At 40.2% G+C, this 288,358-nt stretch overlaps 1 long non-coding RNA gene across 1 annotated transcript; it reads right to left on the reverse strand.

Annotated features, from left to right (window-relative positions):
- Positions 1-5,603: 5,603 nt before the first annotated feature.
- On the reverse strand, positions 5,604-137,312 carry LOC137096940 (uncharacterized). The gene is made up of 5 exons (XR_010909828.1): positions 137,068-137,312; positions 70,360-70,461; positions 19,369-19,451; positions 8,148-8,224; positions 5,604-8,063 (listed from the first exon to the last, which is right to left on the reverse strand). It is a non-coding gene; the product is annotated as an uncharacterized lncRNA (long non-coding RNA).
- Between the last annotated feature and the right edge of the window lie 151,046 nt (positions 137,313-288,358).

Raw genomic sequence — 288,358 nt, forward strand, 5'->3', positions numbered from 1 at the left:
TAATCACTTTGGGAGCACCATTTGGAATAGGTGTGCCTTTAATCTCATTCAGCATGGGTTCTTATCCTATTCGGAATAGCCAGTAAGAAATGATGACTTGAATTAAAGATCTGGTGTTACAATCATAGCATTTATAAGATATCAGCACTTCTCATCTTTCATAATACATAAACTTGAGGACATCCTCTTTCCTCCCTTCCTGTTTCCTATCTATCTCGCCTATTACCAATCATTGGAACCAAGGCAGTTCACAGCCTTCCGAGCACAATTCAAAGTGCTGGTTTTGACCTATAAAACCCTATACGGTTCCGGTCCAGTGTACCTCTCTGAATGTATCTCCTTCTACATCCCACCACAGAGTTTAAGATCTTCTGGGGATGCCCTGCTCTCGGCCTCGCCTCTAGCTCAAACACGCTTGGCGGGAACAAGGGACAGGGCCTTCCTTCAGAAGGAAGCTGAAAACATGGACATGGGACCAGGCCTTTAGGTAATCTGGCAGACTGACAAGGTAATGACGACCAGAATTTGGAAAGGACTATGGTAATGCTGAATGGATTTACGGATTTTAGAACTCGGTGAACGTTGGCCACTAGATTGGCTTTTTAGTTGTTTTTGTATTAATTGAATGTTTTAACTATTGTGGTTATTGTTGTTATGTATTTTATCTGTTGAATCGTTGGCATTGAATTGTGCCGGTTGTAAGCCGCCCTGAGTCCCCCCTAGGAGGTTGAGAAGGGCGAGGTAGAAGTGCCCTAAATAAATAAATAAAGAAATAAAGAAAGAAATAGAGTCCTTTGTCCCACCCTGGCCATTCCACAGATTATATAAACCCTTTTTCCTAGTTCCAACAGACCTCACTATCTCTGAGGATGCTTGCCATAGATGCAGGAGAAAATGCCTCTAGAACATGGGCATATAGCCCCAAAAAAACCTACAACAACCCAGTGATTCCAGGCATGAAAGCCTTCAGAAATACAATAAAGTTTATTATTAAAGTTTATTATTCTAGGATGCAGCCCATTTTTCAAAATATTTTTATGTGAAAAATGTGTCTTTGAATCCATGAAATTCTATACTGCAAATGCTTACTTTGCGTAATGGGTTTGAGCGTCCCTGAGGGGAGGACATCACCAAGTAACATGAATAGTGCCAATTAGTGCCAATAATAATGTGTCTTTGAATCCATGTAGTCAATATGGGGCTTTAACTGTATTTGCCTTCAAATAAATTCCATGCAAAAACTTTTTTTCTAGTATTTTGAAGTCCAAATCCAAATTGGGAAGATTGCCCACGACTAGAAAAGAGCACTGGAAGGCCACTTTATTCTGCAGCATCTGAGCTTCACTGTATTGCTAAAGAAATAATCCTGTATGTTGTCCCACGTTTCTTTGTTGGTTTTCAACGCTCATGAATTGCCACGGGAAATAATGGGGAAGAAAGTCCAGTGAATAATTTCGGTGGCGCAGTGGATGACAGAAAAAGGAGACTGTTGGGAGCGTAAGTCAGGGAAAGAACTGCATCTGCCACCCACTAAGATCTGAAACTGTATTATTAGGGCCAACACAAGATATTGCACAGCCTGAGGCAGAACAGCAAATGATATCCTCCAACTACCATCGTTATGGATAATATATTGGGCTGGCCAAGTTATTGTCTGAGATATTCCCTTCTGTGATTTTTGTGGAAGTGATTTTTATTTTTTTTCAAAAAGGGAAACAGTTAATGGTTTGCTGCTTTTTAATACCACTCACAGTACACGGCCTGAGGCAGCTGTCTCGCCCTTGACTAATGGTATGTTTATTTTAAAAAATGTTTAAATATATTTCATTCTAAGAACAAATAACAAGCCAAAATAATTTTTAAAACCATGTGACAAAAACATAAATTAATTCAAAGAATACTACTCCATTCTATTTTTTGCAAGAGAGAAACAAAGACGGGAATCAGGACTCATTAGCATGCATATTACATGGTACACTTACCAGATCTTAGTGTTTATACATATTATATTGATTGTTTCCTTGCATCTTTCTATATAGAGTGTCTACTGGTATATCTTTCCAAAATTCCCAAAAGATGATGTTTTGGAGGATGTCAAAAAGAGTGTTCTGCATTTATAAATAAAATAGAAAGAACCCACAGCTGTTCAAAATTATCAACATGTCTTTCTCCCTTTTTGTGCTTTAATTCACTTTTTTTCTGAGAGGGCTATTGTCCAAATTCTATTAAGCCCATTTAAAGTTTTCTATCATGGGGCATTTTCAGCCTTGGCTGGAACAAGCAAACAGCCAATAAAATGTTTATATCTAAGTTGTTTATTCTGTCTGGAGAATATATTCCTCATTCATTCATTCCCCTTGAGGATATATAGTATGGGCTTTCATACATAAAAGAAAAGAAACAATTTGTTGCCCCAAAAGATTTTTATTGCTGCATATTCTAACCACATATGTTCAAGAGACTCACTTTCTTTAGAGGGCTGTAGATATATATTTTATATAACTCAGAGGATGAATTGAGCATAAGTACCTCCTGTGTATGTAACTTTAAGCACATTTTATTTGGCCATGGCGGAGATCTTCCAATTTTCTTGTGAAATTTCTAAATATTTTCTCTATGCAAGCTTAGAGCTGAATGGTTTGTCAAATTTAGCTCCCTATCTTGTTCATGCCTAGTATTATTTTAAATTATAATTACATTCGGCCCAGCCATAGATTTTAAATGTGTATTGTGCTATTGTCAATGCTTATGCTATTTGTGTTGAGATTTATTTTAATTGCTTTGTATTGTTGTTGTTATTGCTTGTTTTGATGTATTGTGGGCTCGGTCTTATGTAAGCCACACCGAATCCCTTGGGGAGATGGTAGCGGGGTACAAATAAATTATTATTATTATTATTATTATTATTATTATTATTATTATTATTATAAACAAGGCAGAATTTGACAGAATTTGCCCTTTAGTAATAGTGGTAAAAGATAATTCTTTGCAATGACTTAAGAACTCTAGTGTCTGATTAGTGTGTGATATTCCAAATTACTTAATTACTTAGGTGATCCCTCATAGTCTGAGGATGATTATCCTCTAAGTGTAGTGTCCTGGCGGTGGGTCCGTAGGTGACTGTGGAGCCCTATTCTTGATCTGCATCTTCTCCCACAGTGAGGGCATCGGTTTCCAGGTGGAAGGCAGTCCCAGTTGGGGTTGGTTTGACATGCCTTCCTCTTGACACATTCCTCTCTTTTGCCCTCCATGTGTGCCTCTTCAAATTCTACAGCACTGCTGGTCACAGCTGACCTCCAGCTGGACTGCTCAAGGGCCAGGGCACTTAAAAACTTTGTCTATGCCAGAGTTTTTAAGGTTGGCTTTGAGCCTATTTTTAAATCTCTTTTCCTATCCTCCAACATTCTGCTTTCCATTCTTGAGTTTGAAATAGAGCAACTGCTTTGGGAGATGGTGGTCGGGCATCCAGACAACGTGGCCGGTCCAGCGGAGTTGATGGTGGAGAACCATCACTTTAGTGCTGGTGGTCCTTGCTTCTTCCAGCATGCTGACATTTGTCCGCTTGTCTTCCCATGAGATTTGCAGGATTTTTCAGGGACAACGCTGATAGAATCATTCCAGGAGTTGCATGTGATGTCTGTAGACAGTCTACGTCTCACAGGTGTATAGCAGGGTTGGGAGGACAATAGCTTTATAAACAAGCACCTTCGTATCCCTACGGATGTCCCAGTCCTCAAAAACTTTCTGCTTCATTTGGGAAAAAGCTGCACTCGCAGAGCTCAGGGGGTGTTGTATTTTGGTGTCAATGTTGAGTTTTGTGGAGAGGTGGTGACTTTTGTGGAGAGGTAGATAATTTCTTATAATGGCTTTTACATTTCCTATTCCGTTATTTAGTGTTGTATTGATAAAGTCCTCTTGCTAACAAAAATATATATTAGGGCCTGTCTACACTGATGTCACCCCCCACCCCCCACCCCACCCCAGTTGCAATCAGAAGTCACTCCTGGATGTCTGGGTGATGTTGGTGATGTGCTTACCCTCTCCTTCTCCTTGGTCACATGGGTGTCATTCCTATGTCAGCAATGGTGCCGAGTGATGATCTGATGGCTATCACAACAACAGAAATAATAGTCAAGGAAAGGGTGACCATCCAGTGGGACCAAACCGAGTTACACCGAGTTCATCATGACTGGACAGTCTGAATTCCACTTCTGCCAGTTTGACAGTTTGGAAGCCAGAGCATCTGAACAACTGAACACTGATGTTTCAGACCCTCTATTTCAGTGTCTATGTAGATGACTCCTTAACCTGTATCTTCTTTTTCCATTGGGCAAATGTAGTTTATTTTTTTGGGAAGGGAAAACTGTAGATGGGAAAGGATTAGGGGTTGTGGGGCTGAGATTTTCATTCATTGGTACCAGTTTTACAAAATGCGTAACAGAAATAGGATTTAGTTCCAGGTCATCCATCAGATACTAAAATCCATGGATGCTCCAAGTCCCATTGTGATGTTCCTTATATTAAAAATGACAAAATAAAAGTTTGTTTTTTGGAATTTGGAAAAAAGGGAATATTTCTCAAGCTACTGTATCTGTAGATATGGAAGGCTGAATGTACACATTTTTTGAATCCCTTCAGTTCTCAAAGACCAATTAAGATGTGGAAATAATCACCAGTATTCACAGACAACAATTTTGCAGTCTTTTAGAAACTTACATTTTGAACCACATTTGACAGGCATACTCATTTAAAAATAAATCAAAAAGAAATATTAAAAAATGTGATAATCATGAGTATAAAAGATATGTCATTATAATTGCAATTATATTAACTAAAATAACAATTTTATTGCAAAATTTTCAATGTGCTTATTTATTGTCCCACTGTGCAATGGGGAGTGTGTAATAGCTGTTGCAATAATTTAAATGAACCAGACAGTGCATTGAAGCCCTGATAAATGGTTGCATGAATGTTCCAACGGCATGTGAAATGGTTATACATGTATAACTCACTTATGTGACTGTAAACAAAATGTGTTTTTAATGCAATATCCCCCCACCTCCAAATTAAAACCGTGTAAGCGAGGAAACTAAAATGTGTCTGTGGCACAAATAGCCATTATTTTCCAATTACTTTTATGAAGCCCTGAAAAAGTCACACTAATATATAAAAATCACAATTAAAATATATATAAACATACTATATTGGCACTGAAAGAAATGAAGGCATTCCAAATCAGGTATTTCCTTTAGGATGTGTTCTGAGACCTATTTTTGCTGATTGAAGAAAGAGCTCAAAACTCCCAAAAGCCATAGAGCCAGTCATTCCCATGGTTAGTGTCTGTGTATAGTTCTTTCTTTGCTCATATATTCACAGGATAACCAACAGCTGAAGCAGAGTTCTTTGATGGAGGGAAGATAACTGTTCCGACTTTTCTTTTTCCTGGAAGACATGTATTCATGTGTGTACATAACTTACCAGCATGCTTTGATCTTCTGGCTAGTGTGAGAATTTCCAGATGATCTTCTCCCTTACTTTCACAATGGTGCAGTTGCTATAAACTTTTCATATTTTGGAGAAACAGATCACAACTTTTAAAAAAGTCATTTAGAATACAGGCCATTTTAATTATTTTGTTTAGCAAATTTGGTGAAATCACAAGGTTCAAATATATTGTTTGTAAAATCCAAAATAAAGGTAATTCCATCTGAATATGTCATCTTAAGACTTTAACTTATAGGCAGTTCCAGAGTTACAAACATCCAGCTTACAAATGACTCATAATTAAGAACAGGGGTGAGACAACAGGAAGTGAGAGAAATCCACCCCTAGGAAACGAAATTCATTCCTGTTAGAGTTTTCATGGTCATGGGAATAAAGCTTTATCACCAATTCTTGTTTTCACAACAAGCCATTTTTTTTTCAAAATCCAATTTTCACCAGGACAGAAAGTGAGGTCAAATCTTCTGAACATGGGCACAGGCAGCAAAACAAACACCACAGGGCATTAAATTAACCCTTCCCTATTATTGATTTTTATCTCTAGATAGATAGATAGATAGATAGATAGATAGATAGATAGATAGGTGGTGCATTTACACTTAAAAATGTACCTGTTTCAAATTACATGCATGCATTTATCTTCATGAAATTGGTGAGCTTCTACCTCCAGGTTCCTCATTCTACTTAACTGAACCTTCTGCAGTAAAGATTCTATTCAGCTGGAAAAGATCTCCCTGGATTCCTAATAAACAAGATTTCTTTGTGTTTTCTTTTTTTGTGTGCCTTGCAATGCTTTTGGCAAGTGATGTTACTAGTATACATTGCATAAAACATCTCATTGACAGGAAATTAAAAGGAATTCAGAAGCATATATCATTAGAAGAATGTACAGAACAGTGATCCAACAGATATGAAAATAAAGCACCCAGACACACATTTTAATACATAATCATGAAATCATAGTAAATATTTAATTAAAGAACACAATGAAAATAAGCAAGCATTACTGATAATACACATGGATTCCATAGAACCTTGAAGATAATCCAAGCATGAAATTTCCTGGAGGAAAAGTGAAAATATTTCCTTTTATTTGTCTCCATGTGGAAGTGTGACCTCACAACAGGCCTTAGCAGAGCAGAATAACATCTGCCTTGCATGCCAGATGTCATCTGTTTGATAAAACTATCAAAAACTTCTGTACAAAATCCCAAATAGTATAGATTACAGCACAGACATACTGATTTTGATGATTCCATAATCTGATTCAGAATAAGGCGGTAGTTTTCTTGTGTTTGTTTGTCTGTTTGTGTTTGTAGAATCAATAGTTTGGAGTAGGTTTCACTAAGAAGTGCAAGAATGTCAACAATCCTTCCTCATTTTGGTCCAATATGCAGTTTAAGGATGCCATGTTCTCCTTGACTACTGTTGATATTCAATGTGTTGTCGAAGGCTTTCATGGCTGGAATCACTGGGTTGTTGTAGGTTTTTTCGGGCTATATGGCCATAGTCTAGAGCAGGGGTCCTCAAACTTTTTAAACAGAGGGCCAGGTCACAGTCCCTCAAACTGTTGGAGGGTCGGATTATAATTTGAAAAAAAAAATACAAATGAATTCATATGCACACTTCACATATCTTATTTGTAGTGCAAAAAACACTTTAAAACAATATAATAATTAAAGCAAAGAACAATTTTAACAAATATAAACTTATTAGTATTTCAATGGGAAGTGTGGGCCTACTTTTGCCTGATGAGATAGGACTGTTGTTGTTGTTGTTGTTGTTGTGTGCTTTCAAGTTATTTCAGACTTAGGTTGACCCTGAGCAAGGGCTGGGTAAATGACCTTGGAGGGCTGTATCCGGCCCCCGGGTCTTAGTTTGAGGACCCCCGTTCTAGAGGCATTCTCTCCTGATGTTTTGCCTGCATCTATGGCAAGCAACCTCACTACCTCTGAGGATGCTTGCCATAGATGCAGGCAAAACATCAGGAGAGAATGCTTCTAGAACATGGCCATATAGCCCGAAAAAACCTACAACAACCCTGTTGATATTCAGTTACCTTCTTCATTCTAGCTGAGGACATTAGTGATCTCTGTTCTAACATTCATTAGGTTTAAATAAACATTCTTCCTCATTTTAAAAAAATACACAGTTAGAGAACCTCCAGTACAGATAATAAACAGATGAGAAACATAAAATATGTTTGTCTGACATAATCACAACTTGTCATCTTCTAGCATCTTTGGTATTTGCTACCTTCTCCCACCCCCATCTTTTAAAAAGGCAGCTTGAAAACATTTCAGCCTCTTGAGTTAGAAGCGTAGCTTTCCTTGTATGTCATCCACTTCAGGTGCTGCTTTCAAAGTCAATATTCTTCTTGGCTGTGATTGTAAAAAGTGGGGCCACAGTTGCATTCATTGTTCAGTGAGCTTGTCCACATAGTTAAACCCACCGACAGCAATGAATGTTGATTGTGACCTTTTGTGTGTGAGAAAGGCTCTGTAAACAAACAGGCAAACAAATCTGGTGTGCAGGTTTTGTCACTGTCTTCAGTGAAAGGTCTGAAAGCATGAAGGAAGGAGGAGGATGGTTAGCTGGAGGGTACAATCAACGGTCGATGGTTTTCACTTTAATCCCAAACTCACCGACAGCGTTGAATGTTCACTGAAGCAACCACAAGAAACAGAACTCCATGGACTTCACAGCATCCATCCTTACATTTCTGAAAGGGGGGAGAGGAGGAGAGATAAAAAGGACAATAGCCTACATTCCATAGATCATTCACTTTTAAGTCACTGGTCCCATAGCACTTGACCATTGACCCATCCCATTAAATTGTCCTATAAAAGGATTCTCAGTAAAGAATGGCTCTGAGTGCTCAGAAAATCTATTTCCAACCTGTTTGGGGAATTTGGGCACAGGAATAAAGGGCAAAGTTGCCCATGGAAGAAAGTACAATATTGAAGCAAAATATCTGCTTCTAACACACATACTTCTGTGAGGGGAGACACTACACAAACTAGCCTTGAGAATATTTTAGTCTATTTTTCAGTCATATACTGTATGTAGCAAAGCCTAATATTAACAAAGAATTTTAAAGTGTATGAAAAGGTTCGCACAGATGTATTACGTAATGCTTCCAATAGTTCTATAAAGCAGAGCACTATTACTTTTCTCATAATTATATTACCTGAGTATCATTAGGCTGTTTTCAGCCTGTTGAATGAAGTTCTGAAAGAATGTATTTGCAGTGGGGCAGGCCCATAGCCAGGATTTTGATTCGAGGGGGGGGGCTGAGTTTGATTCGGGGGAGGGGCTGAGTCTGAGTGAAAGAGGGTCTACCCTAGCAAACCTTTTGTATCATTACCCCAATACCCTCATGCATATGGGATATATTGAGCACTAGCTGTCCCTTGCCACACGTTACTGTGGCCCACATGGGGGTTTTGTGTGGGAGGTTTGGCCCAATTCTATCGTTGGTGGGGTTCAGAATGCTCTGTGATTGTAGGTGAACTATAAATCCCTGCAACTACAACTCCCAAATGTCAGAATCCTATTTTCCCCAAACTCCACGAGTGTTCACATTTGGGCATATTGAGTATTCATTTCAAGTTTGGTCCAGATCCATCATTGTTTGAGTCCACAGTGATCTCTGGATGTAGGTGAACTAAAACTCCAAAACCAAAGGACACTGCCCACCAAACACTTCCAATACTTTCTGTTGGTCACGGAAGAACTGTGTGCCAAGTTTGGTTCAATTCCATCGTTGGTGGGGTTCAGAATGTTCTTTGATTGTAGGCGAACTATAAATCCCAGCAACTAAAACTCCCAAATGACAAACTCATTTTTTTGAGTTAAGGACATACATTGGCTTGTTAGGGGTTTTGTGTCCAAATTTGGTGTCAATTCGCCCAGTGGTTTTTGAGTTCTGTTAATCCCACAAATGAACATTACATTTTTATTTATATAGATGGTGATCAGATCATGATATGAATAAACATAACAGTTTAAATAATGTACCAGTAAGGCCTTCTCGCGGACCACCATGAGAATTTCGGGGCGAGGGGGGGGGGGGGCTGAAGCTACATGCCTGCAGTGGGGAAATACTGGGACAAAGCTCAAATCTTTTACCCCTTATACTATATCAGCCTGCAACTGTATACCTTAATTTCATCCCTTGCTGATTTCTGAAGATAACATTACTTAAACACACACAATTATCCTCAATACAGTGTATATATATATATATATATATATATATATATATATATATATACTGTATTTGTATACCGCCCTTCTCAGCTTGCAGGCGACTCAAGGCGGTTTACAGAGGCAACAATTCAATGCCCACAATACCATAAATACAGTTAAAAACATTAACACATAATATAAAACCATAGCAAGATCAACAAAAACATAAATCATATGAACAAATATATAAACAAATGCTGAGATTTCAAGTCATATATCCAAGTGACCCCATTTGATCCAATTTTTTTCTTGATCACAATATAATCGGAAAAAAATCTTTATAATAACATCAAGCTGGGAAGAAAATTCCATTACTGAGCTCTTTGCAAAATGATTGCATGGTATTCTTCTCCCTTTCATCTCTACTTACAGCTTCCTTCATAATACTGTTCAATAAAATTGTGGAGGAAGGGAAGTACAGGAGTCCCATTCTTTGCTATCACTCTTTTCCATGTGTGCGGAATGAACAGGATACTCTATTATATATGAAAACTCTCCCTGTGACCCAGAGTCCTGAAAATTGGGGACTCTGGATTATATAGAGAGGTTTGTTTGTTTGTTTGCTTTGATTCTATGATTCTATTAGTGAGCCGCAGTTATGGATTACATGAAGAACTTTTGTATGCAGCACAGGTTGTGCTTTAGAGATTATCACTTTCCACACATAGGGACTGATGACAACAGGTAGGGATTGGAAATCTATTTGAAAATATTCTTAAAATGGCTGAAAAATGTGCTTCTTATGTGTTGAGAAGCCTTGACAAGAATCCTGTACTGATGAAAATCCCTGAAGTTTGGAATTTATTTGTACAAAATTCACACATGATTGTTTAGTTGTACAAAATTCACACATGATTTATTTGTACAAATTTCACACCTGACATCCGCTGGGAAGTAGCAGCCAATAGTGAAAGGACCAAGACAGAGACATCTCCAGCTCATCCCTTGTTTGGGTATCAGCCAGCACGTCAACGACTTAAATCAAGAAATAGTTTTCTTAGATCTACAGAGACACTTTCTGGAACACCTCAGCAAGCGAGAGTCCAAAAGTGGCAGGCTCAAAGTGAGGCCCAGAACCTCAACCAATGGCTGATACCAAATGAGAGACTCCCCCTGGGCACATAGAAGACTGGGCGACTTGGAAGGCGCTGAACAGACTGTGCTCTGGCACCTCGAGATGCAGAGCCAATCTTAAGAAATGGGGCTACAGGGTGGAATCCACGGCATGCGAGTGTGGAGAAGAGCAAACCACTGACCACCTGCTGCAATGCAACCTGAACCCTGCTACATGCACAATGGAAGACCTACTTGCGGCAACACCAGAGGCACTCCAAGTGGCCAGAAACTGGTCAAAGGACATTTAATCAACTACCAAGTTTGCAAACTTTGTGTTTTTTTAATCTGTTTGTTTTGTTCTGTTAGAAATGTAATACAATGATCTGGTTGCCCCTGACACGATAAATAAATACATGATTGTTTTGTGTAAATATTATTTTCTGCATAGAAAATACTGTATTGGGGACTTATTCTACACAAAATTAACACATGGTTGTTTTGCACACACATATACACCAGCTTTTTCTGCATACAAAACACCTTTGTTTGCAAAATATTTGGAGGAAAAGCATAAAATTCCGTAAAGCTAAAACATCATACTAACTGAATTATAATTTTGTCATGAATACTTTAGTCATCTGACTTTAATAATAGAATGGAATTAATATAAATTCATTATACTGTTAATTTAAAGCTACTGCAATACACTCTATATGGGACTAACTTTGAAGATGATTTGAAGTTTACAGCTAATGCAAAATGTTGCAGTAAGAATACTATAAAGGCAACATATAACATCAGTCTTAAATGACTGCCTGCCAATTCCACCTGGTCTGAATCCAACATACTTGTGATTTAAGGGTTTAATTAGCTTGGGATCTTGAAACTTGACAGAGTTCCTCTCCCTGTTCATACCTCCTGAAGAACTACGGTCAGGGGTCCTCCTCTGTGCCCCACAATAGGAAACAAAATGGGAGAGGGAGAGGGAGCACTTTTTCATAGTGTACTAAGGAATGTCTTCTCTTTAAAGGTCTGGTTGGCACCAACTTTTGGCATAAAGTCAAAATATAATTTTATTTAGAAATGAATTTATGTGACTGCATATGCACATAGTTTTAAATTCTTATACATTCAAAATGGTTTTAACTGCTGTTTTGTTTAATGCATTTTATCTTGTTTCTATTATTTATGGTTTGAATGCTTTAAATTGTTTATATTGTGTGCTGCCCCGAGATCCCATTATAAATTCTGGGATAGAAATATTTTAATAACATGAATAAACAAATATAATTGCCACAAGGAATGTTGCTCAAAACGGCCTCCTCATTGAACCCCCCCCCCCCCCCGCCCCATATCCAGATCTATGGCAGCAATTAACAGCAAAACTTTACATGGAAGACCTGTAATTTACTTACAAGATTCTACATGTAACAACTAATAAGGGGATGATGATATATCACAGATAGGCCATTTCCAGTTTTTGTATTCCTCACCTCTTGCTGTTTATGTTTAGTCGCATTGCTTGCTTAATGTCTATTTTATGGTAAATGTCCATGATTTGACTGTTTATGATTCATTCTAATTCAAATTTAGGAAGGTGGGATGATTGTTATAATCTGAGAGTTTTAGAGAAAGAGTGTGATGCACATTCTACATAGAAATATAATGCGCAGACCCTAACGCAGACTCATCACAGGGAATTCTGGGTCTGAGAGTGTATGACTCACCCAAGGTTGCCCAGGGATCTTCCCATGAATGAGTGGAGAAACAAACCCTGGTATCTGGAGTTGTAGTCTCTACATCACACTAGCATTCTTTGTCTAAAGCAGTGGTTCTCAACCTGGGGTTCCCAGATATTTTTGGCCTACAACTCCCAGAAATCCCAGCCAGTTTACCAGCTGTTAGGATTTCTGGGAGTTAAAGGCTAAAAACATCTGGGGACCACAGGTTGAGAACCACTAGTCTAAAGTTTCTTGTGTTATTGTTCTTTTATATTGGTCTATGGCTCTAATTGATAATTGATCAATTAATAAGAAATTGGTTTCCATTAGCTGCTTATGCTGAAAAGTTGGTTTGAGCTACTACTGGGTCATACTTGTAATTATTCAACGAAGCTGAGTGAAAGACTGAAAAGTAGCACAGTTATACTAATTGTTTAATTATGAAGCTATATTTAGTTTAGGCTTAAACATCTACTTAAAAACAAAAAATATCAACTTGAAGTCATATTATATAGCCAGAGAATACTTATATAATGCGATACAATGCAGTCTACGCTGTTTCAAAATGCATTATATGGCAGTGCAGATGGGATCATCATTTCTGTGAGATCAATGTGCAGGCTACAGTTTTTTATCTATTGTAAAGATTCCTCCAAGTAAAGCATTACCAGTTTTAACATAATGCTAAGAAGAGCTTTCGCTTTCTTCATATTGTAAGTTGTATATGAAACTGCTTTACAGAATGGGCTGCTATTGGTTGTAGTGGAGCCGGCACAGGGTCCACTAAATGGGGTCACTGTACAAAAAAGCGAATTCATTAGCATCCTCTTCTTTAAAAAACACACAAATATGTAAGTGGGGGTAAGAATGGAGGATGGGGCTGGAGAAAGCCAGGACACACTGACCTCCCTGATAGTAAAGGAAAGATATACAAGTGTTTGGGAAGTCTGACTTGGCCACGGTGGTCCACGCTTTGGTTACATCCCGTTTAGATTACTGCAACGCTCTCTACGTGGGGTTGCCTCTGAAGACTGCCCGGAAGTCGAACGTGCGGCAGCCAGACTACTAACAGGAGCGGGGTACAGGGAGCATACTACTCCTCTGTTACGCCAGCTCCACTGGCTGCCAGTCAGCTTCCGAACACAATTCAAAGTGGTGGTCTTAACCTATAAAGCCCTAAACGACTCTGGCCCAATTTACCTGTCCGAACGTATCCTCCCCTATGAACCCTCAAGATTGCTAAGGTCGTCTGGAGGAGCCCTGATCTTGATCATACTGGCCTCACAGGCGCGGCTGGTGGGGACGAGAGACAGGGCTTTCTCGGTGGTGGCCCCTCGACTCTGGAACTCTCTTCCACTGGAGATCAGAACTGCTCCTTCTATCTTAACGTTCAGGAAACAGGTGAAAACTTGGCTTTGGGGATTGGCATTCGACAAATGAGCCATGATCCTGTGATATGGATGGATGACGACGAATAATGATTTTTGATGACAACTGACCACTGTAATTATATAATTGTATTTTGCTATTTTAATGTTTTAGTGTGATTTAGAATATAATGTTTTAATGACTGTCTGTAATATTGATGTTGGAAACCGGCCTGAGTCCCTCGAATGGAGGTGAGAAGACCGGTATACAAAACTGCTAAATAAATAAAATAAAATAAATTTCTGGTTTCTCAAGACCATAGAATAGCTTCATTTCAGTCCCACTTGCTTGGCAAGCTAAATAAATAATTAAAATATTTGAACACTTTTAAATGTATATTTGTAGTATGCTCTCCACTGTCTCAATAAAGAAAGCAGACTTTGTGGTTTAGAGTCAGCCATCTTCCTATTATCATTCCATTATGTATTTTTTTTAGTTTCCGTTTTTTTCCTGTGACTTTATTTTTCTCCCAATTTACTATTTTCCTTTTTCTTGGCATCAGTCAGAGAAATAGACTCCTCAGATGTGTCATTTCCATTAGATTCAGCCTGTAACTGATAGACTTGGCTACATCTCACTTCCATTTTTTGTTTCCAAGAAAGTATTTGAAACCTCAGTACTATTATTCATTCTTCTGTTTATTTCTCACCTTGAATACAATACAAAAATCCCTACCCTCTCCTAAACTTTCAGTTCTTCAATCTGCCTTTTACATTATGCACAAAGTAACAATAATTTTCCTCTCTTCCAATTCCATCATCTGGTTTCTATCTTCTCTTTAAAAGAAACCCTGCGGATTGACCATGTGTGCCTTTGCTGGCCTGCACTACAAATGCCAGATTTATTTTATGTTCATTTCATATCTCTGGGCTTCTGAGAACATTCAGATTGGCTGTAACTTTTTTTTGTTCTTTATTTAAGGTTAGTAGGTCATAAATAAACCAAAACACTTTTCCTTGCTCTGAGCAATACCGTCATAAGCATACATGAAATCTCACTTTTAAAAAACAAGAAACCTAACGTGACTTGACAGGAGTACACGAGCAAGTAGTTCATTGGGTTGCTTTAAAGGCCATAGGGATTTCTGCAGTGGAAGTTGTCTGTCTTAGGAATAGATTAAATATCTTGTCTGATGACCTGTACTTAATTTAAGTGGCTGCCTTTGCCAGTCCTTCCAGAGGGCGTATCTGTGAAATAGAGCATCTCATCTTCCATCTTCAGCCCTTTGCATCCTCTTGATGGCTTGACCTAAATTGAAGATATGGGTGCTATGCTGCGCAAAACATTAGTTTCACTGCTGGGCTGAGCAGCATCTTTAATCTTGTTAATTAGAAGTAAATAATGTTTTCCTTGCATCAAGAAGGCTGGGGTACAGATAATGCCTTGAGGCTGTTGATTTACTTTTGCATGTGTTTGCGTTTATTATAATAAATAGATTGTGTCCTGATAATTTATACTGTAATGAAATAAAACAGAACACAGACAGCACCATAATATTCAAATGTTAATACTTTACACTGTATACATATAAACAACTAGCTGTCCCCTGCCATGCGTTGCTGTGGCCCAGTCTGGTGATCTGGAAAATAAAGTAATGGTATCTAATATATGTAATTTCTTTCTGCTTGTGGGTAAACAGTATTTCTTGTTGTTTCTTTGTCAGTGTTGATGTGGAGAGTGTCTGGTTTGCCTACTCTGGAATATGCAACATATCATTGTCCTTCTTTAGGGGTCTCATTCAAATCTATGATATTATTTATTTATTTTTATTTATCTACATCACTTATATCCCGCCCATATCAGCCTGCAGGTGACTCAGGGCGGTCTCAGTGGTCTTTGGATGTAGGTGAACTATAACTCCAAAACTCAAGGGCAATTCCCACCAAAACCTTCTAGTGTTTTCTGTTGGCCATGGGAGTCCTGTGTGTCACCTTTGGTTCAATTCCATCACTGGTGGAGTTCAGAATGCTCTTTGATTGTACGTGAACTATAAATCCCAAGAACTACAACTCCCAAATGACAAAATCAATATTATATCTCTTTGTGTTAGAGTCATATATATCTGTATCTATCTATGGCTGGATGGCTCTTTGTCAGGAAGGCTTTGATTAGATTTTCTTGCCCTGGTGAAGGGAGTTGGACAGGATGGCCTTAAGTATTTTCTGTTGGTCGTGGAGGTTCTGTGTGGGAAATTTGCCCCAATTCTGTCGTTGGTGGGGTTCAGAATGCTCTTTGATTGTAGGTGAACTATAAATCCCAGTAACTACAACTCCCAAATATTAAGGTCTATTTCCCCCAAATTCCATCTGTGTTCATATTTGGGCATATGGAATATTCATGCCAAGTGTGGTCCAGATCCATCATCGTTTGAGTCCACAGTGGTCTTTGGATGTAGGTGAACTACAACTCCAAAACTCAGGGGCAATTCCCACCAAACCCTTCTAGTGTTTTCTCTTGGCCATGGGAGTCCTGTGTGTCACCTTTGGTTCAATTCCATCACTGGTGGAGTTCAGAATGCTCTTTGATTGTACGTGAACTATAAATCCCAAGAACTACAACTTCCAAATGACAAAATCAAAAATGTTTGAGTGAAGAACATAGATTGGGTTGTTAGGTGTATGCTGTCCAAATTTGGTGCAAATTTTCCCAGCGGTTTTTGAGTTTTGTGATACCACAAACAAACATTACATTTTTAATTATATAGATAAGCATTATCCAGCCAAAGCTGAGTCCTTGTAAATTTCTTTGATTTCATGAGAAACAAGTACTCAGATTTCCCCCATTGAAATCAAGAAGGTTTGGACTGGATTGTGTTTTGAATATTAAATATAAAATAATTTCATGAAACGTAGGAATGTTTTTATAGACATAAAAGTAGTCATAAATGATTTGCTCATTAAACAGACAGTTGCATTGGCTGTTGCCAATTCTATTTGTGGGAAAGGTCTTTTCAGGAAACCAATATATGTTCATTGTATATTGGGCCAGAGGTTAGCACAGCTGGTAAATCATCAGCAACTATAAGATCTATTAACCAAAAGGTTGCAAGTTCAAAGCCCCAGGTTGGCATGAGCGGCCGACCGTCAGCCCTGCTCACTGTTTACCTAAGCAGTTTGAAAACAGCTTTAGCTGTAATTAGAGCAATTAGGTACCGCTAAAAGCAGGGGAGGTGTTTTAAAACGCCATAAAGAAAAAGAAGATCAGAAAATGCAGGAATGAGGAAGTCCTGATGGCTCTTCGTCATAGAGGATGGAGCGACAGCACTCGAGCCCAACTATCCATTGCATCAAAACAACACCTCCTTCTGTGCTGTCTGTCTGTGTATATACAAACTGCATTGAATATTTGCCATATATATGTACTTGTGATCCGCCCTGAGTCCCCTTCAGGGTGAGGAGGGTGTAATATAAATAAAGTATTATTGTTGTTGTTGTTGTTGTTGTTGTTGTAGTAGTAGTAGTAGTAGTAGTATCTTGAATGACACCACAAGTTTTGTATATACAGCTTTTGTCTGGTAACTGAATTTATGAAGAAAGCAATTTCTCTATTTATTTTTTGCTAAACTTAGGATGTCAGCTATCACTCTTCTTCCTTTCTTTGCTTTCATACCTCCATTCATGAATGCTGTTAACCGAGAGATGGATCACATATTGCTCTTGCCAGGAGAATGACACCAAAAATAGGACAGCACTGACAAGCTCTGCACTTCCCCACTGTGTTGTTTATAAGCTTATACCTACTATGATGATCAAACTCTTCACAAAATCTCAGCAATATGCTTCTGTTGGCTGCCAGGAGGATGGAAAAAATATAATATCATGGCTATGCACACAGTAAAAACTTGAAAACCTAACAATAAAAAGTACAGAAATCTTCATTGTAAGTTATTTTGATGGTTTCCCTGAGGCAAGAGTGCCATATGTTCTAGCTTTTAGTTACAATTCATGCATCCCAAATTGACTCTGCTTATGTTGCAAATTCTGAGCATGCTGCAAAATTCCTTTAGAGGAGTCTGTGCTCTCCTGGCTGGTTGTACAAAGCCCCTTTAAATACCACTGGAAACAACCATGATGTTACTGTCAAGTAGAATACATACAGCAATGCAGCTTGCACAAAATGAATGTTATATAATACTAGCCTTCCCCTGCCACGCGTTGCTGTGGCCCACTCTGGTGGTCATGGGGATTGTGTGTGGGTTTGGACCAATTCTATCATTGGTGGGGTTCAGAATGCTCTGTGATTGCAGGTGAACTACAAATCCCAGAGGCTCTTCACCTTCCTAAACTACATTTTCCAATGAATATATTCATCATCGAGTCTCAACCAATTCAACATAGTTTGTGTCACCCAAACAAAGTTTTGGGAGTAGAATTACTACTTTCAACGTAAGGACTACACAATTAAAATAGGAAATAACATGTTAGGAAAACTAGGAACATATTTTCTTTATTATTAAAAATGTTGTTTATGAAAACTTTGAAAATTCCCCAATAATCTGTGAATAAGAGAAACTTCTGACATTTAGTGGGTTAGCAGTGGTAAATGCATTCTACCATTGCAGCAAGTTTCACCCCTATAGTTGTAAAAATGAGGGAGAAAGGAGCCCCAGAAGCCCCCCCCCCCATGTGCACAATTACTATAATGAAAAAGTAATGAAATTTCATTACTCTCATTATAGTAACCAATTTTTCACTAACAATACTTTAGAAACACTTTAGAAACAAAGCACCAACACCCACCATGTTTTGTAATGGTTTTTTAAACATCTTTTTAAATCAATAGCACATGTCTAATAATGACTAAATCACCTGATGTTTTTCATTTCCATTTTATCTGTTAAGGCTGATTTGAAATTGGAATTGCAAGTTTGGAAATTTCTATCATCTAGGTGGCTGCTTTTGAAAATGGCAACATTAGCCAACATCTGGAAGTCAGCAGGCTCTAAATACCATTTCAATCAGTTCAAAAACACATCAATGTTTCTATTATGATGAATGTTTCTCTCATAAAATAACATAAAATGACCCTTTGCAACAATGCTATTAGAATTGATTTTACATTTTCTTCATAGTCAGCCATACACATGGCTCCTTATTCCTGTTAACTTCCTTTTAACTTCTCAATGTGATCATCCATTTCTGCCTTTAAAATTCTGTCATCACTGGTTGCTGTGTCCAGTTTTTAGAAATGGCAGTAATTCAAATATATGAAGTTTTTATACATATAGGGTCAGAGAATAGAGGTGAAGGAGAAAGAACAGGCAAAATAAATAAATGAAGGGGAATAGAAATAATTATAATTGTTTCAATTAATCATTGGGCTGATATCATTCTGTACTAATCTCACCATTTGTGGCAAAGAGAGACATACTTCCTCTATCCTCCTGACATCTAATTTAATTCATATTTACCATTTATTTCTGGTTTCATATTCATGATGTCTTGAAGATTCTCAGCTACATTTCTTCATCATATTATGGCATGATCTGCAAATCTGTGAGAAGAAAAAACATTAGATAGGTTTATATTTGATATTTTGATATATTTTTATATCTGTGATCAATTGATAAGCCCATTACAACTACTGTTGTTAGCGACATGTCTTCTTGTTTGACTAATTTTGTCCAAAACACCTTTTTGATTCAAATACGGATTGTGTCCTGTACCATATATACTTGTGTATAAGTTGATCTCATGTACAAATTGAGGGCAGTTTTGGGGGGTCAAAGTTATGGATTTTGCTTCGATATGTAGATATGCTGAGAGTCATTCCTCAGAGAGGTGCCTCAAAAGGGTCAGCCATCCCTGGTCATGGCCAGGCACCATTTTCTTGCCCAGGCATTCAGAAAAGTCAGAAGTGTAACTTCTCATTTTCCACCCCTCACATCAGAGATTATTCCTTTTAGGGGGGATGAGGGGATAAGTGTTAAGTACTGACTTTGACCTGTGCATAACCTGAGCTAGTTTTTTTAAATCAGTTTTTTTAACTAACATTTTCAGACTTATACGAGGGGTATTTTTTAAGTAAGGTCCGTTTTGTTGTAGACGCTAGTAGTTCACGCGCATACCGCAACGAGCGCGTGCGTTGTGTACCGGCATGCTTCGGGAACAACTGTGCTCAGTTTCCGCTCTGTAGCTAACATGTATAGTTCTGTTCTCTGCTTTAAAAATGTTTAAGACTATCAACTCACCCTCCGCATGTGAGGTTTGCTCAGTGATACGGTTTTTGTCAGCAAGGAACCTGCCTGGTGCAGAAATTCATCGACAGATTTGTGAAGTGTACCGTGATACTGTTATGAGTGAAAGCAAAGTGTGTAAGTGGGTACGACAATTCAAAGATGGCCGTGACAACGTCCATGATGAGGACCTCTCCGGTCGCCCTTCTTTGATTACAGATGATTTGGTTATCGGAGCAGGCGGCAAGTTTTTATGAAGAGGGTATTTTAAAATTGGTTCAGAGGTATTATAAGTGTTTGAACAAACTTGGCAACTATGTCGAAAAATAAAGTGAAATATGTACTTTCTGAAAAGAAATTTACTTTTTTGAAATAAACTTTCATTGTGTACTAATGTTCCAATGGACCTTACTTAAAAAATACCCCTCGTACATACATGAGTGTATACAGTACAGGCAGTCCTATAGTTAAACATATCTGACTTACAAACAACTCACAGTTAAGAATGGAAGTAAGGCAACAGGAAGTGAGAGAAATCTACCCCTCGGAACGGAAATTCACTCCTGGAAGAGTTCTCATGGGGAAAAGGTGTCTCCATTGAAGCTTTATCTCCAACCTTTGTTTCCACAACAAGTCATTTTTTCCCAAAATCCAATTACTACAGGGACAAAAAGTGTGGTGAAATCTTCTGAACAGGAGCACTGAGACCAAAACACCACAGGGCTGTTAAGTTTTCCCTGTGCTATCCAAAACTAATGAATATACTAGTATATATTTGGCTGGAGTTACATTTAAATATGTACCTGTTCTGACTTACAAACAAACTCAACTTAAGAACAAACCCACAGAACCTATCTTGTTCGTAACTTTGAAACTGTCTGCACATGTTTTTCCCTGATTCATCTCACCATGGCATGTTATGGAAACATGCTTATTTCATTTCATGCTGATTGTCCAGTGATAATGAAAGCAGAATCGATGTTTGTGTATGACATAAGCTGCATCAGATATAGCCTAGAAAATTGGGGCTGCCAAATATGGAATGGGTACTATAGAGTTACAGTTATTTTACAATTGGGAAATATATCTGACTGACCCCTTTACAGGACTGATCTCAAAATAAATGCAGAAGGACCACCCTGGTCAAAAACAAGGGTTACTTCCAAAATGAGACTGAGAAGTAAATTGAAAATTAAATAGCTTGAGATTTGGATGACTGGACATGTAATTACTAGTATATGTTTAGTATATCTAATTGGCTAAGTTATTTACATTATTGGGTCTGGTTAATAATAATGACCTCACAAGTTCTTCTATATTAATTACTATTATAATTCCATATCAACAGATGGGGTACATATTTGGTTTTGCAATGTCACCAAATTTAAATTAGGGAGCAATCTTTCTCACATCTGGATAGTAAGGTTTCTGCTAGTATTGCTAATGGAACACATGGCTGCTTGAGAAGTGAGGCACCTATGTCCATGATTATAAATCATATATGTGTGTCTGTTGTACATATCAGCTGGAGGAGAATGGCAACTGCTTTTCTCATTAATATCCTTAAAGCAAATGTTCTCATCTTGACATCTTGTTTAGGATATAATGCTTCACTAAATATTTTGGTAATTTCACTTTCTAGACAGTGGGAACTGGAAAATGATTCTGGCACTAAGCAAGTGGGCTAAGACCCAAAAACAGCTCAGCGGAAATAACACCACAGGAAATATCATGAAAAGTTGAGAATCAGTGTGTGACAAAGACAATGGAAATAAAGAGAGTTACAGAATGGGAGTTGGAGAGAGTGCACAGTTTTCCTCCCTTTGATGGGAATTTCTTGTTAATAGTAGCTGTCCTGATTTGGTTTAGGAATGCACTCTTGTTTTTTTATGTGTGGGAGAAAATACATAAAGATATACTTTTTTTTAATTTGAAAGAAGATTTCTCCACCACCAATTTCCTGGATGAGTTCTCACAAGAGTGGTTAATGGATTCCCAAGTCCTGTTTTCTCTACATGAGTTATCTTTTCCAGGGTAAACTTGGCCTTAATTTAGTGTGGTAAGAATGTATTTCTTAAGGATGCACAAATTTGCCAAGATCGGTTTCTCTCTTATTCCCCCAGCTTTTTTTAGTCTTAAAAAGTTTCATTCATCCCAAACATGTAGAGGTTTCCATCTTACATCTGATTCATTCCAAAAACTGAATTTTACAAATCCAGAATCACAGCTAATCTGGGGATATTTTGTGAACATTTCTTCTAATATATACATTTTATACACATTTTTGCCAAATGCACACATTGTTTTTCAAGTAATTTTCTCAACAGAAAGCATGAATGATTTTTTTCTATGTTCTTTCACCTAGCACATTTTTGCTTTGATAATTTCATGTAACGTTTGTGGAATTGTGAGTTTTAAAGTGGCCCTCATTAAAATCTATACAAACAAAATCAAGCCATACACATGCCAATCAGTTCAATGGAGACACTTTTCTGAGTAGATTGCACATCAACTGTTCAGCAAGAGGGAACATTGTGTGCAGCTTTCTTTTTTTCTTTCCTTTAGCCAAAAAATTTACCAAATTGCTGAATCTAATTCTTTCTCAAACTATTTCACAATTTTGTTATTAGGTCAGAGTTCAAAATATATTACAGGAGTTGATTCTGAAAGAATATAGGAAGAGGCACATAGAAGGATGGCAGGGAAATTTGGGAAGAGCTTGTCAATTAAATATTTTGAAATGTCAGGCATTCTGAGATTTTTATTGTACAAATAAAAATTTGTACAATAAATAATTATTGTACAAATGCATAATTATTTTCAAATTGTGTTATCTTGATGTAGACTATGATTATGTTGGATTCATTGGGTCAAAATTTGCACTTTGTTCTCAGAGTCTTATCACTGTTCTTCTCAATAAGCTAGAAGTGGCCCTTCAATTTGTGTTATCTTGACATAGAAGTTATTACTTTGTCAAAATTAGCACTTTGAGAAGAAATTACTGTTTGTCTTAATAAGCAAGAATTGAACTCAAAACGGCAGATGTCTAGATCCAAGAAGAAAGTGTTTGAACATGGGGTGCAAATGTGCCACAAAAAAGAAAGAGGGCATGAGTTCCACCAAACAGATAAATTGAGAAAATAAATTCATGTACCATCCTTCCTGAATTATAGAAGAGAAACGAGAACTAGTAGTAAATGCCATCCAGATGTTATCTGGACGCAGATGAGGAAAAAACAAATGAGAATCCTGCGCTGTTTTTCACATGACACAATAGGATTATACACTTCCTGCGCTACTTATGTTATACTGATGGCGTGGGAAATGTAATTTGTGTTCTTCTCTCACCAATGTAAAAAATCCAGGGATATGTTGCAGAAGCCGAAGTTGTAGCTCTTTTGCACAGAATCACTGTTCCTTCAACCATGCCTGCTAGACCCATATGGCCTGTGGCTTTTAGTGTCATCCTAGTAGCACAGAAAGGAGCTGTATTTACTGATTTTCATGCTGCTAATGTACTATAAGAAGCAGGGTCACAAATTAAAAAGCTAAACAAAAGATTATACTGTCACTGTGACATTTATGGGCCATACACAGCCCTGTGTAAATAGATTGAGTTGCCTCTAACTGGGAAATACCATTATCAAATTCTTATCATGACAACCATTTATTACTTCAGGGACTTTAACTACAAGTAGTTGTTTATTGTAAAACAAATCCTTACTGGGATACATTTGTAGGAAGTAGATAGAACAAACTTTGGTAAGTTCAACAGAGAAAATGCTGGATCATTGTAATCAAATAGACATACACATAAATAAATTAGTGATCTTATTTTTGTTTAAATCCAAATTCATTTAGCCTTTCCATTATTTTCTTAACTTACAACCCTTCACAGTTATTCTTGCCTAGTAAGGCTGCAAAGAACGTGTATCTGACTGCAGTCACACTGCGACCTCACTACTTCTGATTTTCCTTTCGAGAGAACTGTGAGGTTCAGCAAACACATTCAACTTTTGTAGTCTACTGAATCTTTTAATCAAAACTTTCCCTGTCCTCATTCTTGAAAGGAAAGGAGGAGTTGAAAGTGGCCATTGGACCACATATCTTTACATTTGGCATACTGAGTGGGACAGTGAATGTTAGATGTCTGCTTTGGATTTGGCCTCACCGAAATGTTGTTGAATCATGTAAACTTATCTCTTATTCCTTGCTTTGTGTTGCCTTTCTACTCTTTCTCTCTCCAGCCCTCTTTACACCTCAAAACATTGGTTTCTTTTCCTGAAACACCAAAACATGTATTTGCCAAACTTATTTTAAAATGAAAGACTGAATCACCCTGCTATCCAAAGCATGTTTGTGCTGGGTTTCAATGTGACTCAGGCATGATGCCTGGTTTCTGACCAGCAGTATATCCACTTAACTTCTACAGAGATACTCACAGGAACACCTAAGCAAGTGAGAGTGCAAAAGTGGTGGGCTAAAGCCTGGAACCTCACTTAGTGGCTGATATCGGATGAGAAACTCCTTCCAGGGTATACAAAAGGCTGGGTGACTTTGAAGGCATTGAACAGATTGTGCTCTGACACCACAAGATGCAGAGCCAATCTTAATAAATGGGCCGACAACAAAGTGGAATCCACAACATGCAAGTATGGAGAACAGCAAACCACAGATCAAGTACTACAATGCAGTCTGAGCCCTGCCACATGCACAAAGAAGGACATACTTACAGTGACACGAGAGGTACTCAAAGTGGCCAGCTTCTGGTCAAAATAACTTTAGTATAATGCTAAGTTTTTAACTTTGTGGTCTTTTATACATTATAACTGTTTTTTCAATTCGGTTCTGACACAATAAAGAAGTATGTCCACTTATATTTTGAGGATGGGGGAGCTGGAAAAGAGGCTCTTCTAGTCACACTTGTCCCCCAAATATAAAAATACAAAAGGTAAAAGCTGAGGAGCCTTCTAATCAAGGTGAAAGAAGAGTCCCCCCTAGGGGGTTGAGAAGGTTGGGGTAAAAGCACTCCAAATAAATAAATAATAAATAAAATACAAAAGCTGGGCTGCAATTAAACATTAAAAAAACACCATTATTCTGGCAACCGGACTGATTGATAACTGGTAAATAGAGGGAGAAAACGTGGAGGCAGTGGCAGACTGCAGCCAGAAAATCAGAAGACATTTACTTCTTGGGAGGGGAGTAATGACCAACCTCAATAAAATAGTTTAGTGTAGAGACATCACACTGGCAATGAAGATCCGCATAGTTAAAGCAATGGTATTCCCCATAGTAGCCTACAGATGTGAGAGCTGGACCATGAGGAAGACTAAGCAAAGGAAGGTAGATGTTTTTGAACTATGGTGTTGGAGGAAAATTCTGAGAGTGCCTTGGACTGCAAGAAGATCCAACCAGTCCATACTTCAGGAAATAAAGCCTGACTGCTCACTGGAGGGAAGGATATTAGCGGCAAAGATGAAATACTTTGGCCATATCATGAGAAGACAGGAAAGCTTAGAGAAGACAATGATGTTGGGAAAAAATGGAAGGAAAAAGGAAGAGGGGCCGGCCAAGGGCAAGATGGATGTATAGTATCCTTGAAGTGACTGGCTTGACTCTGAAGGAGCTGGGGGTGGCGAGAGCTGACAGGGAGCTCTGGCGTGGGCTGGTCCATGAGGTCATGAAGAGTCGGAAGCAACTGAATGAATAAACAACAACAAATGTTCTTCTTGTGATGTATAAAGTACTTTGTCTTCCAACCACTTTGGTTTTCTGGAGCAGAATTTGTTAACACTTGAATTTGTTCTCACTTGATCATTTAAACCTTTTTGTTCTATTTATGAAACCAAAGATTCTTTCTTCTTGTGCATCAAAAAGTGGCCCATGAATACACTCAACTGAAGAATAAAGTAGTCGAAACCAAAGGATTGCTCCCAGCACACTTTGAAAGTCAATGCTGAGTGTAAGACTGATAGTATGGAAACTTCCTTTTAACTTTTAGGGTAAGATCTTGGACCTGAACTATAAACGATTCCAGTTACGTTCTGAACAAACAGGTCAGATTTCTCTACTTTTTTTGATGAAGAATACAGAATCAAGGAGTTGGAAGAGACCATATGGGCCATTTAGTCCAAACCCCTGCCATATAAGAAAAGCACAGGAAATGGAGATTGGTTCAGTCATTTCAATCCTCCTCCCTACCATACAACCAATTGCATTAACCATCTGGAGAGAATCCTGGTTGGAGTGCACACACTGAACTGAATCCGAGTCTGCACAAGTAAAGCATTTCCACAGCACATTTCTTGCCTAAGGAAAGGATATATAATACTTAATGAACCAGCAACCCAACAGCACTGTCTGGAAAGTATTACAGTATAAATGGCAAGATACAGCACATGAATATCTAATGGTTTTCTCTTGAAAGTTGGCTCTTTCCATAACCCTGCTGATTTACTGCTTCTCTGTAAGATGATACACTGTAGGGTGAAAAAACCATTTAAGCATTTCTAAGCACATTGGAGAATTACTGCATTTTTACCTAGCCAACTAATTAGCCCCCAAAGCTGCTTACTGCTGCTTAGGACAAAAGATACTTTCCCAGCGCTTCCATTTATGTTTTGGAAAATGGCCTAAGGTGCTCAGAAAGTTCATCATAAATTGCATTCCTACTGCTATTTTAACATAATCTTCAGTTTTAGTTCAAGAATTTCTTTATTGTCAGTGATAAGCTTCCTTCACTGGCTCTGTGTCATGACAAAGGACAATATTTGATCTAATTCTGTTCTCTAGACCAATAAGGGGATGCTACCGCACTGCATCTTCTGGAATTTGGAAGTTTCCAGATTTGAAGTTTATTTATTTCATAGCAAAAGCATTTCATAAATTAGCATAAAACTGATTTGAAGTAGTGTCATCAATTACATTTACACGTCAGGATTCCCCATCATAACACTGTTGCTCTTGTTTTTACGTTATGGTCTTCTATGAGGTTGGCTGAAATTGAAATTTTACCAAGTGGGTGGATGGGGATGATTCAAAACAAGGGAGAGGGATAAAGGTTTGTGTCTCAGTGCCACAATAATTCAGAATCCACTTCACTCTAATATCCAGGAAACTTTACTTTTAGCTTGTAATCCTAGCAGGAAGTGTGGAAAGATGTACACTACAGTGAAAAAGCTTTGATCTGAATTTACTCTTTCAGTTTCACTTCAGCACCAACATGATGTAGTTTCCTTCCTTTCCCTTTCTGTCCTCCTGCTGCCTTTTGTAAGAGATATTCAGAAGCCTACTCCAAAGAGTTTCACATCCCCCTGAAACAGCAGTTTACCCCTTTTTACTTCTACTATTTTTTCAACAGCAGGTCACACACAAGATTGGGTTGCACAAGTGGATCTAGTTGTAATTACTAAGCGAACAGCTGCAACTCAAACATGCTTAGCAATGTGCCACCATCTGGATAGTGAATTGTTATGAGAGGGAAGGGAAGTACTACAATGGTATGTATGTATATAAGTATCTCATTTATATCCTGCATTTCTTCTGATATGTGACACATACGAAGTTTAAACCAAATACAGCTAAAACACCATATACAATTAAACAACCATATCAAAACAACATAAAAGGAAGTTGCAACTTATTTATTTATTTACTTTACTTCTATACCGCCATTCTCATTGCGGTTTACAAAGCAGCACAATACAATGCCCACAGCAGTACAAAAATAATTTAAACATTAAAAACATTTAACATGGATAAAAATTCATTACAAATAACATCAATAAACAGAATAAAAAAACCATAAGTCCTCCGCATTTCATTACCAGTCATTATCCAGTTGCGTTGTCCAACCGTTCTGAGATCAGAGTTTAATAGCTATACTGAGTTTGGGAAGCCTGCTCATATAGCCAGGTTTTAACGTTTTTACAAAACGTTAAGCGGGTCGGGGCCGATCTAATGTCTCCAGGGAGGGCATTCAACAGCCAAGGGGCCACCGCTGAGAAGGCTGTATCCCTCATCCCTGCCAGTTGAGCCTGTGATGATGGCAGGACCGAGAGCAGGGCCTCCCCAGAAGATTCCTAGAGGGTTCGTAAGGAGAGATACTTTCAGACAGGTAAGCAGGGCCGGGACCTCTTCACATGGCCCAGCAAAAAGGGAAGGCACACAGGGTGCCTTGTAGCCCTCCCTCCATCTCCCATCACATGGTGGGAGAAAGGGTGGCAATGCATGGCGACACATATTGGCCCACCACCCTTTCCCCATCATATGAGGGAGAGGGAGGAAAATGTGGGTAACTCCACTGTGGCTATGCAAAACACACTTTCTTCCCCATAATGGAGGTGGAAGCGCCATTTGTGGGAGGAATGTGGGTGGGGCCTGCTGCGTGTTATCTGGTGGCACTTGGAAGACCCTGTCCAACCTGTGCATAAAAGTAGCAACACTGGGCTATTTAGCCCCATATAAAGAGATCCTTAATTATGATCACATAAAATAGAGTACACTTAAATAAAAAAAAGTTTTTCAATGGTCAACTAATATGAAGATCTTCTTCTGTGAACAGAAAGAAAATCAGGAGAAGACCAACCCAGCCTTCTGTAAAAGGGAATTCCATAGCCTGGGTGAACTCACCAAGAAAGTTGTCTACCATATACTCCTTGACCTTCCCTGGGATAGCGTGAGACCAAGAGATCGAGGTTTCTAGCACATTCACATGTATGTATGTCCAAATCAAATTGTACATATACTTAATCCCTGAATATTTAATTTAATATCTAGATAACTGAGAGGATAAGTGAAACTCAAACCACTTTAATTTATTTTATTTATTTTGAGCATTTATATCCTGGGATAGTGTGAGACCAAGAGATCAAGGTTTCTAGCACATTCACATGTATGTATGTCCAAATCAAATTGTACATTTACTTAATCCCTGAATATTTAATTTAATATCTAGATAACTGAGAGTATAAGTGAAACCCAAACCACTTTTATTTATTTTATTTATTTTGAGCATTTATATCCCGTCCTTTTCACCTCTGAAGAGGGACCGAGGATGTCTTACAACAGGCAGCCATTAGATGCCAATACAATACAGTATATTAAAACAATACATTTTATGCAAGAATTCTAACAAAACAGACATATTTCAAAAGTACATCCCAATGTTGTGATTTTTTTAGCTCCAGAAATTGCTTCCATATTTTTTCAGTTTCATTCAGAAGCTATGAAGGTGTTGAAGCATTATCAGCATTTTCAAGGATAGGTTGGAGAAAAGTTTTTTCAGTCTGTGGGCACTTACCATTTTAGCAATCAGAGGCTTCTTCTTTTTAACCAAGGAAAGATCTCACATAATGCTGAGGGACAAAATGGCAATCACTGGGAAAGTGGGTGATTGACATTTTGTCCTACACTTCCTCTGGAAAAATGGAAGATCACATTGAGAAGAAGGAAGAATGGGTATTAAAATAAAGCTCTGCTGCTGGAGGTTAAAAAACTGAAATATAAAGAGAAATAATAGTATCTAAACATGCATAAGACTAAATGTTTAGAATGTTTGGAGGGTTGTGAGTGATGCAAAAGAAGGTAACCCAAAACACACATAATGTATCTAAGAATATTTCAAGTTTGGGAATTCTACTCTGTCTTTTCATTGGAAGTGGGACAGATGAAGCTACCTTCTACAGAGTCAAACCATCTGCCCAATCTGTATAACATCCCTTTACAACAAGCTCTATACTGCTGGCAGCAGATCTGTAGGACTGCAGACAGAGTGATATTTCTGAAGTTTGAGCCCTTTGTTGCTATACAATACCACTGGCAGCATTTGAAGCTGATATTACCGCATCTCAATCTCCTCCATTCTCACAGTCCTACAAGAGGAAGAGTAGCAGCAAAGGCGCAAAGATGCTGCTAAGGTTGGGTAGAACTACTGTTCCCATTATTTATACTGTCTCTGAGCTACAGCACCACTAGGAAAATGATCTTGTCATCTTGTGCATATATATGCAAGTAAAATCAAAACTATCTATTTATCTATTATTTATTTATTTATTTAAAACATTTATATTCCACCCTTCTCACCACAAAGGGGACTCAGGGCGGAGCACAGCATATATAAGGCAAACATTCAATGCCAGGACAAGAATTCATATACACATACAGAAACACTAAAACCATTTATCTCAATATTAAAATACACAATTTAAAACCATCCCGGTCATCAGCGTCAAATCTAATTGGCCTGGTAATCTTTCCTATTACTGCTTTATTGCCCTGTCCCAACAGCTTGGTTCCACAGCCAAGTTTTTATCATCCTTCTAAAGGACAGGAGGGAGGGGGCTGATCTGATCTCACCAGGAAGGGAGTTCTATAGCCGGGGGGCAATCACCAAGAAGGCCCTGTCTCTCGTCCCTACCAATTGCGGGATAGAAAGCAGGGCCTCCTCAGAGGATCTTAAATCTCTTAATCTTAATGGTTCATAGGGGGAGCTGCGTTCGGGCAGGTAAATTGGGCTGGGCCGTTTAGGGCTTTATAGGCCAAAGCCAGCACTTTGAATTGTACCCAGTAGCAAACTGGCAGCCAGTGGAGCTGGTGTAACATGGGAGTTGTAGGTTCCCTGTATGCTACCCCAGTTACCTGGCCGCCTCTCGTTGGGCTATTTGAAGCTTCTGAGCAGTCTTCAAAAGCAACTCCACGTAGAGTGTGTTGCAGTAGTCTATCCTAGAGGTAACGAGAGTATGGACCACCATGGCCAAGTCCGACTCCCCAAGGTACAGGCACAGCTGGCGCACAAGTTTTAATTGTTCAAAAGCTCCCCGGCCACCACTGCAACCTGGGATTCAAGGCTCAGTGATGAGTCCAGGAGGACCCCCAAGGTGTGAACATGTACCTTCAAGAAGAGTGTAACCCTATCCAGCACAGACTGTGACCCTATACCCTGTTCGGCCTTGTGACTGACCAGGAGGACCTCTGTCTTGTCTGGATTCAACTTCAATTTGCTCACCCTCATCCAGACCGTCACAGCGGCCAGGCACAGGTTCTGGACTTGGACAGCCTCCTTAGTATCTGGTCGAAATGAGGGATAGAGTTGGACGTCATCTGCATACAGATGGCATCAGACTCCAAAACTCTGGATGATCTCCCCCAGCGGCTTCATGTAGATGTTAAACAACATGGGGGACAATACTGTGTCCTGCGGGACCCCACAGGACAATGGCTGTGGGGCCGAGCAGGAGTTCCCCAGCAACACCTTCTGGGTACGACCCTCCAGGAAGGACTGGAGTCACTGCAGAACAGTACCTCCAAAACCCATCCCCGTAAGGCACCCCAGAAGGATACTGTAGTCTACGGTATCAAAGGCCACTGAGAGGTCCAGAAGAACCAACATGGGCACGCTCCCCCTGTCGAGCTCTCTGTGGAGATCATCCACTAAGGCGACAATGGCTGTCTCAGATCCATCCATCAATCCATCCACCTATCTATAATATACTCATTCTGAGGTACCAGGACCCATAAGAACTACATTTCTCATGATTTCTAGTGACCCTTGCAGTCTGTGAAACCCAGTGGTGAGCCCAAACACAAACCGATGCAGGCTAAGCATGGATCAGGGAAAGGTAATAGGCAGCACTAGCAATTTTAACTTAGAGGAGAAAAGGGACCTATGTTGAGCTGGACATAAACTCTGGAAAGGTATGAGTTGGATTTGATGTTGAGTCTGGGAGAGGTGAATGAGGTGAACATTGGACAGGCTGTGCTCTGTCTCTATCTTTCTCCCTGCCCATGTTCTTGTTACTCTCATAACATATGGTCATACAGTTTGGCTGTTTTGGAGAAAATGCTAGAGTTGTTATTTTGAAGACTTATAGGTTGAGTACAGCCAATGGTTTAACTGGAATTCTCATGTTTAGTTAGCAACGGAGTGAATCCTTTATGGGTCTATGAGATTACCAGAACACTGTGTCTGGAAGTTATATGTATTTTGATATGCTCTTTGGCAGAGCCCTGGCTATGAAATAATCTTTCTCTTGGCATTGAAAACACAGGGAATCTTCGACTATAGTGTAACACTTTGCTAAGGGGAAAGTATGGACCTTGATTGCCAGCAGATGTAATCTTGTCAAACTAGTACAGAAAAAAAATGCCTCAAGGTGAAAAACCAGTCTGCAGAGAGATGTCAAAGCTGTCTGTCACCTGTCCATCCAAACCTTGCTTAACATCTCTTGTCTTTGAGAAATGAAGCAAATGTCTTTGAGCTGGGCATATTGCCATTCTAACAGATGGTTAAAAATGTAGGCAGCCAAGAGACTATGCCTGTGTTTGTAGGCAGTATGAGGAAGAGAACATCTTAATATGACAGCTAGTGAGAAAAAAGGAAGTGCAATGGATCAGGAAAGATGCATTTAATTGAAAACTTTAACCCTGAAAAAGCAAATTGTCTTTAAGGATATACTAGATTTGAGGCAAACTGAAAGATGATATTACTCCTTAGAAAACATAAAAATGACTCTGTACCTGAAGAAAGCCTCACTGGATGCTTACTTCTGAGTGCTTTTGGGTTTGCTATACATATGTATGATATAAAATCAGATCTTGTTTAAGGAGATTATAAGAAAATCAAAAGGAAAAAATAGAACTGAAATTAGAATACATTTTATAGGGGTAATAGAGAAAAGGATAAAAAGAAATGGTATAACAATTTAAACAATCCTTTTTAAAAAAATTTTTTTTTTAGAGATTTGGGGGAGATATAAAAAAAACCCTAATGCCAGGTATTTCTCCTATCATGCCAATTTTAATGACAGAAAACTTCCCAGAAAATTAAAAAAAAGAACTTGAAGTAGAACTTAATGGAAGAGGTTTAATGAAAGTAAAAGACTGGGATCTGAAAATGGTAAATATGGAAAGAATAAAAGAGGAATTAGGAGACTTAGATTGGTATAAGTATCTACAATTGGGTAAATGGTCAAGTGATATAAGGAAAAATATATTGGAGGTAGGGAATATACAAAAATAGAAAAGAAGATAACTCAAAGGGAGACTAAAGAAGAGAATATAACATTTAAAGGCACAGTAAGTGATATCTATAAACTATTATTAATGAATGAACAGGAACAAGATTATTTGAAGGAAGTATACGAAACAGACTTGGGGGGGGGGTGAATAATCACGAATGGGCAAACATATGGAATATGAGAATATTAAAAATGATATGGAGGTGGTATCTAACTCCCATTAGATTAAATCAGATTGATAAAAAATATTCAAATATTTGATAACAGCAGCTAAATTGTTAATAGCAAAAAAACTGGAAGGAAAAAAAGAAATTCAATTAGAAGAATGGTATAGGGAAATTTGGAATATCGCAATTAATGATAAGCTAACTTGCAACATTAAAATTAAAAGGGGATATGTAAACAAACAGACTTTTGGAAAATATGGGGGAAATTTATCGAGTATGTGTTTAATGAGGGAAAGGGATATAAGCCAGCAAGAGAAACAATGATATTTTGGAATGGTGAAACAACATGAGTTGGTTGGTCCTGGTGGAGGGGGCACAAACTAAGGGGAAGAGGGGGCAAAAATGGTATAATAAAAATAATTATAAAGAAATACAATATGTATAACCGGATAAAAGGTGTGTCATAGAGTTATATGTAGCACATGTTGTAATGGAAATTTAAAAATAATGATAAGAAAGAAGTTTTTGATGTTTATTTACTGTTAGATTGTATATAATATGGCATACATAAGATACTGTAAAAAGAAAGAAGAATGTATGCTTATACATTTTGTTGGACAAATTTATAAATAAAATCTTTTTAAAAAATGAAAAAAATATCTTGAGGATGCCATAAAGGCATTGTGGCTTTATTTAGATTTACCATAAAAGAAATAATGAAATATTATTTTAATGATGTGCAGGGATTTAAATTATTTCAACCGATTTCCAAAGGTTTTTATTTCATTATAATAGAAATAACATTATTTTTGTAAAAGAAAAAAAGGTGGGACAATGTAAAACTTGCTAATTTGTCCAGTCTTGAGAAGGACATTAAGGGTTGTGTTCTTGAAAGTCTAGATTTGAATCTCACTTTGAGCTTTGTGCTGCTGAATTAGGTTTCCAGTGAGTTGATAGCTTTCTGATATTTTACAGATCCATGGCAAATACAACATTGTCCTTTTATGGGAATATCTATAACAATTGAATTTGATTAATGCACTTCTAATATTGTCAGATAATTTTGTTTGGCTTGTTTTAAATAAGACAAAAATAACTTTCCTTTTTTAAAAAACGAAGGAAGGAGAAGACAGTTGAAAACGAAAATAACAGATTCATCCATTATCTTTTCAACCTCATCCTGTGATTTATATTTAGAAGAAACCTCATTATTCAGTTGAATTATGTCTGCATTTCAGTACGGCAATCTGAAATTTGCATGGAGCAGGAACCACTTTTTGCAGTGTTATGTGACCCAAAGACAGTTTGCTATCTCATTTCAGTTCATTTACCTATGGAATCCTTTTTTAAATCTCAGGATGCATCTCATCATGAGCTTCCTTTGTAATAGGAAGTAGTGATAAAGGAGGGGTTTATGGAATTCAACACCTTAAAAATCTATGTAAGAACAGAACAAATAGTATATGTTTATGCATTGTAAAGACAGCTGCTTAATAGCTAAAATCTCATTGGGTTGTTGTAGGTTTTTTCGGGCTATATGGCCATGGTCTAGAGGCATTCTCTCCTGACGTTTCGCCTGCATCTATGGCAAGCATCCTCAGAGGTAGTGAGGTCTGTTGGAACTAGGAAAAGGGGTTTATATATCTGTGGAATGACCAGGGTGAGACAAAGGACTCTTGTCTGCTGGAGCTAGGTATGTATGTTTCAACTGACCACCTTGATTAGCATATAATCGCCTGACAGTGCCTAGAGCCGTGATGGTGAACCTATGACACGCGTGTCAGCAGTGACACACATGGCTATTTTTGATGACACGTGGCCACATTCAGAGAAGTACACCTTATAAGAGCCAATCTAATTCCATCCTTAAATTTGGAAAAGGCTCTACAAATTTAACATCTGCAAGTTTGAGCATTGTTCACTCCATAACTCAGCATGGAATATACATTTTTCTTATTTAAACTATAAATATTGCAAAATTATGTTTTTCTCTCTCGAAGTGACACCCAAGTTATTCTCAGGTTTTTGGCATATTTTGACACACCAAGTGCAAAAGGTTGTCCATCACTGGCGTAGAGCAAACTTTTGTTGAGAGGTGATTAGATGTCCTTGTTTGTTTCCTCTCTGTTGTTGTGCTGTTGTAATTTTAGAGGGTTTTTTAAAATACTGGTAGCCAGATTTTGTTCATTTTCATGATTTCCTCCTTTGTGTTGAAATTGTCCACATGCTTGTGTATTTCAATGGCTTCTCTGTGTAGTCTGACATGGTGGTTGTTGGAGTGGTCCAGCATTTCTGTGTTCTCAAATAAAATGCTGCGTCCAGGTTGGTTCATCAAGTGCTCTGCTATGGCTGATTTCTCTGGTTGAAGTAGTCTGCAGTGCCTTTCATGTTCCTTGAAATCTCATTTCCTACTGGACATCGGACACTGCTTGTTTTATAGCAGACAAGTAAATGTCAAAAAGTTAATCTTATTCTATATCTTATTCTAAATATTTTACTTTCTTTCCATTTTTCTTATATTATTCGATTGAAGAGAGCCTCTATTCTTTTTGAACTATTATATAGCATTTTGAGATAGCTGTTATTTCTTTTATAAATATCAGGCATGATTAGGTTCGGTCGGAATCTTTGTAATTCGGAATAAATTCGGAAAGGTTTGATTTTTGAAGCGATTTTGAAGTTTTTAAGAAAGTCCCTTTGCCCTTCTGAAGCTTTTTCTGCCATTTCTGTTACAAAGCAGTAAGTGAGTTGGAAATGATTCAGCGTTAAACGGTATAGCTCTGGGTTTTTAGATATCCACAGAACTGAAACATAAATGTCATCATTCATGCAAATATAGAGACTCTCAAACATTTGGGCATTCCTTCTAATCTCTGTGTTGCTTCCTTTACATCTATTTTATGATATTCAGGTCTATTTTAACAAAGTACACAGAGGCCACCCTGACTATTTTTGGAACTTAAATTGTTAATTTGTATCTCAGTGGGATCATAGATTTGAACAGAAATGTTTTTGTATTGGTATTTATCACAATTCTCTCAAAATTGAAGCCACAACAAGGGTTGCGGAAAATGCAGAGCTTGCTGTATTCTATGAGTGCAATCTGTTTATGTGGGATGCCAGTGAGCCTCAACACTAATAAAGTGATATCCTAAGCATTCCCATACATTTCCTGCATTGCCTTTAGACTCCAAAACAGTTGCACTGGCTGGTTGTTTAGGTGTTGCACTAGCAAAAAATGTAAATATATCATTACATGCAAAGAACAACACTACAGATTATGTTCTGCACATCATATGTGATGATCCAGAAGAAGGTAGAACCTCCCATACAGAAGCGGTTCCTATGAAGGTACAACATAATTTCTTTCTAGAGATCAAAGGAAAATGTACTCAGAAACATTGTCATAGGGATCCTGAATCAATGGGACAGTTTGAGAGTTATTCTGTGTAAAATGTGCAATTGTTTTTGCTCAGAAATCCTATTTTACTCAGTTCTTGTGGGTTTTTTCAGGCTATATGGCCATGTTCAAGAGGCATTTCTCCTGACGTTTTGCCTGCATCTATGGCAAGCACCTCACCTCTGAGGATGCTTGCCATAGATTCAGGCGAAACGTCAGGAGAAATGCCTCTAGAACATGGCCATATAGCCCGAAAAAACCCACAAGAACTGAGTGATTCCAGCCATGAAAGCTTTCGACAATACAAATCCTATTTTATTTTATGTGCAAAAATTGTTTCCTGCACAAAAATGTTTCTGCATTAAAATTGCATACAAACATACAGTTTGTGTAGAATGTGTTTACATTTTGCAATAAGTGATTTACTTCTATAGTAGTGATATTTTTACAGGACTCCTGCTCTATAGGCATAATTTCTGCATCAATTTGTCTGCTGAGCTAACCAGTAGTATAGAATCCTCCTACACTAAAGAGACATTTTCCTAACTGTGCTGTCTTGGTTCCTGCAGAGGACTGATACACTATACATCCATTTGGCTTCCTGGAGAAATATTTTCTGCACACAAAATGCTGTTCTGTGTACAAAATCCATATATAGCCTTTGTAAATTGTCTCTGCAAACTGCATAGTTTCAAAGACTTTCCCACAGTAGAAAGAAAATTGCTAAAATTACTCATTGTTTCCTTTGAGGAGAAAATTAACTGTTTCTCCCCTAGGGAAGAGGAGCTTGTTAGCAGTAATGACAATGGAGAACGCATCATTTAAAATAGTTAGAGAAATCCTTGAGTATACATAGGATGACAGGCATTTAAATAGTTTAGGTTTCTTAATTTTCTTACTGTCATTTGCCAGGTTTTGAAAATAGGACCAAGACATATCTAAGATGAATAAATAGGTGTCATTCTTTTTGGATTAAACAGGATCATTATGACTGTATCCTGAGATGTATTGCAAGGCTCTTTGTCTTGTCAAAGTAAATGGAAAAGCAGATGGCCATTTATTAAGTAGAAAATATTGCCTCATTCTATAAATAATCATAGTTTCTGGCACACAAAAGAAACCAGCACAGTCTACTTCTCAAATATGTGTCTTTTTTTTTTTGAACCATCAAGAGAAATCAGAGTAAGGGCATCTAGTTCCCCAGTAAAAGTCTTTGCTAATGATACTAATGATAACTAGATCACTATGCTCAAATATTTTCTTTTCTCAGGGCACTTGTACTCTTTTTCAGACACAAATCAGAAGAATATAAATAGAGATAGATAGCTCAATCATAGATCAAATAATTTGATGAGATACATTTTCCTTTAATCTTCTGTTTTTAAGCAAATGCTCTGGCACTGAGCTACAGTGCTTTGCTTTCCTATAGGATTATAGGTAAATATTTAACACCATCTGCCTATCTGCTCATGTAGCTAGGGGTTTTTTTCCTTACTAGATAAACCAGAACTAAATCTGAGACCTTCTAGAAGATTTCATGATGCTGACAGTTTATGTAACTGCTTAGAGTAGTGTTTCCCAAATGGTGCTCCTCCAGGCGCTTTGAACTTCAGCTCCCAGAAATCCTAGCCAGTTTACCAGCTGTTAGGAATTATGGGAGCTGAAGTTCAAAACATCTGAAGGAACAGAGTTTGAGAAACACTAGCTTAGAGTATATAAATTTAATTTTGGCTGGAATATGAAAAACTGGCATCAAAGAAATACTTTATACTGTATGGTTCTGACTGTACACAAATGTGCATAGTTTGGATATGTCCAGCCCATTTGCCATTTATTTTTACTATGGAGCACATGAGAGCACTTGGTAAACCAGTCTTCTCAAACTGTAAAGCACAAAGAGGAAATGCACCACGATACTCTATAAGATGATAAAGCTGGAGAAATAATCTTCATGAGCAAGGTAAATAGTCTTAGATTATGCCAAGGCTGGGTTCAGAGACTGAAACTGTAGGCAGTTACTTTATGGTACCTAGTTACCACCTTCTGTCCTCCTAACCGCATCTAGTTGTCCATTCAGCCCTCTCTAAGTATAGAAGTAATAGCAAGAATAAAAATTTAGAGTAGCATCATTAACATCCTGTGTTATGTTTCAAGCTTTCTAAGAAGATTAAACAGATTCGATTGCAAAAGTTGACCAATGGACACTAGGAGAACTGCATGTCCTCTGAAGTCATACTGCTCAGAAGCCTCTCACAATTTGGAGCAGCATTACACACACATTCAGCAAACTTTGCATTTGGTAAACTAAGTATATACTTGACCTTTAACAACAGTGCTCTCTCTGGATTAGCCTGAGGCACCCAAACAATGCTTTAGGCTAATTCAATTGAACCTAGAGTAAACCTGGATTTCCAGGTTTGTTTTGGGTTAAAAAAAAAGTTACCTGCAAAGATTAAGACTTTTCAATAAGATCCAGTTCTTTGTAAGTGTGGGGCCTGTGGGGATTGACTCTAGGGATCACCTTTCATGATCCTGAGGGTCAACCTCCACACCATTTCATTTTGGGGGACTCCAGGCACTACCACCCCTCCAGCTTACTTTTAGAGGCTTGCAGATGGAAATAGGCCTTTCTGGCAAGTTTATGGGGAAAGGGGGGCAGCTAGGAGCTAGCTAGATACCCTCCTGGGTTGATCTCTGATTGGCCTGGGAGTACATCTACCCCCCCCCCCCCCACACACACACACCAAAATTGCTTTGTTTGGGCCTGCTGTGTAGTAGTAACAACAACAACAACAACTTCCCAAAGATACTCGTAGAAGCTTACACGAGGCCAAGCCCAATCAACACAGTTATAATGTAGCACATTAAAATGCATAACAGTATAAGACAAAATAAAATGATAACATTATAATATATAAAAACAGGCATCAAAACCAACAACCAATAATAAAATTTAAGAGGAATCGACATTTGAAATTCCAGTTACTCTCAGAATTTAGTCTTGTCTGGAAGGGCCCAGTAAAAGCTAAAGAAAACTCTCCTTAGGTATTTAAAATCTAATTTGTATGCAGGTTTCCTTTAGTTACTCTCATAGATTCTGAATTCTGTCCTCAGCTGCATAAAATTCTTGCAAGCATCTTGCTCCAATTAGTTGGCGTTTTCAGTATAAATATTGTAATGAAAATAACATTTAACTGTTTATATATTTAGGACTTTAACAGCACTCTCTGGAATAATTTCTCCGTTTTCTTTGGGGCCCTCTTTACAAGGTTGTAGCTAGTGCCCCTTATTACCTGGAATGTGTGAGGTAACTAATTTTTGTAGGGGGAAAAAAAACCTTCTGATAAATCTGCCAGAAATATTGTTCTAAAGAATAAACATAAATGGATGATAGTAATATTTTTATGTTTTAAAGGTGAGGTAGCTTTCACTTCTATACTGCTATTATTTTTCAGAGTTAGGAACTTGACTTCCTGTTTCACTTTCTTGTTTAGAAAGTTTCTGAAACATAGTGTGCTTTTTCCCACCCACATACCTACCCTTTTACATTCTAAAATATGTCAGGAAATAGGAGTAATTTCTATATTTTGTGTTTCCTTCCATTTTCAATCCAGTCTTTCTTATACAATTTCACCTTGATCTTTCTCTAGTGGTGGCTATATAGTTCCATATTAGTAGATGACCCCCTGCAGTGTTGTAAAATCTGAGTATTGCTCCAACAGATTTCAAAGCTACTGCTTTAGTGTGTTCTATATGGAGTTTCCAGGATAGTCTTTCCATAAAATGGATTCTATGGTATTTAAATTCCTGACATTGTTCTATTTGGTGACCCCTGATGGACCATCTGTGTTGAGAGTGTCTTCTTCCAAACACCATTACCTTTGTTTTATTATAGTTGATGTTCATCTTTTCTTTATAACAATATGCACCAAGCTTTGAGAGCAGTCTTCTCAGGCCAATTTGGGTAAGTGAAATTAGAACCATGTCATCTGCATATAATAGGATGGAGATTTTCTTGGATCCTACTGCAGGTGGAAAAAATTCCGGCCCCAAGAGTACAGGTATTATATCATTCAAGTAAAGATTAAAGAGTATTGGTGCCAATAGACACCTTTGTTTTACTCCTTTATTCGTGTGAATGGGGTCAGTCAATGAACCAGAAATACCAACTCTTATTCTAGCTGTGGTGTTAGAATAAAGTCCTTGATTAGACACAGTAGGCGCTTATCCATATTGGTGCTGGCCAGCTTATGCCAGAACAGGTTTCTATCGATGGAATTAAAAGCTGCTGCTAAGTCGACAAAGGCAACAAATAGGTGTTTGGTAGGTCCAGCAGTTGCTTGTTGGGCTAAGAAATGCAAGGTATCTTGAATATCTTGAATACACTTTGGGAATTATTCCAAACTTTAAAGAAACTATCCAAGTGGTTGAGGCTATTTCGAAGATAGGGTTCAGCACTTTGGACAGGTCCTTTAAGTTCAGACTGAATCCTGAAGAATATTCATTGTCCCACTGACTTGGAAAACACCAGCTATCCCTGAAGGTAGTGGATATACACTCTCATTTGTCCCTGCTTTGTTCTATTAACTCTCCTATTTAAGACACTATACAAGAAGAGTAAAATAGGAAACTACTTTATACTATGTCAAACTATCAATCCATCTGAGCAATTATTCCTTATCCCATGAAATCTTGGGAACTTTTTAATTATTATTATTACTATTATTTGTGTGTGTGAGATGGAGGGTATGATGTATTAGTTTGTGTGTTCAACTGGGCCACTAAGGTTAGACACCCACTAGATGATTTCTGTCAAGTCTCACTTTTTCAGTTTCAAGGAAAAGGGCAAGCCCACTCTTTCTGCCAAGATACTCTTGTGATAGGTTCACCCTTCAGTCTCCATAAATCAGAAATAACTTGAAGGCACACATCACCATAAACAACAACAGGGAATGCATAATGCATGGGGAAGTTGGCTCTGCCGTCTCACTTGTAAACAGTTGTAGATGTGGCTATCTATGTTGCTTATATATCCTTTGAATTCTGTTTAGACTTAAATATAATGTGTCTTAAATTACCCATCGTGTTCTGTTTTGAAAATGTCTTCCCATTTTAAAAATGAAAATGTAAATTTGGATATTATTTGGATCAGAAGCACATTATACTCTCAGTGAGGGTGCCCATTGTGAATGCAATACCATTACATTTAGTTGGATTGCTGCATCAAATACATAGTTAAACCATGATAGTTACTCAACTTAGCCAATAAATTAATAGGCTGAGGTAGGGAGATAGTGAAAGTGCATTTCTAAAGAGCACTTGAAAAATAAGAACTCCTATTTTTATAAAGTAGTCACGGGGAGGCATAGGAACCAATAATTTAGAAGTACATACTTAACAAGTCTCCTCCAGTGTGTGCACTCATATTAACTATTTCCTAAATTACAGTATTTAGACAGGCAAATATATACAGGACACTATTCTTCTCTCTACTGTCAATTAATGACTCTTTCAGCTTCTTACACATCACAAAGCATTCCCGATACATGCTTTAATATCCCACTTTTTCTACAGAGATCACAATGTGCAACATGTCTTGGGGAAGGTGCATTTTGCCTTATTTTTACCAGCTTTAGGCCAACAAAAGCCAACACAAGTTAGCAGATGGTCACTTAGGGTTTGGAAAAAACCAGTGCAGGTCTAAAGGAGATGAGGACCTCTGAAAATGGATTGAAATGGTCAGCAACACTCTGGAAGCTTCAGCATCATGCTTGTCCACTTTGTGTAATGCAGGGAACCATTATAGATGGGGGAATGCTCTGCTTACCCTTGAATTAAGAATACCAGAAGTATGCATATATTTTAATCTACAATAATAATAATAATAATAATAATAACCTTTATTTATACCCCGCTACCATCTCCCGCAGGACTCGGTGTGGCTTACAAGAGGCTGAGCCCAAAATACATCAGAACAAAAACACAACCACAACAATACAATACAACAATAAATAACTCATAGCAAAGCAAAAACAATAACAAAATATCATGACGCAATTTAAAACCTGGCAGGGCCAAATGTAATGATTATTTTTTTTAAATACTGGGCATGTCCAGGTGGAAAAGGATGGATATTTGGGAGTAAGTAGGTATGCAGACAGTTCTAACTCTCTCATAAAGTGCATTTGGGACATGTTGCTTGGGATTCCTTAATCTGGGAAGGCACACTGGAACATCCATGTTTTCAAGCTCCTTCTGAAAACTGCCAATGTTGGGGCATGCCTGATGTCCTTGGAGAGGGAGTTCCAGAGTCGTGGGGCCACCACCGAGAAGGCCCTGTCCCTCATTCCCACCAATCGCGCTTGCGATGCAGGTGGGATCATGAGCAGGGCCTCTCCAGATGAATGAAGAGATTGTGTGGGTTCGTATATGGAAATGCGGTCACGCAGGTAGGTGGGTCCCAAACCATTTATGATATCTGTCCATGTGGGATAAATAAGGCTACTGCTGTCATGGACACATATGTTCTTCAGTAGCTTCAAGTGACTTTGCTTCTGGAACAGTCTTCTCCAATTCAGTACCCTCCAGATGTTTGGACTACAATACCTAGCATTTCTAACTGAAAAGAGGCATATTCATGTGAATGTAACCTGTGTCTTGCTGCTGCAGATCAAATTCCCATCTATTTCACCACTCATTTCCACATGAGGCTATCCAGATGGCTGTGTTTCCCACATCTGGCTCCCAGAAATAATATCTCTGTTCTACATAAGGCTACATTTGCCCTACCATTATGAGTTGAAATCTCTTTAATCATTTTTGAAACTCTCAAAGTTTATTTATTTATTTATTTATTACTATGAAGAATTCGATGCCACTTTTCTCCAGGACAAACCCAAGGCAGCTCATATCATATTTAAAGTATGCATACATATAATTCAAAATGTTAACTAAACAATAGGACCAACATCCCTTGATGTTGGTCCTATATGGGAATATAAAGAATTGGAATTTTTTGCACTTTTGACAAAAAGGTCTGTTTTTACACAGCTTGACATCTTTGTGAAGAAATGATCAGCTGCCATGAGAATTTGAGTCTTTCAGGTTTTAATGTCCAAATGAATATTTCCAAGGAAAGCTCACAAAATGCAAATGAAATGCACACTTTCTAATCATGAGCAAACAGTTGTGCGGGGGGCGAGGTGTGTGCCTTTTACTACACAATTTATAGTTTTCTGATTCTGTCATTTTCATGCACATATTCCTTCACACACACACACACAGATCCAAACACACATACACATAAACATATTTGCACAGTTTTCCTCGAGCGTACAATTTTTCTCCAGTAAACTGAAATACACACACACACACACACAGAAAATACACACATTCTATTATCTTTAATATATGTATTTCATGCTCTTTTTTTAATTGGAAAGGTAAATTCAGATAATTCATCATGAAAGTACATTGTGGGTTTTTATATAGTTGACAGGTAGTCTGTACAAAAATCCATCCCCAAATATGTTCCCTTAAAACCTTTGCTATGATTGTACTGTATTGCATATTGTTTACTGTATTCTCATGTTCTATGTATTTTATTGTATTGTTGTTTCATACTTTGGTTTTATTTTATTTTATTGTAATGTGTTGTTGGGCTTGGCCTCATGTAAGCCGCCCCGAGTCCCTATTGGGGAGATGGTAGCGGGGTATAAATAAAGATTATTATTATTATTATTACCTTTCCCAGATCTATCACATGTAAAGATTGGCTAAACAGAACTTGATACAAATTCCTAAATATGTTCCTCTATAGATTTCTACAGTATCGTATTTTCGTTCCTTATTCATAGTAAGATTTCCAGTATTATATTTCAATTTTTTTTACTCCCTCAGAACACTATGTTTTTACTGGTGGAGCCCCCAGTGGCACAGTGGGTTAAACTCCTGTGCTGGCAGGACTGAAGACTGACAGGTCACAGGTTCGAATCTGGGGAGAGTTCCCTCTATCAGCTCCAGCTCCTCATGCGGGGACATGAGAGAAGCCCTCCAAGGATGATAAAAAACATCAAAATCATCCAGGCATCTCCTGGGCAACGTCCTTGCAGACGGCCAATTTTCTCACACCAGAAGCAACTTGCAGTTTCTCAAGTCGCTCCTGACACGACCAAAAAAAAAAACAACAACAACAACTGGTGGAATATGACTTATGAATATTGAGGCTGGGGCCCCAAAGATCTTGGACACAGCTAGTGAAAATTTTGACTTTTTCACCATGCTTCTGCAATTTTATTTCAAATATTGTTTCTAAATGTCCCAAGAGATTGTTTCTAAGTCCCTTAGAAAAACAGTTTTGATGTTCTTCTGTTTTGGATCAATACAGGAACCCACTACAAACTTATAACTTTTTCTAGCCAGTAATGTGGAACAAAGCAAGCAACTGTCAAGAAGTAAAAGTCTCTAACTGATCTGCACTCTAATAAAAGGAGAGAGAAAAAACATTTCATTTAAATTCAAGAAAAACTTGGAATACACTGCTTGGATTTACACCAAACCATGAAGGATAACAAACTTGACCTTCACAAGGATAATGGAAGAAAGCAAAAACACATTTGAGTGGCCTCTAGTGACTTGTGTCGTCTTTTCAATCATCCAGTTGTGAAGAATTTTAGCAGATGCTGCTCGGCAGTCTTACTTGATTATAGGTTATTGGAGCACAGCAACTTTGTCTCGCAAGTGCAAGTGATATCAGATAACATGGAGGGAATACAGTGTTTTGACTTAGGAATGGAAAACTGTTTTTGGAAAATTGAGAATAAGAGCAAATATTCTAAAAGTAAGCATAGAATATTTTAATCTGTCAATGGACTGACAGTTACTAGACAGCACATGGAGCTGAAAAACAAGGAATGTCTTACATAATTTAGCAGACTGTAGTTCCATTCAGGCATCATTTTCTGTTGAATCAACAAGTATAGAAGAGAGTGTGCTGGTACATCTCTCCCATTACTCTATGTTTGGAAGGGAACAATAAATCAATAAATGAAGTTGTAAAAATAATCAAAATAAAGCATCAGTGTTTTCGTTGACATGGAGACTATCTACAGGATTGTAATGGATGATTTTCAAGTTCTTTCCATCCACAACAGAACTGGTGACAGTAGAGTTATTTTTGTGTTTCAAGGGAAAAAATAGATTTTTGTGGGATACTATGAAATTGGTAAAGTGTTACTAATTTTGTCAGTATGAATAAGCCTTATATTATGCTAGTCTAGAATTCAGATGTCAGGCTGTCACCTTAAAACAGAATGTTTACCTAACATGCTGATGATTACTTTGCTAAGCTTAATCACCACTGCTTTATCACCTTTTAGCTTTGTCCAAGAAAAAATGAAGGGGAGGAGAATCAATCAGTACTGGGAGCTATTATCCATGGACAGTTCCAAGAACTCTCCACAATGTCTCACCATTGAGAATTTTCTATTAGAGATCTCAAGCCCTTTTGCTTTTTCCTTCCAATAAAATGCATAAATATTATACATGCTGAGATTTCAATATCTGATCTAAATACCCTAAAGGCAGTAGGCACTGTCTGATCCTGGAAATTAAACAGGATGGAGTCATCAACAAACACGCGATGCTGTGATGCATACTTCAGAGGAAGGAACTGGCAAAACCATCCATAATAATAATATATGAGGGGTATTTTTTAAGTAAGGTCCATTGGAACATAAGTACACAACGGAAGTTTATTTCAAAAAAGTAAATTTATTTTCAGAAAGTACATACTTCACTCTATTTTTCAACATAGTTGCCAAGTTTGTTCAAACACTTATCATACCTCTGAACCAATTTTAAAATACCCTCTTCATAAAAACTTGCCACCTGCTCCGATAACCAAGTGTTCACTGTAATCAAAGAAGGGTGACCGGAGCGGTCCTCATCATGGACGTTGTCACGGTCATCTTTGAATTGTTGTACCCACTTACACACTTTGCTTTCACTCATAACAGTATCACCGTACACTTCACAAATCTGTCAATGAATTTCTGCAGCAGGCAGGTTCCTTGCTGACAAAAACTATATCACTGAGCGAACCTCACATGCAGCGGGTGAGTCAATAGTCTTAAACATTGTTAAAGCACAGAACAGAACCGTACAGGTTAGCTACAGAGCGGAAACTGAGCACAGTTGTTCCCGAGGCATGCCGGTACACAACGCACACACTCGTTGTGGTATGCGCGCAAACTACTATCTACAACAAAACGGACCTTAATTAAAAAATATCCCTCGTAATTATAATAATAATAAACTTTGTTTATACCCCGCCACCATCTCCCCAAAGGGGACTCAGAGTGGCTTACATGAGGCCAAGCCCAGCCATACATTACAGCAACCTAAAATATAAATGACAAAATAATATCTCAATAAAATAAATAAACCAATCAAGAAAAATAAACACTACAAAATAACATAATGGAAAATAAAACACAGTGGGCAGGCCAAATGCACGTCATAAAATGATAAAACACTGGATGAGATAACAATGCAAAGGTACATTTGTGGGGGAGGAGCTCATAGGGGACTGAACGGTGGAATTAGACTTTCAATAAGGTGGGGGAAAGTGCAATATGAGGGAAACAGTGTAGGTGAAACAACAGGACTGGAATATATGGTCACTCTCTAAAGGCACATTGGAAAATCCAAGTCTTTAGATCTCTCTTAAAGGCTGCTAGGGTGTGGGCTTGCCTAATCTCACCAGGTAGTGAGTTCCATAGCTGGGGGGCCACAGCAGAGAAGGCTCTCCCTCATTCCCACAAGTCGTGCCTGTGATAGAGGAAGAGGTGAGAGGAGGGCCTCCCGCGAACATCAGAGGGAACGTGCAGGTTTGTGGAACGAAATGTGGTCACGAAGGTAGGCAGGTCCCAAACTGATTAGGGCTTTATAGGTGATAACCTGCACTTTGAATTGGGACCGGAAAATGAACGGCAGCCAATGGAGCTCCTTAAATAGGGGGGTTGACGGCTCCCTGTAATTCGCCCCAGTTAGTAGTCTGGCTGCTGAACGTTGGACCAATTGAATTGAGTATTCTTTGCCTAAGAAAACCCTTTGAAACTCATGGGATTACCAGCCATACAACATTTCTATGATTTGTGTGGCAGTCAACAGCCACACAATCTTTCAATGAGTTTGCAACATTTCTATCAACAGATTCACTGTACTGTGTATAGTAAAGCAAAGAATGAGACCATTGTAAAACTCATGTTGTGTTGTATACAAGTTCATTTTATATACCCAGTTGATTGCCATTCTAGACAACTTCGTGATGCTGATTTTATTGTTCTGGTTTGGTCATGTGCATATTTTTTTAAAAAATATTTTATATTATTTTCAATAGATGTTATATCATCAGAAGACAAACATTTAGAACACATGTGAATGTAATAAAATGAACGTTTTCTTGTATTTTAAAAGCTTTGGTAGCCGAAGATATTCTGGATCATGGCATATATTATTTTTCTTATATTAAAATGTGTATAATAAGAATATAGATGGACATAATCATTCCAATCTTGTTAAAAATGGATGTGAAGACATGTTGTAAAAAAAAGTTGATCATGCTTTCCATTGGTATTAGATGTAACTAAGAGTTCATCCAGACCATACAGTCCTGTACCATTAATTGACACTTTTCCATGTTTTTGTCACTTCCCCATCCAAACGTTTTCCTTAATTACCATTAAAAAAAACCAAGGAGGAGGGCAGGGGGGAGAGAAATAAAATAAACCCTTCAATGCAAGTGCCTACTTCAATACCAACTGCCACTGCCCTGGTCTTGAAGGGAGAGAAGAGGCAGCATCTGTTGGACTTATTCTCCCCCACACTATCTTTTTTTTTCTTTAAATTAGATTGTGCGCCTGAGAACTGAAAGCTGTTTTGAAAAAAAAACTTGTAAAACACCATGTACAGTGATGATGCTATCCAAATAAATAAATGAGGATGGCGATGATGATGAGTGGCCATCCATTTTGATTAATTTGTGAATATCTTGCTAATAATATGGGTTATAACATTAAATATGGATATTTCCAACCTCCCTGCATTTCTTATCATCATTTTGCAATACTTTTTTTCCCCATGGTAACCCTAAATTCCTAATGGAGCCCCTCTATATTACTGACTCTCTATTCAGATATTCCATGGCCAACTTCCATTTTTCTAAAAAGTCCTCATTGCTTTTATTCCTCCTGTTATAAGTTAGTCTGGCCATTAACATATATTCTCACATTCTTTCCCTCCAATCCTTATTGGTTAAACCTTTTCCCCCTTTCCAGTCTTTGGCTATGGTCAATCTTGCTGCTGCAAAGCTATATTGATATATTTCTTGGTCCTTTTGTTTGTTGTTTTCTCTATGTAGACCTAGCAGACACAATCCTGGGCTTTTTAAAATCTTGTTATGTAACATTTTATTTGTCTCCTTAATTACCTTATCCCAAAATTCCTGTATGGTCGCACAGGTCCACCACATATGGAGGAAGGTCCCTTTCTGTTTCCAGCACCTCCAGCAAATACCTTGTTGTGATTTGTCTATTTTAGCCAATGTTGCTGGAGTGATATAACACCTATAAAACATTTTATATTGATTCTCCCTAATTGAACCAGATAATGTAAATTTGAATTCTTTATTCCATAGGTATTCCGAGTTGTCCAATTCTATTGGTCTGCCTAGGTCTTTGGCCCAGGATATCATTACTGTCTTGACTCTGCTGTCCTCCATGTTATAGCTCCATGTTATATCATTTTGCAATACTTGTAGGGTCTCCTTGCCCTCTCATCTTGCCATACAATTTTTCTTTTTTCTTTTTTAAAAATCTCTAGAATTTCTTTGCAATAAACGTTTAAATCATTTCATCCTCTAAAACATCACAGTTACTGCTAATGTTTGGCAACTGAAAGAAAATCTATTATTTTTGTAATATTAAATCTATTACAATTCAGCAAAGCTTGAATTGTAGCTAAGTTGTCCATTTTGAGGGTATTTTGATCCAATTTTGAGACTCTCTAATATTTATTTATTTAAAACTTTTATATCCCGATCTTCTCAACCTCCTTAAAGGGACTCAGACCGGTTAACAGCAAACTTTCAATGCTACAGTACAGTCTAAAACAACATATATCAACAGAAAAATAAAAATACATATGGAATAAAATACATATAAACCAATATGAAATGCATATCCTTCAAGCTATCCTTAAAAACTGCTTTACACTTCCATTCATATCTCAAAAGTGAGCAGATACTCAGATTCTGATGATATGAAATATTGTTGAAATTTAAAATATTTAAATTCAAATTGATTCATTCAAATCAGTTGGTTGCAATGCTAGTGATTAAACTGGCAAGAATACGCACAATATATAATCAGTGCAGCTGAACAACTCCATAAACAGGGATATAATTGAATCTCCTTAAATATAAAGAAATTGTCATTCTAAGCAGCTGCTGCACTGTGTGAGGTATTTTTCCATTCTGTTGTTTTAAGTTATCCTAATTGTTCTTCAGAAGTTGCTCTCTTCAGAATGGAAACATCTGGGCTACATTGGAGAGATCTGCTCATATGATCAATGTAATACCAAAGAAGGTACTCTTGTAAAATCAGACTGATCACTAGTACAAGCAGCATCGGTTGGAAAGCAATTTCCTTGGAAGGACCTGCTGTGATGTCCTCTGAATACATTATTTTATGTCATGTTGCTGATATGACTGAGCATTGTTACTGACATTTCTATGTGGCTCTTCTATCGGCATAGCCCGCTCCTAATGAGCAACATTGGAAAAGTGCATTGTCTTAATTTGCCATTTTTCCAGAGACACTAAGGTGACCACTGTGGAAAGAAGAAGAAGAAGAAGAAGAAGAAGAAGAAGAAGAAGAAGAGGTGGAGGAGGAGGAGGAGGAGGAGGAAGAAGAAGAAGAAGAAGAAGAAGAAGAAGAAGAAGAAGAAGAAGAAGAAGAAGAAGAACTACAACTACAACTACAACTACTCGGGGTGGCTTACATGGGGCCAAGCTCAAGGTAGAATACAATTTCACCTGTGGAACTCACTCCCGGGGGAAATCAGGGCATCATCATCCTTCCTCGCCTTTAGGAGAAGGGTGAAGACTTGGTTATGGGACCAGGCCTTTGGGCACTCCGGCAATTAAATCAGACAACCAGGCGAGTAAGACCAGCAGGATTGATGAAGTGGAACGTAAAACTAGATCTATGAGTAGCGAACGCTGACCATGTAAGAGGAGAAACTGGGTTTGTATTTGGTATTATTGATTTTATTGATTTTATGGTTAGAAGGGCGGGGTAAAAGAACCCCAAATAAATAAAATAAATAAAAATAAATAAAGCAAAGCAATAACAATACAGCATAAAACAGCGTAATAATAATAGCTAGAACAACAGTAACAGCAGACTAATTTTGGAGGGGGGAGGGAGAAGACCACTATGAGAGCTGGTTAAAGGATAAGGTGATTTAGTGAGGTGGATAGCAATGTATAATAGCATAGGAAATATCATGAAAACAGAGCAAATTAACAGAATCAGAATCAATTCAGGCTGATCTGGCTGGGGTGGTCCATGCCTTAGTCACCTCTAGATTGAACTACTGTAATGCGCTCTACGTGGGGCTGCCCTTGAAAACGGCTCAGAAATTTCAACTGGTCCAACTGGCGGCGGTCAGGTTGGTAACTGGTGCTCCTTACAGAGAGGTCAACCCTCCTGTTTAAGGAGCTCCACTGGCTGCCGTTCATTTTCCGGTCCCAATTCAAGGTGCAGGTTCTCACCTACAAAGCCCTAAACGGTTTGGGACCCGCCTACCTGTGTGACCGCATCTCCGTATATGAACCCACACGATCCCACTGTTCATCTGGAGAGGCCCTGCTCATGATCCCACCTGCGTCGCAAGCGCGTTTGGTGGGGACGAGGGACAGGGCCTTCTCTGTGGTAGCCCCCGACTCTGGAACTCTCTCCCCAAGGACATCAGACAAGCCCCAACGTTGGCAGTCTTTAGGAAGAGCTTGAAGACCTGGCTGTTCCAGTGTGCCTTTCCAGAATAGGAAACTCCCAGCATCATGTCCCATATGCACTTTACTAGAGATTTAAGATTGTCTGCACCTCGCACTTACCCGAAAATCTTTACATTTCACCTGTCATGTCCAGCACTTTTAATTTTATACATTGCATTTGGCCCGGCCCTAGTTTTAAATGTGTCATGATGTATTGTTTTAATGTTTTACTGTTACTGCTTTAATGTTTATTGGTTTGCTTTATGAGTTTTATTGTTGTATTTGTTATACTGTTGTTTTTGAGGGCCTTGGCCTTTGTAAGCCGCACCGAGTCCTTTGGGAGATCTTAGCAGGTTACAAATAAAGTTAATAATAATAATAATAATAATTAATGTAATATAGGAAATCAGATTAAATGACAATTCAGGTCGTTTGTCATAGGAGTCATCAAACGAAAGCATGACAAAACATCCACGTCTTTGATTACTTATGGAATGTGGCTAAGTGGGTTGCAAGCCTAATCTCCCTGGGGAGTGAGTTTCAGAGACGGGGGGACACCACCGAGAATGCCCTCTCTCTCGTCCCCACCAACAGCTCCTGAGACAGGGGCGGGAGTAAGAGCGAGAGAAGGGCTTCTCCGGAATATCTTAAGGACCATGTGTCTCAAAAGGATAGTAGAAAGCTGGAAAGTCAAACCTTTGGACTCTTTGGTGCATCTGCTCTTGTGTTCATAACCTATATTATTGCATCTCTATGGGCTGTTGTCATTGCACAGGATTATACTCACAGAAATTATGCAATTTTCATTATGGTGATAGTTGGGGGAAAATGAAATTAAGAGCATCCTAACTCAGCCTGGGCACCTTGGTTTCTGAAACAACTAAATGCTACTTCAGAAAGAACCCTTGTCATGTGGAGGCTGTTTTACATTTTTCCTAAAGGTTCTTAAGTTTGTGGTGATGTGTGGAGAATTTTGCCCAATTTGGCACAGCAATCCGCTGCACACAAACAGCTTGCTGCATGGAGACAGTCGCCACGGGGAGCAATTTAAAGTGGCCTCCAGGTGGAGGCTGCTTTCATGAGCTCTGGCCCTAAGCTGTACAATTCAGAGAAGAATAAAAGATCACAACGGGGGAGCTGGGGTGGTGCGTCAATCAAGAGAAAGACTTTGGCTGAGCTTTAGGGAGCAAATGAATCTTGTTCTTGAAATTCACACAACTTGATATCCTTAAATAAGACGTTTTGGGGCCACATTCTCCCAGAGAAATGAATCTACTCATTTCAGGATTACCCTATATTGAAATCTAAATCTGATCCCACCCCACCCCACCACCATCCCTTTTATTCTTTCTTCCATTGATGGTAAAATACAAATTTTTATAAATCTATGCAATATGGAACTTTTTGAGTTTGAGATTATATTACATTTCTTGACATGCATTTTTTAAAAATTAGTTATGATTTCATGTTTTAAATGATAATGATAGTAATTGAAGTGATAGAAGTGGTGGGGATTATGGTGGTGGTGGTGGTGGTGATGATGATGATGACGACGATGAATACTATAAGGCATTCTGACAGTTACTCCATTTACATGTGTCATCAATATGATAAAAATATGATTTGTATGGCTACAATCTTAAAACTGTGTCAGTTTCATTTAATTAAATGGGATTCTGATTATTCTGAGCAAACATGCTTAGAATTGCAATATACATCTCTTATTTTGGCTACACAACAATTAATCACCAAATTGAAAAAGAATATAGCTCTATTCTACTTTTTTCAAAACATTATTTATTATTTATTTCCTATATTTATACCCCACCCTTCTCACCCCCGAGGGGGGGGGGGACTAAGGGCGGCCTCACAAAAGCACCATATCGTGTCATCAAAATAAAACAATCAACAATACATTAAAATAATACATATATTAAAACAGTAATTAAAACAATTGTTTAACACACACCTATTAAAATTGGAATCTAAAATCCAGTCCGGGTCAAATCATTGCCATAAGTGTTAAAATCTTCTTTCACTTGCTGCTTATTAATTGAATGTTTGGTCCCAAAGCCAGGTCTTGATTTTCCTTCTAAAATACAGGAGAGAGGTGGCCATTCTGATGTCTCTGGGGAGAGCATTCCACATCCGGGGGGGGGGGGGGGGGCTACTGATGAGAAGGCCCTGTCCCTCGTCCCCACGAATCGCCTTTGAAATGTCAGTAGAGTCGAGAGCAGGGCCTCACAAAACCTGTGGAGTTTTTTTCTATCTTCCTTCCTTCTTACTATTTGTTTAGGGTTCCATATTATATTCTGGCCTTCAGAATATGGCAATGGGGAAAAATCACCTCACTTTATCACAAGTGAGGTTGGTGGGGACAAGGAGCAGGGCCTTCTCGGTGGTGGCCACTCACCTGTGGAATTCACTCCCAGGGGAAATTAGGTCATCAACATCCCTCCTCTCTTTTAGAAGGAAATTAAAAACATGGATATGGGACCAGGCTTTTGGGTAATCTGGCAGATAGACAAAGGACAATGTTGACTAGAATTGATAGGATTTGACAATGTGGAATGAATTTACGGACTCTGAGTTGGTGAATGTTGAGCATTAGATTGGTTTTATTGTTGTGTTGGCATCAAATTGTTCCTTTTGTAAGCCACCCTGAGTCCCCCCTTGGGGGTTGAGAAGGGCGGGGTAGAAATGCGTGAAATTAATAATAATAATAATAATAATAATAATAATAATCCCTCTATCCTTCTTGATATTTGCTCTTACTGTCTCATATGAACATAACTCACTGTGCATTATTTTGTATTGCTGAAAATAGCAAAAGCTGCTTCTTTTTAAGTCACACAAATAGTTTGTAATAAAACCTGTGGAGGTCAGGGTGGTTGTTCAGTTGTCTTCCTGTTTTAGCACAGGAACCACAGCTGCTACTTACACAGTAGGTTTTCCAGATGATTGTTACATGGAATAGTTGTATAGTTTCAGGAAGGAAGGACTGTAATTATCACATGATATCACACACATCACATTTTACTGCATTTCTGTAGAAGTGGTCCGCAGTGAATGGCTGTCGAGCTGCCTCCCACACCTGGTGTTCTTAAAAGGTGTTCAGCTAGAACTGTCTCTGAAGAATTCTGGGAATTGTATTCCAGCATATCTCAAGGAACCTAGGTTGGGATAAATTGCTATCGATAACATGTTCTATACTTGGTCAAATTCTGTTTGCTTTCACTAACACTGTATAGCTTATTTTAAAAGCAAGATTACATTCTCTCCAATCTTTCTCATATCTGTGAAATATGCAAAGAATGACAAACATCTGTCTTGGAGTTTCCTCTCACTATGAGTGAGGGCGGACTAGATGAAATACTAAATACATTCCTGTCCCTGAAGAGTGAGTCCATGTCAAACTCTATCTCCCCTTTTTCCTATTCAAGCAGAATTATTCAAGTTGTTTCTGGGACCTTGCTAAGAGTTATGGTACTGGTATATGCAAATGCATGGCACACGTTGAACTGACATGTATATTGGTCTTTGATCCTTATAATAGATAATAAAATATATTTTAGTATATGTCTTATCATGAATGCATTAAGGTTTGCAAAATTAGTGTTTTAAAATACATATGTGCATTTTGATATGCTAGTATAACAGTGAGGGAAATAAAGTATCTCGGGGATATCTCTATTCTGGACTAATAAATATCAGTCTGAAATGTAAGCAAATGCAAGTTTTTGTAAAAATCCAGAATGACTGGATGGTACAGATACACATATCCCTTGATATGAAAATATTACAACTTGTACGTATAAATTTGCCTAAACTGTCTTTTTCATGTTGTTGTTATTGTTATTGATACTGTTGCTGCTGTTGCCATTTTGTATGCCTTCTGGTCATTTCTGATCATGGGAAACACTTGGGTGAACCTATTACACAATTTTTTTGGCAGAATTGCTTCAGAGTGGAGTTGTTTTTGCCTTCTTCTAAAAGTGAAAGAGTGTGATTTGCTCAAGGTCGTCTAGTATGTATCCATGTACCACGCTGAATCTCTACACAGACTTTGGAGGAGGAACAACTGCTCTGGCATAAAATACATGGTTTTTTAATCTAGATTTTCTTATGATAAGGAGATCTGATTGTACCATAACTCTCACAATTCCTCACTATTGCCTCTGCTGCCAAAGGAAAATGGGAGTTGAAACTCAACAATATTTGGAGAGTAATGCACTCTCCACTCCTGGGCAGAGGGTAGCAAATTCAAATTTCTGAGATCTTAAAGCAAGGGTCCTCAAAGTAAAGCATGAGGGCCGGATATGGCCCTCCAGGGTCATTTACCCGGCCCTCGCTCAGGGTCAACTTAAGTCTGAAATGACTTGAAAACACACAACAACAACAATCCAATCTCATCAGCCAAAAGTAGGCCCACCCTGCCCATTTAAATACTAATAAGTTTATATTTGTTTTAATTGTTCCTCATTTTAATTATTGTATTGTTTTAAGTGGGGGTTTTTTTGCACTACAAATAAGATATGTGCAGTGTGCACAGGAATTCATTCATTTTTTTTTTCAAATTATAATTCGGCCCTCCAACAGTTTGAGGGACTGTGACCTGGCCCTCTGTTTAAAACGTTTGAGGACCCCTGTCTTAAAAGGACAGTATAGGGCTAAATAAACAAAAACCTAATACAAGGCAATCTAATACAGAATATTGTCGAGATTGGGATGATAGCGTAACATGTAGCAGAGGCACATTGGCCCTAAAAGTGGGCTTGAACTGGTATCCTAAGGAAATGCCCTCTCTCCTACTTCCCAGCCTCCTTTGCAAGTCACGAGACCTGGCAAAAGGATAAGGCAGATCTCACTGTTGCTGCTGTAGCTGGTAGTGACATGGGGAGGGTGGGTGGGAGTGGACAGCCATCCCCCATCCCTGTGCTTTCTAAGGCCAGGGAGCATAGGATTGCTGTTAACACCACTAAAGTAGGTTCTGCTTAAAAACCATATACAGCTATTTGGACTGCCCCTAACTCAGGTAAGACTCCAAAGCAGTGGTTCTCAACCTGGGGTCCCCAGATATTTTTGGCCTTCAACTCCCAGAAATCCTAACAGCTGGTAAACTGGCTGGGATTTCTGGGAGTTGCAGGCCAAAAACATCTGGGGACCCCAGGTTGAGAACCACAGCTCCAAAGCCTGCTTCAGGCTCTTCCTCATGTTAGTTTAACCCAGGGTAAAACCACAGTGTTCAATCACTGCCTGCTGACTGTTTTGCACACTGACCAAAGTGGTCAATGTACATGTGTCCATAGAGCTTCATTTTGATTTTTAAAATCCATGTCAAATATATAGACTCCTCCAAGTGAGGTTTGTTACTACGTTGGCTTCCTATGTTTCTATTCTCATAAGCTTGAATTGCTTTCAGATCCCTGAGACTCAATGTTGTATCCATATCTCTCCGTAGTCCGATGTTATAAAGCAATCTTCATGTAACAGAGGTTGCTTCTTGCTTTATGTGCTAGTCACAGTTCCATATTTGAAAATATGTGCAGTTAATCTTCCACAGAGCAGCTGTTTCCATAGGATAAGGCAACAATGCATGGCATGTAGCACAAATAGGTTCCCTTTCTCCCACCCATCCCCCAAGAAAATGCTTAAGGTCAGACTTTTAAAGTTGATGAAAACCAACAAAATGAGGTCAAAAAACTGCCTTTCAGAATCTCATTTAATTGCTACAGAGTATGGGAGCATATAGGAAAAGCTTACACAACAGGCAGAGATTTCAGCTCTGCTGAAATTCAACAGAGTGAATGGAGATTGTAATGGCAGATCTAGCACTGGATGTCCTTTCTGTTGTCAGACTTTATATTATTTTAGTAAAGAATAGGTCACGGTTGGATGATTCGATTAACTCCTACTCAGATTCCTCACATACATATCTCCGCTATTTAACAAGGGCTTCTCTTCGGATGCCAAATACATCCAAATTATTCTAGTGATCGTGACAGTGTGGTCAGTATTGTGTTGTGTTGTGTGAGTGTTTTTTAAAGTATTCAACAACTGCACTTTTGAAAGTGTTTTCAAGAACCTGAACTTCCTTTCGATTATTCCCATGCCATACTTATTAAAATAATAGCCTGTTTTCACCCATCAGTGGCAGTAATGTTGCAGTATGGTAAAGTTCTGTGGAGACAATGCCCAGTGATGCCTGTTTATATGTTTACTCTGCAATGGGGCTGTTGCGTTCTGAAATACAACTGCTTCAGTCAACCACAGAATGGGTTTCCATAAAAATTACTTTTAAAATAAAGCTTTAATTTATTATATAACAAACTTTCCACATGAATTTATACTTACATTGGATTTTAAACAGGAATTAACACAAAAAAAGATCAGAACGAGGAATCAACTCGATCATGCTGTTAACATTATCCAGTGAAGTTGGACAACTATAGCTCTTTAGATACTAGACTACAAGTGCCAGCAATTCTAGATATCAAAGCCAATGAATGATCATTTATTTTATTTTATTTATTTAACTTTATTTATACCCCGCAAAATCTCCCAAAGGACTCGATGCAGCTTACAAAGGCCAAGGCCACCGACAACAACAACATACAATACACAATAAACTCATAAGCAAATAATAAAACATCAAGCAAAACAATAAAACAATAATGGCACCATGACGCAGTTTAAAACCAAAGGCCAGGCCAAATGTAATGGACAAAGTTTAAAAAGTGCTGTCATGACAGGTAATATGTAGAGGTATTTGGGTAGATACAATGTGCAGATAATCCTGAATCTCTAGCGAGATGCATTTGGGACTTAAAACCAGGAGTTTCCTATTCTGGAAAGGCACACTGGAACAGCCAGGTCTTCAGACGCTTCCTAAAGTCAGCCAATGTTGGGGCTTGTCTGATGTCCTTGGGGAGAGAGTTCCAGAGTCGGGGGCTACCACAGAGAAGGCCCTGTCCCTCGTCCCCACCAAACGCACCTGCGACGCAGGTGGGATCGAGAGCAGGGCCTCTCCAGATGATCGGAGGGAGCGTTCTCATAAACTGCATTTCATGAGAAATGCAGTTTAACGCAACTGAGAGGAAAACAAGTTTTCTACCCATTATGTATGCACATGACTGAATGATTCTATAATATGAAACTGGGATATCACTGCAAATCATTTTCCATTGGCACTTGGGGTTGGGAGGGGTTTTATGTTGTATTAATGTGTTACTCTTTATAAAAATTGGTCTTATTTGCCTTATATACTTGCTTTCTTGCATTCAATGAGACTAATCTATTGGGCCATGCTCCCCATTTATGAAGCAAGGTTTCCACAGACACTTGTTAATAATTTTATTATTAACAGAATAGAACCTTTACATTTTTCCTGGGGATTAATGCTATGGTGTTGACAGTTCAATAACTACATCAAAAATCCTATGGATTTTTGATCAGGATTCATTTTCACCAACAAGAAGATTCTTCATTCAGCAAAGCCTCTAGGAAAATTATTCTGAGGCTGCCGAAACCTTTTGCCCAAAGAACTAAACAGAAGCCCTCCAGAGGAAAGATATGTGGAGCACTTTCATTTGTTGTCATACCTACTTTCCCACAAAATCTTAACCTCATTTCTTGTCGACTTTAATATCGGTTAGAATCTCTGAAACAGTGAATACTCCATAGGAATATTTCCTCAGGATAAAGTAGCAAATTTAATTACATTGAAACAGTGTAAAATATTAGTGAAGAATACCTTCTGCGTAAATGCATGAAACCATAGATGAAATTATGAAAGATGTGCTTTGCATGTGTGAGGTTACATGTTCAGTCCAGAGCGCAGCCAGCTCTTTGGATTTGTTAGTTTTGCTAGGAACTGGGTAAATAGCTTAGAGCAGGCCTGCACAACCTAACGGCCCTTCTCCTGCTTCCCTTCCTGGTCAGAAGTGGTTCTATGGTAGAAAAGAAAGGGTTCATGCTTCTTTCAGGTTCTCCCAAGATGGACTAACCTTGTGCCTTTCGATACTCTATTCAGGTCCCTTCCACACTGCCCCTATATTCCAGAATCTGATCCTAGATTATTTTATTATCCCAGTTGATGTAAGAGTGTAGATTCATATAATCCACTTTAAAGCAGACCATCTGGGATCAGAAACTAGATATAGGGCAGTGAAGAAGGGGCCTCAGAGGGGATGATTTCCCTTTTAGTTAAGTTAAGACACAGTACTCACATTGACCATGGGCACATCAATCCATGGTTGATTTATTGGCCAAAATTATAAGTTTATACTGCCCCTGGTGGTGCAGTAGGTTAAACCACTAAGCTGCTAAGCTTGTTGACTGAAAGGTCGCAGGTTCAAATCTGGGGAGTGGTGTGAGCTTCCGCTGTCAGCCACAGCTTCTACCAACCTAGCAGTTCGAAAACATGCAAATGTGAGTAGATCAATAGGTACCGCTCCGCCGGGAAGGTAATGGCGCTCCATGCAGTCATGCTGGCCACATGACCTTGGAGGTATCTACGGACAATGCTGGGTCTTTGGCTTAGAAATGGAGATGAGCACCACACCCCAGAGTCGGACATGACTGGACTTAATGTCAGGGGGAAACCTTTACCTTTACATTAATATATAATGCATCAGAAAGGTTAATTGTGTAATGCAGCCTTCCCCAATTTCATGTCCCAAAGATTGCCTGAATTGATACTGGCCATTCTTGCAGAAGTTATATAGTCAATCTGCAGGTTCTAGGATGGGGAAAGCTGGTATAGATAGATGACAAGCAAGGAACTGGTTGAGATATAAAGGGAAATTATAATTTATTTATTTCTGCCCAAGATAAATATATCTTCAGCAGCAGTAAATATCCCTGAAAATACAGCAGGGCACTTAAAAATATACATAATAATAATAATAATAATAATAATAATAATAATGAAGGCCACCTTACTGGGATCTGCACGCATTATTCTCCGATACATCACACAGTCCTAGACACTTGGGAAGTGTCCGACATGTGATCCAATTTAACAGCCAGCAGAGTGTCTGCTATGGTCTCATCTTGTTGTATTTCAAATAATAATAATAATAATAATAACATCAATTTTATTTATAACCTGCCCTCTCTCCCCGAAAGGAATCAGGGTGGCTTACAAAGACAAAAACAAAATAAAGCAGCAGTATAAAAACAATTAAAACAAGCAATAAAAATTCACAAGTAACACAATAATAATTAAAACAGGTAATCAGTTCTATAAATACCATAGTGGATTAGTAAGATCAATATGAGAAATGACCAATAAATACGTGGCTGTGCAATGAGTTAGGGCAATATATTCTCAGTCAGCCTCATCAGGCAGAACAGATGTAAAAGAAGTTAATAAAATTTAATAATCCTCCTCTCCGAAGGTTAGTGTACAGAATTGTGCTTTAATTGCTTCTTGAAGAAGGAGTGAGGAAGCTGTTCTTACTTCCAAAGGGAGGGAGTTCCCAAGGGAGGGGGTGGTCACAAAGAAGGCCCCCTTTCTCATTCCAATCAATGGCGGTGGAGTTTATTGGTTTCCGCCCCCTCACATGTTTGGATAATAGTTAATACGTACTACCTAAAATAAGATATACATTACTGTAATCCATGGTTAACAAAACCAGGGGAAAATGTGGAATTCTGAACTAGGGAAACATATACATCCTGAATTTTGTAATTAAAATGCATAAAGCATATCTTCTGTCAATCAAATTGTATAATCATAAGCTTAACTTACTTTGTACAATGCATGCAAAGTATGTTCACATTTTTGACCACAAGAGTTACAAAATTTCACTTAAAACAAACATTTAAACTCATCAGTGTTCCCTCTAGTCAGCATAATATGTGTTTTTAAGAAAAAGGCATGCAGCTTATTGAAGGATGAAAAAAAAACCAATAACTATATAATACAATAAAGCAGTGAGTTAGTGAATCATAACATCAATGATCAAAGCAGCTAAATTCTATGGTTTAAGAAATATCATTTTAAAGATTTTTGAAATAGCTTGAAACCTTAATCAGCATTTAGTTGTCTCTGAAGTGGCATTATGGAATAGTTAGAATACACTTTAAATATGCAGTACTCTTTGGAGACTATGATCATATGTCTTGGTTCAAATTATTGCTGTGTCTTCTAAAAAGACTTCCACATAACAAGTGGGGAAATTAAAAAAAGGTCTGTTTAAAACAGCAGTGTTCAATTGTCCTAGTCTATATTTTCCACAAGCACAACGGTGCCACGCATTTTCAACCAAGCACTCTACACTTTGTGCAAAGTATTGATTTTGATTTTAAGAAACAGATATGAACAAATACTGGATGTGATGCAGTCAATTGCTTCTAGGATGATGATGTGATAGCTCTTCTTTGAAGATTGAAAATTAAACTGAGGAAACTGGGAAGTATGAAAAAAAACAGATGATGGGAGACACTGGGAAAGGACACTTCCCATTTCTGGCATCAGCAAAGTCATACTAGAATCAACATGGCAAAGTGAATTAATGGTAGAACTGAAAAAACACACACACACACACACACAGAGAGAGAAAAAATCAGAGCAAGCTAAGTTTCAATGTATGTATTGATTTATTCCAGAGGGGAATCAGCACTGATTGAGTTGGAAATGAAGGTTCAGTTGAACAGATAAAGCTTTGTATCATATGAATTCAAACTAAGAAAGTACTGGCCTTGAAACACCATAATTCTCTGATGCATAATTTCTGATTATACTTTTAAGATGATATGCAGCTAAAGCATTGTTCGAATGTTTTGATGAAATTGTTGAACTGTTAATCCAACTGTTTTATGTTTTAATATTCAAACTTAACAATGAAGGAAATATCCTATAAGACTGAAGTTGGGAATGGATTCTAGCACAACTGGATGTCAACACAGCATTGCACCCCAGCAGAATCAGATGAGTGTGTGTGGTTGCGTCTGGGACAACTATAGATGATTTCTATTGCACACTAGCCATGGATTTACCAGCCAGTGTAGACTTCCCTTTGGTTCCATTAATGTCAATCAATCATGCACGTACTTTCTTCAGCTGAAATAAATCAAATGTAAAATACTTGACTTTATTGATAACAAGCCCATGTATGTAATACATTTGAATACATGTTTCTAAAGTATTATTCTGCTGATTGTTTGTTTACCAAAGAGTTCACAGTCTTTTGATTTCATAATGCAAAGCTATTGTTCTTTATATTTCTTTTTGTTTATATTTGAAAATATTTGATTTATTATAGAACTGGAACCAAAAACTTATTTGCACTGCCAGAGTCAACAAAAATCTAAAAGACACATGACACTCACGTTCAAACATGGTGTTTGGTATGAATAAAAACAACTATTACTGTAAACTAAAAATGAATTGTTTATAAAACTATGGTATGCATTTCTGTGTTATGCAAGAAATTTCACTGTGATATCTCTGTGTTCTGAAGTATAATTTAATAATGATTACGTTTAATCCATCTAGGCGTCTGAAAACTGATTTAGTTTGTTCAACTAAATTATGCTTGAACAGCCATGCCAGATCAAGTTAAAGATCTATCTAATTTAGCATTCTTATTGATGCCTACGGGAAGATAAGTACAACACAAGCACATTCCTTCTCATTTTACCCAAAAACTGGTATTCAGATGTACGTTGTTTTTTCTACTGCAGAACCATCTATAATATGGCCAATAGTTATAGTAGTCCTTGATGGCTTTATCCTTTGTTAATTTGTCAAACTCATTTCAAAGCTCTCTAAGAGCTCGTCTACATTGATGACTTAAGTCAGTGTGCATCTGGATCAGTTCTGCAGAGGCTAGAATCCACATGAGGCTGATACGGCATAGCCCTTGGGAAAGCCTGAATTCTGATTCAGTCTTGAATTTGGGGCTATGAACCAGAAAAAGAGGCAGCTATCTTGACTTCCATTCTGTGTTCTCCAGACTCAGGTGACCCACAACTGTGGGATGACAGACCCCTATCATCCCCAACCCACTGGTGTCATAGTTGTTGCCAGCCATGACACTCTACCTACCCTCTCCTGGGTGCCATTAGAAGGTTATATGGTCCTGATGCAAGGCTATTTCGGACATTCCACTAGGCACAGCAATAACATCTAGTTTTCTTTATCACTTTACTCATCAGCATACAGACATTTAATCACTTCTACTAGAGTTCTCTAATGTGATATTTTGTACTGTTAGGACTTAATAATTTGTTATAAGAAAATGGAAAGAAATTACATCACAACCAGAATTAGATGTTGAGTTGAGGCCTTACAACTAAATGTTCAGGGGAGATGGAATCTGTAATGAGAAAATGCTTCCAAAACACTACTGATATAGCAAGACTTAAGGACAAATGCTCTGTCCTTTCAAAAAAGAGACTTGGGGAGTACTGAGATTGAAAATGTTGAATCTTCCTTCCAAGTGAGAATGTGTACAATCCACAGTTTTCATAAAAGTATCACAGAAATATTTAGGGTGTAGTAAAGGCTGCTCAACAACACAACACTATATTCACTTTACCAAACAAACATTAATGTTCACTATTAGAGGCACGACATACTCTGGTTATCTAGTCAAACTTTTCCTTTCTACATAGTTGTTTCTGTCTTACATGACTCTGCATGATAAGAAGTATCTACACTTTCAACAGTGAAATGTGACTGAACTTTGGTATCATCATTTTATTTCTTTCCCTATCTTCATGTTGCTGGTGAGCATCTAGTGTGCCCATGAGCATGTATGACAGGAGGAGAAAAAAGTTTTGAGAATGTCAGGTTAGCCCTTAATCCATCCTTTGAAAATGACATTTCATCAAGGCTGAAATTCAGGAGAGGCACCAAAGACAATGAATGTGACCTAAGTATTTAAATATGCTGTCTAACTGCTAGATCCTTGGACTAAATAGCACATACTCATCTTCTTAAAACTTTCATCTGCCTCTGCATGAAGCTTATAATGTAAGCTCTTTTCAAATAAGATTTCCCTATAAAATATTTAAGTCTGTTTGACCTAAAACTTGCACAATATGAAGTTGCAGGATTAAAAGGCAATGAAATATCTGCAGTCTAACAATTTTCAAGGGCTCACATCATTGTCATCATCATCATCATCACCATCACAACATGGAATGAGTCACATAAATCACTTCTGCTTAGTTTGTCAGCTGGGTACAATTCTTTAGGACACTGTGTTGCTCTTTAAAAAGTTTTCAGAAGATTTCAGAGACCTTTGGAGAAAGAAATGTGCAGGTGACGAACATTGTGAAAGATAGCGATCAGTAAATAATGTAAAAATGTAGATGCAATGTTATAATCCATGCTCCTAGGCAACTCACCACTAGCAAATCTGGGATGACGGATTTGTTTTGACTGCATAACTGAAGAGACAAATGGAACAGACAGATGGTACAATGTGTATTCATGATACGTTCCCCCATATCAATGTCTAGTGCATAGTGGGATATATAGCTATTCATCTGTATCTATATTTATATATGGGGCAAGAGCTTATATATGAGGCCTGAAAACCTTTCTAATCAGGATGGAAGGCTTTTTGTTTAGTCTTAAATAATTCACAAAGGGCATCGAGGTGATGACTATGTCCCTATTTTAAAAACAATAGTCCAGTCTAAGAATGGATCATAGAGCCTTTAACAATTTCATCAGTGATGTTTTATATATATATATATATAGAAGTTTGAAACATTTACTCGAGATATTAAACTCCATTGTTGCTGAACCAAAGGACAACATACAATTACTGTGGCAGTTTCTTTCTCCTCGCTGCACAGGGAAACTCCTCCACCCCCTTTTCTTTCCAAACTTCTTTTATCTGGAAGTTTAGTTGACTAAACAGAGAGAAAGCAACTGCTTGTCAGCAAATGTGGTAAACACTGTTTCACATAAAAGCAGCTATTCATCCCACAGTGTAGAAATAGGCAGCATACGAAGGGGGCAAACAAATCACCATCTCCCTCTTCTGCTTGATGGAATATGCTTTACTTTTTCAGTTCACTTTTCCTGCTTTGTCAAATGTTCCTCATAATCTGCTTACAGGCCTCAACACAGAATGGTAGTGACATGTAACAGGCAACATAACCAGTTTGAATGACAGAATGCATGGTACGTTGACCAAGTTTAAGAGGTAAATCAGCAAAATCCCATGTTCAAATCTCATCCTGGTCATGAAATCCTATGTTCAAATCTCATCCTCCGGAGTAAGGGTAAGGCAGCCTTACCCTTATCCCAGAGGCTAGACAAGTAGGCAGGGGCGATGGTGGTAAAGAGGCTATTCCCAGTAGTGGTGGCAATGCCAGGGTTCCATGGACCCAGGGAAGAATGAGGAGCACCCGACTGCCAAGTCAGTTATCCTTGCCACTTAGCCACAACAAACAAACAAAGACCTAGTGCTAGGTTGCCCTCGGGGTCTCATTCACAAAGTCTTCAACCCCACCCTACACCAAATCAATTTTGAAGGCCTTGTGAGTGACGCCAGTAAGGAATCATGTGCGGCCTCAGCGTGACGGAGAGGCAAGGCTTCCCAAATGGCTTCATTAATTATGCCTTCCTCCCTGATGCGCATGCCTGTGTCATTGGGCGCATTAGATTCGATGGCAAATCTGTTGGGTTTTTTTTTTTGTAACGTGCACCTTCAAAATTGAGTTGTGCATAACATTCGATGGCACATTATAATCGAGTAAATGTGATCCACCATAATTTTTACACATATAACCCAATTTTTCATGCAATCTCTGTTTTCAGGAACACATGTGTTTCTTTGTGAAGATATCTAAATTGCATGACCATGGGGATCTACCAGAGAAGGCCAAAGTGTGGTCCCCAAAACTATTTCAATCTGTATCAGTTTATATTTGAGAAAATGTATTACATGAATAGTAAAGCGCACCAGATTTCTAGCACTAGGCATTTGTTCAAGCTCAGCACCTACTGACAAATGTTTAATTTCTTAATTTTTTTTAAAAAAACAAAATCTTAGCTTCCTTTTTGTTTTGTAGTATTGTAAGCCATTATGGACCCCATGATTAGAGAAGACAGAGTACTTGTATAAACAAAATAGATCAACAGACAGAGGGACTGTCCTTGTGGGCCTTAACAGTTAAATAATGAAAGCTCTTTTTCTGTTTGAAAGATTCCAAATAAAGTATGAGAGGTCCCAAGCTTGCCTGTGAGGTTTTTATGAACAAAATAACACTGTTTTAAATAAAGACCTCGTGAGATTTAGTGCTGAGGCACCCCACCTGGTAATAGTTCAAGGATTGAAAAATATGCACAACTATGCATTATTTGTTTAAAAGCATATGGTTTATTATGCATTATGAAAAACTTTCCACAATATTTTAATGAACAAAAAGTTAAACCAGATGCATTTTATGTAAGCTGTTATCCTTTCATTATATATGTTAATGATAAAATAGATACTGGTGTTACCAGTAAGCACAGAGCAGGATCCTCTAGATGAGTGTAATTTGCAAAGGGTATTACTTTTGATATTAGCAGAAAAAATATCTCTCTGCCTTCTAGGGGATTTTGAAGGGATGTATCATGCTATACTGCACCCTGGTTTGGACCAATGGTGGGGGGGGGGGGAGGGTTACTTTAAACAAGAAGTATCAGAAATTCAATGTCTGTTTGAAAACTGTCTCATTCTGGGTCTGAACAGCCCAAGGGATAATGTGGGCAAATTTTCCATATAACCTCTTGGTGGCACTGGAAGGGCATTTTGGATCAAAACCATCTGAAAAAAATCACAAGTTGAAGAGTGATGTGGGTCACAAAAATAACCTCCAGAGACCAAAATGATGCCTTTTGGCTGAATTGCACACGTCTAGGAGGCAGGTCTTTCCCAGTAGTCTTTCCCCTCTTCAATTCAACCTTACTGCATCCCAAATCCATGCATTTGGGAATAAGAAAAGGAAGGGGAACTCCTGGGTGGATAAGTGAGGTAGCAGAAAACAACTCTGGGGAAAATGGGTGGTGCCAACTCGATAATCCCAGTCTATATTGAAAATTTACATCTTTGTATTGTCGAAGGCTTTCATGGCCGGAATCACTGGGTTGTTGTAGGTTTTTTCGGGCTATATGGCCATGGTCTAGAGGCATTCTCTCCTGACCTTTCGCCTGCATCTATGGCAAGCATCCTCAGAGGTAGTGAGGTCTGTTGTAACTAGGAAAAAGGGTTTATATATATGTGGAATGACCAGGGTGAGACAAAGGACTCTTCTCTGCTGGAGCTAGATGTGAATGTTTCAACTGACCACCTTGATTAGCATACAATGGCCTGACTGTGCCTGGGGCAAACTTTTGTTGAGAGGTAATTAGATGTCTCTGCCTGCTTCCTCTCTGTTGTTGTGCTATTGCATTTTTAGAGTTTTTTTTTTAATATGGATAGCCAGATTTTGTTGATTTTCATGGTTTCCTCCTTTCTGCTGAAATTGTCCACATGCTTATGGATTTCAATGGCTTCTCTGTGCAGTCTGACATGGTGGTATCTACAGAGCCACCAAGAAAATCCAGATAGTTTGTATGTTGTGTTTCCTCATCAGCTTCCCTATGCGGTCAGTGGTTCCCTTGATGTATGGCAAGAACACTTTTCCTTTATCTACAGACCCACCAAGAAAATTCAACAAATGCTATGTTCAGCAAAGGACAAGGGGGATCCTCTCACTTCTGCAGGAGTCTACCATGTACCATGCAGCTGTGGACAAGTCTACATAGGGACCACCAAACGCAGCATTGCCCAAACACGAATCAAGGAACATGAAAGGCACTGCAGACTACTTCAACCAGAGAAATCAGCCATAGCAGAGCACCTGATGAACAAACCTGGACACAGCATTTTATTTGAGAACACAGAAATGCTGGTCCACTCTCACAACCACCATGTCAGACTACACAGAGAAGTCATTGAAATCCATAAGCATGTGGACAATTTCAACAGAAAGGAGGAAACCATGAAAATTAACAAAATCTGGCTACCAGTATTAAAAAGAAACAATGGCCCAGCTACATGCTAAGTATGAAATGTGGTACATAGTTCAGATGTCCAGGAATCACTGCAACCTCAGCAATACTGGGGTGGGTGTTTATAATCTGTGAGCATGCATGCAGAATAAAGCAGCTGCAGGAATAGCTGAAATGAGAAGAAATCCAACCGGGGGGAAAAAAAGAAATATACAGAAGCTACTTTTAAACTTTTAAAATGGTGCAAATTATTTGTTCTCTTCAGTAGTTTTCTGTTCCTAGACTATCTAAAGAAGCTCAAATCTTTAATTTGCCACCCTCTAACAGCAGCTTCTGATGTCACCACAAATAGATAAATTATAGCTTTCAGTCTGTCATTTCATTCCTTTCACCTATAATTCTTAAGTTACAGTCTGTCTGTCTGACCACTCCTGAAGCTTTTATAAAAACTACTTCACCCCTTTCTCCCCACGGAGGAGGATGGGATGGACAGGAAGTGTTTTAAATATACAGAAACAGCAGAATGCTTTGGAAACTTTTGATCACATAAAGAACATCCTGCCGGAAATATAAAATGGCATAAAACGTGCACCATAAAAAACAGTTGAAGATATCAGAAGGATTCTCACAAGGAATAATTGGCTTAGGATGCATAGTCTTTGGTGTGGGCTTCCTTCTGTTGAATGTATATTTTGGCCTCTTATGTATTGGTGCATGGATTTTGATGGAGAAAGAGAGGTCAAAGGAAACTGAAACCAGTAGGGAGCATACAGATTTTAAAGAATATGGCCACTGCTTTTCTATTTAATCTGTTTTGCTTTCGATACTACTAATAGTTTCCACTCCTGCATTGATTGCTTTCAATTGTGGTACAATTGGTTTTAATTAGTTTAAGATCATTTCAGCTTTTTTGAGGTATATTTATATAAATTCAAACAGCTACAAATTGACCTTTTAAATTAGTAAGGATTAAAACTATATTCAAATAATGTGAAACGGAAATATCGAATTCAGTATCCAGCAAAATAGAAATTGCACCTGACAAATGGACTACATTTTGTAAAGCTGTGTTGTAATACTGTGTTTTTCCCCATCTATGGCATTTGGATACATTTCATGGTGCTGCATGAATCATATTTTAATGACATTAATGCAAAAAGGGGCAATCTTTGTACTGTATCTGAGTCGTCTGCGGGCTGAGAGGGGAGCAGGCCCGTAGCCAGGATTTCGATTTGGGGGGGGGGGGGGGGCTGAGTCTGAGTGAAAGAGGGTCTACCCTAGCAAACCGTCTGTATTGTTACCCCAATACCCCCATGCATATGGGATATATTGAGTATGGTGAACAGATCATGATATGAATAAACATAACAGTCTAAATAATGCACCAGTAAGGCCTTTTTGCGAACCACCATGAGAATTTCGGAGTGGGCTGAAGCCCCCCAAGCCCCCCCCCCCCCGGCTACATGCCTGGAGGGGAGGTATATAAATATAGTAAATATAGTAAATATAGTAAATATAGTAAATATAGTAAATATAGTAAATATAGTAAATATAGTAAATAATTAAATAAATACCTTGGAGACCTGATAACATGCTTCATCTGCTCCTCTTAGCAGACACAGAAGATGTTGGGCGAACGTCTTGAACTAATTTAGTCACTGCCTGATACCATTCATCTGGCAAGAGAAAGAAAGGGAGATTGAATGTAAAGAGCACACATATTTCCTTTCATAAACATAGAAACAACATGGAGGAAGCTATGGCATGATTGCGCACATATATGATTAGGCACTAGCAATTTCAACAACTTTTTTTTTAAAAAAAGAGGATTTAATACAAAGCATGGAATAATGGTTTTTTTTCATGACTGGTTTTTAAGAAGAGACAGTTTAAGTTTTTCTTTCCTCTCTGTGATCCTAAGCAACAACCACAAACATACATGCTCTGTGTTTCCTATTGCTTTTTTTAATTGTTCAATGCAACATGTAGTTTTCACATATGCATGCATACATGCATGCACAGATATCAGCATTTTGTAAGCATTCCTACAGCTTTAAACAGATTCAAACAGCAAAATCTGATGCTTCAATATTACACCATCTTATATTCCCACCATCTTATCTAAATCAAGGACATGGCTATGCAGATTAGAAACATTTACATTATCAAAAAATGCTGAGAGTTCTGATAGCAGAAGAGCAAGTTTAGATGAACTCATCCCAAAAGGGTAATCAAAGGAGCCCTTATCACCCCACATTCATTAATAACTGTCATTTGCTTCTATGAGGAAAGTTTAATACTCCCAAAACCTGCTGCATAAAAGACAATTGTTGTTCCTTGTGTGGGTCACAGAAAGGGTGCAATAGGAGGAGGTAAAATAATGCATGCTATCCACAGGAGCCCTTGAAATGCATAATAACTATTCCAACCCTTTGTGTCTATACAAGATAAGAGCAAGGCTGCTTCTAACATTAAAAGGAATGAGGCCTCAGGCAACAAATGATATCAGAAATGGGAAAGAAGTGAGATGTGGCAGAGTTGTAAAGGCTATGCTGTCTAAGGTTGCATCTACACGCCGGGTTTGTGGCGTAGCTGGCTGGGAGTCAGCTGCATTAAGATCATGACTGATGTCATGAGTTCGAAGCCAGCCCGGGTCGAAGTGAGCTTCTGACCAATTCTGTGTAGCTTGTTATTGACCTTTGCAACCCAAAAGACGTTTGCATCTGTCAAGAAGGAAATTTAGGTACCACTTATGTGGGGAGGCTAATTTAACTAATTTAAGAGGCCATAAAAATCTCCAACGAGCATGCGGGGAATGAGGAGTATTTCATCAGTGTCGCAGATGGACGGTGAAGCGACAGCTCCCCTGGTGGCCAGAAAAAGTTGGAATGTTAAATAGCCTCTGACTGTCTGTCTATATGTGTCATGTGTCTATGGCATTGAATGTTTGCCATGTATCTGTACATTGTAATCTGCCCTGAGTCCCCTGTGGGGTGAGAAGGGCAGAATATAATACTGTAAATAAATAAATACATTTAATGAAGCTTGAGACCATGGCTTAATGCTGTAGGATCCTGGAAGCTGTAGTTTGACAGGGTTTATAGCCTTTGAAGAATGCAGATCCCTAACCAAACTACAATTCTCAAGATTCCATAGCATTGACTAATGGCCACTAAAGTGACATCAAACTGTATTGAATCTTCAGTGTAGATGATGGTTGTGTATTCAGGGTAAACCTTGGCCTGTTTCATGTGCCGGCTTTTGGTAGGGGCTTTGATCCATTTTTTGGGAGCCTCCCAAAATTGGGAGGGCAGATTTCTGTTTTTGATTTGGAGCCCTGAAAGATCTGTTTTCTATAAGACCACTATGGCGGGTGGGTTTCCCACCCTGGCTCCCCTTCCCATTGCGCCCTTTAAGGGGGCTTCTTACCTGCTGTTTCTACTCTAGAGGAAGCGCTCGGATGCAGGCACTGGAAGGTGTGGATGCTTTCTGGGCCTAAACAACAAGCCACACACACACTCTCCTTGGAAAAAGAGTGAGTGTGTGGCGTGCAGTCCCAGAAAGCGCACATGCCTGTCACTGCCTGGAGCCAAGTGCCTCTTACAGTAGGAGGCACTCGGCTGCAGGTACTTGCAGGAGCACACACTTTCTGAGCCTGAACACACACTCAGCAAGGAAGCAAGTTCTTCCGGGAGGCACTCGGCTGCAGATGAAAGCAGACTTCGAACCGAGATTGGCTCCAGCTTGCTTTTGTGTCGAGCTGATTTTCCTAAGGATATCAGATCAGCCCTCTCCCTTCTAACATTTCAAAAAGAGTCAAGACTTGGCTTTTTGAGTAGGCCAGGTGTCCTCAAACTTTTTAAACAGAGGGCCAGGTCACAGTCCCTCAAACTATTGGAGAGCCGGATTATAATTTAGAAAAAAACAAAAACAAAAACATGAATGAATTCTTATCCACACTTCACATACCTTATTTGTAGTGCAAAAAAACCCACTTAAAAACAATACAATAATTAAAATGTAGAACAATTCTAACAAATATAAACTTATTAGTATTTCAATGGGAAGTGTGGGCCTGCTTTTGACTAATGAAATAGGATTGTTGTTGTTGTGTGCTTTCAAGTCGTTTCAGACTTAGGTTGACCCTGAGAGAGGGCCAGGTAAATGACCTTGGAGGGCTGTATCCGGCCCCCAGGCCATAGTTTGAGGACCTCTGGAGTAGGCATTTCCAAATACAGTGTAACAGACATAGGAAAATGGAATGGTTGTATGATGTGATTGGACAATGTTTTTAACAGGAGACCCTAATGTTCATGTTTTTACTGATTTTGTCATGTTTTTACTGATTTTGTCATATTTTTATTACTCGATTGTTTTTATTGTATTGAAATTGTATTTTATAGTCTTGGCACCAACTGTAAACTGCCTTGAGTCGCCTGCGGGCTGAGAGGGATGGTATATAAATATAGTAAATAAAAAAATAAATAAAATATGGGAGGAGGCTTCCTGTTTCATGCTCCCGAAGAAATGAAAGAACCAGAAGAAATGAATTTCATTCACAACCCTAAGCTGTCCCCAATTAACTAACCTGATATTCTTTGTATAATTTAGCACATGGTGGCAACAGAAGTGAATTAAAATCAGTTTACATTGTCAATGACTGTACATTATTTTATACACCTGTCCCCTCACAAGTTTCAAAAATGCACTTCTGTTGGTGTTGACATAGAGCAGTGGTTCTCAACCTGGGGTCCCCAGATGTTTTTGGCCTACAACTCCCAGAAATCCCAGCCAGTTTACCAGCTGTTAGGATTTCTGGGAGTTGAAGGCCAAAAACATCTGGGGACCCCAGGTTGAGAACCACTGACATAGAGGATTGTTGCAAGGCCATTGGAGCTGACTCCTTTCCATTACTGCCCCAGGTACATCCATGTCCCTGATGCTGTCTTCCATGGCAAAACATTCATAGGTTTCTAGTATGAGTAAAGCTCTGTAATTCTGCTCTTCTAAGGGAGAACACATCCAACCTCCACTTGGGTAGAAGCTATATACAGCATGCTGTCATGATAGCCAAAAATCAGGAAGTGCAAGTGATGTGGGTGTTGACAGAAGCTATAGCACATGGCTGAACTCTAGGAAAATCTAGCTTACATAGATCTGATGATTAGCCTTGCCTTTTATTTCCAAACTTCAAAGGGTTGGAAGGAGTGAGGTTTGTACAAAATGCCTAGGAATGCCTTATGTGTTGTGTTAGTCTTATACCATAGCACAACGAATATGGTATATTAGGCTTATTGTTTAAAATTGGTAATGGAAACAATTGACTACATTGATGTCATCTTGTATCTTACTAGCTGGTATAATGTTAAAATAATGTATTTTAAGTATTCAAAGTCTCCTGCCCCCGACACAGAAGAAAACTGTTATGCAATTATGTATCTATTTACTTGTAATCTTGTGTTCTTTTCTCTGAAGTAAGATCTTCTTTTTAAAATTACTGTTGCTTTCTTGGAAGGGTAGATTAAATTACAAAAACAACATTGTTATTACCTTGCAATCACTGCTTTCAGAAAAGGTATTGAGCTGTTGCAGACATCCATGGTCAGCTATCACACAAAGATCCCTTACCCCTCCATAGATCAGACACTGTCTTCAATCCCAGCATTTTGATAACTAATTTGCCTTGTTTTGTTTGGTTCTGCAAAAAGCATCTATATCCATCACTAGGGAGGGTTGATAGTACTGATACTCAAAACAATATATGTTGACACCCTGGCATCCACTGTGCTTTTATTCCAAGACACCCTCCCTTGTAATGGATAGTGAAATTTGATGCTCGAGTCCCATTATATACAAAGAGCCTCTTATATAACATGGCAAAATCAAGGATTTCTTTTGGGATTTTTGACAGTGAGGATGGAAATCAACCATGGTTGGCAGAATCTATGGATATAGAATCTGTGCATACAGAGAGGACCAACTGTAGTAATTCCATCCACATGTTTAAAATACTTAAATAAATCCAAAAGTCATTTATTTTTTAATGGAAATCCTTAATTATTTTTCTTTTCTTTTTAAAAATTTCCGCAGCTTTGTAAATGGAGAAAATAGCAATTAGCCAAAATACCCGGCATGTGTTTCTTTTAAACTTTTTAAAGAGTTGGGATTTTTTGATGATGTATCTTAAAAATTCAAATTCAGGGATCTTAGACTGTGCCACACATATATTTTTAACTATTGAAAGGAAATGTATTTTGAAAGGAACTCAGTTGGACATCTTCCCTTCTATAAAGTAACAAAATGAAGTTTCAGTTCCTTTTCCTTACTTTTAACAGACTAGGGAGAACATTTACAAATAATTACAATATATCAAAAAAATATAATCTCACTATAGTAAGGAAGCCTGTGACCAAATGATGTAAGGATCTCCTCACATTGATGTTTCCCCCATGTTCTCTCTGATTTTGCACACTGGTGAAACAGAATCCCATGGAGACCATCCCATGATGCATGGCTGCTTTCAGTGACTGCCCAGTGGTCACCTATGGGACTTCATCTTGCCAGTGTGCTACAAGGGAGATAAGACTCCCTTCTCAGGAGTCAGATGTTACCCAACTCCCGCTTCCAGAAAATGGGGAGGAAGTAAGGGAAAGTGAAAAGAAAACAGGGAAAGGTCGTGGGATAGCTGGCCAATCTCGAAGACAGACCCTGCCAGGAGATACTAGGGTAAGATGGTTTCCCAACTCTTTGCAATGCTATCCTCCATTTCCCTCCTGCCGAACTGATGAAGTCTATTGTGTGCCTGTTGGTCAATCAGGAGTTCAAGATTTCACTTATGACAGTGTTTCCCAATCTTTTTTAAACCAAGGACCACTTGACCAGGGACCACTTTGACCAGGGACTACTTGACCAGGGACCACTTTGACCAGGGACCACTCTCTAACATTAGTACCAAAAGGTCTAATTTTTGGTCAACTTTAGATTCCAACTCTTAAAAAACTTTTTAAAAAACCAAATACCAAGTTTGTTAGCGAATTGCTAATTTTTCCATTTCGGAAAATTGCATTGGATAGACCACATAGTTTCTGATACAGAACATTTGCCATGATCAGTGATAGGAAAAGAGTGGCAGGCGGCACAAAAGGGGCAGAAATAAAATAGAATAAATAAAATAAATAAAGACAAAGGAGGCTCACAGACCAGATTTTCATTCTCATGGCCCACTGGTGGTCCACGGCCCACAGTATAAGAACCACCGATTTCTGATGACCAGTTTAAGGCAGACTTGAAGAGGACAGTACTCTTCAGAGGACTGCCATCTATCAACTGAGCTGTATTTAACAGATAAACTAAAACCCTACTTTATCTAATTATTTTTCTCTCTCTAGAATTGTGGAACAGCTTGGAGAAAACAGTTTGTCCTGTTCCAAGCACTGAAGGCTAGATACAAAAGGCAGAAAACTCCTAGATTCACTATGTACAACTACAGTCCTAACATACATGCTGGAAATAAATTTATAAGCATTTTAACTAAATATCTGTCATTTCCTGGTCAGTACACTTAAACTGGTACTTAAACGGGAAAATAAATACAAGAAGCAGAAATGCTCTTTCTTTCTATATATGTTTTAGGCAAGATATTCTTTATTTCTGTGTCCTGCACATATTTGGAGTGTTAATTTAATTTTTAAAAGTTTTTCCAAGTATCTACATACTCTTGCTTGTCCAAATAGTAAACAGGGAGCTTCCACCACATTCTGTGGAACGCTCTGCAGGCCCATCCAGACAGGGCTTTAAACACAGGGATTCCCATTTCAAAAAGGGGGGTGGCTACTGGAAATAGTGCTATTCAATATTCAATAATAAAAAAGAAACATTCATATAGAAGGCATAAAAATAAAGGGTACTTAGGAATATATGTCAAAGATTTTTCATGAATTGTTTCAAACATCTATTTTCATATTGAGGTGAGAATTATATGAATTACTGGACTACAACTCCCGGCGTTCTTTACCATTTGCTGATGAGAATTGTACTTTAACAACATCTGGGAGAGTGAAACGATTCCCACAAGCAGTTTTACATGAATGTGAGAAACAATGTTTTATATTAAGACATGGAAAATTAAACAAGTATGATTACAACAAAAGACATGCATGCTGTTTGAAAAATCTATGTATTATAAAGCATTATGAATAACACAAGGAGTTTTAAGTTTTACTTTTAAGGACTACACTTGTTTGTCATAAATACTGAGACGTTTTATAATTTTAGTAAAGTGGCAGATATACTTTTCCAAAATTGGAAAGATAGCTTTTCTGCACCAATCTTTCTATCTATCCCTGTCCTTTATTTAAGAGTCTGCCATGTACGAAAACAGAAAAAAACCTCATATGTAGTTACATAACGACATGAATTGTTTTTACTAGACATTTACTATCCATATATCCATCTGTCTAAATTTGGCTTAGCTTTCCCTGAAATTCTGCAGTTGTGTTTGATGCCTTATCTAATAAACAGGTGTTTATTTCATTCCCATGCCACTTTATGGCTTCCTTTAGCGGATTCAATAAATGGAAATTCCTACCAAAATCCAAGGAAAATTGCACCATATCTCAGTGTGTGCAAAGCTGCTCTTCTCTCAAAATAGCAGAGCTACATTCAAGAAGACCACCCTGAACATTTTAAGCATTCTACAAGTCCTTCTGCTGTTTTGACCTTTTCCCCCTGTACTGCAAAAAATGAATATTTCAATGAATTTAAATAGTTGTTGCTAGGGAACAAAAGAATGTAGGCACATAATAAAAACTGTGTGCAAAGTGATGGAAAGAAAAACTTTTACTGAGATGGAGACTGATATTTCCTTTTCTTTAATAAGACCACCTTAATAAATAATATAACAGAAAACATTCTAATTCTTTGGTCTAGCTGGTTTTTTTTCTTAAATATGACTTTCCTGACATTCACCGAATGTATATATAGTAAGGTATGTATCCTGCCATGCATTTAACCTAAACACCAAACTTCTTAACATCTTTCCACCATCACAACATTGGTGCAATTTTCCGCAACTATACTGAAATGAAGAATGTATTTAGACTTTCGAAGGAAGGGATGGATGTTTTTCTTTGGAGCAGAATCAGGGTTGAATCCAGATCTAAACTTTAGCAGGGGATGTAGGAACCTTTAACCCTTTTCCCACTCAATCTCATCCAAATTGAGCTGGCTTCCCTGAAATTATCTAGTAACATGACTATTCAATTAATAATAATAATAATAATAATAATAATAATAATATTTATTTCTACCCCGCCACCATCTCCCCAATGGGGACTTGGGGCGGCTTACATGAGGTCAAGCCCAACAGTACATTACAATAAAATAAACCAAAACACAAAACAGCAACACAATAAAGTAAATAAATCATAAGAATACATTAAACAATATAAAATAATACAACAAAATAAAAATAAAATAAATTATCCACAGAACAATGACAATGAGCAGGCCATAAAATGTTAAAACTCAGGGTGAGATAGAAGTGGAGCATAACATTTGTAAGGGAGACTCATAGAATGGGTCATACAGTTACATACATGCACCACCTGACATCCTTCGGGAAGAAGCAGCCAGTAATGAAAGGGCCAAAGCATTGACATCTCTGCCCCATCCTCTGTTTTGCTATCAGCCAGCAAGCCAACACCTTAAATCCAGAAATAGCTTTCTAAGATCTACAGAGATACTTGCAGGAACACCTCAGCAAGCGAGAGTCCAAAAGTGGCAGGTTAAAACCCAGAACCTCAATGAGTGGCTGATACCAGATGAGAAGCTCCCCCCTGGGCACACAAAGGACTGGGCAACTTGGAAAGTGCACTCTGGCACTACAAGAGCCAATCTTAAGAAATTAATATAGAAAATTAATATAGAAATTAATATAGAAAAAAGCATTATTCTATTTTCACCATCAAAATTATTTTGGGGAAAAAAGAAAAGACAAGGGGCTACAAAGTGGAGTCCACAACATGCGAGTTTGGAAAAAAGCTAACCACAGACCACTTATTACAATGCAGTCTGAGCCCTGCCACATGCACAATGGAGGACCTTCTTACAGCGACACCAGAGGCACTCGAGCTGGCCAGCTCCTGGTGAAAGGAAATCTAGTATGTTGCCAAGTTTCCAACTTTGTGGTTTTTCTATACATTATAACTGTATTCTCAATTCACTTCTGACCCAATAAGTAAATAAATAAATAAATAAATCTTCTAGGTGGAGTGGGGGTGGTTCCATAATAGTATCATTATGTAATTCTATCTGAACATTAGGAAGAACTTCCTGACTGTGAGAGCTGTTCAGCAATGGAACTCTCTGCCCCAGAGTGTGGTCGAGGCTCCTTCTTTGGAGGCTTTTAAACAGAGGCTGGATGGCCATCTGTCAGGGATGCTTTGAATGCAATTTTCCTGCTTCTTGGCAGGGGGTTGGACTGGATGGCCCATGAGGTCTCTTCCAACTCTAGGATTCTACCTTGCATTTTGACAAATAAATTTAGTCACGAGATTAAATTCTTGCTTCTACCACTTTACACTGACTTTCTGCTTGGCAAAATGATTTACTTCAGAGAACTCTTGTGATCTTTTATAGCTTTTATTCTGTTTGAAACTTACAACCACTCTTTTTGTTGGACTCAGATTGGACTCAGCTTAGCAGCAAATATCAGCCAAGGCAAACTTAACAAGCCAAATAACAGCCAACGAACCACCCTGCCGTGTTTGAAAAGATGACGTGCCAGGAATTTTAAACTTTGCTACAACTTCTGTGTAGGTACTGTTTGAAAAAGTCCCCAAATAGGAAACACACATATACAAACCCTCACAAAGGACTCTGATGGCTCTTGCTTAATTTTGATTTAAGTAACATTGCCTTTGTTATACTTGTAGGAAACTTTACAGGGTAATCATCTCTTATCTAGACAGCTGAGATAGTGCCACCTTTGCTTTCTGATATTTCAATATACACAATTTGTTTCATGTTCGAAACATTAAAAACTATTGTGCAGAATTAGACTATTTGAATTAGTTGAATATAAAGATCTGGGTCCCATATCCAAGGTAACTCATTATATACATACATACAAATGTTGGTATTCCAAAATCAAAGACATTTTTGGCCCCAAGCATTTCTAATAATGCATACTTAACCTGTACTACTTCTACTATTACTGTCTCTCATTCTCTCCCCACTTCCTTTGAATAGTATGGGTAGGATTTATAAAGTGGAAATAATTTAGGTCTAGGCTACAAATTATGGTATTTTGTTTTTTCCTCAGGTTCCTAGGTCTGGATCTATACTGCCATATAATGCAGTTTGAAATTGCATTATATGATCAGTGTAGACCCATATAATGCCTCTCAATGCAGTAAAAACCGCATTTTATGGATCAATATTGAGTTGACTATGTAAAGTAGTTTCAAACTGTATTATATAGCAGTGTAGATCCAGCCTAGATTTCAGCCATTGAAAAGTTACCGCAATGAGGGAAGTGCATACAATCACCATTCCTTTATCCATTCACTAGGCAAAGTTTGTAGTCAATGAGTGTGAAATTTTAGTACTGTAGCCAACTCATTAGCCACCACAAATTGTTCTGATTCTAATAAATATGGAGCCACACAAAGGTCTGGGGTTAATTTGTCCCTGGCAGAACAGAGGTAACTGAGACCCCCAAAAGTTAATTATTAATGGTATATACTCAGTCAAGAGTATAGTAGCAAATGATAGACTGCTACAAAAAAGATAAAGACTTAGGATTTGTAGACCAAGATGGCTTCTGGGACAACATCATGAAGTCAAATAACAAGCTAATTACAAAACTATACAAAAAAAATACTAGATTGGGCCACTGAAACGGAGCAAATAAAAGAATCAATGATTAAATGGGCACAAAATATAGGCCACCAAATAGAACTAAATAAATGAGAGAAAATCTGGAACCAAAAAAATAAAATACACTTACTCATATGAATTAAAAGAAAATCTTTTCAAAATGATACACAGATGGTACTTAACACCCCAAATAATCTCAAAATGTTATAAAAACTCATTGAATAAATGCTGGAAGTGTGACCAAAAGATTGGGACTTTTTTTCACATCTGGTGGACCTGCCCCAAAGTTAAAGGATTCTGGAGTATGATACAAAATGATATACAAAAGATTCTAAAGAGTCAAATAAAGAACCAGAGTTCTTTTTACTAGGAATGCTCGATCTGGAGGGAGAGAGAAACAAAGAAAAACTATTTCATTATTTAACTCCATGCTAGAAAATGGAGACAGAAAGAAGTACCCCAAAGAGAAGACTGGTACAATAAAATACTGGAAATAATGAACATGGATGAACTAACCTACTGGATAACACCTAACCATGGAATCCCCAAAAAACCCACAAACTGGGACCCAGTCAAAGAGCATCTTAGGCAATGGAAAATAGACATTATCTACTAAAAAGAATAAATCACAGCTAAGTATATATATATATAAGGAAGGAACATCGCAGAATTAATTTTAGAAAGATTTATAAAGATCCTCAAAGACTAGATGGAAGTCATTTTAATCAATCTTTTCTACCCCCTTTTTTCCCCTCTTTCTTTCTTCTTTCTTTCTTTGTTTTTTATTTTTATTTTTTTCTCCCCCCCCCCCAAAAAAAATCATTTGGAGGAGACCAGCATACCCCAGGAACAAGTTCTGCTCTTTGTGTGTTTTTTTTTCTTTTTTCTTTTTTTCCCCTTTTTGATATTTTTTGTGCTCTAAGATATTTCCTACTTTGCTATCTTCTTCATATTATTCCCCCACTTTCTATGTATTTATATATCGCATAAATAAAAATTATTTAATAAAAAAAGAGTGTAATAGCACAATTTTTGCATTTTCAGGCACCCATTTTTTATAATCAGTGTATTAGGTAGTCATGAACTACAAAAGAACCTCTTTACCTGACACTGTCTCTGCATTTCAACTGATTATGGCTTTGGCTGTCCAGCACATTAATAAGTCTGGGTTAATATAAGTGACTACAAGATATCTGATAAACCATAATATTCTGCCAAACGAAAGGTACAGTGCATTTAGCCTTCTGTTTCCCTGGCTTACAAACGAGCATTTCTACATATCAATATAATGCAGCTGCAACCGGCATTCAAAAATGCCAGTTTCGAGTCCAATGGAGGTGGCACAAAGATGTCTTACCACCTTCATGGTAGGACACTGATCACACAGCTCAACTGTGCCAAAGCCAGTTCAGCAAGGCTGGTCATGGGCAGTGCCTTACTACCCTCCTTGAATCCCGGCCTCTCCCAAAATGACAAGAAACCCTTTTTAACATCACTGTAGGGTCTCTATCCCCTGGATCTTCATTATTTAGAATGAGATGGAGTTTGGGAAGATAATACTCCCTCCCCTCCTCCAAAGCACCATCACATCTTGATTGATACAGATCTAGGAAGAGAAGACCCTGCAACACTGATAAGGAGGATTTTTCATCATTGGGGTGCAAAGCAGGTAAGAAGGCACTGCTGTCCCATCTCTACTGGCTGCCTGAGCCCAGGGAGCATGAGATGGCTGTGGGATGCCATATGGGATGAGAAATAGTGATCCAAGATGGCAGTCTCCACTGCCAAAGCACCAGAAAAGGTATGATTTTGCTGGAAGATTTGGGATCTTTGTCAGTGAACTTGAACTTGACCGAAGACTGTGTTTAATTAAATGAATTACTCCAGATTAAAGTGCATTAGTCTGTGTGTGTTGTTTGGATACACTGAACTAATGTGTTTGCTACACTAGATTTTATGACAGTATGGATGCTGCCAATGTCACTGTTCCCACCATTTGACAGGAAGATGTATAAGATAACAACCTCAACAAGGCATTTCACAGAGCTGAAACACAGAGCTGAGCAAATGTTCACTTTGGTTCATTACTTAGAAGTCTACATTAAAAATCATATATATTCATATTTAGGATGGAAAAGTGTGATGTTTAAAATAATTTGTGTGAGAGAGAAAACAATGCACATTTGTCAATTTAGGATCAAGATTCTGAATGCTTAATTCATCTGAGAATGAATTTCTCTAGATTGACCCACTGTTCTGTCGTGCGCTGGGCCTGTAAATAATTGTCTTTAAAACAGGATGTGCAACCTTTGCCCAGCGGGAAGTCAGGGGGCCCAAGGAGAAGTTCTCAGAGGTTTTCCACCACAAATAATCTTTAGATGGCTTGTGAAGTATAACCAAGTCTTTTATTAATGAACAATCAAACAGAAACTTCTTTTGTCTTTAGTAAAGATAAACAAATGATTCCAGGCTTTAATGCAACTGGTAGCTTCCGAAACTTGCCCAGGAAGGACAGGCAACTGTCTTCAATAACTTCTTTACTTTAAAGGAAAGTCCCCTTTTTAACTTCTCCCAGGCTGACTGTAATCTAACCCTTACTGATGTGGGCTCCGCTACCGGGTTGAACTGCTTCTCGAATGCCAAATGGACCTACCAGTAAAGGCTTAGATGTTCTCCAGCTGGAGTTCTTTGGTCTTTAGGGCTGTTTCCCTGGAAAGTCTTTGGAGACTCTGAAGACCGTTCTCCCCTGGAAATTCTTAAAGGTTGAAGATTTTGTACAGGGGAAGCTTGCACATGTCCTGTACATTAGCTTTCCTTGCTGAGACTAACTAAAAATGGTTCCCTTCCCTTCCCAATTGCCCTGAGCAAGGGGCGGAACCAAAACTTAACGATGATGGACAGGTGACTTGCCCTACGACTGCAACCAAAGGAAGCCACCTTTCTGCAGAACCCTGAAACTTTGGACTGCAAGCAAACATTCAATACAAAGCAAACAAAGCTGGAGCTCCTGGTACAGCCGTACCAGCACACCCACCCTGATACTAAATTAAAACTGCAAGCTATTCTTTCTTTTTTAAAAAATACCTACATGATAAACAAATGAAAACTTTTTTTTATGGTAGGAAATCAATACTTGCATTTTTATACTACACACATGGGAAAATTTCATTTCAGTTACTTATGAAGTATTTACCAAAATTCATAATGTTTTCCACATTGGGAACAGCAGACGTTAATGTTTAAAAATGCAAAAGAAATGCAAAAGAAAATGACAAAGAAAGTTTTTCCCAGATGGGTTTTGTGTGTGTGTGTGTGTGTGTGTCTTCAGTCTCTACAATGGGTGTGCTCTGGATAGGATATCATTGGCTGGAAAAGGCATGATTGATTAAATGCTGGGTAGGATCTGAGAAGCACTCGACCTCTACGTAACATATTCCATGTGTATTTTGTTCTGGAAAGTAATGTCCTTGAGAAAATATTTGGTGAAGATGTAGGCAATATCTTACACTGTATCTACACTGCCATATAATGCAGTGTATCCATATAATGTAAACAGGCTAATGCAATTTAACTTGAAGGAAGCCACTTAATGCTGCTGGACCCAGGCTAAAAATAAAAACCAGGGGAAGATCCAAATCCTGCTACGGGATTTAGATCTTCCCCAACATTTCGGCAGTGTAGAGAGCCATCACAGACTCAAACACTAGAACCAGGATTGTGCCTCCACATCCATTGGGTGTTCCCTGGCTTAGGCTGTCTGGTGAGGTGGGAGGATAGTCTCTTTCTGTAATCTGCACCCCTGAATTTCCCCTGAAGATGAAAAAAGGGGGGAAGAAGGCTCATTCCTTCCAGTTTCCTTTTCCAGTCAAAGGGGGTTGCTACCACGTGGTCAGTGCTTTGTCTTTCTTTGATCAATGGGCAGGGAGGATAGAAACTAAGCCCATGCCCAGCCCTGCCAAAGTGGCTTCAGCATGTCTGATCAGGTCAGTGTCCCGCCACCAAGGCCTTTTGGTGGAATATGGAATTTAAAGTTATTTAGTTTAAGAACAGTTAAACTTTCATATTCTAATTTCAGTTCTTAAGTTTTAAGTGGCACCCATCAGCCATTAGTCTTGGAATCCCTGTTGGTTCCTTCTTCTCCCCTTGCGACCAGCACTATCTTGTGGGCATCTCGTCCAGACCATGGAACCACTGCCCTTGAGGGGAAGCGGGTCGCTTGGCCATTGGTTTGGTGCCCTGCAGATTTGGCTTGTCTTTGGACCTCAATCTGTCCAAAGACTCGGAGCTATCGCTCTACAAGATCGTCTTAGGGGAACTGACACAGTGAGAGCCAGCCGCCATGCCGCACCACCCGGAAGTGAACTTTCATATTCATTTGGGGAGCTTTATAGTATCAGACTGAAAGTGCTGGCGGCTTATCTGCACGACCACTATGTGAATCTCCAATACTTCATCTTTGCTCCATGTTTTTTATTCCTATCTTATCACCTGACTTATTTTGAGTACTTAGAGCCAGAATCTCAGTTTGAGAATAAATTATTCACATTTAGCAAATATATGCAGATTTATTTTAGCTGCATAATTTATTGCCAGTATATATTTTGGGTTTCTTTGTTGCAGTACTTTAGAAAACTCTCTTGGAAAAGCTGATAAACAGCCTCTAGGAGATTTGCTTTTATTCAATAAAGATAGAAATTTTCTGTTCCTATTTTGGCAATAAATCCTAAAGCAGCCTTATCTGACATAATAACCTCCAGACATGAGTGGCTTGGGGGGCAGGTGGTGGAGACTGATGTAGTCACACATATCTGAAGAGTATCAGGTTAGAGACGGATTGGCTGCTCTAAAGTGTCTCTTTACAGATTTCTTTTGAGCTCAACATGTGCCATCTTTGCCTAAGAATATTCTTCCCTGTGTTATTCATCTGAAGTTTTAGACACCTTGCCAGCTTTTCTATTCTTCTCACTAAGGTTTAATACATGAAGTCTGTTTTCCTAGAGCAAATGGGATCTTTGTGTCTTTGTCTCCTTCTCTAGCTTTCAGGCATGTTTTGGCAGAAGCTTTGACTGTCGAGGCATTGGCAAGCAGGGAGGGGGAGGGACCATGCAGTCATTTGTCAGCTTTTCTCCGCATCTGTAATTTTTTGTCCACTCAGCACTATTAGAGGGGCTTAGAAAAGGGGGAACTCTCATAGCTGTAGAAATTCAAAAGCTCTTAAAACAACTGCCAGACAGTAAGAGTCAAAGCGGGGGTGGGGGTAATGGGCTGGCTTTAAGAGAAAATCTATTAAATGAACTGTAAACTGTTGGATAAGGCTTTACTCCGTTCCCTCCTTTCAAACACACACTATAACTGCAGATTTCAGTGGACAAGGATATTGTTGGCACATGTTCTCCCCCTTCATTTGTAAGTTAAGACAACCTTTCCTAACGATTAAGAAAAATATACCTTTTACAGACATTGTTTGGGGTCTTAGGTTGCCATATCATCTCCACAACAAGAACAAAAATGTTCACCACTCCCCGCACTGTGGGCATTATTGTAAAAGCTGTCTTTTTCCTGTTTTATTCCAATTATCTTTTTCTATACTCCCCAGCATTTTCAGAAAAAGCACATGTGATTTTATTATGTCTCCTGAAGCCAAAGAGAAATCAGAAATCTTGTTTTATATAGAGGCCCTTGTATCCCTGTTACATAGAGATTACAGTACTTGAATTTTATGGAACAGTAATGCAGATCTTTTATAATTTCTGTAGGCTGTTGCAACCTGAGCTCCTACTGTGAGCTGTTAATTAATCAGCCTGGTAAACCAAGGAGGAACCCAAGACTCTATGAAATTATTACTCCAGTGACTAATTGGAAGGGCAGGAATTGCAGCGAAATTCTTTGGCAAGAAGTAATGAGATTTTACAGTATTTGTACTAAAACATGTTGTTATCTCAATCTCTGGGTTTAGTAGAAACATGAAAGGTTTGGTTAATACTTTTTCTAAAAAGTCTAGACAGGAGTTAACAGAGCCTCCTCTCCAGCTTGAAAGGATCCTGTCTCCCATGATTAATAACAGGAAGCAGGTAAACAAACTTTTAGTAAAAAATAAAATAACAACAGATACATGTGTCCAGTAATATTACACAATAGCTGAGCACTTAAGTGTGGATGAAAACATTTTCAAAGCAAATAGAGAATCTACTCAAGCCTAATGTAGGAACATAAAATCTAATTATAATGTACTATAATTACTGCATAAGATTTGTGGTCCTTTAAAAACTGAGTTGTTATAATCTATGCTCTCTTCTTTGTTTTCGCCATTGCAATTATTTGAAATAAACTCACAGTGGAGACTTTTGTGTTTATTTAAAAGTAACCAGAAGGCATTCTAGATATTTCCTGGAACAAAAATACGAGGGGTATTTTTAAAGTAAGGTCCGTTTGAACATAAGTACACAACGAAAGTTTATTTCAAAAAAAGTAAATTTATTTTCAGAAAGTACATACTTCACTCTATTTTTTGACATAGAGAGAGTTTGTTCAAACACTTATCATACCTCTGAACCAATTTTAAAATACCCTCTTCATAAAAACTTGCCGCCACCAAAAGCCACCAAATCGTCTGTAATCAAAGAAGGGTGACTGGAGCAGTCCTCATCATGGACGTTGTCATGGCCATCTTTGAATTGTCATACCCACTTACGCACTTTGCTTTCATTCATAACAGTATCACCGTACACTTCACAAATCTGTCAATGAATTTCTGCAGCAGACAGGTTCCTTGCTGACAAAAACCGTATCACTGAGCAAACCTCACATGCGGTGGGTGAGTTGATAGTCTTAAACATTTTTAAAGCACAGAACAGAACCGTACAGGTTAGCTACAGAGCGGAAACTGAGCACAGTTATTTCCGAGGCATGCCGGTACATGACGCATGCACTCGTTGCGGTATGCGCGCGAAATACTAGTGTCTACAACAAAACAGACCTTACTTAAAAAATACCCCTCGTATATATGTTGCAAGATAAAGAACAACATGAACATCTAAAAAAAAATCCTTTAAAAAAATATAGTGTACAACGGTTAAAATCAAAATACACTTATCTAGGGAGAGGATAAAGTCTACAAAACTTTATTTCCATAGTATATTGTGAATTATACAACATATTGTTACCATTTATATTGCAGAGATATATCTATTTACTTGATGAACTATTCTACCACTTCATCCCATGGGACTTTTTTTAGCATCTTAAGACTCTTCCCCATCACTCCAGAGATGGATGGGGATGCTGCATATCACACGACATTGCTGGACTTCTGGTGGAGGCTCCAGCCACAACCTGAGTGGAAGCATCCTAGGAAACTTCCCTCCAAAGACGGGAGTCTGCCCGTATTATGCTGGCTCCAATGGAGCCTCAATGAATCTATGCCACTTGATGCTTCCTCTATGGGATGGGAGATGCATCATTGTGACAAAGTGGGGTGCAGGATAATAGAGTCACCCCTCATCCCTGCCGTTTTTCTACAGAGGCTGGTGAAACACCATGGGGGAGAGTTCCGTGTGTAATGAAGTCCCTAGTCATCCAAGAGAACACTGAGTGCACCTGAATGTCATGAATGGTCAGTAATCTTACTATTTGGGCCCGTTCTTATGCCCAATAATGAACTTCAGATTACATGGTAAATCTGTTTCTGGATTTTATGACTGCTGATTGCAAACGAAAAAAGGAAAGGAGTAGGCTGGGACTGGTTACTCTGATATGCTTATTTTGTTTTTACAAGAATGAAATAGATGGGAAACACTAAACATTTTTAATTATAACCTACTGACAAACTGAAACCATACTGTCCATAAAGAGTTCTATTTTTTTGTGTTTTCTTATAACAGAATATGCCATGAAGAAAGAAAGACAAACCAGTTGAAGTGTATATTTTGAATAGGGATAAGGGTTATCTATCTAAAATCATATACCCAACAATCTGTAAATTACCTTAGCTCAACAATAAGTCACATAACTGACGACATTTTTAATCACTAAGAAATAAATCTGTGTGTACAGAAGTGTTTATTATAATGTGTTTAAAACTGTATTTGTGTTTTACATTGGTTGCCTATGGCTGGAGCAGCCCAGCTGTGAGAGATATGTTGCCATGGAAACAAGACAGAAGAGGAGGTGGGAGGAGCTTAGAGAGAAAAAGGTTTGAAAGTGACAGTTAAGTCTCAGTCAGGAGGAAGAGACCCTGAGAGAGAGTAGGAGAGTCAGATAAGGACTCTGAGAGAGTAGCAGAGTCAGGGAAGAGACTCTGAGGAGTTAAGAAGTGTAGTGTTAGTTAGTGTTCGTGAATATTTCTTCAGCTAGGGAGCTGAAGGGTAAAACTTTGTTAGATTTCTTTAGTTAAAAAAGAACTAACAGAGGCTTTGTACGATTGCCAGTCGGTGGAAGACTGGAATTCTATTATTTGATCCAGTATAGATCAAACAGTGAGAATATTCACAGCAGGGAACACTGAATAATAGACACCTTCACCAGAGCAAGAGTTTAAAAGTTGTAACATCAAAGGCTGAATTGTATCTCTACCAAGTCATATTGTAACCATCAAGTATATGCCAAGCATAACCTCTCCATATTGTAACCATCAAGTATATGCCAAGCTGAACATCTTTATATTGCAACCATAAGCTTTGTTCAACAATAAACTTGTTCTCTTTGTTATTTTAAAAACTGCCTCATCTCCATTGATTTTACGTTCGGTGCATTCCACTCTACCAAAATTACCTCACAACGCAAACAGAGACTAACAGAGACTTTAATACCAGCGTCTCTATACATTATGGTGGCAGTTTAATTAGCATTGTCGGAGGTTCCTTACAGTATTTGGTGGCATTAATACTTCTTTACAGTGTGCCTATATTGAAACATGACCAAAAAAAAGCAAAAGCAGTGTTGAGGGGGGAGGGGGGGAGGAATTCCAATTGACATACCATTCTATTGACATGAATGTAAATATTTAAGAACAATATTGATTTTCTGGCTGTAATATCTTCAGTAAAGTTGCTGTGGTTTGAGACAAATGAAATCAGAAACAGGGTCAAGCAATTATCTCCCCTGCTTGCAGAAAGACAGGCAATTCTGGAAAATGAAGTCAACTTTATGAAGGCAAGACACAGATATATATTGTTCAATATTAGTTGGTTGCATAAGGCTTGACTTACTGAATAATAGCTTCATCTATTCCTCATGTCTCCTATACAAATTATCCTGTATGCTCTACAGTGTCCGTTGTCTTGGCAGTGACCTTGAAAAGAGAGCAGCCTGGATGATGTTTCAGCTGATTCTTGGGGGTACAAAACTGTAATTTCCCACGTTTGGTTATTTCATATATAATTAAGGGCCATAGCTAATTTTTTCACCTCCCTATGCAGAGTTAACACTGGAAAGACACATAAAAATAAACCTATATTTCTGCTCATTTTCTCCAAACTTTTAGTACAAGAGAGATTAGCAGTTATAGATACGGTGAATACCAAGTAAAAAACTGCAAGGTGCTAGAATGAACTTTATTGACTTTAGAAAGGATGGCATTTGCTTGTTCTGTATCAATATGTTTATTAACACACTAGCCATTCTCTGCCATGCGTTGCTGTGGCCCAGTCGGGTGATAAAGTAATGAGAAAGTGTTGAAAATAAAGTAATGAGAAAGTGTTGGTCTCTAATATATGCAATGTGTTGATGCTTGTGGATAAACACTACTTCTTGTTGTTTCTTTGTCAGTGTTGATGTAGAGATTGTCTGGTTTGCCTACTCTGGAACATGCAACATATCATTGTCTTTCTTTAGGGGTCTCTTTCAAATCTATGATACTATATCTTTGTGTGCGTGAATCATATATATCTATATTTATGGCTGGATGGCTCTTTGTCAGGAGGGCTTTGTTTATGTTTTCTTGCCTTGGTTAAGGGAGTTGGACTGGATGGCCTTAAGTATTTTCTGTTGGTCATGGGGGTTCTGTGTGGAAAGTTTAGCCCAATTCTATCGCTGGTGGGATTCAGAATGCTCTTTGATTGTAGGTGAACTATAAATCCCAGTAACTACAACTCCCAAATGTCAAGGTCTATTTCCCCCAAACTCCATCTGTGTTCATATTTGGGCATATGGAATATTCGTGCCAAGTTTGGTCCAGATCCATCATTGTTTGAGTCCGCAGCGCTCTCTGGATGTAGGTGAACTACAACTCCCAAACTCTAGGTCTGTGCCCACAAAACCCTTCCAGTGTTTTCTGTCAGTCATGGGAGTTCTGTGTGCCAACTTTGGTTCAATTCCATTGTTGGTGGAGTCAGAATGCTCTTGGATTGTAGCTGAACTATAAATTCCAGCAACAACTCCCAAATGACAAAATCCATTTTTTGAGTGATAGTCACTCCTTGGGTTAGTAAATGCCTTCTGGCCAAATTTGACGGCAATTCATCCAGTTGTTTTTGAGTTATGTTAATCCCACAAATGAACATTACATTTTTATTTATATAGATAAAAACTGCCAAATAATTTTTTCTCATTGCTGGATATGACAATTAGCATTGCTATAATGTACTGTTGAAGGCTTTCATGGCTGGAATCACTGGGTTGTTGGAGGTTTTTCGGGCTGTATGGTCATGTTCTAGAAACATTCTCTCCTGACATTTCACCTGCATCTATGGCAGGCATGTTCAGAGGTTGTGAGGTCTGAATTCACAACCTCTGTGGATGCCTGACATAGATGCAGGTGAACCGAAAGAAGATAATGCTTCTAGAACGTGGCCATACAGCCCGAAAAACCAGCGTTACTACACATTTTTCAATTGGCATTTTCAGTTTATTGTGCAGCTTAGGACTCTTTATGAATGTATGAAACACACTTAATACAGAATTAGATGTATTTTCTTTAAGAGACAATGTTTTGGAAAAAAATATTGTATTTTGTGGGGAAAGGGTCTGCTGAAACCAATGAACACACATACTATAGTTGATTTTGTTGCATTTTGCTGAATGGTCAATACAACTATCCGCAGATACGTTTCAAATATCAAGACACCCTTTTTCATCAAAGACAAGAAAAACTGAAAATACTTTTTTAAAAGGCCTTCTTGTTAAGTGCTGCATTTCAGTTGAGCTACTTACCTAATATATTTAACTTGGTCAAAGTATTAATATCTGTTTTCTATACTGGAAAACACTTGCCCTAGTAGACTATATTTAGAAAACCACATTGACTTTCCATTCCCCCTTTCGGTGGTTAAATCATATACGGTATTAACAGTACCATCTCTCTGTTTGAGGAGTGCAGACAAAGAGTTAGTTGATGAAGGCTGAGATGCCCTAGTTACAGTGGCAACACTCAGCAGTACTGGGCAAACGACTCTAGCAACTTTTTGATTTTAAGGTTGGATGCATTGTGGTAAGTTAAAATGGGATTCCCTGCCAAGGGAACTTTGGTTGATTCTCCTATTTATGTGCCAACTAAACATTCTCTCTTGCAATCACGAGTTATCATTAACTGGTCCCTCCAAAAAAAAAAAAAATCTGTCTGCATGGCAGGGATTGGCTTTCTACTGTTTCCTGCTGACTGTGCTTTTCACATTCTTCTAAATTGGCTTTACTGGTTGTTTTCATCATTTTTATGTGTACCATTATGAGTGCTTGTACAATCCAGCCATAAAGTTGTATATTATGGGATGGTGTGCTAAATATTTGTTAGCACCATCAATGTAATACGTTATTCACTGGGTTTTTACAGAAACATGCACTGCATGCCCTTCACTGCACAATGGGACAATTAAAGAGGCAAACTGGCAGATATACAATTAATTGCACAATGTTGGCATTCAGCAGAAGGGTGGTTTAACACAAATCACGATGTAGCTATGGGAATGTCAATTCATACTGCAGAATCACAATGAAGGATCTTTGTATAGGGTTTTGTTTTGTTTTGTTTTTTCATCAAGGTTATATTATACAGAAGTAACTTTCATTTTGAGAAAACCCATATGGGAAGAAAATAAAGCAACTGCCACAAAGAGATACATCTGATTTAATTTTAGTTAGGTTTAAGGAGATTGCAAGATAAAATATAAAACAAATATTAATTTAAATTAATGTAGAATTAAAAACAGGATTAAAAAAAGTCAAAAGATCAAAAAGTCATCAGAAGACTGGATTGAATGACAATAATAATAATAATAATAATAATAATAACAACACTTTATTTGTACCCCGCTACCATCTCCCCAAGGGACTCAATACAAGCAAAACAACAACAGTACAAGCAATTAAAATAAAAACATAGACAATAAAATATACAACATTATCAATAAGACAACACGCAATTAAAAACAGTGGGAAGGCCAAATGTAAAGTTAAAATGGAAATAATGCTGGGACATGGACGAAAGATGATAGTGGCGTTTGTGGAAGGGCATACGAGCAGATCTAAAAAATGTAAAGTGCTTTGGAGAACATAGTGCTATGGGATCATTATTCCAGGAAGGCACACTGGAACAACCACATCTTCAAGCTCCTCCTAAAGACTGCCAAGGTTGGGGCCTGTCTGATGTCTTTAGGGAGTGAGTTCCAGAGTCGAGGGGCCACCACTGAAAAGGCCCTCTCTCTCGTCCCCATCAACCATGCCTGCGATGCTGGTGGGATCGAGAGCAGGGCCTCCCTGGATGATCAAAAGGATCGTGTGGGTTCGTATACAGAGATGCGGTCATGCAGGCAGGCGGTTCCCAAACCATTCAGGGCTTTGTAGGTAAGAACCTGAACCTTGAATTGGGTCCGGTAAATGAATGGCAGCCAGTGGAGTTCCTTGAACAGGAAGGTTGACCACTCCCTGTTAGGAGCCCCAGTTAACAACCTGGCCGCTGCCTATTGGATCATCTGAAATTTTCGGCCCGTTTTCAAGGGCAGCCCCACATAGAGTGTATTGCAGTAATCCAGTCTAGAGGTGACTAATTCACAACATCACAAAACAAGTTTATACAAAAAATGAAAAATATGATAAAATGTGTGGAATTTGCTAACACCAGACTGAATAAAGAATTACCTTGATTGCACCAAAAATGCTCAATGCACTATGGCTGCACATTGTGAGTGGTTGTACAATCCAACCATAAAGTTGTATGTACAACTTCATGGGGTTTTCTTTTTGAGTGTGTCAGGAGCGACTTGAGGAACTGCAAGTCACTTCTGGTTGAGAATTGGCTGTCTGCAAGGACATTGCCCAGGAGACACACAGATGTTTTGATGTTTTGCCATCCTTGTGGGAGGCTTCTCTCATGTCCCCACATGGGGAGCCAGAGCTGACAGAGGGGGCTCATCCTTGCTCTCTCTGGATTCGAACCTTTGACCTGTCAGTCTTCTGTCCTGCTGGCACAGGGGTTTAACCCACTGTGCAACTGAAGTGGCTTGGATTGTACATAATAATAATCCTTTATTTGTACCCCGCTACCATCTCCCGGAGGACTCGGTGTGGCTTACAAGAGGCCGAGCCCAAACACAATAGTCAAACAATAGCAACAACAACAACAAAATAACTAAAAAAACCCAAAGCAATAACATTAACAACACACAATGACGCAATTAAAAACAGTGGCAGGGCCAAATGTAATAATAAAGTTAAAAGTGCTGGACGTGACAGGTGGAGTGTTTGGAGGGGGGTGGGCATGTAGATATCCTAGATCTCTGATAAAGTGCATTGGGACATAATGCTAGGAGTTTCCTTATTCTGGAAAGGCACACTGGAACAACCACGTCTTCAACCACGTTATTCAACCACGTCTCATAATGTCATACATAAAATACCAAAATCAAAATGATAGCAGCATTTTCACTTTCCTTCAAAGTTTTCGATAAACAGTTTGGAATTATCTTCCCCAAATTCCACTGCAGTTTGACATTACTTGAAACATTTAGTCATAAGAATAAAATTGAATAAATGATTGCACTGATGATAGCTCTCATCACTACCCTGAATCTACTGAATGAAAAGAAAAGCTTCATATACTCATACTGAGATATTAAATCTATTATGTAAGCTCATGTTAAAATGATGAGAAATGAACTGTGATGGAACAAGCAACAAGAAAATTGTTGTAATGACTAATTATGGCTGATATGCTTGTCTTGCTGTGAAGGGCACAATTTCACTTTGACTGAGAGACAGAAGCCTTGTTCAGGCATCAGCCAAGAATGTGTTGTTGAAGGAGCAGAGCCAGATGCACCAGCCCTGTGCTCGGTGTCATAGACTCCTATGTCCTGCAGCCTTTATGCCTTGTCTGAGAAGGTATTTTGCCTAAAAACACTAACAAGCATCATCCTTCCATCAAATCAGGAGCCTTTGGGGTATTAATTAAAAAATGTAGACTTGAGTAAAAAGATGATGAATACCACTAAAGTCAAATAAGGGATCCAAAGAGACCCAAAGACATATTTAGCAGCTATATCATCCCCACCACCATCAGTCTTTCTCCACTTTTTATGGAAGATTCAATAGCTAAATCAGTGGGCAAAATTCAAGATACAGCTGAAGACCTATCTCTTCCAGCAGACCTCCCCAGTCAATTTTAAACTGAATTTTAACCTGCATTTTATTGCTATTGGTATCGGTCTTGTTTGTTTTTTAGTATATGCATTTAAATAGTGTTTTGTCTGTTTTAACCATGGTGTACCCTGCCTCAAGCTGCAATGAGAGGCAGGTAGCAATTATTATTCAAATTGTATGATTAAAACTACATTCTTAGGTTGAATTTGTTTTGTGAGAAAAATTGTAAATCATGAATGAGATATGAGCAATGTGAAGGGATGCTATTTTCACTCCTCTTTCTCTATGGCAAAAGGTCAATACACATTAATATACTGAAATTAATTTGCATAAGGTTTGAACAGCTACTGAGACATAACCTGAAAGTGCAGTCAGTTTTGTCCTCTTCCCTCAAACTTTGTCTTATATCCTTGTCAATGAATTATTCCTTTTTCCTTCTGTGGAAATACAGCTGGCATGATCTTTTGCATCTTGTCTGTTAGTTCTCTACTTCCATTCTCTTGAATGAGGAGAGGAGACAGACATGTATTCCCAGGCAAGACGTCTTACTAGTATATTCTAGTAAACTCACAGCAACCCAGTCTTATTAGTATGTTGGAAGAGATTATTTATTCTGATTTCTATTAATTTATACAGTCATAATCCTGATTCTCAATAATCATTGGAAACTGTGCATGTTTACATATACTGCTAGTATGTGGAAGTCCTTTTAAATTATGTGGAAGTTGTTAGCATGTAGATAAACATTTACGTGTACTGCACAGAGACAGAGAACATGTCCACATGGGTTCTGTTGTCACAAACCTGTCTTGCTTGGGATTGGAGTAAGCCTTCCTAGCCCCTCTTTTTATCACACCAGACCTTAGAGAAGGCACTTAAAGAAACAACCTTAAAGCATGTGTAGCTTACCACAGCTACAGGGATGTTACTTCTCTCAATCCATGCATTCCCCTCATTGTACAGGCCCCCCCCCCCTCTTTTTATTTTTGACTTTTATGCAAGACTTGCAGTGATCTGAGAGTTCAGTGATTCGGAGCTATACATCTCTGTACTTTCTGGTTTTCAAAGTACTGAACCACTGTCCATAAAACTCTTACATTATTACTTAAAAATAAATGGGAAATTTGCAATTAAAGGGCTTTTCCTATTGTAATTATTCTGCAAGTGGGAGACATAGCTTTGACTGTAAAAGCTTTTTTTAGCGACAGAAAGCCACGCATGAGTGGAACATTCTGCAAAATGGTCTTGCCTTGCAAAAAAAGGAAACATTTAATTAAGGGGGGAAATTCATATCAGAGGCTTAATGCAGATGCAGAACTGTAAAGTTCTTTCATTTATTAATTTTTTGAAGGAAGCAATCAGAAACAATTGGGGAGAAAGGGTTAACTTTTGGCTTTGAAATAGAATAAAAACCTACAACATGGCCAAAATATATGTCACTGGCCCCAAAAGTTACAGCAGAAAACAGGTTCAAATTACCACATGGTTGGAATTGTTTCAGAAAACTTTTTCAGAATACATATATAAGTAAAACCCCAACAAATAAAGTACTGAGAACAAGATGAAATAATAGGTACTTGAATTAGGAAAGATTCAAAGGAATGTAGAGAAGGAACTGGCTGATGACAGCAAAGAAGAACAGAAATTTAGAAAATGATCTCTCCCCACTGGTCTCAAGATTCCTAAAAATTGTGCCCTAAAAGTTAGGGGATTTTATTGAATACAATGCTTTGTGATGTAGTGGACTAGGAGAACATGGAAAATTGAGGACCCTCTGTCCCACTTCCAGAAAGTGCCTATGACTGATTTTCTGTAACCTTCATCTGATGACCCAGATCACATTATCCCACTGCTGCATTTCTCTATGAAGCACTTGTCTTGCTTAACTTATGTTTTTATAATTGTAAAAACTATTTAACAGTGAGAATAGTTTGAATGCTTGAGTAGGTCTTCAAGAGGCCCAGACATGAATCAGACATGAAAACCCACTGGGTAGCCTCAGATAAATTATATTTTGTCAGCCTTAGAAGAAGACAAGATACTCCCTTCACCCAACTCTCTATTTTGTGTGCTAAAGTTGGGGGGTCATCTTATAGCCCCAGTTGTGTAATACCCCCGAATATACGGTATATCTATGCTAGGGGTGAGAATTGTGCAGCCTCGTAGCAATGTTGCTGATTCTCAGGACTCATCACTTCTGGCTATGCTGGCTAGAGCTCCTGCAACTTTGTTGTAATCCAACAATGAATGGAAAACCACACATCTTCCACTCATGACCTACTCTTTCTCCTTAATGTATGTATATATGTTTTTGTGTGTGTGTGTGCACATACACCCAAATTACTGTTTTTTTGTCAAACTTCTCTATCTATCTATCTATCTATCTATCTATCTATCTATGTCAAACTTCACAAGCCATTCCTTGCATTGGGAGTGCTTTATTTCTTTGTTGTTCTAAAGTGTAACATTGATTTGTAGTTAAACTGTAATGTACAGCTACTCTTATAAAATCCATGGAATGTCAAGTCACTTGCTGAACCATTTGGCTTTACTTTTTCTTTTCTTGGCAGGACATCTGCAATAAGATCTAAAGAATAATGACATTTTTTCATCCTCACTGAGAAAGGACATCTTGATGTCCTGACACACCATCCTCCAATAAAGTCAACCCTGATGTTTTCTATCCTTGTGTGAGAGGAAAGATTAGCCATATCAAATATCATTTTAACAAAATGATTTCTATAGGCATTTATTTACACAGAAATCACACCCTCCCACATCCCGCATCTGAAAATCGACATTGCCGCAACTTTAATATATGTTGTGACAATCTTCTTTTTTTGCATGTGGAAATCAAGTAAGGAAGGATCTGCATCTCTATTTCCTAATAATCATTCTTATGTCTGAAGGGGGTTCAAACTGCATATTTATGTGCATATTAAATTTTAGAATTTCCACAATTACCATTAATCCAATTCAAGCATTCAGTACCAAAACCATGAACTGGTTAATGAAATCCATGGAGAAGCTCTCCCCTTCCTCTTGATAAAACATGCACACTGAAGCCAGCCCCTGTTACTGCATTTTTAGCTTCTTTTGAAGAAAGCCACTTTTGTTGGTGCAAAGCTTTGCTAAGAAAAACAAAAAAGAGGCTAGAGAGATACTTACTGGGGATGCTCTAACTGGACTTCCTATGTAAAGTGGAAGTAGGACTCAATGGCCCATAAGGTTGGTCAGAGTTCTCATCTATATTGAGGAAATCACATAGAAGTGTCTGATTTCAGACAGAGCCAAATCTGTGCAAGGATTACTGAAGTAGTCCTTGTTCCTATGTACGACACCATAGCTTCTAAACGTCCAATATAGTTTCTATATTTTGGTATTCCGCATAATATAGATTAGGACTTCTTAATTTTTACTCTTGTGACCTCTTTCAGTCTGAAAAACCTTTACATGATCCCGGGTATACAGGTTATATAAAATAGATATAACAAATCAACATTTGCAAGACTTGCTAAACAGGTTGATTTTCCTTTTTGACTAAGTACAACTGAAGCATCTTCTGCAGAGTCCACTGCAAATACTGACAAGAGATTTGTGTAAATGTCTAGAACAGCTTAAGATGATGTTCAGAAAACTTTTACTGTTGTCAAATTTTTCAGGACCCAACACTGAGTTGAAGGGGACTCCATTCGGTGTCAGGTGCCACAGTTTAACAAGTCCTGGTAGAAACTACAACTATACTAGATCATATGCATTCAGAGTACTTGCTTTTGACCTTTTTTGGCTCAAGGTTAAAATTTGATTCATAAGCAGATAACCTTTAAAATATTGTTTTCTTTTTGTTTTTTTCAAAGCTACATTGCAAGGAAAACAATGTTTTTTATTTTTTTTCAAAAATAACCCTAACAATGGTAGAAACTGGCGGGAATGAGAGATAGGGTATTCTCAGTGGTGGCCCTTCAGCTGTGGAATGCCCTTCCTACAGATATCAGATTGGCCCCCTCCCTATTGGCATTTCGGAGGAAAGTGAAGACCTGGCTGTTCGAACAGGCATTCGATTAAGCAGTGTAATGAATATAGGAACACAGAATAACGGATGATGAGATTGGATTCTGATTCTACTGATGAGACGCTAATGATTTGTTATATTGATGTTTAATTTTGTTTATGATGCTCTTGTTGTAACTGTCCTTTAATTATTTTTATGATGTTTAGCATCGAATTTTTGCTGTTGTTAACCGCTTTAAGTCACCTGAGGGCTGAGAAAAGCAGTATATAAATGAAGTAAATAAATAAATAAATAAATAATAGAAAAGAGAAATACAAATGCAACTAAAAACCCAGCAACAACCTAATGCTTTTATCATCCAAGTCAGTCAAGCCAAGTAAATAATAACAATAATCCCAGACAAAACACTGCCCTCTATGACTTTGTGGTAATGACTTCTTTCCCAACTAAACTACAAGGTAAATAATTTATAAAGTGATACTTAGAAAACTGACAGTTGGGCATTATATATTATTCTTTGGGGGAACAGATGAACTGTGATGGGGTCACAATAAGGGCCTGTACCCCGATGTTATGGACATCAGATAAACTATCCCCAGATGTGGAAGCACCAGCAGAAAGTTTTACACAAGAAAACTATGTGATACAGAATTGCAATATAATTACATCTTGGAACAAGCAAGCATAGAAATCATTTCAGGGAAATAAAACTTCCAAATGCTGCAGTAAAAAAAAAAAAAACAGAACAAAGGGCACATTTACACTGGCACTCTAATGTGGTTTTAAGATGACTCAAAACCACAATGGCCATAAAACACATACTACCAATTTAAGGGTGTACAGTGGATTAAAGAAAGATATACAGTTAAGCCCAAGTTAGACCTTGTAATGTGCCATAGCATATCCAAGTGTATCCCAGATTGTAGGACAAAACTGACACCACAGAATGCAGAGAGCATTGTAGACATCTTGGCTGATGTACTTCGTAGGATTTGAAATGGGTGTGATGAAGGTGCTGCCAAAAAATGTTCCAAGGACATGGTCAACTAACAGGGGGCTAACTGATCTCATGGCAGCAGGAACTGATTACATCAATTCCTAACTGTCCCTTGCTTCCTATGCCTCTGGAGTGTAGATGGGGTCACGGGCTCTGGCCAGGATTCAATCAATGCTGAATTGCACTACTATCACTAGAGCTGACAACCGGGCCCGTAGCCAGGATTTCGTTTTGGGGGGGGTGAATTTTTTTTAGGGGGGTGTGTGAATTTTTTTCGGGGGGGGGGGGGGGGGGTTGGGGGGCTGAGTTTTGGGGGGGCTGAGTCTGAGTGAAAGAGGGTCTAGCCTAGCAAACCTTTTGTATCATTACCCCAATACCCCCATGCATATGGGATATACTGAGTATGGTGATCAGATCATGATATGAATAAACATAACAGTTTAAATAATGCACCATTAAGGCCTTTTCGCGAACCACCATGAGAATTTCGAGGGGGGCTGAAGCCCCTCAAGCCCCCCCCCCCCCCCCGGCTACATGCCTGCTGACAGCTATCTCACCCTACTTTCCATAATTCACCATGAAAGTAAAAACCTGCTGCACTTATAGATTTTGAAAAAAATTCTGACAATTCTTGGTTATTATTCATGTTGGCTATAGTCTGTGGGGGTTCAGCTACAGTCTAGACTAGGCATGGGCAAACTTTGACCAATTATTTTGGTCTTCAACTCCCACAATTCTTAACAGCCAGTAGGCTATTGGGAATTTTGGGAGTTGAAGTCCAAAACACTTAGAGGGCCAAATTGTGCCCATGCCTGGTCTAGAACATCTGAAAAGCACTAGGTTGAGGAAGGTTTGATGAAAATAGATTGTAAGTATACATCTGCATTGGGAATGAAGAGCTCTGTTGAACCCTAGCAGGTTCTATCTCCTCCCTAAAATACTGACTCAATTATACTTTTCATCTATCACAGTAAAGGAAACTATACTGTGGTACTAAGCATATATATATATATATTTACTGTGCAACCCTTCTCTCCAGATAGAGAGATAGATAGATAAGTGCTGCTTCTCCCATAAAATCATTTATTTCCATGCAAGACTGAGTAATTAAACAAGGTAAACTGTGTTTGTTTAAAATGAGTTTAATGAATGATGACATTTAAACTGTAATAAATGAACATGTTAAAAATGACTTTCATTGTTAACAGATTTTTGATATGTTGACATATCAACATATCAAAATACTATAACAACATTATAACAACTTGAATATGAGCATTTCATAAATGGACCATCTTATACATGTATCTTGTATGGTATTTATGAATTCATAAATTGTGCAGTGAACTAACATGTCATGAAAAATATCTTCTGAATATGCAGCTCCCTCGTAATTCTTTGATGCCAGGGAAACATGAGCTCTTGTGCATCCTTAGGGCGTAATATTATTATTTTTTCTAAAATAATTCTCTACATATTTTGATCTCTGTGATCTAAGTAATTTAAAAAAAAATAAGATTTTATACCTGCATTTGAAGTTCTGTAGTATTTTATTTCTGTTTAATAATAGCTAAGATATTTCACATGATGCACAGCTGGCCATGTCCTTTTTTGGCATGTTTGCAGCATCCTGCATCGGCTGCAGCAAATTTCTACAAATTTTTACATCACAGGCAGTGCCCGTGATATGGATAATTTTCCTGCAATTTTCTCCTTTTTTAGCACTAATTTTGTACTTTCCCCATTTGATGAGTGGAAGTGACAGGGAATCCCTCACCCTGAGCCATTCCTCAACCATCACACAAGAAGGAGGAGTTGCCTTCCTCTAACTCCCGAGATGTTACTGGGGGGGGGGGGGGGGATAGCATGATGAGGTCATATATATCTATCTGCTTCCTGTCCAATGTGACTATTTCTGTAATCTCAGTAAACAAAGTGGGACAGTGAAAGAATTAACAAATAGTTAGGCACTATCAGGGCCAGAGCCGGGGGGGGGGGAGGATTTCAGGGGGGTTAAGGGTTCAACCACTCCCCCCCCCCAAAAAAAAACACCTGGATTACTCATTAATTTAAACTGGTTAATCAATGTATGAGTAAATCAGGTTTCTGGCACATTTCAGGGGGGGGGGGGATTGATCTTTTACTCCCCCCCCCCCCCCCCGGCTACAGCCCTGTGCACTATCCAAGAATGTACAATGGCATGGCTGAAGTCTTGCTGATTACTCCAAATCAGAACAGACACATTGGTGTTGAATGATGACACCAAAGGTATTCCAGCATTTTTACATTTGTTTTCAATATTTGATCATTTGCTACCATTAACATTCCGTAATGCATATACAGCGATATTCTGAGAGTTCTTGACACAGAATATATTTAATACCTGCATCAATCACTACAAATTTGAATGTGATAGTTTATTTCTGTTTTGTAATTAAAACATTCAAGAGCCATCAATAAGTTAAAAGGCCCATTTTCAGAAGTGGGAATAAAAATTTCCCATTCCATTCTTCAATTAGAATGTGACTTTTGAAATGCAGCATTCAAAGTCACCAGAATTACAATTTTAGTAGGTGTTACACAAACATATCTGACTGATCTTCACATGACATTACCTAAGAGGGACCTTGGTCTGGCAACCTACATCTCTGGAACTCATTCCCCTGATGATTAGTGATGGCTCCTGTATTATTTCTGAACCCTGTTAAATATTTTGCTTTTTGGCAGCTTAAGCAAACTAATAGTCATGTTTAAATATATTGTTCTTCTTATTATTGTGGCTTAAATACATTAATATAAATATTTCAATATAGGTTTACCAATACAGGTAAAGTATTCAAAAACAAGACAGGAAAAATAGTCTGATTTAGACATTCCTGATATTTTTTTAACCATAACTAGATTTTGAGCAGCAGTTTTTTTAAAAAAAAACCCCTCAAGGCTCCATTTTATACTGGTTTGAAGCATAATGTTATGGAAATATACTTTTAAGTCTCTTGCCACAAAAATGAGAACATGGATGCTAGTGTGATTAAGTTGAAATGTGTTCCATGTTTGGGTTTTTTGGGATTTTTTTTAAAAAGTAGCATCATAAATGAAATCAAAATCTTCTAGTGCATTCAATAAGATGATTTAAAAGCATATAAGTATCTCTAAAACACGTTGGAAAATCTACAGTGCTGCTACTTAATAGTGAAGATTAGATAAGATTACCATATCACTAAATAGCTCAACATCTCCTCTTTCTTAATTTTCTACTAAAGGAGTAGTAACAGATGTGCTATTCAAACATTTCATTCAGTTTCATCCAGATGCTACACTTGGAAAAATGAGGAGGGCGGGAAATTTTGTTTTCATTCTCTTAATACTTCTAAAGAAATGCAAAAAATATCTTGGTGCTATCCATTTTGAGTAACAAAGATGTGCACAACATATTCCACAGTCACTTATCTTCATTTGGTTCAGCCCAACGTAATTGAGGCTGCAGGTTCCAACATGCACATAAATCATAAACACATCATGCAAAATTGCAATAAGTGCATCCTTATGAGTTCACTGTCCCTCTCTGGTCATTATGATTTAATTGCATGGGTACATAAAACATAAATCAAATTTGAAGCTAAGTGAGTGTTCTACCAGGCATACTTTGAGAAGACGGAAACAAAGGAAATTCTGTGGATATATTTGTGCGTACTCAAACAGACTGGTTGAATTAGATACTTTGGGAATAAATAAGAGAAAATTAAGAATACTTCTAAAAATGTAGAACCTTTGCGAGCCAATTTTAGCTTTCTTAAATGTAGATGATGTCCCCAGTCTTCAAGAAAACACAGTGTGCCAAGTATATATAAAAAGAAATGTTCTTGGGAAGGAGCTGGATTCTAAAAGCAATGACTTATTTCCACAAATAAGGAATAAGTGTCAGATATCTTAATTATATAAATATATTTCTTGAAACATATACAACAAAATGTTAAGTACAAGCAGCAGTAGCTTTGCATATATTAGAAGGATGTATCTAAATAAACAATTTCAGTTCGACATAAAGCCCAACACAAATTGCATTATATTTTCTGTTCTTTCTAGTAAACCATATTTTCAATTAGAAATTGTAGTTAATTGATGTGTTGGCCAAATAAAAAAGAGCCTACAAATGGAAAAAAACTGCCAAAGAGAAAAAGTAACACAAAGTTCAATTCTTGTTGACATTCCAATAATCCTATAGATGCTTCCTTTTGAGTAACTCCCACTGGAACCATGACATTCCAATGTTGAATATTTATGCCTAGAAGAACTCATAGCCACACATATGATGACATGTTAGAGGCTTTACAAAGACTGTCCCCATAAAGGGGCTTCATGAATAAAGCATATGGTAAAGTAGGTGGCAGACCAGTATCCCATTAGAGTACAAAGTGGAGAATAATCTGAAATTCGATTATCAAAACCCCCAAAGTTTTGTAAAAACCAGCCAGGCATCTATTTCTGCACAATAATACATTATTTATTCTTAGTCTTATACACTTTATTTATTGCAAGGCATATCACTCTTACTATATTTCTGCCTATAAAATGCAACCATCAGTGATAAATTAACTCTTGTAAAATATCAAAATAGTTAATACCTTCAATCACAATGTGTAATGCATGTAAATAACAGAATAGATTTTACAGTAGTCCGGAGCAGTGCAAAATAATGTGTAGAGATATGTTCTTTTTATTTTTGTATTCCAGCAGTCCTGCAGTTAGACTAACTTTTGACCTGAAAGCAAAGCTCCAATTCAGCGGCATTCAAAGCAAGCAGAAAGTGACTGAAAAATATGTTTGGACAGCTGGTACAGACGGGCTTTCTTGAAGAAACAGAATTCAGTCCAGAAGGTCTTTGTTCAGAAATTTGTTCCTGTAATGGCACAGCATTGCAGGGAAGCTCTATTGTCTTTATAATGCAGGATGACATTCTTCAGCAGTGACATGGCATGGAATAAAATATAGAACAGCCTTGTTTATGCTTCTTTTTAACTCTTAAGCTATAAGGAGCTGCCAGTCCAGTGGGGACATTTGCCCAGTGCTGTCAATCTTGTCTGTGGGTCCATAGTTCCGGTCCCTAATTTATTGCACACTTAATACCTAACTTAGAGGCTAGACTATGTGTCTGCCATCATTTTCCAATTGTGGATTTTAGTGGCCAAGTTCAGCATTGTGTAAATCCTAGCTTTCATAATCTCATATTTTCCTTGTTCATTTATTTCTGTTTCAAGCAATTTTCTAGCCCATATGTCTTTGAAGATCGGTTTGAAAATGTGTGCGTAATGGTTTATGAAATTGCAAGAGTCAAATTAAGCAGAACCAATTATGGTTTGGGTTGGGTTGCAATATTGCTTACCTTTTCCCATAGCCAAGGTTAGAACAGCTGTCTGGAGTGAGATCATACAGTTTTATTCATTCTTTTGCTTTTTTTTTTTACATGCAACATGCAACAGAATGAGGCAGTCCAGTTCTAGCAGAATACTTAGGATTGTCATTAAACTGCAAATCGACTGCTTTTATCTAACCATTCATTCCAACTGCAAGTTTGCTCTCTTTTTTTATAATTAGGATTGTCTCATGAAAAAATAGGCAGGGTTCCTATATTTGCACTGGAAAATAATGCAGTGAAAGAAGAAATTTCAGTAAATGTAGCTTATTGCATGTTTTTCAACATGCCAGCATTTTCCTGTGCAAGCATTAAAGATACAAGAAGCCTATTCTTTTCCTTTAGTATACAAATTCAGGATACAGTACTACAGGGTGAGGCAGCATAACTTCCTTTTTTAAAATGTGCACCATTCAGTCGGTTGAAGATGTAGCGGAGCGCTAGTGGTCTCGTTCAAGAGGCAGAATTATAAAGTTTTATCCTTACACAGTTCAGTCACCATCATGCGTTGGAACAGTGAGGAGCTTGCTTTTGCCGTAGAGGCCTACTTTTCAAGCAGATTTAGAATGGCCGGCCCACTCTCCAGATTTGGCCCCTTGTGAATTTTTTTCTATGGGGTTTTTTTGAAATCCCGTGTTTATATGAACTGTCCAAGGACCCTACAAGATTTGAGGATCAACATCCAGGAAGAAATTGCCAACATAACGCCTGCTATGCTGGCAAGAGTCATGACAAATGCCAGAAATCGGTTTACTCAGTGTATGGAGATTGGAGAATGGGGGACGTCACCTACCTAATTTGATCTTCAAAACTACGTAAAACAAAACTTTAGGTATGTGCCTACATTATAAAAAAATCTGATTCATACAATGGGTTTTATTAAATTTTGAAAAAAGGAAGTTATGCTGCCTTGTCCTGTACTTTAATTCCAAATATCAATTAGACTCCTTTCCCACATCTGAATGCACATTGAAGAACCAATAATAATAATAGTAACAACAACAACTCCCCACCATGGATCTGAAAGTACTTGATTTGAAATTGAAATTCCCTGCCAGTATTGTGAATTATAGGACATAGGATATCATATTTCTTATCATGAAGTGGCAGGAACAATTGCCACTGGTGTTTCCCGCCACAGAGACAATGAGTCTATTCTAAACCCTATCCTCAAAACAGAGTCACCATCTTGGATAGCTCCTTTAAAACGGAATAGTTTCACCATCCCACCTATATAGGTGTCACCAGCTACCACATGAATGGCCATGATTGATTTCAACCCTAGGCACTTCCTCTACAGTAACAGGTCTTGGTCTATAAGGGGTGTTTTGTTAAAACAACTGTTCTGCCAGCCATATGCTAGAGATCTATCATGACCTGTATCTTCCTCCGCCACATTGCTTGCATCAAACATGCAGGCAAGACCATTTTATCAGGGCCATCTATCAAAAGACAAACTTCTCAATCCAAGAATGCAAGTCTAAGGAGATAAAATGAAACCAGGAGAGTAAGGGTCCTGGAATTGCCAATTAACAAAATGGCAGACTTAGTATGCACATCCATCAGTGACAGTCTTCCTCATTACAATGACTTAAACTATGACCAAACATATGTTAATGCCAATGCTTCAATCTAGTATCACTTATGCATACGTTGAAGAAAGGATGGATTCAACTGTCTGAAGAATTATAATAATTCTGTAATGAGGGATAAATTCTTACATTGAAGCCTAAATTAAATCATATTAGCTTTATTACCAGTGCATGCTGTTTCATTAATGGAACTACGTATGGGTCTACTATTCACACTATCTAGTACTGTAATATAAATTTTATCTGAAGAAAAAAGCAAAGTGGATTTCACAAGTTCCTCCTCAGGAAATATTTGAGAAATTTCAAGAAGATTAGCAACATTTCTCGTGGAGTGATGACTGTCTTCCTACTGCACAAATCTGAGGCTTTTCTGCTTCTCTCTGTTTGAGGATAGGCAGTCTAGCCCTGAGTTCTCATTTTCAAAAGTTTGATACCTCCCTTATTCCCCACCTAATGATAGTCTTTTTGCCTACAAGCAGAGTTGTTCTTTGCAGTATTCCTGTTCTTCTGTGAATTCAGTATTCAGTTGACCCACTATTTAACAGGAGACCATATCTAACTATTCAACTTTAATGTAAACACAGAGAAATCAGGAAACTTCCTTGCCCAATCTAGTCTGGTCTTATCTCTTTGGACTGACTGTGGTTCTTCAAGTTCTTGGGCAAATAACTTCCACATTAACTGTTTTTGATTCTCTGAAACAGAGATATCACCTGAATTTTTCAGCATACAGAGTATATACATTAGCTCTGTGATAGAACCACTGACATCATTTGTCCATAGCTGGTAGTTGCCATGAGGCTCCTAACAGTGCAAGGAACACCAGCATCCCTGCATTTGTTTTTCCTTTATGAGGAGTTGTGGGCACATTCTAGTCCAAAACTATGGATTTGAGTACTGTTGTGTTTATCAAGAGTGCAATAGTATCAATGAACTGCTTTGTTTAATTAAAATTGATAACACTTAGGCTATTGTGAAGAGGAAATGTAAAGAACCATGCAAATTGTATTGAATCCATTGGAGAAAAGGTGGGATATAAGTGTAACTAATAACTATTGGAAGCTGGAAACCACGAGCAGTTGCTCATGCAGAGATATGAGATAAGTCTTCTCAAAAGGTTGGGGATTCTGTTATATGGAATCTGATTGGGTAACTAATCAAGCAATCCAAAGATGTAGAAGAGATGTTCTTTTAATGAGGAGGCTGATAAGGTGCAGTGTGGGAGCACAATATCTAAGATTTTAAAAAATGGCATGATGTATTGTTGAAGGCTTTCACAGACAGAATCAATGAGGTGTTGAGTGGTTTCCGGGTTGTATGACCATGTTCTAGCAGCATTTTCTACTGACGTTTTGCTTGCATCTGTGGCTGGCATCTTCAGAGGATCTTCAAACGGTCCTCTGAAGATGCCAGCCTCAGATGCAGATAAAACCTCAGGAGGAAATGCTGCTAGAAAATGGCCATACATCACAGAAACCACACAACACCTCAATATGGCATGAATCCAGGATGACACTTGTGACCTTATCAAACAAAGAGAATCTGTCTTCTCCCTGCTTCTCTGTGCTGCTGCCACGGAATACACCAGAGCCCATCACATGACACAGGGCTACTTCCAGTGTGTCAGCAGCAAAGCCCAGAGGAGTTGGATGCACACCCAACTTCTCATACCCAAATTGCACAGGAGCCAAAAAAGAAGTGAGGACAGAAAGGGAAATATGGGAAGAGAGACTCCAGGCACCCATAGCTCCCTCCGCTACCCCATGATTTTCCCCACTATCCCCCACTTTATCCCTGCCCATATGATGAGGTCCTTGGAAGAATGAATAACAGAACATCCCAAAACAGGGCTGAGTTTCCACTTTTTTCAGTAAGTGGGGCAACACACATTACCATTTAAAGAGCCACAAGCACTACTAAAAGACCATTCAGTCCAGAAGTATGCACATGGAGATATAATGAGACCCACAGTAGATAAAAATATGACACTGCAGCAGAGGATTCATCAGTCTCACCTGTGGTTTGAACTTTTAAGCATGAAAGTGTGTAACTTTTTAAAAGAACAACAGGACTTGCAAAATTGCATAAATTCTAAATTAAAAATTCATAGAAAGAAACATTTGGAAATTATTATTTTGAGCAAAAATTAAATATGATGGACCTCAACATAGTGGGAAAGATGGTGACAGTTTGATGCACATCTTCGAGGCTCCTGTGCCTTCTTATCCATTTTTAGCTTTCAAGCTGATAGTTTTTCTAATAATTGACTACTGTAAAGTACGACACATGGATACCCTACTTTGAACTCACCAGGGACTTTCCTAATTTGATTTATTTGTCATGGCACTCTTCCTAGCACAGTTACTGGGTTATAAGTACAATGGCAATATGTCTTCGCTGCAAATGTTATTCTCAAATATAACCTATTCTCTAACAATGATTAAATGTGTTTGAAATTCTAGCGTGGTTCATATTCACAGGAAACAGCAACTATTACAGCGCAGTTCCCGGCTAATAAACAGTAAACAATTGGGTTTGACCACATTTTTTTTAATTTGTCGGGTGAATGAATAGTTATCACTTGCTTATGAGAGGTATAGATTTTTCCAGATATGAATTCTTTATCTCTGTAAGTCACTTGAATTTTGGAACTGGGAATTTCAGAGTGTGCTATCAAATAGAACAATATCTAGCTTCTGAACAAGTCAACAGCAAGGCTGTACTTCTAATGTCTATGAAATAATATCATTGTAGTGTATTCACTTCAAGAATGAAATTTGTTACTAATTTTCTTCTCAAAGAAAGAAATTAGTGATTTCAGCATTTTTCCCATTACAACAAAGACTTCAAAAACCACACAGTTTTCTAAATCCAGTCACAATATGGAATATTTGAAAATAATGTTTATATTTCTAGTTCACTTAAGGGGAAAATTATGACTGTTCAATGAAGTTGCTCATGTGGTTTTTTTTATTAGTATGCACCTTATATTTGTAGTTGGTTCATGAACAACTCGTTGTGCACAGGTTTCTTTCCAACATGCCCCTATCACTAGCCACCATTTTTAGCAACCTGATCTTCTCACATGCCCCAAATTTTTGTTCTACAGCTTCTGTCCTTAGTCTTCATGACAGAATAGCAGTGCTGACCACAATGGTGAAATCTGTAGCCCACCATGTTAACTTGGTTGGAAAGGGTATACCACTATATCTGGAAGATGCAAAGCTTAGAAAGGAGTGGGAGGGATTCAATTTATACATTCAATTCAATTTTTACAAAGAGTTCACAAAACTAAAGTTCAGACATTTTGTTATATTCCAGTTAGAAAGAGGTTGAAGCGTAAAAAAAAAGGGCTTTTAGTGTTTAATACTTTTTTTTAAAAAAAAGTGTTTGGGTTTTAATCTCAATGTTATTTAACCATGTTTACACCTCTTATTTTTCTTAAAATACAGAGACAATAGTCTTTTCTATATTGGAAATAACCTCAAATATTCCATGTGACCATTGCATATGGGTGCAAAGATCGGTGGCCAGGTTGTTAACTGGAGCAAGCTGCAGGGAGCCATCAACTCCCTTGTTTAAACAGCTCCACTGGCTGCCAATAAGTTTCCGGTCCCAATTCAAGGTGCAGGTTATCACCTATAAAGCTCTATATGGTTTGTGATCTGCCTATCTTCATGACCGCATCTTTCCCTATGAGCCCCCATGATATCTAAGATATTCTGGGGAGGTTCTTCTATTGCTTTCACCCCCGTCTCAGGTGCAACTGGTGGGGATGAGAGAAAGGGTCTTCTCGGTTGTGGCACTCCAGCTCTGGAACTCCGTCCCCAGAAAGATTAGGCTAGCACCCTCCCTATCTACATTTCTCAAAGAACTAAAGTTGTGGATGTTCTGTTGTGCATTTGATTAGATAATTCCCTTGACATCTGGCCCCAACTATGGCCTAAAATCCTTGCACCTTACTACTGTTCCATCCAAAGTCTTACTTATCTAGTTGAAATTGCTCTTATCCTTTTGCTGCTATATGACCTATGCACCTTACTCATTAAACCTACCTTTAAATTGTTGTACTACAGTCCGCCCCTCCTACAACGGGACTTGAAATATGCTATTGGTTGCTGTTTCTGATGCTTGCTTCATTGTTGTTTTAATACTGCTTATGTTGTTTTTATACTGCAGATTGCATTTTGTACATGTTATGTTTTAACTGTTTACTGGGCTTGGTCCCGTGTAAGCCGCCTCAAGTCCCTTCGGGGAGATGGAATTGTGGTATAAAAATAAACATATTATAATTTGAAACACAACAAGATGAGTCCACAGCAGATACTCTGCTAGCTGTTGAATTGGATCACATGTTGGACACTTCCCAAGTGTCTAGGACTGTGTGATGTATCGGTGAATAATGCGTGCAGATCCCAGTAAGGTGGCCTTCTGCAGCTGGCAGATGGTAATTTTGTCAGTGCCGATTGTGTTTAAGAACTGGGGATACAACAACTGAAACCACCTTCTTCTTCTTCTTCTTATTATTATTATTATTATTATTATTATAAGTTCTTTTCTGTCAGATTTTGAAAATTTTAGCATTTTTTCCCCCTTTTTGATAGCAAATTGAACTGAGTTTGTTACATGTTTATTTTGATGCAAATGGGGAAGCCTATCTGTGTTCAAGGCCACCTTTTGTTACATGTGACTATTTGCCCATCACTAGCACTAGGCTGGGGCCAAGATAGTGTTTCTAACCCTCATTCACATTGCTGGTATGATTTTGTACTACTGACTGTATCACCCTGTTTAACACAGGGCGATACTGTCAGAATAAGAAAACTTATGCTGTATTGGAAAGTTTCTAATCTAATACGATTTTGTTTTACCACTTAAAAAATATTTAGAGGAAATCACATGAAAACCAGAGAAGAAATTTACTTATCTTCATCCTCTTTAATCTGAGAAGTTGTTCATGAATAATTTAATTCTTTTTCTCTGTCATCATGAGCAGTCAGAAATCCTTTTCTCACTAATCTTCACTACTGAGTAAAAGTGGAGATTTTAAACAAGAATCAAGGACCAATTTTATCATTCAAAATCAGTCAAATCAGTCAAAATAAGTTATTTTAATGAGGGAGGAAACTATAACATTGGAGTTGTTTTACCTTCCCACCTTTTACTCTGCACTCATGATGACCAGATGCTGGCTTTATAAAACTGAGAAAAACCAAATGGCTATGACTGTTTATCAGACTTGTTAGTATAAATATGCAAAGCGAAGGGAAAGATTAGCCCAGTAGCATAACACACCTGATTACAACATCACAATTCTTGATTTATATTTCAAATAAGGTATTTCTGGATCAATTAGCATGAATTAGTATAGCTACTGTCTTCATTCAATCTGTCCCTGTATGATTGCAGGCTTGAATTGTCCCCCAGTGAACAACCTACAACTCACAGAAAAGTAACAGTCCATCAATAAACTTTTTCAGACTTTGTATGTTTGTTATACCCTTCAAATATGTGTACATGCACACAAAGACTTCACAAGCTGGTATTACAGGATACCTCTACCACTTAATCTGCAGATATATTTATATAGTCAGCCCTCTATTCTGACAGATTCTGTATCCTTGGATTTCACCACATACAATTCAAACATATCCTCCACCCCACACCAAAACCAAAAAAGCAAACCTTGTTTTTGCCATTTTATACATAGAACCCCATTTTACTCCAACATTGTACATAACAGAACTTGAGCATCCATGGATTTTGGCATCTGTGGAAGTCTTGAAATCATATCCCATCATATTCCAAGGCCCACTGTACTGGCCTATAATTAACGTGGCATAATGGGTTTTTTTTATTTGATACTGATACTGCAATATCTCCCATAAGTATAGTGAGATCAGAGAGAAACAGCTGCTAGTTTCATCTCTGTTAATGCCATTCATTGACAGAGATGGAAACAATAAACAAACAAATTTGGACATGCATTGTGAATAATGCTTTTGGGACAAAGTGTGCATTGCTTCAAATACCATGTTGCAAAAAGTACATGTAACATAGGCAAAAAGCAATTAGTAATGCAAGGGGGGATATTGCACCTGGAGCAGAGAAGCATGTCAAGGGGGAAAGGTCAATGTTAGGCATGAAAGCTCTGACAAAACAGACTTCACAGTCAGTTAAAAGTCCAGACAACTCCTACAGTGTCATTTCATAGCTCTGAAATAGTTTTCTTTTCAAAGAATAAGTAATCCATAAACACAACTGACAGTGCCAGCAGTTAGTATCACTAAATACAAAACTTCTAATTCCTTTATACTAATTCCATATAGAGCAGAATATTCACTACACACACACACCACACACACACTCAAAGCCTTACTATTCCCATTTTCAGCTTTCTTTGCACTGTTGCATAAATTCAGATTTAGAGTTAGTCGGCACATTTGGAGGGACAGCAGAAAGCTGATTAATTTTGTTCAAGAGCAATAAACATTGCTTTAACGTTTTATTTGGAAAATATAATTTCCAGAGCAAGTGACATTTTTAAAGAACCACTTTCCTCTCCCTGCCCTGCCTCCTGTACCTGAATATATTGGACAACAAGTAGAAATGCAACCTTTTTTCTTTCTTTTATAGTTATGGAACAAGAGAAAAAGGCCCACTTCTGAATCATTCTTTGACACACTTCTTAAATGTACAAGAGACATCTGTTCTAAATAAAATTTGTTATCTCTGGCTCTGAACAGTAAAAAAAAAAAGGTCCAAGGATAAAAGTAGTAAGACTTACAGGACTAGACCTGGGAACATCTGGGCAACAGCAGATCCATCGTTTAGTTCAGTGATTCTCAACCTATGGGTCCCCAGATGTTATGGACTACAACTCCCAGAAATCTCAGCCAGCTGTATGTCAATTCTGGAAGTCTTTGGGTGAGGTCCTGAAGCACAGCTGATCGACCTAGCTCAGTCTTCTCTACATTTGAACAGTCTTTCAGGGAAGGAGGTAATTTCAGTGCGATAAATGCCATTGTATTCTGTTAGTTCCAATAAACCTTCATGGAAATCCCCTTCGGTTTTGAAAAGGGAAAATAATAAATAAATCAAATAAAAATGTTCAATTAAAGCAACATCTAATTCTTTCTCTTTTTTTTCAAATCACGGCATGATGAACAAAGGAATAACTACAGTTAAAGGCACATGAATGTAAAAAATTGTGAATAAAGAATCTGCTTTTTCTTGGTCTTCCAGCATATCTTTATATGCAAATTCCACTGGAAAACCTACAGGTTCCTAGAGAGGTATTCTCTCTATAAATCTCTACATCTTCCAGCATGGCTGGAGAAAGTTAACTTTAGAATCACACTGGAAGACCTAGAGATTCCTAGAGAGAACATTTTCATCACATTTGTAAGTAATAAGATCTGTAAATGTCAAGATCACAGATATGGAGGTTCTACTGTATAAAATATGACTGATTTTGTTGTACATTTATATTCTATGGCAGTGGTTTCCAAAGTGTGCTCTGGGGAGCCCTTGGGGCGATGCAAAGCATCCTGAGGGGCTCCACACTTCCTCCCCTCTCCTTCCTCCCCCTCCAAGCTTTCCTTTCTATTTCTTACTTCTCCCTATTACCGGTCTCCCTTGCCACCAAAAGCCCTTTTACCAAAAGCATTATTCCTCACCTTCCTTGCAGCCCAGATCCTTTTCCCCCTTGCCTTTCTTGCTTCAAAAACTCTATTTCCCTCCCACCACTCAGGGGGTGTTTTGCTTGTGCTTTTCCTGCATGGCAGAAGGCAGCTGAATTGAATGGCCCTTGGGGTTTCTGCTATTATTATTATTATTATTATTATTATTATTACTATAAAGTCTGGGTGGCCATCTGTTGGGGGTTGCTTTGATTTACTTTTCTTGCATCGAAGAAGGGAGTTGGACTGGATGGCCCCTGAAGTTGCTCTCTTTATATATTTATATAATATATAATATATAAACATTTATTGGGTCACCAATAAAAAATGCTCCCAAAAAGGGCTCTGTGACCGGAAAAAAAAATGAGAACCCCTAATCTATGGCAGCAATGATCCAGTACTGGCTAAGCCAGATGGGTCATTACGTGGGGTTGCCTTTGAAGACGGCCCGGAAGCTCCAATTAGTCCAACGCTCGGCAGCCATGATACTAACAGGAGCGGAGCGCAGGGAGCATACAACTCCTTTGCTGCACCAGCTCCACTGGCTGCCGATCTGCTACCGAGCTCAATTCAAAGTGCTGGCGCTGGCCTTTAAAGCCCTAAACGGTTCTGGCCCAACTTACCTATCCGAACGTATCTCGGCCTATCAGCCCGCCAGGACCCTAAGATCTTCTGGGGAGGCCCTGCTCTCTATCCCGCCTGCTTCACAGGTGCGGCTGGCGGGGACGAGAGACAGGGCCTTTTCTGTGGTGGCCCCGTGGCTATGGAACGTCCTTCCCAGGGAGGTAAGATCAGCCCCCTCACTGATGGTATTCCGAAGAAGACTAAAAACCTGGATGTTCGAGCAGGCATTCGGTTAACTCAGTGCAAGGAATGTAATGATTAAAGGACTGGCAATATGGACGACGAAACTGGATCACGATTTTAGTTAGGAGTTGAATTGGATTGTTTGTGATATATGTATTGTGTATTATGTTTTTATGCTTTTAAACTGTATATTGCCGATTGTTATATTTTGTTGTAAACCGCGCTGAGTCGCCGGCTAGGCTGAGAAGCAGCAGTATACAAGTATAGCAAATAAATAATAAATAAATAAATAAATAAATCTGCACGATATCTCATGAGAGGCTTTTGTGGCTTTTTTTTGTATGCCTTTAGCCATACTGCAAGACATACTGCTTAGGCCATATTGCATAATGTCATACTATTTCCATAGTGACACATTTATTTTTTTTTGTATCAAAAGCATTGTATGTGTTAGTGTAAAACTGATAAAAATAGAAGGATCAAAATCAGGCAACAGGAATGGCATTGTCTGTAGCCTCCAACAATTCTTCCTCTGTACATGAGGCAGGGCATAGTAGACGGAATACAGATGCAGAGTTGTCTGTTCTGCTCCACAGTCACACAAGGCGTGTTATTCGTTTAGGTCAGTGGTTCCCAAATTTGGCCTACCCTCTGAAAATCAATTTTTCTAAATCTTATTTCTTTCATGCTTTCACCACCCCCTTACAATTATTCATCCCCCCACTCCCAGATCACTGCAGTGCCCACCAGGGGGCGGTAATGCCCACTTTGGGAATCACTGGTTTAGGTAGTGCCATTTTGCCAGGCTGTCTTTTGATCTGCCTGCTCCACTTCTGAGTCTGTTCAGGGACTTCCAAGTTGCCCATTCTTGGTTTGTCCCTGGAGGAAGACCCTCATGGGGGGCCATCCAGTTGGGATTTTTTGGTTTAGCTGCCCAGAGGGATACCCTTGCTATTGCTGGGGGGATGCCAAGAGGAATGGTAGCTCTCATAAAGCTTTCCCTTGATTTGAGTCTACTGGGATGAGGCTGGGGGACATGGAAAGAGCCTCCTCAAGGCTGAGTAAATACAGTCAGGTGTCCCCCAGGCAATGTTTCTTGTAAACGGCTAATCTTTCCAAACCCAAAAGCATTGCTTTTAAACGTTTGAAACAGTGACACATGACTGACCAGGTTAATACTTCATTGGGTTTGGTTCTGCCAGTGTATTGCTAGCCAAAAGCAATTCCCTGCCAAAGGCTTCCTGGTGACGTCACATTTTCTGATCACATGGCTGGACACCCTGGTGTGACCCTACCAGAAGCAAAATTACCAGCAATAGTTGGTGATACTGCAGTGGGTCCATTGGACAGGATCTACTCAAATTCAAAACTCTTGGATCACTGTGAAGATGTCTGGATGCTCCAGGAAAAATCCTGTTTTGCCTTGTGACACATTGATGGCAGGATGCAAGGCTTTTCCTGCAAATCCACCCATGTCTTATGTGAACTTGGGAATTGAAAGTTGAGTTCACATTATTTTGGCCATATACACAGCCATGCTGTTTTCTGCTGTGGTCTCAGGGCAGGCTGTTACAACAGGTCTAACCAGGGCTTAAATTCCAGAAGAAAGTGGAATGATTAGATGGCATGCACCAAAAATGCACACTGGATTACAGGATGACATGAAAAACATGTGATTAAAAAAACTGCTTAAAATCCACAATCGAGCGAAAAATGCACTGCTATGGATCACAGTATATCCTTGCACGCACTCGTGTGCGCGCGCACACACACACAACATGAGAGTTCCTTGTGATACACTAGTGTGGATTGTTCCAGTGCTTATCGTCATTTTATAATCCCGAAATACCTGATGAGGGATGTAAACAGATGAGGCCAAATGGAAGCACAAGAGGAAAGCAATTCCTATGAGAACTCTCTCCAATAATTCCTTTGTTCTCATATCTCTGAAATTAAACAGAGTTTGAATTTACACAGTGGGCAACAGTATAGAAGCAAGACACCCCAAAGGAAAATGGGCTTCAAAAGGGCAAACTTAAAGGCACCAGGAGGGTGAGGAGAGACAGGAAATCTGCTTGTGTGCATCTTGTTATATTTGCATCAGCGATTATGAGGTGCAGCACATCTTGGAGTGTCAATAAGAAGAAGAAAAAAGAAAACTTTCAGCAGATGTCCCATACCTTTTGCAGGTCTCTTCAATCTGCATTATCCAAACCTTTCTGGACAACATGAGACCATTTCCCAGAACTAATGGCTTCATGTAAGGACTCTCCTTAAGGTACTAGGGTTTTTAAATTCCTACTCCAGATTAAGCACCTGTCTTGAAGGGCCCCAAGGTTTCTTCCTGGAATGCATTTACTTGTTAGCTTTACTGGTGTACACCTAATACCAGCATCCTCATTCATAAGTTCTTGCCAGCATTACAGTACTGCAAGTACAGTACTGGTACTGCAAGAAGTTTAAAATGGTGGTCTGGCCACATTTCTGTTCATCTCCCAGGACATTTTAAATTGTGACTGAAAATAAAAATATGTGGGGGGACTCAACTGAAATGGCCTTCTGAACTTTTCAAGCCCCTGACAGCTGCCATTTTCCTATATGATTACACTGTGGAAACTATCTTTAATACAAAGATAGTTCCTTGGGTTCTTCTTTCTTTGCCCATTGCTTTAACTAGTTTAAGCTTGCCTGGACTTTTTATTTGATAAATACTTCCACTCTTCATTTTTATGGGAAAATACAACAGACTTTATGTGCATCCGTAAAAAGGAACTCTATTGCAAATGTGTATTTTCTTGTACATATTTCTTTCATTTATAGCAAGGTGCTCAGGTCAGCTGAACTCTACAATGTGTAGTTCTTTTGTAATATTTATGCTGCTAACATTCGTATTTGGAACAGGTGTTTTAAACCAATTAGAGTCCATGACAGTTTGACAACACTGGGTAGCTACAATGTAATTTATTTTAAAGTAACATTTGCTTCTATATTTCTTATAAATAACTTAAATGGTTGCATTTACATATTTAAAATTCCACTCTGAATATATAAGCTACTGACCAGAAATATAAAACACACTTTTCTCTTATATTTGAAAACTACTTTTTAAAGCATATTTCTTTGGAAACCCCGACAAAGAGGAACCTAGATTGATCAGAATCTTCACTATTCAGATTTATTCTGCACAGAATTCAGACAGAAAATAAAATTTTCTGTGCAGAAAACAGTGAAATATTTCCATACAGAAGTGAGAAAAGGCAGATGCTACACAAAATTAGTCCTGAACTGGAATGGACTTTTAATAGTGATCACATTACTGGTTGCTTCCTTTAATGATGAAGTTAACAAAGAATTGCATTTCCATTTCACACATAATTTTCCACAGTAATGTCGACAACAGAAGTATGATACAGAAAGCATGCCATGAGTCAGCTCTTGAGACTTATTAGTCTTCCCCCTTATTTTTTTAACTGTAAAAGTGACTACACATTACTACCACTATGAAATAGTAATGAAATTATCACTTATTGTCTCTTATTCACCACACTTTAATACTGTCATACCTTAAACTACTGGGAAAAGGAGGTAGCTATAACTAGCCATTTTTATAAGTACAGGCAGTTCCCAAGCTACAAATATGATAGATACTGTAGGTTTACTTTCCGGTTAAATATGTATATATGTTGGAACGGGGTTATTTTTAAGTGTAACTTCAGTCAAAAATACACTTTTTTAAAGCTTTGGATAGCATAGGGAATAATACCCTCCCCCCATGGTTTTTGTTTTGCTGTGTGTTCCCCTGCTCAATTTCTGACCCTGTGGTTTTGAAAAATGTGGCTTATGTGGAAACAAGGATTGGTGATAGAGCTTCAGTGGAGACACCTTTTTCCCATGATAACTCTTTCAGGGGTGAATTTCCCTTCCAAGGGGTAGATTTCTCTCACTTCCTGTTGCCTCACCCCCCATTGAAGCATTTGTAAGTCATATGCTTGCAACTCAGAGAAGGCCTGTAGTTACTTCCAAAGTATCCCCAATTTCAGTGGGGAGCAATACAGTTTCATTTGTCATGTAGTATTTGTTCATGTTTTCTACCAAAATGACCTGCGCTTATATAAATAGACACTACATTGACCATGATCCCAGAGAATTATTCCCTTCCATGTCACCAGGTGAAATGCAGTATTTCTTTGATTCTAAGATGCCACTGACTGTAAAATAGGATTCTAGGGCACATCTCATCTTTAGAAATGTGTGTGTTTGGGAGGTGGAATTGAAGAAATGTCAAAGACGGCATGAGGTACATTAGAAATGAGCAAATAATATACAGTACAAGCTGACATTCATATTGATAGTGGCTCAGCAGCAGCAGATTCTATTTTTCTCCTAATTCTCAGTATTAATTTTGTTCTGGCATATTCAGGTCACTCTGTGTGTGTGTGTGTGTGTGTGTGTGTGTGTAATATTCGTTTGTGGGATTGACATAACTCAAAAACCACTGGGCGAATTGACACCAAATTTGGACAGCATACACCTAACAACCCAAGGTGAATGTCCTTCACTAAAAAAATGAAAAAAAGCAGAAAGGACTTCAAAACCCAATATTCTTAGAGGGGGAAACAGTGTATGTACACAAAGACACCCATGGCCAGGCCCCCTCCTCCACACGGGGAAACAGCAAGCTGTTAAAGCATTGGGAGCCAGGCACGTGTGCACAGCCACACGTGTGCACAGCATTGGGAGCCAGGCACGTGTGCACAGCCACAGAGTGGGCACCATGGGAGTGGAGGTGGAGACTCGTCGCATGGAGCCCTTTATCTTTCTCTGCTATATCAGGAGGGTGGTCTCCCCCTCTTCTGCTTCCTCATGCCTCTTCCTCCTCCCTGCATGGACCTCATCCTCCTCCCCCCTCTCCTCCCCCACTAGTTACTGGAGTGGTCATCCTGGGAGCAGAGGAACACCGCAATGGTGAGAAGATGGCCTCTTCCTCCTACCCTTCCCGGGGCCTCTGCCTCCTTCCCACACTAGCCACCAGAATTGGTGAGGTTGGAGTGGATAGTCACTGCGGGGGGGGGGGAGGCTTTTCTTTCATTGCTATGACATGCTTCCCTGTGCCTCTTCCTCCTTCCCGTACTAGCTTCTTCCCTTCTCCAAGCCTTTTTCTCCTCTCCTCCCCTCACTGACCTCATCCTCCTCACACAATTAAATCTACAGTGTAGATGCACCCAAAGTCACCCCTTCTACATTGCCATATATATATTGCCATATATATATATTACTATGTTATATATTTCTATATAATGCATATGTATTTCATAATATATAACTATAATATATAAAACATATAATATGTATATTAAATGATATAATTACAATATTTTATATATTACTGTTATATAGATTACTATATAATATATTACTGTTATATATTACTATATAATACAAATAAAATAGACTCATAGAATAGAGTTGGAAGGGGCAGTCGAGAAGTAATGAGAGAAGGAGAGAAAGAGGGAAGGAAGGAAAGAGGGAAAGGGGGAAGGAAGGAAGGAGAGAAGGAGGGAGGGAAAGAAGGAAAGAAGGGAGGAGGGAAGGAGAGAAGGAAGGAAATATAGAAAGGTAGAGAAGGAAGGAAAGAGAAAAGGAAATTAAAAAGTTAAAGGAGAGAGAGAGAGAAGGAAGGAGAGAAGGAACGAAAGACAGAAAGGGGGAGGGAGGGAAGGAAGAAAGGAAAGAGAGAAGGAAGGATGTAACCAAAGAGCAAGGAAAGGGAGGAAAGAAACAGGTAGAGACAGAAGAAAGAAGAAGAGAAAAAGAAGGGAAAGAAAAAGAGGGAAGAAAAGAGGGAGGGAAGGAAGGAGAGAAAGAGGGAGGGAAGGTTGGCCACAGCAAGGCGTGGCAGGTACAGCCAGTGTGTGTGTGTATAAATTAGGTTGCGCTTGGAGGAAATGCCCAGTTACACAGGATACGTGAAAAAGTGAAATATTTTCAAGTATTCAAACAGCATAGATTTAATCCATGTAAACACACAAAATTATCAGTTTCACAAAATTAAATTCTCACCTTTATTCACATACATACACGCACCACTTTATCCCAGAGTACCACAGAAGGGTCTCTACTCAAAATGTTAACACTCAGGGGAAGTTTGTATGGAGAAAGGATGACCCTACAGGTAAAATGTTTCTAAGCCTTTTAGAGTATAGAAACCTTATAAACAGCACACAGATCTGAGTCCAGAAATGATGGTATGACGCCTAAGAAAAATGTTTCATACTGAATGGCATTATCAAGCTAGAACCCTATTCATTGATTTAAAATATGGATTGTTTTCAAGAGTATTCCCAAATTGAACATATTTACAAGTACAGTCAGTTTTCTATCCCATCTTCTGCATTTTCAACCAAACATGGTTCAAAAACATGGAAAAAATACAAAAAACCAAACCTAGATTTTGCTGTGCACAGAGCACTATGCTGATGTGTTGGTATAACCTCCTGTAGCCAGCTTCCCTTCATTCCCCTTCATTTTCTGGCTCTCTCCAGTACTCATTTTACTTGTTCGCCATTTTATATAAGAGACGCCATTTTACTACCCTAATGTATATCATGGGACTTTGGAATTCACGGAATTCGGTTTCCATGATAGGTCCTGGAATCAAACCCTGGGGAATACCAAGGACCTTCTATTGTCAAAATGAGATATTACCAGATCACTGGTACCGGTATGTCAAGATGCTGTAGTTAGTATATCAACTAGGTTTCTTTCAGAACTGCAGCTATACACTGGACTACATTTTCCAGACTCTAAACTCTCTGGATGGAACATGCTGTTCAGGCATGTAGCTTGGGGGGGGGGGGGGGGGGGGGGGGCTTTGGGGACTTCAGCCCCCCTCCCCGAAATTTTCATGGTGGTCCACGAAAAGGCCTTACTGGTACATTATTTAAACTGTTATGTTTATTCATATCATGATTTGATCACCATGATCAATATATATCTCATATGCATGGGGGTATTGGGGTAACGATACAAAAGGTTTGCTAGGGTAGACCCTCTTTCACTCAGACTCAGCCCCTCCCCCCCCCCCCCCCCCCCTGAATCAAAATCCTGGCTACGGGCCTGATGCTGTTAAAGGTATCCATCTCTAATAATGCTAACTTCACTGAAGCACTTATGTCACCATTTCCACTGTTTTGCTCTAAGCAAGAGTTCTTTTGCATTTCTATTGATTCTTTTCTAACTGTATATATAAACAAAAATTAAGGGGAATTGTTTTCTTTCTTCTCAAATGCCATCATCAAACCTCAAAATATTTGAGACATAAAATGCTTGTATATTTCACTTGTAAAAAAAAATTCAATGGAATGCACAAAGAAAAGCACAAAATGTAGAGAAATTACTCAAGACATAAGCATATTTTTTTGGGGGGGGGGGGGGGGGTGTTGAAGTATCCCGGAAAATAAAACATTTCTTTCAGTGATCCTGTGTGTGCTAAAACAGGTCCTTCGTGTTGCACAATACAATAACATATTTTGGCTAACTAAAAGCACTAGACTTCTTTTTCATGAAACCTTGGAGTAGGCAACTTGTAGACAACCAGATGTGGTTGTATATCAATTCCCATTAACTGCACACAGCACAAACAATGCAAGATAAAAGTCCAAAACATTTGAATGGTTTTCCATCTGTGCTCTAATACCTCATTGTTTTTGCTGTAAATGTAAATGAAAGGAGTCTTCTGGCCTGTATATTTCAGCATTGTTTTTCTTCAACAGTAAATAAAAAATCTAGAGCTATATCCACATTGTAAAATTAATACAGTCTGACAACACTTCCTTCCTTAGCTCCATGTAATGGAATCATGGGAGCTGTAGTTTGAAGAGGCACCAACACTCTTTAACACTCTTTAACAGTGTAGAAGCACCCTTTAAAAAGGCACAAAACATTGTATATAATAAAGGATGCCATAAATGTAGAATGATCAACAGTGCATTAAACTTTTCAATAACAAATTATAATCATTATGCATAAAGGTGTGCCATATGAGAAGAAAAAATAATCCAAATGTTGTAGCTCTGGTCCATCAACAGCATAACCAAAGTTCAAAGATTATAAGAACTGTAGTCAAATAGCATTTGATTCTAATATGAATACCACACATGATGTAAAATGTTTACTAAGTACAAAATGTTGAAAAGAGAAGATATCTAAAGTCATGAGCAAAAGTCATTGGCAGAGTAAATAATCTATTATTGGTTAAGCTAGGGCACTGAATGACATCTAGCTGATGTGTGAGAATGTGTGTGTGCTTAATTCTGAAGTGCTCAATTAACCTTTGCAAAATTTGCTAACTGATGAGGCTCTGTGTTAAGAGTAGAATTCAAGTTGTTAAAAAAACAGAAGTGCATTTTAAAATAGGCTGGGCAGTTTAATAGGCACAAGACTTTTCGCAAATAACCTGCTATCACTATCCACTAGGGCTGTAATTCTTCACTGTGTTTCCTTTCAAAGGAAGCAATAACTAATTTTAGCAATTTCCTCCCCACTACAAGGAAGTCTTCAAAAACCACACAATTTTGGAGACTAACACCAAGTTAGGGACATAATTTGTGCAAAATTTGCATGTGATTATTTTGCACAGAAAACAATATTCTGTACAGGAAACAATATTTTAATACAGAAATAATATTCTCTGCATAGAAAAAGCTGTTTCTTGTACAGAAAATTTAATTTCTTATGCAACTCAACTACATGAGAATTTTGTGTGGAAAAGCTCCCCAATTATAAGACACTGGAAGTGATGACCGCCCATTGCTCATAGGCAGGAGCGGCTCAATCCATTACGCAAAGTAAGCATTTGCAGTATAGTTGATTTTGCCCAGGGGCGCTCTTGAGGCGCTCTTGGGGAAAAATAGACCTTGACGTACGCGAGTTGTAGTTACTTGGATGTATAGTTCACCTACAATCAAAGAGCATCCTGAACTCCACCAATGATGGAACTGAACCAAATATGGCACACAGAACTCCCACGACAGACAGAAAATATATATCAGTGATTGGTTGGGGGAGGGGCGCCAAAATACTGTTTGCTTATTGTTGAAAATAACCTAGGGCCACCTCTGGTCATAGGTAACTGGCTGTGTAGCCCATGCATACTGAGTAAAATATTTGCCTGTGCAGTTTTCCTTGCCTTATTGTTTGTTGTAAGTCAACTCCAATCTATGGCAATTATCTCATACCATTTTATTTGTAGGTTTTATTGAGAGGAGTGCTTTTAGACTCAGGGAATTTGTCTTGACAAAGGTCATCCAGTGGGTTTCAAAGGTTGAGCAATAATTTGAACCCTGGCTCATGGAGTCCTAGTCCAACAAACTACTACTCAATTAATGAAAGTATGACCAGAGAATCAGAAAAGGATTCTGATTCAGACATCTCTTTTCTGTTATAAATCTCAAATTTATTTTCACTTAACAATAGCATTTGACAATGCCACTGGGCACATCTACACTTTAGAATTAATGTAGTTTAACACAACTTTAACTGTTGGTATAAATATGGCAAGGTTCTGGTGATATTTGCAGTTGGATCTTTAGTGAATTCTGATATAAATTGACAAAGTGTAGACTCTTCCTAATAATGTGTGGTTTGTAACCTTCATGATCTTCAAACATTCTCACATAGATCTCAGCTAAAATGATTTTAAAGGTGTTCTTTGTGTATACGTATATGCCTTCAGTTTTCCTGTTCAATTTCATAGGGTTTTCTTAGGCAAAGAATACTCGGAGGTGCTTTGGCCAATGATATTCTCTGAAAGAAACGTCATTTCTCAAAATTGAGACAAATATTAAAACGCAAATTTTACAATATTGAAATTGCACTAAAAATCAAATCCTAATAAGAAAATCAAAATGAAATAAAATACTGCAGAAATGGTTTGATTCACCTAATGCCCTAATAGCATCATAGATGGTCACCACTATGTTTCATCTACATGTTTCTTCTCCCCAGCTCTTAAAAACAGTTCACATAGCAAATCTAGTATAACTCATGTAAATGAAATATTCCCAATTATTTCAGCTCTGGCTTGCAAGACAAAGGCGAGATTGATGTAGCCTGTCTCACAATGGCTCTACTGATTTCTCCACTGGCCCTTCCTCTGCACATGGTCAATTAGAATTGAAAATCCTGTGCTGATTTCATTCACTGGAATTTTTAAGCAGGTCAGGAAGAAAGATGTTATTGAAAGGAAAACTCTCATCTAAATAAGAAAAGAGCACGTGGTCATCTGGTTCGGTTCTAGTGCACAGAAAAGTCGTTGAAACTCAGATGTCGTCTTGATCACTCTCTCACACATATTCTCTCTTTCTTTCTTTCTCACCCTCTTTCACCCGCAGTTTGTCAAAGAACCAAAGAGGGACATGTTTACATTTGGTTCCCCTAACTGGTGTTTATTAATACCCCCTTCTCTGTATATATCAGTGTATGGTTCACTTCCTTTCAATAGACAGAGAGGTCTTCACCTATGTCAAATAAGGTGCAGAGGGTCAGTGTATAAAATTATAGTTTGTGGGGTGGCAGTGACAAGCTTGATAAAGGTAGCAGCAACCTAAGCAGTCTTTTTAGCAATCTACAAATACCATGTTCCATGGACAGTTTTCAAAGCTAAGCATTTCCAATGTAAAAAGGAATTGTTGCACAGTAAACATGAAATCTGTATCACAGTCAAAAGTAACTGACTTGACCTTATGTAAACATCTTGGTAAGTCAGTCTACATTGTATTACATTGTCATTTCAGTCATAAAAACCTTACATCCTATTAAGAAATTACAAATATTTATGTTAGAAATGTCATACTGTAACTACCACTGCCTTCTGAATGGTTGCACTCATTAGAAAATACTCCAGATAAATCTGTACTATTGCAGAAAATGAAAATAATTTTTATGTTGTAAAATATGACTCCTTTATCCACAGATTTGATATCCATGATTTTACTTGCCCACCCCCCGCACAAAAAACCTGCCTCAGAAGTATTTGTCAGCCTCTCTAGGTCCTCCAGTGTGGTTTTATGGTATGTTTATGGTCCACATACAAGCAAAATATAGGGTTTACTATTATCCACAGTTTTGGACAGCCACACATGTGTGAGTATATGTGTATGTCTTGGAATGTATTCCCATGGATACGAAGGTCAGATTATTTTCAATTTGCTTTCTAATTAATGTTTAACATGACATCTTGTTTATTTTATGCTTAGTTGCATCTGTTCTACATCATTTTATGAGATGTTCAATATTGGTAGCAAACTGAACCTTAATTAAAGTAATTCCAAAAAGGTTTAAAATGTTAATGTTAATTTTTTTTAGAGGAAATCAGTCAGCACAGAGGACTGAGTAGAGCACTGGACCATGAACATGGAGATCAGGGGCACATCTACACTGACACTATAATGCAACTTGGAACCAGTGTGGGATGTTTTGCTTCGTGGGTGAATAGACGGACAGATCTGGAACTGGTTTGAGGCCAGGAACTATACATGAATCAATTGTCTCCTACATGGCCGATCTTGCTCATCGTAAAGGTGCAAAACAGCATCCGTCTCTGGTTTCCCTTCTGTTTTCTTTCTGTTAATGACCTAGATGGTGCTCTCTGAGAGTCTGATGACTTTAGTATGAGAACAAAGATAAAGAAAAAATATGTTCTAATGGTAGGGGAGGAATTGCTTGAACAGTAATTTGCTAATCTGCACCACTTCAAAGTTTGAAGAGAGATTTGTATAATGAATGATCCAGATGCAGGCAGTTCGTTTGGGCAATGTACGTCAGTTGGTTAGTACTTTTAGCACATTTATGGAGACACAATGGATTCAAAGAATAAAGCCACACACAATTTCCATTTGCAGTGCATATTCAATGAATTTACAACATACACAGTTCAACAGTTAAAGATCTTAACACTGTACACACACAAAATGAGATTGTTGCATGACATCTTAACAGGTTTTAGTATAAATTATTAGGAATTAAGTAAAAATTGACAACTTATGTATGTGTGTGTACACACACAAAGAGAAGATATGCTGTAAGTTTTAAAGTGAAAACCTTTTGCAAATCATGGAAATAAATTTTTACACTTATTACTGAAATACTGAAAGGTATGAAGTTGTCCACTGTGGAATTTAGATGCCAAAGAAGCAGATTTCTTTACCAGATGTCACAGCTTTGTACCGTAGATTTAATGAGCCAGTCTATGCCACTGTGAAATGTTGGCTGCTTCCAAAACCTCTTGTTGTTGTTTTTTAAAATAATAATAATAATAATAGAATGATTACATAAAAATGTACAGCAGACTATTAACTGGGTGTTGCCATCCATTTTCAGAAGAAGAAAAAAGAGAGCGAACCAATGCACTTATCCATCTTAAACTACATGAACTGCAATCTCAACAAACTTATTCAGAGGCAGGTTCCTATTTTTTAAAAGGCTGTATAGAAAGGATTTTTTTTATGAAGAACGATGAAGCACTGTAGCTTTGTGATACAGATATCATTGAATTAAATATCAGACTGTGTGCATGTACTCATATGTGAGAAAAGCTGGAAGATTATACATAGTATAATTATTCTTACATATTTCCTTTGTGTTAACAGCCCCCTGAAGCTATGATTGAAGTACTGAGGGAAGCTATTGGCTTGCTTTGTTTGTTTTTTTAAACTTTTTTTCCTTTGCGTAACTTTCCCATTGAAAATTTTAAAATTGGCAAGGAGAAAGATATGGATGCTCATACTTTTTTCCCTGTGGAGATAAAAATTACTAATGAAGAGAGTACCGGTTTTCAGTGGGAGAGCACTATGTGGTAGAAAGCTAGTTAGTGGCAACATACATCCTTATTCAACCAAAGTATCTGAATGGATTTTGTGATATGAATGCATATGTTCTTCTAGATATTATTCTGACTGAATGTACACCTCATGATGAAGAGTTGTGGCTTGAACCATTCGGTTAGCTGGTGTGTGTTCACCTTGTCACCCATTAAAAGAAATACTCTATTTTGCTTTTTAACCAATGTGAATAATAGACTTTTAAATCTAGTTAGGAAACATACAGGAAATCTGATATGAAGCAGTTTAAACATCTTTAGAGTTAATCACAAGACTATTTACTACAATTTAGTGCTCTTTTGTTCACATCACATGGTGGACAACTACTTGCAGGGAGGTTTTAAGTCACAAATGCAATTATGAAATAAGTATGAAATAAAATATACATATTAGCATATGTGTGTTCAGCTGATATGTATGTGGTAGACAAATATTTTGAGAATCTGTAAAATATTCAGCTGTTTAACTATGTGTTCTAGTTTAACAATTCTGGCATGAATGCATTCATATGAGCAACCTTTGTTGTCTGAAATGCTCATATATAATGACTACCTTGCACCACTGTAGTTTCACAGGCTTCAATAAGACTTATCTCTATTAGCAATAAGCAAAGGTCATTCTTAAGAAACTGAGCCAGTTTCATGCATGTACAACTTGGACAAATAACAAGTTTATGGCGCTGTAAACTTGTTTGCCTCTTTGTTGTTTCTGCTGCAACAAGACAAACAATGTTGCTCTTCTAAGAAAGTACATAGAGAATGCATTGCAATACAGATGAGCAACACTGTAGCCTTACTCTTTGAAAATACACATTGAAGAAATGTTATGCTACTCTGTAGCATTGAATATATCAGTAGATAATATATTGCATTGCCAAAGTCTACAGTATTTCTAGAGAATAGGTTGAAGAATGCCATTGCATTGTTGTTGCCATTCATAATAAAACAAGGTACCTTAAATCAAAACAGAATACACTTTCCTGGTATTACATTCAGCAAAATAATTAGTACAACTATTTTAAATTGTTTAACTGTTGACCTGCTTTTATTTATTATTTATTCCATCCGTTTCTCACTCCCCAATAATGTTTGTTGCAAATGCATTACAATAAGAATATCTGACACACATTCTTATTCCAAACTTTGGCCTATGTAGTGTAGATTAAGAATCTGATTTTGAATATATTATATCTATGATCTTCCTTATTTCCTCCACCACCATTTAGATAGATTCTTGAATCCCTGGAATGCTGCTACCTTCCTGGAAAATTCCTATAAACACTCAGGATCTTCCAAAGTGGCTCTAAATTAGGCATTAAGCAAAACTATTTGGCACATTGCTCACAGTCCTGTACATACTTATTTGAGATTAAGTTCTACTTGAGAATCGTCCGACTTATTTTTGAGTAAACATGCATAGAGTCCCCTATTGATAGACCACATCAAATGAGTTAGTGTACCTCAGTGGATAGAAGGAGGAAGAACACCAACATTTTCCCCCAAAGTCAAACTTAACAAACACAGAATGAAGTCAAGCAATTTTTTCACCAATTGCACCGTAAACTATATCTAAGTGGGGAATATCAGCAGCTTTCAAGGAGCTTTTTCAAGATCTTGACAAAAAAATTATTCTGTTTTTTTTTTTCCTGTGCATTGCAGTCCATGCATAACAGTCTAAAATATGCAAAATAAGAATGCATGGCTTCTTTCACTAAAGCACATGTTTTCTATAAATGATACATGCAGACACGGTCACAAAATTGTCACAGTATGTGTATCTAGTGGGACCACTTGCAAAGGGATTGGAGGGGGTGGGAATGCACATGCTAAAACTTATCCCTGCCCAGTTAGAGAAAGAGGATATTGTTCAGCTGGGTCTTGCGACAGTATGGGCAAAACTCCCGCCCTCCTTCTGCATGCAGTTGAAGAATAAGCTTGGCGTGCCTTGCGTGCAGGCTCCTTGATTGGAGAATTGGGGAGGGGGGACCTGGCTGGAATCCAGACAGGCTGGAGGAAAGCGCTCTGTTGATCATTATGTCTGGCCTTCAGGTGTCTCAGCCCTCAGTGGGCGGTGGTTGGGGGAGGTGTAGATAACAGTACAGCAGACAAAGAAGAGAGGGAAGAAGAGTATCACTTTGGTTGGGGAGGGGGTTTGAGATAATTTGATGTTGAAACCTCCTTTGTAGCAACCAAGAACCATATCATGTGAAAGCTCAGTCTGCAAAGATTTATCTCAGTGTGTAATTAGGAATGTCTGGGCCCTCCCTTGACCATTTTCTTTCACTAAAAATCGTATCTAAAGAGGGAGTTACTTTGGAAAGAAAGAAACCTTATTTTTGTGCACTTTCTTTCCTAGGATATCTGAATCTGAGCATGATCTCCATTGTCCTGATTCTCCTTCCAGAACCATAACTCAGCCTCAACTTCAAACACTGTTAGATTTTTTTTAGAACTAATCATTCTTATAATGCATCACATTTTTTCTACTCTGCCTGGCATGAATTCTTCAGAACGTAAATCAAAGTGTATTCCTCTACTCCAAGACTCTTGAATTCATTTTCTTTTCTAAGGAAGGAGGTGTGGAGAGGAAGTGGCGAAGGGAGGAAAGGGAAAAGCAGGAGGAAAAGGGACAAGAAAATGCAAAACACCCTTTGCTTTGTCTGTTGCTTCTGCTTGCGAACTCATAAATCTTACAGCAAAGCAAGTTAGCTCTCTTGTGGTTTGGGTATGTAAAGCATCAGGGAAGCTACTGATGAATTTCTTATTATGCTTCCATCTTCTCACTTCTTCTCCTCTGATCTTAAGAGGAGAAAGAGCTCCACTTGCCTCTCTTGAAAGCTGTCAGATATCTGAGCAAATTCAAAATCAAAGGCAAGATTCCAAGTCATCCTTCTCTCTCTCTCTCTCTCTGGTCCCTTCCACACAGCTGTATAAAATCCACACTGAACTGGATTATAGGGCAGTGTGGACTCAGACAATCCAGTTCAAAGCAGAGATTGTGGATTATCTGTCTTGATATTCTGGTTTATATGGCTGGGTGGAAGGACCCTCTCTCTCTAGCACAAAACACACCCCTCTCTGATTCTACTCAGGGCCCTTCCACACAGCCATATAACCCAGAATATGAAGGCATATAATCCACAATGTCTGCTTTGAACTGGATTGTCTGAGCCCACACTGCCATACAATCCAGTTCAATGTGGCTTTTATATAGCTGTGTAGAAGGGGCTTCACTTCTTCCAAACTCAGAAATCTTAGGCTGGAAATACACTACCAAAACGTGCTGTTTGAACTCAGTGTAGAAGATCCACAGAACGGAGTTCCAACTGCATTTGATGTGTCTACACTGGCAGTAGAATGCAGTTCACTTTGCATCTCCTTTGGGGAGATAAAGCACGGTATAAATAAATAAAATGATGATGATGATCATTCAAACTGCATTATTTAGCAGTCCTAGGCCCCTTCCACACTGTCCTTATATCTCAGGATCTGATTGCAGATGATCTGTTTATCCCAAACTACCTGACAGTGGGGACTCATACATTCCAGTTTAAAGCAAATAATCAGGGATCAGATCCTGGGATAAAGGCCAGTGTAGAAGGGCCCTGAGTCACTATCATAAAAAATGTACTCACAATTCTTAGGGCCCTTCCACGCAGCCATATAACCCAGAATATCAAGGAAGAAAATCCCACAATATCTGCTTTGGACTGGGTTATCTGAAGCCCCTTCCACACAGCTGAATAAAATCCCATTATCCACTTTGAACTGGAATATGTGGCAGTGTGGACTCAGATAGCCTAGTTCAAAGAAGATATTGTGGGTTATTCTGCCTTGATATTCTGGTTTTTTTGGTTGTGTGGAAGGGCCCTTGTCTCAGAAGCCTTTACCTGATCCTCTCCCCAATTTAGATTATTGATATTATATTGATATTATAATTATATATTTATATTACATGTAATATTACAAATATTCTGGTTATTCCGCCTTGATATTCAAGGTTATTCTGCCTTGATATTCTGGATTTTATGGCTGTGTGGAAGGGCCCTGTGTCTCAGAAGCCTTTACCTGAACCTCTCCCCAATTTGGATTATTGATATTATATTGATATTATAATTATATATTTATATTACACTAGCTGTACCGGAGCCCCCAGTGGTGCAGTGGGTTAAACCCCTGTGCCAGCAGGACTGAAGACTGAAAGGTTGCAGGTTCGAATCTGGAGAGAGGCGGATGAGCTCCCTCTATCAGCTCCAGCTCATCATGTGGGGACATGAAAGAAGCCTCCCACAAGGATGATAAAGACATCAAATCATCCGGACGTCCCCTGGGCAACGTCCTTGAAGATGGCCAATTCTCTTACACCAGAGGCGACTTGCAGTTTCTCAAGTCACTCCTGACATGACAAAAAAAAAAACTAGCTGTACCCACCATTCTTTGCTGTGGCTAACCTTCCCTCCCTCTTTCTCTCCTTTCTTTCTTTCCTTCCTTCCCTCTTTTTCTTTCCCTTCCTCTTTCCCTTCCTCTTTCTTCCTACTTGTTTCTTTTCTCGCTTCCTTTGCTCTTTGGTGCCATCCTTCCTTGTCTCTTTCATTGCTTCCCTCTTTCATTCCTTCTCTCCTTCCTTCCTTCTCTACCTTTCTTTCTTACCTTCTCTCCCTCCTTTTTCTCCTCTTTTTCTCCTTCCTTCCTTCTCTACCTTTCTTTCTTACCTTCTCTCCCCCTTCTTTCCCTCTTTTTCTCCTTCCTTCCTTCCCCCTTTCTGTGTATGTGTTTTATGTGTGTATATAAGGAAGGAGATATGTGTGTGGTTTTGCACATGCATTGCAGTGTATTTTCTATTTTCTGGATTTTTAAGTCTTTTCTGCTGTGTTTTCCAGTGTTTTTATGAGTGATGGTCACTTGTTGGCCTGAGAGGTGTCTTGTGTCCAAATTTGGTGTCAATTCGTCCAGTGGTTTTTGAGTTCTGTTAATCCCACAAACATTAATCTCTACGTGGGGTTGCCTCTGAAGACTGCTCGGAAGCTTCAAATGGTCCAACAATTGGCAGCCAGGATGCTAACTGGAGGGGTTAGTTCCACTGGCTGCCAATTTGCTACCGGGCACAATTCAAAGTGCTGGCTTTAGCCTTTAAAGCCCTAAACGGTTCTGGCCCGATCTATCTGTCCGAATGCATCTCCTCCTATGAACCAGTTAGGACATTAAGATCATCTGGGGAGGCCCTGCCCTCGGTCCCGCCTGCTTCACAAGCATGCCTGGTGGGGACGAGAGACAGGGCCTTCTCAGTGGTGGCCCCTTGGCTGTGGAACGCCCTTCCTGCAGACATCAGATCGGCCCCCTCCTTACTGACATTCTGGAGAAAGTGAAGGCCTGGCCATTTGAACAGGCATTTGACTAAGCAATGCAATTGATTGATTAGCGGAACATGGAATAATGGATAACGAGACTGGATTCTGATTTTAGTGATGAGATCTGATGGATTTGTTATATTGATGTATTGATATATTGTTGTATTGATGTTTACTGTTTAATTAACTTGTTATGTGATTGCTTTTAAATACCCAATAATCTTGTATTCTGTATACTGAAACTGTTGCCGCTCTGAGTCGCCTAAGGGCTGAGAATAAATAAATAAACATTAAATTTTTATTTATATAGATGGAATATTACTAACAATATTACAATATAATGGTATAATACAATATAGTAATATTTAATATGGATATTGTACTATGCTTTTTTTGTCATGTCAGGAGGGACTTGAGAAACTGCAAGTCGCTTCTGGTGTGAGAGAATTGGCCGTCTGCATGGACGTTGCCCAGGGGGCGCCCGGATGATTTGATGTTTTATCATCCTTGTGGGACGCTTCTCGCATGAGGAGCTGGAGCTGATAGAGGGAGCTCATCTGCCTCTCCCCGGATTCGAACCCGTGACCTGTCGGTCTTCAGTCCTGCCAGCACAGAGCTTTAACCCACTGCGCCACCGGGGGCTCCAATATAATGGTATAATACAATATAGTAATATTTAATACTGATATTGTACTATGCTGATAATATTGTGTGTGTGTGTGAGTGTGTGTATATATATATATATGATGGCCGAAAGCAAGGAGGAGCTGAGGAGCCTTCTAATCAAGGTGAAAGAAGAAAGTGCAAAAGCCGGGTTGCAGCTAAACATCAAAAAAACCAAGATTATGGCAACAAGAATGATTGACAACTGGAAAATAGAGGGAGAAAATGTGGAGGCCGTGACAGACTTTGTATTTCTAGGCGCAAAGATTACTGCAGATGCAGACTGTGGCCAGGAAATCAGAAGATGCTTACTTCTTGGGAGAAGAGCAATGTCCAATCTCGATAAAATAGTAAAGAGCAGAGACATCACACTGGCAACAAAGATCCGCCTAGTCAAAGCCATGGTATTCCCTGTAGTAACCTACGGATGTGAGAGCTGGACCTTAGGGAAGGCTGAGCGAAAGAAGATCGATGCATTTGAGCTGTGGTGTTGGAGGAAAGTGCTGAGAGTGCCTTGGACTGCGAGAAGATCCAACCAGTTCATCCTCCAGGAAATAAAGCCCGACTGCTCATTGGAGGGAAGGATACTAGAGACAAAGCTGAAGTACTTTGGCCACATCATGAGGAGACAGCAGAGCCTAGAGAAGACAATTATGCTGGGGAAAGTGGAAGGCAAAAGGAAGAGGGGCCGACCAAGGGCAAGATGGATGGATGGCATCCATGAAGTGACTGGACTACCTTGAAGGAGCTGGGGGTGGTGACGGCCGACAGGGAGCTCTGGCGTGGGCTGGTCCATGAGGTCACGAAGAGTCAGAGACGACTGAACGAATGAACAACAACAACATGCTGATAATATTGTATGTGTTTGTGTATGTGTATGTATATATGTGTGTGTGTGTGTGTGTATGTGTATGTATGTATGTGTGTGTGTATATATATATATATGTTGTAAGCCGCTCTGAGTGCCCTTCGGGGTGAGAAGGGCGGCATATAAATGTCATAAATAAATAAATAAATATTCTGGTTTCTGGTTATATGTGGAAGGGCCCTTAGTCCACGCTGCCATATATTCCAGTTGTAAGCAGATAATGCAAAGATGTTATTCAGCAGTGTGAAAGGGGCCATAGAGAAAGACGAACAAGAACAACTTTAGGTTCTTGTGGGTTTTCTCGGGCTATATGGCCATGATCTAGAGGCATTCTCTCCTGACGTTTTGCCTGCATCTATGGCAAGCATCCTCAGAGGTAGTGAGGATGCTTGCCATAGATGCAGGCGAAACGTTTTTATATATATATATATATATATATATATATATATATATAATATGTTGTAAGCCGCTCTGAGTGTCCTTCGGGGCGGCATATAAATGTCATAAATAAATAAATAAATAAATATATTCAGTCCTTGTGGGTTTTTTTGGGCTATATGGCCATGATCTAGAGGCATTTCTCCTGACGTTTCGCCTGCATCTATGGCAAGCATCCTCAGAGGTGTGTGAAAATAAATAAATATTCTGGTTTCTGGTTATATGTGGAAGGGCCCTTAGTCCACGCTGCCATATATTCCAGTTCTAAGCAGATAATGCAAATATGTTATTCAGCTGTGTGAAAGAGGCCATAGAGAAAGACGAACAAGAACAACTTTAGGTTCTTGTGGGTTTTTTCGGGCTATATGGTTGGGCTGAAAAATGCGGTATAGAAATAAAGCAAATAAATAAATAAATAAATATATGGCCATGTTCTAGAGGCATTCTCTCCTGACGTTTCGCCTGCATCTATGGCAAGCATCCTCAGAGGTAGTGAGGTGAAGTGATGCTTGCCATAGATGCAGGCGAAACGTCAGGAGAAAATGCCTCTAGAACATGGCCATATAGCCCGAGAAAACCCACAAGAACCTAGTGATTCCAGCCATGAAAGCCTTCGACGATAAATAAATATTCTGGTTATATGTGGAAGGGCCCTTAGTCCATGCTGCCATATATTCCAGTTCAAAGCAATATGATATTCATCTGTGTGAAAGGGGCCATAGAGAAAGACGAAGAAGAACAACTTTTGTCCCAAGGAGCCTGTGACAGCAACTCATCCCCATCCTTCATTCTAAGAAGCTGTCAGATGCCTGTGAAGTGTGCCACACTCTTGGCAAAGTTTGCCTTCCTCCTCCTCCTCCTTCTATCCCGACCTGAGCAGATGTCTCTGGGAGGGAGTCCATCCCGCTTTTTCTCCCTCCCATTCCCCCCTCCCTTTCCTTTATGAACAAAGCCGCGCGCTGTCTATGATAAGAAGAAGCAGCGTGGCACGTTGAAGGGAGAGAAAACTCCCGTCAAGGCTCTCTTTCCATGATAGTTTCGGCTGTCTTCTTTCTCTCCTTCACGGCTGTCATTCCCGCCACGGGGAAGGAAAAGCCAACCTGCCACAAGGAAAAAAAGCCAATTCCAAAGACGACCTACCCTCCTCCTCGCTGGTAGCCTGTCTTTTCTTCTTCTGCTGCTGCCGTCGTTCCTCGTCTGGCGTGAGGCGAATACCAAAAAGGCGCAGAATCCCAATGTTTTGTTTCGTCTCGAGGCGCGAGGAGGAGGAAGCGCGAGCCTCCCCGAAAGCCCTTCGTCTGTCTCCGGCGCGGCGCGAGACCCCTTCGCCCTCCTCGCGACCGGCCCGAGCCGCAGTTCCGAACTGAAGAACTACTAAATAGACAAGCGGGAGGAGGGAGGGTGAAGGCGTCACGTGAGGCGCCAGCAGCCTTCTCATTGGCTGCGCCGGCCCAACTTGGGGATCCTTGCCTTTTCATCCTCGGAGGAGAGTTAAGAGACAAGAGAGGGAAAGAAGGAAGGAGGGAGGGGGAGCAGGGCGGGTCTGTCTGTCTGGGTGTGTGTCTGGGCCCGCCTCCTCCTGTCTCTCTCTCTCTCTCTCCCTCGACGCCGCGCCGAAGGAGGACTGTCGGGGTTTTTTTAAAATGGTTTTTTTCAAATGCAGCGACAAGATTAAAGAGAGAGCGAGAGACAGGCGGGGAAAGCGCGAGAGGGGAGACACCCATTCTTGGGATGAGGGGGAAGCCCCGCGCCCGCGCGCACACGCCCACAGGGCCACACTGGCGCGCGCGCACGATATATATATGGGGAAAGGGTGTGGAGGGAAACATTGTGTGGAAGACACACTGTGGAGGGAAGTGTGGGGAAGAAACATTGTGTGGAAAACACATTGTGTGGAAGACACATTGTGTGGAAGTCACACTGTGGAGGGAAATATTGTGTGGAAGGCACACTGTGGAGGGAAACATTGTGTGGAAGACAGACTGTGGAGGGAAACGTGGGGAAGAAACATTGTGTGGAAGGAAGTCACTGTGGAGGGAAACTGTGGAAGACACATTGTGTGGAAGTCACACTGTGGAGGGAAATACTGTGTGGAAGACACATTGTGTGGAAGTCACTGCGGTGGGAAACATTGTGTGGAAGATACATTGTGTGAAAGACATATTGTGTGGAAGTCACACTGTGGAGGGAAATGTGGGGAAAAACATTGTGTGGAAGACACATTGTGTGGAAGTCACACTGTGGAGGGAAATATTGTGTGGAAGACACATTGTGTGGAAGTCACACTGTGGAGGGAAATATTGTGTGGAAGACACATTGTGTGGAAGTCACACTGTGGAGGGAAACATTGTGTGGAAGTCACACTGTGGAGGGAAATATTGTGTGGAAGTCACACTGTGGAGGGAAGAAATATTGTGTGGAAGACACATTGTGTGGAAGTCACGCTGTGGAGGGAAACATTGTGTGGAAGTCACGTGTGGAAGTCACACTGTGGAGCGAAACGTGGGGAAGAAACATTGTGTGGCAGACACATTGTGTGGAAGTCACACTGTGGAGGGAAATATTGTGTGGAAGACATTGTGTAGAAGTCACGCTGTGGAGGGAAATATTGTGTGGAAGACACATTGTGTGGAAGTCACTGCGGAGGGAAACATTGTGTGGAAGTCACACTGTGGAGGGAAATATTGTGTGGAAGACACATTGTATGGAAGTCACACTGTGGAGGCAGGCATGTAACCAAGAGGGGAGCCTCAGGGTTTCCCCCCCCCCCCCCACGAAATTCTGATGGTGGTCTGCGAGAAGGCCTTACTGGTACATTATTTAAACTGTTATGTTTATTCATATCATGATCTGATCACCATGCTAAATATATCCCATATACATGGGGGTATTGCGGTAACGATACAAAAGGTTTGCTAGGGTAGACCCTCTTTCACTCAGACTCAGCCCCCCCCCCCAAACCAAATTCAGCCCCGCCCCCCAAAACAAAATCCTGGCTACAGGCCTGTGTGGAAGGAAACATTGTGTGGAAGACACATTGTGTGGAAGTCACATTGTGGAGGGAAACATTGTGTGGAAGACACATTGTGTGGAAAGTCACACTGTGGAGGGAAATATTGTGTGGAAGACACATTGTGTGGAAGTCACACTGTGGAGTCAGGCATGTAGCCGGGGGGGGGGGGGTGGCTTGGGGGCTTCAGTTCCCCCCCCCCCCCGAAATTCTGATGGTTGCTTCTTCCAGCATGCTGACATTTGTCCACCTGCCTTCCCAAGAAATTTGCAGGATTTTTCAGAGGCAACTCTAATGAAATCATTCCCAGAGTTACATGTAACGTTTCTAGATAGTCCATGTTTCGCAGGGTTGGGAGGACAATAGCTTTGTAAACAAGCACCTTGACATCCTTACGGATGTTCTGGTCCTCAAACACTCCGTGCTTCATTCAGGAAAATGCTGCACTCGCAGATCTCAGGTGGTGTTGTATTTCAGTGTCAATGTTGACTTTTGTGGAGAGGTTGAGAGTTGCTCATTAATGCCAATGGGTGCTTTGGTCAGATGCTTCATCAGGTCATTTCTGATAGCAAAGCAAACTCCATGTATTCTTTGTTCTTCAGGCAGTCCCTTCCAGAAGAAGGTGTAGCCTCCTTTTTCTTCCTTAAGCTTTCCCTCTGCTGCTCTCCAGATCTCCTGAAGTGCTGCTATGTCAATGTTAAAGCGTCTCAGCACCCTTACAATGATAGCAGTTCTGCATTTGGAGCATTCACTGTCAGTGCTGTCCATCAGTGTCCATACATTCCATGTTCCAAAGTTCATTTTTCTTCTTTGGTCCCAGAGTGGTGATCCCCTTGGGCGCAGCAGTCCAGTCAGGGATAAGAGAGGCAGACTATGTTTAGGGCACCTTTTCTAGCCCCTTCCCCATGTGGGATGAGCAGAGTGGATTGTAAAAAGGGCTGCTCAGTGATGGATACAGCCCCTGAACTATCAAACTGCCTCGGACCTTGAGGTAGAATGACTGAGCCTGTATCCACCGCCCATGTGCCAGTCTGTGACTAGGGGCTTCTAAATTTCATAGTCCTGCCCCCGTCGCCACTCACTGATTGCCATGGGACTTTTTGTTGGTTTGTTTTTATTTTTCTTGGAAGATGCCTGTGCATGTGTTTTTTAAATGTGTGCAGGTCGGTGCACAGCCAGTCAACACACAGTCTTCATAGAGTGAGGTCCCATCCAGTGGCGTGGTTAACACAATGACCATGGCTTTTCAATCTGTTGAAGCCTTCTTACACCTTCACAACCTTTGTAAGATGTATCATGTTGTCCTCTGCCTGCTCTGCCATTGAGGTCTTTGGGTCTTTGGATTGTGCTTGGTCTAGAACCTCCCCTGCAGCCACTCCTGGGAGTTCATGACTCCAGTTGTTGCTTCCACAGGTTCATTGGAACACACAAACCCCCTCAGCACAACAAAGTGACAATCCATTGAGGGGGTGTATGAAAGAAGCATCATGTGAAAGAAACGTGTGGCGAGAACACATATCCTGAGATATGTGTGGAGAAGAAACATTGTGAAAATGTAGTAGCACTGCAGCCAGGAAATCAGAAGACATTTACTTCTTGGGAGGAGAGCAATGACCAATCTGGATAAAATAGTTAAGATTAGAGACATCACACTGGCAATGAAGGTCCGTATAGTTAAAGCAATGGTAGTCCTTTTAGTAACCTATGGATGTGAGAACTGGACCATAGGGAAGGCTGAACAAAGGAAAATAGACACTTGTGAACTGTGGTGCTGGAGGAAAATTCTGAGAGTGTCTTGGATCACAAGAAGATCAAACAAGTCCGTACTCCAGGAAAAAAATGCAGGACTGCTCACTGGAGGAAAGGATATTAAAGGGAAATATGAAATACTTTAGCCACATAATGAGAAGACAGGAAAGCTTGGAGAAGACAATGATGCTGGGAAAAATGGAAGGAAAAAGGAAGAGGGGTCGACTAAGGGCCTCAAGAATGAATGTTATCTTTGAAATGATTGGCTTGACCTTGAAGGAGCTGGGGGTGGCCACAGCTGCAGAGAGCTCTGGTGTGGGCCAGTCCATGAGGTCATGAAGAGTCGGAAGTGACTGATGAATAAACAACAAGAAGTAGCACCATGTGGGAGAAACCATGAGTGGAAGAAACACTGAATGGAGAAAAACATTGTGTGGAAGAAACATTGCGTGGAATAAGCTTTATGTAGAAGAAACATTGTTTGGAGAGAAATTTGTGGAGAAGAAACATTTTGTGAAATTAGCATTATGTGGAAAGAAACGCATGAAAGTAATGTTGTATGGAAGATACACTGTATGGGAGAAACCATGTGTGGAAGTAACATGGTGTGGATGGAAACAGGTTTAAGCAGTGGCCAAGGGAGCATTTGCACAACTAAAACTTGTGTGGCAGCTGCACTCATACCTTGGGAAGTCAGACTTGGCCACGGTGCTCTATGCTCTTGTTACATCTCGAATAGACTAATGCAATGCGCTCTATGTAGGGTTGCCTTTGAAGCCTGTTCAGAAGCTTCAACTGGTCCAACAAGCAGCAGCCAGGTTGCTCACCAGAGTGATATACAGGGAGTATACAACTCCCCTGTTATGTCAGCTCCTCTGGCTGCTAGTCTGCTACCAAGCACAATTCAAAGTGCTGGATTTAGCCTATGAAGCTCTAAACAGCTCCACTCCAACTTACTTTTCTGAACATATCTCTCTCAATTAACTGGTTAAAGGGCTAAGATCCATGGGGAAGCCCTGCTCTCGGTCCAACCCCATTGCAAGCATGACTAGTGGGGATGGAAGACAGGGCCTTCTCAGTGGTGGCTCCTCGGCTATGGATTTCCATCCCTAGGGATATGACTGCCCCCTCCCTTCTGGTCTTTAGAAAAAAGAGTGAAATCCTGGCATTTAGATAGGGATTGGGTGGTGCAGTAGACATTTGGCAAAACTGTATCAATGAAGATGACAACACTTGGATTTGGTATCAGTGTGTGAAAATAACATTGCGTGGAGAGAAATATTGTGTGGAATAGAAAAGCTTTACTGTTATTGTACTATTTCACAATGAAATTAAATACCTTTGCCAGCACACACCACAAAACAACACAGCCATCCCTCCACACTCCAACCACCACTGCACAGCATGCAATGCCACATCATTGTGAAACCATGGAATTCAACATGGCCACAGTTCTAGGACAGAAACTATCTCTCAGTCTGTTTGTCCTCGACTTTGTTGTTGCATCTCATATTCTGATAATATTTGCATTCACTATTTAAAGAAAGTATTTCTAAATTGCTTTGGCATATATAACCAAGATTCAAATGTAGTATGACCCTTATATCTGAGAAGAGTATGGTCCAAGAGCCCTCATACATATTTGAAACTGTAGGCAATAGAAAACCCTATATTTTGACTGTGTTTGGGCTGGAAATACACCCCATTGGAGGACCTAGAGCAGACCTAAACAACTTGTGACCCTCCAGGTGTTTTGGACTTCAGCTCCCAGAATTTTTGACTATTGGACAAGCTAGCTAGGGCTTCTGGGAGTTGGAATCCCAAACTGATTGTGCAGGCTTGACTTAGAGAGACCCACAAACTCCTCCTGATGGGAAAGTTTTTTCTGCTTCTTTTGGAGCATGGGGATACTAAATCTGTAGATAGGGGGCCATACTGAATTTTTCCCAATGTTGCTTACAGAAGACCCAATCAATGTTGAATGGTTCATTTCTATACACACAATGAGGTGTGGGAACCATTTTTATCTTTGTCAGCCATTTTTGGCTAGTCCTATATTATGACCTACATCCAAAGAAGCTAGAGGTTGGCAATGATTCTGAATAATGAAGTATATTGTGTGATCATGTAATGGCATTGGATGAGGAATAATGCATGCTACAGAAAATTGCATAGGTTAAAATCAACATGAGGGCACTCTTTTCTTTTGGCAGCCGATTCAGAAATGTAAAAAATAGTATACATGAGTTATTCATGGATTGGCAATAGAAACATAAGTGGGCAGACAAAGTGGGCATTTTTAAAAAAATCTGCATTGAACTGAAAATAGACATCTAAAATTTTGAGGAACAGCAGGTGCTTCCTCTTGTTTGCCTAACCAACACAACCCCTTCATAGTTGAATCTTAATTTCCTGTCCAAATACCTAATTCAGGACAATGTAACTATATAGCTCTATATTAATTAATAGACTGCACCGGACCTTTCAGCCAGGACCCAATTAATTACAGAACAGACAGATTAAGCAAATTAAAGTTTCTATAACAGCACGTTACAGGAGTGTTTGAAGTCAAAAGAAAAATAGCAATTCAGATTATGGTTCACTACCTATTATGATAATATGATGTAGAAACTTCCATTCATATGGGGGGTGGGGTGATTTCATTGTAATTTCTAGTGGCAGTGGATTGAACTATGTTGGGTGGTGATGATATGTAAAATAATACCATGGTAAGGAAGATGCTGATATCTTTATAACAGCAGTGCCAGCACTATTGTTAGTCCTCAGGAAGGAGATGCTCGAGGCTTCAACTAAGTCATTCTTCCCATTGGTTGGTAGACAGAGCTGTATGGCACATAGTCTCTCTTCCACTCCCTCAACTGCTCCTAGGACAGTGAAAAGCAATATCTCATCAATGTATTGTCGAAGGCTTTCATGGCCGAAATCACTGGGTTGTTGTAGGTTTTTTCGGGCTATATGGCCATGGTCCAGAGACATTCTCTCCTGACATTTCGCCTGCATCTATGGCAAGCATCCTCAGAGGTAGTGAGGTCTGTTGGAACTAGGAAAAAAGGTTTATATATCTGTGGAATGACAAGGATGAAACAAAGGACTCTATGCTAATCAAGGTGGTCAGTTGAAACATTCACACCTAGCTCCAGCAGACAAGAGTCCTAGGAAAAAGGGTTTATATTAGGCTTGGGCGGTTTCGTTCGTTAATTTCGTAATTCGTTATTAATTCGTATTTAAATTAGCTTACGATCCGATATTGAGCCATGCAGGAGTAATTAAAAATCGAAACAATTTTTTCAATTTATTTCGTAATTGTTTCGTAATTGTTTCGATATTGTTTCGAAATTGTTTCGAAATTATTTCCGTATGTCTGGTGCAAGTTTTAGGGTTGTTTGTTTTATCAGTGATAAAAAATAAATTATCACACCAACAGTCAACAACAGAGGGAGAGGGAAGCTTCAGAAGTTCCCCCTGTCCCATTTGGAGGGTTTTTTTTTTGCATATTGCGCAATTGCGTCCGCCATTAACGAATCGATTCGTAATTGTTTCGTAATTGTTTCGTAATTTATGAAATTTCGTATATTTCGAACTTTTTAAAAGAAAAATTTCGGAATTCTTTTAAAAAACGAAACGCAAAACCCCCCTAAAAACGAATCGAGTTTAGAACCAATTTTTTCCGTATTTTCCAAGCCTAGTTTATATATCTGTGGAATGACCAGGGTGAGATAAAGGACTCTATGCTAATCAAGGTGGTCAGTTGAAACATTCACACCTAGCTCCAGCAGACAAGAGTTCTTTGTCTCACCATGGTCATTCCACAGATATATAAATCCTTTTGCCTAGTTCCAACAGACCTCACTACCTCTGAGGATGCTTGCCATAGATGCAGGTGAAATGTCAGGAGAGAATGCCTCTAGACCATGGTCATATAGCCCGAAAAAACCTACAACAACCCAATATCTCATCACCTAGCATTGAAGGAATTGTCTGCCCAGTGCTCTTTTCTACATGGAATGGAGGGAACGTGGCTCATCTTGTTCTTTGCTCCAAGTGTAATATATCTTGAACAGAAGCCATCTACATTACACCTTTGTGTAATGATATAAAACTAACCAGGATTTAGAAGTGTTTCCCCCAAAGTAGTTTTTCACTGCCTCAGTAGCATATGAATGAGTTTTATTACCTGTGTTATTCACAGGAATCCGTCTAAATACATTCTTGTCACTACCTCCTATTACTGGTTGTACTGGCTTGTGCAATTCCTCTCCTTGATGTTTACCTTTTCAAACTATTTATAGACTTTAGCACCTGCACTCTAGTTACTTCTTCAGCTGAACATAGTTTTCCCCGTATAATTGCACAAGAGCCACATTCTAGAGCTTTTGTACTCATAGCCTATGACCTGATACTTTTGCAGCTCACTGCTTTGATTGTTCAGTTCGTGTATAAGTATTTGGTTTCTTTTTGTTGTGTTAACTGTACTTGACGCAGATATTTATTAAAACTCAGTAAGTGCATGTGCTTATAGAAAGTAAAAATATCTCCTACAAGCCCTTTTCTCGTAGGCAGTGAACACTTCTGACAGATGTGGAGCAATAAAGGGGAAGTCGAATTAATGAGTACTATAATTCATATATAAGTTTTTTCAACCACTTCTCTCTCTCAGAATGCCTGCTTGTCTCAAGGCACTAGCTGAAAGTATGACTTTCATAACACTGGCCCTATAATCTGATTCTTGATTGCGAATTTTACTAACCACTGTATGAGATCTCACTGTATGAGAAGTGTTAAATCCTGAAGAAAGTAACATTAGACAGGTAGACAGGGATGGGCACAGGGACAGCATTTATTAAACATCATATTTCCTTTAAGGTTTCAAGATGTCGTTAGTTTCAGTATTCAATACAGGATTAAATAGTAGGCCTGGGTAACAACGCAAAAATTTGTTTCTAAAATCGATTTGTATTTGGGGGGTTTTTTGTTTCGATATTTAAAATAATTACAAAATTTTCCTTTTAAAAAGTTCGATATTTACGAAATTTCGTAAATGATAAAAAATTAACGAATCGATTTCCGAAACAATAACGAATCGATTCGTTAATGGCGGACGCGACCGCGAAATACGCTAAAAAACCTCCAAAAACTTCTGAAGCTTCCCTCTCCCTCTGTTCTTGACTGTTGGTGTGATATTATAATTTTTTTTCACTAATTAAACCATAAAACTGGCCCAGACACACGGAAATAATAACGAAATGACCTCAGAACAATAACAAAACGAATATAATAACGAAATACGAAGCATTTACAAAACGTGTTTAAAAATTCGTTTTTTTAATGATTGCTCCAGAATGGTTCGTTATCGTTTTGTAATTGGAAAAATTAACGAATTATTAACGAATTACGAATTAACGAAACGAAACCGCCCAGGCCTATTAAATAGCATTTTAGATCTTTGTATCTAGAACAAGGTAAATATGAGGAGTTGGTGGCCAACTATCATTCCATTACCCCCTCTGTAGGCATTTCAGAAGTAGAAGATATAATAATAATTGGGTTATTGTAGGTTTTTTCGGGCTATATGGCCATGGTCTAGAGCAGGGGTCCCCAAACTACGGCCCGCGGGCCACTTCCGGCCCGCCAAGGGCCCTGATCCGGCCCGCGGAGGAGGAGCGCCCCCCCCCACACAGTGCCCCTCCTTTGGCTGGCTCACGCTGTTAGGCCCGATGGACAGCGCGAGCCAGCCAAGGGAGGCTGCTCCGCATGGTCTACTCGCGCGTAAAGCACCTCGCGAGGTGCTTTACGCGCAAGTAGACCACGCGGAGCAGCCTCCCTTGGCAGGCTCACGTTGTCCATCGGGCCTGATGGAAAGCCTGAGCCAGCCAAGGGAGGCTGCTTCGCGTGGTCTACTTGCGCGTAAAGCACCTCGCGAGGTGCTTTACTCGCAAGTAAGCCGCGCGGGCCTGCTCCTCCCTTGGCAGGCTCGCGCTGTGCATCGGGCCTGAGCCAGCCAAGGGAGCCTGAGCCAGCCAAGGGAGGCTGCTCCGCGTGGTCTATTTGCGCGTAAAGCACCTCGCGAGGCGCTTTACACGCAAGTAGACCACGCGGAGCAGCCTCCCTTACTCGCAAGTAACCCGCGCGGGCCTCCTCCTCCCTTGGCAGGCTCACGCTGTCCATCGGGCCTGATGGACAGCCTGAGCCAGCCAAGGGAGGCTGCTCCGCGTGGTCTACTTGCGCGTAAAGCACCTCGCGAGGTGCTTTACTCGCAAGTAAGCCGCGCGGGCCTGCTCCTCCCTTGGCAGGCTCACACTGTCCAAGGGAGGCTGCCCTGGTGCTCCATGCAGTCAAGCTGGCCACATGACCTTGGAGGTGTCTACAGACAACGCTGGCTCTTCGACTTAGAAATGCAGATGAGCACCACACCCCAGAGTCAGACATGACTGGACTTCATGTCAGAGGAAAACCTTTAACCAGGAAAATCTTGGAAGATCCAGGGTGGGAGAAAGAACTCTTGTCTGTTGGAGGTAGGTATGAATGTTTCAATTGGCCATCTTGATTGCCATTTCATAGCCTTACAGTTTTTAGGGAGAATCCTTTGTTGAGAGGTGATTAGCTGGCCCTGATTGTTTCTTGTCTGGAGTTTCCCTGTGTTTGAGTGTTGTTATTTATTTACAGTTATAATTTTAGATTTTGTTCAGACTAGAAATAGGAAGATTTCCCATTCTCTGCTCCTGGAATTACTGCCTAAAGAGGGCTAGAAAGAACCCCCTCTAAGGGTCCTTCCACACAGCAAAATAAGATATGTGCAATGTGCATAGGACGTTTTTAATTGATTTTTTTTAAAAAAACTATAGTCCGGCCCTCCATCGGTCTGAGGGACAGTAAACTGGCCCCCAGTTTAAAAAGTTTGAGGACCCCTGGTCTAGAGGCATTCTCTCCGAGGAGAGAATGCCCCTAGACCATGGCCATATAGCCAGAAAAAACCTACAACAACCCAGTGATTCCGGCCATGAAAGCCTTCGACAATACATAATTATTATTATTATTATTATTATTATTATTATTATTATTATTTATACGCCGCCACCATCTCCCCAAAGGGGACTCGGGGTGGCTTACATGAGGACAAGCCCAGTAATAAATTGCAGCAAAATAAATACAGAATGAACGAACAATATGTGGTCCGGTCATCATCTTGATTGATTTTCCTCCATTTTAATGTGTGTGTGTGTGTGTGTGTGTGATTTGGAGGATTAAGAGGTTATAGGGAGGAGGAAATAATTGCTGCTGATTTTTTTATTTGCTTAGACCACTTTAGAGGCAAAAAATAGCCCCAAATCAGCAGGTAAGTTTCCTTTTTAGAAGGTTTAAGAGCTTTAGGAGTCACTAAAGAGGTTTCAGGAGCCAATAAAGCAGCGTTTTTCAACCTGGGGGTCGGGACCCCTGGTGGGGTCACGAGGACCATAGGGGTGATGCCAGAGGGGTCACCAAAGACCATAAGAAAACACAGTATTTTCTGTTGGTCATGAGGGTTCCATGTGGGAAGTTTGGCCCAATTCTGTCGTTGGTGGGGTTCAGAATGCTCTTTGATTGTAGGTCAACTATAAATCCCAGCAACTACAACTCCCAAATGTCAAGGTCCATTTCCTCCCAAACTCAACCAGTGTTCACCTTTGAGCACATTGACTATCCGTGCCCAGTTTGGTCCAGATCCATCATTGCTTGAGTCCACAGTGCTCTCTGGATGTAGGTGAACTACAACTCCAGAACTCAAGGTCAGTGCCCACCAAATCCTTCCAGTATTTTCTCTTTATCATGGGAGTTCTGTGTGCCAAGTTTGGTTCAGTTCCGTCATTGGTGGAGGTCAGAAAAGATACTGAATTGTCATGAGTAGTAAAAGTCTGGTATATTCAATTCATTGATGTTGTTTTTGTTGGTATCAGTATGTATTTTCCTTTCTCTCAAACTTGGAACTCAAGACAGTTTCTTAATAAGTTCTTGCTGAATCAAGTTCTCAGCAAGTAAAACAAACAACTTGTTCAGCCATCTTTACTTATCAGTATGTACAGCTCATCACATTATGGAGAGCATTGAACTGAACATATGTATTATGTAGCAGTTAAAGTCAAGGAATGGATAAAATTGGGAAAAAGAAGCTGGAAAGACACCAAGATTTATCATTAAACCACTTTACCAAACAATATTGCAGGAGGAGGGAAAATGTTTGACATTGTCTATATAAATAAAAATGTAATGTTCGTTTGTGGGATTAACAGAACTCAAAAACCACTGGGTGAATTGACACCAAATTTGGACACAAGACACCTAACAACCCAACGTATGTCCTTCACTCAAAAAATATGATTTTGTCATTTTGGAGTTGTAGTTGCTGGGATTTATAGTTCACCTACAACCAAAGAGCATTCTGAACCCCACCAATGATGGAATTGAACCAAACTTGGCACACAGAACTCCCATGACCAACAGAAAATACTGGAAGGGTTTGGTGGGCAGTGTCCTTTGGTTTTGGAGTTGTAGTTCACCTACATCCAGAGGGCATGGTGGACTCAAACAATGATGGATCTCGACCAAACTTGGCATGAATACTCCATATGCCCAAATATAAACACAGATGGAGTTTGGGGGAAATAGACCTTGACATTTGGGAGTTGTAGTCACTGGGATTAACAGTTCACCTACAATCAAAGAGCATTCTGAACCCCACCAACAACAGAATCGGGGCAAACTTCCCACACAGAACCTCTATGACCAACAGAAAATACTTAAAGCCATCCAATCCAACTCCCTTCATCAGGGCAAGAAAACGTAATCAAAGTCCTCCTGACAAAGAGCCATCCAGCCATAGATAGATATAGATTGATAGATATGATTCAACACAGAGAGATATAGTATCATAGATTTGAAAGGGACCCTAAAGAAGGACAATGATATGTTGCATGTTCCAGAGTAGGCAAACCAGACAATCTCCACATCGACATTGACATAGAGACAACAAAGAATACTGTTTACCCACAAGCATAAAGGAATTACATATATTAGAAACCAACATTTTCTCATTACTTTATTTTCCAGATCAACAGACTGGGCCACAGCAACGTGTGGCAGGGGACAGCTAGTTTAACATAAAGTATACTATCAAGTATCACGTTTGGTTCCACTTTAGCAATTTAGAGCAAGAAGACCTCTCTCAGAATTTGGAATTGTACTACCTAGTAGAAAGGAAGATCCACTATTGATTATGAAGAAGTAAACAACTAAAAAATTCCATTGGAAATGGAGAATTCCTGTATTACCCTTTTATAAACTGGCAAATTTTGAAGTACTTCAGTTCAGATTTGCCTACCTACACACAAAAATAGATTCAAAGATAGGAATACATCAAGGTAAATTAGGTAATATTAGTCTATATTCTGGGGAAATGAAATTAACAACATTAAAATATTTATTTAAGGATGAAGTATTGAAAGTTATTCACAAATTTCATGTCATATTGTGACAAAAATATTTATATTAAATATTTATATTATATTATATTATATATAATATATTAATATTTATATTATATTATATTATTATATTATATATTTCACTGAGCTGTTAAAAAGTAAGAATCTGAGAAGCTTTTTTGCTCCTTTTTAATATTCATATAATAGTTTTTATATATGTTATAAGAGAAAATAAAAAAGATTGCTATTATACTTAGAAAACTTTTAGAAAAATATCTTAAAAGTTGGAAATAGATTTGAAAACATATATCTTCCAAGGCATTCTGCCATAATTTAAAATTACAATCTAGATGGCAATCTGACTCCATGAAGATTATATAAAATCTGCCCAAAAAGTTACAAATAATTGCAGAGATGTGGAACAGTTGATAGAGATATCTATCACATGTTTTGGTCATGTATAGAGATAAGAAAGTTTTAGCTTTCTGTTTTGAAAGAAACTGAAAATATGTTTCTCCAGTATCCCTTAGTAATATTATTTTGATACATAAAAGAGATAGTAGAATCAGAAACTTGAGAATTAAATATACACTTATTCATTTCTGCTTGAATGTGCATTGTAATAGTGGAAAAGCCTTTCTCTTCAACACAGAGAAATGCGATACATTGGATAATGCATATATGGTAAAGCCAATGGATTTAATTAAAGTCTAAGAACAGAGACAAGATGACATCTTTATTTAAACAATCAAAAAGACAAAGTTCAAGATAAAGTTGATCCATGTATATTTCTGATTATAATAAAATGAATGTGGAAATACAAGATAAAACCTATCTACTTATATACCAGAATATCAATAAGCTACATTTAAAATGAGAAATGTATTTTGAAAAAGAGATGGCAACACTATTTCAGCAAATACAATAAAAACTACCGGCCATCTATTATGGGCCCAAACACTCTGTACTCCTGTAGCATTATCATTCTTATTTAAAAGCAATCAAAACATCCTGGGGAATTCTGGGGCTTGTAGTTTAATAATAATAAATAATAATAAACCTTTATTTATAACCCGCTACCATCTCCCAAAGGACTTGGTGCGGCGTACAAGAGACCGAGACCCAATACATCAATAAACAACACAACATCAATACATCAATAAATAACTCAAGCAATAGACATTAAAACGGCACAACACAATTTAAAATCAGTGTCAGGGCCAGTTGTAATGGATTAAAAAATTAAAAAACTGAGCATGACCGGGTGAAATGGATAGGTATTTTTGTCTGGCATGCAGACAATCCTAGAATTCTACTAAAGTGCATTTGGGACAAGTGCTTTGGGGTTTCCTATTCTGGGAAGGCACACTGGAACAGCAATGTTTTCAAGCTCCTCCTAAAGACTGCCAGTGTCGGGGCATGCCTAATATCCTTGGGGAGTGAATTCCAGAGGATTTCACTCCCCAAGGCCCTGTCCCTTGTCCCCACCAATTGTGCTTGCGATGCAGGTGGGATCGCGAGCAGGGCCTCCTCGGAAGATCGAAGAGATCATGTGGGTTCGTATACAGAAATGCGGTCACACAGGTAGGTGGGTCCCAAACCGTTTAGGGTTTTGTAGGTAAGCATCAGCACCTTGAATTGGGACTGGAAAATGAACGGCAGCCAATGGAGCTCCTTAAACAGGAGGGTTGACCTCTCCCTGTAAGGAGCGCCAGTTAACAATCTGGCCGCCGCCGATTGGACCAGTTGGAATTTCTGGGCCATTTTCAAGGGCAGCCCCACGTAGAGTGCATTACAGTAGTCTAATCTGGAGGTGACTAAGGCATGGACCACCCTGGCCAGATCCACCTTCACGAGGTATGGTCGCAGTTGGCGCACGGGTCTTAATTGTGCAAAGGCCCTCCCGGCCACCGCCTGAGCTTCAAGCGTAAGCGATGAGTCGAGAAGGACACCCAAACTGCGGACCTGTGACTTCAGGGGGAGTGTAATCCCGTCCAGCACAGGTTGCCACCCTATGCCCCGATCCAGTTTATGATCGACCAGGAGGACATTTTTCTTGTCACGATTAATCTTCTGCTTGTTCCTCCTCATCCAGACAGCCACAGCGGTCAGGCACTCATCCAGCACCCGAGGGGCTTCCTTGGAGTTAGGTGGAAAAGATTCGTAGAGTTGCGTGTCATCTGCGTGGAGATGGCACCCGACTCCAAAACTCCGGATGACCTCTCCCAGCGGTTTCATGTAGATATTAAAAAGCATGGGAGACAGAATGGAACCTTGCGGGACCCCATAGGTCAAAGGCCAGGGGTCTGAGCAGGTGTCTCTTAGCTAGGTGAAAAGCTCTCTGACTGAGAATTCTAAATGCCCATTCCCAAACTGCAAATCCTAAGATTTTATATGATAGTCTCATGGCAGAGAAAGTAGAATAATATTGCTATAATAGTGTAATATGATAGAGTAGTGTGAGAAAGCGCAGAGAGATCTCCTGATGTTGAAAGAGGTCTTTATCTCTTAAAAAAGTAACAGTGACTTGGAAAGTTGGTAGGCTGCCCTTTCTGGTAAGGCTAGGATTCCAATGTTGCTTCAAGAACACAGTAGGAAGTACACTTGAATGACATCCATGAATGTGAAACAATCTGTCCCCATTTTCTTTTACTAATAATAACAGCAAAATACCTGCCATCTTTCAGTGATTCCAATTGAAGAGAAAAATTTGACCTTTTCTAGTTTAATGAACAAGAATGAATCAAGTCAAGAGTTTATGTCTCTGCTTCCATGCCACTGAGATAACCACAGAAGGGGTCCTAAGTCAAGATTATGTGTTCAAATTCCTTCTGCCATAGTGAGTGGGCCTTGTAGTCAAGAGGCACTCTTTAATGTAAGGAAAGAGCTATCTATACACTGCTCTGTGGGTAACTGATCTTAGAATTATTTTTAAAAAAACACATGGGGATCAAGGGAGACCTGGTGCAGCCAATCTGGGTTTTGAATGAATGATTCTCTACCATCAACTTCACTGAACTGACAATGTTGTCCACATGCCTGATCAGTGTCTGCTAAAGCAGTTACTTTTTCTCATCTTAAGAATGGAAAATAGAATGTTGGTGGACAACAAAAGAGGTTTCAAGATGGTCTTAATGCTAACCTTAAAATGTCATATACGAGGGGTATTTTTTTAAGTAAGGTCCGTTTTGTTGTAGACATTAGTAGTTCGCGCGCATACTGCAACGAGCACATCTGTCGTGTACCGGCATGCCTCGGGAACAACTGTGCTCAGTTTCCGCTCTTTAGCTAACCTGTACGGTTCTGTTCTGTGCTTTAAAAATGTTTAAGACTATCAACTCACCCTCCGCATGTGAGGTTTTTGTCAGCAAGGAACCTGCCTGCTGCAGAAATTCATCGACAGATTTGTGAAGTGTACGGTGATACTGTTATGTGTGAAAGCAAAGTGCATAAGTGGGTACGACAATTCAAAGATGGCCATGACAACGTCCATGATGAAGACCGCTCCGGTCTCCCTTCTTTGATTACAGTGAACTCTTGGTTATCGGAGCAGGCGGCAAGTTTTTATGAAGCGGGTATTTTAAAATTGGTTCAGAGATATGATAAGTCTTTGAACAAACTTGGCAACTATGTCAAAAAATAGAGTGAAGTATGTACTTTCTGAAAATAAATTTACTTTTTTGAAATAAACTTTCGTTGTGTACTTATGTTCAAACGGACCTTACTTTAAAAATACCTCTTGTACATACCAAGAACAGGGAAGTCCTGGCCTTCAAGCATTGTAACAGGAGGTGTACTAGGTTCTTGTAGGTTTTTTCGGGCTATAGGGCCATGTTCTAGAGGCATATCTCCTGACGTTTCGCCTGCATCTATGGCAAGCATCCTCAGAGGTAGTGAGGTGAGGATGCTTGCCATAGATGCAGGTGAAACGTCAGGAGATATGCCTCTAGAACATGGCCCTATAGCCCGAAAAAACCTACAAGAACCTAGTGTTTCCAGGCATGAAAGCCTTCGACAATACAGGAGGTGTACTGTTACAGAAGGGGCTGTGGAGTTAAAAGAGGCATGAATACAGGGTGGAAGGAAGAAATGTTGCACGAGGAAGGCACTTCAAACAAACTCTTAATTTTGATTGTCTTCCATCTGGAAACCTATGTCCTCACTGTGAAAGACCATGCAGATCCAGAACAGGTCTTCACAGTTCTTTATGGACCTACTGCCAAGGCTTGACCTCTGGAAGGCAATACTCCCTGACCATGAGTGATCACCTATGACTTGATCTTCTAACTGAAGGCATGAAAAAAATGTGCTTCTTAGTAAGCTATAATTTCTTCCCGTAAGAAGCCAGCATTGAGGCACCAAGAAGAATATATGCTTACACGATGGATAAATATTTCCTTCTTTTTCACATCAAATAGATGGTAAATCCATTACATGTTGTAGTTCAAATTTTCAATGAGATATTCAAGGTGGTGAATATATTTGGGGTTAGCATTCAGTACTTTAGGTAGTATTTTTGGAAAATGTTGACTAAACTCCAGGATGGATTCATTGTTCCATTGATATTGAAGTATTGTTTTGCACTATAATTCCCAGCAATCCTTGCCTATATGGCAAATCATTTCATGGTTGTGGGATTTTGGCAGCAGTGGATTAAAGACATAGCCACAATATGGAAATTTATGAAATAAGATGTCAACTTCATTATATTAGAGGCAATATTATTAATTTGGACTGTGTGTTTTGGGTAACTAATAGCTTGAGCTGCCTGAACCTTCTCTGTAATACTAAAGCTTCAGCTCTGAAGAACTTTTTTCTCCCTTGTAATTTTTGTGGTGGTTACACTCAGTGCAACTCCAATCACACGGTCATGGCTCCATATGGAAAACAAAGCTGGCCTTCCCACTGTTTCTCTTCTATTTGCCAGGAAAGCAGCTTAGAAGAGCAACTCTAGCCAATCACCATATGCCTTCATGAACTTCTGGTGTGGGTGGCAGAAAAGGAAGACTGAAAGAGGACCTGTGAAGCATATCCCTCCAAAATACATTTCATATTTTTTTAAAATGTGTCTTATACTTGGTGGGGAGAAAGATAAAAATTGTTTCTGATAGTAATTTGAAATGTATTTTTATACATTTTAATATTTTTAAAAAATCATTAATTCTTATAAAATGAATATTTGGGGGCAGCAAATCAATTGTGTTAGGCCTGATTAAAAGACTGGTGACTCAAGCACACATACATGCACACACACAGAGAGAACACATTTTTCTGCTTGCAAATTAAGACAAAAATCTTAGCTACAGAGGCAAAGGTCTACTAGCTGAACTTGAAATTTGCTTAAAGCCCTTTCCTTTTGCCTATGACTCACAAAATCAGTAGATTCAGGACCAAGAATAGTCAACAGTTTAGGGCTGTGCAATTTGGCTAAACTCTGTGCCATTTTGGGGGTCTGAATTTCAGTGGCTCCCCATATCTGTTTTTTGGGAACCTCCCAAATTCTGGCAGACAAAATTTTATTTTTTGATCTGGCAGCTGAAAGATCCTGGAAGATTTAGCCCTTTGGAAGTAATGGGGGTATTTCCCAGGCTCCTCTTTCCCTAATTTTTTCTCCTCATATCCAGGGGCGGCTCAACCCATTACACAAAGTAAGCATTTGCAGTATAGTTGATTTTGCCCAGGGCTGCTCTTGGGGGAAAATAGACCTTGACATATGCGAGTTGTAGTTACTGGGATGTATAGTTCACCAAAAATCAAAGAGCATTCTGAACTCCACCAATGATGGAAACATTGTCTCTTGAAGAAAATACACCTAATTTTGTATTAAGTGTGTTTCATAAATTCATAAAGAGTCCTAAGCTGCACAATAAACTGAAAATGCCAATTGAAAAATGTGTAGCAATGCTGGTTTTTCGGGCTGTATGGCCACGTTCTAGAAGCATTATCTTCTTTCGGTTCACCTGCATCTATTGCAGGCATCCACAGAGGTTGTGAAGTCAGACCTCACAACCTCTGAAGATGCCTGCCATAGATGCAGGTGAAATGTCAGGAGAGAATGTTTCGAGAACATGACCATACAGCCCAAAAAACCTCCAACAACCCAGTGATTCCAGCCATGAAAGCCTTCAACAGTACATTGTAGCAATGCTAGTTGTCATATCCAGCAATGAGAAAAGTTTTATTTGGCAGTTTTTATCTATATAAATAAAAGTGTAATGTTCGTTTGTGGGATTAACATAACTCAAAAACAACTGGATGAATTGCCGCCAAATCTGGCCACAAGGCATTTACTAACCCAAGAAGTGACTATCACTAAAAAAAAATAAAATAATGGATTTTGTCATTTGGGAGTTGTTGCTGGGATTTATAGTTCAGCTACAATCCAAGAGCATTCCAACTCCACCAATGATGGAATTGAACCAAATATGGCACACAGAACTCCCATGATGAACAGAAAAAATATATATCAATGATTGGTTTGGGGGGGGGGGCGCCAAAATACTGTTTGCCTACTGTTGAAAATTACCTCTGCTTGTATCCATCAACTAGACCTGGGTTTAAGACATCAGACTTAAGAAACCATCCTTTCAGGGATTCTTTCTCCTTATATCCTCCAATAACACCTGGGTTTAAGACATCAGACTTAAGAAACCATCCTTTCAGGGATTCTTTCTCCTTATATCCTCCAATAACACCTGGGTTTAAGGCATCAGACTTAAGAAACCATCCTTTCTGGGATTCTTTCACCTTATATCCTCCAATAACACCTGGGTTTAAGGCATCAGACTTAAGAAAACCACCTTTTCTGGCATCGTTTCTCCTCAACACCATTTCAATGAAGCTGAGTAAAGGCTTCATTTTAAAACAGTTATTTCAGTAAGTGTTTCAGAGGAAGTGATCTGGGTAATTGGTAGGAAGAATAAGGCCACATTCGACAATGTGTAACACTGAGTTAGAACTGGTCATCTTCAAAGGCTTGTTGAAACCACCAGGTTTTCAAGTTCTTATGAAAGGTGGGGAGGGATGGGGCCTGTCTTATTTCCTTTGGAAGGGCGTTCCAGAGGCGGCGGTGGGGGGGGGGGCACAACTGAGAAGGCCCTCTCTCTCGTTCCCACCAACCATGCTTGTGACAAAGGTGGGACTGAGAGGACGGCCTCCCCGGAAAATTTTAGAGATGCGATCACAGAGATAGGTGGGACCCAAACCGTTTAGGGCTTTATAGGTCATGACCTGCACCTTGAATTTGGCTCAGCAACTTATCGGCAGCCAATGAAGCTGTTTTAATAGGGGTGTTGTATGCTCCCTATAGTTTGCTCCAAATTCCATTGTCGAGTTATTCCATTTCCTATGTCAGTTACTCTGCATTTGTAAACGTTCATATATGTATGTCTTAACTTGTCCCTGAAATGTTAAGAGTGAGGGAGCTGATCAAATCTCCTTAGGGAGGGTGTTCCATAGCCAAGGGGCCACCACAGAGGAGGCCCTGTCTCCCGTCTTTCTTCCACAAGTGGACAACTTGTGGAAGAAAGAAGGTGATGCACAATCTGTGGCCCTCCAAGTGTTTGGGACTCCAACTCCCAGAAGTCTTAGCCAGATCTTCCCATGGTGAGGAATTCTGGGAACCTAAAGCCCAAAACCCTTTGAAGACCACTGCTCTAGATTCTTCTTTCCGTAAACTTCAAATTATTTGTCTTTTCTCTGCCACTTGTCTCCTTGACCCAACCTTGGCCTTGAGTATTTGATGTATTTCTGCTTTAGATAGTCCTGTATGAAAAGGATTTTGGTTTTTGTTACAGCCTGTGTGAGAAGAACCACATCTTGTGTATGGTTACTGGAATGCTTACAGTGAAGGAAAGCTGGGTCAGTAGCAGGAAAGCTTTCACTTCCCCCGTTTCCTGGGCTTTCCACATCTGGGCTCCAGAACACTGAGGGGGCAGAGCTATGCTGTTTTCTTTCTCTTTTTTGAAGTCATTGCTGGTGGTCTTCAGATTTTTCTCCCTGGTCGTTTCCCTTCCTTTCAATTAAAGTGGAAAGAAACCGTAATAGAAGAAATCTCACTCTTAAGAACTATCAGTTCTATATCCTTTGAAAGAAATGTGTTTTAAATATGTGATCATATTCCTACACCAAAGCACCTCAGGGTGAGTCCCGTTGATTCAGTTGAACTTATTTTTCAGGAGACATATATTTCCAGTGTAAATGGTAGCTTTTCAGTGAAAAATAAATGGGGCTTGGTATTTTACAAATAATATGTTTTAAAAATATAATGTAAGGTTGCACATGTTTAATACATAGACAATATCATAGAATCATAGAATCAAAGAGTTGGAAGAGACCTCATGGGCCACCCAGTCCAACCCCCTGCCAAGAAGCAGGAAAATTGCATTCAAATCACCCCTGACAGATGGCCATCCAGCCTCTGTTTAAAAGCTTCCAAACAAGGAGCCTCCACCACACTCCGGGGCAGAGAGTTCCACTGCTGAACGGCTCTCACAGTCAGGAAGTTCTTCCTCATGTTCAGATGGAATCTACTTTCTTGTAGTTTGAAGCCATTGTTCCGCATCCTAGTCTCCAAGGAAGCAGAAAACAAGCTTGCTCCCTCCTCCCTGTAGCTTCCTCTCACATATTTATACATGGCTATCATATCTCCCCTCAGCCTTCTCTTCTTCAGGCTAAACATGCCCAGCTCCTTAAGCCGCTCCTCATAGGGCTTGTTCTCCAGACCCTTGATCATTTTAGTTGCCCTCCTCTGGACACATTCCAGCTTGTCAATATTTCTCTTGAATTGTGGTGCCCAGAATTGGACACAATATTCCAGGTGTGGTCTAACCAAAGCGGAATAGAGGGGTAGTATTACTTCCCTAGATCTAGACACTATGCTCCTATTGATGCAGGCCAAAATCCCATTGGCTTTTTTGCTGCCAGAAGAAAGAAAGAAAGAAAGAAAGAAAGAAAGAAAGAAAGAATTCTACCTACCAACCAACCAAATGTGTAGGAAAAGGAAGTGTACACTTTTAGGATTACCTGCTGAACTGAATGCATTCAAAACAATTATATTGGCAGTGTCACACAAAGTGTTGAAGGGGACTTGTGTGTTTCACAACCTGTGGAGTTGGTGATAGGACATCCTGGAGTAAAGTTGGAAGATTTTGCAAAGGCTTTGTGAAAGATTATAGTAAAAGAGTTTGGGTTAGAAAAGGGACTGAATTAAATTTTACAACAGTTCCTTAGAATTCACTGATATAGTCATATTAGTCTGAAAAGCAAGTGGCTCTTACGTAATCATCATCATCATCATCATCATCATCATCATCATCATCATCTATATAAACAAAAATGTAATGTTCGTTTGTGGGATTAACAGAACTCAAAAACCACTGGACGAATTGACACCAAATTTGGACACAAGACATTTAACAACCCAATGTATGTTCTTCACTAAAAAAAATTGATTTTGTCATTTGGGAGTTGTAGTTGCTGGGATTTATAGTTCACCTACAATCACAGAGCATTCTGAACCCCACCAACGATAGAATTGGGCCAAACCTCCCACTCAGAACCCCCATGTGGGCCACAGCAACGCGTGGCAGGGAACAGCTAGTAATAATAATAATAATCTTTATTTATATCTTGCCACCATCTCCCCAACGGGGACTAGGAGCAGCTTACATGAGGCCATGCCCGAACAACAAATTATAACACAATGAGATATGAATTGCAATAAAATAAACAACATAACATTAAAGTATAAAACATATAAGCATATATAGTACTTTTGAGACTAACTGGGAGAAAGACAATGGTAGCAAAAGCCTCCATAGACTTAAGTCTGTTTCCTCAGGTGCAACCTACCAATTTTGTTTCTCAGTTAGGACTTGATTGAAAGAAACCATTTTCAAATGGCATTCCCATGATCATTGATAGAGGCAACTTACTGGGAGGATCAACCCGGCTATTCCACCTCTCTGTAATTGTGCAGTTGCAATGATTCACTGCTCCATGGTCCCTTGGCAGTACTTCTGCATAGGAATGTAACTTTGTCATGTCACATTTCCACTGATCTGTTATTATTATTATTTTTAATATAAACGTTTGCAGGTTCAGGGAAGGTTAGTAAAAAACACAATTAAAAACCCTTCAAATCAATGAATTATTGTGAAGGGATGCAGAGGTGGAGAAAGGGAGAACAGAACAAACTTGCCTCCTCACATCTTATCTGTGCCAGCATGCCTGCAACATATCATTAAAATACGCAAACCAAAAGATAAAATATTTTCCTGAAATCCAGAAGAAATGAGGCAATTATTCTTATTTATGTAAATAGAGGGAAGCATTTAATCTTGCTGACTTGGTCCTAACCAGTAGGTGGATTCAGAACAAATTATTATTATTTATTACTTACAGCTTTTATATTCCGCCCTTCTCACCCCGCAGGGGACTCAGGGCGGATTACAGTGTACACATATATGGCAAACATTCAATGCCAATTTTTGACATACAAACATATACAGACATACACAGAGGCTATTTAACTTTTACTGGCCGCCAGGGGAGCTGTCGGTTTCTTCGTCCATCTGCGATGCTGATGAAGCACTTCCGCATTCCCCGCATGCTTCCCCGCTGGAATGCTTTGCTGGAGTCTTCTTTATGGCCTCATAAATCAGTTAATTTAGCCTCCCCACACTTTAAGGTGGTACCTTATTTTCCTGCTTGACAGATGCAACTGTCTTTCGGGTTTGAAAGGTCGACAACAGGCTACACACAATTGGTTGGAAACCCACTCCAACCTGGGCTGGCTTCGAACTCATGACCTTTTGGTCAGAGTGATCTTACAAAGTTAGTCCTAGTGCCATTGGAAGAGAAGGAAGGTACACAACAACAACAACAACAACAACAACAACAATCCTATTGATGGCCCCTTCTACAGTGCCATCATGTGGATTATCAAATCAGATAATCCACATTATCTGATTTGATCTGGATTATATGAGTCTACACTGCCATATAATCCAGTGCAGGCCTGTAGCCAGGATTTCGTTTCGGGGGGGGGGGCTGAATTTTTTTCAGGGGGGAGTTTCGGGGGGGGGGGCTGAGTTTCAGGGGGGGCTGAGTCTGAGTGAAAGAGGGTCTAGCCTAGCAAACCTTTTGTATCATTACCCCAATACCCCCATGCATATGGGATATATTGAGTATGGTGATCAGATCATGATATGAATAAACATAACAGTTTAAATAATGCACCAATAAGGCCTTTTCGCGAACCACCATGAGAATTTTGAGAGGGGGGGGGTCTGAAGCCCCCCCCCCCGGCTACATGCCTGATCCAGTGCAAAGCAGATAATCTTCATTTTATACAGCAATTGGGGGGGGGGGGGGTCTAACATTAGCCACAAGCAGGCCCACACTTCCCATTGAAATATGGGTAGGTTTATGTTGGTTAAAATGTTTTTTCATTTGAAATATTGTAATGTTTTTTCATAATTTTTTGCACTACAAATAAGACATGCAGTGTTTTTTTCAAACTATATTCCATCCCCCAAAAGTCTGAGGGACCATGAACTGGCCTTCTGTTTAAAAAGTTTGAAAACCCCTGCATTAAGGAGTTTCCATTGGTAGATAATCATTTTTAAGCACTTTCATATATTTGGGATTGGCTGGATGGTATAGGTTAAGAGGAAAAACAGAAGGTCTCAGGGATGAATATTTTTACATTTATTTTTAAATCCAAAAAATAAGTCAGGATTTTTTTTTAAAAAATGTTAAAAGTGGAAAACAAAGGAGCACTATCAGAGGAACAGGTGAGAGCAAGAAGCAAAGGCAAGCCTTTGTCTGTTAATGATGCAGACGAAGGAGTTGTAGGAATTTAGGAATGTGTTAACAGACTTAACCAGGTTCCTCTCTCCTTGACCTCTTGCCAGAACTGTATCCTTCAGGTTTGAAAGAAAGAGAGATGAATCCAGGTTTACTATTAAAGTAGATGGATCAACTCTTCCGGATATGCATGCATATATATTAAAGAGGCTCATGGATGTGATGAATGACAAAAATTGTGATGAATGGCAAACATTGTAATAAAGTAGATACTTTTAGAACATGTATATCTTATACACAAATCAAAGTGGCATTGTTTTTCATATGACTAACGGCATACTTCTGCCTGCAGGCCCGTAGCCAGGATTTTGTTGTTGTTGTTTTTTTTTGGGGGGGGGGGGCTGAGTCTGAGTGAAAGAGGGTCTACCCTAGCAAACCTTTGGTATCGTTACCCCAATATCCCCATGCATATGGGATATATTGAGCATGGTGATCAGATCATGATATGAATAAACATAACAGTTTAAATAATGTACCAGTAAGGCCTTCTTGCAGACCACCATGAGAATTTCGGGGGGAAGGGATGAAGCCCCCCCAAGCCCCCCCCCCCCCTGGCTACATGCCTGTCTGCATGCCTCTTTTAACAAAAGATAGGAGAAAGTTCTATTTAATTTATTTAATTTTTGTAAGCATTGGTGTTATGGGCATACCAAATCACCTTGTCTCTCTCCTGAGGAATCTGTATAATGACCAAGTAGCAACAGTAAGAACTGACCATGGAACAACAGACTGGTTCAAGATTGGGAAAGTCATATGGCATGGTTGCACACCTTCTCCCAACCTATTCAACTTGCATGCAGAACACATCATGTGATGTGCGGGGCTTGATGACTACCAGGCTGGGGTAAAAATTGCTGGAAGAAACATTAACAACCTTAGATATGCAGATGATACAACTTTGATGGCCGAAAGCGAGGAGGAGCTGAGAAGCCTTCTAATCAAGGTGAAAGAAGAAAGTGCAAAAGCTGAGTTGCAGATAAACATTTAAAAACCCAAGATTATGGCAACCAGACTGATTGATAACTGGCAAATAGAGGGAGAAAACGTGGAGGCCATGACAGACTTTGTATTTCTAGGTGCAAAGATTCCTGCAGACACAGACTGCAGCCAGGAAATCAGAAGACATTTAATTCTTGGGAGGAGAGCAATGTCTAATCTTGATAAAATAATGAAGAGTAGAGACATCACACTGGCAACAAAGATCCACATGGTCAAAGCAACGGTATTCCCCATAGTCACCTATGGATGTGAGAGCTGGACCATAGGGAAGGCTGAGTGAAGGAAGATAGATGCCTTTGAACTGTGGTGTTGGAGGAGAGTTCTGAGAGTGCCTTGGACTGCAAGAAGATCCAACCAGTCCATACTTCAGGAAATAAAGCCCGACTGCTCATTGGAGGGAAAGATAATAGAGGCAAAGGTGAAGTACTTTAGCTACATCATGAGAAGAAAAGAAAACTTAGAGAAGATAATTATGCTGGGGAAAATGGAAGGAATAAGGAAGAGGGGCTGATCAAGGGCAAGATGGATGGATGGTAGCCTTGAAGTGACTGGCTTGACTCTGAAGGAGCTGGGGGAGGTGACGGCCGACAGGGCACTCTGGCGTGGGATCATCCATGAAGTCACGAAGAGTCGGAAGCAACGGAACAAATGAACAACAACAAAGAATTTTACAGAAGTCACAAATTTCTTTATAAACAGGGTAGAAGGTACAGGGCTTACCAAGACATCTTGCTACCACAAAAGAGAAGCCAAACAGACCGGTAGTTGGATCTTAGTTCAACTCTGTCAATGTAATTATGAACCTTCTCTAATCTTTGATGGCAGCAAGCTACTTAGATGTGCTACAGTAGCTTTTAGGTGTATAGCTCTCTGCTTCTCAGTGCTGGGTCTTTATTGTACAAAGCCGTTATTTCATTGTGGCCATGCAATTATAGATACCACATGCATACCAGGCTGATCACCTTCACTATTGCACCACTCTTCACACCACTCCTTACACAATCGCTTCAAATTGCCATTGTGTGGTCTTGCAATTATGCTTCTGTGTAACCCCACCTTCCTGGACGTCTTCTGCTCTGTAATGTCTTTTTAAAAAAACAATTTCAGGATTTCAAGAATGGTTAACACAAAAAAGGCAAGTATAATGGAAAAATATTAAAACAACACAAAAAAGACAGTCCAGGAATAGGAGGGAGGAGAATGGGAAAGTGTGAGATCCCCACCCTCTGGCATGACCTTACTGACAGGCCCGTAGCCAGGATTTCGTTTTGGGGGGGGGGGCTGAATTTTTTTCGGGGGGGGGGGGTTCAGGGGGGGCTGAGTTTTGGGGGGGGGGCTGGGTCTGAGTGAAAGAGGGTCTAGCCTAGCAAACCTTTTGTATCATTACCCCAATACCCCCATGCATATGGGATATATTGAGTATGGTGATCAGATCATGATATGAATAAACATAGTTTAAATAATGCACCAGTAAGGCCTTTTCGCGAACCACCATGAGAATTTCAGGGGGGGCTGAAGCCCCTCAAGCCCCCCCCCCCCCCCCCCCCCCCCCCCCCCGGCTACATGCCTGCTTACTGATAGATCATCACACAAGTTAGGTGACAGGAATGTTGTGGGATTGTGAGCTGATGACAAGTTTTGCCCATGAATAGTGGGGGATAAATTAATCATGAAGAGAGGCAAACTGGCAGTGGGATGTACATGGTGCCATGTGATGGGGCCATCACCAAAGATCAATGCTGGTTGACCTCCCTCATTGGTAAAGTCCTAAGTAAAAATTGTGAGACATGAAAGCACTTCTTAAATCCCATCAAAAAAATGTTGCCTCACTCTATCTATCGGTCAAGCTGGCACTGAACCTGACCGCATTATTGGCTCTTAAATTTTAGTTTCATTGTTTAGATATTTAATCTAGCAAGGAGAATGGAATGGGGGTGGTAGATTTTAGGTCTTAGCTATGTGCATATTTGCTAGAACATCTGTCAAAAGATCTCCATGTTTTCCCAGCTGTGCACATGTTTAATAAATGGGCACAGAGCAAGGACAGATCCTGGCCTCACATTGTTGCTCAGTGCCTGCTACTCCCAATACACAGCTGTGATGTCAGGGCAGGAAGCAGCAGTGGGGGCCATGCAGGGAATAAAAGAACCTCCTGCATATGTGCATTTTTAGCGTGTAGCTTAGAAACCTTGGCTGCCCCTATTTTATACAGTCAGCATCTGTTAAAAAGATTTCACAAATCATGCGTAGGTAGGAAATTGGAATCACCTGGAAACCAGCTAAAGCCATTTTCCCAAGCAAAGTAGGAATCTATTAGTGTGGCAGCCTGCTTTAAGGAAGTTCGGTCATAGGAAATAATAGCAGGGAATGGCTATTTTAGAGCATTCTTGACTTGTTTATATTCTGTTTAAACTCCAGTCAGCAATGCTGCACAGCAACACTTTGGAGTCAGACTCCAAGGGTCAGTTAGTTTTGTTTCTGCTTCTTGGAACAACACTAGCTGAAGACGGTTAGCACCTCCAAGTGTGGCACCTCTAGAACTGAAATCTGGAAAAATTTAGAATGTTTACTTTAAATTAAAAAGTTGCTTTACATTTCAGAGATGTCTATATAGCAAAGTTGTTGATATATATAACACTGTATGTGAACATCTTTTTCACTTCTAGTGTGTGATTCTGGATACAATTAACATGAAAGTCAAAACTGGACCACCTCCACATTTGTGTATTTCCCTCTTGTACTCTCATATTTTGTTTAAAACTGGACAGGGCCTCTTAGAATCATAGAACCAAAGAGTTGGAAGAGACCTCATGGGCCATCCAGTCCAACCCCCTGCCAAGAAGCAGGAATATTGCATTCAAATCACCCCTGACAAATGGCCATCCAGCCTCTGTTTAAAAGCTTCCAAAGAAGGAGCCTCCACCACACTCCGGGGCAGAGAGTTCCACTGCTGAACGGCTCTCACAGTCAGGAAGTTCTTCCTCATGTTCAGATGGAATCTCCTTTCTTATAGTTTGAAGCCATTGTTCCTTGTTCTAATCTCCATGGAAGCAGTAAACAAGCTTGCTCCCTCCTCCCTGTGGCTTCCTCTTATACATGGCTATCATATCTCCTCTCATCCTTCTTTTCTTCAGGCTAAACATGCCCAGCTCCTTATAGGGCTTGTTCTCCAGATCATTTTAGTCGCCCTCCTCTGGACACATTCCAGCTTGTCAATATCCCTCTTGAATTGTGGTGCCCAGAATTGGACACAATATTTCAGGTGTGGTCTAACCAAAGCGGAATAGAGGGGTAGCATTACTTCCCTAGATCTAGACACTATGCTCCTATTGATGCAGGCCAAAATCCCATTGGCTTTTTTTGCCACCACATCACATTGTTGGCTCATGTTTAACTTGTTGTCCACAAGGACTCCAAGATCTTTTTCACACGTACTGCTCTCGAGCCAGGCATTGTCGCCCATTCTGTATCTTTGCATTTTGTTTTTCCTGCCAAAGTGGAGTATCTTGCATTTGTCACTGTTGAACTTCATTTTGTTAGTTTTGGCCCATCTCTCTAATCTGTCAAGATCGTTTTGAATTCTGCTCCTGTCCTCTGGACTATTGGCTATCCCTCCCAATTTGGTGTCGTCTGCAAACTTGATGATCATGCCTTCTAACCCTTCATCTAAGTCATTAATAAAGATGTTGAACATGACCGGGCCCAGAACAGAACCCTGCGGCACTCCGCTCGTCACTTCTTTCCAGGATGAAGAGGAAGCATTGGTGAGCACCCTCTGGGTTTGTCCATTTAACCAATTACTGATCCACCTCACCGTAGTTTTGCCCAGCCCACATTGGACTAGTTTCCTTGCCAGAAGGTCATGGGGGACCTTGTTGAAGGCCTTACTGAAATCCAGGTACGCTACATCCACGGTATTCCCCGCATCTACCCAGCTTGTAACTCTATCGAAAAAAGAGATCAGATTAGTCAGGCATGACTTGTTTTTGATAAATCCATGTTGACTATTCGTGATGACCGCATTTGTTTCTAAGTGTTTGCAGACCACTTCCTTAACAATATTTTCCAGAATCTTGCCTGGTATTGACGTGAGGCTGACTGGACAGTAATTGTTTGGGTCATCCTTTTTTCCCTTCTTGAAGATTGGGACCATGTTGGCCCTTCTCCAGTCTGCTGGAACTTCTCTACCATTCGCCAAGAACTCTCAAAGTTTCTTGCTCTTAATTCTAAGCAGGTGCCTTGGACCCTTCTAGTTCAATAAGGCAGGGGTCCTCAAACTAAGACCCGGGAGCCAGATACGGCCCTCCAAGGTCATTTACCCGGCCCTCGCTCAGGGTCAATCTAAGTCTGAAATGACTTGAAAGCACACAACAACAACAACAACAACAACAACAACAACAACCATCCTATCTCATCAGCCAAAATCAGGCCCACACTTCCCATTGAAATACTAATGTTTATATTTGTTAAAATTGTTCTTCATTTTAATTATTGTATTGTTTTCATGTGTTTTTTGCACTACAAATAAGGTATGTGCAGTGTGCATAGGAATTCATTCATTTTTTTTAAAAAAAATTAATCCGGCCCTCCAACAGTTTGACGGATTGTGACCTGGCCCTCTGTTTAAAAAGTTTGAGGACCCCTGCAATAAGGCCAGTATATCTGGTTTCCTGATCATATGTCTATGTGTGTGGGGTGTATGTCTCTTTAATATATTACCTCTCTATCCTGAATTCTGTAAGTTACATCCATGCTTCCCGGGTCTGAGCCACTCCAGTGTGAATGACCTTCAAAACACAGCAGTATTGCACAATAGAACAATTTTGTTATTGTGGATTTGGAGAGACCAATATGATGTAGGTTACTATGCCAACTAAGATCACAGAGGAGATTTGTAAAAAGCTTTAGAGAATCAAGAAGCAAAAGGTATTTGTTTAAATACAAATGTAATAAGGGGTATTTTTAGATGGATTTATGATATGGTTTTGAGAGACAAGGCAGCCTTTTCCTTTTGTGTTCACTGTTCTTGAGATGAGCATGTAGGTTTGAAGCTAGTTCGGAATGCATTTCATAATATTAAAAAAAACAACACCATAAGAGTTAACTTAAAAAAATAAAACCTAGGTTTGAATTTTCTTCTTGTATAATATTTTTAACAGAAAGCCAACTACTGACTAAAATTCACCACGGCACTACATTTCTGTGCTGTGTACTCAAGTGTTTCAATATCTCTCTTCTAGTTGAGATTAGTAATTGGCTTTAGGCTCATATGAAATGACTAGTTGAATGTCACTGCTGCAACCATATGCATAAAAGACCTTAGCTTTACGTATGAAAGCACTCCGACCATGATGTCTCAGTACATTGAGTCCCGCTTTGAAAAAAAAAAGCAAACCAGTGTGAGAAGGTGATGAAGATAATGCCGAAAAAAATGAGGATTTTATCTTTGCAAACTCTTTTACATTTGTTTTGCACACACTGAATTTTTTTTTTACAAAAAGCAGTGCCAAAATATTTCAAGATTAAAATAACAACAACAACAACAACAACAACTGGGTTGTTGTAGGTTTTTCCGGGTTATATGGCCATGTTCTAGAGGCATTTTCTCCTGACGTTTCACCTGCATCTATGGCAAGCATCCTCAGAGGTAGTGAGGTCTGTTGGAAGTAGCAAAATGGGTTTATATATCTGTGGAAAGACTAGGGTGGGACAAAGGACTATTGTTTGCTGGAGCTAGGTGTGAATGTTTCAACTGACTACCTTGATTAGCATTTAATGGCTTGGAAGTGCCTGGGGGGAATCTTTTGTTGAGAGTGATTTGATGTGCCTGATTGTTTACTCTCTGTTGTTTTGCTGTTGTAATTTTTGAGTTTTTTAATACTGGTAGCCAGATAATAATAACAACAACACTTTATTTGTACCCCGCTACCATCTCCCCAGGGGACTCGGTGCGGCTTACATGAGGCCGAGCCCAAACACAACAATACAAGCAATAATCACAACAATACAAGCAATTAAAATAAAAACATAGACAATAATATACAACATTATAATTATGACAACATACAATTAAAACTGTGGGAAGGCCAAATGTAAAATTAAAATTGGAAATAATGCTGAAGCATGTACGAAAAGGTGATAATGGCATTTGGGGAAGGACATAATATTGCATAATATTCCTATTATCTAGCATTTGGAAAACTGATGAAATTAGTTCTTCTTGTATGCAAGAATACAATAGGAAGAGATTTACATTTTTAGCCCAGTATCAAATATTTAGAATCTGAAGTCTTACTCTCTGGTTTTGCTGGGTGTACTGATGGTGATTTCATATTACTTTGGTAACTGCAGCTCTCATAATTCCTTTTCTATATATTTCAGTGTTGGTAGACATTGCTTATTTTAAAAGTCTGGCTTAAATATTAGAGTTCCATATATTAATTTATTTTCACAATATCACATTTCAATAAGACATCATTGAGGCTCACATATGTTAAAACAGACTTTCAGAGTACCCCTTTTATTTGTGACATTTTAACTCTTTCTTTTTGTTTTACTGCTAAATTTAGGCAGCTGTCTCTAGTACTTATTTCTTTCTCTTTTTTTTTGGATGGTCTTAAATCGATGCACATTAAAACTTGCATCTGAATCTCATCTTCCCTGCACCTTTTTTTAAAAAAAACACCTCCATCAATGGTAAAATAAATTGTATTACATTTTATGTAGGGAATTCTCATACATTAAAAGACATTTCTACCCACATCACTTGCTTTCTTCATGAAGACCCCCACTCCAAATATAGCCATAAAAATGCAAATTCAACCTGCCACAAGTGGAGAGCAAACTTGATCAAAGTACAACATGCCCAAGCAATCTGTATGAGTCTGGGTGAAAGAGGGTCTACCCTAGCAAAACTTTTGCATCATTACCCCAATACCCCCATGCATATGGGATATATTGAGAATGGTGATCAGATCATGATATTAATAAACGTAACAGTTTAAATAATGTACCAGTAAGGACACCACTCTGATGGCCGAAAGCGAGGAGGAGCTGAGGAGCCTTCTAATCAAGGTGAAAGAAGAAAGCACAAAAGCCGGGTTGCAGCTAAACGTCAAAAAAACCAAGATTATGGCAACAAGAATGATTGACAACTGGAAAATAGAGGGAGAAACCGTGGAGGCCGTGACAGACTTTGTATTTCTAGGTGCAAAGATTACTGCAGATGCAGACTGTAGCCAGGAAATCAGAAGACGCTTACTTCTTGGGAGGAGAGCAATGTCCAGTCTCGATAAAATAGTGAAGAGTAGAGACATCAGACTGGCAACAAAGATCCGCCTAGTCAAAGCCATGGTCTTCCCTGTAGTCACCTACGGATGTGAGAGCTGGACCTTAGGGAAGGCTGAGCGAAGGAAGATTGATGCTTTTGAGCTGTGGTGTTGGAGGAAAGTGCTGAGAGTGCCTTGGACTGCGAGAAGATCCAATCAGTCCATCCTCCAGGAAATAAAGCCCGGCTGCTCACTGGAGGGAAAGATACTAGAGACAAAGCTGAAGTACTTTGGCCACATCATGAGGAGACAGGAAAGCCTAGAGAAGACAATTATGCTGGGGAAAGTGGAAGGCAAAAGGAAGAGGGGCCGACCAAGGACAAGATGGATGGATGGCATCCTTGAAGTGACTGGACTGACCTTGAGGGAGCTGGGGGTGGTAACGGCCGACAGGGAGCTCTGGCGTGGGCTGGTCCATGAGGTCACGAAGAGTCGGAGACGACTGAACGAATGAACAACAACAACAACAAGGCCTTCTTGTGGACCACCATGAAAATTTCGGGGGGGGGGGGGGCTGAAGCACCTATAGCCCCCCCCCCCCCCAGCCAGAGGCGGCCCTAGGCAATTTTCAAAGGTAAGCAAACAGTATTTTGACGCCCCCTGCCCCCCAACCAATCATTGATATATATTTTCTGTTCATCGTGGGAGTTCTGTGTGCCATATTTGGTTCAATTCCATCATTGGTGGAGTTCAGAATGCTCTTTGATTGTAAGTGAACTATACATCCCAGTAACTACACTTGCTGCACTTGCTCCCTTGCGTGGCCCGCTTTGGGTCTGGAGGCGTGCCTGAAGACCCCGGCATGTGCACCCAAGTCACCTTTTCTCCTGACTTTCTCCTCAGCCATTGGGACCAAGAGAGAGAGAGAGGGGGGGGGGGTTGAGATGCCAACCTTTCCTGAAGGTAGGCACAAAAACAAAGGAGGGAGCGGTGGTGGGAGATACCTCCAGCCGGAGGGGCTCTCTCTCTCTCTCTCTTGGTCCCAATGGCTGAAGAGAAAGTCAGGAAACGAGGCAATTTTTGGTGCACATACTGGGGTCTTCAAACACGCCTCCGGACCCGAAGTGGGCTAGGCACGGTGGCTCCGCCCCTTGGCCCACCCGCGGATTGAGGAAAGGAGAGGAGGTGGGTGGAGCGCCGGGGGATTGGGAAAGGGAGCCGGTCATGGGGAAGGGATCAAACGTGGAGAACGATTGAACGCCGGCTCTGCTCGCGTACCCGGTGGCCAGGTGGAGCAGGAATGAGAGGGGCTAGGCGAGGCAAGAAAGCCGAGGCTCCCCCCAGACTGCTAGGACTGTTGTGAGCTGAGGGGGCGCTCCTCAAGTGGCGATCGAAGGGCATTTACAGAGGCACCTCTGCGCCCCTGGCAAAAAAAAAGTGTTCTGCCACCGCTTACTTCGCGTAATGGACGAGCCGCCCCTGCCCCCAGCTACATGCCTGCACAGATACACTGTACATAGGTGCAGATATGCATGGTCTTTTCAATATAAAATCTTCCACACCACGCTTGCTTCAACCAACATAAGGGTGGTTTCAGATGAAACTGAACAACTCTATCTTTGATTACTGTTCATCACACAAAGTCAGGAATGGAAATGGGAAGGTAGAAAAGCTGCATCAAATCCCAATTTCTAGAGTTAGGTCAGATTGCATTTTGCAGTATTCCTTACATATTGAAAGACACTGTTCTTCATATATGTTCATTCTAATAATATATTTAAATCTAGTGTCAGCTTTAAGATAAATGAGATGCTTCCACATTCATTCTTTTTTCCAAATTATCCTTTCTAGTTTATGTGCAGCAATTATTGTATGCACTCATGTAAAAGTCAACCTCATTTAAAAGACAAGGGCAGGTCACAGGGTCAAAGTTGTGGATTTTGGTATGATCCATGGATAAGTCAAGGGTAATTTCGTAGAGAGGAGAAAACACCAATGTCACCTCAGGGGGTCACGTGACTCTGGTCACTGCTGCCACTTTCCTATCCAGATATTCAGAAAGGTCATAAATGGAACCACTGCAGAAAGAGCAAAAGGGTCAGTGCTTCTTTCATGTTCTTCTGAGAAGGACTAAGTTTTTGTCATCACCATACTCGGAGAAGGGGATACTAATTTAAGACTGATTTTTGGGGGGGGGGATTATTTTTGGACGACAATTTCTAGACTGCATAGGGTAGATAGATGTCATTCTTAGTCCATTGAACGTCAGTATTTCAAAAGCTCTCTTTCTTGTTTAATCTCACAACTAGATCTGTTCTGATATTGAAATACTAAATACAAATGCTGTAGGCTTATTGTTTTATGGCATTACTTGTTTTTTAACAGCTATCACATAGTGATGTCATTACATCCCCACCCCTCAGTTAAAATTGATTTGCCTATAGCATATCTAATGCTGACTCTTCGTCCACACTTAATAAATTTTGTGTTTATGAGCAGCCCAAACAGTTTACCTTTTTAAAGTCGATCAACATATGGTATTTCTTCCCATAAGTCAACTGGAGAGCACCTCATATGAATTAAATTATTTATCACTTGAGGCAGAAATTCTCACAAGCAGCTCTCCCTTTTTTTCTGGACAATAAATAAATCAATAAAAATGTACTGCCGATGGCAGACATCACAAGCTACCCTACAATAAATAACAGGTGCTGTTGAGTTACACATAGATGAAATAAATTCCAGGTCTATTTTTGAGTGTGCTAATCATTCTTGACGGTGCCAATTACCTCTGCTTTTATTGACTATTATTGTAGTCTATGTTGACCATCTTAATTTGTGCTGACCGTTCCTGATGGTTGCTAACTAATCTTGATTCCATGACCAGTTGGTTACATCGTGTATTTTATTAATTGTTGTGATCTTGCACTTTATGCCATTAGCACTTTAAACTACTTCTTTGTGCACTTAACCAACTATAGCACTTTAATTCGATTGATACAGCTAGTGTTGAATCAGGCCTCCATGACGCACTTTAGTTAACACCTTGGGTTAATTTAAGCCATCGCATTTATTTGTTGTTCTACTGTGTTGTGCTGAAATAAGTTGCCATCTGTATTTCAACAGCTTAACCCTGCCCTGACTGTGCTTAACAATTACTACTCATGCCACCATCTACTTCTTGGCATCTGTTAATTTGGTTGCTAATTGCATATGTGGGTAAGAAGAAATGGAATAGCACGAGGGAACTCGAATACAGCCTAACAGGACCGAAGACCACTTGGAAGGCAAAGCTATGGCAAACTGAAATTGTAACATGGCATGCAAACCGCAATGATCCTTGGTTTATTATTATAAGCATCAAATGCGTCATGGAGGAGGGAGAGGCTTCCGTTAACCGAGGAGCCCCCATAGAAGTCGTGGTGGGGAAGGGGAGATACGGGAAAAGGAGACCTTTAATTCGGCCTAGGGAACGTGGAACAACATTAGTAATCCCAAATCGGTCTCCTGATACGGTAAGTAGGTGTAACCAGGATGGCGGTCCCTCAGGATTGAAAGTGGTGCTGTTGAACGCCAGATCTGTCAATGGTAAAACAACTTTCATCCAGGATTTAATCCTGGATGAACGGGCAGATCTGGCGTGCATCACAGAGACCTGGTTGGACGAAGCTGGAGGTGTAAACTTGACCCAGCTTTGTCCACCCGGGTTCTCTGTGCAGCATCAACCGAGATCCGGAGGGCGGGGAGGCGGGGTTGCAGTAGTCTATAGAGATTCCATTTCTCTGACCAGGACCCCCATCCCGCAGTCAACAAATTTTGAATGCGTCCACCTGAGGGTGGGTGACCGGGACAGATTAGGGATTCTGCTAGTGTACCGTCCACCTTGCTGCACTACAGTCTCCCTACCTGAGCTAGCGGGGGTAGTCTCGGACCTGGCATTGGAGTCCCAACGGCTGCTTGTGCTGGGGGACTTCAACGTCCACGCCGAGGCTGCCCTAATGGGAGCGGCTCAGGACTTCATGTCTACCATGGCGACCATGGGTCTGTCCCAACAAGTATCTGGCCCCACCCACAGTGCTGGACATACATTGGACTTGGTTTTCTGCCAGGGATGGGAGGAAGGTGGCGGTGTTGAGGAGTTATCCATCTCTCCGTTGCCATGGACCGACCACCACCTGGTCAGCTTTAGACTTACTGCGCCCCCTAACCTCCACAGAGGTGGAGGACCTATTAAATTGGTCCGCCCCAGGAGGCTTATGGATCCGGAAGGATTCCTGATGGCTCTTGGGGATTTCCCCGCCACCTCGGTTGGTGATCCTGTTGATGCCCTGGTCGCTCTCTGGAATGGGGAGATGACCAGGGCAATAGACACGATCGCTCCAGAACGTCCCCTCTCAAGTAGCCGAACTAAACCAGCTCCTTGGTTTACTGAGGAGCTGGCGGTGTTGAAGCGAAAGAAGAGGGAACTAGAGAGCGTGTGGCGTTCGGATCCGAGCGAGCCAAACCGAACACGGTTTGTGTCCTTTTTAAGGTCATATGCCGCGGCAATAAGAGCCGCAAAGAAAACTTTCTTTGCGGCCACTATTGCGTCTGCAAAGAACCGTCCGGCTGAACTGTTCCGAGTTGTCAGAGGCCTTTTAAAACCCACCATTCAGGATGGGTGCCCTGATGATGCGGCAGCTCGCTGTGAAGCTTTTGCTCGGTTCTTTACAGACAAAGTCGCTTTGATCCGCTCTGGACTGGACACCATATTAACGGCAGTCTCTGAGGATGTAACACGAGCATCTGCTTGTCCGATTTTGATGGATTCATTTCAATTGGTTCAAACCGAGGATGTGGACAAGGTGCTTGGAGGAATGAGAGCTACCACATGCATCCTAGACCCCTGCCCATCCTGGCTTCTAAAGGAGGCCAGAGGGGGATTGGCCGAGTGGGTTAAGGTGGTGGTTAATGCCTCCCTTCGGGAAGGCATTTTTCCAGCCAGCTTAAAGCAAGCTGTGATAAAACCGCTGTTGAAGAAACCATCACTGGACCCCACTCAATTGGTAAACTATCGGCCTGTTTCCAATCTTCCCTTTTTGGGCAAAGTCATGGAACGTGTGGTGGCCTCACAACTCCAGGCATTCTTGGTAGACACGGATTATCTAGACCCGGCACAGTCTGGCTTTAGGCCGGGACATGGTACCGAGACAGCCTTGGTCGCCTTAGTGGATGATCTCCGTCGGGAGCTCGACAGGGGGAGTGTGTCCCTGTTGGTGCTACTCGACCTCTCAGCGGCCTTCGATACCGTCGACCATGGTATCCTTCTGGGACGCCTCGCGGGAATGGGTCTCGGAGGTACTGCTCTGCAGTGGCTCCGGTCATTCCTCGAGGGTCGGTCTCAGAAGGTGTCACTGGGGGACTCCTGTTCTACCCCACAACCTTTGTTTTGTGGGGTTCCTCAGGGTTCAATACTGTCCCCCATGTTGTTTAACATCTACATGAAGCCGCTGGGCGAGATCATCCGGAGTTTCGGGGTGCGGTGTCATCTGTACGCAGATGATGTCCAGCTCTGTCACTCCTTCCCACCCGCTACTAAGGAGGCTGTCGAGGTCCTGAACCGGTGCTTGGCCGCTGTGACGGTCTGGATGGGGGCGAACAAATTGAAATTGAATCCAGACAAGACAGAGGTACTCCTGGTCAGTCGCAGGGCCGAACAGGGTATAGGGTTACAGCCTGTGTTAGACGGGGTCGCACTCCCCCTGAAGACACAGGTTCGCAGTTTGGGTGTGATCCTGGACTCATCGCTGAGCCTGGATCCCCAGGTTTCGGCGGTGACCAGGGGAGCATTCGCACAGTTAAGACTCGTGCGCCAACTGCGACCGTACCTTGGGAAGTCTGACTTGGCCACGGTAGTCCACGCTCTGGTTACATCCCGCCTTGACTACTGCAACGCTCTCTACGTGGGGTTGCCTTTGAAGACGGCCCGGAAGCTCCAATTAGTCCAACGGGCGGCAGCCATGGTATTAACAGGAGCAGGGCGCAGGGAGCATACAACTCCTCTGCTGTACCAGCTCCACTGGCTACCGATTAGCTACCGAGCCCAATTCAAAGTGCTGGCTTTGACCTTTAAAGCCCTAAACGGTTCTGGCCCAACCTACCTATCCGAACGTATCTCGGCCTATCAGCCCACCAGGACCCTAAGATCTTCAGGAGAAGCCCTTCTCTCCATCCCGCCTGCTTCACAAGTGCGGCTTGCGGGAACGAGAGATAGGGCCTTTTCTGTGGTGGCCCCCCGGCTTTGGAATGCCCTCCCTACTGAAATAAGATCAGCCACCTCGCTAATGGCATTTCGGAAAAAACTGAAAACTTGGATGTTCGAGCAAGTTTTCAACTAATTCCGATGTGATGATGTTTTGATCATGGACTAGCAATCAAGGATAACGAATTGGATTACGACTTCAACTATGAGATGTTCCGGTCTGTATTGGTGGCCCAATACTATGTATGTATATGTATGTATTTTTATATTTTATTTTATATTTTTAAAGTGAATATTGTATTTTTAAATATGTTGTAAACCGCAATGAGTCGCCGCACAGGCTGAGATATTAGCGGTATACAAGTGTACTAAATAAATAAATAAACTATATAAGAGCAGAAGTGCCATGAGGCAGATTGCACCTCCATTGTTTTCACTAAAGTAAAAGTATATAAGAAGTCAATCTTTCTTTTACTAAAGTTATGAAGTGCTTCAGTACTTTACATCTAAAAGTGTAAGAAATTAAAACATCATGAAGGCAAATGCAGAAACATAAAAGGAGGCCATCAATGCAGCTGGAGACTAAATTTGGAAAGATTAATTGGGGTGGGTTGAGAAAACCACCCAATGTATAGTGTTTAACATTTGGACTGTGACATGGCAAAAATCAACTAAAAGTATGAAGAACCATAAAAATGATATTAGATGGTACAACACAAACTGACTCAGATTTGATAAAAGTCAGGGAAAATCATCTAAGTCTGTAGATTTTTTTTTGTCGTGTCAGGAGTGACTCCTGGTGTGAGAGAATTGGCCGTCTGCAAGGACGTTGCCCAGAGGACGCCTGGATGATTTGCTGTTTTTATCATCCTTGTGGGAGGCTTCTCTCATGTCCCCGCATGAGGAGCTGGAGCTGATAGAGGGAGCTCATCCGCCTCTCCCCGGATTCGAACCTGTGACCTGTCGGTCTTCAGTCCTGCTGGCACAGTGCTTTAACCCACTGCGCCACCGGGGGCTCCAGTCTGTAGATGTTGGCTAGTGGAGGAGAGGTGGAGATGGCAAAGTGTGGGAAGAGAGTGCTTGGTGCATTCTCCAAAGTGACTTCTGATCCACAAGATATCCTGCTGCCTTCTGGTAGAGCACACATGTCAAATTCATAGAGTCCTATGAAGGTGACCATAAGGCTGATATGTCCCATAGTAAAAAAAAAAAAAAGTTTGACAAGCCTGTGCTAGGATATGGATTCTGCTCCATTTCCAGGGCTGAATTAATATTCAACCAGCAATCTGGCTTGTATGTAAAGTGGGGGAAGTTACCATCTTTCTGTTTTCTTCAAGTACTGGAATGTCTCCCTCCACCTCAGTCTTTACTTCAGTTTTCATGTCTGGGTGTGCAATGGAAAGGACAGCAGTCAGAATGGACAGGCATAGAGACTCAAGACAAGCACTTAGTAATAATTATTTAGAAATCAATAAGATGTTCCTATTTCATTGGAGAAACTGATTTTAGTAGCCACTATTTCAATGGTAAATGACAACAGCATTGACTGATTGCGTTGTCTATTATTGTAATTTACTAGTTTGGGGTTCTTATTTATTTATTTAACTCATCTTTTAATTGTATGTTGAGAGCACTTCGAAACAAATGTTGTAATACTGTTTTCAGTAGTTATATTAATAGTAATAATTCTCAAATGGCAAAAGGTACTTTGAGATCAATTCCAGAATGACAAAACATAAGAATAAAATTGCCATGGAGATTATCAGAGCAGCACAATTACAAAAAGTAATGTTATGTGGAATATGCTACCTTGTCAAACACTATCTCAACAATTCATAGATTATATGAGTTTCAAAACTCCAGTCAGTGACACTAGTAAACTGTGATGGTGGTGGTAGCAGTGATGATGGTGGTCAGGCATGTAGCCGGGGGGGGGGGGGGGGGGGGGGCTTGAGGGGCTTCAGCCCCCCCCCCCCCAAATTCTCATGGTGGTTCGCGAAAAGGCCTTACTGGTGCATTATTTAAACTGTTATGTTTATTCATATCATGATCTGATCACCATACTCAATATATCCCATATGCATGGGGGTATTGGGGTAATGATACAGAAGGTTTGCTAGGGTAGACCCTCTTTCACTCAGACTCAGCCCCCCCCCTGAAACTCAGCCCCCCTGACCCCCCCTGAAAAATTTTTAGCCCCCCCCCCCCCCCCCGAAACGAAATCCTGGCTACGGGCCTGATGGTGGTGATATTGGTCTTTGCTTGTAAGCAGAAGGGTTGAACCTAGTTTCCCTAGGAAAAGTGTTCCTTTAGAACAGTAACTGAGAATGACATTTCTCATATCCTGACCAAATGAGGTTTGTTGGGACAAGAGGCCATTCGTAATAATTGGGGTGGGAGAAGGGGGTATTTTGAGTAATTTTGTAGCCTGCTTCCATTCCAGGGTTACTCTTGGTTAGTACTTGGGTGGGAGACTATATTTCAGAGGAAGGCCATGGCAACTCATCTCTGAATGCTCTTTATATGACATTTATTTATTTTATTTTATTTATTTTATTTTGTTCTGGGACAGCCTCACCAGGAGATCCAGCTTATCTTGCTATTTGTTGATTGCTGCATGTATTTTAAAGTTCTATGCCTTTGCAGTTAGATGGCTTTCCTTTGCAATTATTGGGTCAATTGCTTGTCAATTATTATTAGGTTCCCTAGTCCCGCCCCCTTTTTGGGCTTTGGAGGGAAGTGAGCCATTTTGTTAGTTAGTCTCAGCCAGGTTAGCCTATGTATAGGCTGTGTGTAACTTCCCCTGTACAAAGGCTTCGACCTTTAAGAATCTCCAGGGAAAGAACGCCAGGGAAGCATTCCCACAGCTTTAAGCAATGCAGGGGAGAATAGCTTTAAGAACTCCAGGAAAACAGCCTTAAAGACTAAAGAACTCCAGCTGGAGAACATCCACTGCCTTGCTGGTAGGTCCACTCGGTGTCCGAGAAGTAGTTCGGCCCAGTAGCGGAGCACACATCAGTGAGGGTTGGATTTTAGTCTGCCTGGGAGAAGTTAAATAGGGGAATTTTCCTTTAAAGAAAAGTTATTGAAGATAGTGCCTGTCCCCTGTGGACAAGATTGAGAGAACCAATACTTTATCAAGAAAGCCTTGTAGTTCCTGTTTGATTTCATTAATAAAAGACTTTGTTGTATTTCTCAAGCCATCTGAAGATTCTTTTGTAGAGGAAGCCCCTGAGAACTTTTCCTTGGGCCCCCTGGCTTCCCGCTGGGCAAAGTTTACACATCCTATTTTAAAGCCAACCAGATATAGGCCCGGTGGCGACAGTACAAATTTACTATATTTGTATACCGGCCTTCTCAGCCCTCAGGTGACTCAGGGCAATTTACAGAGGCAACAATTTGATGCCCAAGAACATCATAAAACATTTAAAGCATTAATACACAGTATAAAACCAAACAAAAGTAATAAAAACATAAGCCATTTGTGTCTCCTAATTAAAAACATTATCCATCTTGTCGTCCAGTCGTTTCAAGTTCCTATGTCTTTTACAATGCATTTTCCAACACATGGACATGTTCATAAGGTCACTGAAAATCACTTGGTAACACACAAAACCAATATATAATGTTTCCAAGTTTTGCGGAGAATTGATGGAAGGGTGCCAGCAGAAAAGCAATTAGATCTCTCCAGAGAAACCGTTACTTTTATTCTCATTCCCTCCCTTGCTGCACATACTTTGTCATTGTGGATAAATCCTGTCTCACAGGGAATCAGGCATCATATTCCCTTGGGCATGTAGGAGAGAGATACAGATGGCCCTGGGTGTGGAAGATGTTGTTATTAGGCCTGGGTAACAACGGAAAAATTTGTTTCTAAAATCGATTCGTTTTTTGGGGGTTTTTGCGTTTCGTTATTTAAAATAATTACAAAATTTTCCTTTTAAAAATTTCGATATTTACGAAATTTCGTAAATGTGAAAAAAAATTACAAAACATTAACGAATCGATTTCCGAAACAATAACGAATCGATTCGTTAATGGCGGACGCGACCGCGAAATACGCTAAAAAACCTCCAAAAACTTCTGAAGCTTCCCTCTCCCTCTGTTGTTGACTGTTGGTGTGATATTATAATTTTTTTTCACTAATTAAACAAAAAACAACCATAAAACTTGCCCCAGACATGCGGAAATAATAACGAAACGACCTCAAAACAATAACGAAACGAATACAATAATGAAATACAAAGCATTTACAAAACTATTTAAAAATTCGTTTTTTTAAAAAAAATTGCTCCAGAATGGTTCGTTATCGTTTTGTAATTGAAAAAATTAACGAATTATTAACGAATTACGAATTAACGAAACGAAACCGCCCAGCCCTAGTTGTTATGAACAATAACATCTTTAACTTTAATACAGCAGTTGCAATTTTTCAATACGAAGCCTCTTTTTATAAAATGGGATGTCTGAGTAAAGATGCTCGTAAGGTTCATATATATGATCATAAACATAAGAGACTGCATTTTAAAAACACAAATGTTCATGCTTAAAATTACTATGATTCTGCTTCCTCTTTACTGTATAAAAGCAATGCCTCATCAGCATAAATGTGGAATTAATTTGATTCTAGAATTTGGGAAACACATACATCTATCTCACAGAGGCTACACTGAGTACAAACTTCATTTTGGCTCTATGACGAACATCTATGCTTCAGATAGAAGCAATTCATGTAGAAATATGTGCGTGTTCCTTTGAGAGAAGTGAATAGATAAACTGTCCAAGTTACAAGGAAATAGAGCATGGATAATTCTAGTTTGAGATATTCTGTTGCTTAAGTGATGCATTAAATCAATATTCTGCAAAGCTTTTTCTTGTTATATTGTTTTCTTGGCTGCTGTCAGAATTCACCATTTAGGTCATCAGTTTTTAGAAAACAAATTTCATCTTTTGTGGCCTAACTTATGTATATGAATTTATTTTTACATTTTGACAGCAAAACCTTCTCAAGGTAGATGTGTATTTTAAAACTCTTTTCCAATACATATTCTGGGTTCAATCACCTAGGTCCTAACTGAGGGAGAAAAACACAGGTTTTAACCATAAGGGCTTCATAATCTACAACTGTTTTCAAATTTGTTGTACACAATCTGAGCAAAAGAATATAATTCTGAAAATCCTGAGACACATAGCTCAGTAGTTTACCAATAGAGCAGTAGTTTACCAATAGAGCATCTAAGGCAGTGGTTCTCAACCTTCCTCATGCTGCGACCCCTTAATACAATTCTGCATGTTGTGGTGACCCCAAACAGTAGAATCATAGAATCATAGAATCAAAGAGTTGGAAGAGACCTCATGGGCCATCCAGTCCAACCCCCTGCCAAGAAGCAGGAATATTGCATTCAAATCACCCCTGACAAATGGCCATCCAGCCTCTGCTTAAAAGCTTCCAAAGAAGGAGCCTCCACCACACTCCGGGGCAGAGAGTTCCACTGCTGAACGGCTCTCACAGTCAGGAAGTTCTTCCTAATGTTCAGATGGAATCTCCTCTCTTGTAGTTTGAAGCCATTGTTCCGCGTCCTAGTCTCCAAGGAAGCAGAAAACAAGCTTGCTCCCTCCTCCCTGTGGCTTCCTCTCACATATTTATACATGGCTATCATATCTCCTCTCAGCCTTCTCTTCTTCAGGCTAAACATGCCCAGCTCCTTAAGCCGCTCCTCATAGGGCTTGTTCTCCAGACCCTTGATCATTTTAGTCGCCCTCCTCTGGACACATTCCAGCTTGTCAATATCTCTCTTGAATTGTGGTGCCCAGAATTGGACACAATATTCCAGATGTGGTCCAACCAAAGCAGAATAGAGGGGTAGCATTACTTCCTTAGATCTAGACACTATGCTCCTATTGATGCAGGCCAAAATCCCATTGGCTTTTTTTGCTGCCGCATCACATTGTTGGCTCATGTTTAACTTGTTGTCCACGAGGACTCCAAGATCTTTTTCACACGTACTGCTCTCGAGCCAGGCGTCACCCATTCTGTATCTTTGCATTTCATTTTTTCTGCCAAAGTGGAGTATCTGTCAAGATCGTTTTGAATTCTGCTCCTGTCCTCTGGACTATTGGCTATCCCTCCCAATTTGGTGTCGTCTGCAAACTTGATGATCATGCCTTCTAGCCCTTCATCTAAGTCATTAATAACCATGTTGAACAGGACCGGGCCCAGGACGGAACCCTGCGGCACTCCACTTGTCACTTCTTTCCAAGATGAAGAGGAAGCATTAGTGAGCACCCTCTGTGTTCGTCCACTTAACCAATTGCAGATCCACCTCACCGTAGTTTTGCCTAGCCCACATTGGACTAGTTTCCTTGCCAGAAGGTCATGGGGGACCTTGTCGAAACCATAACATTATTTTCCTTCCTACTTCATAACTGTCATTTTGCTACTGTTATGAATCGTAATGTAACTATCTGATATGCAGGATGTATTTTCATTCACTGGACCAAATTTAGTACAAATATCCAATATGCCTAAATTTGAATACTGGTGGGGTTGGAGGAGGTTGATTTTGTCATTTGGGAGTTGTCGTTGCTGGGATTTATAGTTCACCTAATCAAAGAGCATTCTGAACTCTACCAACAATGGAATTGGGCCAAACTTGGCACACAGAACTCCCATGACCATCAGAAAATACTGGAGGGGTGGGTGGGCATTGACTTTGAGTTTTGGAGTTGTAGTTCGCCTACATCCAGAGACCACTGTTGACTCAAACAATGATGGACCTGGACTAAACTTGGCATGAATACTCAATATGCCCAAATGTGAACACTGGTGGAGTTTGGGGAAAATAGACCTTGATATTTTGGGAGTTGTAGTTGCTGGGATTTATAGTTCACCTAATCAAAGAGCATTCTGAACTCTACCAACAATGGAATTGGACCAAACTTGGCACACAGAACTCCCATGACCAACAGAAAATACTGGAGGGGTGGATGGGCATTGACCTTGAGTTTTGGAGTTGTAGTTCGCCTACATCCAGAGATCACTGTGGACTCAAACAATGATGGACCTGGACTAAACTTGGCATGAATACTCAATATGCCCAAATGTGAACACTGGTGGAGTTTGGGGAAAATAGACCTTGATATTTTGGGAGTTGTAGTTGCTGGGATTTATAGTTCACCTGCAATCAAAGAGCATTCTGAACCCCACCAACAATAGAATTGGGACAAATTTCCCACATAGAACTCATACGACCAACAGAAAATAATGTGTTTTCTGATGGTCTTTAGTGACCCCTCTGACATTCCCTCATGACCCCTTCAGGGGTCCCGACCCCCAGGTTGAGAACCACTGATCTAAGGGCCTCATCACATTGAGGTCCTTGCCATGGGGAACAGCGGGGCCAATCATGAGACAAAGGGGCAAATCTGTTGCCCAGCACCTAGCATTGCCCACGTTGTACACTTGTCCCTCACACCCGCACTGTTCCTATGATTGCCTATCTGAACACTGGTAGTCTCCTGTGTTCAGATTTTCCCTTCTCACCCCCTGTTCAAAGTGTACTTTCCCATGAGAATGTCCCCGAAGGGTGTGGGGATGATAGTGTACTCCCTGAATTGCTACCAGAGGGTTTCTAGGATTTGGGACTTGAAAACAACTGGGAACATTATTAATATGAAAAGAAAAGGTGAGAGTGGGCAGCCTTGATGCGTGCCCTGGCTAATTTGGATCAGTTTCTTAATTTCTTTACCATTTATTATTAGAGTTGCCACTCATGATTTGTATATTGCCTCTATTGCATTCTTAAATTTATATCCAATATCTATTTTTAATAGTAGTTTTAGGTAGTTAGGGTTAGGGTTAGGGGTTAGGGGTTAGGGGTTTTAGGTAGTTCCAATTCACCTTATCAAAGGCCTTTTCGACATCGATAAACAGTAGGGCAAGTTTTTTATTGTGTTTTCCATAATACTCAATCGTGTCTATTAGTATTCTTGTATTGTCCTTTATCTGCCTACTTGGCAGAAACCCTGTCTGTTCCTCCGCGATCCACTTTTTTAGAAAGCTTTTTAACTGTTCTGCCATAATTGTAGTAAAAATTTTGTAATCACTGTTTAAAAGCGATATGGGCCGGTAATTTTTAATTTCACTAGGGTCAGTATTTTCCTTATGAATTAACGTTATGTTTGCTTTTTCCCATGTCTTGGGAAATTCCTTGTTTTTTAATATGTTATTCAATATATCTTTCAGTAGTGGACCTAATACGTTTTTAAATAATGTATAAAATATAGCAGTATATCCATCGGGCCCTGGTGCTTTGTTGTTCTTTAATTTTTTGATTGCATTATCAATTTCAAACATAGTTATCGGACTGTTTAGTGATTCTCTTTGATTGTCTGTTAGCTTAGGTAAATTTAAATTGCATAGGTGTTTCATTATTTGATCATTAGGGACTTCTACTTTCCTGTACAATTCTCTATAGAATTTTGTAAATTGGTTTGTAATGTTATCTCCGTCAGTATATGTTTTCCCATCTACTTGTATTTTAGTAATAAAGGTTTTTTGTTTTCTATCTTTGGTTCCAAGTGTAGTTCTCGTCCTTTATTTCATGGAAGCTTTGCTTGGAAAATTCTTGTCTAAGTATTTCTTGTTCATGGTTTGGATTCTTGGAATGTATGAATGCCTACCCATGCCTTGGATCAATGTTTCCTGTTTTCCTGAATTATATCAGATAAGCATGGCCTTTGTTTTTATGGACTTTGCTGAACTTTACCCTGGACTATTTTGCTTCTGTTTATCTTCTTACTTAATTGAATTTACCTATTTCTTTAAAGTGCTTTTTTGCTTGCTGCTTTTTAATTATTTTCAATAAAAGGATTGTTTTCCAATCAATGGTGTGGTGTTTACAGTCAGAGCGCTTTTCCTGTTCTGGAGTACAACACTGTAGACTATTGTAGTCCTAAATCTAATTCCAAATGCTAGGCCTGGAGTGGGAATAAAATGGCCCCACAGATATTGTGGGACTGCAAATCCCAGCATCCCTAATCAGCAAAACTAATATCAGGATATAAAATCCAACATTTGGAGGGCTAAAAAATTCCCACCCTAGTAGGTTGAAGGTACCAGGCTAGTAACTTCAAATAGGTTGGACCTCAAGAAGTGAAATATAGGCATCCAAAGAAGAGAGGCAGGCAAAGAATATAAGGCGTGAACAAATTTCAATGTTTCACATTCTGCAATGCTAGAAATTTGATGACTGAAGGAAACTTTCACTGGGGTAAAAACTGTCACTGAGGGGCAATGCCTTCATTTTGCTTGTCTCCCAGTAGATATATCCTTGCTACTTCAGTATCATGTTGAGCTGCACTATAACAATGAGATATACAAACATCTTTGTCATGTCAGGAGCAACTTGAGAAACTGCAAGTTGCTACTGGTGTGAGAGAGGATGTTGCCCAGGGGACACCCAGATGTTTTGATGTTTTATCATCCTTGTGGGAGGCTTCTCTTATGTCCCCACATGAGACGCTGGAGCTGCTAGAGGGAGCTCATCCACACTCTCCCCGGATTTGAACCAGCGACCTGTCAGTCTTCAGTCCTGCCAGTACAGGGGTTTAACCCACTGCGCCACCGAGTTGAACCTGTGACCTTTATATACAAACATGAAGGATCACCATTATTCATTGATCTAATACATTTCTTGTGCAAAATTATATTGGTAGCTCACAACATGTACACGGGATTCTGCTGATCTTCAAATGTTCCAAAAAGGATGCAGAATCTCAAGTGCATCCTTTTTCATCTCTCTCTCCAAATCTGAATTAGTACTTATGGGGGAATCTAATACAGCAATCTTACCCTTTTAAATAGGTTGCACAACCATCTTGTTTTGCTTGATCTATATTTTTTTTCAAAGGTAAAACTTTCAGCCCCCTCAGTGCTTTGCTCATAATTTTGAGGAGTTTGGTAGTTTGTGTTTTCCCCAGAGGGTCTCAGGGAATAGATACAATTTGCCTCCATTTCTGCTGAAGTAGTTGGCTATGCAAAAGCATTGTCAATCTTACAGAAATTGTCAATAGATCCACCTTCTCTCACTTGTTAGTTTATAGTAGAGTAGATACGATTTCCCCATTCAGCTCTCCTTGTATTCAGCTAGCCATGTGCAGCAGCTAATTAATTACTCTATAATGACCTATATTAGGAATGTAGTGATTCATTAGCAATGATAACACCAAGGTTTTCAAATTAGGCCATGTCTAGACCAGCCACCTAATCTGGAGCCAGTCTGGATAATTATGCCCAGTATTGGTCCTAGATATACTATGATTGTGGCCAGATGTATGGAGCCAAACCATCTGAAGCACTATGTTTGTGTCCAGCCAGACTGATGCTGTATAAGCCTTAGTATAATTCTCTATACTTACATCACTGTTGCCACTCTCTGCCAGTTACAGGGCTCCCTGCAAGTGCCTAGCCATTGTAATCACATAGAAACAATATCATACGAAAGCTGACTGGTACAACCTGGGGATCACAACCAGACACAGTGAAGACATCTGCCCTTGCGCTATGCTACTCTGCTGATGGGAATGCATGCCCAGTGTGGAACACATCTCACCACGCTAAAACAGTGGATGTGGCTCTTAATGAGACATGCCACATTATCACGGGGTATCTGCGCTGTACATTACTGGAGAAATTACACTGCTTAGCCGGTATTGCACCACCAATCTACCAATTGGCTAGATTGCTTCTACCAATCTAGCAGTCTGAAAACATGCAAATGTCAGTAGATCAATAGGTACCACTCAGGAGGGAAAGTGGAGCCCCCGGTGGCGCAGTGGGTTAAAGCCCTGTGCCGGCAGGACTGAAGACTGACAGGTCGCAGGTTCGAATCCAGGGAGAGGCGGATGAGTTCCCTCTATCAGCTCCAGCTCCTCATGCGGGAACATGAGAGAAGCCTCCCACAAGGATGATAAAACATCAAAAATCATCTGGGCTTCCCCTGGGCAACGTCCTTGCAGACGGCCAATTCTCTCACAACAGGACACTCCTGACACGACAAAAAAAAAGGTGGGAAGGTAACGACGCTCTATGCAGTCATGACCTTGGAGGCATCTATGGGTAACGCTGACTCTTCAGCTCAGAAATGGAGATGAGCACCACCCACCAGAGTCAGACACGACTAGATTTAATGCCAAGGGGAAAAATTTACCTTTACCTTATATTATATTGGAAAAATAAATTAATCTCAAATGACTTCATATTGCTAAAGCATTAACTTCCAAGCTTTCAATAATACACACATCCATCTTTTTAGTACAGCATGGGTAAGTAAGTATTAAACATAAGTCTCTATAGCACAGTGATTCTCAACCTGGGGGTCAGGACCCTTGGGGGGGTCAGGACCCCTGGGGGGGTCAGGGCCCCTGGGGGGGTGTCACGAGGGGGTTTCAGAGGGGTCACCAAAGACCATCCAAAAACATAGTATTTTCTGTTGGTCATAGGGGTTCTATGTGGGAAGTTTGGCCCAATTCTATCATTGGTGGGGATCAGAATGATCTTTTATTGTAGGTGAACTATATTATTATTATTATTATTATTATTATTATTATTATTAACTTTATTTGTACCCCACTAACATCTCCCGAAGGACTCGATGTGGCTTACACAGACCAAGGCCTCAATAAAACAACAGCATAACAAATACATAATAAAACTCATAAAGCAAACCAAAAAACATTAAAGCAGTAACAGTAAAAACAATAAACAATACACTGTGAATCCCAGCAACTAAAACTCTCAAATGCCAAGGTCTATTTTCCCCAAACTCCACCAGTGTTCATTCACATTGGGCATGTTGAGTATTCATGGCAAGTTTGGTCCAGATCCATCATTGTATGAGTCCATAGTGCTCTCTGGATGTAGGTCCATGATGGCGAACCTATGACGTGTGTGTCAGCACTGACACGCATAGCCATTTTCGATGACACACAGCCTCATGCGGCCGCATACAGAGAAGATGGGGCCGCATCCCAAGAAGAACATTTCATCCTCGGCTCCTACACCAGCATTTTTCTATAATGCCGAGATATATGGCATTATAGAAAAAGCAGGTAAGTTAAATAATCAGTTTTTGGTTTATTAAATACAGTTATATATTACAATAATATATTTTTGTTATTAAATTAAATATCATGAAATTATGTTTTTTTTTTCTCAAAGTGACATCCCACCCGAGTTATGCTCGGTTTTTTTTTTGGCGAATATTGACACACCAAGCTCAAAAGGTTGCCCATCACTGATGTAGGTGAACTACAACTCCCAAACTCAAGGTCAATGCCCATCAAACCCTTCCAGTATTTTCTGTTGGTCAAGGGAGTTCTGTGTGGCAAGATAGGTTCAATTCCATTGTTAGAGTTCATAATGCTCTTTGTAGGTAAACTATAAATCCCAGCAACTACAACTCCCAGATGACAACATCAATCCCCTGCCAACCCCACCAGTATTCAAATTGGGGCATATCACGTATTTGTGTCAAATTTGGTCCAGTGAATGAAAATACATCCTGCATATCAGATATGTATATTACGATTCATAACAGTAGCAAAATTATAGTTGTGAAGTAGCAACAAAAATAATATTATGGTTGGGGGTCACCACAACATGAGGAACTGTATTCAGGGGTCGCAGCATTAGAAAGGTTGAGAACCACTGCTATAGCAGCTATGCACCTTTTTTTTTCCTGCACACATCAGGGAATTTCCATCCTGTTGATAAATCTGCTCTTGTTTTTTAATATAATTTGTGCAGCTTGAAGATTAATATTTATATTTGCGTGTAGGTCCTTATTTTATTTTTAGATTTGTCTTAGAACAAACAAACAAACAAACAAACAAACAAACACAAGAATGACTTATTTTAACTGCTGCTGGAATGTGCGCATTCAGTGACTGTGATGACAACACAGAGAATCTTTCATTCAAGCATCACTAAACTGCTGAGATGTCAAATAAATGCCATAGAAAAAACCCTTTTTCCCAGTTCCAACAGACCTCACTACCTCTGAGGATGCTTGCCATAGATGCAGGTGAAACGTCAGGAGAGAATGCCTCTAGACCATTGCCATATAGCCCCAAAAAACCTACAACAACTTGAGCGAACAGAGGGATTCTGTTCCAGCAGACACCAGCCAACCCCTCTCCAATGCCAGTGATACAGCTTAATGGTGTAACATTAGAATATGTTGATCATTTCCGCTACCTTGGCAGCCACCTCTCCACCAAAGTCAACATCGACACCGAAATACAACACCGCCTGAGCTCTGCAAGCGCAGCATTTTTCCGAATGAAGCAGAGAGTGTTTGAGGACCGGGACATCCGTAGGGATACCAAAGTGCTTGTTTATAAAGCTATTGTCCTCCCAACCCTGCTCTATGCCTGTGAGACGTGGACTGTCTACAGACGTCACATGCAACTCCTGGAACGATTCCATCAGCGCTGCCTCCGGAAAATCCTGCAAATCTCTTGGGAAGACAAGCGGACAAACGTCAGCGTGCTGGAAGAAGCAAAGACCCCAGCATTGAAGCTATGGTCCTCCGCCACCAACTCCGCTGGACCAGCCATGTTGTCCGGATGCCCGACCACCGTCTCCCAAAGCAGTTGCTCTACTCTGAACTCAAGAATGGAAAACGGAATGTTGGAAGACAGGAAAAGAGATTTAAAGATGGGCTCAAAGCCAACCTTAAAAACTCTGGCATAGACACTGAGAACTGGGAAGCCCTGGCCCTTGAGCGCTCCAGATGGAGGTCAGCTGTGACCAGCAGTGGTGCAGAATTTGAGGAGGCACGAGTGGAGGGTGAAAAAGAGAAACGTGCCAAGAGGAAGGCGTGTCAAGCCAACCTCGACCGGGACCGCCTTCCACCTGGAAACCAATGCCCTTACTGCGGAAGAAGATGCAGAGCAAGAATAGGGCTCCACAGCCACATACGGACCCACAAGAATATTGGAAGACAATAATCCTCGGAAAGCGAGGGATCGCCTAACAACAACAACAACAACACAGAGGGATTTCAGTTCACCCCAAATAAATAAGATATCTCCTTGGTCATCAATCACTCCAGCTGCACAGAGAATTTCACAGGCCTGAGATAACAAAAGACCAAACTGAAAACATGCAATTTATGCAATTAATGCTTTGTTTTCCTTTAATCAGTACTTAAAAGGCTAAGATCACATGCTTTCTATTGTAAACTAAGGTTTACGTTCTCTCATCTTTCCACAGCTGTCTACGAGATCATCTATATATACCATATAATTAATCACAGGACTGTTGAACTCTTGTTGCCAAGTTGGCACTTAAGCTTCTGAGACACTGTCTTAAAAGAGTTTTAGAAATGTATTTAATTACAAATGACACCCATGGGGGGGGGGGGTACCTGAAAATAGATCCTTTTAATTTGCAACTGTGTCTGAATATCTTATTTCTAAAATGACAACTTTCCTCCCATCATTTATCTTTCCAGAAAACATCAAAGCATTCTGTGAAGGAATGGGACAAGTCGTACCATTAGATGGAATGAAGTTGTTGCCTGTGGTAGGAGATAGCAGAGAAATGTTGAGGAACCACATTCTGGCCTAACCTTTGTGTCCTCTAAGCAAGTTGTACTAAATTAAGGCCACCTTCATTTAGTTCAGGTGTGGCCTTCATGTGTGGTGCCCCACACATGCTACCATCAAGATAAACTTTATATGCCAGGTGAAAGGAAGTACCACTTTGTTATTTATCTCAGGCAGCGGAATGTCTTGGTTCAATTTAGAGGAAAACTTATGCTTAATTCCATCTTTAAGATGGTAGAACACTTATCTTTGTTGAGACGGACACTATCCTTCTAGAGTTTTTTAACTGGACATCTACAAGGGTTGAGTAAAAAGTAATGTGTCAAGATCCAGAAGCCTCAAAAATGCCAAACACAATATAAAAGGTCAAAACAAAGGTTTATTAAAGACAAAAAAGGCTTAGAGACACTTAACTCAGTGCCTCTAGCACAAACGAAGAGTCTATAGCAACCGCTAAGCAAAAAACCCAACTTAAATATAATCTGGATTATACCGGAGTATAATCTAGGAAAACAAAAAGTTACAGCAATCTGCTTGAAATTTAAAAGGTCCAAAAGGCACAAGAAAACAAGGTGGGAGCATGCAAAATCAAGGTCCAAAAGCAGTCTGAAGTCCAGGCATGTCCAAAAAGAGATGAAGCAGTCCAAAAAGCGAAGCCGTCGTCAAAACACAGTCCGGAGTCAGAGGGGAGGTAGAAATCAGCACTCACAAAGTTCCAGCCAGAAGTCACGAAAACACGGAGATCTGTAGTCCAAGGACCCAAGCTTGAGAGTAATGGCAGTAACAAAGTTTCACATCCAATAAGACACTTTGCCTTCTGCAAAGACCCATTGATTTCAACCCAACTTATATCTATAAGTCATCATCACTAGAAGAGCTACTCCCTTCTTTCTCATTATCACTCTCAGCTGCCTCATCCCCTGCAGTTGAGCATTGCTGCCCATCCCTCCACCGTTGCCAGCGTCTTTCAAGACTTAGATCTTGCCAAGTACTCCCACTTTGCCAGTCCCCCGTGAATCCCTCAAAGTCTTCGCGTGATGTGGGCTGTGTACAAATATCCCTAATCTCTTGTACATGGGTCCAATCTAAGCCGTCCTCCTCCTCAACATCACTCCCAGTCCCATCACTCCTGTTAAAACCCACAAATTCATCATCAGATGTTGGAGCACTAAGTATATCACGGATACGCTTCCTCTGAAGTTCTTAATCTGAATCTGGTTCATGAGTAGACCGCTTGACTTCCCTGCTTTCCTCACCCTCCTCCATTTCACACTCTGAGAAACCCTCAAAATCCTCAGAATCTGTTGGAGCCATGAAGATGTCCCTAATTCGCTTCCGCTGCTGCTCCTCCTCCAACACCTGAGCAGCCCTCTTCTCCCTTCTCCCAGTAGTAGCAACACTACTATCACGTTGTACTACAACATAATGCCTCCACCTTCATTACTTGGGTTTGGATGGGAATATTTTAATAAATCAAATGCAAAAATAATCCTTAGAACGTGCTCTTTACCACTATTCACTTTTCCACATAATCACCAGACAATTGGATACATTTCTGCCAATGATGAACAAGTTTTCTGAAGCCGTCACGGAAGAAGTCGACACTGTTTCTGCAACCCATCATGCACAGATCTTCCAATAGCCAAGCAAAGCAATAATGTGACCCACATGTTTTTGTGAAATGCCAATTATGCTTGAAATTTCTCTCTGAGTGATACAATGATCATCCTGAATCAATCAGTCAACTTTTGCTTGTGAAACCCGGTGGTTGCTGTCACAGGACATCCAACTCTTTGATTGTCATGCAAGCCAGATGTTCCCACCTCAACATCTTTAAACTTACTCGCTCAATGACGCAAAATACTCACATCAACACCGCCATAAACCGCTTACATTCTTTGATGAATCTCCTTTGGAGTGACACCTTCTGCTGTCAAGAATTCAATGATTGCACATTGCTTAAGTCTCATTGACTGACCATCTGTGCAGGGTTCCATACTTCTCACTTTAACAACACAACCATTTAATGCTAAGGCTTCCCACCAAAATGGAACTGTAGGGGAGAGGCTACTGAACAAGCCAGTACCTGATCCATACCAGTACTTCCATCTGTAGAGAAGTTACTAAGGTGGAGGCATTACTTTTTATTCAACCCTCATAAATAGACTTTTTTCTAGCAGAATATGGAATCAGCATAACAGTTTGATTGAGGCATAACAGCCAACTATTTTTGAAGCTTATAGATGAATCTACAAAAACTATCAGGGTCTATATCTTCCCCATCTGCAGAAATTCACCTGCCCCTTTCTATTTTGTAGAGAATTGTAGCTAATGTTTAAAACCTGGATCAGATATCACAAAATGAGGCAGGAGAAAATGATAGCTTGGTGTTGTATAATGTTCTCAACCAAAAAGGGAGGGAATTGTGTAGTGGGAAAAGATGGAAGCAAGAATGGACAAATGGGAGTGCATAAATGAGGGAGTTCTTGAAAGCCTTCTCATGTAGACATGAACCAACTCCCTGGGATGTCCCTGATATTGCCTATCTTTTGTGTCTCTGGATGATCCTTTCTTAGAAAAGACAAAGTTGGGTTGGGTCTTCTCTGAACTCACCTGTATCATTGCAAAAACAGGTATTATTCCACCCACAATGTCTTGTTCCAAGATCCATGTAAAGTGGGATGTCACTGGGACTGTGGTGCAGCTGGCTGGGAGTCAGCTGCATTAAGATCACTACTGACCAAAAGGCCATGAATTAGAAGCCAGCCTGAGTCAGAGTGAGCTTCTGACCAATTTGTGTAACTTGCTGTCGACCTTTGCATCCCGAAAGACAGTTCCATCTGTCAAGTAGGAATTTATTTATTTATTTATTTATTTATTTACTTTATTTATATACCGCTTTTCTCAGCCCTCAGGCGACTCAAAGCGGTGAACAACATCGATACAAAACATCACGAGACAAGTATAAGGCAATTAAAAACAATTGTAACATAAATAATTAAACATCCGTATAACAATCATTAGCGCCTCAACAGTAAAATCAGAATCCAGTCTCATCATCCATTATTCTGTATTCCTATGTTCAATTACACTGTTCAATCAAATGCTTGTTCGAACAGCCAGGTCTTCACTTTCCTCCGAATCAGCAGCAGTGAGGGGGGTGATCTGATATCTGCAGGTACGGCGTTCCACAGCCGAGGAGCCACCACTGAGAAGGTCCTGTCTCTCATCCCCGCCAAGCGTGCCTGTGATGCAGGCGGGACAGAGAGCAGGACCTTACCAGATGATCTTAGTGTCCTAGTCGGCTCATAGAAGGAGATGCATTCAGAGAGGTAAGTAGGGCCAGAACCTTATGCAGGGAGGCTAATTTACGATGCCATAAAAATCTGCAGCAAGCATGCAAAGAATGAGGAAGTACTTCATCACTGTCACAAAGGGACGGTGAAGCGACAGCTCCCCTGGTGGCCAGAATATCCTTATGAAAAAACTGGAATGTTAAATAGCCTCTGTGTGTCTGCCTATATATGTTGTGTGTCCATGGCATTGAATGTTTGCCATGTATATGTACATTGTAATCTGCCCTGAGTCCCCTGCAGTGTGAGAAGGGTAGAATATAAATACTGTAAATAAATAAATAAATAAATGTCTAGGGTCTGGCTTCTTCTGAAGGGCCAGATCTCGGCCATTTTGGACATTAAAACCCTCTGGAATGTGCAAGACATGATTTGTTGTTCTCTATGTTCTGTTTTCATACAGGGCCAACACTAGTCAACCTTCAGGGATAATGTGAAATATGTGGGTTCTATTTTCTACTTTCCCTGTTCTTTTGTTTTCATATTTCCAGTTACTTAATTTCCTTCACCCACTCCCTTACATGCAACATGTTGTGAGAGATAGCAGAAGATTTATTTTTTTGTCGTGTCAAGGCAACCAGTCAATTATATTACATTTCTAACAGAACAAAGCAAACAAACAGACAAAATACAAAATTTGTGAGTTTGGTAGTTGATTAAATGTCCTTTGACTGGTAGCTGGCCACTTGGAGTGCTTCTGGTGTTGCTGCAAGGAGGTCCTCCATTGTGCATGTAGCAGGGCTCAGGTTGCATTGCAGCAGGTGGTCAGTGGTTTGCTCTTTTCCGCACTCGCATGTCGTGGATTCCACTTTGTAGCCCCATTTCTGGAGGTTGGCTCTGCATCTTGTGGTGCCAGAGCGCAGTCTGTTCAGTGCCTTCCAAGTCGCCCAGTCCTCTGTGTGCCCAGGGGGGAGTCTCTCATTTGGTATGAGCCATTGGTTGAGGTTCTGGGTTTGAGCCTGCCACTTTTGGACTCTTGCTTGCTGAGGTGTTCCAGCGAGTGTCTCTGTAGAGCTTAGAAAACTATTTCTGGAAGGGCAAGCTGACTTGGTTGATCTCTTTCTAAATAATCAACATACAGATACTAGATTTCGGGTGGAAGATCCTAGCTGCCAGCTCCAGAAACATTCTAATCCTTAAACAATTCTTTGATTTTGAATAATACACATTTTCTACCACTTTCCTTTAAAAATAGGGAAAGTAAAATTGGAAGTAGACCTGGTGTTATAATTTGAAACTAGACTGCAGGTAATTATGGACTCTGATCAAGAGCAAAAGACTTATGCTAGTAGTTTGGCCAACTGATTAATAAGGCATAATTTATTTCCGTTTGCAGAGTTAAGCATTCCCTCAGTATGGAATTGAACACCCTATAAAATACTCACTGAATTGTTACAAACATGTATGTAAAGTGGAAACAGATTTAGAGTGCAGTAATTGCTAAATTAATTGCAATAGACAGACATCCATGCCTGAAACCCATTCTGGACTTGCGTGCTTACAGTAGTATTTTTTTTTTTTTAAAAAAAACCCCAAAGCAAACTAGTTTCAATGAAATGTAAGAGGAATTAAAACAAGGATCCATTCATTAATCTGTATTTAAGAGGGAACATTTGAAGATTGTATCTGTTTCCTGACTAAGGTGCCTATTATGTTTTTCTTTGTACAAGAAGCAAGAAAGTCTATAATAAAAGAGACAACACTGCAGACACAGACCGAAGGCTGGAATTAGATTCAGAAAAGTTTTGCTCTGATCTTCCATAAAAAAACAAAACTCTTTTTTATATGTGATTTTGCCATAAGGAAGTAAAACTCCTAATTCCTGTGCTGAATGAGAATTTTGTACATATGAAGGCAACTGGAACTATGCATGCTTGCTTGTTGTTTGTTGTTCATTCATTCAGTTGTTTCCGACTCTTCATGACCTCACAGACCAGCCCATGCCAGAACTCCCTGTCAGCCGTCATCTCCCCTAGATCCTTCAGAGTCAAGCCAGTCACTTCAAGGATACCATCCATCCATTTTGCCCTTGGTTGGCCCCTCTTCCTTTTTCCTTCCATTTCCCCCAGCATAATTATCTTCTCTAAGCTTTCCTGTCTCCTCATGGTATGGACAAAGTTCTTCAACTTTGTCTCTAATATCCTTCCCTCCAATGAGCAGTCAGGCTTTATTTCCTGAAGTATGGACTGGTTGGATCTTCTCATGGTCCAAGGCACTCTCAGAACTTTCCTCTAGCACCACAGTTCAAAATCATCTATTTTCCTTCACTCAGCCTTCCCTATGGTCCAGCTCTCACATCTGTAGGTGACTATGGGGAATTGTTGTTCATTTGTTCAGTCGTTTCCAACTCTTTGTGACTTCATAGACCAGCCCACGCCAGAGCTCCCTGTCAGTTGTCACCACCCCCAGCTCCTTCAAGGTCAGTCCAGTCACTTCAAGGATGCCATCCATCCATCTTGCCCTTGGTCGCCCCCTCTTCCTTTTACCTTCCACTTTCCCCAGCATAATTGTCTTCTCTAGGCTTTGCTGTCTCTTCATGATGTGGCCAAAGTACTTCAACTTTGTCTCTAGTATCCTTCCCTCCAATGAGCAGTCGGACTTTATTTCCTGGAGGATGAACTGGTTGGATCTTCTCGCAGTCCAAGGCACTCTCAGAACTTTCCTCCAGCACCACAGTTCAAAAGCATCTATCTTCCTTTGCTCAGCCTTCCCTAAGGTCCAGCTCTCAAATCCGTAGGTGACTACGGGGAATACCATTGCTTTAACTATGCTGATCTTTGTTGCCAGTGTGATGTCTCTACTCTTCACTGTCTTATCGAGATTGGACATTGCTCTCCTCCCAAGAAGTAAGCGTCTCCTGATTTCCTGGCTGCAGTCTGCGTCTGCAGTAATCTTTGCACCTAGAAATACAAAGTCTGCTACTGCCTCCGCGTTTTGTCCCTCTATTTCCTAGTTGTCAATCATTCTTGTTGCCAGAATCTTGTTTTTTTTAAATGTTTAACTGCAACCCAGTTTTTGCACTTTCTTCTTTCACCTAGATTAGAAGGCTCCTCGCCACTTGCTTATACTGCCATAATTTTTGCACTTTGATATTATGTCTTATCTCAGTGCAAGTTTGTCCCCAGTGTTGAATAATTATTGGGTTTGCCTTATCAATACTTATCAAATGTGTATATTTTAATTGTTGAGGATTCTATCAAGCAATTCTGGGAATTGTGAATTGGAAAGCATAGTGAGAATAATTTTAGATCCCTCCCTTCTGAATGTGAAAACAGCAAAGGTTGCTATAAATTTGGAGGTGGATATACACCCAGCTCTTATTTTTGAGCTGCAAAGAAGCCACCCACAATTATGACATTATCTCTATGAATTGCAGTTAATTTTCAATTCCACAATGCTCTTGATGCACAGAAAAATCAATGAGAATTAGTAGTGATGACAGAAGTCCTATTATTGAATATAATCTTTACTTAAACCACAAACATAGATTTTGAGTTATCACTTTTCAGAATGCTGAAAGAACAGGCCAGGAAGTCATTTTCTAGTTCACTGCTAAATGACATGACTTTGTAGTCTTTCTGCTTAGCTTACATATCAATTTTTCTATTGACAGAAAACCATTGAAAATGTCAATTTGGTTGTCTACTTGGATTTTGTTGTCATATTTCCTTTCCTTTAAAAGCAACCTCTCCCTCCCCACCACTATACATGAGTGAATTCAATTATGACATAGATGTTTTAATACTATAGATGATGAAATAAAGTTGTAAAAGGCTCAATCTTAATTTTAAGATACAAATTTGTTGATACAGATAATTACGTATACAAGAAAAACAAAGGGTGAAACCCACTTTTCATTACTAAAAATGTTGCACTTGGACTGAATGCTTCCAAACACAGCTCATGGGGGACGATGCCTGGCTCGAGAGCAGTACGTGTGAAAAAGATCTTGGAGTCCTCGTGGACAACAAGTTAAACATGAGCCAACAATGTGATGTGGCGGCAAAAAAAGCCAATGAGATTTTGGCCTGCATCAATAGGAGCATAGTGTCTAGATCTAGGGAAGTCATGCTACCCCTCTATTCTGCTTTGGTTAGACCACACCTGGAATATTGTGTCCAATGCTGGGTACCACAATTCAAGAGAGATATTGACAAGCTGGAATGTGTCCAAAGGAGGGCGACTAAAATGATCAAGGGTCTGGAGAACAAGCCCTATGAGGAGCGGCTTAAGGAGCTGGGCATGTTTAGCCTGAAGAAGAGAAGGCTGGGAGGAGATATGATAGCCATGTATAAATATGTGAGAGGAAGCCACAGGGAGGAGGGAGCAGAACAATGGCTTCAAACTACAAGAGAGGAGATTCCATCTTAACATGAGGAAGAACTTCCTGACTGTGAGAGCTGTTCAGCAGTGGAACTCTCTGCCCCGGAGTGTGGTGGAGGTTCCTTCTTTGTAAGCTTTTAAACAGAGGCTGGATGGCCATCTGTCAGGGGTGATTTGAATGCAATATTCCTGCTTCTTGGCAGGGGGTTGGACTGGAGGGCCCATGAGGTCTCTTGCAACTCTTTGATTCTATGATTCATTGTCCTTTGTCTGTTTGGCAAAATTCTGGAAGGAAAAGCAAAAAGAGACACTGAGCCTGAAACAGGTATCAGAAAAATGTTTAGTGCAGTACCTGATAGAGATGTGATTAAAGATTTACACTAGAAAAATTAATACCTGCTGATGAGTTGCAAGACAGGGTCCAGTTGAAACTCCATTGTTAGTGAATCTATGTCAGTGATACTTTAAAGGAGCTATCTAAGGTGCTGAACCTGTTGTGGGGTTAGAGACCTACACTTCAGACTAAAAACTCGAGCAGAATTTATCAACCTGCTGACATTAAAGCCACGAGCTTCCACTATCTTTTTTTAATAATAATTTTTATTAAAGGTTTTTTACAGTGAGGATTAAAAGAGATAGGAGTTAGGGTAGTAGACGTGGGATAAAAAGAGATGGGGGATGGGGGGAGGTTAGGGTCATGGTGGGTAGGGTGGGGAATGGGGTTTTGGGAGAGGTTCTAGGGTGTGGAGGGTAGGGAGGAGAAAAAGGGTGGGGGTGGGTGGGGAGAAAGGTACTGGCTTCCAGTCATCTCCATCTTTGACTTCTGGTCTCTTTGTTTGGATATTCGAAGGTAGGTGGCAGACCCGCTTGCATCTTGTCCTGTTATAATGTTGTTGTGTTTTGACTTGTTATTCTGTTTTTATTATCCATTTATAATTTTTTTTGAGTTAAATAGTTTCTTACCGGGGACCAATCTGTTCTTATTATCTTCATCTTTTGATTCACCTTCATCAGCTGGGTCAATCTGTCTATATTCACGATGTCAACTATCTTAAGTAACCACTGTTCTTGTGTAGGAATCTCCTTAGTTTTCCAAAATCTCACATAACAGATTCGGGTTGCCGTTATTAGATAACTGAAGAGTTTTTCTTTGTTGGTTTATTGGTCTGCCTCTGTGATTCCTAATAGAAAGAGTTCTGGCTTTAGTTCGATCTTAGTTTCCAATATCTTTTCAATTATACCATGTATTTCTCTCCAAAAGGATTTTGCAGTTCTGCATGACCACCACATGTGGAAAAAGGAGTCATGTTGTTCTTCACATTTCCAGCATAAGTCTCTTATGTTTGGGTAGTATCTAGCCAATTTTTGCGGTGTTATGTACCACCTGTACATCATCTTAATCCAGTTTTCTCTGAGGTCCATTGCATAAGTGTATCTTATCTTTTTATTCCAGATTTTTCCCCAATTGTCAAGGTTGATTGGGTGGCCAATGTTCTCTGCCCATTTGGTCATGTAGTCTTTAATCAGTTCTGTCTCCGTAGACCATTCTAATAATTTCTTATAATTTTTTGTTATTAATTTGTTTTCTGAGGTCATGATTTTGTCCCATATCTTGAGTGTCACTTGGTCAGTTTTATTGTGATCATTTTTATGTTTATGGTACGTATTCAGCATTCATGGGTTTTCTTATATTGTTCTATTCATAGGGCATATTTCAGAGGACATTTTCCATAATCCCCAACCACAATCAATAGGAAACAATAAAATAACAGCATGATATAGCAGAGAGACCAGGGATTGGGAGAATTTGGTTCAAATCCCAATCCGAAGCTAATGGGATTATCTTATGCCAGACACAGAAACTCTGTATATCTCAAGCTGAAGAGATTATTGTTGTTTGTTAAAGATGAATTGATGTTTTATCAATTTACTGAAGATAAATTGAAAAGATAACTCTTCTCAGGGTTGTTTCTTGAAGGTAAATTGTGTGCATCCTTTTTTCTATGAAAAACCATAATTTTCTGCATAGAAAAAAATCTTTTCCCTCTTCTTCCCCTCTTCTATTTATGATTACTGGCAAAATTTGCTTTCTTTTATGAAAAACATGGGCAAATTTTGCAAATGAGCTTCTTAAGCTGCAAACAGAAAATTGCTCAGATTTTCTTGGTCTGGGAAGAAAATTACTTTCAAGAATGAAATTAGCAAAGAACTACTGCATCGTTTTCAAAGACTTTCTTTGAGAAAGACATCAGCAAAGGATCATATCCCTGCTAAATGGTGGGCTTCCACCACTTCATGTGGCAGTAAATTCTATAGATTAATTACACCCTGTATGAAGAAGCACTCCCTTTTATTTACTCTTGAATAAATGTCTCTGTACTAATTACTGGGTAAGCTATTTATGATATACAGGATTCCCTGTTTCTTTTTTTCCTTCTTCATTCCTTGCATACCTTTTTTCCTTGCTTGTACGCCTACAGTTAAGACCTTCCTTTGTGTTCCTTTTGATACAAAGCCTACTTTGCTTTAGGTACTTAATAAATCCATATTATTATCGTAATCTTTATACATACTGACAGATGTTGCAAGAATTAATTGCCAAAAGTGAACTTCAGAAACTTGAATCTTAAAGTAATTGAACCAGAGTTATTTCTCTTTTAAAAGGCTTGGAATGTGCATCAGAGCTGAAAAATCCTAGCTGAAAATAGGTCAGAGATGAGGAATAGAAATGTGGTTTTGTCCTGTTATATCAATTGTGCCTCTAATTTTGCCTTTCTGAGAATACGTTGGACATGCCCTTAAAAGCTATATTATTTATTAAAGATGTATAGACTACTATTATTTTAAAACTCATTTTGCTCATAGGGCACAACATGGGCCATTTAAAAATTTTGCCAGCTCTTTCTCTCTGTATAAGATTTCAACTCTTGACTAGTGACATCTCAGCGGCTTTCGATACCATCGATCATGGTATCCTTCTGGGACGGCTCTCTGGGATGGGTCTCGGGGGCACGGTTTTGTCCTGGCTCCGGTCCTTCCTGGAGGGTCAATCCCAGATGGTGAAGCTGGGAGATGCCTGCTCGGACCCCTGGCCTTTGACCTGTGGGGTCCCGCAAGTCTCTATTTTATCTCCCATGCTTTTTAACATCTACATGAAACCTCTGGGAGAGGTCATCCAGAGTTTTGGAGTAAGGTGCCATCTCTATGCAGATGACACACAACTCTACTACTCATTTCCACCTAATTCCAAGGAAGCCCCTCGAGTGCTGGATGAGTGCTTGGCCGCTGTGTCTATCTGGATGAGGAGGAACAAGGTGAAGATCAATCCCTACAAGACAGAGATCCTCCTGGTCGATCGTAAACTGGATCGGGGTATAGGGTGGCAACCTGTGCTGGATGGCGTTACACTCCCCCTGAAGTCACAGGTCCGCAGTTTGGGAGTCCTCTTGGATTCATTTCTTACGCTTGAGGCTCAGGCGTCGGCGGTGTCCAGGAGGGCTTTTGCACAATTGAGAATCATGCGTCAACTGCGACCATACCTCGCAAAGGCTGATCTGGCCGGGGTGGTCCATGACTTGGTCATCTCTAGATTGGGCTACTGTAATGCGCTCTACATGGGGCTGCCCTTGAAAATGGCTCAGAAATTTCAATTAGTCCAACGGGCAGCCGCCAGGATGTTAACCGGTGCTCCTTACAGAGAGAGGTCAACCCTCCTGTTCAAGGAGCTCCATTGGCTGCCGTTCATTTTCCGGTCCCAATTCAAGGTGCAGGTGCTCACCTACAAAGCCCTAAATGGTTTGGGACCTGCCTACCTGCGTGACCGCATCTCCGTTTATGAACCTGCATGCTCCCTTCGTTCAACTGGAGAGGCCCTGCTTACGATTCCACCTACGTTGTAAGCGCGGTTCGTGGGGGCGAGGGACAGGGCCTTCTCTGTGGTAGCCCCCCGACTCTGGAACGCCCTCCCCAAGGACATCAGACAGGCCCCTACATTGGCAGTCTTTAGGAAGAGCTTGAAGACTTGGCTATTCCGGTGTGCCTTTACAGAATAGGAAACCCCAGCAATATGTCCCAGTAGCACTTTACTAGAGACTTAAGATTGTCCGCGCATTGTATTTACGCAAAAATCCTTATATTTCAACTGTCATACTCAGCACTTTTAATCTGTACCCATTTATACTTGGCCCGACCTTAGTTTTATTGTGCGATGGTATACTGTTTTTACTGTTTACTGTTATTGCTAAATGTTTTGATTTGCTTTCTGGTTTATGTGTATTGTTGTATTGTTGTTTTATTGAGGGCCTTTGCCTTTGTAAGCCGCACCGAGTCTTTCGGGAGATGTTAGCGGAGTACAAATAAAGATAATAATAATAATAATAATAATAATAATAATAATAATAATAATGTATATACATAACAAGGCACACCTGAACATGAACATGGGGAAGTACAGTCCTATGCTTCCTGGGAAGACCTCACAGTAGCCATAGGATTGCCAGATCACCTCAAGTGTGAGTGATACCAATTAGGCTTAGTCAGGCGGCCCTAGGTAATTTTCAACAGTAAGCAAACAGTATTTTGGCGACCCCCCCAACCAATCACTATATATATATTTTCTGTTCATAGTGGGAGTTCTGTGTGCCAAGTTTGGTTCAATTCCATCATTGGTGGAGTTCAGAATGCTCTTTGATTGTAGGTGAACTATACATCCCAGTAACTACAACTCACATATGTCAAGGTCTATTTTCCCCCAAGAGCGCCTCAAGAGCACCCCTGGGCAAAATCAACTATACTGCAAATGCTTACTTTGAGCCACCCCTGGGCTTAGTCTGAGCATCTTTTCCAAGGCTTGGGGAAGTGATGTTTCGTACCACAACTCCCAGAATTCCAAGACATCAGAGCTGGATTCTGAGAGGTATAATCTGAACAACAATGCCCCTGCTGATGACTGTAGTAAGGATTTCTGCCATTACTTATCTTCTGTTAAAGCACCAAGAGGTGGTGAAGTGTGACAAAATAGAGTGTGGTAGGGTCAAGTATTGGAGGCAGACTGGAGAAAGTGTTGAATCTGTTGACTCCAGAGCTCTTACATGCTGATATTAGAAGGTTATGACATCCCAGAAATTGGATATTTTATTTCTGCTCAGAATCCCCCCCCCCCCCCCCCAGTCTTCCTGGAATGAATCAGAAGGACTTTCAATGGTTCCCTCGCTGTCATTAGCTGTGGCAAACAACATATAGTCTTCAACCCATCACTGGAAGTCTCTCTTGACTGAAGTTGTACTGGGTGGACTGAGAAAGGGGAATCTCCATAGGGGAAGGTGGGGACTAGTGTCCTCCGCTATTAGTAGTCCCTTATTTTCATGTGCCTTTCACACATGGGAGAAGGTACTGGAACCCATCTTGATAAGATGTTCCAGACCTTTTTGAAGGGTCAAGGCACTGTCTGCTACCCCTTTAAACAATTTTGTTCTGGTAAGTCCCCATAAAATGTGGAATCCATTGGAAACAAGTTTTCATTGCACTTTGTGGAATGTGCTTTCAGAAACAGATACTAATACAAAATCACCATAAATTAATCACTTTTCCCGGTATCTTTAAAATTCCATACACACACAAAGAAGACAGGGATGCTTTTTTGAATTTTAGTATTTTGTAGGTTATTGCTGGAGCCTCCGGTGGCGCAGTGGGTTAAAGCACCGAGCTGCTGAGCTTGTTGATCGAAAGGTCGCAGGTTCAATTCCGGGGAGCGGCATGAGCTTCCGCTGTCAGCCCTAGCTTCTGCCAACCTAGCAGTTCAAAAACATGCAAATGTGAGTAGATCAATAGGTACCGCTCCGGCGGGAAGGTAACAGCGCTCCATGCAGTCATGCCGGCCACATGACCTTGGAGGTGTCTACGGACAACGCTGGCTCTTCGGCTTAGAAATGGAGATGAGCACCACACCCCAGAGTCAGACATGACTGGACTTAATGTCAGGGGACTACCTTTACCTTTTATTGCTGGAAAGGAAAGATAGAATACATTTAATATATAAACAATGGTGCCCCCCCCCCTCTCAATTCCTTAATTCTGGGTTATCTGTTATGTGTTATTTCTTGCTTCATCTCATCCTTCAGGATTTAATTTTATCTTTAATTCATCTATTCATTCATTCATGGTCCCCAAAAAACATTTCAGTCCGATCTAGACCTTGGATGTTCATACAATAACAATTGCAGTTGTGAAGCCATATGGCAATACAAGCTGGGAACTGTGCCCTCAGTGTTCACACTTCTTGCACATATAGGGTCTGTTGGCTACTTGGTACTTCGTGCCCATCTGTTACAATGGCAAGGCATCAACTCCAGATCTAAATATCAGATCTTGCCTCCTTGCTTAGCTGACAAACATTACAGAGTTTCATTTTGATATACATTTCATTTTAATATACAGTTTCTGCTAGAAATCCCCTTCACCATTCTGATATTAAAAGATTGTTACCTTATAGCACCTTGTAACTTATTTGATTTTTACAGCTTACATGCTCAGGTTATTCTATGAGAAAAGTAGATATAATATATATGAATGGAATTCATAAGGCCAGCTATTAATTGTATATTGTATAGAGAAGAAACCAATGACATGTTTATGAGTGGAAACTGTTTTGCCTCATGAAGACCCTCACTGCTTATCCCTAAAAAGGTAAAGGTAGTCCCCTGATATTAAGTCCAGTCATGTCTGACTCTGGGGTGTGGTGCTGATCTCCATTTCTAAGCCGAAGAGCCAGCGTTGTCCGTAGACACCTCCAAGGTCATGTGGCTGGCATGACTGCATGGAGCGCCGTTATCTTCCCGCCGGAGCGGTACCTATTGATCTACTCACATTTGCATGTTTTCGAACTGCTAGGTTGGCAGAAGCTAGGGCTGACAGCGGAAGCTCACGCCGCTCCCCGGAATCGAACCTGCGACCTTTCGATCAACAAGCTCAGCAGCTCAGTGCTTTAACCCACTGCGCCACTGGGGGCACCACTAGTTAAGCCCTATTTAGTTAGAGGCATTAATATTTTATGTACAGTTTCTGGAGCGATGTGTGTCTAGACAAGTCTCTTTGCATTTGAAGCCTCTGTTGCCCCCAGGAGCAGAGCCTCAGGCAAGGCACCTCTAGTTCTTGGAAGAGTCAGCCTCTTCATGACTGGAAGGTGAAGAGAGAGGAAGGCTGGAAAGTCTACAAAATAGCACATCCAGGAGGAGCTGTATTCAAGTCCAGTTGGAACTGTATTCACATTCAGTCAGAGCTGTATTCTTAGGAATACACAGCTGTATTCAGGTTGATGTTAAATTTTGAGACCATCTTAGAGACAGTTGAACATCATACAAGAAAGAGACAATAAGAAGAAATAAAGATTCAAGAGCCTCAGTTCGGCCATAACGTTGTCTATCTCTCAAAGACATTACCTCTTCTCATAAAGACTGTAGTGAGACTCAGGAGGAGAGAAAGTCTAAAATTATTGTATTGTCGAAGGCTTTCATGGCCAGAATCACTGGGTTGTAGGTTTTTCCAGGTTATATGGCCATGTTCTAGAGGCATTTTTTCCTGACGTTGCGCCTGCATCTATGGCAAGCATCCTCAGAGGTAGTGAGGTCTGTTGGAAGTAGGAAAATGGGTTTATACATCTGTGGAAAGACAAGGGTGGGACAAAGGGCTCTTGTCTGCTGGAGCTAGGTGTGAATGTTTCAACTGACCACCTTAATTAGCATTTGATGGCTTGGCAGTGCCTGGGGGAATCTTTTGTTGAGAGGTGATTAGATGTCCTTGTTTGTTTCCTCTATGTTGTTGTGCTGTTGTAATTTTAGAGTTTTTTAAAATACTGGTAGCCAGATTTTGTTCATTTTCATGGTTTCCTCCTTTCTGTTGAAATTGTCCACATGCTTGTGGATTTCAATGGTTTCTCTGTGTAGTCTGACATGGTGGTTGTGTTCTCAAATAAAATGCTGTGTCCAGGTTGGTTCATCAGGTGCTCTGCTATGGCTGACTTCTCTTGTTGAAGTAGTCTGCAGTGCCTTTCATGTTCCTTGATTCATGTTTGGATAATGCTGCGTTTGGTGGTCTCTGTGTAGACTTGTCCACAGCTGCATGGTATACGGTAGACTCTCTTGCAGAGGTGAGAGGATCCCTCTTTTCCTTTGCTGAACATAGCATTTGTTGAATTTTCTTGGTGGGTCTGTAGTTGGTTTATTGTCAGTTAATAAATTCTTCTTTGGTTCAATTATATAGTCTCCAATCTATTCCCTGCATGGCTAGTTTGCCTTTCAAGTAGTTCAGATAGTGTGGAGGAAGAACAGAGACAGTGAGCAACAAGCATATGATGTACAATACTTTGCAGGCAGCAATCATAAAATCATAGAATCAAAGAGTTGGAAGAGACCTCATGGGCCATCCAGTCCAACCCCTTGCCAAGAAGCAGGAATATTGCATTCAAATCACACCTGACAGATGGCCATCCAGTCTCTGTTTAAAAGCTTCCAAAGAAGGAGCCTCCACCACACTCCGGGGCAGAGAGTTCCACTGCTGAACAGCTCTCACAGTCAGGAAGTTCTTCCTCGTGTTCAGATGGAATCTCCTCTCTTGTAGTTTGAAGCCATTGTTCCACGTCCTAGTCTCCAAGGAAGCAGTAAACAAGCTTGCTCCCTCCTCCCTATGGCTTCCTCTCACATATTTATACATGGCTATCATATCTCCTCTCAACCTTCTCTTCTTCAGGCTAAACATGCCCAGCTCCTTAAGCCGCTCCTCATAGGGCTTGTTCTCCAGACCCTTGATGATTTTAGTCGCCCTCCTCTGGACACATTCCAGCTTGTCAATATCTCTCTTGAATTGTGGTGCCCAGAATGGGACACAATATTCCAGGTGTGGTCTAACCAAAGCAGAATAGAGGGGTAGCATTACTTACAATCTAGGGCCTAAAATGTTTATTATAGGAGGGATCGTTTGGATGCCTCAGGTAAAACTGTGACAGATCCTGTATTATGGGTCTGTCTGGATGGTTCCAAAGTCAGTCTTTTAACAGTGAAACCTCAATGCGAAATGACAGCATTTGTCCATTTTGTTGTCTCTCACACCATAAATGTTTTTATTTCCAGTCTTTCTTTCACAAAGAAATGTGCACATTTTTTAAAAAATATCTTATAAAAATTATCATGCATCCCTACCCTCGACCAGGAATTATCAAAACAAAGATCCGCCTAGTCAAAGCCATGGTATTCCCTGTAGTAACCTACGGATGTGAGAGCTGGACTTTAGGGAAGGCTGAGCGAAGAAAGATAGATGCTTTTGAGCTGTGGTGTTGGAGGAAAGTTCTGAGAGTGCCTTGGACTGCGAGAAGGTCCAACCAGTCCATCCTCCAGGAAATAAAGCCCGACTGCTCACTGGAGGGAAGGATACTAGAGACAAAGTTGGCCACATCATGAGGAGACAGCAAAGCCTAGAGAAGACAATGATGCTGGGGAAAGTGGAAGGCAAAAGGAAGAGAGGCCGACCAAGGGCAAGATGAATGGATGGCATCCTTGAAGTGACTGGACTGACCTTGAAGGAGCTGGGGGTGGTGACGGCCGACAGGGAGCTCTGGCGTGGGCTGGTCCATGAGGTCACGAAGAGTCGGAGACGACTGAACGAATGAACAACAACAAAAAGCAAGACAATGAAATTAAAATAAACTTTCTCCTCACAGTGTTATGGTTGTTATAAACAGCCAAGATGGCAAGTTATTCCAGTATTTCATAGGTATTTTGGAATCCTGTTTGCTTAACCAGATAACCAACATTTTCTTGATTCAGATATCCTGTTCCAAGATTTCAAGGGTTGCTTCTGGTTTCAGCCCTCTAGGAGGTTAGAATATATTTTAGTTTTACTCCATTTAAATTCCCTCAAAAGAAGGAAATGGTAGAGAAAAATACACCCCATAAATATGTATTGCCTTCCACCAATATCTCCAAGGAGAAGTCAAAATCCTCTCTTAGTTGCTTTCATACTCTGTGCTCTCTTCTTTTTAGCTGGCTTGATCCCTGTTCTTTCCCCCACTTAGTCGAGGAAATGCTAACCTAGTTTGATCTGACAAGCCACATCGTTCAGTTCAGACTCAAATGGCTTGGACAGGGGTCACATCCGATCGAGTTGGGAGACAGCTGAGTTGTACTGACTGGCTGCCAAAGGACACCCTGTCTTCCTATGCTCTGGAGAAGAGTCAGGGAACAGGGGATTGGTGTGTGTTTGTGTGTGTGTGTGTGTGTGTAGATGAGGATTAAACAAATCAAAGCCCTTTTGTTCTTCTTTTATTAGGTAATAAACATGAGCGCCATGTAGTTGATTGCTGATATATTTTCTCTTATTGCTTTTTCTCTCTTTTTTTTAGCTCGTGTTTTAGAAAGCACCATAACAGAGATCTGCAATTTTATAATTATGAACAAATCAAAATTAGTAAATTCCAGTTTTTGTAATCTCTCAAGGAATTTGATCTAGTCAAAGATCCCGCTGGTGCAGAAGTATCATTCTGGTGCACAGGGAAGAAGCAGAAATTTTTCAAATGCTGATACTGGTATCTTTTGGATATCTACTCCAGATGCTCCTCAGTTCTTCATATCAGAGAAGCGATGGAAAGAAAATGTATCATCAGCAATACTTCCTTTCCCTGGAGTATCTCCTAAGAAAAAATATGCTCAGTGCTTGTTTGTGCTAACAGTAGGGACAACTGTACACAATGAGGAAGTGCAAGGAATCTCATTTCAGTCTGATCCTCGAGGAGCTTGTTTTGGTCTTCATGTCGTGGACTGTCTGTAGGAAGATCTCACACTGTCCCTAGCTTATTCAATGAGAACATGTGTTCTAAGTACTGGCTCTCAGCAGGCTGCTGAGATGCAGCCAGGATAGAGCTGTGCCAGAAGTTTCCACTACCTTGGCAGTCACCTCTCCACCGAAGTCAACATCGACACCAAAATACAACACCGCCTGAGCTCTGTGAGTGCAGCATTTTTCCGAATGAAGCAGAGAGTGTTTGAGGACTGGGACATCAGTAGGGATACCAAGGTGCTTGTTTATAGAGCTATTGTCCTCCCAACCCTGCTATACGCCTGTGAGACATGGACTGTCTACAGACGTCACATGCAACTCCTGGAACAATTCCATCAGCACTGCCTCCAGAAAATCCTGCAAATCTCTTGGGAAGACAGGCGGACAAACATCAGCGCTCTGGAAGAAGCAAAGACCACCAACATTGAAGCGATGGTCCTTCGCCATCAACTCCTCTGGACTTGCCACATTGTCTAGATGCCTGCCCACCGTCTCCCAAAGCAGTTGCTCTACTCCGAACTCAAGAACAGAAAATGGAATAGTGGTGGACAGGAAAAGAGATTCAAAGATGGGCTCAAAGCCAACCTTAAAAACTCTGGCATAGACACTGAGAACTGGGAAGCCCTGGCCCTTGACCACTCCAGCTGGAGGTCAGCTGTGACTAGCAGTGCTGCAGAATTTGAAGAGGCATGAAAGGAGGGTGAAAGGGAGAAGCGTGCCAAGAGGAAGGCGCGTCAAGCCAACCCTGACCGAGACTGCCTTCCACCTGGAAACCAATGCCCTCACTGCGGAAGAAGATGCAGAGCAAGAATAGGGCTCCACAGCCACATACGAACCCACAAGAACACTGGAAGACAATCATCCTCGGAAAACGAGAAATCGCCTAAGTGAAAAAAAAAGTGCCAGAAGTAGCCCTGCATCACACTATGGGCTCCGGTGGGTTCTGTCCTGACTGCATCTTGGCAGCACCCAAGGATGGTCAAAAGACCCCATCTGTTCTACCCCCATGCTATTTTAACCACTTGGAAGGTGAACTGGCTGTGTAGGGAGCAGATCAGAGACTTTATGGTTGAATCAAACAACCATAACTGACAATAATTTTAGACTTTCTCTCCTCCCGAGTCTCCCTACAGTCTTTATGAGGAGAGGTAAAGTGTTTGAGAGATAGACAGTTCTGGTTGAACTGAGGCTCTTGAATTTTTATTTCTTCTTATTGTCTCTTTCTTGTATGGTGTTCAACTGCCTCTAAGATGGTCTCAATATTAAACTCTGACTTGACATGCTTTTTTGTCAACCTTCCACCCTTCCTCTCTCTTCACCTTCCAGCCATGAAAAGGCTGACTCTTCCAAGAAACAGAAGTGCCTTGCCTGAACCCCCACCTTTGAGAGGATTCTTAAAGGGACAGGGCACTGAAGGCTTCAAATGCAAAAAGTCTATCTAGTCTGACCCCCCAGAAACTGTACATAAAATATTAATCACTCCAAGTACAGAGGGCTGAACTAGGAGCAAACAGTGAGGATCTTCATGGGCACAATACCATGTGATTAGATCTTTTCTGTCTGTTGGGGTCAGACACAATTTTATCTTTTTGAAAAATGTCAGTGCCTTTAAACATTGGCATTTGCCCCCTTCATGTTGTTGTTATATTACATTTGACAACACAGGTTCTGTGAAGCTTGGGAATCATCTTTTTGGATTACAACCCCCAGACTTCTCCATCCAGGTTGAGCACAGGAGTCCCCCACCCCAAAAGACTTTCTCAGGATGAAATGCAGACACATGGAAAATCATATCTACTCAATGGAATTGTCCTTGAAAATAAATTTTCTGATGATGGTTATGTGCACACATTATTGTGGAATATCTCTTTATGTGCATGTAAGTTAGGGCAAGAAACCTATGGCTCTCCAGATGTTTTGCCTTCATTTCCTAGAAACAACAATTCATTGATGTAAAGATGTGTGAGATTGCATTATAAATTCAGCACAATAGTTATTGCCAGCTCCCTGGGAAAAACTAAACTGGTTTCCAACAGTTGTCAAAGGTGAACAGCCACTGAAACAATAATGGGTGGTTTGCACTTCAGTCTTTTCTTTAGGATAAGATTCTATTACTTTATGTGAACATTTTCTTTCACATCACCACTTTTCCCCCACTGAACTAAAAGTAGCTGACTTGTGGATCCCATGGTAAGCACAATGCTTTCAGGACTCAGGAAGACCTAAGGCTTTTCACACAAATTTTGTATGTTAGTTTCTTACACATTGTGTTTGAATAGAGTCCAATTGTCTGTCTCTCCTGTACATAAGACAATGAGGGTTGGGCTGAAAGGCCTATTCAGTTAGCTTAACAGTTCTTGAATCCTACTTAATTTTTTCAGAGTTGCTAAGAATAGACTGAAAATAATTACAGGCAGTGCCCAAGTTACAAACAAGCTAGGTTCTGTAGGTTTGTTCTTAAGTTGAATTTGTATGAATGTTGGAACAGGGACATTTTTAATGTTTAGCTCCATAGCATAGTGTCCCTGTTGGTTCTCCTGGACCTCTCAGTGGCCTTCGATACCCTAGACCATGGTATCCTTCTGGGGTGCCTTGCAGGGATAGGTCTTGGAGGGACTGTTCTGCAGTGGCTCCAGTCCTTCCTGGAGGGTCGTACCCAGAAGGTGTTGTTGGGGGACTCCTGCTCGGCTCCACAGCCATTGTCCTGTGGGGTCCCGCAGGGCCCAGCATTGTCGCCCATGTTGTTTAACATCTACATGAAGCCGCTAGGTGAGATCATCTGGAGTTTTGGAGTTCGATGCCATTTGTACACAGATGATGTCCAACTCTATCACTCATTTCCACCAGATGCTAAGGAGGCTGTCCAAGTCCTGAACCGGTGCCTGGCCGCTGTGACGGTCTAGATGAGGGCGAGCAAATTGAAGTTGAATCCAGACAAGACATAGGTCCTCCTGGTCAGTCGCAAGGCCGAACAGGGTATAGGGTCGCAACCTGTGCTGGATGGGGTCAAATTCCCCTTGAAGGCACAGGTTCGCAGCTTGGGAGTTCTCCTGGATTCATCACTGAGCCTGGAATCCCAGGTTGCAGCGGTGGCCAGGGGAGCATTCACACAATTAAAACTTGTGCACCAGCTGTGCCCATACCTTGGGAAGTCAGACTTGGTCACAGTGGTCCATGCTCTCATTACATCTAGAATAGACTACTGCAACGCACTCTATGTGGGGTTGCCTTTGAAGACTGCTCGGAAAGTTCAAATAGTCCAACGAGAGGCAGCCAGGTTAATAACTGGGGCGGCATACAGGGAGCATACAACTCCCATGTTACGCCAGCTCCACTGGCTGCCAGTTTGCTACTGGGCACAATTCAAAGTGCTGGCTTTGGCCTATAAAGCCCTAAACGTCCCCGGCCCAAATTACCTGTCCAAACGCATCTCCCTCTATGTACCAGATTAAGATCCTCTGGGGAGGCCCTGCTTTCCGTCCTGCCATTGTCGCAGACGCGATTGGTGGGGACGAGAGACAGGGCCTTCTCGGTGATTGCTCCCCGGCTATGGAACTCCCTTCCTTGTGAGATCAGGTTGGCCCCCTCCCTCCTGTTCTTTAGAAGGATGGTAAAAACTTGGCTGTGGGACCAAGCTTTCGGGACAGGGCAATGAAGCAACAATGGGAAAGATGACAGGGCCAGTTGGATTTGATGCGGATGGCTAGGATGGTTTTAAATTGTGTTATTTTAAATGGTGTATTTTAGATAAATATATTTAGATAAATGTTTTTTAATGTTTATGTATTGTATCCAGGCATTGAATGTTTGCCATGTATATACTGTGCTCCGCCTTGAGTCCCCTTCTGGGTGAGAAGGGCGGAATATAAGTGTTTTAAATAAATAAATAAATAAATATATAATAGCTTTGGCTAGCATAGGGAAGGGCTAACATCCCTGTGGTGTTTTTGTTGTTGTTGTTGTTGTTGTTGTTGTTGTTGTCTGTGCCCTTGTTAAGAAGTTTCCCCCTCATTTTCTGTCCCTGTGAAAATCGGATTTTGAAAAAAAAAATGGCTTGTTGAGGAAACAAGGATTTGTGATAATGCTTCAGTGGAGAAAACTTTCCCCCATGATAATTTTTCCAGGAATGAATCTCCCTTTCTAGGGGTAAATTTCTCTTCACTTCCTGTAGTCTCAGCCCCGTTCTTAACTATGAGTCATTTGTAAGTCAGATGTTTGTAACTTGTGGACTGCCTGCATTGGAAGGCAGTCCTGTGGACTGCCTGCATTGGAAGCCTGTGGATATGGCAGCATCTTGACACTGCAAAGATCTTGATTCACAATAAAAGGTTAACATTTGTCTTTTCCACATATCTGGGCTGCCCTACTTCTAATTAATAAATCAACTTGTGCTTCCATTTTAGAAATAAATATTTCATAAAATGAACTCGCTGTGCATTACGTTCACCTCAAGGCTTGGTCAAAGAAGCTGAATATTCAACAAAAAAATGGAATCATTGATGCAAAACTGTAGTTTTGACTCTAGCATGTAAATACGTTTCCTGGTTACTGTGCTTTTTAAAAACCATTCATATTAATCACGTAAGAAAAATAAATTACAGGATGCAGTTAATACATTCCTTAGTTTTAGAGGCATAATGAAAAACTGTGAAATAGAAATTGCCTATGGTGGTGTAGATCTCAATAAGTAAAACCTTTGTAGATTTTTTTAAAAAATGCTATCCCTAAAAGATCTCACAGAGGGGGATTCAGGATGGCCCTTACAAAACAGGAACAAAGCTTGGAGGTATCTTTCAGATCATGATAGTTTCAAATCGAGGTCACCTACATATGTTGAGTACTACCAGGAAGCAATAACATTAGAACCAATGCCCGTCCTCCAATAATAATAATAATAATAATAATAATAATATTAATAATACTTTATTTATACCCCGCTCCATCTCTCCGAGGCAGACTCGATGCAGCTTACATGAGGCCATGCCCATCAGTACAGAAAACACAATATAACACAAAAGCATAACAAAACCAGAAAATAGAATACATAAAATGCAAAACCAATATAATAAATGACACAGTAATATAAAATCAAACATTAAAACACAAAAGATTACACTGGGCAGGGCCAAATACAAAGATAAAAATTTTAAACACTGGGAGATAGGACAATTATAAATTATCGGAGAGGAGGAAAAGGAGTCGGGGATGAAGGAGGATTTAATTGCACAAACCATGAAATAAAATGATTCTGAGGTCATTTTATGCAAAGTTTGGTCAGGGAGTATCTTACATTCAATCATTGAAGGCACATTGGAATAACCAGGTTTTCAGGTTCCTCCTGAAAATTGCCAGCGTCGGGGCTTGCCTGATATATCTGGGGAGTGAATTCCAGAGCCGGGGGGCCACCACAGAGAAGGCCATCTCTCTCATCCCCACAAGTCACACTTGCAATGTGGGCGGGAGTGAGAGAAGAGCCTCTCCAGAAGATCAAAGAGGTCATGTGGGTTCATAGATGGAAGTGTGGTCACACAGGTAGGTGGGTCCCAAATAGTTCAAGGCTTTGCAAGTCAAAACCTGCACCTTGAATTGGGCCTGGGAAATAAACGGCAGCCAGTGGAGCTCCTTAAACAGGTGGGTTGACCACTCTCTGTAATTTGCACCAGTTAATAATCTGACTGCCGCCCATTAGACCAATTGGAATTTCTGGGCTGTCTTCAAGGGCAGCCCCACGTAGAGCATATTGCAATAGTCCAATCAAGGGGTAATTAAGGCGTGGACCACCGTGGCCGAATCCGACTTCATGAGGTACAATCACAGCTTGTGCACTAGCTTCAGTTGTGCGAAGGCCCTCCCAGCCACCACTGATGCCTGAGCTTCAAGCGTTAGCGCTGAATCTAGGAGGACACCCAAGCTGCGGACCTGTGATTTCAGGGGGAGTGCAACCCTTCAAGCACAGGTTGCCACCCTATACCTCGATCCACCCTACAATTAACCTGGAGGACCCCTCTCTGGTTGGGATTGCTCCTCAGCTTATTCACCCTCATCCAGACCACCACAGTGGTCCAGCACCCAAGGGGCTTCCTTGGAAAGGAGTAGTAGAGTTGGATGTCATCCACATAGAGATGGCACCGAACTCCAAAACGCCGGATGACCAGAGTCACAAAATTGAGGGCTGCAGAATTGAGGGCTGCAGAAAACATACAAATAAGCATGTCAGACTGCCATGCCAAAGTTCAGGACAGCTCTACCATTAGGCAGAATAAGACAAGTGTTTCAAGTAGCAATTATTTTCTTTCATCTGTATTGCCTGAAACCCTTTGTGTATTTTCCTCCTGCAAAGGGCAAAAACATCTGCCACATGGTCTGTCCTATATCCAATAAACTAAGTTGCTGCCTTCAGTTTTAGTGAAGGACCCAAGTCTTTTGACAGTATGGAAGTAAGATTCAACTGACACCCCATTGGCTTGTGTACATGGGATGTGTCCTGTCATCCTTTTTCTCAGGCGTCATAACATTTCTTGAATTAGCCATGCTGTTTATTATTCCAATGCCTACTTTAATTGCCCTTATAAAATAGAAATAGTGCCTTTCAATATGAGACAAGACATGCAGCACTAGTACCATCCATTAGTTGCCAGTTCTAATGAAGGACTGCTAAATTGAGAAGAGAAAGAAATTTGCTCAGTATATGATTTATGCCAGATTAGAAGGTTATAGTTCAGGTCCAGGTTTGGGCTTAATGTACACTTCTAGGAATCCGTAATGTCAATGAAAATTCTAATTCGTTTGCCCACCAAATGTACTGACTACCCGGCCAACCCTAACCCCAAAACATCCCAGTAGGTCTGTAATTAGCAAGGGGACTGAAATTTTGGAAGCCTTGCAATCTCAATATGGCAATACAACTGTCAGCCTATCACGTTTGCAGGTCTGACTTTTGTAGATTTTATTATTTGTGGATTTGATTATTGGTAATATGTTATCTCTATGGATCTCTAGGTCCTCTAGTGTGATTCTATGCTCAACTTTTGTCAGATGTTGACTATAGAGTCACACTGGAGGACCTAGAGCAGTGGTTCTCAACCTGTGGGTCTCCAGGTGTTTTGGCCTACAACTCCCAGAAATCCCAACCAGTTTACCAGCTGTTAGGATTTCTGGGAGTTGAAGGCCAAAACATCTGGGGACCCACAGGTTGAGAACCACTGACCTAGAGATTCCTAGAGAGCATACTCCTCTAGAATCTCTAGAACCCTAGTGCAATTCCATGGCCAGCTTCTGCCAGAAGATGACCATAGATCATTTCTGGAAGAACTAGAGGTTCCTCGGAAGGTGTTCTCTCAGATTAAAAAAAGTGCTGACTTTTAAAATTTACTTTCACTAGAATCCTGTATCCCTAAACTTAGTGAATGTGGACTGTACTAAATCCCTTTAGTTCTATTGAACTTCTACAACAAAACATGATTCCGGGGAACTAAAAAAAAATCCCATTCTGGTACATAGAGGTTAAAACTGTGATTATAGGATGAAATCCAAACTTCTGGTTTGTCCATCCCTCCTGCTGATAAATGCTTTTCATTCAGTTCATGCAACATATACTCTCTGTAAAAATCATAAATTGTCTCATGGGAAAGAGGAGTATGAGGAGAAAAACCAACATGAAAAGGCAATCTAGTGATAGTGGCAATATTCCTATACTTCACACCTTGTATATGTTCCCATTATGCAATCCTCCAAATGTCAAACTACAAACTTTGGCAGCTTTGGTCAGCAGAGCCAAGGCTTAATGATACTCAAATACTGGATGATACTCTCCAACAACATCTAGAGAAGTATAAGATTATCTTCCACAACCTGAAGTCCGATGTGAGCACATTGGCTTTGACCACAAAACCGCTGGAAACATTCACCTTCCCTTTTCCTAGTCCCTTCATCTCCCTTCCACTGCAACTAGTTACAGGATTTAATTTGTTCCTTGCTCACAAAGCCTTGTGGCAGTAAAAATACCAGCCTGTGTTTGCTTGCCAGCAAGCTGGTGGTGAATCTACTGATATCACTGAAGTTGGGAGGTTAGTTGTTGCTGGGAACTTCCTCTTTTTTAAAGATATAGTCATGATGAGCCCAAATCAAAAGGATTAAGAAAGGTTTCCATGGAAGCCTTCTTAACAGAATCATGCTACAGTCAAGGATAAATTGGTTGGCAGCCTAACATACTTCTTGATCTCTTTCCTCTTGGATTAATGTGTTAGGAGGGGGAGGGCAGAAAGACAGATTATTTGCTTTGTAACCGTAGAAACTGAAAGTATATGAAGAAAGTACTTTCAGTGGTGTAATTCAAAATGATATTGAAGAGAATGATCCTTCTGCATTTTGTCAAGTATCTCTTTGGTCTGCATTTCCTTTTGAACTAATTTCTGTGCTATTTTAACAATGTGGGAGTGGGGGTGGGGAGTAAGCAGTAGTATCTCTCAAAAGGCACAAAATAAATCCCATTTACCAAGTGGGTAATCGCTCAAGGTCATCTGTTCATTGTCTTTGTCTGGATTGTTTGAATTAGTAGCTAATAATGGGGCCCCGAACTGTGAATGAATTATTATCCATGGGGCATATTTTGGGGAGTGTCAGGAAATATTACAGGGTAATTAAGGTTATCCAATCGAAAAGCAGAGTTTCCAGCAGATGTCGAGTAATTACAGTGTTTAAAAAGTGTGGGGGTTATACTAAGATTATAGCTTTTATATTGTCTGCCTTCAGAAGTCATATTTGGAATTTATTCAGATGTAGTTCTACTGCCCTTTTTCCTTTTGTTCTGATTCTGTCACTTGGATTTTGACTTAAATAAAGGCTTTTTTTGGCTGGGGGAAAAATAAACATCAGCAGATGGTACGCAGCATCTGTATCTCAAATAGAAAGTGGCATGTGAGAACATCAAAGTTGATTGCATCTGATAAGAATCCATGGCTATTTATTTTTATTTATTTTTCACTGTATCTAGGTCAGATTTCTCTCGGCACCCCGTGAACAAGTAGTTACATTATTTAACGTAACATGTATTTAAAATATTAAATAAGACATTTCCATTGAAAATAATAATCTATATAAATAAAAATGTAATGTTAGTTCGTGCTACCATCAGAACTCAAAAACCACTGGGGGAATTGACACCAAATTTGGACAAAAGACACCTAACAGTCCAATTTATGTCCTCCACTCAAAAAAATTGATTTTGTCATTTGGGAATTGTCATTGCTGGGATTTATAGTTTACCTACAATCAAAGAGCATTCTGAACTCCACCAATGATGGAATTGGGCCAAACTTAGCACAAAGGGCTCCCATGGCCAACAGAAAAAACTGGAAAGGTTTGGTGGACATTGACCTTGAGTTTGGGAATTATAGTTCACCCACATCCAGAGAGTACTGTGGACTCAACAATGATGGATCTGGACCAAACTTGGCATGAATATTCCATATGCCCAAATATGAACACAGATGGAGTTTAAGGGAAATAGACCTTGACATTTGGGAGTTGTAGTTGCTGGGATTTATAGTTCACCTACAATCAAAGAGCATTCTGAACCCCACCAACAATAGAATTGGGCCAAACTTACCACATAGGGCTCCCATAACCAACAGAAAAAACTGGAAGGGTTTGGTGGGCATTGACCTTGAGTTTGGGAATTGTAGTTCACCCACATCCAGAGAGCACTGTGGAATCAAACAATGATGGATCTGGACCAAACTTGACACAAAAATTCCATATGCCTAAATATGAACACAGATGGAGTTTGGAGGAAATAGACCTTGACATTTGGGATTTGTAGTTACTGGGATTTCTAGTTCACTACAATTAAAGAGCATCTGAAACCCACAAATGACAAAAATGGGGCAAACTTCCCACACAGAACCCCCATGACCAACAGAAAATACTTAAGGCCATCCAGTCCAACTCTCTTCACCAGGGCAAGAAAATGTAATCAGAGCCCTCCTGACAAAGAGCCATCCAGTCATAAATATAGATAGATAGATATGATTCTCTCTCACACAAAGAGAGATATAGTGTCACAGATTTGAAAGAGACACTTAAAGAAGGACTATGGTATGTTGCATATTCCAGAGTAGGCAAACCAGACACTCTCCACATCAAAACTGACAAAGAAACAACAAGAAATACTGTTTACTCACAAGCATAAAGGAATTACATATATTAGAAACCAACACTTCCTCATTACTTTATTTTCCAGATCACCAGACTGGGCCACAGCAACGCATGGCAGGGGACAGCTAGTTCTAAATAAAACTCTCCATATTCAGTAGAATATATTTAAAAGTAAACATTTGCTTCACCATTGTACATTGCATATCATCTGTAGTTATGGACCAAGATGTCACCAAGAATGTGAAAATCTTAAAATCTCACCATCAACATGCATGTTGTTGTTTATTCGTTCAGTCACTTACGACTCTTCGTGACCTCATGGAACAGCCCATGCCAGAGCTCCCTGTCAGCTGTGGCCAGCCTCAGCTCCTTCAAGGTCAAGCCAGTCACTTCAAGGATTCCACCCATCCATCTTTTCCTTGGTTGCCCCCTCTTCCCTTTTCCTTCCATTTTCCCCAGCATCATTATTTTCTCCAAGCTTTCCTGTCTTCTCATTATGTGGTCAAAGTACTTCAACTTTGCCTCTAATATCATTCTCTCCAGTGAGCAGCTGGGTATTGTTTCATGGAGTATGGACTGTTTTGATCTTCTTGATCTGAGAGTCCAAGGCACTCTCAGAATTTTCCTCCAACACCACAGTTCAAAAGCATCTGTCTTCCTTCTCTTGTCTTTTCTAAGCTTTCCCGTCTCCTCATGATGTGGCCAAAGTACTTCAACTTTGCCTCTAATATCTTTCCCTCCAGTGAGTAGTCAGGCTTTATTTCCTGAAGTAGGGACTGGTTGGATCTTCTCGCAGTCCAAGGCACTCTCTGAATTTTCCTCCAACACCACAGTTCAAAAGCATCTATCTTCCTTCACTCAGCCTTCCTTATGGTTCAGCTCTCACATCCATAGGTTACTGCGGTGAATACCATTGCTTTGTCTATGTGGATCTTCATTGCCAGTGTGATGTCTCTACTCTTCACTATTTTATCAAGATTGGTCATTGCTCTCCTCCGAAGAAGTAAACATCGTTTGATTTCCTGGCTGCAATCTGTGTCTAGAGTAATCTTTGCACCTATAAATACAGTCTGTCACTGCCTCCATGTTTTCTCCCTCTATTTGCCAGTTATCAATCAGTCTGGTTGCCATAATCTTGGTTATTCAACTGCAACCCAGGTTTTGCACTTTCTTCTTTCACCTTGGTTATAAGGCTCCTCAGCTCCTCCTCGCTTCCAGCCATCAAAGTCTACCTCTATATATGACAATAATTTAAATAGACAACTAAAAGATTATTGGATCCAAGGGATGTAACTAGAATTTCTCTGGACTTTGTCACCCTTTTCTCTCATCACAGCCCTCTAGAGTTATCTCCAAAAAATTTTGAGGTTGACAGAATGACATGGTATAACATAAGAGGTTAGGGGTATACTTCTCAAAAGAAAAAAAGAGCAATTTTAGTCATTTTCTTTCTGTTGTTACTTGTGTGGTGTGAGAGTTACTGGTTGCTAAATTTCCATGTGGATATTTTTGTTCAGGAAACAGAATTTTCTGGACACACACACACAAACCTGACTTCTGTGAAAAAATGCCAGGTGTGAATTTTGTGTAGAGCTCTCCAACTATAAAATGCTCTTTGCAGGAAAAAAATAAATATTTTTTTGCACAGAAAATAGCATTCTGCTCAGAAAACAGTGCAATTTCCTAATAAAAAGGAAAAATGCGTGAATTTTGCACAGAACAGGTTCTTGACTAAAATTTCTCAGCAGCAGAGGCTTCTTCACATTCATTACTTTCTGGAATTTCTAAAAATATTTTCAACAACCTTTATAATATTTTGGAATTTATTTCCATCTCTAAGGCGACTATAATGCAAGGGTATAGACCTGTGGTGGGTTTCAGTACAAAGTTCTGCCTTGATTGATGCAAATTGTCAAAATCTCTTGAAATACCAAGAGTGCTTATTATTTTTATTTTTAAAGGATATCTCTGGAAATCCACAACAGCTTATTTCACTGTTGAAACAGCTCTTACCACCAAGAAGTTCTTCCTAATGTTTAGCAGGAATAGCTTTTCCTGCAATTTGAATCCAGCCCCCGTTGCTGCTTAAACCCGGAGCATAACTTACATCCCAAAGTATTCTTCCAAACCCGTCTTCAGCCACACAATGATCCAGGAAGCATCCAACAAATGCCTTGCCGATTGCAAAGTTATAATTGCAAAAGCACCCATTTTATCTACAACTCATCCTCAGAGTTTGACTCAGCCAACGCCCCTGCCCCAGCTGCACCTTGTTGTTGTAGGTCCTCGTCTGATCTGGAGTCGCCCCTAATCCGACCTGACCCTTCCCCAGCTGTTGTCCTTCCACCACTCCTCCAAGTAGTCCATTTCTGGTCTAATCCTGAAGATCCCCAAGACCCATCTGTGTCTCCACTATTCCAACCTTCAAAAGTGCCACTGCTTGGGGGTTCAGCACAAATATCCTGAATCTCTTGAACACTTGTCCAATTCATTCCATCAGAACCAGAGTCTGATATCCCATCATCCAGCATATCATCCGCATCAAAACCTTCAAAAGAATCCTCATCTGTTGGCTCACTAAGTATCTCCCGGATTCTTTTCCTCTGTTGCTCTTCAACAGAGTCTTGCTCACGAGTAGTTTTTCTGCTTCTCCTAATACTACCAGTATTACTATCATTGCTAGCAGACTCTATCACAACACGGTCTTTCTTAAATTTAATCAATCCTTGGTCAACCTTGTCAATTTGTCCATCTCTCTGCTAATTCATATACGTTTATTAGCCATTCATTGTGCATCAGAATATCTGGTTCTTTCAATCTCTGGGCATAGATGTTTCTTGCTGCAGTGGTCATGTACAGGGTGAGGCAGCATAACTTCCTTTTTTCAAAACTTAATAAAATCAGATTTTTTTAATTTTATTTTTTATAATGTAGGCACATGCCTAAAGTTTTGTTTTACATAGTTTTGAAGATCAAATTAGGTAGGTGACGTTCCCCATTCTCCATTCTCCATACACCGAGTAAACCAATTTCTGGTGTTTGTCATGACTCTTGACAGCATAGCAGGCGTTATGTTAGCAATTTCTTTCTGGATGTTGGCCTTAAAATCTTGTAGGGTCCTTGGACGGTTCACATAAACACAGGATTTCAAAAAAAAACATAGAAAAAAATCACAGGGGGCCAAATCTGGAGAGTGGGGCGGCCACTCCAAATCCTCTCAAAAAGTAGGCCTCAACAGCAAAAGCACACTCCTCACTGTTCCAATGCATGATGGCGACTGAACTGTGTCAGGACAAAACTTTATACTCCTGCCTCTCGAACGAGACCACTAGCGCCCCGCTAGGTCTTCAACCGACTGAATGGTATGCATTTTTAAAAAGGAAGTTATGCTGCCTCACCCTGTATATTAGCAATCTTCCATATTTCTTTTTTCATTTTTACCCAGCATCCTCAACAAAACGGCTTTCCCATCAAATACCTTTACTACATATTTTAGTATAATGTGTATTTGAGTCCAGTTCTATTGTGTCTTTTAAAAAACAAAAACAAAACAAAACTTCAAGTTGCTCCCATCCCTAATGTGCAACTGTGCACATTTTGGCAAATTCATTACAAAGCAACCTAAATAACATTATTCCTCGTTTTTCATTGGTCAGATGAATAGCTTTTACTATTTTGTGCAAGGATAAGGCTGTGTTGTGCTTGCCAACTATACAGGGATCTCTCACTAGAAAGAGGGTGGGGGAGTTAGGGAAGAATGCCTGACTCAGCATTATGGTTGACTACTCAAGAATTCAAATCCAGGCTTTTAAGAACCAACATACAAAATCCTAGATCTGCATGAACCTGGCTATTTTGAATCTGTTTTACATAGCTGGATGGATGGACAGATGGATGGATGGACAGACAGACAGATGGAATTTAGCAAAATAAACAAATAAAGGGGCAATTGTTATCAATAACAAAGAAAATCTTAAAGTTTACCCTACCCATGTCCATAAAAACATACACACTCAACAGTTGAAAATATGTTGGCAGGACACAGGTGGTCTGAAAAAAAATCTAATTCATACACAGATGGCCAGTATCTTGGGGCAGGCTGATTATTATCTGCTTCATCTAGCTAAGAATAATTTTACCAATTGGTGCATATATGTATTTTAGAATATATAGTAAAATAGTTCATAGCATCCAAATTCTGCTCCTGCTCTCTTTTTCAAAATTTCTAATAATTATAAAATGTCTTTTTGTGTGTATTGGTACAAACCTCTTTGTCACTTTAATGGCATTGAGAAAGAGATGGTGATTTTGATAATATAATGTTCTCTATTCTTACTTACTTACTTACTTAGGCGATCCCTTGTTGGATGAGTAAGATGGTCTTTCATGATGGGTTTCCTTGCAGATTCGTAGGTGGCTGTGGAGCCCTATTCTTGACCTGCACCTTCTCCCACAGTGAAGGCATTGGTTTCCAGGTGGAAGGCGGTCCCAGTCAGGGTTGGCTTGACGTGCCTTCCTCCTGGCACGTTTCTCTCTTTCACCCTCCACTCGTGCCTCCTCAAATTCTGCAGCACTGTTGGTCACAGCTGACTTCCAGCTGGAGCGCTCAAGGGCCAGGGCTTCCCAGTTCTCAGTGTCTATGCCAGAGATATTAAGGTTCGCTTTGAGGCCATCTTGCACTGTCTTTTTTGTCTAAATGCGCTTAATTGTTTTTGCTTTTGTATTGTATTGATGGCATCAAATTGTGCCAATATGTAGACCGCCCTGAGTCGCCTGCGGGCTGATATGGGCGGGATATAAGTGATGTAAATAAATAAATCTTTAAATCTCTTTTCCTGTCCACCAATGTTCCATTTTCCGTTCTTAAGTTCAGAGTAGAGCAACTGCTTTGGGAGACGGTGGTCAGGCATCCGGACAATGTGGCCGGCCCAGCGGAGTTGATGGCAGAGGACCATCGCTTCAATGCTGGTGGTCTTTGCTTCTTCCAGCATGCTGACGTTTGTCCACTTGTCTTCCCAAGTGCAGCATTTTCCCAAATGAAGCAGAGAGTGTTTGAGGACCGGGACATCCATAGGGATACCAAGGTACTTGTCTATAAAACTATTGTCCTCCCAACCCTGCTATATGCCTGTGAGACGTGAACTATCTACAGACGTCACATGCAACTCCTGGAACGATTCCATCAGCGCTGACTCCGGAAAATCCTGCAAATCTCTCTGTTCATGTAACATTCTTTGTAAATGGTTTGTCGATACTAGTTGTTTCTAGTGACCTTACCGTTATTGGGTTTTTTTCTTATTATGGACAGAGGCTCCAATCAGGATGAATTGGACAAACCATTTATCTAAACTGTTTTGGTCTGCTTTTTAAAAATTGCAAATGAACCATTGAGGAAACAAAGACAAATGTTTATGGCATCTGGAATGTCAGGAATTAACACACTTCACTGGGAGTGGATGTAGCTGTTGTGAAATAGTACTTGGGAGAGGCAGTACTCAGACAGATGGCAAGCTATTCAACCTCAGCAGACTGAAAGCCAAAATCAAGGTTACAACAACATCTGTTATAGAACTCCAGTATGCTGATGAAAACGTCGTCTGTGCACATTCAGAAGAAGATCTACAAGCCACTCTAAACATCTTCGCAGAAGCATACGAGAAGCTCGGCCTGTCATTGAACATCGAAAAAACTAAGGTAATGTTCCAGCAGACACCAGCCAACCCCTCTCCAATGCTAGCGATACAGCTTAATGGTGTAACATTAGAAAATGTTGATCATTTCCGCTACCTTGGCAGCCACCTCTCCACCAAAGTCGACACTGAAATACAACACCGCCTGAGCTCTGCAAGCGCAGCATTTTTCTGAATGAAGCAGAGAGTGTTTGAGAACCAGGACATCTGTAGGGATTCCAAGGTGCTTGTTTATAGAGCTATTGTCCTCCCAACCCTGCTATATATGCCTGTGAGATGTGGACTGTCTACAGACGTCACGTGCAACTCCTGGAACGATTCAATCAGTGCTGCCTCTGGAAAATCCTGCAAATCTCTTGGGAAGATGGGCGGACAAACGTCAGCGTGCTGGAAGAAGCAAAGACCACCAGCATTGAAGCGATGGTCCTCCGCCATCAACTCCGCTGGACCAGCCACATTGTCCGGATGCCTGACCACCATCTCCCAAAGCAGTTGCTCTACTCCGAACTCAAGAACGGAAAACGGAATGTTGGTGGACAGGAAAAGAGATTTAAAGATGGCCTCAAAGCCAACCTTAAAAACTCTGGCATAGACACTGAGAACTGGGAAGCCCTGGCCCTTGACCGCTCCAGCTGGAGGTCGGCTGTGACCAGCAGTGCTGCAGAATTTGAAGAGGCACGAATGGAGGGCGAAAGGGAGAAGCGTGCCAAGAGGAAGGCACGCCAAGCCAACCCCAACCAAGACCGCCTTCCACCTGGAAACCAATGCCCTCACTGCGGAAGAAGATGCAGAGCAAGAATAGGGCTCCACAGCCACATACGGACCCACAAAAATACTGGAAGACAATCCTCCTCAGAAAACGAGGGATCGCCTAAGTAAGGGAGAGGCAGTGATATTAGAGAGGGGTGTCAGAAGGCTATTGACAAAAACAGGTCTTGGAAGGACCAAAGAAGAGAGTAGGAACAAGGAAAAGGTACTATTACCAATATTGATACTACTACTACTACTACTACTACTACTACTACTGTATGATATGGTATTCTCTGCCCCTTCCTGCAGATCAAGGCAGGAGACAATGGCCAATAACACATTACATCAGTTAAAAGAGTATATAAAACCAATGCATATAAAAATCCATTAATAAACACATAATTTAGAAATAATCTGGCAAGGCCTGCCAGAAGAGACTAGTCTTTTTTTTGTTGATTTAAACTCAGATAGCATATTGAGCCGATTAACTTTTTTGGGGAGATCATTCCACAGCCCAGGAATGGCTTAAGAAATTGGTCCCTGGGTAACAATCAGTCTAGTCCTGGCTGACTGAAGTAGATATTTGTTAGATGAGAACTCCACTGCCCCTGTACATGTTTGAAACAGGGAAGAGCATGACACACTTCTTCCAAAATGGGGAAAAGATGGGAAGGAATCCAGGTATTTTGGTGCAAATGCAAAAATCAGATATAAGGGGACAATGTCATCTTTCCATATGGGAAAAATCAAATATAGAGGAGTCAGTGGCATTTCTGGATCATCACAGAATTTTATTTTTAAAAACTACAGATTTAACAATGAGGTCAATGTAAGTTTAGTCAGCTTGATGTAATGGTCTGATTGGTGGACAACCTCATTACATGGGGGTGAAATTGATGGCTCGCACCCATTTGTCTTCTCCTTCAAGACAGAACCTGCCAGCTCCCATTATACAATGTACTGCAACTTCTGGTGGGGCTCTGTCTTAAAGGAGTAGGCAAACTGGTACATGCCACTGTTGCAGCATCACGTGTTGGTTTCGGTCAATGGGGGGAAGCCAGGTGGCAGACTCTTCCCCCCTTTGGCTGAGTTAGGTGATGTGGGGTGTGGGACGACAAGTTCCCCACACACCCAGATATGCACCTCTGGAAACAACACATTCCATGATGATTCCAGTGGCACATGTGAAAGGTCATAAAATCATAATTCAAATCCCTGTTCAGCCATGGAAATCTACTAGGTGTCCTTGACCAAGTCACACTCTCTTCCCTCAAAGAAGGCAATGGCAAACTTCCTCTGAATAAATTAAGCTAAAAATAACAATAGAGTTGCCTTAAGTTAGAGTTGACAGACATATAACAACAAATTTTATTTAGGAGTCCTGCCAACTGCTTTAAATAATTCCAATTAGAGTACACTCCAGTGAGAGATTGTCTACGCTGGCCAGATAATAATAATAATAATAATAATAATAATAATAATAATAATCGTTTATTTATACCCCGCTACCATCTCCTGCAGGACTCGGTGCGGCTTACAAGAGGCCGAGCTCAAAATACATCAAAACAAAAAATATAACCACAACAATACAATACAGCAATAAATAACTCATAGCAAAGCAAAAACAATAACAAAATATCACAACGCAATTTAAAAACCTGGCGGGGCCAAATGTAAAGATTATTTTTTTAAAAAAAAATGCTGGGCATGACCAGGTGAAAAAGGATGGGTATTTTGGGGAGTAAGCGGGTGTGCAGACACTTCTAACTCTCTCGTAAAGCGCATTTGGGACATATTGCTTGGGATTCCTTAATCTGGGAAGGCACACTGGAACATCCATGTTTTCAAGCTCCTTCTGAAGACTGCCAATGTTGGGGCATGCCTGATGTCCTTGGGGAGGGAGTTGCAGAGTCGAGGGGCCACCACCGAGAAGGCCCTGTCCCTTGTTCCCACCAATTGCACTTGTGATGTGGGATCATGAGCAGGACCTCTCCAGATGAACGAAGAGATCATGTGGGTTCATATACGGAAATGCGGTCACGCAGGTAGGTGGGTCCCAAACCGTTTAGGGCTTTGTAGGTAAGAACCTGCACCCTGAATTGAGTCCGGTAGATGAATGGCAGTCAGTGGAGCTCCTTGAACAGGAGGGATGACCGCTCCCTGTAAGGAGCCCCAGTTAACAACCTGGCTGTCGCCCGTTAGATCATCTGAAATTTCCGGGCCATTTTCAAGGGCAGCCCCACATAGTGCATTGCAGTAATCCAGTCTAGAGGTGCCTAAGGCGTGGATCACTTTGGCCAGATCCGCCTTCCCGAGGTACGGTCGCAGTTGGCACACGAGTCTTAATTGTGCAAAGGCCCTCCCAGCCACCACCAACGCCTGAGCCTCAAATGTAAGTGAAGAATACAGAAGGACCCCCAAACTGCAGACTTGTGATTTCAGGGGGAATGCAACCCCGTCCAGCACAGGTTGCTACCCTATACCTTGATCTGGTTTACGATTGACATGGAGGACCTCTGTCTTGTCAGGATTCATCTTCAGCTTGTTCATCCTCATCCAGCCCGCCACAGTGGCCTTGGAGTTCGGTGGAAAAGAGTAGTAGAGTTGCGTGTCATCTGCATAAAGATGGCACCCAACTCCAAAACTCCAGATGACCTCTCCCAGCAGTTTCATGTAGATGTTAAAATGCATGGGAGACAGAATGGAACCTTGCGGGACCCCACAGTCAAAGGCCAGGGGTTTGAGCAGGCGTCTCCCAGCTTCACTATCTGGAAACGGCCCTCCAGATACCCCAAACAGGGCAAGAGGTCACTTCTGAGCATCCATACAACATCAAGGGACTTCCATCTGTGTTTGGGATAAATCAAGTATCCCAATTTTATCCTGTGTTATCATAAGTTGGATAACACTTTGGGTTGGTGTGGATGGCTGGGCTGATTTTAATTCAAACTGGTCCATTGTCTTCATGGACCAGTGCCACCATTGCCCTTTCTCTGTGCTCTGTGGTATAGGGAAAGGGGATAACACTTACCTTTGCTGTTTCTGTCACAAGGCAGCCAGGGAGGTCTGGAAAGTTTGTGGCCTTTGGAGGGCTCTTTTGCGGACATCAGAATGTTATAGTAATGCTTAATTTTGACAAAAATATAATTCTTTTAAAATTGATAATCTCAAAGTTTATTCAACTTTAATAAATTCAAGTTTTATTTTCAAGTGTTTTTTAAACTAACAAAGAAGGGATTTTGCAAGTTTTGTTGTATTTGCATTGCGTAAATTAATCATATGAATTCGCATTCAGTTTCCTTGGTATGTGTACTAGCTGTTCCACAGAAACTCTGTTGATCAGGCATCTTCCCTCAGGCTTCAAAATGTGTCTTTTCAGTCACAATGGAATCCATTCATATCTGCTTTACCTCATTCTAGAGAATAATATTACAACGTAAGCATATATTTCATAAAGTCTGACCAGAGGCAATTCTATTCTTAGCTGAACAAATGCAATACATGAATAGTGTTAGTGATTAGAAGGATATCAATTTTGAAATGCCAAGTTAGAACTATGTATCTTGCATGGACCATGAAAGTGCTTGAAATGAAGCTATATTAGCTACTGCAGAGAAGATCTAGCTATAGTGGAAACTAGGGCTGTCCAACCACGGAAAAATTTGTTTCCAAACTCGATTCGTTTTAGGCGGTTTTTGCGTTTCGTTATTTAAAAGAATTTCAAAATTTTTCTTTAAAAAGTTCGATATTTACAAAATTTCGGAAATTACGAAACAATTTTGAAACAATAACGAATCGATTCGTTAATGGCGGACGCGATTGCGCAATACGCTAAAAAACCCTCCAAATGGGACAGGGGGAACTTCTGAAGCTTCCCTCTCCCTCTGTTGTTGACTGTTGGTGTGATAATTTATTTTTTTATCACTGATAAAACAAACAACCACTATAAAACTTGCACCAGACATATGGAAATAATAATGAAATAATAACGAAACAATTTTGAAATAATAACGAAACAATTACAAAACAATTACGAAATAAGTTTTAAAAATTTGTTTCGATTTTAAGTTGCCCCTGAATGGTTCAATATCGCTTCGTTATAAAAAAAATAACGAATTAATAACGAATTACGAAATTAACGAACGAAACCGCCCAGCCCTAGTGGAAACACAAAGGGAGCAGATGAAAGCAGAAAAATGGTCGGGAAGCATAGTAAGTTACTGTGCCCATTTTGTTATTGTATAGAAAATGCAACAATGTTTGCACTACTACGCATTAGGCTTGGTAGATCCAAAAAAATTGGTTCAAAATTCATTTCGGATGTAGGGGGTGCTGGTGGTTCGATTCTAAGGTCATTTCCGAAAGTCTCAAAACAAATTCGGAACTTTCCGAAATTTCTGAATCGCTTCGTTAATGGTGGATGCGATTGCGCTATATGCGAGAAACAGCATAGCATGAAAGTATGGGACTTCTAGTGTATTCTTAGGTAACTTACAGCAAACAAAGAAAAAAAAAACAAACAGCCCTGCCCTTTTTGCCTTGGAAGTTGATTTCACTACTTTGGGAAGGAGAGTTTGTGTGGCTTGAATTGATGGGTTTTTTCGGGCTATATGGCCATAGTCTAGAGGCATTCTCTCCTGACGTTTCGCCTGCATCTATGGCAAGCATCCTCAGAGGTAGTGAGGTCTGTTGGAACTAGGAAAAAGGGTTTATATATTTGTGGAATGACCAGGGTGAGACAAAGGGCTCTTGTCTGCTGGAGCTAAGTGTGAATGAAATACACAAGCATGTGGACAATTTCAACAGAAAGGAGGAAACCATGAAAATGAACAAAATCTGGCTACCAGTATTAAAAAACTCTAAAATTACAACAGCACAACAACAGAGAGGAAACAAACAAGGACATCTAATCACCTCTCAACAAAAGTTTGCTCTAGGCAACGTCAGGCCATTATATGCTAATCAAGGTGGTCAGTTGAAACATTCACACCTAGCTCCAGCAGACAAGAGCCCTTTGTCTCACCCTGATCATTCCACAGATATATAAACCCCTTTTCCTAGTTCCAACAGACCTCACTACCTCTGAGGATGCTTGCCATAGATGCAGGCGAAACGTCAGGAGAGAATGCCTCTAGACCATGGCCATATAGCCCAAAAAACCCTACAACAACCCACATACAAGACAGACAGCAACATCAAAAAAATTGCTATACAATAACATAATACAGTAAAATAGAGACAATAACATAGTAAAACAGAGTATAAAACGGTACAAGGATTAAACAAGGGTGAGTGTCTATACTTCTATACCTCTATTTTGTAGTTTTGAAAGCAAAGAAAAACAAGAATGGGAGAATAGCACACAAAGTACAGGCACTTTGTCCTTGCTTTAAGAAACAGAAACTGAGCAGGGAACAATAAAGAGGCAATACTTCAGATGCTTGAGTAAATGTGTAAACATGACTATTGTTCCTGCCATATCTAAGAGTACAAATATATGTTCTAGAAGAGTATTTGTATTCTTATGAAGAATTAAAAAAATATGAGAAAAAGATGCTTCCCATCTTGAGAACATGGTCTCCACAAGCTCCAAGACTGTTATAGATCTCTTTGAAATTCTTCTCATTTGAATTTCTCTATAGATTTTGAGTTCTGGGGATCATACTTTCAAAGTAACCGGTGCTTTAGAAATCCTCTTATCCTCTAAACTAAATCATGTTTTATTCACAGTTTTTCACATAACACAGTGCATGCCATTTGCCACTTTTCAGCTCTTTCATGTCTTACCCTCACTCCAGGAACAGAAACTCTGAGAGTTGGAAAGATGCCTGGTCAGACTCTCTCCATAAATCTTCCTATAAATTGAATGTTACTACTGTATTTAAATGAGGTCTTGAGTGACTTAGGTGTCAGAAAAAACAGTTTTCAATTCTAGGACCTAGTAGTTCTGATTGGAAGATGTATGCTGCATTTGCAAAGTCTGTGTCATATTATTACATATTGTTTATAGGGAACTCAGGCTGTAGGCTTGGGCGGTTTCGTTCGTTAATTTCATAATTCATTATTAATTCGTATTTAAATTAGCTTATGATCCAATATCGAGCCATGCAGGAATAGTGTGAGGAGTAATTAAGAATCGAAACAATTTTTCCAATTTTCATAATTATTTCGCAATTATTTCGTAATTATTTTCTTTCCTCGTGCTTCTTATGCCTCACTCTGGGCTGCACTGGGCTACCTTCCTTCCTTCCTTCCTTCCTTCTTTCCTTCCTTCCTTCCTTCCTTCCTTCCTTCCAGCTGGCAAATCCCACATTCCCCCCTCCCTCCTCTTTCTCCTGGCATCCTTCTTGCCCAAAATTTCTCATTACTTTATTTTTCATACCCTCACTCTATGCCACAGCAATGCGTTGCCAGGTACAGCTAGTATAAAATATAATATAATATATTATAATATATTTTATATATTATATTATAATATACAATTATAATATAATATATAATATTATAATATTATAATATTATATATAATATTATATGTTATAATATAAAGTAATATTATAATAATATAATATAATATATTATAATGTAATATAATAATATATAATATAATATACAATAATATAATATAATAATATTATTATAATATAATATAATAATATTATAATAATATAATATAATATAGTTGTTGTTTGTTTTATCACACCAACAGTCAACAACAGAGGGAGAAGGAAGCTTCAGAAGTTCCCCCTGTCCCATTTGGAGGTTTTTTTAGCATATTGCGCAATCGCGTCCGCCATTAACGAATCAATTCGAAATTTACGACATTTCGTAAATTTAGAAATTTTGAAAAGGACAATTTCGGAAGTCCAAAAAAAAAAAATGAAACACCATCACCCCCTACAAACGAAACGAGTTTAGAACCAAATTTTTCCGTTGTTACCCAGGCCTAATAGGCTGAGTTTTAGAAACAGACATAATAGTCAGAATATGGTCTATTGAAACATTAAAGATTATTTTATAAAGTACAGTAAAATCCTTGCTGCAGAACCCATATTCATAGTTCTACTGATCTGCTTCTTTGTGCCAGAGTCTTTTCAGTTCGATCTTTAAATCCTCATATTGTGTCAGCTTTTCCAGCTGAAATGCAGAAGCCTAGAGTCTAAAGACCTTTTTACATGGGGAATCCCCCCGCAGTGCCATTTTGCCAATAAATGTGGCAAAAAGGCATGTATGAGGGACAACTCAATTGCACCACGTGCCACTACAGCATGGCAACACTTCCCCATCACATGGGGGGAGCGATGCCTAAACATGGATGAAACATGCTAGCTCCATCGGAATCAACACAACATGGGAAGGCTTCTGTGTTTGGGTGGAAGCATCCTTGGTTGAAGGTGGGGCCTCTGCCAGAAGTCACAGAACATGTGATGGCTGGTGTGGGGCTCTGTCCCCAAAGAATGCTCAAAGCATCCTAGGATGCTTGTTTCGGTAAGTATGGTGAAGTCACAAGGTAGTTAACCCAAAACAGAATTCAGGTTACGTTTATTCCAAGTTCATACATGGACTAGTGTTGTAACTCAGCGTGTGCCTTCTGTATCTACTAGTGCTAGTAGAAGGAAACGAGGCTTGGAAGAGGAGGACGCTCAGCAGCAGCTGAAGCGCATTAGGGAAATGTTCCTAGAATCTAGTGATGAGGAAGACTTTCAGGGGTTTACTCATGAGGAGATGGAGATGGAGGATTACCGTGGTGTAAAGCAAGTAGCACGCAGTTCTGATAGCGATGAGGAATCCATTTCCAAGCGTCTTAAAGACATAGCAGATAGCTACGGGTCTGAAAGTGATGATGAAGAGCTGGACTGGACTAGGGTCCAGGAGGTTCAGGATGTGATTAATGCTCCAACTTCCAGTGGGGAGTTCCAAGGGTTCACAGACTCATGGGTTTCGGATACTGCTTCTCAGGATGCAGCCCGAAGTGCAGATTGGCAACAATGGATGGAATGCAGTTCACCTGTGGAACTAGATGCACCTGGAAGCGAATCTAGTGATTCTGATGGGATTTAAGGAGTAGCTTTGGGTCCATCATGTTGCAGAGTTCAAAGTGTCGCGTACCCGTGTATCCTGCTGTTAACTCTTGCCTTGAGTCCTTGCATCCAGAATCGTGTTTCCGTGATCGTGCTGACTACTTTGCCTGGCTTGGAACCGTGAGTCTTGTCTCCTGCCCTGACCTCTGGACCGTCTTGACCATTCTACAATCCTGCCTGTCTCCAAACATGGGTCCAAATATTATCTACAAAGCAATGGAAACGACTGCATTTAAATGTAGAGCTTTGTGACAAACTAATAGGCAGACATAAGGTATCTAAATGAACAGTAACAAGGGGGTGGAGGCATACATTATTTTCTAGATGAAAGAAATGGACCATTAACATTTTTTAAATCCTTTTGGGATCTAGGCTAGCCCTCGGACCTCTGTGACTCTAGATTAATCCTGCAGCTTCTGACCAGAAGTGTTATGGGTATACAATAATGGGATGGAGTTGACAAACATTTTCACTGAGCAATGAACCATATATCCTCATAGTAAGTTCACTGACTGCTCTCACCAATATGTGTTATGGTAGTACTCTCTCATTGTTCAGATGTTGACTCAGGACATTTAGACAGAACATGTAGCAAGTTTACACAAGCCCTCAGACAGTCTGAGGATTTAGAAGGAAGATTGCATTCAAACGTTATAGTCATTAAAGTTTTTAAAATTGCTGTTGTGGTCTTGTTGACAGTGAAAATACACAGCTATCTATGTGTTTTAAAGCAGAAAGATAAAATATCAATTGAGTAGTTCCTTTATACATACCTTTCAAAGTTTAAGTAAAATATACAGGCGAGTTGGGGGGAGGGAAAGCACATGGATTTCACCTTTACGTATTCTTTTGTGAGATGAAGAACTGCTCTCTCATTAATGTAGCCTTTAAAGTTGTGTTTAACTAAGCATATGTTTGACACTTCATTAAAATGTGATGCAAGCAACAACACCTACCTAGGAAATACTGGAAATCCTTTGGAAATGCTTTCTCAATTGATGTTAAATAATAGCATATAGATTTATTCCTACTGTGATAATTGTACTTGTGTTTTGGTTCAGTTTGTGAAATGATAAATCTGTTTGGGTGTTGTGTGTAGTATTATGCTGGACAGGGAATTCCAACTCATGGAGAGATTCCACATTCTCCATTCCTAGCCTTCCCAGATTGAAAAAGAAAATCTGAAACGACATTTCTTTGTATTATGAAAGAATTCTGCCTCCACACATTCATTTCATTGCAGAAAGTGAGATATTGAAAATCATTCTTGTATTTGTTGTGTCCTCATTCACTTGCCAACTTTGCCTGTTCCTTTTCTTTGGATGCATTATTATTATTATTATTATTATTATTATTATTATTATTATCATCATCATCATCCATATTTATATACCACCTTTCTCAGCCCAAAGGCGACTCAGGACGATTTACAAATGGCACAATTCAATGCCTACAATAACAAAGAACAATTAAAACATTCAGCATAAATAATATTTGATAAAAAATGCTTTGAATTGTATTGTTGTTGTTATGCTGTTGTTATGCTGTTATGTTGTGTTGAGGCCTTGGCCCGGGTAAGTTGCGTCGAGTCCTTCGGGAGATGCTAGCGGGGTACAAATAAAGTTTAATAATAATAATAATAATAATAATCTATCTATGTATATAATAAAAGTCAAAGTTTGTATGTGGAGGACAAAAGTGTGGCGGGAGGAGTATGTGCCAGCGTTCTGATTGGCTGCCGCTGTAGTGCTATTTGCATATGGTCTCTGATTGGCCAGCTTCAATAGGAACCCCTGGTGGAGAAAAGAGTTCATGACAGAAACGGGGACATGAGAAGGAATTTTGCATATGGTCTCTGATTGGCCAGCCCCAATTCCAAGATTCTGAGATGACAAAGAGAGGAAAGGAAAAGGCCAGGGGGGGCTGGGTCAGAAAATTACCAATACAGACCAGACTTGGCACACAGAGCCCCCACGACCCACTCGACATCCTGCTGCAGTTTTGGAGGAGGGTTGACCATGGATGATGGGACTTGCAGTACGTTTACTCACTTACTGAAACCACTTCAACCCTAATCCAATGACTGATCAAGAGCAAACTTAGCACACAGAGCCCCCATGACCCACTCTACATCCTGCTGCAGTTTGAAGGAGGATGGACTTTGCATGATGGGACTTGCATTACCTTCACTCACTTACTGAAACCACTACCGCCCTCATCCAATGGCTGATAAAGACCAAACTTGGCACACAGAGCCCCCATGACCCACTCGACATCCTGCTGCAGTTTGGAGGAGGGTGGACCATGGATCCAATAAAAGTATAAATTGTATAGCATACATTATTGCACTGAGGTTTTAAATTACTATAATGCAAGAAAGGTCAGGGCTGAAGGAGGATTCTTATTGAGAGGAGTTGCAATAGCCTCAGTTTGCCTCTTTACCCCCATGATCTTGTTCTGTCTTGAATCTAAAGCAGTGTTTCTCAACCTGGGAGTCGGGACCCCTGGAGCGGGGTTGGAAGGAGGTTTCAGAATGGTCACCAAAGACTATAAAATAACACATATTTCTGATGGTCTTAGGAACTCCTTTGGCAGAGAAGACTGAAGATCTCTCCACCTGTCTTTCTCTTTCTTTTTGGAAACAGATGGTGACTCCTCCAACCAAAAGCCCTCCTCCTGCTGTGATTGGTCAGCCTCTGATCTGGCCTCTCAGCCAAGTGGAGGGCTGTTTCTGAGACTCCATGGGGAAGGGAGAACAGGCATGCTTGGTGCATAGCAACGTGGTGCACATGCACTGGTGTGGGGAGAGTGCCCGAGGCTGGAGAGAGGCTCGTGCCAGTGAGTCACTTCAAGACAGGAAGAAAAGAACCCGCCTACCTTTGCAACCGCATCTCCTAACATAAATCTGCATGATCTCTTCAATCTTCTGGAGAGACTCTCCTTCCACCCCTTCCCCTTTCACAGGTATGGCTTGTGGGTACGAGGGAGAGAACCTTCTCCACTGTGCCCCCCCCCCCAACTCTGGAACTCATTGTGAACTCATTCCCTGCCTGGGAATCTATAGTTCTTAGTAAAAAAGAAAAAGAAAAGAAAAGATTGCTTCTTGCCTTCCTTTAGGGAAACTGGAACTCCTGAGGATCAACAAAATGCCATAGGTAATTCGAAATAGGCTTTATTGTTCAAAGAGTTATCTTTCCAGGTAAAATGGGGGTAAAGAAGAAATATATAACAGTCTTTGGTTGTCTTTGTGCCCAAGGAGTTTTTAGCTGAGAAGCCTTCCAATCTCCCTCTCTCTCAATGGCTATGAGGCCGAAACACTCACAACCCCAAGTCCCAATGGCCTATATTTGAAGGACAAGGCCTTCCTCTGGTGCCAAAGGAAATGGTATGAAGGCGCCTGAGACTTCCCAATGTCGCTCAGGTTGGAACATAAAGTATAAGTCTCAGGGGTAAAAAACCTAAGAATTGGTGGTAAGAAATGACTTGACCGGGTCTTTGGGCCAAGCTTTACACACGTCCATCTAATGAGCCTTTTTTGTGAGGTAAAAAAGGTGAGAGAGATAACTTTCTTTTCTCCCTTGGAAGGGGCGGAGCCTAAACAAATGTGCTGGGGAAGCAAGCCAATTGGTGTACAACAACATAGATTGACAGATGTAAATAACCAATGAAATTCAACTATACATATACAAGGTAGACAGGCTTAATACAACAGTTTAAATCTAGTAACTAACAATTCTATATATAGGTGGCACCACACGTGCTGTCACACTCATTACCAGGTGAGATTAGGCAAGCCCCCACCCTAGTAGCTTTTAAGAAGGAGCTAAAAACTTGGCTTATCCGATGTGCCTTCCGAGAGTGACCACCCTATCCTTTTTGTTAGTTTCCACCTACAGTTTGTTTACACGATGCACTTTCCTCCACCCCAAATGAAGCCTAAACCCCACTGCTCCCCGGTCTTGGGTTCCTCTTTTGCAAATACACCTTCTTTACTTCCTATCTCACCACAGGGTTTTAACGCTTTTAACATTTTATCTTGCACATTTCCCCTGCCCTCTGTGATTGATTTCATTATATTATCTTGCATTGTCTATTTTATTTTGTTGCAGTATGTATTTTGTTGTGTTTAATTTTTTTATTGTTTTGGATTGTATTTTGTTGTATTATTACCTGGCTGCCATCTGTTGAACCTTTTGAAGCTTCCAAACAGTCTTCAAAGGCAACCCCATGTAGAGAGCATTGCAGTAGTCTATACGGGATGTAACCAGAGCGTGGACTACCATGGCCAAGACAGACTTCCCAAGGTACGGGTACAGCTGGCTCACAAGTTTTAATTGAATAAGTTTTTTTTTTGTTCTCTGTCATATTTATTAGGGCTGGGCGGTTTCGTTCGTTAATTTTGTATATCGTTTTTTTTCCCGTTAATTTCCCATATACGAAACGATATCGAACTTTTTTCCAAACCCGGAAGTGTATTTTCAAAATCGAAACAGAATGCGCCAAATATTTTTGTATTTCCGTCCATTTCGGAAATACGTAAGATGCTTGCTGGGAGCTCTCCTCTCTCTCCTCTCCTTAGCCAGTCAGAGCCTGAAAGAGGAGGAGGAGGAGGAGGAGGAGAGGGCGGGGAAGACGCCGGCTGAGCAAGCGAGCGAGAGGGCGAGCGACCCTCAGCGGGAAGGCGGCCCCGTCCCTCCTTCCTCACCTTTGCGGTGGGTGTGCTTCGGAGGAGCCGGGCCCGACTCGGCGGCAGTGCTTGAGGGCCCGCCAGAGTGAGTGCCTGCCTTCCCTCCTTTCCCTTCCTCTTTTCTTTCTTCTCCTTTCCCTCCTCTTGGTGGAGAAAGAGAGAGAGAGAGAGCCCGCAGGACTCAGGAGGGTGGGACGGAGCTGGGAGCAGCGGGGAGGCTCAGTCTGTTTGCCCTGTGGCACTTTTTGGCAAGCATTTTCTGCCAAATATTTTTTATTATTATTAAAAAATTAATAATTAAATTAAAAAAATATTGAAAAAATATTGGAAAAAAATTTCGTTGATGCTTTGCGCATGCACAATCGCGGGCGCCATCTTTACAAAACGTTTTGTAAATATTAATGAAATTTCGTAAATACCAAACTTTTTTTAATGGAAAATTTCGGATATATTTTTAAATACAAAACACTGAGGCACCCTAAAAACGAAACGATATTAGAAACAAATTTTTCCGTTGTTACCCAGGCCTAATATTTATATCTCCCATTTACATCAGAGTATGAGAAGAAACTAATCCTACAATAGCACTGGCCAACACGCATTTTGGTGCCTTGACTGTTGAACCTATTTTTAGGTATATTTGACCTGCTGATTCCAAAAGGGGCACCAGCCTCACCCTATCAGTTCTCGTTTTTGAGATATGGAACATATGTCATATATCACTGCTCATCTGCTTCTCCATAGAAAATCATGATAACCATATCTAAGAAACTAGAGCTAATGTGGTCTATCTAATGCACTTTTCTGAATCAGTGTCCCAAATAACCCCAGGAACAGGCCTAAACATTAAGACACCAATAAATTATTTTTTTTTTGGGTTGGGCTGTGTAATATTTTTTGTATCCAAGCAGTGATAACGCACAGGAATTCAGGGCACATTTTAAGCAATAGTTTATTTACATTCTGCACCATGATTTGCCACAAAACATCTGTCATTTAATATTGGCCCCTCTAATGTACAGGAGTTGACTACCTATGTCCTTGAACTAGAAATGTGCTGTGATAAATTATTCTTTCCTGCAAGGAAGAACAAATAATTTAATCAATTTTCTCTCTGCTTCCTGATGTCTTCCAAATTATGCAGTTCTTAAAGAGTTCTCTCAGGGAGTAAAAAGACTGACAGCAGGCTGAGAATAGAGGATCTGGGCAAAGCTAGGAGGGTACAGCCTTCTGAAATCCACTCTTGGTTCTTCTCACTGACCAGGCATGTAGCCGGGGGGGGGGGGGATGGGGGGGGGCTTGAGGGGCTTCAGCCCCCCCCCCCCTGAAATTCTCATGGTGGCTCGCAAAAAGGCCTTACTGGTGCATTATTTAATGTTATGTTTATTCATATCATGATCTGATCACCATATATCCTATATGCATGGGGGTATTGGGGTAATGATACAAAAGGTTTGCTAGGGTAGACCCTCTTTCACTCAGACTCAGCCCCCCCCCCCCTGAAAAAACTCACCCCCCCCGAATTGAAATCCTGGCTACAGGCCTGCCACTGACCATACAGCATAGTTGTGTGAAAGTCAGGCAATGACCAGAATAGGATAACCATACAAAATACTCTCCAGGTTCCAACCTGCTGAGCAATTTCAGATTTGTTTTCATGCCTAAATTGAGCTGAAATATAATTTCCACAAACATAAATGTTTTGCTCTTGTCAATCCTTTACTAAAGATGCCATCTGATGGAGTTAGAGCAGTGGTTCCCAACCTTTTTTTTTTTTTTTTTTTTGACCAGGGACCACTTTCCAATATTAGTACCAAAAGGGATATAAATCAGTTTTTGGTCAACTTTCAATTCAATTTGGGGTGCTGATTCAGAAAATTACATTGGACAGACCACATCAGCTTTAGTTTCCGATACAGAACATATGCCATGGTTAGTGACTGGGAAGGAGTGGCAGGCAGCAAGAAAGGAACAGAAATAAAATATATAAATAAACAGGAAGGAGGAACTCACTTTTTAAAAGAAAAATTTCGGAATTCTTTTAAAAATCGAAACGCAAAAACCCCCAAAAAACGAATCGATTTTAGAAACAAATTTTTCCGTTGTTACCCAGGCTTATTAGATATCTCTAACTAAAGAGAGTTTATCACTTCTTGTTCTAGCCCTTGCAATCTAGTGGAAAAAGAGAATGAAGGAAAATGAGGTCAAATATGAAAAGTATCAATACTTTGAGTCCCCTTGGGGAGAGAGAGTGGGTTTATTATTGTTTTTATTGTTGGTATTATTATTATTATTATTATTATTATTATTATTATTATTTAGCAATAAAGAAAGGTTGAATATCTTGATATACACTGATACAAGTCATAGACACACTCATGCCAACAAAATATGAAGGATATTTTTTAAGTAAGGTCCGTTTTGTTGTAGACACTAGTAGTTCACGCGCATACTGCAACGAGCACTTGCGTCGTGTACCAGCATGCCTCGGGAACAACTGTGCTCAGTTTCCACTCTGTAGCTAACCTGTACGGTTCTGTTCTGTGCTTTAAAAATGCTTAAGACTATCAACTCACCCTCCGCATGTGAGGTTCGCTCAGTGATACGGTTTTTGTCAGCAAGGAACCTGCCTCCTGCAGAAATTCATCGACAGATTTGTGAAGTGTACGGTGATACTGTTATGAATGAAAGCAAAGTGCATAAGTGGGTACGACAATTCAAAGATGGCCATGACAACATCCATGATGAGGACCACTCCGGTCGCCCTTCTTTGATTACAGATGATTTGATTTGATCGCACACTCAAATCTTTGGTTTTTGTGGTCCTCTGTTAGGAGTTTCGGGACCCAACAGGAGCACAGTTTCCTAAACTTTAGGTGTTCAGAAACAATGTTGTAAAGCACTGATCTCGACACGTCAGGAAATTTGTTTGAGAGACCTGTTACTGTGAAGTGCCTGTTCTCACGAATCCTCGCTTCAACTGAAGCCACCAAATCGTCTGTAATCAAGAAGTGCGACCGGAGTGGTCCTCATCATGGACGTTGTCATGGCCATCTTTGAATTGTCTTGGGAGATGGTGGTCGGGCATCTGGACAACGTGGCCGGTCCAGCTGAGTTGATGGCGGAGGACCATCGCTTCAATGCTGAAGGAATTCAACACCTGGCAGATATCCATGATGCTCAGGGATTTTTCAAAGCCACAAAGGTCATCTATGGACCAAGAAACCATGGCATACAGCCTCTACACTCATCAAATGGAACCAAACTTCTGCTTTACTGGCAATCTGACCAAGACCACCTTTGAGGCTGCATCTCCCGTCTACCAGTTAAATTACCATAGTGAAGGAAAAATCGTATTAGCCACCATTATGGTTCACAGAAGGAAAGCTGCAGGAAACCTACACCTTTCACATTTTGTCCCCAAATGTATACCTTCCTGGAACTGTAGAGATTTCCAGAAGATTGAATCAAAAAAGTAACTTTGCAGAACTCTGGGGTGGCTATCTTCTACTTCAAGGGCTGTTAGAAGAACAGACCTGACTTCAAAAGCATCTTCCATTTGAAAAGGTTTCTGCACTCCCACTTTTGTAGATACATCTCTCCTGCATGTCAGCGGTGATAGTCTGGCTACAGAAGGACCATTTCTCAGAAAATCGAGTGTTCCCTTTTCGAGATGTTCAAAAGATTGTATCTTTGCAAGTTCAGAGGCAAATTGATTTGACTCGACCATCCCAGCGTGCTTTAGAATATAGCTCTGGAATGGCTGTCCTCAATATTCTTTGAAAAAGTCAAGGGCATCATATTTTGAGAAGGAAAATATGTTTACGGATGCTTATTTAAATATGAATTTTCAAATGATTTGTTTTCAACTGAAAGTTGATGTGAAACCAGGGCAGAGTGGATTTACGAGTGAACATCTGTGAAACTGTCATGTACTAGAAATAGATTGATTTGCCCACCCACTCCTCCTTAGGAAGTGTGTGTAGAATTGTAGCTGTAGTATCATTATTTCTATCTAACATAACCTTAGCTGCTGCTTAGTGAAAGAAGAGAGTGATCAAACAGACCTGTCTCTAGTTTCATGCCCATCAGTTAGAGATGAGGGTATGTAAACTACAAACATCTTAAAGATGAGGATGTAAACTGCTAACAAGTTGGGGTGTGTGTGTGCGCGTTGGAATGTGTCATAATAAAAGAGGAATTGGGTTGTTGTAGGTTTTTTCGGGCTATATGGCCATGGTCTAGAGGCATTCTCTCCTGACGTTTTGCCTGCATCTATGGCAAGCATCCTCAGAGGTATTGAAAAGAGGAATTCATAGTTCAAGAGCTCATTGGACTCTATAACCCAGTGCATGGCTAACTCTTTCTACTTGCTGAGATGAATGACAAAATTGTACTAAGAGAACTGCTATCCTTTTGAAAAGTCCAGAGCTTTTCTTCAACCAAAGGCTGTTTCTCCCATAACTAGGTAAAGGTAAAGGTCCAGTCATGTCCAACTCTGGGGTGTGGTGCTCATCTCCATTTCTAAACTGAAGAGCCAGCATTGTCCGTAGACACCTCCAAGGTCATGTGGCCAGCATGACAGCATGACAGCATGAAGTGGCTTTACCTTCCCGCCGGAACTGTACCTATTGATTTACTCACATTTGCATGTTTTTGAACAGCTAGGTTGGCAGAAGTTGGGGCTGAGAGCGGAAGCTTATGCCGCTCCCTGGATTTGAACCTGAGACCTTTCAGTCAACAAGTTTAGTAGCTTGGTGGTTTAACCCACTGTGCCACCGGGGGTTCCTCTAACTATAACTCCATCGGGATTGTGGCGCAGCTGGCTGAGTGTCAGCTGCATTAAGATCACTCTGACCAAAAGGTCATGAGTTCGAAGCCAGCCCGGGTTGGAGTGGGTTTCCAACCAATTGTGTGTAGCCTGTTGTCGACCTTTGCAACCTGAAAGACAGTTGCATCTGTCAAGTAGGAAAATTAGGTACCACCTTAAAAAGTGTGGGGAGGCTAAATTAACTGGTTTATGAGGCCATAAAGAAGACTCCAGCAAAGCATTCCAGTGGAGAAGCATGCGGGAATGCGGAAGTGCTTTATCAGCATCGCAGATGGACGAGGAAAGCGACAGCTCCCCTGGTGGCCAGAAAAAGTTAAATAGCCTCTGTGTATGTCTGTATATGTTTGTACGTCAAAAATTGGCATTGAATGTTTGCCATATATGTGTACACTGTAATCCGCCCTGGGTCCCCTGTGGGATGAGAAGGGCAGAATATAAAAGCTGTAAATAAATAAATAAATAAATAGGATTCTATTTGGCTTATATATTTGAGGAGCTCCTGGTGGCACAATGGGTTAAGCCACTGAGCAGCTGAACTTGCTGACTGAAAGGTCACTGGTTCAAATCCGGGTAGCGGGGTGAGCTCCCGCTGTTAGCCCCAGCTTCTGCTAATCTAACGGTTCAAAAACATGCAAACGTGAGTAGGTACCACTCTAGCGGAAAGGTAATGACACTCTATGTAGTCATAATAATAATTTATTTATTTGACCAGTCATATGACCATTTCAAGATACAACATGAATAAAAAACAAGGCAAAAAGGAGAGGACAGCAGCTGACCTTCTATTTCAGTGGTTCTCAACCTTTCTAATGCGGTGACCTCTAAATAAAGTTCCTTATGTTGTGGTGACCCCCAATCATATTTTCATTGCTACTTCATAAATAATTTTGCTACTCTTATGAATTCTAATGCAAATAATTAATATGCAGGATGTATTTTGATTGTTACAAATTGAACATAATTAAAGCATAGTGATTAATCACAAAAACAATGGATAATGGATGATGGGATTTGCAGTACCTTCAACCAATTCAGCTCTGACTTCCACAGATCCCCCACGAATTACAGACCTGGACCAAACTTGGCACATAGAACTCCCATGACTAACAGAAAATACTGGAGGCGTTTGGGAGGAATTGTCAGTGTTTTATGGGAGATGTAGTTCACCTACATCCGGAAAGCACTGAGAACTATGACTATGGATCTGCACCAAACTTGGCATGAATACTCAATATGCCCAAATTTGAACAATGGTGGAATTTGGGGGAAATGGATCTTGACATTTGGGTGTTGCAGTTGCTGGGATTTATAGTTCCTCTGCCATCAAAGAGCATTCTGAACTCCAACAAAAATGAAATTGAACTCCCATAATCAACAGAAATTACTGGAGAGGATTGGAGTACCTTGGCATTTTGGAGCTCCTGGGATATATAGTCCTCTACCATCCAAAAGCATTCTGAACTCATGCAACTATGCAATGCACTCAAATTGGCACAGAGAATTCCTATGGTGAACAGAAAATACTGGAGAGGACTGGGGTACATACTAACCTTGGCATTTTGGAACTGCTGGGATATATAGTGCTCTCCCATCCAAAAGCATTCTGAACTCATGCAACCATGGAATGTACTCAAACTTGGCACAGAGAATTCCATGGTGAACAGAAAATACTGGAGAGGACTGGGGTACATACTTACCTTGGCATTTTGGAGCTGCTGGGATATATAGTGCTCTCCCATCCAAAAGCAAGGCAGCCAAGGCAGCTTGACCACCCCCAGAAAATGGCCTAATGACCCACCTTTGGGTCGCGAACTCCAGGTTGAGAACAGCTGTTCTATTTACAGTCAGAGTCTTATTTTCCTGGTTCTTCTTTCAGGAAATGTGCTCTTTTCTTGATAGCTTTCAGAATAAAAAGGCTTACTCTGATTATGGTGAATCTTTCCTATCCTTGCAAGAGGAATGTCAGAAGATCATTTCTGTTGGGGGATCTGCAGTTGGATAATATTGGATGTAAATATCTGTATCGCAGTTCAGTATATGCTGGACAGTCAGTTAAGAAATGTTTGATATGGATTGTCGAAGGCTTTCATAGCCAGAATCACTGGGTTGTTGTAGGTTTTTTCGGGCTGTATGGCCATGGTCTAGAGGCATTCTCTCCTGACGTTTCGCCTGCACTTTGGCAAGCATCCTCACTACCTCTGAGGATGTTTGCCAAAGTGCAGGCGAAACGTCAGGAGAGAATGCCTCTAGACCATGGACATACAGCCCAAAAAAACCTACAACAACCCATATCTTCCACTGCTTGTTCTCCCCATATGCAGAATCTCTCACTTCTTGGGATGTTACAGTAATGCCCGGTTTGCATCATAATACCAAGTTGTTCAAACCTAGCCCTATATTCTTCTTAAGGGTAGCGGAAGTGGAATAGTTGGGTAGTGCTCTAAATGAATATTCCTTTGTGGGAAGCTAAAAACCTTGTGGCAGAAGACCTACCTATGCTTTCTAGGTCCAACTGAGTGCAGTCTGTGTGCTCTATGCAGTCATGCCAGCCACATGACCTTGGAGGTGTCTAGAGACAATGCCGACTCTTTGCCTTAGAAATGAAGATGAGCACCAACCCCGAGAGTCGAACACAACTGGACTTAATATTAGAGGAAAAACTTTACTATATACCTGACTGATTTGAATTTAGTAATTTCATACAAAATCTGAATGTGACACATTTCTTCTACACTGCCATTTTAAAATCAGGGTACTGCCATAGGGCTTAGTTTAGGTATAGATGACATACCAAAGGGTTTCCTCTTATGGTCTTAATATATAGGCACACTAGTATTAAATAATGCACCATTCTGGTGCAAGTGTTTATATGTAAGCATGCATGCAGAAACACAGCTGGATCATGTGAAGCATTTCTTTGATATATTTTCTTTTCTAATGTGTCAACTTCTTTTCCTTATGACAGGCCTACATTCTTGGCCCATTTGATTGTTTTCTTTCAGGTTTTTTGTGTGTCAGGAGCGACTTGAGAATCTGCAAGTCGCTTCTGATGTGAGAGAATTGGCTGTCTGCAAGGACATTGCCCAGGGCATGCCCTGATGTTTTGATGTTTTACCATCCTTGTGTGAGGCTTCTCTCATGTCCCCACATGGGGAACTGGAGCTGACAGAAGAAGCTCATCTGTGCTATCTCCAGATTTGAACCTATGACCTGTCGGTCTTCAGTCCTGCCGGTACAAGGGTTTAACCCATTGCACCACCAAGGACTCCTTTTTCTTTAGATAAACTTTATATATAACTAGCCGTTCCCTGCCACACATTACTATGGTCCTGTCTGTCTATATGTGGTTTTGAGTGTATATATGTGTGTATATATTTGTGTATATATGTGTGTTTTCATATATGTGTGGTTTTGAGCATGCGTTGTAATGTAATTTTTATTTTTTGGCTTTTTAAGTCTTTTCCACTGTGTTTTTCAGTGTTTTTATGAGTGATGGTCACTTGTTGGCCTGAGAGGTCTATTGTGTCCAAATTTGGTGTCAATTCGTCCATTGGTTTTTGAGTTATGTTAATCCCACAAACGAACATTAATTTTTATTTATATAGATACTAGCCGTCCCCTGCCACGCGTTGCTGTGGCCCAGTCTGGTGATCTGGAAAATAAAGTAATGGTTTCTAATATATGTAATTCCTTTATACTTGTGGGTAAACAGTATGTCTTGTTGTTTCTTTGTCAGTGTTGATGTGGAGATTGTCTGGTTTGCCTTCTCTGGAACATGCAACATATAATTGTCCTTCTTTAAGGGTCCCTTTCAAATCGATGATACTATATCTGTGTTTGTGTGACTCATATATATCTATCTATATCTATGGCTGGATGGCTCTTTGTCAGGAGGGCTTTGATTACGTTTGCTTGCCCTGGTGAAGGGAGTTGGACTGGATGGCCTTAAGTATGGTGGTTCTGTGTGGGAAGTGTGCCCCAATTCTGTCGTTGGTGGGGTTCAGCATGCTCTTTGATTGTACGTGAACTATAATCCCAAAAACTACAACTCCCAAATGTCAGGGTCTATTTTCCCCAAACTCACATCTGTGTTCATATTTGGGCATATGGAATAATCGTGCCAAGTTTGGTCCAGATCCATCATTGTTTGAGTCCAACGTGCTCTCTGTATGTAGGTGAACTACAACTCCCAAACTCAAGGTCAATGCCCACCAAACCCTTGTAGTATTTTCGGTTGGTCATGGGAGTTCTGTGCCTCAACATTGGTTCAATGCCATAATTGGTGTTCAGAATCCTCTTTGATTGTAGGTGAACTATAAATCCCAGCAACTACAACTCCCAAATGACAAAATCAATTTTTTTAGTGAAGGACATACATTGGGTTATTAGGTGTCTTGTGTCCAAATTTGGTGTCAATTAGCCCACTGGTTTTTGAGTTATGTTAATCCCACAAACGAACATTAATTTTTATTTATATAGATATATCCCTATAGATAAAGTTATGGGATAAGCCCCCATTGTGCTTGACAAAGCTTTATGTAGAAATGCATACAATATACATTTATTTGAGTTTAAAACAGCAATGTTTTGCTTCTTTGATCCAAAGAATCAGCTTTACTCCACATCATGTAATTCCCTGCCAAGTAAACATATATACGGGAATGCACTGCTTAATCATTTACTGTCACCCAGAAAGAGATACGTATGATTAACTTTCTTATTAAACTGATGACTATAAGAAGACTGAATATTAGGTAGGTTGTTCCTAACATTTTAAAAATAGGGGTTGAGGGAAATGTGAAGCTTCTATATCGTGCTCACAGTGAAACAAAGATAACGAGATCAAGTTATACCATCTTCATGGGAAAAACATGTCCTTTCTATTAATTTTGTTCATTGTTGTATCTCTGTTCGCAAGTGTTCAAAATCGGTTTGATGCATCTCGGTTGTAAATCCCTTGAGATGCTATCTGTTGTCTCAACAGCGTTAGAACTAAATCTTTGTCAACCTTCTTCCAAATTTAGTCTGGTGGATGTGGTAAGAAACCGTTAAATTGGTGGTTAGGAAGGTAGGTCTCTGTGGGTTCTGATGGGAAAGAGTCGTTAGGGCAAAGCTCCATCACCACACAGGAAGAGGCAGCCGACTCTTGAAAGCATTTTTCTCCAGCTGGGGCGGAAGAATATTTTGCATAGTGCAACCTGAGAACCACAGACATTATGCACTGATGTTCACTTGAGGCCGTCCTTTCCAACAATGCAGCACCATTGAACTGAACCATTCCTAAAGCAAGTGGACACAGTTGCCAACACGATGAAAAATGAGACTTGGAACATTATGTATGTGAATGTCACTAACAAGTGACACTTAAGTTTTTGTGTGCCCCCCCCCCCCCCCCAATTTCTTAATATCTGTTTGAATATACAAAACTTATGAATTAGATATGATTTACTAATTAGCGTCACATGCAACTCCTGGAACGATTCCATCAGCGCTGCCTCTGGAAAATCCTGCAAATCTCTTGGGACAAATGTCAGCATGCTGGAAGAAGCAAAGACCACCAGCATTGAAGCGATGGTCCTCTGCCATCAACTCCGCTGGGCTGGCCACATTGTCCGGATGCCTGACCACCGTCTCCCAAAGCAGTTGCTCTACTCTGAACTTAAGAACGGAAAATGGAACGTTGGTGGACAGGAAAAGAGATTTAAAGATGGGCTCAAAGCCAACCTTAAAATCTCTGGCATAGACACTGAGAATTGGGAAGCCCTGGCGCTTGAGCGCTCCAGCTGGAGGTCAGCTGTGACCAGCGGTGCTGCAGAATTTGAGGAGGCACGAGTGGAGGGTGAAAGAGAGAAATGTGCCAGGAGGAAGGCATGTCAAGCCAACCCCGACCAGGACCGCCTTCCACCTGGAAACCAATGCCCTCACTATGGGAAAAGATGCAGGTCAAGAATAGGGCTCCACAGCCACCTACGAACCCACAAGGAAACGCATAATGGAAGACCATCTTACTCGTCCAACGAGGGATCGCCTAAGTAAAGTACTAATTAGAAATGAAATTTTGACATGCCTAATATTTATAATTGCCTTTATGTTTTTAAATGCTGGAATTGTCCAAATGTTCTAAAGAATAAAAGTAAGGAGTGGCAGTACAAATTAAGGAGAAAGTAGGATTATGAAAGTATTTGGAAATACAATCTCACAGCCATGATCTGCTAACTACAATGCAATTGTAGTGGAATAGTAGGAGTGTTTGATAACCTCTTTCCTCTATGGCCCCATATGTTGTTGTTCATTTGTTCAGTCATTTCTGACTCTTTGTGACCTCATGGTCCAGTCCACGCCAGAGCTCCCTGTCGGCCGTCACCACTCCCAGCTCCTTCAAGGTCAAGCCAGTCACTTCAAGGATACCATCCATCCATCTTGTCCATGGTCGGCCACTCTTCCTTTTTCCTTCCATTTTCCACAGCATCATTGTCTTCTCTAAGCTTTCCTTTCTTCTCATGATGTGGCCAAAGTACTTCATCTTTGCCTCTACTATCCTTCCCTCCAATGAGCAGTCGGGCTTTATTTCCTGAAGTATGGACTGCTTGGATCTTCTCACAGTCCAAGGCACTCTCAGAATTTTCCTCCAACACCACAGTTCAAAAGCATCTATCTTCCTTCGCTCAGCCTTCCCTATGGTCCAACTCTCACATCCATAGTTGACTATGGGAAATACCATTGCTTTAACTATGCGAATCTTTGTTGCCAGTGTGATGTCTCTACTCTTCACTATTTTATCAAGATTGGTCATTGCTCTCCTCCAAGAAGTAAGTGTCTCCTGATTTCCCGGCTGCAGTCTGCATCTGCAGTAATCTTTGCACCCAGAAATACAAAGTGCCTCAAGGTTTTCTCCCTCTATTTCCCAGTTGTCAATCATTCTTGTTGCCATAATCTTGGGGTTTTTTTTTTTTACGTTTAGCTGCAACCCAGCTTTTGCGCTTTCTTCTTTCACCTTGATTAGAAGGCTCCTCAGCTCCTCCTCACTTTCGGCAATCCAAGTGGTGTCATCTGCATATCTAAGGTTGTTAATGTTTCTTCCAACTCTATCTACACTACCATATAATCCAGTTTCTGAATCCAGTTTGTCTGCTTTGAAGTGGATTGCATGGCAGTGTGGACTCACATGAACCACTTCACATCAGATAATCTGGATTCAGAAATGGGATTATATGGCTGTGTAGATCTAGTCTTAGAAGTAAGAGTGCAGCTACTCCTGTCAACATATATATTTGTTTTATATTGAGCTAAAGCAAGGGTCCACAAACGTTTTAAACAGAGGGCCAGGTCACAGTCCCTCAAACTGTTGGAGAGCCGGATTATAATTTGAAAAACACATGAATGAATTCCTATGCACACTGCACATGTCTTATTTGTAGTGCAAAATACACTTAAAACAATACAATAATTAAAATTAAGAACAATTTTAACAAATTTAAACTTATTAGTATTTCAATGGGAAGTGTGGGCCTGCTTTTGGCTGATGAGATAGGATTGTTGTTGTGTGCTTTCAGACGTAGGTTGACCCTGAGCAAGGGCCGGGTAAATAACCTTGGAGGGCCGTATCCAGCCCCCGGGCCTTAGTTTGAGGACCCCTGAGCTAAAGGGACTGTGGTGGGGGCTAGGACTCAGTTTTCTGCAAAGATTCACTGTTTTATTTAGCTTTTTAAAGTCCAAGGTGTTTTAAAATCAGCTACATTAGTGTAAACTTGATTAAAATTTGCCTGAAATGAATTCTTCAGTTTATATTATTAAAATCATTAAAATCCCCCATTTAATTTAAGGAGAAAAAAAGCTACTCTCACTCATACTTGGTTATATATTATCAATTTTTTTCTTACATGAATCTTAAGTATAATTAATGACTACTTTAGTATTGACTGTAGTGTTGATGATTAAAACTGAGCTAAAGCAAATTAAGTGGATTATCATGTTGGCTATCTATCTAATTGACTTTCCCACTGAGTATTTTGCATTTTTAAGTTTTCTTTTGAGTTTGCATTAGTTTGAAAAATACGATTTTGGAGGGCACAGGGAAATAACTTGGAGCTGCACGCAGGTCATGAAATGCACATCTCTGAATACTGATTTAAACTTTGCTCGCTCTAGCTATAAACTGGAGAAGGGGGCAAAGTGTGACCCATGACTTTCATTTGGTCTTTGAGACGTCTAGATGCAACTCCCGAAGTTTTCCCCGATCTTTGGACCTCCCTCAACATCCTCTCTACAGTTGCTTAACATTGTGAGTAAAGTAGTTTGAACATGTAAATCCTTTTGCAAGTAGCCACTGTTTCATCATGCACACTTGTATATTATACTAAGACCATGTAAAACATTTGTGGTAGATCTATCTATCTATCTATCTATCTGTCATCTATCTATCTAAATTCTCTATGCATAATGAGTACATTAAAAACAGAAGAACCAATGAACAAAATCACACCAAATTTGGCAACAAAACATCACCAGCACAAGGAGTGACCATCACTCAAAAATTTATGATTTTGTCATTTGGGAGTTGTTGTTGCTGGGATTTATAGTTCACCTACAATCAAAGAGCATTCTGAACCCCACCCATGATGGAATTGAACCAAACTTGACACACAGTTTTCCCATAACCAACAAAACATACTGGAAGGGTTTGGTGGGCAGTGTCCTTTGATTTTGGAGTTCCAGAGATCACTGTGAACTCAAACAATGATGGATCTAGACCAAACTCTAAAAGAATACTCAATATGCCCAAATGTGAACACTGGTGGAGATTGGGGAAAATAGAATCTTGACATTTGGGAGTTGTACTTGCTGGGATTTATAGTTCACTACAATCAAAGAGCATTCTGAACCCCACCAATGATGGAATTGAACCAAACTTGGCACACAGTTTTCCCATGACCAACAGAACATACTTGAAGGGTTTGGTGGGCAGTATCCTTTGGTTTTGGAGTTGTAGTTCACCTACATCCAGAGATTACTGTGGACTCAAACAATGATGGATCTGGATCACACTTAGCACAAATACTCCATATGCCCAAATATAAACAAAGATGGAGTTTGGGGGAAATAGACCTTGACATTTGGGAGTTGTAGTTACTGGGATTTATGCAGGGCCGTAGCCAGAAAAAAAATTCGGGGAGGGTTGACAATTTGGGGGGGGGGGGGGGGTTGAAAATTTTTTTTGGGGGGGGGGTGAAAATTTATGGGGGGGGGGAGGTTGAACCCTGCCTTCTAGCTCACGCTGAAGCAAAGAGCACAGCAGGGGGCAGAGCAGCCTTCAATACCCTGCAGCTCCGCCCCTGTCAACCACTTCCACCAAGTCTGGCCTCCTTAATGAGAGCATTCAACATCCCCCCCCCCCCAACTTGGTTGCTTCGCTACATCGGCTATTGCTGCAAGTAATGACAGTGTAAATAAATTGTCAATATTTGCTTGAGATAGTGCTTGCAGTTCTGGAGGGACTCTTAATTTTTTGCATCTCATAGACTTAGCATGGGGATTTGGTTAACCAGTTAAAATTCATGAGTAAACCAGTTTTTTTTTTTAAAAAAATCTGAAACATTTCGGGAGGGGTTTGAACCCCTAAAACCACCCCCTCGCTACAGGCCTGGATTTATGGTTCACCTACAATCAAGGAACATTCTGAACCCCACCAATGACAGAATTGGGGCAAACTTCTCACACAGAACCCTCATGACCAACAGAAAATTCTGTGTTTTCTGGTGGTCTTTGGTGACCCTTCTGAAACCCCTCTGGAGACCCCCTCCCCCTCCGGGGTCTTGACTTCCCAGTTTGAGAAATGCTGCCTTAAGGCCATCCAGTTCAACTCCCTTCACCAGGGCAAGAAAACATAATCAAAGCCCTCCTGACAAAGGGCCATCCAGCCATTCACACACACAAATACACATATGTATATGACAAATGCAGTATGAAAGATTTGAAAGGGAATCCTAAAGTAGAACAATGATATGTTGCATGTTCCAGGGTGGGCAAACCAGACAATCTCCACATCAACTCTGGCAAAGAAACACCAAGAAATACTGTTTACCCACAAGCATAAAGACATTGTATTAGAAACCAACACTTTCTCATTACTTTATTTTCGAGATCACCAGATTAGGCCACAGCAACGAGTGGCAGGGGACCACTAGTTTATTATATAATATTAGTATCATTGAAGGCCAAGAAGTTTGGGGCCAATTGTGTGAATCAATCTTATGTAGTTAGAATTCTTTCTCCTAATAAGTTGAAAATTTCATGAAGAAATGTAGCTGAGATTTTTTTTTTGAGCTTGGATAGTTACTTTGCGTGTGTAATTCATTACTGTTATTGTTCCAGAAGACCATAGTACAATTACAGTTAATGCTGCATTTTACTCTAGTCATTTCCTTTCTCATTATTTCAATAGTCACATTTAATCCCTTTTTAAAAACTTCAGAATGCTACAAGTATTTAGCTTGCTGTACAAAACACACCAAATTAATGGCACTAACATCCCTATAAATATAAAAGTAACTAAGATAATTACAGTTATAGCACAAAAGTAGTAAAATTATCCCTCATTATGTTAGGAGTATCATATAACTTAGTGATGCTTGCAAAATGGTGTTAACTTAAATAGAAATTCTCATTACTCGCAATTAGTTATTCCCAAGCTCTGAGCTCTTTATATAGTGGAATCACAGAAATTCATGGCCCTTTAAAATAAGCTTCAAAAATTTATTTGGCTTAAAAAGAAACCCAGGATAAATTTCAAAAACTTAACAGATGAAAAGGAAAGAGGTGGATTAGCACTACCGGATCTAGGACTGTATGCAGAAGCCTGCGCACTAGCATGGTCTACGGAATGGATAAAATTAAAGAAGGAAAAACTTTTAAATTTGGAGGGCTTTGACCTGCGAAGTGGTTGGCACGCGTACATTTGGTACGATAAAACAAAATTAGAAAAGAATTTTGGAAATCATTTTATTAGAGCTGCGATCATAAAAACATGGAATAAATATAAGAAAAGAATGTACAACAAAACTCTAACATGGGTATTGTAAAGATCCCTTACCTTGCCAGCCTGGGTGGCAGGGCCTAGGAGAGGCAGGCTAGTTAGTTTCAGCCTTAGAAGGCCTGGCAGAGGGCAGCAGGAGCCATTTTAGTTTAGGGAAAGCTCCAGTTGAGAGAGGGGGAGTGGCCTAGGCCTGAGCCAGCCTTGAAACAGCCAGGATTGGTTTATTAAAGGGGGGGGGGGCGGAGTTAGACTGTTTGGAGGGAAAGAAAGAAGCTTCTTTAGTCAGTCAGTCTGTTGATGTTAGAGTTAGAGCAGGATTAGAGAAGCTTTTAGGAGTTCCTGTTAAGAATAGGCAGTTTGTCTGAAGTTTGCCAGCGAAGTAAGCTGTGGCAAACTGGTTACAGCTATTTAGGGAAGAAATAGCTGGGTTCTGTAATAGTAACTGTAACAAAGAAAGAACCACTCTCATGCAACCGCTACGCTTTTAAGAACAAGAACCTTTTATCTGTAACAGCCAAGCTTATTAAACTGCATTCACTTCATTCTGTACTTTTATTCAATAAACTTTCCTGTTTTTTTTGAAACTTAAGCCTGAGTCAAGTATACATTTGTGGATTTAGTCCATTTTTTCCTTTTAAAATCAACCTCACCTGTTTTCCTTCAAAGAAGCCTTTTAAAAGACACAGTACTTGGTGGTCCTAGAAGTAATTTTAGATTCTTTAAATAGCTAGAGCGTTCCTGTTCATTTAGTTTATGGTGGCAGCGAAAGTTTTAATAGAGAGTCATCTCCTCAGACGTTCTATCGGTGCCAAAGTGGTGTAAATCCTTTATATTGGAGGGACAGGTGGTGGGATCTGTTTGCCCCTGTCCAGTTATATTGTTTGGCCACACGACGTGCCTTTATAATTAGTGTCAGATGGTGGGATTGATCGTATTGCCATCTGCCTAGCCTTTATAATTTGGTGGCAGTGGTGGGATTGTTTGACCCCCTGCCCAGACAGCCATAAAGGAGACTTTATAGGTATCACCGTTGGAATCCTGCCAAAGAAAGGAATTAGGGTGGATCAAATGGCCAAATTATAAAGAACTAATAAAAGAAGAGAAAAAAAGAAATAACTTTGAAAACCTTACCAGAAATAAAAAAATTACCCAAATATGACTTGGTTACAATACAGACAGATACAAGAATGCTTTGGGAGTGACAAAAAGATGGGATTTGAGATAAAGGGAAATATATGGGACAGAATTGAGGAAATAGGAAAGAAAAAAATATCCAAAATATACAGAGAATTGCTGAGATGGAGCACGGAGAAAGAAGGAGTAAAAGAATGTATGATAAAATGGGCAAGAAACGTAGGCAGATCAATTGGACTAGATGAATGGGAAACAATCTGGAAGAAAAAAATACAGTATCTGAGGGCATACGATATGCAAGAAAACTGGGCAAAAATATTTTTTAGATGGTATATGACACCATATAAATTAAGTAAATGTTATAAAAATTTGAACCCAAAATGCTGGAAATGTGGAGCCACAGAAGGAACATTCTATCATATGTGGTGGCAGTGTGGAAAAGCCAGAAGTTATTGGAAGGAAATTCATGCTATATTACAAAAAGTTCTGGAAATTCGTATACCCTTTAAACTGGAGTTATTTTTATTGGGTATTACAAATATGAAATTTGAAAAAAATATAGATAAATTGTTATTTCTCTCCATAACGGCAGCTAGGATTTGCTACGCCAAATTGTGGAGGAAGAAAGAAACACCAAAAATTGAGGAATGGAAGAGAAAAATAATGGATGTTAGAAAGGAGCAAAGGAATAGCAGAGACAGGCACGGATTGGACAGTATTTAAAGAATATTTAAAATAATAGTACTTAAGAGATAAAGAGAAGACCAATAGGTCTGGAAAGAACATTATATAGACATAAAGAACATATAAGTCAAAATATAGGCTTTCTTTTTGAAACATTCAACGAGATGAAGAGAGAAGAAGGAAAGAAAGTAGGGCTGGGCAACCACGGAAAAATTTGTTTCTAAACTCGATTCGTTTTTAGGGGGTTTTTGCGTTTCGATTTTTAAAATAATTCCGAAATTTTCCTTACATTTTTTTCGTTATTTACGAAATTTTGAAACTTACGAATCAATTACGAATTGATTTCGAAACAATTACGAATCGATTCGTTAATGGCGGGCGCGATCGCGCAATACGCTAAAAAAACCTTCAAATGGGACAGGAAGCTTCCCTCTCCCTCTGTTGTTGACTGTTGGTGTGATAATTTATTTTTTTTTCACTGAGAAAACAAACAACGACTATAAAACTTGCACCAGACATGCGGAAATAATAACAAAACGATTTCGAATCAATTACGAATCGATTTTGAAACAATTACGAAACAATTATGAAACGAATTGAAAAAATTCATTTCATTTTTTAGTTGCTCCTGAATGGTTCAATATCGCTTCGTTATAAAAAAAAACAACGAATTAATAACGAATTACGAAATTAACGAACGAAACCGCCCAGCCCTAAAAGAAAGAAAAGGAGGAGACCAGCCTTGAATAATCAAACTGAAGAAAAAAGAACCTTCTTGAATCTGTTTTTTTTCTTTTTTAATCTTTACTTCGTTTTTCCCTTTTCTATCTAGTCCCTTCTCCCTTTCCAGACCTTACCCCCCTCTCTTCCCTCTCCCCTTACCCCCATCCCTCTCTTACCCCCCATACTTCCCCCCTTCTTTTTATATTATCTATTATGTAATATGAAAATTTCAATAAAGAATATTTAAAAAAAATAAGCTTCAGAGAATCCAGTTCCATAAAGGAATGGTTTTACCACTCTTTTCTACCAACATCAAATTGTTTCTTCTTGAAATATGCATCCCAAAAGGGATTGTTTTAAATATAGCACCGTGTTTTTATTTTAAATATTACTATTGTGAATAAAATGGTGTACTGATGGAATTGGAAGCTCAATCTCCCAAGATTTTTTTTTTTAGAAAAACAAGGAATCTTTTGAAACTCTTCCAGTTCCAACATTGTACTCATTCCATAATTTTCTCCAGAATTCTAATTCCAGATGGAGTTATATTGTCTCTGAATATTAGCCAACCAAACCGAACAAAGTCAAATGAAGTTGATGGATGACTATTATGTCTGTAGAAGGCAGTAATGGAAAGTCTAGTGAAGGTGCTGACAACTTAAATCAGTAGTTCTCAACCTGTGGGTCCCCAGGTATTTTGGCCCACAACTCCCAGAAAGCCAGTTTACCAACTGTTAGGATTTCTGGGAGCTGAAGGCCAAAACATCTGAGGATATACAGGTTGAGAACCACTGACCTAAATAAATAAATGATAGTCTGAGCAGAGTAATTATATCCCACTCTTCAGTTACAAAGGTTCTCAGAGTGACTTACAAATCTTTGACAATTCCCTGCCCAAAGATTTGCAATCTAAAGAAGACAGGAAACAGAAGGAGGGAATAGCAATGGAGGAAGGGGATTAAGTCCAGTAGATAATGCTCGAGGGACTTCCCTGGAGTTAGGTGGAAGAGTAGTAGAGTTGTGTGTCATCTGCATAGACATGGCACCCAACTCCAAAACTCCGGATGACCTCTCCCAGTGGTTTCATGTTGTCTCACTAAACTTCAAATCCCTGAATTCCATGAGCAGAGCCACTGTTGTGTAATAAAACTTCCACAAAACTGATTTTTTGTTTGCTTTTTGCATCTCAGATTTGTTATCCTTTGCTGCATATATGCCCTATTTAATATACTGTGTATGCAGTGCATCCTTGGGAATGTTTTCTTAAATGAAGCTTGGTAGTTCCAGAAGATAAGTTATGATTTAATAGTTCATAATAATGCTACACAAATTAACTTCATCTGGCTGCTATATTTTTCAGTGAATGGTGATACAATTTTATTATTCATATTTGAATTTTATTAGGCAAATTGTCTCTTTGAGACAGAAATACATGCTTTTAAAGACCTAGAGCTAATATGATAAATATGGCTCTCAGGATGCTATTAGGATTACAGTAGCAGAGTCTAACACCAAAATAATTGTTTCAGCCGCTTAACAATTGAATTGGATTGTTGGAAGAATTTTATTCACAATTCATGCATTGCTGTGGCCAACCTTCCCTCCTTTAAAGTATTTAGACCCTACACCAAATTTACCTCAAATCTTTCCCCAAAGTCCAAGGCTCCATGGTAGATTTTCAATGGGCAAATCAACATGGAAAACCTATCCTGAAGGTAGAATCATAGAATCATAGAGTTGGAAGAGACCTCATGGGCCATCCAGTCCAACCCCCTGCCAAGAAGCAGGAATATTGCATTCAAATCACCCCTGACAGATGGCCATCCAGCCTCTGTTTAAAAGCTTCCAAAGAAGGAGCCTCCACCACACTCCGGGGCAGAGAGTTCCACTGCTGAACGGCTCTCACAGTCAGGAAGTTCTTCCTCATGTTCAGGTGGAATCTCCTCTCTTGTAGTTTGAAGCCATTGTTCCGCGTCCTAGTCTCCAAGGAAGCAGAAAACAAGCTTGCTCCCTCCTCCCTGTGGCTTCCTCTCACATATTTATACATGGCTATCATATCTCCTCTCAGCCTTCTCTTCTTCAGGCTAAACATGCCCAGCTCCTTAAGCCGCTCCTCATAGGGCTTGTTCTCCAGACCTTTTATCATTTTAGTCGCTCTCCTCTGGACACATTCCAGCTTGTCAATATCTCTCTTGAATTGTGGTGCCCAGAACTGGACACAATATTCCAGATGTGGTCTAACCAAAACAGAATAGAGGGGTAGCATTACTTCCCTAGATCTAGACACGATGCTCCTATTGATGCAGGCCAAAATCCCATTGGCTTTTTTTGCCGCCACATCACATTGTTGGCTCATGTTTAACTTGTTGTCCACAAGGACTCCAAGATCATAGTAGAATCCCACTATGTTAAACAAAGGCAAAATCTTGTAAACTAAAGGGATCAATATGCTTTCTGAGATGAAGCACAACCTACAACAGAGGTGAAATGTTTCAAGCTCTGTCACCTAATGATAAACCAAACAATTTAAGATGGGCACAGTAGAAAATACCATTGTCAGTGGGGTACATTAAATTACTTAACAGCTAGTTTCCATCTTTAATTTGTACTGTCCCTTCGCTACATTAAATTATTTGCCAGATAGTTTCCTCTTTGATTCCTATGGCTTCCCTGAAATGAAGGTTAGAGAATTAAAATGGTATGAAATTCCCTGCATGTGATCAGAAACCACTAGGATGTGCTTTTAATTGATTATATGGAACAGAAATACAGATTCTGATAGTGACATATCCCTTTAGGTTTTTGTTAGAGCTTTGAAATCATATGTATCTCATCTTACTTGTCTGTGCGACACTGAATGTATTAATTAATGTATCACCAAGTGCTCCATAATTTGGGCATGAGTGCATTAGATGATGCCATCCTATTCTGAGAAAAATGCCTAGCCAGCAGGAAAAAGGAAGATAGATGCTTTTGAACTGTGGTGTTGGAGGAAAGTGCTGAGAGTGCCTTGGTCCACGAGAAGATCCAACCAGCCCATAATTCAGGAAATAAATTCTGACTGATTATTGGAGGGAAGGATATTAGAGAACTTTGGCCACATAATGAGAAGACAGGAAAGCTTGTAGAAGATAATTAAAACTTGTGCCCAATTAAAACTTGTGCGCCAGCTGCGCCCATACCTTGGGAAGTCAGATCTGGCCACGGTGGTCCACGCTCTTGTTACATCCTGGTTGGATTACTGCAACACACTCTACGTGGGGTTGCCTTTGAAGGCTGCTTGGCAACTTCAACTAGTCCAGCGAGAAGCAGCCAGATTACTCATCGGAGCGGTGTACAGGGAGCATACCACCCCTCTGTTACGCCAGCTCCACTGGCTGCCGATCCAATTCCGAGCACAATTCAAAGTGCTGGTTTTGACCTACAAAACCCTATACGGTTCCGGCCCAGTGTATTTGTCCGAACGGATCTCCCTCTACATCCCATCTCGAAATTTAAGATCGTCTGGGGAGGCCCTGCTCTCGACCCCGCCACTATCACAAGTGAGGTTGGTGGGGAAGAGGAGCAGGGCCTTCTCAGTGGTGGCCCCTCACCTGTGGAACTCACTCCCCGGGGAGATTAGAACAGTGACTTCCCTTTTGCCGTTCAGAAAAAAATTGAAGACCTGGATATGGGACCAAGCTTTTGGATATTCTGGCAGCTAAGGAAAGATCTGACGATAAACAAGGGCGAACGGAATGGAATGGATAAACGGACTCTGAACACTGAGCATGAGATTGTTTTGCTATTTTACTATGTATTAATGTTTTTAACTTGTTAATCGTTTAAATTGCTTTTATGTATTGTTTGTTTATTGATTTAGGCATCGACTTGTGCCTTCGTTTGTAAGCCGCCCTGAGTCCCCGCTCGGGGGTGAGAAGGCCGGGGTAGAAGTAATTGAAATAAATAAATAAATAAATAAATAGTGATGCTGGCAGAGGCGGCCCTAGGTAATTTTCAACGGTAAGCAAAAAGTATTTTGGCGCACCTCCCCCCCCAACCAATCATTGATATATATTTTCTGTTTGTCGTGGGAGTTCTGTGTGCCATATTTGGTTCAATTCCATCATTGGTGGAGTTCAGAATGCTCTTTGATTGTAGGCTCAAGGGCCCGGCCCCTTTGGGAAGAGGATTGCCCAGCAGTGAGGCAAGAAAGCCGAGGCTCCCCCCCGGACTGCTAGGGCTGTTGTGAGCTGAGGGGGCGCTCCTCAAGTGGCAGTCGAGGGGCATTTACAGAGGCGCCTCTGTGCCCCTGGCAAAAAAAAAGTGTTCTGCGACCGCTTACTTCGCGTAATGGACGAACTGCCCCTGGATGCTGGGCAAAATGGAAAGAAAAAGGAAGAGGGGTTGACCAAGAGCAAGATGGATGGATGGTATCCTTGAAGTGACTGGCTTGACCTTGAAGGAGCTGAAGGTGGTTACGGCTGACAGGGAGCTCAGGTGTGGGCTGGTCCATGAGATCACAAAGAGTTGGAAGCGACTGAATGAATAAACAACAAAGCAGGAAAAAATACCCCCAAGATACCATAGTCCTGTGCCCCCCTGAAATGAGCCAAAAATAGCTGAAAATGAAAATCAAAGTGGCATTACATAACTTTAGGTCACATCAGGAGCATAAGTATGGCCTGAGGATGTAGTAACAGGGCTAAACATATGGTCTGCTCCCACCACATTTGTCCATCCCTGCCATAATGGTAGCAAGTTTTCTGCAAGAGACCACTGCACTTTTTTGAGATGCTTCTAATCTTAAGAAGCTACATGGCAAATAGGCACAACATACTCCTCTGTCTACCAAGAATAGCTGTTATCTATTGAATGTGGTGATTGCTTGTGCCTGAGAATTTCATGTTCTTGTTTTAGAAGAGATTGTGCCAGAATTTGTGAATATCTTTCTAAACTGCATGAGCAGAGAAAGGGATTTTTTTTAAAAAAAATAATGAGTCTGAGATCTTGCATCAGGAGACAATATATAACATTGTAGAACATCAGATGTTGTCTCTGTGTAGAACATAAAAAATTATGACTTGCAGTGAAGAGTTGGCATGTCCATATTTACAATGTCTGCACAAGGAAGAGGAAATGCCCCTTTCTCTCCCTTTCTTCTAAAACAGTACATAAAGATGGAGGCCTTCACAAATGTTGATGCTCCTGTCAACCTTTTAATTTGAGTAATGTTTCTAATTTGGCACCACATCCAGGTTTAACACATTGACTCTCATACTGTTACTTTTAATCTTTTAGGTGACACACATTTTAAAAAGTGCTACCAATAGTCTGTGTTTTATTGACAACTACATTTGTTAGATTTAATACAGCACTTTTTGGTACATGGTTTAGAATTTCTTTCATTTGTAAACAAATAAATATCTACCGGTTGAACAAACCATTTACCTTACAGGAATGCATTTAAAAATATACATTATATTTTATTCTTGTGATTTAATAATAATTTCTAGCTTTGTTTACGACTACAGAAATCTGAAAAGGTGAACATTGTGGTTGTTGTTGCACTCCAGAACAGGAAAAGCCCACTGACTGTAAACATCACACTGTTGACTGGAAAACAACACTTTTATTGAAGATAATTAAAAAGCAGCAAGTAAAAAGCACCTTAAAGAAGTAGGTAAATCAAATTAGGTAAGAAGATAAGCAGGAGCAAAAATAGTCCAGGGTAAAGTTCAGCAAAGTCCACAAAAACAAAGTCCACACTTCTCTAATATAATTCAGGAAAACAGGAAACATTAATCCAAGGCATGAGTAGGCATTCATACATTCCAAGCGTCCAAACCATGAACAAGAAATACATAAACAAGAATTTTCCAACAAAGCTTCCATGAAACAAAGGACGAGAACTACACTTGAATCCAACGATGCTTCATCTGACTATATTTCCCATACTTGGAACTTTTATCCCCTCGTTAAGCTATTCCACATACTCAGGAAATGGTTTCGCTTTAATTGAGATCCCCTTATCTTTTTCTGTCAGAGCCTGGCAGAACGCCGAAGGCACTGCTCAGCCTGCCTGTTTTGACAAATTTCCTCTTGCCTATCATTAAGTCTCACAGCTGGGCCAGGTGCCCAGTTGTTTTCAAGCCCCAAATCCTGGGAACTCTCTGGGAACAATTCAGGGAGTACATTATCATCCCCACACCCTTCAGGGACATTCTTATGGGAAACTAGTCTAGGGCTGTCCAAACACGGAAAAATTTGTTTCTAAACTCATTTTTAGGGGGTTTTTGCGTTTTGTTATTTAAAAGAATTCCGAAATTTTCCTTAAAAAAAGTTAGATATTTACGAAATTTCGGAAATCATAAAACAATTATGAAACAATTACGAATTGATTACGAATCGATTCGTTAATGGCGGCCGCGATAGCGCAATATGCTAAAAAAACTTCTGAAGCTTCCCTCTCCCTCTGTTGTTGACTGTTGGTGTGATAATTATATTTTTTTTCACTGAGAAAACAAACAGCAACCCTAAAACTTGCACCAGACATGCGGAAATAATAACGAAACATTTACGAATCAATAACGAATCAATAACGAATCAATAACGAAACAATTACGAAACAATTACAAAACGAATTGGAAAATTAGTTTCGTTTTTTAGTTGCTCCTGAATGGTTCAATATCGCTTCATTATCAAAAAATAACGAATTTTTAACGAATTACGAAATTACGAAACAAAACCGCCCAGCCCTAGAAACTACACTTTGCACAGGGGTCTCCTGTTCCTTCTCTGCATTAGTATCATTGATCAAACCATTGCCATCTTGAAATTCATTGGCATCACTTTCCACATCCAAAGCACCCTGATCCTGAAACACGATCACAGGCTGAACTCCAACAGTTGTGCTGTTTGATCTGATAAGCATTACTTCCACTGCAATTTAATGTTGAATTAGGATCTACCACACTTGAGTTCAAATAAGAAGAAAGCTCTTTTAATTTTACTTTACATTATACTTTACATAGATACTGCTAATAGAGTATGCTGGAAACTACCTTAATCCTTTTTTAAATAAAAAGAAGAAGAAACTTAACTGTGAAGATGACACCAACAAGAAACAAAATTGCTACCTTACTTTTATTAACTGAAGGAGAATTAACAAGGGTATGACAGAAGCTTTTTTTACTGACATTTTTCATTCCATTTACCCCACATTTTTCTATTACATTTGAAATGTACATCCTACTGTGACAATACCTTTTTTTAATCTGCTTCCTTTCATAATTTTTGACTAAATACATTAATAAATGCAATTGAAATGCAGTTCATAGGAAGAAAAAATGGAAATAGAGCATGTTCCCTGCTGGCTGAAAAATTCTAACCAAATTCAGAGAAGACATGATAAACTTATCATTCAGCCTTGTCATTCCCCATGATAGGAAGTGAAAGTTTAGGAAACTTTAGTTTATTGTAAATACTTACGACAATAGCACAAACTGTAATATTCTGTTATAGTGATTTGTTGGACTTATGTACAACTTGTTACTGGATTCATACTATGGACCATCCCATGAGTGAGGGAAAAGTGGGGGAAAGTGGAGGGAACGATATTACCCTGTTCCCTCTCCACTTTCCCTGTCTTCTGGGATGGTCAGCTATCCCATGTCCTTTCTGCATCCACCTTTCCCTCACTTTCTGCTGCTTCTTTTCCATTTGGAGTCAGGTGTTATCTGACTCCAAATAGAAAAAAGCAGCAGAAAGCGGGGGGAAAGCGGAGAAGGATTTAGGGCTGCATTTCAACGTGCTTGAGAAACGGAGCTCCACGGAGTCTCACCAGAAGTGACCTTACATCATGTGTTGGCCTCCATGTGACTCTGCTTTCAAACCACATGGAAACAAAGCCGTGAACATGTGGGATGAAGATCATAAGTGTCATGATCCTTATTTCCTAAAATACAAAAAAGCATCCTTAGTTTGAAGGACTGCCCAGTTCAAGTCTAAACACAAAGAACCAAAAGAAGGTATAGCTCAGGCCTGATATATATATATATATATATATATATTCTCGTGTCAAGAGATACTTGAGAAACTGTAAGTCACTTCTGGTGTGAGAGAATTGGCCCCCTGCAAGGATGTTGCCCAAGAGACATCCGGATATTTTGATCTATTACCATCTTTGTGTGAGGCTTCTCTCATGCCCCCCCCCCCCCCGCATGGGGAGCTGGAGGTGACAGAGGGAGCTCATCTGTGCTCTCCCCAGATTCGAACCTGCGACCTGTCAGTCTTCAGTCCTGCCGGCACAAGGATTTAACCCATTGCGCCACCTGGAGCTCCTCATTCATATAAAATCTATACATGTTATCTGTTCACAATCTTCTTTACTTTGGAGAAATGTTATATAATTCTTTGTAAATTACAAGTATTGTTTTTAGTATTTTTTTCTAGCATATGCATTAACGATTTACTGGTAAATCCTCTTTCAAGTACTTTCTTTCTGAGTACATCTACACTGTAGAATTAATGCAGTTTGACACCAATGTGGAATACTGGTATTTGTGGCTTGATAAGGCACCAGCACTCTGGCAAAGAATGTTGGCACCTCACCAAACTATAAATCCCAGCATTCCACAAAATATAGCTTATATACTAAACATTAAGGCTGGTAGGTTCCAACTTTTGAATCCATCATAGCGCTTTCTTGCCTAATCACATGCATTTTATTTATTTATTATTTGAACTTATATGCCGCCACTCCCCTAGGGCTCGGAGTGGCTTACAAGAATGGCTAAAATCTAACACAATTTAAAAACAGCAATATCAAAAATCAAAAGCCTGTCGAAACAGATATGTCTTACAAGCCCTGCAGAAAGCTGATAAGTCCCGCAAGGCACAGACTTCAGGTGGCAGAGTATTCCAGAGTGATGGTGCCACTGCTGTAAAGGCTCTGTGTCTGGTTGCTGTTAGACACAAGGTCTTGACACTGGGAATTTCCAATAGATCTTGGTCCTCAGAATGGAGGGATCTCTGGGGTTGGTAGGGGGTGAGGCGGTCCCTCAGGTACATCGGCCCCAGACCATGCAAGGCCTTAAAGGTGAGTACCATCACTTTGAAAGTGATCCGGTGCTCAATTGGTAACCAATGCAGCTGTAGTAAGATTGGTGTTATGTGGCATCTCATCGGAATTCTCACAAGAAGCCGAGCAGCTGCATTTTGTACCAACTTGAGCTTCCGGATCACCGACAGAGGAAGGCCAATGTAGAGGGCGTTACAGTAGTCCAGTCTTGAGATGACTGTGGCCTGGATCATCGTAGCTAGGTCGTCCCTGGACAGGTAGGGGGCCAGCCGTCTAGCCTGCCGCAGGTGAAAGAAGGCGGTTCTGCTAACGGCGGAGACCTGGGCTTCCATCGTCAGCAGAGGGTCCAAAAGGACTCCCAGACTCTTTACCAATGATGACGGGCGTAGTGCCTCGCCATCCAGGGTAGGCAGCTGGATATCCCCACTGCCCGGTTTCTCTGCGTCTGGTTGCTGTTAGACCAACATGGAAGTTATATGATTGCAAACATTTTTAATTTTGCTAAAAAAATAAAATATTCAGTGTGGATATTTGTTCACCTTGGTACTGAAATTATCATGCCTATTGTCTTATATAACAATTGAAAATTGCATGTATGGACCAAGGAAGTAAATTTAAGAGCTGAATCAGAGATTAAAAGCCATCAACTCAAAGCTTTGCTTAACCACTTTTTATAAATACAGTGTATACTCATGCATAAGTCAACATCATGTAAATGTTTTGGGCAGGTTTTGGGGTCAAACATGGATTTTGATGTAACCTATTTTTTAAAAAAATTATTTTCAACATTTTCAAGAGATTACAATGAAAGTGGGGAAACAATGTGCTCGCTATAGAAAGGCAGGAAAAGAAAGGAGAGAGCAACAAGAGAAGAAAAAAAAGGGTGATGACTTCCGGTTCGGTCCACAGGGATGTAAACAATTGTGAGAGCCGTTCAGCAGTGGAACTCTCTGCCCCAGAGTGTGGTGGAGGCTCCTTCTTTGGAAGCTTTTAAACAGAGGCTGGATGGCCATCTGTCAGGGGTGATTTGAATGCAATATTCCTGCTTCTTGGCAGGGGGGTTGGACTGGATGGCCCATGAGGTCTCTTCCAACTCTTTGATTCTATGATTCTATGAATTGTATCAAATTACTTTTCCACATTGTAACTTAGTTACTTTTCTCTGTATTAGTTGGTATATCCTTCATCCTTAGAGTTGGATTTGCATATATTCCTGCATAAACCTTCTCAGAGGCTCCCAATTCGTCTGTTTGTTCTTATTTTTATTGTCAACGTATTGTGATAAATTGTCCATGCTCATATAGTCAAGGATTTTGTTTATCCAATCACCAATTTGTGGAGGGTCTTTCTCTTTCCGTTTTTGAGCAATTGTCATTCTTGCCGCAGCTGATATGTAAAGAAACATGTTCTCTTCATTTTCACTTAGGTTTGTTATGTTCAAAAGGTAAAATTCCGGTTTCAACTCAAATTTCACCCTAATAATATTTTGGGTACATTTGTGTATTGCTTACCAGTATTTTTTGATTGTTTTGCACCCCCACCACAAATGGAAGTGGGTGCCTAGTTCTTTTTTGCATCTCCAACATCTATTACTGTAGTTTTTATTGAATTTTGATATTTGCAGAGGTGTCAAGTACCAGCGGAAATAAATCTTGTACCATCCTTCAATTATATTTGTAGCTTTCGTGAATCTTAACTTCTTCTTCCATACGTCCTCCCAGTCTTTTAACAATATTGGATGGCCAATGTCAAAGGCCCATTTCGTCATACTTTCTTTTACTCTCTCTCTTTTTTTGATGTGACCTATTTTGAAATGATCCTTAGATAGGTTGAAGATAATCCCATGGAAAGGGAATAGTACCGATGTCCCATCAAGGGACCAACAGCCTCTGGCTAAATTCATCACTATTTCCTCACATAGGCATTCAAAAATCCCAGAAGCAGCACCTTTTAGATTGTTCTGGGATGGACTATGCTCTTGCTTTTCACTACTCTGCTCATAAAAGGGGATGGTTCCTTTTTTATGGGAGGTAAGGTAGAGCAGTGCCTTGGACTGTGAGAAGATCCAACCAGTCCATCCTCCAGGAAATAAAGCCTGACTGCTCATTGGAGGGAAGGATACTAGAGACAAAGTCGAAGTACTTTGGCCACATGATGAGGAGACAGGAAAGCCTAGAGAAGACAATTATGCTGGGGAAAGTAGAAGGCAAAAGGAAGAGGGGCCGACCAAGGGCAAGATGGATGGATGGCATCCTTGAAGTGACTGGACTGACCTTGAAGGAGCTGGGGGTGGTGACAGCCGACAGGGAGCTCTGGCGTGGGCTGGTCCATGAGGTCACGAAGAGTCGGAGACAACTGAACGAATGAACAACAACAAGGTAGAGCATTCACAATGACCAGTGGATAAGTTGATCCAGGTTTTTGGCATTGATATTTTTATCAATTTTTTTAGACTTATACATGAGTATATAGGATAGGTTTCAGCCAGGAAAATGGATGGAAGATGCATGAAATAGAAATCTCATTGCATGCCTTTGGAACTTGGATGGTGCCCAGAAACCCTGCAATTCATTCTAGCTCTGGCAGAAAAGTGAAGTATACAATTTGATAAACAAAAGACAATAATATCTGTTCTTGTCATTTCAGCTTTCTCAATAGTTTTATAGTTCAATGGAATTTGAAATAAACACAAAGACAAATAATAGTTCATGACAATTCCATAATACAAAATTCTGTCAAACTTGCACAATGTCCTATTTACAGATGATGATTGTAATGGAGTTACTTTTTAAGAAAATGTTTATATAAACTAGGAATTGAATACTGCCAAGGACTTGGTGGAAAGGGCTCCCTTCTTTTGAATGCTTATGTTTTATTACTAAGCAGACAACTGAATTTGGATTTAGACTTTATGATGCGATAAAGTTCATAAAGTGATATATCCATGTTTACATCTCTACTCACAGTTTTTTTTCACAGGAACTGAGCACCAACAACTTTTCTTAAAACAATTTTAGCATTAGGGGCAATTCAAGATAATGGAAAGGGTTAAAAAAGCAATAGGTTCTTGACCCCATGGAAAGGCATATTTGCAGCCTTCTCACTGCATACTTACTTATTTACTTACTTACTTACTTAGTCAATCCCTCGTTGGACGAGTAAGATGGTCTTCCATGATGGGTTTCCTTGTGGATTCGTAGGTGGCTGTGGAGCCCTATTCTTGATCTGCATCTTCTCCCATAGTGAAGGAATTGGTTTCCAGGTGGAAGGCGGTCCCGGTCGGGGTTGGCTTGACACGCCTTCCACATGGCACGTTTCTTTCTTTCACCCTTCACTCGTGCCTTCTCGAATTCTGCAGCACTGCTGGTCACAGCTGACCTCCAGCTGGAGCACTCAAGGACCAAGGCTTGCCAGTTCTCAGTGTCTATGCCAGAGATTTTAAGGTTGGCTTTGAGGCCATCTTTAAATCTCTTTTCCTGCCCACCAATATTCTGTTTACTGTTCTTGAGTTCGGAGTAGAGCAACTGCTTTGGGAGACGGTGGTCAGGCATCTGGACAACGTGGCCGGCCCAGCGGAGTTGATGGCAGAGGACCATCGCTTCAATGCTGGTGGTCTTTGCTTCTTCCAGCACACTGACATTTGTCCACTTGTTTTCCCAAGAGATTTGCAGGATTTTTCAGAGGCAACACTGATGGAATCGTTCCAGGAGTTGCATGTGACGTCTGTAGACAGTCCACATTTCACAGGCATATAGCAGGGTTGGGAGGACAATAGCTTTATGGACAAGTACCTTGGTATCCCTACGGATGTCCCGGTCCTCAAACACTCTCTGCTTCATTCGGGAAAATGCTGTACTCGCAGAGCTCAGGCGGTGTTGTATTTCGGTGTCGATGTTGACTTTGGTGGAGAGGTGGCTGCCAAGGTAGCAGAAATGATCAACATTTTCTAATGTTACACCATTAAGCTGTATCTCTGGCATTGGAAAGGGGTTGGCTGGTGACTGTTGGAACAGCACTTTGGTTTTCCCAATGTTCAATGACAGGCTGAGCTTCTCGTATGCTTCTGTGAAGGTATTTAGAGTGGCTTGTAGAACTTCTGAATGCGCACAGATGAAATTGTCATCAGCATACTGGAGTTCTATAACAGATGTTGTTGTAACCTTGGTTTTGGCTTTCAGTCTGCTGAGGTTAAACAGCTTGCCATCGGTCCGATAGATGACTTTCACTCCGGTGGGAAGTTTCCCGTCAACAAGGTGAAATATCATAGCAATGAAGATGGAGAATAGAGTTGGGGCAATAACACATCGAGGGGGGTCTCACTGCATACAGTGTCACTTACTCATGAAAAAATAGTTTGGACTGATCCGATTTCATTCTGACTAACTGATGAATTTTTCAGAGGCATTATGGACTGAATGTCCTCAATATTATATTATTTCCTCTATGACTTAGATGCTCCAGTTGTAACATTCATTTTCAGAGTTGCATGTAGGTTGAACTGAGTTTGATACATGTCTGGGAAATTTGCCTTTTGTTCATACAGGGGATGATTCAAGAGTACAGCTGTCACAAGATGTATTCTGGATCTGGCTCATGAATTAACTGTCCGCTGCTGAATTCTCACAATATCCGCCAATTAAAAGTGCCAAAGAGAACCACCCTTGGAATATGACAGTAAAGACACAAAGATATAGAACTTCTCAAAGACACAGAATACTTAAGTGAAAAAGTTTTTTTAGAGATGTGCACAGATGTATGTATGTTGTGTGCATGCATGTGCAGAGTCTAAAAAAAATATGATACCTATATCAGAGCCTGATGTAGTTTAGAAAATCAATAACCGTAAATTAGTGAGGACACAAAAGCTGGGAATTGGGAGCTCATTCATTTTGACACTGTTCATTATATGCCAAGCTCAATTTTGAATAAATGTTGCCCTTGTTTATAATGAATGTTCCAGTGCCATCCTAGCTGTTAGTAGAGAAGGAGAGGGTTTGCTGGAAGTTGACAGAGGACTTATGTGGCTCAGTAGAAGATTAAATGCCTTGTATGCTGAAGGACACAAGTTCAGTTCTCAACACCTTTAGCTTTCCTATGTTTCTATGAGATCTGTCCATGGCACATCTTCCATGACTACCATGATCATGTATTTTCACACTGATTGCTTTCTACACTTGAAGCCATTGGACATCCAAAAAAAAAAGAACCAAAGACAGTCTATCAATTACCATGAGTTTCAGCTGGTGGAAACAGAAGAATGGCCTGCCTCAGGGGAGTATGCTTGCTCCATCCATGTTCGACATCTACACAAATGACCAGCTACTGCCAGAAGGGACAGAGATGATCGTGCCATTACTGCTCAAGCAGGGAGCTTTGAGATGGTTGAACAGAAGCTCTCTGGCACAACCTGGGGATCACAACGAGACACAGTGAAGACATCTGCCCTTGCTGATGATCGTGCCATTACTGCTCAAGCAAGGAGCTTTGAGATGGTTGAACAGAAGCTCTCCAAAGCTCTAGGTGCTTTTTACAATACAATAAGCCTTTATTGGCATAACATGGCAGAGAGTATAAAACATAGTACACGTAATAAAAAAGGGCTTCTCGTTTGCTACACATTCAGTTTGCAGATCAGCTCTAGGTGCTCTTACTGCCTATTACAGGGAAAACCAGCTGATCCCTAATCCATCTAAAAGACAGACATGTGCTTTTCACCTTAAGAACAGACAAGCACCCCGAGCTCTGAGGCTTATCTGGGAAGGAATCCCACTGGAGCATTGCAGCGCACCCAAATACCTGGGAGTCACTCCAGACCATTCTCTGACCTACAAGAAGCACTGCCTGAATATCAAGCAAAAAGTGGGTGCTAGAAACAATATCATACGAAAGCTGACTGGCACAACCTGGGGATTGCAACCAGACACAGTGAAGACATCTGCCCTTGCTGATGATCGTGCCATTATTGCTCAAGCAAGGAGCTTTGAGATGGTTGAACAGAAGCTATCCAAAGCTCTAGGTGCTCTTACTGCCTATTACAGGGAAAACCAGCTGATCCCTAATCCATCCAAAACACAGACATGTGCTTTTCACCTTAAGAGCAGACAAGCATCCCGAGCTCTGAGGATTACCTGGGAAGGAATCCCACTGGAGCATTGCAGCACACCCAAATATCTGGGAGTCACTCTGGACCATTCTCTGACCTACAAGAAGCACTGCATGAATATCAAGCAAAAAGTGGGTGCTAGAAACAATATCATACGAAAGCTGACTGGCACAACCTGGGGATCACAACCAGACACAGTGAAGACATCTGCGCTTGCGCTATGCTACTCTGCTGCTGAGTATGCCTGCCCAGTGTGGAACACATCCCACCACGCTAAAACAGTGGATGTGGATGTGGCTAAAACAGTGGATGTGGCTAAAACAGTGGATGTGCCGCATCATCACGGGGTGTCTGCACTCTACACCACTGGAGAAACTATACTGTCTAGCCGGTATTGCACCACCTGACATCCAAGTAGCAGCCAATAGTGAAAGGACCAAGGCAGTGACATCTCCAGCTCATCCCCTGTTTGGGTATCAGCCAGCACGTCAACGACTTAAATCAAGAAATAGTTTTCTAAGATCTACAGAGACACTCGCTGGAACACCTCAGCAAGTGAGAGTCCAAAAGTGGCAGGCTCAAACCCAGAACCTCAATCAATGGCTGATACCAAATGAGAGACACTCTCCTGGGCACACAGAAGACTGGGCAACTTGGAAGGTGCTGAACAGACTGCGCTCTGGCACCACGAGATGCAGAGCCAACCTTAAGAAATGGGGCTACAAAGTGGAATCCACAACATGCGAGTGTGGAGAAGAGCAAACCACAGACCACCTGCTGTAATGCAATCTGAGCCCTGCTACATGCACAATGGAGGACCTTCTTGCGGCAACACCAGAGTCACTCCAAGTGGCCAGATACTGGTCAAAGGACATTTAATCAACTACCAAGCTTGCAAACTTTGCATTTTGTCTGTTTGTTTGTTTTGTTAAAAATGTAACACAAATGTCTGGTTGCTCCTGACACGATAAATAAATAACCATGAGTTTCAGTGTCAGTTGTCAACATCTCAAGAACTCTGATGTATGAGGATAAAGCTGGAAACAATAAACTCTATTTCAAGTGTAGAAGCATTTCCACATAAGCAGTATTTAGAAGTTGGTTTAGACATTACTTTGGTTATAATCCTAGTATGGAACTAATAAAAGAAACATCTGTCACATTCTGACATTTCAACTCCGCAGTATAATTATTTAATAAGCAATGATTTATCAACAGAATTCAAACTGTTCCTTTGGCTTCTCAGTGGGCCCAGAGATGTAAAAATCACAAATTTTATGATTCTCAGCAGCAAATATTGTCGCATTGATACATGGTGAAAAATGTAAATCATATTGTGGTCCATTGGCACAAGATGTTTTGCATTTTCGGATGGTGGATTGCATAGAAATTTTAGTTGCGAATTTTTTTTTTGCATAAAAAGTTTTTGTATACATTTTAGTACCAATTTTTTCACAAAAAGTCCCCAAAGGGAAAGAGTAATTGAATTCTCATAATATATTCCATTGCAGGGAAAGAAATTTTGTAGAATATCTGAGAACTGAAATTCTTTATGCTTCCATGAATGAATTAAATAAGAAAAGAGTTCATCTCCATGCACACACACACACTCATATCTATCTTATTTAACCTCAGGAAACTGTATTAATCATTTTAAAAATCAGCTGCTACAAACAGTAGAATCATAGAATCAAAGAGTTGGAAGAGACCTCATGGGCCATCCAGTCCAACCCCCTGCCAAGAAGCAGGAATATTGCATTCAAATCACCCCTGACAGATGGCCATCCAGCCTCTGTTTAAAAGCTTCCAAAGAAGGAGCCTCCACCACACTCCGGGGCAGAGAGTTCCACTGCTGAACGGCTCTCACAGTCAGGAAGTTCTTCCTCATGTTCAGATGGAATCTCCTCTCTTGTAGTTTGAAGCCATTGTTCCGCGTCCTAGTCTCCAAGGAAACAGAAAACAAGCTTGCTCCCTCCTCCCTGTGGCTTCCTCTCACATATTTATACATGGCTATCATATCCCCTCTCAGCCTTCTCTTCTTCAGGCTAAACATGCCCAGCTCCTTAAACTGCTCCTCATAGGGCTTGTTCTCCAGACCTTTTATCATTTTAGTCGCTCTCCTCTGGACACATTCCAGCTTGTCAATATCTCTCTTGAATTGTGGTGCCCAGAATTGGACACAATATTCCAGATGTGGTCTAACCAAAACAGAATAGAGGGGTAGCATGACTTCCCTAGATCTAGACACTATGCTCCTATTGATGCAGGCCAAAATGCAGGCCAAATTCCCCAATGTTGGGTTATCCTCATGATCCATCTGTTCTTGTGATGACGTCAATGTGATGACGTCCTGAGTGTCACTCTTTACCAGATCAATGGCTGGAAGTAGTGGAATCCACTGTACATTGTGTAGGCTGCTGCAGTGGATTTGAACTCAGCTATTCTTGCTATTCTGCTACATCTTCAGAGCAACTGCCATCTTGCTGGCTTCCAATTAAAAAGGGACACCTATAAACTACAGTGCATATAAGAATAAGGTATTAATCCTATGCACATTTGCTCAAGAGGAAGTTGCATGAAACCCAGTCCGTGTCTGCACCAGGAAAAATACTGCAGTGCAGAGTAGTCTGCTCCAGATATACCACAATAACACCTTAAAGCTGTATTTTTGTGCAGACAATTGGCTTAGCAGTCAGCACATCAACACTGGCATCCTATTGGCCTGTGGGCCATCACTACTGTTTCACCAGTTGGACAAATTATTGACAGACCTTGCAGGTGATGTCACTTCTGGTGAGGCCATACCATGGTGCCTAGCCCTGTAATCAAATTGAATATAGCTATTAGCTAGCAAGGCTCTGTACAGGGCTGCTTCTGGATGGTGAAATAGTGGTGGATTGTGTATATATTGGACACACTGATGACCTCACCAGACTGGCAAAATTGCCGATCCTATGGCACTTGGAATTCCATTGAGGTATCCCATCACATGATATTGATCTACTTCTGGCAGGGCTCCATGTCTCAGCTGAAGTCTAAGTGTGGTAAGATGCCACTTTCTATTGTGTTGTTGTTTGTTTTATCTGATGTTTTAATTGGTTAAAGTGTTTTACATGTGTGTTTTAATTGTAATCTTGGGCGTGTCCCTTGTAAGCCGCCCCGAGTCCCCTAGGAAAGATGGTTGGTGGGGTATAAAAATAAAGTAGTTATTATTATTATTATTATTATTATTATTATTATTATTATTAGAAACAATGGGGGGAAGTCAGGTGGTGATGCTTCCCCTTGAGGGATGGGGCAAAGCAACCAATGCGAGTTGTGGGGTGAGTGGTTTCCCATGCCCCCTGCTGGGCCCCACTGGATTCACCACAATCTGTGGTAAATCCCCCCCCCCTCAATGTGATGAGGTCCCAAGTGTCACTCTTTTCCAGATTAATGGTAGAAGTAGTGGAATCCACTGTACATTGGGTAGGCTGCTGCAGTAGATTTGAAGTCAGCACATTTTATTTGGCCCTTGTAGGTGCAGGGAATCATAGAATCATAGAATCAAAGAGTTGGAAGAGACCTCATGGGCCATCCAGTCCAACCCCCTGCCAAGAAGCAGGAATATTGCATTCAAATCACCCCTGACAGATGGCCATCCAGCCTCTGTTTAAAAGCTTCCAAAGAAGGAGCCTCCACCACACTCCGGGGCAGAGAGTTCCACTGCTGAACGGCTCTCACAGTCAGGAAGTTCTTCCTCATGTTCAGATGGAATCTCCTCTCTTGTAGTTTGAAGCCATTGTTCCGTGTCCTAGTCTCCAAGGAAGCAGAAAACAAGCTTGCTCCCTTTTCCCTGTGGCTTCCTCTTACATATTTATACATGGCTATCATATCTCCTCTCAGCCTTCTCTTCTTCAGGCTAAACATGCCCAGCTCCTTAAGCCGCTCCTCATAGGGCTTGTTCTCCAGACCCTTGATCATTTGAGTCACCCTCCTCTGGACACATTCCAGCTTGTCAATATCTCTCTTGAGTTGTGGTGCCCAGAATTGGACACAATATTCCAGGTGTGGTCTAACCAAGGCAGAATAGAGGGGTAGCATGACTTCCCTGGACCTAGACACTAGGGCTGGGCGGTTTCGTTTCGTTAATTCGTAATTCGTTAATAATTCGTTATTTTTTTCAATTACAAAACAATAACGAACCATTCTGGAGCAATTATTAAAAACAACCGAATTTTTAAAAACGTTTTGTAAATGCTTCGTATTTCGATATTGTATTGTATTCGTTATTGTTTTGAGGTCGTTTCGTTATTATTTCCGCATGTCTGGGCCAGTTTTATGGTTTAATTAGTGAAAAAAATATATAATATCACACCAACAGTCAACAACAGAGGGAGAGGGAAGCTTCAGAAGGTTTTGGAGGTTTTTTAGCGTATTTCGCGGTCGCGTCCGCCATTAACGAATCGATTCATTATTGTTTCAGAAATCGATTCGTTATTTTTTTACCATTTACGAAATTTCGTAAATATCGAACTTTTTAAAAGGAAAATTTTGTAATTATTTTAAATATCGAAACAAAAAAACCCCCCAAATACAAATCGATTTTAGAAACAAATTTTTCCGTTGTTACCCAGGCCTACTAGACACTATGCTCCTATTGATGCAGGCCAAAATCCCATTGGCTTTTTTTGCCGCCACATCACATTGTTGGCTCATGTTTAACTTGTTGTCCATGACGACTCCAAGATCTTTTTCACACGTACTGCTCTCAAGCCAGGCATTGTCCCCCATTCTGTATCTTTGCATTTCGTTTTTCCTGCCAAAATGGAGTATCTTGCATTTGTCACTGTTGAACTTTATTTTGTTAGTTTTGTCCCATCTCTCTAATCTGTCAAGATAGTTTTGAAATCTGCTCCTGTCCTCTGGAGTATTTGCTATCCCCCCCCCCCCCCCCCCAATTTGGTGTCGTCTGCAAACTTGATGATCCTGCCTTCTAGCCCTTACCTTTTAATAAATCTGGATGGGATAGTGCTGCATCTCTCCAATCCTCCCCCTGTACAAACATAGCTGCTCTATCCAGTTTCACATCTGGACATAGCATCATCATTTACAATTCAATTGTCTACATGTACAAAATTGCTTGAATTCTTTTATCCTTAGTAGGGGTTTTTTTTTTTACATGCTTGTTTTGACAGCTATGAATAGCAGTGATTTGTTTTTGTGAAGCAGGCTTTATTTTCAATGCTGCAGATAATGAACTCTTTGTCAATACATTCCAAGTGAAATAAAGTCACTCTAGATGCAGAAGCAGAATTCTGACACTGTTGTTCAGCTGGGTGCTGACAGCATTCCAAATGTTTAGAAATCTCAGAACACTGTTGTAACCCTCTAGATCTGTACCTTGAACATTCAGGGAGAGAAAATCATAGCTGGGACTGTGATTGGTTACTTGTGTTTCTGTTTTTCCCACTTTTTTCTCTCTTTGCTGATATTTTATTTGTTTATCTTGCACCAGTCACTATTTAATTTTAATCAGAATTTTATAACAAGCTCAGAACAGTTGAGAAACATGAATACTGTCCCCTATGTTATTTAACATCTACATGAAGCCATTGGGAGAGATCATCCAGAGTTTCGGAGTGCGGTGTCATCTGTACGCAGATGATATCCAACTCTGTTACTCCTTTCCACCTGCTACTAAGGAGGCTGTTCAAGTCCTGAACTGGTGCTTGGCCGCTGTAACGGACTGGATGAGGGACAACAGATTGAAACTTAATCCTGACAAGACAGAGGTCCTCCTGGTCAGTCGTAAGGCCGAACAGGGCATAGGGTTACAGCCTGTGCTTGACGGGGTCACACTCCCCCTGAAGGCGCAGGTTCGCAACTTGGGAGTGATCCTGGACTCATCGCTGAACCTGGAGCTCCAGTTTTCGGTGGTGGTCAGGGGAGCTTTTGCACAACTAAAACTCGAGCGCCAGTTTATTATTTATTTATTTATTATTTGCTTTATTTCTATACCGCATTTTTCAGCCCAAGCAGGCGACTCAATGCGGTTTACATGGTACAATTTATCAAACAATGTCAGTGCAATTAAAACATAACAATGCAACAAACAGGATCAACAGCATCAATCCACAACAATTAACAATCGAAACAAGACAAGTCGACAAAACAAAACATAACGCCTCAGTTGAAATCAGATCCGTTCTCATAATCCTTGTGCCATTCCTATGTTCCATTTACCGTCTTCCTTTGATTGGTTGCACTGCTTAACCAAACGCTTGTTCATAAAGCCAGGTCTTAACCTTTCTCCGAAATGCCAGCAACAAAGATGCCTGTCTGATGTCTGCCGGTAAGGCATTCCATAGCCGAGGGGCCACCACTGAGAAGGCCCTGTCTCTCGTCCCCGCCAAGCGCGCCTGTGACGCAGGCGGGACCGAGAGCAGGGCCTCCCCAGACGATCTTAATGTTCTAGTCGGTTCATAGGTGGAGATGCGTTCGGAGAGGTAAGTGGGGCCAGAACCGTTTAGGGCTTTATAGGCTAAAGCCAGCACCTTGAATTGTGCCCGGTAGCGGATTGGCAGCCAGTGGAGCTGGCTCTACAGAGGAGTGGTATGCTCCCTGAGTGCCGCTCCCGTTAGCAACCTGGCTGCCGAGCGCTGGACCATCTGAAGCTTCCGGGCAGTCTTCAAGGGCAACCCCACGTAGACCGCGTTGCTGTAATCAATCCGGGATGTAACCAGAGCGTGGACTACCATGGCGCCCATACCTTGGGAAGTCTGACTTGGCCACAGTGGTCCACGCTTTAGTTACATCCCGTTTAGATTACTGCAACGCTCTCTATGGGGGTTGCCTCTGAAGACTGCCCGGAAGCTTCAATTAGTCCAACGTGCGGCAGCCAGGTTACTAATGGGAGTGGGGTACAGGGAGCATACTACTTCTCTGTTGCGCCAGCTCCACTGGCTGCCAGTCAGCTTCCGAGCACAATTCAAAGTGCTGGTCTTAACCTATAAAGCCCTAAATGACTCCGGCCCATTTTACCTGTCCGAATGTATCCTCCCCTATGAGCCATCAAGATTACTAAGATCGTCTGGAGGGGCCCTGCTCTCAATCCCACCGGCCTCACAGGCGCAGCTGGTGGGGACAAGAGACAGGGCCTTCTCGGTAGTGGCCCCTCGACTCTGGAACTCCCTTCCACTGAAGATCAGAACTGCCCCTTTGATCTTAACATTCAGGAAACAGGTGAAAACCTGGCTTTGGGGGTTGGCATTCAATGAATGAGCCATGATCCTGTGATATGGATGGATGACGACGAATAATGACTTTGATGACGACTGACCACTGTAATCATATGATTGTATTTTTGCCATTTTAATTGTTTCAATGTTTTAATGTTTTAGTGTGATTTAGAAATATGATGTTTTAATGACGGTCTGTAATATTGATGTTGGAAACGGGCCCGAGTCCCTCGAATAGAGGTGAGAAGACAAAATAAATAAAACTACAAAACTACCAAATAAATAAATAAATACTGTATTGAACTAATTAACCAGGCTTTGAATCCTTGCTCACTAGGTAAACTTGGGCAAGACAGACTCTTTGACTAGGACAAAGATAATGTTAAACTCCCTCTAAATAATTCATGTTAGTAAAAGTCTACCATTTAACTTGAAGGAACATTAGAGTCAGAAACTATGGCCATGAGTCTACAACAAGACCTGAGCAGGACTGTTTATGATAGCGATACTGGAGATAGAATCATAGAGTTGGAAGGGACCTCATGGGCCATCCAGTCCAACCCCCTGCCAAGAAGCAGGAAAATTGCATTCAAAGCACCCCCGACAACTCTGTTGAAAAGCTTCCAAAGAAGGAGCCTACACCACTGGGGCAGAGAGTTGCACTGCTGAACAGCTCTCACAGTCAGGAAGTTCTTCCTAATGTTCAGATGGAATCTCCTTTCTTGTTCCGCATCCTAGTCTCCATGGCAGCAGAAAACAAGTTAGCTCCCTCCTCCCTATGACTTCCTCTCACATATTTATGCATGGCTAACATGTCTCCTCTCAACCTTCTCTTCTTCAGACTAAACATGCCGAGCTCTTTAAGCCACTCCTCATAGGGCTTGTTCTCCAGGCCCTTGATCATTTTAGTTGCCCTCCTCTGGACACATTCCAGCTTGTCAATATCTCTCTTCAATTGTGGTGCCCAGAATTGGACACAATATTCCAAGTGTGGTCTAACCAAGGCAAAATAGAAGGGTAGGATTGCTTCCCTGGATCTAGACACTATACTCCTATTGATGCAGGCCAAAATCCCATTGTTTTTTTTTTTTGCCGCCGCATCACATTGTTGGCTCAGGTTTAACTCATTGTCAGATCTCATCATTAAGGTCACCATAAATCCAAGGAACTTATCACATTAACAAAGGGATTTGTCATGCATCGTGGTGAATCTGTTGGGACCCAGCGTGGGGAACCTGTCACTCCATGCCTCATCCATTGCTTGGCTTTTCCTCATTGTTGACAATGCAACATGGGAAGCCTCTTGTGCTTCTGCTGCAGGGGTGTACACCAGTTCCTCTTCAATGTTGCCACAGAGCCCCACTGGAGGCAGATGTATATTGTGCATTGGAAGCTAGTAGGCTTCATGACAAAAGTGAAGAGGAACCAGTGTGTGCCACCAAATTCAGCCTGTCTGATGAGGTCATGGCAATCAACAACATTCAATGTATTGTCGAAGGCTTTCATGGCTGGAATCACTAGGACCTCACTACCTCTGAGGATGCTTGCCATAGATGCAGGTGAAACGTCAGGAGAAATGCCTCTAGAACATGGCTCTATAGCCCGAAAAAACCCACAAGAACCTAACAACATTCAATTCATTACCAAAACCTGGTATCAAATATTATATTTTGTTTTGAGATGGTTATGGATTTTTAGTTGATATAAAACAAAACAAAAACAGATTTAATTTCAGTAAATATTTTCCTTATTCAAGAACAAATAAGTGTACAAGTCAAGCCAGTCAGCAAAAACTATTTAAATATTTGCTGTTTTCAAGTGGAAAAAAAGAAACTCTTAATAATGTTGAGTTGATTCCAGGTTTTATGTGTTAGTGCTTTAATTAATAGTTAAGTACCATTAATGCTCTCAGATATCATAAATGATAGCATTACGCTGTTCCATGTTCCTAATTTTCTATCAGCTGCTGTTAATGAGACTGCAATTAAATAATGTTTTCCTGTTCTTGTTTTTGTTGAAGTTCAGACTGGAGTCTAGTTACAGAAAGAGGTAAGGAGCAGAGTGGACCACCTCTTATGTATCATTTTCTCACTTGTTGTGGAGGACAGAGAGAATTGTCAGATGAAGCATTGTTTGGAATCAAGTCAAGATCTCATCTTTGTTCATGGAAACTTTGCTTGGAAAATTCACGTTTTAAGTGCCTTTGTTTCATGGTTTTGATCCTTGGATTTTGTGCTCTATATTCATGCCTTGGGTTCATGTTTTCTGATTCCTTGCATTTTATTTGGGAAGTTTTGCCTTTGTTTTTATGGACTTTGCTGCACTATTACCATGGATTACTTTGTTCCTGTTTATCTTCCTACCTAATTGGATTTACCTATTTCTTTAAAGTGTTTTTACCTTATTGCTTTTTAATTATCTCCAATAAAAGGATTGTTTTCCATCAATCGGTGTGGTGTTTAAAATCAGAGGACTTTTCCTGTCCTGGAGTGCAACAGGTATACAGAATGTAAAAGAAACTAAAAGAAGTACATCAGATACACATAAGTAATACGAATACATCTGTATACCACACTCACCATCCACTCCACCCATAGTTTCCAACACCACTCAATGTGAAACTAATATATCATTAAAACTCATCCTTATCTTGATATTAATAACTCTGCCCATCCTGCTATTTTAAAGTCTACCTTTGTCTTCCTTTCTAAATATTCAAATGCAAGCTTCCATTTTCTAACGTAATTTTCATTATTTCCTCCTCTAATGCACAGCTTGGTCATTTGGATATAGTGTACTTTCCTCTCCAGTTCTTTATAAATATTAGCTCTTTTTTCCCTTTCCATGATTTTGCTATTATTAATCCACAAAACTGTATTGGCAAATTTCTATGTCTTTTTTACTGATTTTATTTTCACCAAATAAGTCCAAAAGGCATATTTTCTTAACGTTTTTAGCAATTATTTTGTTTGGGTTCCTCTGCAGGAGTCTACCGTGTACCATGCAGCTGTGGACAAGTCTACATAGGGACCACCAAATGCAGCGCCCAGACACGCATCAAGGAACATGAAAGGCACTGCAAACTACTCCAACCAGAGAAATCAGCCATAGCAGAGCACCTGATGAACCAACCTGGAAACAGCATATTATTTGAGAACACAGAAGTGCTGGACCACTCTCACAACCACCATGTCAGACTACACAGAGAAGCCATTGAAATCCACAAGCATGTGGACAATTTCAACAGAAAGGAGGAAACCATGAAGATGAACAAAATCTGGCTACCAGTATTAAAAAACTCAAAAATTACAACAGCAAAACAACAGAGGGGAAACATACAGGCACACAAAATCACTCTCAACAAGAGATTCCCCCCAGGCACTTCCAGGCCATTGAATGCAAATCAAGGTGATCAGCTGAAACATTACCCTGGTCATGCCACAGATATATAAACCCATTTTCCTACTTCCAACAGACCTCACTACCTCTGAGGATGCTTGCCATAGATGCAGGCGACCATCAGGAGAAAAATTGCCTCCAGAACATGGCCATATAGCACAACCCAGTGATCCCGGCCATGAAAACCTTCAACAATACAATTATTTTGTTTGTTTTCTTGATTACCTTTCCCCAGAACGTATGCCTACAAGTCAACTCAATCGAGCTGCACATATGATATTTCTTATGCCTCTCCCTTGTAAGTGTAGTCCATATGCAAAGGGAAAGAAATTGATGGCCTCAAGAACATACTGCCATTTGGAGGAGACTAGTACTGTACTACTTCCTGCTCCCCAATTCATTTCAAAATTCATCACAAATATCAGAATTTCACACTATAGTGTAAAGAGAGCAAAAATAATAGTGATAGAGACTTATAGAAGTTTGCAGTGTTTTATATCTTGGGTCTAATTGCTTTATTTACAGCTGAAAGAGAATCTGGGTATTACATTTTACATTTAAAAGGGCTTTGAAGGGTGGGAGAAGGAAGTCTATCAGTCCCTGAGGCCCGGTGTTTCATAAGGCACTTTCTGTTTTTTAATGTATGGAAGTGTGCAAGTATAATGACATATTTTTAGCAATGCTGCACAGTTGCTTGCCAAAAATTACAGAGAGCAGCTTCCAAGTGGATGAAAATAAGCTGCTCTTTCCTTTGATGCGACTTCACTGCACACAAACCCTACAGATAAAAGGCTCTCTTACTGTTTATTATGGAATTAGTTGGGCAAAAATTAGAAACCCTTGGGATACACTTGGTTCATTGCCAAATTCTTGCTCATCAATCTTTTTCTTTTCAGCTGGAAGAGCAGCAAAGAGGGTTTGAAGAGACGTGTCCTATCATGCTACAAAAAGCTTCTCTTAATCAACAGGCCTAGGATCACCTGTATGTGTGTATTTGTGATCTCTAAATACCTATTAGAAGCTCCACATTAAAATGGGTCCAGATAGATACTAGGCTTGGGCGGTTTCGTGTGTTAATTTCGTAATTCGTTATTAATTTGTATTTAAATTAGCTTACGATCCAATATTGAGCCATGCAGGAATAGTGTGAGGAGTAAATTAGATTCGAAACAATTTTTTCAATTTATTTCGTAATTATTTCGTTATTATATCGTAATTATTTCAAAATTATTTCATAATTATTTCGTAATTATTTTCGCATGTCTGGTGCAAGTTTTATAGTTGTTGTTTTTTTTATCACACCAACAGTCAACAACAGAGGGAGAGGGAAGCTTCAGAAGTTCTCCCTGTCCCATTTGGAGGTTTTTTTAGCATATTGCGCAATCGCGTCCGCCATTGACGAATCGATTCGTAATTTTACAAAATTTCATATATTTCGAAATTTTTAAAAGGAAAATTTCGGAATTATTTAAAAAACGAAACGCAAGGGCCCCCTAAAAACAAAACGAGTTTAGAACCAAATTTTTCCATGGTTACCCAAGCCTAATAGATACCACTATCTTAAACATCTTGAAATCTGAAAATTCCTAGTTTGCTGTGGCTACATGTATAGTTGCTTCCATCCTACCAAAGACTTCCTGAAATCTCCCATCCACACAACTCTATGTCAAGGTTACTCAACCTTCAGGTGATGTTCAGACACTCACAGATCTAAATTCCTCATTGCCAGATCTAATATTTTGGCAAATTATACACTCAGCCCTCCACATTTGTTGGATTTGATTATTCACGAATTTGATTAAAATGTTCTCTCTAGGAATCTGTTGCACTCCAGGACAGGAAAAGCCCTCTGACTTTAAACACCACACTGTTGGATGGAAAAGAATCCTTTTATTGAAGATAATTAAAAAGCAATAAGGTAAAAAAAACACTTTAAAGAAACATGTAAATCCAGTTAGGTAGGAAGATAAGCAGGAACAAATTAATCCAGGGTAATAGTCCAGCAAAGTCCATCAAAACAAAAACAAAACTTCCCAAATAAAATGCAAGAAATCAGGAAACATGAATCCAAAGCATGAATATAGAAGCATAGATCAAAACCATGAAACAAAGGCACTTAAAACATGAATTGTCCAAGCAAAGTTTCCATGAACAAGGACGAGATCTTGACTTGATTCCAAACAATGCTTCATTTGACTACATATCCTGTACTTGGGACTTTTATCTCCTCATTAGCTATGTCTCTAGCACTCAGAAATTGGTTTCGCTTTAGCTGAGAATTTCTTATCTTTTTCTCTCGGAGACTGGCAGACCACCAAAGCCACTGTTTGGCTCTCCTGTTTTGACTGATCTCCTCCTTTCAATCTATTTGCTCATTAATTTCTGCAGCTGGGCCAGGTGCTGAGCTGCTTTCATGTTCCCTATCACGGGAACTCTGTATGTATTATGTAGTATGTTGTATGTACTTATGACTTGTAAGCCGCTCTGAGTCTCCTTCGGGGTGAGAAGGGCAGCATATAAATGTCGTAAATAAATAAATAAATAAATAAACTCTCTAGTAATAATTCAAAAAGCACACCATCATCCCCACACCCCTCAGGGACATTCTCATGGGAAACTACATTTTGAACAGGGATCTCCTGGTCATTCTCTACATCAATATCCCTGGCCAAACCATTGCCATCTTGTAACTCATCTTGCAACTCATTGACATCACTCCCCACATCCAAAGCACCCTGATCCTGAAACACAATCACAGGCTGAGCTCCAACAGAATCTCTAGATCCTTCAGTGTGATTCTAAGGTCAATTTCTGGCAGAAATTGTCCATGGAAATAGGCTGGATAACTTAGATATTCTAATGGAAATTTTGTTTCTCAGCTGAAAAAAAGGGGAGTATTTTTATTTACAGTTTTTCACTTTTCAATGTTCCACTTTTGCCGGAATCCTGCGCCTTTCACTTTAGTGAATGTGAAGGGCTGACTGTAAACTCAATGATATATGTCTTGGCAACACAATAACTGTAATTCTTAGCGGAAATGATCAACATTTTCTAATGTTACACCATTAAGCTGTATCACTGGCATTGGAGAGGGGTTGGCTGCTGTCTGCTGGAACAGCACCTTGGTTTTTTTTCAATGTTCAATGACAGGCCAAGCTACTTGTATGCTTCTGCAAAGGTGTTTAGAATGGCTTGTAGGTCTTCTTCTGAATGCGCACAGACGACGTTGTCACCAGCATACTGGAGTTCTATAACAGATGTTGTTGTGACCTTGGATTTGGCTTTCAGTCTGCTGAGGTTGAATAGCTTGCCATCTGTCCGATAGATGATTTCCACTCCGGTGGGAAGCTTCCCATCAATAAGGTGAAGTATCATAGCGATGAAGATGGAGAATATAGTTGGGGCAATAACACCTTTGGTATTGTGATAATACCTTTTTTACCTTTTTTATAATACTTTTTAAGGTATTGTGATGGTGGCGGATTTAGGTTTTTTTTGTTGTCGTTTGGTTTATGTATATTAATCTTTGTTTAACCAACCTATTTTTCATTTTATTCTATGAATGTTTAAAACTGAATAAATATTATTTTTTAAAAAACTAGTTTTTCTTTCTATTTCCTAACACTTTATGAGTAGTACATTCTCACTTGGAACCATACTTATGCAAGAAGCAGAATTTTGTATATTATAATGTTTTGAAGCATGTAGTTCTGGAACTATTTGGAAGGCTGAAAGTACAGGGTGGTCCAGGCATCACATACTCTGGGGATCTTGCTACAATTGAAATATTTAAATTTATCTCACAAAGTCATGACGTTTGGACCACCCTGTATATTCTGTGACACTAATTGTTTCCTATTCCACACTAAGGAGAGTGAAACATGACTCTTGGTAATCTCTCTGACACGAGATATGAGTTCCGCAGCTCACAATAACATACATATGTGATTGGCTACATGAGGGTTTGTTGACACTGCAATGAATCCATCTAATATTAATCAAAGTGGATGGTTTGTAAAGAACTAAGGACTATTAATTTTTTCTCCAGAGTTCTTGTGAATATGTTTATTGGCTACTTGTACAAATTTGTGCTGTGATTGCTGACCAATCAAAGGATAATGAGACCACACACAGTAATTGTGTTGAATATGGGTCACTTCATTTAAACCATCAGCCTATTTACATTCAATACTCTGAGATGTACAAAAGGAGGGAGCAATCTAGGAGCAGCTGAGGCAAGTAATCTCACTCAGACCTACTCCTCAGTAGTGAGATATCTGAATCCCAAGGAGAACCTGAAGTCTGGGATTGCTCCCTGCCTAGCATTTTTACTAGAGGCTAATCTGAGAATCCAATTTTTACATGACTTAATATGAAGGGTACAGTTTCAGTCCAGCTTCAAGCGTAATCTCCTTCCCCAATGCTTGGATCTCATGACCTGTAGAGGCAGTTCCAGGCAGTTCCCCACTACCTGTCATAGATAATAATAATAATAATAATAATAATAATAATAATAATACTTTATTTGTACCCCGCTACCATCTCCCCGAGGGACTCGGTGTGGCTTACATGAGGCCAAGCCCGCAATACGTCAATAAACAGAACATCAATAAAATAAAACATCAATAAACAAACAATGCAATAGAAATCATATTCACATGAACAAAATAAACAATAAGCAATCAACAGTAACATATAAACATTTAAAACCAAAGGCCGGGCCAAATGTGATAGATTAAAATTAAAAAATAGTGCTGATCTGAACCAGGTAGGATATAATTGGGATAGGATTTTTAGAGACAATGAGGGAATGCAGTCAATCCTAAGGCAGTAGTAAAGAGCATTTTGAGGACATAATGCTGAGAGTTTTCCTTATTCTGGGAAGGCACACTGGAACAACAACGTTTTCAAGCTCCTCTTAAAGATTGCCAGAGTTGCGGCATGTCTGATGTCTCTGGGAAGTGAGTTCCAGAGTCGGGGGGCCACCACCAAGAAGACCCTATCCCTCGTCCCCACCAATCGCACCTGCGAAAGAGGCAGGAGTGTGAGCAGGGCCTTTCCATATGATCGAAGAGATCGTGTGGGTTCGTATACAGAAATGCGGTCACGCAGATAGGCAGGTCCCAAACCGTTCAGGGCTTTGTAGGTAAGAAC

Source organism: Anolis sagrei, chromosome 4 (assembly GCF_037176765.1).
Source record: "Anolis sagrei isolate rAnoSag1 chromosome 4, rAnoSag1.mat, whole genome shotgun sequence".
Taxonomy (NCBI): Eukaryota; Metazoa; Chordata; class Lepidosauria; order Squamata; family Dactyloidae; genus Anolis; species Anolis sagrei.